We start from the raw sequence: 207156 nt of genomic DNA, 5'->3' as shown, positions 1-207156 counted from the left end.
CGGGATTGTTGGGAATTTAAGACCTCTTTTAAATTAAGTGTGTGAGCAGTTGTGCATATCTTTTCAGTAGCTACTGGTTTAGAACTTAAAGCCCTATTATTCATTCATTGTCGGAATAAATAAATGCTGTCTGCAACCCTTAAATTAAAAATCCTAGGAAAACCATTCGGCAGAGAATTTGGGGAGGAGGGGAGTGACAACTAAGATGTTGCTCTAGAAGCAGTTGCTGACTCTGTTGTCATAACAATTTCTTCAAACCAGACTTCTGGGACTGCTAAGCAGGGGCCTGATTGTGATTACAAGTTTTCCCTGTGCTTTTCCTTAATTCAGTAATTTAACATAAGTATTAGTCAGCTTCCTACATTCAAAGTTTTCAGATAGCATGCAAAGTTAACCTGCCAGCAGTACTGAAAGCTATATGGGACTAATATTTCACCTTAATGTAACTGATGTCTGTGCCTTACCTGATTCAATGCAATTTGAGTGTTTACTAATGCCTTTTGTGAGCCTGTTGCTTATAGAACTATTAAATCAGAACAGCAGCAAGCACTTTTTTTACAGTATTCAAACAGAGTTTTATTTTTGTCATGTATAAATTTGTACACGGGATTATTGTTTTATTTGACACAATATAGAATTTTTAATACAAAATTTGTATTTGACGTTTTAATGTGTGGTGTGTAGCATGATTGGTAGAAGGCTGCTTAGCATGAGAGTGCTGAAGTAGCAAAACTCACGGTGTGTTTTTAAGTTTGGAAAATGCTCATCTTGCTAGCTGGTGGCTTGAAGGTAAAATAATAGTAATAATAAATTTTAAAAATGGAATTGGTAGTTTATGTTTAAGTGGTGCAAAGCTTAAAAATTCAGATGTGCCTGGTGCTAAAGCATTTAAACGACCTAGATATTTTGCAATTGTATTACTTTACATTTCTATGCTCTACATAACGTGTGTTAGCTTTCGCAGTTCTAGTTACGAGTAATGAAAGAATTACTGGACGAGTTAAGTGTCTAAATCTTCATCCAGATACTTCAGTACTGAGACGCTGGGCTAACCAGTCCTGCGTTTTTGATGAATCAGATTCTCTGAGCATTGGTTGTTTGTATGTTATTATTTTGTACTGATAGAAAGCAGCTGTTTGGAGGCTCCTTTTGGTCTATGTCATGGTCGTTTTTTCAACCCTTCAAGATGTTATTAGAAACATAAAAATTACTTCAGTATATTTTCTAAGTAGTAGTAAATAGCACAATTGTGGTGGCCTTGGTGGTGGTATTTTCTTCCTGTATTAGTGTGCAGTTTTCCTTGTCATTTAATACTGTGTCTCCTTTGTAAGCCAACTATAAAATTACAGGTCTATCTAGCTTAAATACCTTAGAAGCCATGTTACATTGCTGCTTGCCCAATTTTGCAGGCAACTTAAGAATATACTCACATTTTCTTAGGGCTTTCCAGTAACTCATTCTGCTGTCACCTTGCTCATGCTCCTTTTGGTTTTTATTGTTTTTCACGGCTGGGGACATTCCTTCTTATTTCCTGACAGCTTTGCTTCTTTACTTGTCTTGGGAGAGAGAGAAAATATCCTCATACATCTCCCTATTAACCCTGTACCTTCATAAACCTTCGATAAATCCTGAGTCAAGTTCAGAAATGCAGTGACCTTGTTCTCATGCTGGGCTGTCACTGGTCTTACTGTTGCTCCTGTTATTTGCAATGGAGTGGGACAATTTATTCAAAGTCAGCATGTTAAAGTGTAGTTAAGTGGTTGGTAGTGGTTCATTTTGCTACGTCACTGTCATACTTCCCTAAAAACAGCAAACAATTTAGCCCTAAGGAAAAGGCTCTCCTTGAATCTTTTTTTTTTTTTGGCTACATGTCTTTCAAATTTAGACTGGAACAAACTTCTTTGCCAGCATTCATACTAAAAAATTATATAATATAAGTGCTGTGGTAAGATCTTAGAACGAATTAGGGGAAAAACTCAAATTACCTTCTTGGAAGCATCTCTTCCTTAAACAGCATGAAAATATCTGTGGAATGAAAAAAAGTAACACCACTGCATATAACTCTTTCTCCAAGGTGATTGTCAGCTGCCATTTGTCTGTCATCTAAATAGTTACAGGAGGTTTTTTTTTTTTTTTTATAAAAAGCTTACTGTAGTGGCAACTTCGATCCATAAGGTAGTTTTTGTTTACAGAAGTCAGTACTATTGCATGCTTGTTGTCTGGGTCTCCAAGAGTTTGGATAGGTGTCAAATGTGTCTTGTATGGGAACAGGGAGAGCTTTTCAGTGTTTCATCCCCCTGAGGCCAAGCTCAGAGGTGTGTTTAAGGCAGTAATTACCAAGATACGTTCACAAACATTCCCAGGAACAAAGAAATCATAGCTAAGGGTCTAACACTGTCATAATGCATGTGTAGTTGAGCAAATGTTACTGTTGTCCACTCTGAGCACACTAAGAAAAGCTTTGTGTTCTGTGGTGCTGATACAGCTTTACTTTTGCTTTCTTTTATTGCAAGAATGCAAAACCATAACACCTTCTTACTGTTGATAAAGGTCAGTCTTTTGCTGACAAAACAAATTGTTTACAAAAGTGCAAAACTAGTAAAAATTTAAGATACGCAGATGTTAATTATATATAACTGAGAAATCCTGTGACTTTCTTACTGAATTAAAGTGGCAATACTTTATGTTGCAAGACTGGAAGAGTGAAAAAAAACGCTATATAGAAACCAGATGACTAAGTATCTGGGTCACAGGAGCTTGCTGACATGCCTGCTCTTTTACACAGGCATAAATCCAGTTGCAAGAAACCTTACAAGATTTAAGATGAATGCTCCTGATCTCCTTTTCCTCCAGCACAAGCCAGCTGCATTCTGGTTTGCACTTAGCCACAGCAAACGAGTGAAGCTGGAATGTTTCACGGCATAGACTGAGGTCATTTCTTCCAGTGAGTCTGCGCATTCAATTCGCAGAAGATGCACAAGAGGCATATGACTTGAATTTGCACTGGAACAGCTGAACCACTAGATGGCCTACAGCGGAAGATGTAACCAGTATTCTGGATGGAAAGGTCTGATCTAACACGCGCCTTCTTTGCTAATAACCAGCTTTAAATCCTGCATATAACTTGAATGCTCTATGAATAAAAAACCCTAGAAACACAGGAAGAAAAAAATAACTATGAAAACATTACCAAGACTTAGTAAAGTTTGAGATGTTACCTTAAGATGACTTGAAAGGATGAAAAGAAAAAAAAATAAAGCTTATTAAAACAAGTTTATTACATGGCCTAAGCATGGTCACACTAACACTCATCAGCCAGTAAAACCAATCCTGCCATGAGATCCCAAAGGACAGTTGCATGGTTGGGTTGTTGGTTCCTTTGGCTCCTTTTTGTGTGTTTTTTTTTTTTCTTTCTCTCTTTATTGTAAAGAAGAGACTACAGCACTTTGAAAATATAATTAGAAAAGCTGGAACTTCTGGGGCCATATTGTGACTAATGTTGGAGTTGCAAGGAAATAATATTCTCTGCAGAGAATATGATAACTTTAAAAAAAGGTATGGGTTGGTGATAGACAAGACACCTATTCAGTCTGTTAGCATCCATATGATTAGATGATATTCTGTAAAGGCTTACTATTAGATTTCTGTCCGCAAAGTGCAGCTTTTGCGCAAGGTCATCTTTTGTATTCACCTTTTATAGATTTTTTTTCCCCATGATCCTCAGACATTCTTTTCCCTTTTTTTTACTGATAATATAGGCAGAAAAAAATGCATAGTTACAAGAATATAGTAATATTATATAATTATATGTTACAAAAAAATCCATAATATAAATATCTAAAGCTGAACCTTAAATGTAATGGCCCCTAACCCTAATGGCCTCTGAAACTCCACCTCATGGACAATAACCTTAATGTTCCCTAAAGCCTAACAAACCTATCTGTAACACTAACCCTAAACTCTGACCAGAACGATACCCTAACCCAAACATCCAGTTAGGGAGGGTTTCCACCTGGAAGGTTCCTCCTTGCATATCTTAAGGAAATCTGTCAAACTTAAGAGCAAAGTGTAGCAAAGGAACAGATTCTAAATTTGCTGAAAATTAAACCAAACCCAAACCAAATGGCCTCAAAGAGCGCTTGCCTTTCTGCTGCCTTGTCTCCCTCCTCCTTTTCCTGTCATTACCCTTTCCATTATCTCCTGATTTTCTCCTACTTATTTCTTGGTATGTTTTTCCCTTCCTATTGTGTTTCCTGACTGGCCTGGTAGATAAAGGATCTTCTCAAGGATCACAGAAAGAAAAGTAGAACAGGCGCTCAGACAAAGCACTTGAAAGAAAACCAGGCAGGTTTGACGTTACAGACCTTCTGCGTACAGACATCACAATTTTCTAGTGTTGTAGGTTCTGAGAGAGCTTAACTTTAAATAGTTACTAGCAAAGATTTAAGTTTCAACAGTAACAGTACTAGCGTTGGGGGCCGTTTTATCTGTCTCAAAACGTCTTTTTAAACGGTCAAGATCCAAATGCTGCATTTTAACCAGGGTGGGATGAGAGGTCTAAAGCATGAGGCACTGCCCAGGGATGGGGCAGGTTGCCCTGAAAGGGAAGGGGGCTTCGAGGAGATGAGCTATTTCTGACTCTGCCTGTTAAAGGAAATGCCGAAAGAGCCCTGACCCAGAGTCTGTGATCAAGAAGCAAATCGCATTACCATGGTAACTAGTCCTGCTCCTCTGTTGAATTAGGTGAGGTAGGAGCTGTCAGAGAAGGGGCCAATTATGCTGCCAGTGAAAGCAATGGCAAAAATCCCGTTGATTTAAATGGCAGCAGCACTCAGACCCAAAGAAGGTGGGAAGAGAGTCAGAGCAGAGCTTCCATGCTTTTCTGAAAACCATTTCTCTTTTCATGGTTTGTCAAACCCATTCTATTTGCTTTTTTTCTTCTTTTTCTAATGCAAATTCTTTTGTTTCTGCTTCAGCTGAATAGTGCAAGAACCTGAAATGGGATGTTTGTTAAAGGCATGCAGTATTAGACACAGAAGCCAAGTAGAGAGGGGAACAGAGAGATTTTTGCTTTCACATCTTCCACAGTAGAAAACAGTCAGTGACTGTGTGCTTTGGCTGAGCAGTTTGAGTCAACCGCTTTGCTAACTGCAGTTGTTACAGTGATAAATAACTGACAGTGCTTAAACACTGGGATCAATCCCAGCGCAGACAACAACGTACAGGTGTTAAAGCACGGAGCCCTCTTTTCTGAGTTGTTGGACATTGGCTTCAGATGCACGCACAAGTAACGTGGCTCACCGTATCGCAGTTAGTGGCTTCTAATATTCTGGTTTCTGTGTAAAGCACCTCGTCAGACTGCCATTATAAAGCTGTATGGTGGAACTGAATTTAAGAAAGGCCTCACCAAAGCAGGAGTCAGGTCATGCTGATTAAACTTCTTGAGCGTTTCAGTAACTTCCTCCTCAGTAATTATTTATGACTAAAATAGCTGAGAATGACGTCAGTGAATTTGGTCATGGCACCTGTTGCACCTTGATCATTTTCATCTTGTAGTGGAGTCAAGCTGAAGAGGTGTTTGTTTTGTTTTGTTTGTTTGTTCTTTTAATGTTCAGTGTGAACGGTGTTTCCCAAGTTTCCAGTTTTTCTATTGACCTTAACCTTCTCCTTTAAGAACTGTTCAAAATTCCCGGAATCAAAGATCCCACCTTTGACAGGGTGGGTCAAGTCGAGGCAGAATTTCCACGTCGACTTCTTAATATATCCTGTCCTTTTGCACCCCTGTGCTGCCTCGGCCTCCTGCTGAAAAGGTTAACTATGTTCACTATGGCGCATTTGTATTAGAGAAGGCATACAAAATCTTCCAAAAGTGCACTTTACAGTTGGAATTCAAGGCACAAAAGTTTGTGATATTCTTATCTCTTGGATGTGGTGCTCCCTCCTTTGAAAGTGAGCTGTTCCTTTCTGGTGGAAAATCGTGTATGAAGAGTGCTGACCACATTCAATTTTCTGGAACATTAAACAATCTTTTCATAAAGTGTGGACTGAAACCATCACGTTCCTTAAAAATGAGACCTGAAGTTCACATGAAGTTTACTTTAGGTATTTAGACACCTAAAATACCTTAGGATCTTGCTCCTTTGTGATAGCTTCCCTTTCACAAGGGAAGTACACAAGAGGGAAGTGCAGCATTAAAGTGCTTGCTGTAGCCTATGTTGCTGTGGAAACACAGTTCAGTGTTCTGTGCTATTTGGCATTTTCTATAGGCATGGCTTTGTGCCTAGCAATGTTTTCTGATGGGGAGCTGCAGAAAAAGCCAGTTACAGAAGCCAGATCACTGTACTTAGGAGAGACTGGTGTATCTCACACAGTGATACGGACAAAAGTGTTCCTGAAGAATTCAGTTTTTCCTTGGAATCCAGGAATGTGTCTAGATTAGAAATATAAAAGTCAAATTGCATCTTTTTCTGCCCATCTAATGTCTATTTTTTTTTTTTTCTTAGGTTCAAGTTAGCCAGCTAATAAACATCCATTCAAATTATACCCATGTACTAAGTTGTGTGGATTACAGAGTTTTTGCATATGCTAACATTTAATTAAGTTTTATGCTTACATTGCCTGGATTTTGTTATCTCTTCACTTCTTTGAGAAAGATTTTATGTATGCTTTTCCTGTGAATTGACACAGCAGAAACGCATGCTTTTAGAAACCTTCTTCGTGTTCAGTACAGTTATGCATGTGTTGCCTACAGTCAAACAGGGCACAGTCAGCAGCTAAAGTGATTTAATTTTTATTTGTACGCTCAATGTGCGTTAACAAATTCAACATACAAGATAGCATTACATAATGTCAAGTAGCTTATAGCATTATGCAGTTTCACACGTTGAGTTAGGTTTTTTGCCTTTTTTTTCTTTTTTTTTCACACAAAGTTGTAACTGTCCAAGTTAATTTTACAATAGAAGACACAAGGTAAAGAATAACCACATCTGGGAGATTTTACAGTGAGTCCACTGTCACTTACTGTCTATTTTACGTTTTAAAAAATATATATCTGCACATCTTCAGTTTCCTATTATTCCAGAAGTGTTGGAGCTACTTCTACCTGCCCGATAGCCTAAGTCTATTTACCCTGAGCATGTTTCCTTGACAAAGAAGTTCATCTTTCGTTTTCAGCTAAAAGAATCTTATAGAGATCATCTAGGCTTAAGCATGCTTTTCACACTGAAGGAAAAAAGGGAACTTTTCTTTTTGTTAGTGTGTTCTATTCAGGTGTTTGGAGCGGCATTGGAAAGCACAGTTCCGAGGAAAAGTTCCTAAACTTCAGCAACACAATTGCTTAGTGCAAAAACGAGGAGTGAAATAGATCTACACCAGTTTCCAAAGGAGAATTGTGGTTTGTGGCTGTAAGCCACCAATAGAGCATGAGCTAGAAAGCATTTAAGACAAAGATAAAATCTACTATAACCTCAGGCAGAAATCCTCATGATCAAGATCAATTAATCACTAACAAAAGTTCACGCTTCCATCTGCCATGCAAGACTGACAAATAGAGAGCTTCAGCTTCAATGCAACCTCTGATGCTAAAAGACACTCTGTCTAGAAGGAAGTTTCAATGAGTAACTCGTTATGAGTGAGAAATTCAGCTTTCCAAAAAATTTCTAAGGAAGAGATGCAAAGTATTGGCAACTAACAAAGTGCTGACTGTTCGCATGAAGAGCCATCCAGCAGCAGTTGCTTTACATTGTGGTTGGAAAGAAAACTAAGACTTGCTCCATTATTCTACTTTCATAAGTAAGAAGGTGGAAAGGATCATTTTTCCAACAGGGCTCTAAAATTCAGTAGTCAAGTCCTGTAAATGAGTTAAATGATTTTTTTTTTTTTTTATAGTACAGTATTTACATTCCACAGGGCACGGAACAGACTGGCTGCCTGGAAGCAACTAAATGAATACTGAAAATTTGCAGTCTTCTACATGCCTCTTCGCAAGCTCAGTTCTGCTTTATATTTCCATTGGAGACTTCAGAAATAATTTGAATTTCTACAGCTTGTTATGAATATTTACACTCAGCTTACCAGCAATGTTTAAAATTCATTATTTGCTGCCAATTATCATCCCTTCCTGGCTTGAATGTAGTAAGAAGCCAAATCACGTCATTTGCCAAGATATTACTCTGATATTTAAAAAAATGTCAGGCTAGTGTGTTTACAGTGAGATCTAATGCAGCTCTTTCCAAACTTCACTCATATTTCTGGAATTTTATGAACTTCTGTTCAAAACTACTGACTATTCAGGGTTAATAGCCTAAAGTGCTGCAGGTTGTATTTATCAAGTAACATTTTTTTACATTTCAGAGGAGGTGATAGTAAGCGCATTCTAAGTCATATTCACAGTTTAAGAGCTAACTCAAGCTGCTTTGAAATCCTAAAAATTAACTTCTTGAAGAGTTTGTTCTGTAGTGACAGACTTTGCCCTATGTTACCCTTTTTTGAGAGCTGTCATATGTAATGCAAATTCACTCGGGTATGAATTTAAGAGAAGCTTGGTGAAGTTTTCACTTCAAAGCTCTTTTCCGCAAGCTATTTTCTGATCTCAGTGTTACGCCATTACGAAAGAACTTACCAATCACGTAGAATTCCAGATTTAATGTTTAAAATAATCAGCAAGAGTTTCCTTAAGAATCAATGACATCAGTTTTTGTTTTTCTCAGGCCCTTCATGCACAGACAGGGTAAAATAAAATGTAATATAGTGGAATTCCTCCAATTCCGATAGTCTGTAAGATCATGTCTGTGCTAATTTCCATGTGGCAAATGCAAAGTGATCAGTTTGTTGGTGTCTGAATTTTAGATGCAAACCTTTGATGTAGCCTTACAGCTCCATAGCAAGTATATCACAATGTAAATCTTTTAATACCTGATAAATTAATTATTTTTTTCTCTGAAGGAAAGTGCCATTTTCCCCTGTATTTTCCTTTTGCATTAGTGCAGAATTCAAAACCACCTTTATATGGAAATGCAGTTGGTACTCCCAAACCAGTAAAGAAGAGAACTGCAAGAATCAATGGGCAGGCAAACTAACAAGAAACTAGAGGTTAAACAGCAGAATTCAGAACCTTTGGGAGAAGCCTAAAAACAGGCCAATTTTGGTGAATACCAGCAAAGACAGTTCGGCACAAACACAACTTCCATAGTGACAGATAATTGTATTAAAATCTGCAACTTGATATTGGTAGTTATACTAATTTCAGTTTGTATTAGGCATGCAATAGCGTGATTACACTGTATATATTTGTGGTATTTTTTTTTAATTTAATGCTCTTTAGAATTTTAGTGCCCTGCAAAATCACATCACTAGAGAACCGATCAGCTGCTGCTGCTCACGAAAGTTTAGTTCTACAGCTAAAACAAAGTTTAAGTCTGTTCTATGAGTCAGCTGTTGCTGCCGCAACCTCTGCTAGTATTCGCTCAGGCTGTGCCATTTGGCCACTGGCTTTCTAGGATTCTCACACACCTCTCGCCAGTGTTCCACACCAGCTGCGGTGATGCTGTGCGCTCCCAAAATCAGCCGTCCCACCACTTCGTTTTTTGTGGTACGGTCAAAATCAATAACTAGAAATTCAATGCTGATGTCAGGAAGGAGATCGACAGGGATGTCATAAATGAAGGATTCATTGAAGACAGGATTCAAAGTGCACTTCTTCACGTGAGTCTTCTTTTTTGCTATACGCTTTCTTCCGTAATAAACGTTCACCTTAACATAGGGATCTGCCAGAGAAGAGAGAAACAAACTAATAACACAGTCCAGTAATGCTCTTCGAGGTAATCGATATGGTTTAGCTTGCTGAACTTGAGCCAGCTACAAGTTAATTTTGCAAGTCTAGGCTACTCACTTCACCTCTCGCAGTAAGGGGGAATTGTTAGCACATTTTTTCATTGCAGGGCAACCAGCTTGAAGTTACCACTTGACATTCTTTACAGGTTTCAGCACCGTATGGGAAACTGGGGGAAGCAAATTGCATGTAAATTGTGGTAATTAAGCCTAGAATTACCACAGGTAGCTTTTTGGTGAGGTCAGTGCCCAAGTGGTCAAAATGTTCACTTTGTAATGTGAGCTATAACAAAAAATATTTTTACCCAAGTTCAGGAAATAGTCCAAAAAAGTATCAAAATGGTTTTAAGATTTTGTGGATGGAAAACAGTTGTAGTGGAAGGTATTAAAACTGAGAAAAGTTGAAAATAATGCCTTCATTTTTCTACCATCCTCGTTATTTTATCAGTCAGCTTGCTCTTTATGCAGATGTTTGTTTAGGATTAAAATTAAGCTACCTGGCATCCAGTCCTTTTTCACATGTAGCGCAAGTTTTGAAGCTGGAAGGCACCTGCCCAGCTGACAAAATTGATTTTCACTTCTTAAAACTGAAACAATGAGCTCAGTCAGAATAAATACATATAAAAATATAAAAAGATCATATAAGGAAATGGTGATAGCCTTGCGAGATTCAGCAGGTATGAGAACAGTTACTAAAAAATGTATCCTGTAACTGGAGATCATACATGGGAAGCTTTTTTTTTTGAGAAAAAGTTGAGACCTACAATAGAGAATTAAGGCTAGTCTCCATTCTTTTTTCTGTGCACCTCAAAGAGCTGCAGAAACAGGACTACATTTGGTATCAGTCAGGTAATCACTATATCTCAAGTTGATTCCAATCATTTTCCCATAATTGTGAAAGAAACCTTTGCTAGGGGGATTCAAGAATCTGAGAAGCTGTGACTGCAGAATAGGAAAGCCACAACAGCTGCTCTTCTCTTCACACAGCAAAATTTCCCAACAAACAACCAAACAGAAATGTTTCTAATGTCACAGATCATTCCAAAGCTATCTCCTACTCTTTTCTTTTCACTCTCCTCTACCCTCCTCTGTCAGGGCAGGATTTGAGGGACGTGCAGGTCCCAGTGGACATAATGATTCTAAGGGAGATGATGACTGACGGCAGCATGGAGGCGCAGAGCTTTGATTGGATTCGGAAAAGGCTACCTGCATGAAACTAGATGGTGCCGGAAAGATGCAACTATTAGTAACACATTAGGAAAGATTTGGTCTCATTTGTATAACCCTCTGTTGATCTGTTCTGTCACTTAGTGATCCACCACCCTTAGAAAGAGTTGGAGAAAAAGCAGTCAATCAAAGATGTTCAGATAAGACAGGTAAAAAGATCTGAAAGTGAACTGAACATCTAGTGACTTTTCCAGTGACTAGAAAAAATTCACTTCTAGTGAGGTTCTTCTCTCAAGGGTTGTTACTTATCAGAAGGCACAGCATTCTTCTTCTGCAATACAATTCCCATCCAACAATCAGCAGCTACTCTCTTTCCCTTCTCCCCCTGACCCAGCTTGTATTTTGCTACACTTAAGAGTTCTTTCACGTTACAAACGACAATGTGACATTTTGCTACAGCACCCCCAAACTGTGTAAGAGTGTCTAATACATCGGTCAACCTATGAATTGCACTCTGCGTGTCCTTGTGTGACTCTGTGAAACAGAGTGCAAACACATTTAGAGCTGGAGAAAATAGCTTCTACCTGAGAGGCCAGTGATATCCATCTTTGGCAAATGTCTGGCTTTCAGCACCACAACAGTCATTCGCTGCGCCACAGGTTGATAAGACAGTGAGACTTGCAGCTCTCCTCTGCTAATGCATTTCTGTGAAAAAGAAACGGCAACAAGATGGTCTTATAAATATGGGCAAATGTTGGAGCTCAGCAGAATTCTCCTTTCCCTACGCTAAATGCCTAAGAATTTGGAAAATTAGGTGCAGTCTATTTACGTACATTTTTAGCCTTACCCACATGAACTCTAGAAGGAGATGAAGTTGCATAAGGTAAATCATCCTGTGCTCTGCACCCTGTGCCTGCTGAGCAAAGTAAACATCGCTACAGCTCTTCCCCTTGAATTCTGTTTCCCTTAGGGTAAACCTGGTGGGCATGCTTAGAGAAAAGAACAGCTCTGGCTACAATCTGAGGTCTCCTTCTGGAAACAGCTGTGGGTTTTCGCAGCTTAAAGTTCATTGAGTTTTGGTGTAGCTTAGATTGGAGAGTAGCTGAAGTTCTGTAGGCATACTTTGAAAGGTTCAGCATCAATCCAGTCTGCAAAGGTAAAGGGTGAAGATGAAAGAAAAAAAAAACAACCTATTCCATTAAACTTTCTGTACAACCTTTCAAAGAGTAACATTATTATTAGGTTTGTTTTCCAGATGGTATTCATTAACTTTCATTGAGACACTAATTTAGATTAAGTTTATTTAGATTACGTTTACTTGCAATTGAGGAAAGCAGTATGGGTATGTGATTGCGTGGTGTCAGTAACAGTACTGATGGCAGAGCCACTGCAACAACTCGTACAGTTTATGCTCAAAGCTCTGACTTAGCATCTTGCACTGCCCCCATCACTGCCTCGTACTTTTAGCCCTGCAGTACAGTACAAATGGAAGAATTCTCCTGACTTCCACCAGGAAAATCACTACAACAAATGTGAGCTGTGCTCTGGTGATCGCCTAGGAGGACAATGTTTTTCAAATGCTCTTGCTGCGATTAGTTGGAGAAAGCCGTGCATGTAAACTTAAAGAAAACGTTCGTTCTAACTGGGGTGGCACTGTTTTCTTTCAGTAGTTCCCGTGTGTTTAACTTGAAGACAAATTTTTCAAAAGTAAGGAACGGCAGCCATTGCTGCGTATGCAAAATTACGGGATGTGAGTACACATACCTACATACAGTATATTGCTAATATGTTATTTCCTGGCCCAGGAGGAAATATTAAGAACTTTGGCTACCAGAATACAATGGACAAAGGGAGTACCTTTTTCCCTCCCTTTTAGGAAGGGAGCAATATTTAATAACCTTCTCATACTGTTGCCAGCTACTTAATAATATAGAAAATGACCCTGGTCTAGCACACCAGTATTGGCCACAGGGACACTGGTTATCTAGTGCAGTTGTTTGGTCTGGTGCTTCTCAAAAGGCTTGTTATCTGCATGAAGAAGGAAAATGGGATAGTAAAAGTTTTACGATAACATTTTTTTCATCTTTTGAGGGAGGGAAAACAACGTGTGTAGCCTTGGTGGTGTATGTTGTCAGCATTTTGGGGTTCTTTCGTTCTAAACTAATTTAATGAAGTCACTTCCATGTAATTTGCATTAGATGGTCTGTCTGAAATTATTGGGAATGTTCATTTCGATGTGCATCTTTGCTGGCTTGGGTAAGTGCAATAATTTCCTGGGTTTATAAAAGCAATGCTATATTCCAGATTTTGAAACTTCCTGTAACACTGAAAATTATGTTCAGTAAAAGCTGTTTTGACACTCTGAAACTATGCAGATTTTCAAGAATGCGCACCTGACACCAAGGTAAATCTATCTTTAATTACTAAGAAACATTAAATAATTTGCATCCTTGAGTAAATCCATTTTTATTTAGCATGATCTTTTCCTCTATTTTAATCTATTACTTCTAGAAATTCTAGCAGATATAGTCAATGCATTGAAAAGAATACAATAAAAGAACCTAAACCAATTACTTGTTTTCAGAATGTAAAGCATCCCAAGAATTTTAGAAAAGCAAACACCAGAACTCCATTTTTATTGTGATTCTTTTGGTTTGTTTTGGGTTGCTGACAAAGTCTCCTTTAAATAACTTTACAAAAAAAAAAAAGTTTAATGCTGCATAAAGTAGAAGAAAACTTCAAGTAAAATACTGTCACTCTAAGGCATGATGTGTTTTATAGAGCTCAGCAACAATTTTCAGCATGCTTTGGCAATAAGTGACCCCAAATGACATTTGCTATTGAACCTGGAGGACAGGCAGCAAAAATAAACTAAGCAAAAAACCAAACCAAACAAAAAACACTTAAGTACCACCCCCCTGCAGCAGAGGAGGACCTGGGGTGCTGTTGGATGTAAAAGGGGCTGCAAACTGGCAGCACGCCCTCGCAACCCAGAAAGCCGACTGCACCCTGGGCAGCACAAAATGCGGTGAAGCAGCAGGGCGAGGGAGGGGGGCGTCCCCCTCTGCCCCGCTCTCATGAAGACCCCCGCTGAAGGGCTGCATCCGGCTGTGGGTCCCCAGCACAAGGCAGACGTGGGGCTGTTGGAGCAGGGCCAGAGGAGGCTGCGAGGTTGCTCAGGGGCTGCAGCACCTCTGCTGCGGAGATTCTATTTCCTGAGGACGGAAGACATCTTCATTAACGTAAGCCATAATTTTTATATGGATTGTTTTTCTTTCTAGTTTACAGCACCAGACGCTAAGAATAGGATTCATTTCACCTGGATTTTAGATGTCTACATTTGACAAAACCATCTTAGACACACTTCATCCTCAAGCGGCGAAAAAAAGAGGGTCGTTTAGGGTGGGATTTATCTGAGCTGTTTTAGATGTCTACTCCAGGCCAGGAAGAATCATACGTCAGAGTCTGATGACTATGCTGATGTTCTTCTACTGACTTACAGCCTACAGCAACAAATTTGGATGCAGACAATTACAAATGTAGGTGTCTAAAATGGTCAGATGAATCCCTCTTTAAGTGAGATTTGTCTTTGCAGAGCAGATATAGTTACTGAGAATCTGCAATAAAACTTAGCACCCGTATCTCTAGCTGTCCCCCCCAAACAGAGTCTGTGAAAGAAGGCGGGCCACCAATTAATGTCCCTTTCTCACATTAGCTCCTTTATTTGCAGATGGGGACTGTACTTTTTTCGTAGCATCACTGATTGTAACATTCCTCATTTGCATGACTCTGTAATGTCTCTGCGTTATCAAACCTCCACAACCACACAGCAAAGAACTGCCGAACTAAAAGAGCACAGCCATATATTAAAATGATATGCATCTGTGGAAAAATGGGTTTCATGCCTAAGAATTCCTCACTAGATCACAGAGACTCCCGAATCAAAAGAACTGGGATCAAATATAATGCAAGCAGTCTCAAGTCACACCACATGAAGTCACTTACTTGTATGTTCCTTTTGAGAATCTCCCTGGTCAGCTGAACCTTCCCAGTGCTGGGATCCACTCCCGCAAGGGGCACCATCACTTCTCCAACCACATCATCTCGAGAAAAGCGATCAAAGCTCAACACCAGGAAGTGAAGCACCAAATCCTGGAGCTGGCTGTAGGGGATCCCGTAGAAGGTGAAGGTTTCATCAAAGACTGGGTCCAGCGTCTTGCGAAGGACACGAGTCTTCACTCGATGCCTTTTGTCTGGAAGAATTGTCATCTTGATGTATGGGTCGGAGCTCTGAGTGTGTTCATCCATAACTGGTAGCCCATGAGCCTCCTGAATGGTAACTACCAGTGCTTTTTTGGGAAAGTTGTAGTCCACTGAGAAAGTCAGTTCTCCCAACATGACATCATCCCCTGGAGAAGACGGGAGGAGGTTTTACTTCCTCCCGAGTGAGGCTTTGATCTGGACTTAGTTCATCTCCATAAGCTACTTTATTGGAAGCTGATCAATGTGGGGAGCTGCATTTGGCCCATCTGAAGCTTTATCAGACCCTATTAAACCAGATTCAGCAGCATCCACCAAAAGGTTTCCCCTTCCAGTCTCCTTAGGAGTGCCGTTCTTGTCTCTCCGGATTCGGTTAATTTTCTTCTTGTTACTCAAGGTCTCCGGATAGATACTGATGCCTTTCAACATGTGAATGAACTTATATGGTGGGGTTTTGTGCTTTTTTCTGCTTGCTGGTGACAGCATGTCCACACAAAAACTGTTACTGAGACAGAAACCACAAGGACAGTAGCACCAATGAGGCCTGCCACAACTGGAGAGACATCTGTAGGGAAGACAAGGCAGTGAGGAGACAGCTCGTACCTTTGTGCTTGCCATAGCCCTACAGGAGCTGGCGCATCTGGATAGAAAATCTATAGGATACTACTCAATAACCTTTGTATCAAAGCTTCCCCAGAGTAAAAAGTGACTTCCCGTAACTTCTGTGGTCCTGTGTGGGAGACATTTTGCACTCCCACTGCATGCCTGACCTATGTTTTACTCTCAGCTGATCTCCTGATCTTGCTAAAACCAATCTCCCGTCTTGCCAGCAGTAACATAGCTCCACACGAATAGAATTCCTTGATTTGCAGGAGGGCCTCTTTTTTGTTTAGTGCCCTGTTTAAAAACATTGCACAGTTCTATTTTAACAACAGGAAGGGAACGATAACTACAGACAAAACACTGGATCTGTTGTTATCCATTATGAACAATTTAAACCTTGGATAGATTACAATTATTTTTTTTTTTCTGGTGGGGGTGAATATGACCCTGAGCCGAGCTGTATAAGAGAAAGGGACAGCCTGTGTATGTCCCTCTAACATGATGATGATTTCTATCACACTGGTGGATCGTTCTTCCCCCACTTGTCATTCTGACCATTCCCACAGCCTCCTCTAGGAAAGTGGGTGATGCACGAATGAAGTGGTCGCATTGGTCTCGCCCAAAAGTTGAGGTTGCTCTCTAGTTGTTCCGCTGTGTTGCATTCAACATTTCTCTGCTTTTTCACCCCAGTATTGCTATTTACGTTCTTTCAGATTTTGATGAGCTGGCAGCTGCTGACAGAAGTCTTTCCACCCCACTGTTACCAAGACTCCTTTTAATGTGAAAAATCTAATGTTCAAAACCAACGGACAGAATATCCTGTAGTTGTATTTCAGGATTATTTGATATTTTCTAGAGTTTGTCAGTTGGATTCTTCAGCAATGACAGGCCAGAATAAAAAGGCGCTGCATTAATTTCTAGCAACCATGCTAGTTACTTTCTATTTATAACACTTGACTTTGGGGATGTATTATCAAACACAGAATGAAACCAGGAGTTTTGATTTCTCTAGTACATTATATTGACGTATTCAACAAATTCAGTCAAGGGCCACCAAGATAATTAAAGAGTTGGAGCAGATGGAGGATGGAGAACGGTGAGCAGATGGAAGATGAGGATGGATTGAAAGAGCTGGGTATACTCAGTCATAAAAGAGAAGGAAAAGGAAGAGATCTTTTTGCTGTCTTCACTTTCTTAGCGGGAAGACAGAGCTAGGCTCTTCTCAGACCCCCCCACAGCAAAGGGATGAAGAGCACCATACACAGACTGCAACACTGGGAAATCCAGGGAGAAATTAGAGGGAGGGGATTCACAGTAAGGACGGCCAAACACTGCAGAGGGGCTGACAGCCTGTGGAGACTATGCACTGGAGATGCTCAAACGGGCCTCAGCAACCTGATTTCTCTCTTCCAATGGACAGACGTTAAATTAAGAGCCTAGCGCACACAGCGATGGCAAAACCCACCAAGCAACCACAGCACCTTATCTTCATCAGCGCTCCTACCGGTGACATCGTGCTATCAATACTGAACGATTTCTGGCCCGATTACTGCAGAGACAATCCCTCCTGTCAGGGCAGCAGTTAATTCCACGGCTAATCAAAAGAAGACCAACGCAGGCGGATGATTGCATTGAGGTGCTCGCACGCTAGCTGTGGGTAGTATAAGCTGGGAGAAGGAAGGGTGCCTCTGAACCCAGACACTCCTCCTCCAGCAGTGCACAGCCAGAAGGCATTTTGCAAACATCTTTACTGCAGTTGCTATAGAACTGCTCCCTCTCTGAAGCAACTCCCTTCCTTCCCTACACACAGTATTCAAATTTGTTTTTAATTCTTGCAACATTCATATTTTCTGCTGGACAGATGCCTTCTGCAAGACTTTCCTTGACCCCCTTAAAACTGAGAAGGAATAAGTAGGAGTTAGAAATTAAATTCATCTAAAAAGTAAACAAGCCGCTGATTCTGAGGTGTTTACCTTTCTGTATAGTCTAAACATCTGAAGTTCAAAAAGTTACTTGTCACTAAAACAATGTTTTTATATTACTGTATTACTTTGGTAATTAAGGTATTGGTATCATTATTATTGTGTTATTGCTTTACTAATTATTGAAGCAAATCTTTTTTGAGGAAAACAAACCCATCTTGTCTTTTTCTTTACAAGTTTTGCAAATTGTTTCCACAGTAGAATAGAAAACAAAAAAATCACTGCCATGACAATAGCTAAATGCAACAGCTGGTACAAAAGATAAACTTGTCTGATTTTCTTAATTTCATTCTGTACCATAAGCAACAGAAAATAATCTTCCAAACTCATACCTGAAACTGCAAGAGCACCTGAATTTTTTATCTTCTCTGTTCTTTCTACATTTATTTTTCATTCAGGTTACTAGTCCAGAGGACAAGACTGGCAGACTATAACCTGATTATCTGATAAACTGAGGGAAAACTGTGATTTTCAAGTAACAATACGCCTCCTTTTTGCAGAATTAGGAGAATCACTTTTGATTAGATAGAAGTCTTCCCTTACTGAAGCTGGATATCTTTCACATGGTGACCAACTCCACAGATAAATCTGTCTTAGGCCCTACTGCCAAGCACAGTCATGGGACTGGAATAACTAAAGCAAGAGGTATTGACAACATTAACAAAACAGTAATACGCATATCTTTATTTTGTTATTTAATGTTCCTTGAAATGAGGCAAGTGGTCTTTAACAGCCAATTTGAATACAGTACAATTCAGCCATATACAGATATGAAAAGCTTCAGTGCACATGCAAAAAAAGACAAGTGCTGAAACTCCTTTCTTGTCCTGATCTCATTTTTTGTGGGTTTTGTTTCTAGTGTGTCCTTAAACAATCAGCTCTTGTACCTTTTATTTCCTGATACACAATCTTAGAAGAAGCAACCAGCAGTCACACTAGGAAGTGTCAGTTGAGTCTTTGCGATTTGTCTTCCATCAAAACGTCTGAACTCCTGAATTTGGCTCCTATTTTGGCTCCTATTTGCCTTGTGGCAAAGAGTTCCTCAGCTTAATTATGTGGCCTGAAAAATCAACTGCTTTAATTTTGAGTCGACCTCACCTCACTTTGTTTGATGCCTGTTCTTGTATTGAAAGAAAGAGTGAAAAATGATAATTCCCTACTTGCTCTGTGCTTCTTGTGGCACCTCTCTTTTCCTGGCTGAAGACTCTTCCTTTACATAATCTTTCCATACATTCATGAATTCTGTTTCTGTAATTCCTTACAGTTTTAAGATGCACAGATACAAAGCTACCTAAAAATACTTTAGTGAAGCTTTTGCAAGTTTCTGCACAGAACAGTGTTTTGAATGTCCATTTTAAATAACACAGCAGCCTATTTTGTCTCCTCTCTCGAAAAGAACTTCTTTTATTCAAAATTTGTAGAAGAGATCTTTGTTCTGATGTGATGCTAAGATTTAACTGAAATACAAACTAACTTTTTGGGATATGGAATGATGTTTTCAATTAATGAAAAATCATTGAAACTTCTTTTTAATACTGGTGTTTGCGGATTATACCCTAATGGCCACTGGTGGCCAGCAGTTGAATTATGACAGTACGAGGCTCTCGGGTTCCAGGAAAGACGCAAAAGGTAAATGCGTATATTAGATAAATGGTATAGTATGGATTATTATTATAAAGTGTTTCAGAATTTAAAGGAAATGCAGTGACCGTGCTTTAACTCTTGGGCCTTACAGTTGGAAGGGAAGGTCAGTCAGTCGCTGGAGGACAGAAAGAGGCAGCAATTTGAATTTGCAAGGCTGGAGAAACCAACCTGACGTACACCCCAACTGCCCTATTACCAGGCCCTGTGGGGACAGCATAAGCCCCTCAGAGGTTTGTCGGCGGTCAGGAAGACGGTGCTGCTGGCAGCCCGGCCGACGAGAACACCTCACGTAGGCACGCTGGGGCCCGACCGCGGCCGTGCACGGGCACTTCGGGGCCGTCTCGCGTGCGATGATTTAGCAGGGCTGCCCGACCCCCTTCCTCGTCGCCGCCGCCGCCGCCGCTCCCACAGCCCCGGGGGGCCTCGCTCGGCCGGAGGCTGCGCCCCCGCCCCCGCCTCGGGGACCCCCCCGCGCCGTCCCCGCCACTCCCCTCCCACCTCCCCCCCCCCCGGCGGGCACCGCCTTGACGGGCCCGCAGCCGCTCCCGCGGCCCCCGGCGGCCCGCGGGGAGGCGCAGACAAAGGCTGGGGCGCGGCCGGGCCCCGGCATCGCGGTACCGGCGGCCGGCCGAGCCGCGGGGCTCCCGCTCCTCCCACCCAGGCTCTTCCAGCTCCGTTCGCATCCTCTCGGAGGCGGGGGTGAGCCCCGGCGCGGCCCCGGCTGCCGGTGGGTGTTGGCTGCTGCCGGGGCCGTCGCTGTGAGGCGGGGGGGGGGGGGGGGGGGCACCAGGCAGGGCCTGGCTCAGCACTGGCGGAGTGGGGGGGGGGGGCGGGGGTGGAATCGGTGGACCGGGGCCCTCCGCGCGGCCCGGCCCCACTCACCGAAGCTGGGGTGGACGGGGGTGATCTCCGCCATGGTCCGGGATAAGCCGGAGCAACCGAAATGCGGAACCCGGTGCGGAGGCGCCGCGGTACCGGCCCCCGCCCGGAGGATGCTCCTCGCCCGGGATGCAGGAGCTGCCGACTGGTCCCGATGCAGCGCACGCCCCGCCCGGCCCGGCACCGCCTCCCCCCCCCCTTCCCCGCACCGTCTCGCCCCCCCCGGAGCCGCCCGGCGGTGACTCGGCAAGTGGCGGCGCTCCGGGCGCCGAGCCGGGCGGGCGGTGGCGGCGGGGACGGGGCGCGGGCAGAGGCGAGGCCCCCGGGGCAGCGGTGCGGGGTCTGCGGAGGCGGCGTTTCCGCTCCCGGGACAGAAGGGGCCGCTTCCGAGCGTGCTGCAGCGCTCGGGAGCTGCGGCTCGGTTCTCCCCACACGGCGCAGCCCCGAGGCGGGGGCGAGGCTCAGGCGGGGAGCGAGGTTCTGTCACCACGCAGCCGCCCCGTAAAGATGGCGGCGCTCCTCATCACCCCCCCCCGCCCCGAAGCCTGCGGTCCCCCGCGGTCGTCACGACGGGGCTGGCGGCCCCCTCTCCGCCAACATGGCGGCCGCTCCCTCAGCGCCCCAACATGGCGGCGCGGCGCCTGCGCGCGGCCCCGCCGGGCGCTTCCGCTTCCTGAGCGGAGCGGGACGGGACGGGACGGGACGGGACGGCGGGGCCCGGTCGGCGGCCCCGCGGCCAGCCGCTTTCCTGTCTTCTAGGTGGGCGCCGAGATGTCGCTCTCGTTGAAAATGTTGCCTGCTGCAAGAAGGAGAGCGGTGGTCGCGGGGCTGCAGAGCCCGCGGGAGCGGGCGGTGCCGGGGAGGACGGGGAGCAGCCCGGAGGCGTCTCGGTGGCGGGCGCTGTCGACGGCAGCTCCCCCGTGAAACCGGCGGCGGGCCGGGCCGCCGGGCAGCCCCCGGGCCCGGGCTCGTGGAGGGGGCCCGGGGAGGCTTTCCTCAAGGGCGGAAAGAGGCTCCCCGCGAAGGCGGCCCCGGGTTCCGGTCAGGAAAGCGCCGACGGCCGCCCGGGCGCGAAGGATCCGTGCTCTGCCGCTGAGCACGCCGAAGACGTTAAAAACCTGGAAGGGGGCAGAGAAGGTAAATGTGTGCGTTGGGATCCCGCTGATTCGGTCAGGTGTAAACACTCGAGGCAAGGGGTTTGTGCTGCCGGGGGGCTGCGAAGAGCTCCCCCCGGAGAGGGGGCGCTCAGGGAACCTCATCGGCGGTGTTGCCCTGAGGGTGAGGTGAGCCACGGGAGGGGTTCGTGACCTCTGCTGTTTGGTTTTTTCTCCCTTTTTTTTTTTAATTGATTCTGAAGTGGTACAGGTTAGAAGGCAATCCAACTTAAAATGTTTCTTTTTTTTTTTTCTTCCCTCAAAATCTTAGGAAACAAATGGAGAACTTAAGCAGCATTGCCAAACACTACACGCTTTTGAAGTAGCTTCTTTCAGATTTCTCAAGTACCCAATTTTACAGTCTTTACATGCATTTTTCCTGGTCTAATCTTTGTGTTTAATCTTCTGTGGACCATGTGTAGTGATCACTGTAATGATAACTTTCATAAAAATATTCCATTGTGTAAGGTATTTGACATTCAGCTGGTCTTTACACAAGTCTTTGTAAATTCGAGCTTTGATCTGAAACAATTGTTTGGCATTTAGTTTTTCAAAAGAAGTGATTTGCTAGTGAGGTGTAAAGACTGGTAAAAGTACAAGCTGCTTCTTCAAAAAGTCCCATTTTTCATTTTTTATCCACCCTTGTTTTCATTCTCAGAAGATGTAGCCTGGAGTGGCACCTGTGTGGGACTCTACTATGACACTCTACTATGACCCCTTAGGAGACCCATTGAAGTAGGACCTGTGTTAACAAAGTTACAAGTTTGCTGTGGAAAGAGGTGTTTTGGAAGTAAAAAGGCCATGTTAAACCTTGCTTGCTCAGAGGTTTACTCAGTGAAACTGTGGTGTGGTGAACTTGTGTAAGAGTGTTCATGATCAAAATGACGCTCACTTTGTAGCTCAGATCTTCTTTGTCTGCTGACATAAGTGGTGGTCCTGTCTTCCCAAACTGCGTGTTGTATTCATGTTTTTCTTTTCGTGGCATACATCTTTGTCTCTGAGTTCAATGAGATTGGAAGATAGATTTAGCAAAAAAAAAAGGGGGGGGGAGGTGGTGTATTTTCCTCTCCGTCTGGTTCAACTACATGATCCGATTTAGTGCGTGACTACACAAATACCTCTGTGGGCACAAAACAGGAAATGCTGTGGGGTGGGAGAGCTGGTTTTATTAGAAGACAAATTGTTTTCATACTGGCTGAAGGTTTTCAAGAAACCTCAGGTTTCAGCTACTTTTTATATTCATTGTAAATGCATCAAACTACAGGCTGCAGCAAAAAAGGACAGTGCTTCCTTATTCGCTTGTGAGAAACGTTGTCCCTGCTTCTTGTGCTGCTGTGATTTAGCTCGCCGACTTGACTGAAAGCTGAGTTTGTGGTGGCATAGTGGTCAGTTTACAGTTGCTGTCCAGGCCTGTCTAACTTCCAGAACTGTGCAGAATGGGAGTGGGAAGGGACGTCTGTTGGACCTCTCAGCAGCAGTACAATCTGAAATTAGCCCAGGGTAACAACAAAAGTGCATGCTAAGGTTGTAGTCCACTAGGCTGTTCTGACTGGGTGAAAGAGTGCTTGCCCCTAGCTGTTTATTCAACAGGGAATGCAACCACACTTTAAAGAAATCACTATTTTTTGGTGGTTAGATCATTTGACAGGGATGGTTTTGAGCACAGCTGTGCAAAACTGATAATGCAGGTAGCGAGACTGAAATAGCTGGAGGTGAGGATTGCTTCACCCAGATTTCTTTCTGGAGGATAGTAACATGGGACTGCTGCTGTTGAAGTGTTTAGTGTACCTGGATCTCTTTCACAACCTGGGTGAGGGAGCGTGACTTGTGCAATTGGTTTAACAGATTTAGATGGTTCAGGATGAATTTTTGTAATGTAGCAGCCTTTTAACTTTGCTCATCTGTGTCCGTATGGCATATCAGAGTACAACCTGGTGTATGCTGTTTACAGGGAAAACTCCTAAACTGTATACAGAGGTGGAAGTAAATTTGCAGAGAGATCCATGTCTGACAGACAACCAGTCTGCAGCGCAGGAGTCTCCAGCGAGAAGTTCTGTGCAGCTGGCTGTTAGAAGTCCTACCATGATGAAGCCATTGAAGAACACCAGAACTGGTGAGTGTCCCCAGCAGACTGATGAGGAAAATGAGAGTTTGGGGCTTTTTGTTCCATTGGGTTAGCTTTGTGCAAGGAGCAGACCAGTGACCTGGTGTGGTAGACAAGGAACATGGGATGTGTGTGTGCCATGTTGGGGGCTGTTCACGTGCAATGTGTTTTGAAGCTTTTATCATGTGTTCTGAAATTTCACTTTCATTATGTGTTCTAAATTCACAAAACCACTGGTATTCAAGTGAAACTTGCTGGAGTTGATCTCTGTGTTTTTCAGTTACTAAAAAGTCTGTTTTCCTTCAGAGGAAGTTCTGATTCCTGTCCCTGAATCAGCAAAACAGCACTGCTTGGGAAACATTTTAAGTCTGGCTGCATTGGGCCTGTAGTTTTGCTGCTGTTTTAATCTCAACCGCATACGTAAAACAGCTCCTTCTGGAAAAGTGTAGAAGGGGTGCTGAGACTATTCTTTAAAATCAGTCCAGTAGAGGTGTCAGATACGTAACCTTTTGTTTGCTTGACTAGGATGACTTGCTCAGGTCCTACAGAACTTGAATCCTTTGTTCAAAACACTGCTTCTAGCTCTTATGGCCGTTTCTATTTCGGAGATTTCAGTATTGGCTGTTGGCAAGCTGTTGTCACTTTAGAATCTACATAATTCTATTTTTTAATTAAAAAACTCATACTGTTTGAATGTTCTGGATGTGAATTATCTGAGTTTTTAGATTTTAATTTTCATTGTTAATTTTCAGAGGAGCAAGATGGAGAAGATATTGAGAGAAGAAAGAGGAGGAAAAGCAAACAAACGGAAAAGGGAAGGGAAAGGTCAAGAAGAGGAGGGCTCCCTGTCTTGCGACATCAAACTGGATGATACCCTTGATCGCACCTTAGAAGATGGTGCTAAGCAGCATAACCTGACGGTTGTCAATGTGCGAAACATCCTACATGTGAGTGCGCTTAATACAGCAAATGTACAAGTTATGTACATACAAGTTATCTGGCTTTCTTGGTGGGTATCGGTCCCTGACTTCCACTTACTGACAGATGGGTCTGTTTTACTGTACCCTAATAGCAGTAGTAGGAGTGAACTAAATTCACTAAAGTGATTGAACTAAAATTCATGCTTTTGGTTCCAGGTTTATGTATATGTCAGTTGCGTATCTTTCAGTTTGTCCCATGAGCAGTGTCTGGAGAGAAATGCTATTTGTTTTCCCCAGGATCAAAAATTGTGCATTTCTTTTCTCCATCTAGTACTGTTCTAGTCCAGGTGATGTCAAATATTTTCATGTTATGCAATCCGTGTGGAAAACAAACTGGAGACTGATATGACCCTTCTTTCAGGCAGATTCACCGGCTGGTTTTGTGCAAGTGCCATAAGTTAATGTCTTTCTTTGTCATGTGGCACCGTTGAAGGGCTGTAAACATCTCACAGGTGCCTACCTTCCCTGGAACCTCATGGTGGCACTCCGAAAATGTAGTCACTGATACTAGGTCTCCTAGGCCTTCACAAATTTTTTTTTTCTTTTCAAATATCTTCAGTGTTCTCTGAAATGATACAGCACGATGTTTCAAAGAGCAGATCATTAGATACTTTCCCTAGAGAGTAGACCCTTACTGTTTTGCAAGCCCATGGGACCTTAAGGATTTAACTTTTCTGTTGCGGCTATGTGTCTTATGTGGATGGGACCAGCACATCGTAAAATTGTAAATTGGCTGTGTGACAGGAGAGAAGGGAAGTGGTGTGGACTTTTATTTACACCATTTTCTTTCCTTCTTCTGTCAGTTTCCTCCTTGGAGCGTTCGCAGAGAATGTGGTGCAAATGTTTTTATCACTGCTGTGCTCATTTTATATTTTCTTGTCAGATCACTGAATAGTCTTTTTCACAGCATAATTGCAACATTTATTGTACATTCACTATTTCTGCAGCATGGTTCCAACTGTTTTATTTCAACGTTAAGTCTGCTTCTTTTTAACAAACAGAATGTAAAGGAGACTTTTTTATTTGTGTGTTACCTGCAGGAAGTGATCACAAATGAGCATGTGGTTGCCATGATGAAAGCAGCCATCAGTGAGACAGAAGATATACCTTTGTTTGTAAGTAAAAAACTTTTTTTTCCACAGTTTTTGTCTATTCAAATGATGATTCCTTTACCAGTCTACCTTCTTGGTCTGTGTTATGATGTGGTAGGAGGAGAATAGGTAGTATAATTTACACTTCACAACCAGATTTGGCACCTGCATGAAGTGAGTCGTGTCTGAGTGTAAATCATGAAACAGAATTATCAGGGGTTATTTTTCATGTCACTGATGATGTCTTAAAGGTAACGAATTCAAAAATGAGAAAAAGCTTCTAGTAAACAGTTGCTGGGGAAAAGGCTGCAGTTAAGAAAAATAGCTGAGCAGGTTGTGGTTTTCTGTTTCAAACGCTCAGGAACCCAAAATGACTCGTTCCAAACTGAAGGAAGTTGTGGAGAAAGGAGTGGTAAGTAGCTCATCTGCTTTCGTTATTGCACCCTTCCCCTACCCTAATGGCTTTGATTTCTGGGACTTCTTTTAGAAGTGTCATGCATGCTTTTCATATTCTTAAAATGAAAAGGTGAGTTCTGTGCATATATTTTTTGATACAACAATGTAAAAAAAAAAACCATTTTAGATGAGCAGAATAGAACCAGGACAGAGTTAGAAGATGCAGTGAATTGACAGTGTCCGTTATACTAAAGTTACTGCCTGTAGAGATCACATGGGTGGTTTAGAAAACATTTGTTCAAAGTCTGTTAAGTAGCTACTTTGGAGAATAAGATCTCAAGCTCAAGTACTCAAGTACTCATCGCAGTCTACAACTTCCTCGCGACGGGGAGTGGAGAGGCAGGTGACCTGTTCTCTGTTATCACCAGTGACAGGACCCATGGGAACGGTGTTAAGCTGAGGCAGGGGAAGTTTAGGCTAGACATCAGGAAGAGATTCTTCACCGAAAGGGTGGTTGCACACTGGAACAGGCTCCCCAGTGAAGTAGTCACTGCACCAAGCCTGTCTGAATTTAAGGAGAGATTGGACTGTGCACTTAGTCACATGGTCTAAACTTTTGGGCAGACCTGTGCGGTGCCAGGAGTTGGACTTGATCCTTATGGGTCCCTTCCAACTCGGGATATTCTATGATTCTGTGATACTTATTTGATAAAATTGGTTATCTAAGCCGTGCAAAAGCATGCTTTTCAGAGAGTTAAAATGTTTTTGCTATCTTTAGGTGATTCCAACATGGAATATTTCTCCAATTAAGAAGGCAAATGAGGTAAAGGTAAGTGAAAGAAATTGGAGTCCATGCTAGAGACACCCTGCTTAGCAGTAAATCTTAATGGTGGGCTGGAACAGACTTGCCTCTAGCATGTTGGGAGTTATAGCGACCAGCATTGCGAGTGGGTTATGCAGGGAAGGACAAGGCAGCTAAAGTAGAAGTGTGCAGAGAACCCAAAAGAGCTGCCTGCAGGGGAACCGCAGAACACGAAGGAATGATGGCATGCCAGAGGAAGGGGTCCTTTCTTCTACTTGATCCAGCTCCCCATTTTGGTACTGCAGCAGCCTCTACCTGGATGAAATGCCTGATAGTGAATGTTGCTGGCCAGGTCTCATGCTGTGAGTTGCTCCTCCTTGAGATTGTTATACATATTTTAGGACTGCCAGGAAATGTGGCTTGGATCTCAATTTTTGGCCTGAGACCTGCCTGCTCCAAAAGACTTATAATTTAGGTGTAGAGGAGCAGGAATGAATGGCCATTCAAGTAAAAGAAACATGTCCTTGAGAAAGTGTCTGCTTATGTAATGTTTCCATCGTATAAATGATAAATAATTTGTTCTCATACCTTTTCATACCACTTAATTTGCTTTACCAATCTTATTTTAGTAATATATTTGGTTTCTTCAGCCTCTTTCTGTAGTCTCCTTCCTTTGTGAGCTTCATTGTATTTCCTCAGCTGTTGCATATATTTGATCAGGTAGTGTACCATTAGAGTGCAATGCTTTATCTTGCCGGTAAAAAGTTGTCACCTTTCTTCTGCTCTGTTGTAGCCTCCTCAGTTTGTGGACATTCCTCTTGAGGAAGACGATTCATCTGATGAGGAATACCAGCCTGATGATGAGGATGAAGATGAGACTGCAGAAGAGGTAAATCTAACTTGTACAAAGATCTGTTCAGCATGGAGCTTGCACGTTTAAGGCCACAGAATGCTCTGTTTTAACACACGAATGATTGTAAATCACCCCAGAGTTTCTAGTAATCTTACTTCAATGCTGTATTATTTGGGTAAAGAAGTGTCTTGTCTTGATTGAAGCATGATTGTTTGCATTCTGTATCTCTTACACTATAGAGTTTACTGGAAAGTGATGTAGAGAGCACTGCTTCTTCTCCTCGGGGAGCAAAACGATCTAGGACAAGGCGATCATCTGATGAAGAGGGAGGGACACTCTGTGAGGTAAGCTTGCAAGAGAGTTTTTGTTTCTAAAGAAAGCAATCTTCAGTCATTATTCCTAAATTATTAATAAGAAAGCAAAAATATATACTGTTGTTTTCAGTTGTAGTGGCATTACAGGTGCTATGTAGATTTGGGGTCCCACTGCAATGGTTCCTGCATAAGCAGTTAAGTTCATCCTTTGCAGAAAAAGCTTAGTCAAAAATAAATGCAAATCCATAAAAAAAAAAAAAGCACTACCAATGGAAACAATCTGCTTCTTTTTCAGATAACGGGTTTTTTTTTTCTGATTATTTTTGAGGGAGAAATGCTTTCTGTGCTTGGCTCAGGAGGACATGGTGATATTCATAAAAGCCTGAAAGTATTTGTAGTGATTGTATGCACTATCAGATCAGTGGAAAGAATATGCAGTGTGATAGGAGCTGACAGGGAGTGAGTATCACCAGACAAGAATCAGAAAGCAACTGCGAGAACTCACCATTGGCATTGGAATCAGAGAAAGAAGAATAATGTACTGATATTTCCAAGTTTACTCACTGTGGGACTGTTTGGGGGAGGGTTGGGTGTGTGCCACAAATACTGGCATAACTAGAGATGATAAATCTGAATGCTGAACTTTCCAGCATATGACCATTTCCAAATGTCTCCTTTCTGAAAGTTCGTTAAATAGTGAATTTGTACTTTCTGAAAATCAAAGTGAACGTAATACGAATCATCCGTTTCCTTCTGTGAAGCATTTCTCTCATTTCTATTTTGCTAGCCTGTGGTCAAACTGAAAAAAAAAAAAAACTTATTCTGTCCTTGGAAATCTGCTGTAAATACAACTTTATAACACAAAGGCCTTTCTAATTAGGTGGAGAAGGTTACTACACCTGTTGTTAGACATATTAGTGCTGAAGTAGTTCCCATGGGACCTCCACCACCTCCTAAACCAAAGCAAAGCAAAGACAGCACATTCATGGAAAAGCTGCATGCAGTGGATATGAAGAACTGGCTTCAAGCCCAGTATGCATGGATCCTACCAGGTACTGTGTTTTGGAATGCTACAGTGGTATTTTTTCAGTTTGAGTTAAATTTCATTCTGCTCTCCTTTTGTAAATTTAAATAAGAGTGAATCTGTTTAGTGGGTAGCATGCAAGCTCTGTGTGAGAATAGAGGTAGCTGTTGGTACAGGGCTGTCAGTGACACGTACTTTTAATTTCTTCTATCGTAACTACACTTTCTGTTTATGCTCGTAGGCTTCTCAGTTAGATTATTTTTACCGTTAACTGTAATTCTGTGGCATTTACACAAGTAAGGAAAATACCTTCCCTTTTGAAAGGAAACAGTCACTTCGGTTGTATTTTGCAGGCAGGTACACTATGAACATGCAAAGAAGCTCGGGTGCAAAGGCAGCCACTATTCATTTTGATAATGAGAAAAATATTACTGATCTGTTCTACTGCACAAGGGTGAGGAGTTGTAAAGAAAGAGTCCTGTACTGTAGCTTCAGGTTAATTACAGATAGTGGAAACTGGGCAACAGAGTAAAATGTAGGGGGCAAATATTGCAAGGGGGGGATAAAAGTTAGCACAAAATAAGTGAACAATAATTATTCATAAAGAATAATAATTTAATAGCAAGAATAATGAAAGGTTGGCTTTTTTTGGAATACCAAACTAAACAATTCTTTGTGGCAAGAATCTAATATTTTTGATAGTGGATTCTTCTTGCTCTGATGAAAATCCTACTGCCAAAGAAGCTGTGAGGAAAGCAGAGAAACTCTAATTCCGTTGTGCTTTTCCTTCATGTTTCAGTCTCTGGAAGACAGCCTCATTGCCTCAGAACCCGATCAAAGAGACCGCTGAAGGATGTTCCTCTGGTCAACTGGAGGCTGAGCTCCGAGCCCCAGATATCACGCCTGATATGTATGATCCCAATACTGCAGATGATGAAGAATGGAAAAGGTGGCTTGGAGGGCTCATGAATGATGATGTGGAGAATGAAGGTACGTACAACACATCGTTATTCATTGGAACAGAGGGATCCTGGAGGTTTTTCCTCCTGTTCTTGGCTACTTTCTCTTCCCGTTGCTCGTGATTTTCTTGGCTGCATCCATTATCTTGTTTAGCAATACACGTATTTTGCACAGTTTTCCTCATCTTCTGCATGGAGACTTGAGACACCTGAAGTTAAAAACCCTCACTTTAAATATTAACTAGCCAGCACGTGCAGTAACTGGCAACCATAAATGAAAGCTGTGTTGTTCAGCCCTTAATGCATCATGCTGTGTCATGAAGCTGGCAGCATAGGTATGCCTGAATCTGAGTGTGCCATGCTCCTTTGCAGGGACATGACCTGTTATGGTAGGAAAAAAATAATTTAATTTGTTCTTGAAGAGAGAAAACAGTTTTGGGCTTGACTTTCTTTTGTTCTGGATTTACAGGTTACATAGAGTTGTACAATTGACTGTAAAACAAAAAATTGGAATACTCTTCCAATGTATTGCAATATTTCATTCTTTCTAATTTTAGCTGAAACTCAGGCCATACAGAACAAATCTAACTTTTCTAAATGGGAATGACTAAGAATAAAGGTGGTTAGTAGCTTAGTTTGAAGAGGATGGACTTGATACTGCTTCCATAAAAATAAACAGTTAATTTCAAGCAGTAAACCTAGCCCTCTTTGTGTAAGATCAGGCAATAAACTAAGTGCTTCTCTTCCTGGCTACTGTTTGGTCTTGGGGCAGGGTAATGACGTTTCAAAACATGCTTCCTATTAGATGAATTAGATGATGATGATGACCCTGAGTACAACTTCCTGGAAGATCTGGATGAACCAGATACAGAAGACTTCAGAAACGATCGTGCGGTGAGAATTACCAGTAAGTCCTTTGGCAATCCCACTTCCTTTCTCGTTAGGATTAGTAATTTATTTTGAAAAGTGTTTTGTTGCAAAGGCTTTGCAGTGTAGGCTAATAAGTAAAAAAAAAAAAAATAGAATAAAAAACACACTTTGCATACTGAACACCTTTTCCATGCAGAACTGGCTTTCTGTGAATACATGAAAGTGTCTAGCCAGAGCTGCAGTGCTATCAGATGCATTTTACTGTATAGCAAAGAATGAAGAATAATTTTTAGATAGTGCAGTCTTTCATAAAGCTACAGCCAAATCGGAAAGTGAATGCCTGCCTTATGTTTTGAGTGTAATGAAATTTTCTTCAAGTCATTGCAATCTTTGAGTTACAGTTTAAAGAGCGTATCATTTATTGTGTTCTCAGTAAAGTGTATTTATTTTAGGTCTTACTGCAGATTAACTTCGTTTTAAAATTATTTTTTAATTCAGTTTTTCCAAAATATTTGTGATTAAAAACAGTCTCAACAGAAATTTTCTTGGGCCCAGCAATAAAAAGGGGTATAATATAATGTCATAAATATATATGGTATAATATATATGGTATAATAAAGCCAGCAGCGTGTCCTTGCTGCAAAGAAAGCTAATGGTATCTTGGGCTGCCTTAAGAGGAATGTTGCCAGTAGGTTGAGGGAGACGATCCTTTCCCTCTACTCAGCACTGGTGAGGCCACACCGAGAGTACAAGTTCCAGTTCTGGGCTCCCCATTACAAGAGAGACATGGATGTAGCAGGGAGAGTCCAACAAAGATGATTAAGGGTTCTAGAGCATCTCAGGTATGGGAAGGGCTGAGAGCTGGAGCTGTTCAGTCTAGAGGAGGATCGAGGGGGATCTCACCAATGTCTATAAATACCTGAAAGGAAGGGGGAGCGCAGGCTTGCTTGAGTGGTGCCCAACAACAGGACAAGAAGCAATGGGCACAAAGTGAAGAGCAGGAGGTTCTGTCTGAGCATCAGGAAACACTTTTACACTGTGCAGGTGACTGAGCCCTGGCACTGGATGCCCAGAGAGGCTGTGGCATCTCCGTCCTTGGAGATTTTTCAGAAGCAGCCTGGATGTTGCAAGTGGATATGGGTGACTCTGGTTGAGGAAGGCAGTTGGACCAGATGGAGCCAGAGGTCTCTTCCAACCTCAACCATTCTGTATATATCAGAGGCTGTTCCTTCTCGGACCTCTGTTTACAAGAGGAGGGTTACCCTTTGCAAGAGAGATTCCTTAACTGGCTTGAGATTATGACAGGATTGATGAATGTTTCTTGCAAAAGAAATCTTCATTTTTCTTTTTAATTTTACTTGCAGAAAAGGAAGTGAATGAACTGATGGAGGAGCTGTTTGAGACAGTAAGTGATGAATTGGGTATAGCACTAAAGAGTAATAGATCTTTCTCAGATCTGGCATGAAATCACTAAAGCCGTAAGGGGGGCCTTTGTAAATGTTCAATGCTGAATATGTGCAAAGGGCTCTACCATAAAAGTGTAATTTTTACCATTGGGATGGAACTTACATAGGAACTTCCATAAATTCCTGTAGAGATGAATGTACGTGCTAAGAGGATCATAATGAGCTTTGTTAACTGAAGACACTTTGTAGTAAATGTACTTGTTGAGCTTTCTTTTTTCTGACTGTTACTACACATGTTGTCAGTTTCAGGATGAGATGGGTTTCTCAAACATGGAAGATGAAGGTCCAGAAGATGAAGATAATGTTACAGAGTCACGGCCAAATTTTAATACACCACAGGCGCTTAGGTAGGATCATTTGATAGTTGTCATAAAACTAAATATTAATAATTCTCTTACGGTAAAAAGCCTTTGGTCACCTGCAGGTACTATGCCATCCCCTAAGGAGATAATGCCTTTTGAGAAAAGGCTACTGCTTTAAAGGCTATCATCCATTTTATCTGAAGGCCGTCCATATATAACCCCTTTATTACACTAATTCTTCTGGGAAAATGGCTTGGCAAGCTAAGACATTTGCCTCAGCTGTTAAACAGTAAAACAGTAGTTATTGGAGCAGTATATTACCTGATTGACAACAACACAACGATTCAAAGCGATGGATAGAGACACTGGATACTGGGGTGTTGCTGCATATGTTGTTTGTGTATGTGATCAAAGCTGTGCATGTTCTGTGCAGAGAACATCCCAAGCTCAAAGCAATAGGTACTCTAGCTCTCTAATTCTTGTGCTTTACAGTGTGGTGGTGGGTGTAGTGTTCTGAACTCCTTTCAAAGAGGTAATAGTTTTCTTGCCTTTTCTTGTTGTTGGGGGGGAGGGTTGATTGGTAAAGTTCAGTTACTGCCCTTACATTTTTTTGATTATAAGAGACTCCTGAGGAGCTAGCTTGACCAAGCGTATCATCTTGTCTTTTAAGCAAATAACTTGAATATCATAGTAGCATTTCCAAAGGAAGAGAACTACATACAATTGCTGAGGCCTAGGTCTGAAACAACTATAAAATTCAGAAATTAACTTCTGATGATTTGTGATGTGGGTTATACTTGATGTAGCACCTCAGAGAGAAAAGACTTTAAAGCATTACTTTCTAGGTAATAATACAAGCTTATTTAAGAAATTACAAAAGTTGTCTAAAGGTGAACTATGATAAGAATAGTGTCTCCTTATTTATGGGGCAGATCACCTCAAGATCAAGCTGTATCTGTTTGGGAAAGGAGCTAAAATGACGGCTGGAATTTCTTGATACTCTCTCTGGATGAGCAGTACCAGAGGAGAGCACAACAAATCTTAAACCAGCTACAGACTAAAGCAGGGAAACTTCATGCTCTCTCTTGCAATCTGTATGCACTTGTTTTTGGTGATGGCTAGTTTATTCTTACTTCTTTGGCATGCCGTTCCTCCTAATTTTTTCTTCCCCAGTTTTATCTGTGTACAGGACTCTTTAAGTATGTTTTGTGGCAAAATACCTGTTTCCTGAGTTTGTTTTTATGATATCTTACATTAGATGCATCTTGGAACAACTTCATTTATAATCGACTTTTGGCCTGTTACAAAAGTAAAGCTGTTAACTAACAAATCAGAATATTAACTGAATAACAAAACAAAATAAAATGTGTATTTTAATTACACCATAAGGCCAGGGAGGATGCATGAAGTTAGTTTTGAAAAGAACAGAAATACGTACATCCCCTTTTCTGCTACAGAAGTAGCTTTTACTATCGTGTCATCAGATGTCCAGTGGAATAGTCTGCATAAAGCTAGGCAAAACCTTAAAAAAAAAAAAAAGTGGAGAAAAATAAAGGAAGAAGAAAAAGTAATAGCATTTGAGTCAGCATGTGATGTTTCTGGAGATAATTATGGTAACGTGCCACCCATAACACCTGGGGTTCGGACCTTGCCTGATGCTATAATTTAAATAGGGTTGGGTTTATTGTATTATAGATTACGTTAGCTCCTGGCTGCTCTGGAGTGTGTCTGAGCACTTGAGTACAACAAACGTGGAGCACTACTGAGAACAGTGAACAAGAGTGTTAGCTGTGCTTGGAATAGAGGTTAAGTGGAATAATTTTGGCATTGCATCCCAAAACTGAAACAGTGTTACGGGGATGTACAGTTTAAGAACTACTCTCTCCATGCTACTCAACACTTTGACAGAATATTTCAACTTGAAAAAAAAAAAAGTAAAATATCCTAATAGAATAGGAATGGTCATTAGGTCCTATGCTTTTTATATTTTGGTCTGCCTGGTCTCAAACAGGTTTGAAGAGCCTCTGGCCAATTTACTGAATGAACAACACCGGACAGTGAAGGAACAACTTGAGCAGTTGAGAATGAAAAAGTCTTCTATCAAGCCACCACAAGAGATAGAGAAATCAAAGCCTCACAATGAGAAGCCTCTCCAAAGCCTTGTTCTCGACTGTACGCAAAGAAAAAGGCTCCAGCAGCAGATGCAGCAGGTAATAAAATATTATCAATATTATATTTGGGCTATGGAATATTCACTGTATGCTGCTGCAGCATGGGAAAGGGGGAAGCCAGTGGTACAGCAAGCACTTTGGCTTGCTGTTTCATTTTAGAAATTAATTGAAAAAGCTACAATTAAGTATAGTTACCCAATACAGTGTCTTGTCATGGTGTGTAGCAGCAAGGAAAGGACACAAATCTCTCAAACGCAAGCTAAAGAAAAAGATCTTGGGTTATACATGTAAAGCAAATTACCTTTTTAATCTTTCAGCTGGAAAGCAAGGCGTATGTTGTTTGAACATGTGCACATAGGGATTGCTGAAGTCATTCTTTCTGAAGAAACACTTGAGTATTTTATTAGAAAAAAAATCCTTTCTGTATTGCTCATTATGGTGTGAGATTTTGTATAAAAGCTAGGAATGTGCCCTAAGACTTAAACAGGTGATGTGTTCCAACTCTGTGGAATAGAAACTATAATATCAGAAGTAATTTTTTATGCTGCCTATTTGTATTCAAGTTTCCCCTCAGTTTTCTATTGTTGAAAGGATTTCTTTTGAAGTCAGATTGTTTTTTTTTTTTTTTTTTGTGGTGCTTGGGAGATGTTTCTTGAACCTTTATACTTAAGCTTTCCAGTTTCTTGTGTTACTGATACGCTGACAATCCCTATTTGTCTGATTTTATTCTTCAAGCATGTTCAGCTTCTGACTCAAATCCATCTTCTTGCAAGTTCCAACCCTGCTTTAAGTTCAGAGGCCAGTACCACTAGGATGTTTTTGGTAAGGATATGTCTTTAAAAAGAGCTACACAAGCTTTAATGATTTCTGGCCACTGGTGATATTTAGAGAGCTTAATTTGTTTAACTGATCCCATGCAATTGAGAGAGACTACCACTAAACAAGACAATGGTGTTAGCCTCCTGTTAGCATGCTCAGTACTTGAAGAAATAAATCACGTTTTGCTGATTAATAACAGTGCTTTGAAGTGGCGTATCTTTGTAGTTTTCTACTGTTTGCTTGGAAACACTGAAAACAAAGTTCAAAAACTTCTGTAATTAGTGAATGTTCTGTGATCTTGATAGATTCCAGAAAGTTGGTGAATTAATATGATCAGACAAAAGTAAGTATTAAAAAAATAAGGAGATTATTCCTAGATTTAGAGGTCAAAAATAAGACAGAAGATATCTGTAGTGATGTATTTTTATGCCTGTGACTTCACCAGCTTTTACAGGTCGCGTTATTGCGTTTACATATGTGTTCTTAACCTTTTATCTTTTTTCTGTGTCTGACTTTGTAGAGTGAGCTTGGTAACTTTGCTCGAAGCTCTACACTGCTTCGTCAGTCATTCTATCCTAAATTTCAAACAATGTTCCAGCCATGTAACTTGAAGGGAGCACTGCAGCTCATTGAAGATTTTCATGCCCAAGTTCAAGTTGACTGGAGCCCTCGCAAAGCTGTGAAGAAGAGTGGTATGTATACTTTTACTTTTTCCTGATCTAAATTTAAGCAGAAACTAAATAACATGCAAATTCTAAAAACCATGGAGGAAGTAGCATTTTCTGCAGCGAAGGGAATAAAAGAAAGTGTTTTCGAGAAGTCAGTAGTGAATAACAGTATTTGCCCATGCCTGTATCTATCCTCATCTGTTCATTCTTTACACAGCCAATGAATTTCCATGTTTGCCAAAGCAAGTGGCATGGATTTTGGCAACAAGGAGAGTCTTTATGTATCCAGAGTTATTGCCAATATGTTCGTTGAAAGCAAACCCTCCCCGGGACAAGATTATCTTCACAAAAGCAGAGGACAAGTAGGTGCTTAGAATTGCTGAATAACATGCACACCAATGAACTTCCTTTTATATGGGAAAGTTTCAGGATGCAGTCTTTAAGAACATCTGTCTGTTGTGGAACAGCACATACAAATAGCAATCTGAAGTACTGTCTAAAAGACTGCTTTTTTTTATTTTTCTTTTCTTTTTTTTTTCCCCCTCTCTTTATTTCTTCAGTTTATTAGCTTTAGGTCTGAAACATTTTGAAGGGACAGAGTTTCCAAAGCCTTTGATCAGCAAATATCTCTTGCCAACAAAAACTGCCCACCAGCTGACAGTGCGAATCAAGAATCTCAATATGAATCGAGCCCCTGATAATATCATCAGAGTAAGTGATGCATTCAGATTATGGATTGGTATTTTTCACATTTGTCTATCTGGTTCATATTTGTCATAAAAAAAGAGATGTGCTGTTTGTTCCGAGGACCTTTTTGTACATGTGCTGATGCTTTCTTAAAGGAAAATGTGATCCTTCCATTAAGGGTGACAATTTCCTTAAAATGACCATATGATTTTTACTTTGCAAGTATTTTAATTAATATTTTGACAGCCTAGAGCCTAATCTAATCTAATCCAGAGCCTAATTGCAAACAGTCCTGGTACAGCTGTAGCTTCAGTAATCCAGACAAATTTGTTTAAATAAATTTTAAATAGCAAAACATAAACGAAAGTAAACTAACCATATAGTCAAGCTATAGGTCCAACAGGCCAAATATCCTCTCCCATAACTAATGGCCAGTGCTGAAAAGAGAATAAGAAACAGAAACTTAAAGCTAGTACACGTGCACAACTGCTAGAACTAGGTGCTTTTTTCTGAGAGAAACCAAGATGGCAGCGAGCGTTCATATGAACACTTTTACAGAGCACAATTCTTAGCCTACATCCCAGCAGTTCTTGGACAGGCGTTCTGACCGTGGTTGTCTTGCCTTGCATTCTCTCCTCTCTCCACACAGTACTATAAAAAGACAAAGCAGTTGCCCGTTCTGTTCAAGTGCTGTGAGGAAATCCAGCCTAGTGAGTGGAAACCACCTGTGGAGAGAGAAGAACATCGCCTGCCATTTTGGCTAAAGGTACAGTTTCTGCTGTTTCTTCATCCAGCATAGCTTTGTTTATTTCTTTCTTTTTCTTCTTACAGTATAGGTTCAGAATGAGTTGTTTGGGTAGGTTACAGCTCTGAAGTCAAAAAGTAGTCTGATTGTATTGCAGGGGAGTCTGTGTTATCTTGGCTCTAGGTAGTAAATCTATCAAGAGCAGCACTTAGCAGCGTGAAGTCTACACTGCTCCTGGTGTGTCTGCCCAGCTGCAGTATGGAGCTGAAGTTGTTGTGGATTTTCTTTGCTTTTTGGCACATCCTTGTACACGCTACATGGGCATATTTCTAATGACTGTTTCGATGTGTTTATTTTTTAATTTGACTTGATCAATTTGTTAATTGGCATAGTCTGACCCTTGCCTTACGCATTATGGTTAGTGGTGTTGCTGTCTTTCCCACTGTGTTATAGCCAGGAGAAAGCGTTTGTTCTTCCTCCTTAAAACCTAACCTTTTAAGAGGAAAGAAGAAATCTGTGGTTTTTTTTTTCACAGAATCACAGAATTGTAGGGGTTGGAAGAGACCTCGAGAGATCATCAAGTCCAACCCCCCTGCCAAAGCAGGTTCCTTAGAGCAGGCTGCCCACGTAGGCGTCCAGACGGGCCTTGAATATCTCCAGAGGAGGAGACTCCACAACCTCCCTGGGCAGCCTGTCCCAGTGCTCCATCACCCTTTTTGTGTTTTTCTTTGTAAGATGATGTTCACCTGCAGTGTGGCTGTTATTACACCCAAATGTCTCACACTTCCTAAGGATTCTTTCTCTGAGATTCCTTGCACAGTGAAGACTAAGTTGTAGGCATAGTGACTGCACTGAGGGTCACTCAGTGAGGTCTGTCTGAGGAAAAAATGAGATGCCCTAAAATCTAGTTCTCTTAATGGCACTGTTACAGTGAAGCTTCCCTCCCCCAGCCTTGTATTTACTGAAGGAACGCTTACAAAGCGTTGGTTCTGTTGTTTCTTTTAGGCACTTGGATTCCTTTGCAGGCTCTGGAGTAAAACTTGGGAATGTTAAACAGTAAATAAAAAAATTGCTTTACTTTCAGAAGCAAGTTACTGCCTTTCTTCTGCAGTGCTGTTTGAAGGTAGGCAGAAGCTGTGGATTGGACTAAAAACTCTCTTATTTCCTTTAGGCAAGTTTGCCCTCCATTCAGGGGGAATTGAAGCAATTAGCAGAAGATGCGAGGGAGATGCCAGGTTCACCTGATGAAGAATCTGTCTTTTTGGGCACAGAAAAGGAAACTTCAGACACAGAATATGATGAAAAATACCCTCTACTCATGCCAAAGGGACTAGTACTGACCTTAAAGCCTCTTGCCAATCGATTCTCTAGGAGAGCATGGAGAAGACAGAGGTCTTCAGCTCTGAAGCCTGTCCTCATTCGACCAAGTCCTTGTCTGCAGCCCATTTCCAACGCCATTAACATTCAGAAAACCATGAAGTTATCCCAGTCAGAGGCTCCACCCAGCAAAGTTATGGTTCAGATTCCTCGGTTAATCCAACCAGCTACGGTTATGCAGACAGTGCCAGGAGTGCAGCCTTTGAATGTTCCAGCAGTGGTGGGAAGTGGGGATGGCTTGGAATTTCAGAATGTGCTCTCTGCTTCACATCCAGACTCCAGGCAAGCTTTCTCAGCTGCTGTACCACCAGCATTAGTGTCTTCAAATCCAATAACTTTTCAGCCAAAATTAATGTTACCAGCTTTGGCTGGAGCAAAAATACGCAAACCTTGTGTTCGCAAGGGATATCAGAAGAAAAAAGGGACAAAATCTGCCCCACTGATAAAGACTTCGCCTTTGATCCAGCCATCTCCAGTCATCCTTACTGTACCTGCTACCACAGTGAAAGTGGTTAATATAGGCAATGGTTGCAACATGATTCAGCCCATAAATACAACTGTTGGGAGAGGCACTCAGGCTATTCCAGTTACAACCTTGTTGGTAAATCCATCCACTTTCCCATGTCCATTAAATCAGCCTCTAGTGACTTCTTCAATTCCTTCATTGATAGTTTCTCCTAACCCTGTTGGTCTTTCTGCATCTTCCGTTGGTGAAAATGAAGAACAACTGAATCTGGTTCCTTCGTGCCCTGCTGGAAACAGCAAAAATTCCTACCCCACGGTGGAGCCCAAGGCTGAACCCCAGGAGTTGTATGCTACATGCTCAGCTGTCTCCCCCAAGAAGGAATGTAGTACAAATCCTGCCACTTCAAATAATGGCAGTCAGGAGATGGTAAATAAGAATGACTGCTGTAGCTGGACAGTGGTAGAAGGACAAGAGAATGCTTCAGAGCCGTTGTCTGTGGACCTTTTGCCTCATCTAGAAGATCCAGATGAAACGGTGAAAATTGAGCCTGAAGATTCAAACGATGCTATCAAGGAAGTAAATCCAGTACCGAAGAGGGATCTTCTGTGTGCTGAGGTGAAGGAGGAATTCATGCTGGGTCTTGGCCAGGAGCTGAACATGGAGGCCTGCTCATGTCCAAATGAGCTGAAAGAAATTAAAAAGGAGCACGCTGTGTGTGAAGAGAAAGGAGAAGAAGAAAGACGGGCTTTGCAGTCATCTCCCCATGATGAACAGCAGGTAGATGCAGGTGGTGTTACTGGACCACAAGTAAGCAGCGAGTCTCCAAAGAATCATTCATACACAGTGGATCTCGAAGCAGAATTTAGTAGCCCACTAGGAAGACCAGAAGATTCGTCCAGTATGGACGGCCAGTCTGTTGGGACACCAGCTGGCCCTGAAGCTGGAGGAGAGAGAGAAGGACAAGAGGAAGAAGACGACGATGACTTCGATGATTTCACACAAGATGAGGACGAAGAAATGTCATCAGCCTCAGAAGAATCTATTCTTTCAGTGCCAGAACTTCAGGTAAAAGCAAAGATTTTAAAAATTGCTAATAATTTGTGTGCTGAAACACCTTAGTGACGTAAGGGCAAATCACAATTTGATTCCAATTGGAAAGCTGGACTGTTAACCACGTAGTATCATGATATTTGTGCTGGTTTTGGAGAAACTGGACACCACATATTTCTGAGATGTTAAGTCTAAGCGAAAAGAATGTCTTGCAAAATTCCAGATTTAAATTCTGCTGATCTGTAAGGACCTTCTCAACTGAAGCTGTTCATTAATAAGAAATACTTTAACTGCGTTAATTTCCAAGACACAATTCCACCAAGCCTTTAAGAGATTAAGACCATTAAGGAATCCTTTCTAACTTAAGGCTTTTTTACATGTTCGATTCTGAGTTGAAGTTTGTGTGTGATACAAAAATGGGCAGTTCTGGTTCTTGTGGAATTCTGTCACTTTACTAGAACCCTCTGGTCAGATATTGATCTGTGGTGGTGTTCAGCACTGTTAGGATTATAATGGAGTGAGCTAGTTGCTGAATGATGTTCAAAGAAACACTAAAAGAAAATAATGTGGATTTTTGTTGTTCCTTTCAAAGGAGACAATGGAAAAACTTACTTGGCTTGCAACAGAGAGACGCCTAAGCCAAGAAGGAGATTCTGAAGAAGAGAATTCCCAGGAAGAGAACTCTGAGCCGGAGGAGGAGGAGGAGGAGGAAGGGGAAGGAATAGAGAGTTTACAGAAAGATGATGAAGTTTGTGGAGACGTGTCAGAAGAACCTAAATCAGCTTTCACATTGACAAAGATGGCCCCACAGGTGGAAGCCCACAGAATACCACCAGGTAAGTTTTGTTAGCTTCTTTTAATGCAGGGTACAGGGAACTGCTGCCTGCATTAAAAGCAAAACCATAGGGAAACTCCATCTGGGTTTAATTTCACTTAGCATTTCTGAGCTTAGTATTGCTTTCCATCTGAAAATTTTATAACAATCTTAATTCTGTAAGAATGGCTCTTAACATAGAAGCCCTTGCATATGGCAGCTAAGCATCTTCAGTTCTTTATAATGTATATATGCTTTAGGAATTTGCAGACAGGAGACTTGTGCCTTGTGTCAACTAATACCCCAAATCAATACAAGAACAAGATTAAATAGTCATACTTTTAAGTTGAATTTTGTGTTATAATGTCATGTTGGGAACAGTCAAGGAAACAAAATAATGCCTTTACAGAATATAGCAACCAGTAGGTGAATTTAAACAGGGATCTTTGAGGTTGACCCAGTAGACCAGTAGATTCCCAAGATTAAAGACACAAAAATCTCAAGGTAGCAAATCTTTGTGTGGTATTTCATTCCATATTACCTAACGCCAGTTAGTTATCTGTGATGTTAACTGTATTTGTGCAAGTAATAAGCCAGAAGAGTAATTTGCAAGTGTTAAGTCCAGCTCTGCTGCTCATATCACATCTGCAGTTTTGCCCCTGGTATTCACTAGATTTACCTACTGGTTTTTTAGCAGACTGCTAGCTGAGTAGCAGCTAGGGTCAAAGATGGGTTTCTTGATGTATCCAGAGGCTTTCCTCATCAGTTGCTGTAAGCAGCCAATTTTAAATGTTAGCCAGCCTGACTAATAAGAGGTATTTTGCTCATACACATACAAGAGGATGTAAACAGTTAACTCATCGCGAAGTCTGAAAACCTACTTCTCTGTCGTAATGTTGGTCTAGAGGAGTAGTTGTCTACCAGCCCAGAGAATGCGTAAGTGCATGTACTTTGTGCTTTGTGCTTCTTCACAGGAGAGAACGTGAAAGCCCCTGGAAAAAGCAGGAGTTCCCACAGAGCCAGAAATAAGAGGGGACGGACTCGTGCCAGCAAAGACACGTCAAAGCTGCTCCTCTTGTATGATGAAGACATCCTGGAGAGAGATCCCCTGCGGGAACAGAAAGATCTGGCATTTGCACAAGCCTATCTAACCAGAGTAAGCCAGACCAATAAGTAACCCAGAAACAGGAATGTCACACACTGTGAATCCTCACAGTTCCCACCTGAGCCACATAACTGCCATTTCTAACTGCGGTTAGAAACTAACTAACGGTTCTGTCTAGGATGGAGTTACCTTTCTTCTTAGCACCCCATTTGGTGGTACTTCACTTACTGAATTGTCTTTATCTTGACCCGTGAGATTTGTTGCTTTTGCTCTTCCTATTCTCTTCCCTGTCCTCTTTTGGGGAGGCAGGGAGAGAGTGAGAGGCTGTGGGGGTGTTTAGCTGCTGCCTGGGGTCAGTCCACAACACTGGGTCAGTTTTAATTTCAGAATTTCTTGGGTCTTGAATTTGGTTCTTTTCTCTCTTGTGAGCAATCTGCATTTATCTTTAAGGAAGAGATTTTCTTGGCCCACTAAAACTGGAAGCATTATATGAATGCTGGGTAACAAGTGATCAGAGATTCCCAGATTAATTTATTTTCTTCCTGAATGTTAGGCAGTCCTATAAAGGTCTTGTTCTTTGCAGGTGCGTGAAGCATTGCAGCATGTTCCTGGAAAGTATGAAGACTTCCTTCGTGTTATCTATGAATTTGAGATTAGCATGGATAAGCGAACAGCTGTGGATCTCTATTTCACTTTACAGAAACTGTTGCATGACTGGCCACAGTTGCTCACAGATTTCGCTGCCTTCCTTTTACCAGAACAAGCTTTGGAGTGTGGACTGGTAGGTAGAATGAAAGAAGCAGACCAGAATTTAAGCAGACAATGACAATGCTTGTGGGAATGAAAGAATGAGGAAATCTTCCTAGGGCAAGGAAAAACAGGGTAAATCAGTTGCTTACCTTCTGTTTTATTAGTTGGAATTGGAAAGTCTAGTGTCTGTTATAAAACTCAGATACGACTGTGGGGAATCAGCCTTTCCAAGTTGCATCCTAGAACCTGACTGCAGAGAGGCAACGTGCAGCAAGTGGAATGGTTCCCTTGTCTCAGAAATCAGCCTTCCACTTTTTAAGATGCAGGCTTTCGCCCGTTACATTCCTTCTGAATTTTCCTGTCTTTAGTGCATGTGGTTGAAGTAAAATTTTACGGCTCATGGAAGTATTGATATACAAAGTGCTATTTATTTCTCATCTTCCACCTCTTCTCAGTTTTGCAGTGTGTATCCATACAAATGGAAAACAAATAACAAAAGAGGAGAGGTATTTTAATAGTTTGTTTAAGCCAACTAGAGATACTTGGAAGTACATTTTTGGATGTGAGGGGTGAATCTTTTTCTTTTGATCAGTTTGAAGAGCAGCAAGCATTTGAAAAAAGCCGGAAGTTCCTCAGGCAACTGGAGATTTGTTTTGCTGAAAATCCTGCCCACCATCAAAAGATCATCAAAGTTCTGCAGAGTTGTGTGGACTGCCTTCCGCAGGAGATTGCAGAGGTAATGAGGGTTCCAGGTACCTCCTTTCTCTCATAAGTCCTGAGAACACAATAAGCTAGCTTGCTTCACTGTTCCCATGTGCTGCTCTTTGGGATCATGAGCATTTACCAAGTCTGATCTCCCTCCATGGGGTGTGGTAGAGAATCGAAACTGCCCTCCTCAACAGGCTTTACAATTAACTTGCCTGCCTGAGTCTCCTCTCTCCTACCTCCACCTTGCTTTTATCACCTTGCCAGTGACATTTTAGCTTAGTGCCTTCTGCAGAGTCTGCCTAGAGTTTTGGAGGGATTTTTTTTCGCTAATTTGATAGCTGAATATGGAATGATCTCAAAATATTCATGAGGTAGTAACAATGCAAGTATACAATTCCATGCTGGAGTTATAATAAGCCTTGATGTTCTGCTTGCCCTAAGAAATCCTTCTAAGAACGTGATGACATGGAATGAAATGCTTGTTTTCTCTGGATTTCTTTCTTTCAGCTGAAGACACAGGTGTGGCAACTGTTGAAAGGACACGACCACTTGCAGGATGAGTTCTCAGTTTTCTTTGATCACTTACGTCCCTCGGCCAACCGCATGGGAGATTTTGAGGAAATCAACTGGACAGAAGAGAAGGAATATGAGGTGGAGGAATCTTTTTGCAAGACCAGAAAAGATAAAAGCAGAGATAATAGAAATGTTTCAACTTGAAGGACTCAAATCGTGGCTGCATCTCCAGAGTGACTGACATAGCAGGGTGGGATAGCTGTTGGTGGACTGGAGCAAACTTCTCAAATGTCTTTACAGCATTTATGTCTCTTCTAACATAGTTGAACTGGTGGTGCACTGGAACTGAGCTCAATACTCAGAAATTCATGGGGAAAATGAAGTTTGGTCTTGTGAAGAGCTATCACGATAAGCAATTTTTGTTTTGTTTTTTTTAGTTTGATGGGTTTGAAGAGGTGTCTTTGCCAGATGTAGAAGAAGAGGATGAACCACCCAAGATGCACACAGCCTCAAAAAATAAGAAACGTAAAGAGATCGGAGGCCAGAACAATGACAAGGTGGGCCTGGGATATCTCACTAGTCCACGTATTTGGACTCTAAGCAAACACGTCTGTGAGGATAAATGTCTGTATAGAGACATGACAATAGCCTATAAAGATTTTAAGAAAGGGAATGAAATGTTTCCATTGTGCTTTGCTTGCTAGCAGCATAATTGTTTTAGTTCTCTCAGGGTACACGCAGAGTGCTACTCCAGCCCTTCCTGACTCCCTTTGGGGTCAGCCTTGCCCTGACTGTCATCTTTGTGTACCGTGCACATTTATCAGCTGGAGTCTGTCTGTTTCCAGGAGGTCGAGTGGGTAGATGGGATGAAGGAATGTTCATGTTCCTGCCATGAAGGGAGTATCGACCTCAAGCTAAAGAAAAGCAAAAGGAGGACCTGCAGCCATTGCAGTAGTAAGGTTAGTTGATAGGCCAAGTCATTGGAGTGGTGAGTGAGCGGAATAGTTCTGTCAAGAGTCCCACTGTTTTTTTTGTGATGATCTGTTAAGCCTGGGACCTCCTGTCTCTGTAATGTGTTGGGGAAGAAAATAAAAGATAACCAATAGTGTTGTCTTCTTTGGAGCCTTGACTGCCCTACCTGGGCTTCTCTCGTCTATCTCCTTCTCGCTTTCTGTAGCCCTTCCTTGCTGTGCTAAATAGTGTCAATTCTGACGTTCCTTTGAGTTAAAAATAAGATTATATATTTTTTTGGTGGAAGATGCTTGTGTGGCCACTATACGGAGAGAACTCTACCTATTCCTAATAATAAAGATTCAGCTTCCTAAATGCAAACATATTGCCAAATTGAAGGCTTAGTTAGAGTCAAGTAATGCTTTGGAAGAAAGGCTGAGGTGTTAGGTCTGTGTCTATAATTACATGCCTGTATATTGGTTTGCAGGTGTGTGAAAACAAGTTTTATAAAAATAAAGATTCTCAAGAACTGACTGCTTCCCTTGTTCAACAAGAATCAAGTCCTCAGCCTGAAGGGAAGGATTCTGGAATGTCTAAGGAACCTGCAGAAGAAAGCTTAGAAAACAGAGATGAGGGAGAGGATGTCCAGCGCAGAACAAAAACCGTATCTAGGAAAGTGGACTCTCTCACGTCAGGTATGTGAAAGTCTCGTACGCAGGCAGCTACTATCATTTTTGTCCAAACTGGTTCCCACAAGTGAAAATAAGTATAGAACTTCCTAACAGAGATTCATTGAGATAATAACTTCTAATATGTCTTTCATTTTTTCCTTGTCTTCATCCATTCTAGATGCTTTAAACATGCATATATCCAGAACATTGAAAAAAGCTTTCCTGACCAGAGAAATACTCTACAGTTTTTAGAATTACTGGTACATTTAAGCTTCTGTTGCCAGCGTATTAATCTTATCCCCAGTACTACCTGTCCATGATAGTTTTTATTTATTTTTTTGCTAGTTTTCATGTTAGCACAACTCAAAATAAGAGAATTTTGTTCTGGGCTGCGTACTTAAGCTCTTTCATGTGCTCATCATTTCCCCTTACCTGGTTGTAGTAAGCCACAAAGGTGAATAAAATTGATTGCAGAGTGCATTCTTTGAAGTACAGGATGTGTAAACTGCAGCTAGAATTACAAAGCTGCTCCCAGACTGTGTTCTCATTTACAGCATTATCCCCTAGAATCCAAAAATCTCTTTAAAATAAGTAAATTAAACTTCTGGAAGTTTTTTTCTTACTTACAGCTAGTCTGAACTTGTATGGGTTTCTTACCAGGATCTTCCCTGGAAGGAGGAATTGTCTGTGGCAGACATATATCTTCAGAAAAAGCAGCATTGCCTGATAATCAGGTTCAAGAAGCAGGCGTCAGTGCCGTTGTGAATACCACAAAAGACAGTCATTCTTTTATCACTGGCCCTGGATGCACACACCTACAAAAAGCTACTCAAAACCTACCTCAAGAAACCAAAGGCAGCCCTTGCACTGCAAGAAGCGTTAGTGAGGGACTAAACCAACAACATCAAGGAAATGCAAATGCTTCCCTTGGGTTGAGCAGAGATCTGCTGTTGTCTTCTCATTCTGCTACAATGAAAGGTTTAACTGGACCTAGTTCCTTTTCTGGAAACAGTTTGTATCAGACTGAAGGGCTTCACTCTGAATCAGCAGACAAGTATGCCATCTTTGGTCATTCTTCAAAGTTAAGTGCAAGAGAATTTGAAGGACCACCTTTGCCTCTGGAAGGAAAATCTGAAGCAAAGCAAGGCTGGATAACGCCAGATAGAAAGCCAGTACTGGGTAAGAGCTGCTGCTCACAGTCCCCCAATAATTGTGTTTCGGAAGCAGATGATACGAGCTGCATTGGAAGTTTTCCTGAGAACAGGTTAAAGTCAAATGCAAACAACTGCTTCCAGGTGCATCAGCATTCTGAGGAGCTAGAGTATAGAGTGGTTACTGCCTCCCTGGGGCAGAAGGAAGAGGAGCAGCAACAGCAGCGAGTCACAGAAGCAACCGTGTGTGCCAAGAACAGCAAAGTCAGCTCCACAGGGGAGAAGGTTGTCCTCTGGACCAGGTATATCTGCCTTAACTGCACCTTACAACTTCAGTGCGTTCAGCGTTTGGCTTTGTTTGGTGTTCAAAGTTTGGCTTTGATATTCATAGAGAGTTCTTTATTTTCATCTTTCTCCCATTTTCTAATGTCTTCTGCAGCTTCCCTTTGAATATTCTTGCCTTGTTTCCTCTAACCACAGTCCATCATAAGTGCCATCTTGGTCCAATCAGAAGTATAGCCTGCCTGTGGCAGTGTAATTATTGTAATACTCCAGGCTAGGAAAGAAACCTGTTTTCCCACAAAAAGCTTATGAGAAAAATATAAACAGGCTAAATGTGGCTCTGCTTAGAGATGTGTCTTGTGAGTGGTGGTAGTAGTAGTAAATGAACAGGTCTGCTGGACTTGTTCCATGATGAAGTTTTTAAGTTTGATCTTTAGATCTTTACTTCAGAACAAACCTCTCAGGTTTGTAGTGGTTGTAGTGTGTTAACGCTCATTTTTGGCTGCTTTCATAACCGTTGTACTGCCTTGTAGGGAAGCTGACAGAGTCATCCTTACCACCTGCCAGGAGAAAGGAGCCCATCTGGAAACCTTCCATGCCATCTCACAGAAATTGGGCAACAAGACCGCTAGTGAGGTAAGGGGTTGGTGTGGAAACACCTGCATTTGCTAGAGTGAGTAGGGAAAAGGGGGTGGAAAGGAAGGAGATGTGGGGGTTGGCTGTTGTAATAGCCTCTCAGACCTAATTTTCAATTTGAAATTTGAGGTATCAGAGGAAAATAATCCCGACTGCCCAGTCACGGATTTTTTTCAGACAAATTATATGATTATTTGCTGAAGAGACTGCTAATGAAGATCAAAGTTTTGGAGGAAATGACTATGCAGCGACACATTATAACCCCATTAAATGATTGGCACCATCTCAGACTTCCTTTTTTTTGAATTTTCAGTGTACCTGACTACTGAAGAGGAAGAAGCTATTGCCTGTAAAGATAGTCAAGTCTCTCTACAGATTTTTTTCGTTGTGTTCTTATTAATTGATCAGCTTCATTATGAAGAACAGCTCAGTCAGTTTAAACAACAGGTTGGATGTCCTATCTGGTAGTAGGCCCTACTATGTGCTCAGTGAGAACAGGAGAAGTATAGGAATGCAGTAATTTTTCCCCATCATGCTGCTGTTATTTTCAGTAGTGTGAGATTTTTAGGGATTTAAGTTGGAGGTTTCACATTAAGCCACCTTACTCACAGGAGATAGGTCAATCACTCGTCATATCTAATGCTTCCATTCCTGAATTTTGCCTTTCTTCTTTTTTTAAAATCTAGCCAAGGATTAGTGTCTGTTTGCTGTATGCTATCCATTCTTTTTGGTCTTTTTTCTGACTGTTATAAACTTTTCTGTCGGGTAACCAACACCATGTACATTTAAGATTCTACTATAGATCAAATATGCATCGTATCTTCTGTTTTTTCCCCAAAAGTATGCAATTATACCTGCATTTCTAGTGCATTTTGATCAAATGTTATGTGGCTTTCTACAGCATGTGGAAAGTGGTGGTGTTATATTATTCCAAAATCATTTGTACTGTTGACAATTTCATTTCATTTGTCTGAAAGGTCTGTAACACTGCTGTCTTCCTTCACAACCATTTTAGTTAACCCAGTTTGAAGGGTGATTATTACTTCATCTGCTTGAAACTTGTTCCTTATTGTTGTGTCTTAGTTAACTGCAATTGTTTCCTTATTTATTAACTGATATTTAGCTACATCTTCTTCCCCGAGTATTTAGGCTTTGCTGTCTTGAATTAAGTGCTTGCCTGTGCCTGACAGCTTTCCCTATTCATGAAGATTTTGTTTGGAAAATTCTGACTTTCTCTAAAAGGCTAACAAGCTGGTATCGTGCAGTGGAGCCAAAAAATGTAACACGTGACTTGGTCCTTTTTACATTACCATTGTATTCTAGCCTTATATTTGGTACCAGAATTATTTCAATGATGGTACTTGGGTTGTCAGCCCTCTACTTAAATACAGGGAAGCTGTCTTTCTTCCAAAGAAAACAACCCTGTGCACTTCCATTTCTCTTTCCCTTTATGATTGAGTCTTGCATAGAATGTGATTGTGCTTTTACATAACGCTGAACTTCCTAATATGAAACTTCTATTTCATACCACCTTTCCGGCCACTAATCATCTTGAATTTCCCTTGTTTTTCAGGTATCCCACAGGTTCAGAGAGCTGATGAAGCTGTTTCATACATCCTGTGATGGGAGCTCTGAAGATGAGGAGGATGCAACTAGTACTAGTAATGCAGACCAATTGTCAGATAAAGATCTGCTGCTTTCTGAGGAAGAACCTGATGACTAAGGGTTTCCTGGTTTGATAAGCTGCTGACTGCATCAGGAGAGCTGTTTGCCAGTTTGCTGCTAGACAGGTGCTGTGGATAAAGGAAAAAAATGCTTTTGCAGGTACTTAATATGGCACCTTTTTTGGTTCACTTTCTTAGTCACTTCTGACAAGCAGCACTTCTCCATCTGTATCAAACTAAAGGAACAAAGAAAGCGTTAACATCCTTCAGAATCTATACAGGGTACTTCAGAAACAAAATGACAGGAGTGATGTTTGTGGACACTGACCTCTGTCTGTTACAACAACTTCACCATCATACCTTTGCAGAGAACATGTAAATACTGTATCATAAGATGTCTGTTTTCATGTGGAACACGATTTTTTGTAATTTTTTCCCTTGTGTTGATCGTACATGGGAAAGTTACAGAATTCAAATTGTATTTATTGTGTGGTCTTAAACTAACATGCAAAGCATACGAGTTTGCAGAGTTTAGAAAAACAGAACACCACCAGAAGCAGCAGCTTTCCTCCTTTACAACTTCAAGTAGGGGGACAACTTAAGCCAGCCTTTGTAATAGGGTAAAATTAAAAGGAAGGAGCAGAGGGGCCATCTTCAAGCACCATTTTTTTTATTCTGAAAGCAATCTTGAAGAATATTCTTCCTTCCCCTATCTCCAGTAATAAAGATGAGTCAGTCTGAATCTGTTTCATCTTCAGATTTATCGTCTCCAAAACCTGTCTCATAGCATTGTGATAGAGTTCTTAGTGCCTCTACGGCCTCGTGGAAGTCAGCCTGTTCAACTCCTGCAGAGAAAAAGCTGGCCCATCGTCGAGTATTCAGCTTCTGTAGATCCTTGTATAAGCTGTAGAGGAGCGTGTGCAGAACAGATGAAGACTGCAGGGATGTTAATACAGGAATACTTTCGACAGCTGCAGGGAAAGATATCGTTGTTTAAATACAGCGATCAAAATGTGTTTCCCTAGTCTATTCTACTTAATGATCCTCTTGATAAGCAGTTGCTTTACTTGAAGTCAGCATAGCAAAAAAAAAAAGGCGCTTGCGACTCATTTTTTGCCCTGCTACCTCAGAAGTGCTTTTTAAGGAAAAAAAATAAATAAATCAACACTTTAGCTCTGTTAAACCCTACTGCCCCTTTTTGTGTTACAAAGTAAGTTTAACCACACATTACCTGCTGCAGAATAACTGGAAGGTTTGTCCAGGAGGAAGCCTTGTCTGGTCAGAAGAGGAGAAAAAAAACGGGGATATGGAGGCCGGGTCATACACGGCTGCTCAAGAACGTGGAATGTGCTGTAAAGAAGAAACTGAATAAAGTTACACAAAACTCTGTCTTCCCTTTCTAGTTGGTATTCCGTAAAGAGACTTACCCACCTGAATGCCCCAGGAAACACAGCATGTAAATACTGCTGCAGAATTTGTTCAGCTGTCTCAAAAGCATGGAGTGGAGAAGTAGGCTGCTTTCCTGGACAGCTGCTACAAAGAAAAATTCATGGGGTTTTTTTTGGGGGTGGGGGAAGGGCTTGAATGAAGATGGTGATGATTTAGCTGCTCTTCAGTTGTTTTGCTATTAAACTAGCAGCATAAGATCGCTAGCTTGTCTTAATTCAACTCACACTCCTAATGGAAAGACAGTAATTTTGTAAAAACTTGTGTCAGAAGTTGCCAGAGTTCTGAAGGAAAAGTGTAGTGCAAATGTTGATTACCTGATGTGACCTTCTTTGCAAATTCCTCTTAGCACAACAGACTGAGCAAAACAGCAGCTGACGTTTTGCTCCCTACATGAAGACAGCAGCTTCCAGGGCAGATCCTGCTGGTATGTGTGTAAAACATCTGGAAGCGAGTGGCCATACACAGCAGGAAAGGGAACTGAAGCCCACACAGCTGCAACCTGTGAGTTGGAGAGGGGGGTGACAACTCATGGTCTGTAATACGCTCCCCATGCTTCTGACACAGGCCTCTGTCCTATAAAGAAGGTGCTTACATTGCTGCATGTATGTGAAGTAGAATAACACCAGCTCTTGTTTACAGCAGTAGTTCAGGTAGAGCTGAAAGAGTTAAAGGGTGCTGTTCTCTAAGCCCTTACCTTTCTCCCAGAGAAATTAAGTGTTTCAGCAAGGTGCATCATAGAGCCCCGAGAGGAACAGAGTCGGTAAGGAACAGTAAGGGTATCAAGTGCTGCTGCCAAAATTGCACTGCTGTGGTAGTTAAGTGATGCCTATGGAGGACACAAATGGAACTGCTACAGGACAAGTTAAACTCTTTTGTTCCTTAAAAACGCATACAAAAAGCAATTAACTTAAACATGGCCTATATAAAAAAAACAACAACAATATGCTAAACAATTATTTAAGATTTTGGGTGTCAGCTGTTCGCTAACAACTGATCTGTTACTTGTTTTCTTGTCAGCAGCTTTTTAGTGCCTGGACAGGGCTTGAGGTGCATACCCTCATACCCTGCACCTCTAGAATACCTACGCTGTTAAGATCATGTTCTGTTCAGTTGATTAAACTGTAATGGAATGAAGTATTGTTCATACCTCAAGCAGGCTATTGACTTAGAACTAGCTTTGCATATATTTAATATACTTCAGAAATCTAGTTTCAGCTATAACAGACTGACAGTTAATTAAAAGTTAACAGTAATAATGCAAATAATAACATGGAACAGGAGCTAAGAGTGAGCGATACAATAAAAAGGGAAAAACAGCTTATTAGCCAATAAAGTATTTTTTTTCAGTGCAGAAACTAAAAATAGTATACTAACTGAAAGCATCCAAAAAGAGAAACTCATTAATCTTCTTAAAAGTTGAAAAAAAAAAAAGGGGGAATAGTAAGTCAGCAGTTGGGTCTATTGACAGGGGAAAAATCATTTCTGCTTACTAGAGCACCATTATAAAATACACAACTAAAATATGTAGCTGCAGAAAATATTTTGAGTGTCAAGTCTTAAAAAATGCTGTAAGCTACGAAAGAAAGCATTTTTTAGGTAAACTGCTACACAATACATACATCATAGTTTATGTAGGGAAATGTAATGGGAGGTTGTGGCTTGAGTCCTAGACTCCCATTGAGCGACATAGGGCAAAACAGCGAGCTGTGACTGGAGAGGTGTACAATTCCTAGGGCTGTGTTCATCAGCCTGTAAAAGTTCTTCTGAGAATCCTGGGGGGAAAAATCCAACAAATGTGTTCTTAAAGATGCAAACGAGATCACTTAATTCAGATTGGGCATGATAGCTTTACATATTCTTGGTGTGTTTTTTTTTCAGTTACTCACCCCCATGTTATGCATGACTGGAGTCAAGCCCCAGGTCAGGATTCCTTTTCCTGAATACTCATCGTAGAGCAGTTCTGTCACCTTGGCACCAACTCCAGAGAACCCACTGTGTAGGTCACAGAGGACTTGAAATCCCTGTGTAAAACAAGAGACATGACATGAGTTTTTGTTTAATCTTAAAAGAAGTTTATTTAAAAAGAAGGGGGGGGGAGGTTGGACTGAGCTATCAAACCTGCAGATAATCACACTCTTCGACATAGAAGTGCAACCGATCTTCCAGCTCCTCTACGCAGCCATGCTCTTGCAGGAGCCTTTCACCTTGTCCAAAGGCTTCTAGACGACCAGACTCCCTAAAAAGTAGAAAAAGCTCTTATTCTACTCTCTCTTAATATTCCCCTGAAGACAAAATTAAGATCCTGTTCTGGATAACAAATTCTGAACTAAATGGCTGTTGCCTGTTAGCCTTCTGCTAAGACATACCCGTTGTGATTGTACTGCTGGATGACATAGATGCTCCGGGGATGCAGCTGCACATTGAGGTAATCAGACCAGACCTGCATGCTGCTGCCTGAGTAAACATCCTGGGAAACATCGAGCTGCGCAGGGGCAGAAGATGCATCTGGAAAGAGAGCAGTATGAAGAGCCAACATCTTTTCCACTCTGAATATCCCCTTGATAGGAAAGGCAAATGGGGAAAAAAGCTTCCCCTGAAGTTGTGTGGTACAGTTGCTCAACCTGTTTGCTTCTTTAAGCAAAGAAATGCTTCTTTAAGCAAAGAAATGCTATTCTGTAACTTTTCCTCTCGTGCCCTTGTATTAGTTCACAGACAAACCATCTACCAACAATCTGCAGTCACGAGGGCTGCCCTACCTTTCCAGAATTCTTTGACCTTCAGCAAGGAAACCAAAACCATCAGGACTATACAAACCAGGTAAGACAAAAACATAACACGCAGAAAGCACATGCACACCTTGAAGAGAAGTGCCGGAGCTGCCCTTTCCATCAGAAGAAGCATCTCCCTAAGGAAAAAGCCCAGGGAAGCCGGTTACGGGACGCTTCGCCTCTTCTTTTCGTGGACGTACTGGAGAGAGCCCAACGTGTGGACACCGGACCGCGGACAGGCCTGTAGCCCCTCTGTGGGGAGGAGAAGCTGAGAGCTGGGGCTGCTCAGCCACGAGGAGGCAGCTCCGGGGGATCCCATCCACGTCCATCAATCGCTGCCGGGAGGCGCGGAGAGCAGCAGGCTCCTGCCAGCGGTGTCCAGCAGAGCCTCCACGTCGTGCCAGGCTCTACCGGTGCACCGGGAAGCACGGCCCGGCCGGGCAGGTGACGGAGCCCCGGCACAGGTACCCAGCGAGTGCGGAGCCCCGAAAGACCCCGGAGATCTCCGAGCGCCACCCAGACGCGGTGCTGGGCGCCCTGCTCTGCGCCAGGGACGGGACCCGGAGGCGCCGCGCTGCGCCCGGGGAAACCGAGGCGAGGCCCCCGGCGCAGCCCCCGCCTCCGGCCCCGCTCCTCCCTCCCTCACCGTCCGCCGCCCGCGGTCCCGCGGCGAGGCGCCTCCGGCCGCCGGCTGCTCCACGTAGCTCGCCACGTCCCCGCGCCTGCAACGCAAAGCGGCGGCGGCTGCCGGCTGCCCCTCGGCGGCCCCGCACCGCCCCCGCAGCCGCTACTCACCAGGCCGCCGGAGCCTCCGGGCAGGCGGCGCCGCGCCCCAGCGAGCCCACGCCGCCTGCAAGAGGGGAGCAGCGGGGAGCGGGGTGGCCCCGCCGCGCCCCGGCCTCCCTCCGTCCCTCCCTTACCCCCCGCCGTCCCTCCCGGCGCTACCTTTCAGCTCCAGCGCGATGAGGCGCGGCGTGCGGCTCTCCTCCCGGCCGCCCGCGGCCCGCAGCAGGGGCCCGCTGCCGAGCTCGGCGGAGCCGCGCGGCGCCGCGGCCTGCGGGGGGCGAGCGGGTGAGCGCCGGGCCCCCTCCCGGTCCCTCCCGGTCCCCCCCCGTCCTCCTCCCGCCGCCCACCTGCAGCCCCCACCAGTGGGAGCCCACGCAGCCCGCGTAGGGGCCCAGCTGCAGCGTCACCGCCTCCCCCGCCGCCATCGCCCCGCCGGGCTGCGGAACCGGAGGCGCGTCACGGCAGGGCCCCGACACCGAGACCGAGACCGAGACCGAGAGCGGCTCCGCCCTTTATTGATGGCGCTACAGCGGCCCCGCCAGGCGCTCCAGCTGCTGCGGGTTGGAGCCGCTCAGGAAGCGCAGCTCCTCCTTGCCGGCCTCCGTGCGCGCTGCAAGACAAGAGGGACGAGAAAGGGCGCTGAGGCTGCGGCTCCGCGGCCGGCCCCGACCCTCGGCACCTCCCTCCTCCCCCGGCCCGCCTCTGCCCGGCCCTCGGCCGGTTCAGGCCGCACCTTGCTCGTGCTGAAGCCATTTCCGATGGAGGTAGTAGTGGTAGCAGCTCTCAAATTCCCGCTGGCTGTAGTTGGAAACTAGGACAGGGACAAAAGGATCCAAAGCGTCGAATCCTTCCTGGAAGGGAAAGGGAAGCCTGAGAGTGCTGAAAGGAAGGCTGCCGACAGTCAGGAGCACACGGGCACAGCTTCGTGGCGTTGGTGGAGCTGTCTGCAAGAAGGGGCGAGCTCACACGGAATTAAGCAAAGGAAACTAACGATGCGTGTGATCTGAAGATGATTAAAGAAAACCTGCAATCTTTGGACCTGAATACAGTTCCAAAACAAGGATTTTTATTTGTTTCCTACTGTGAAAGGAAGGGAAGGGAAGGCAAAAAAAGAAAAGACACGACTCACCTTTCCTAGTAACTCATGGGGCAAATATGCAGAACTTGGTTTGAATAGAGAGCCAGTCTGGCTGAGTGTTGTCACAATAGCACCTCCATTCTAAAAGAGATGTAGATTACAGCACATTTCATCTGCAAACTTTGCATTTGTGAAATAGTTACAGATTCTAAACAAGTGAGGTCCTTTCTTCCCTGTTCTCACAGTTACTTCAATTCCAAAATTCTGTGTAATGGACCCAATATAATGCTCCCAAGTATGTTAATCGTGGCTATTCCAAGTATACATGCAGCACAGGAAAGAGAGCTGGTGTTTGAGTGTTGGCACTGAAACATGAATGCCATTTATGAGTAAGAATGACACCTGAAACATCTAAGAGACTTTTAAAAGAAATCTTCTGTATACATTTAAATCTGAAGACTACCTGAGAGATTAACATGGAAGGGATTGAAAAAGCAGCAGAAGGAATTAACCTCCTACAGCAAGAAGTTTAACAGTTTCCAGAAACTAAAAGCTCTCATTAGTTCAACAAAATCATAAAACAAAATGTCATTAAGAGTTTTTAAAAACTGCTGCCTCAGGAAGTGTGAGTCAAACTGGAGTTTGGCATTCAAGAAAATCATCATTACATATTTAAGCTGTTCTTATACTCTGGCACACACATCTGCTGCTGGCTGATGTCAGAAACATTGATGAGATACTAACCCTAAACAGTCGCATTGTGCTTATGCTCCTCTTCACTGAAGAAATAGCACCATGTTAGTTTGCAGCTTTACACTTACCAGCATGTAGCTTTAATTGCTGCAAATAAGACACCCAAAGGTAAAGAACAAGACTCACCCAGTTATTCATCATCATCTTCCTTAGGTTGTACACTAGTGTCAGCTCCTCTGGAGAAACCTGATGAAAATTGTCTGGTATGACTTTTTTTTTTTGCCAGTAGTTTTCATCCAAGAAATAAATTCTTCTCCCCCCACTTTAAACTAGAGTGGAAATCTCTCTCGTGTGCATCATTTAGGTGCATTTTTTTCCTTTGCTTTTACTTAGCACTATTCAGCCCTAGTAATGTTACATGGAGAAGTGCCCAAACCTTTCCTACCAAAACACTACGTATACATCCCTTCTTCTTATTGAAAGACCTTTCTTCAGCAAAAAATGTGTAAAGAACAGCATGTATTCTGCAGGTCCCTCTGAGCTAGCAAAGCCAAACATGCATTTTACTACAGGCGAAAAAACAAATGTGTACCTTACTACGTATAAGAAGTTCTACAGTAGGGATTACTATTGAACTTCAAACAATACACTCTCCCCGGCTCTCCCTTGCGGTACAGATATATACACAGAAATTTCATCAGAGCAAATCACTTCTTACAGGGCTTTTGTCTTCTTTTTTTAATGTAGTCCTTCCCCAGAGCGCGTTGACTCCGTCCACTGCCACGAGAACTCTAAACGAACCAAGATGACATTGCTGCTTTATCTCTTTCAGCACCACCCCTACAGCATCGCTGGCACTCCTCACTCGAGCTAAACCCTTAGAGTAGGAAAAGAAACATAACTCAGGTTATTCTCATCAACAGATGATGTTGGCAGCTCTGGACACTATCTGTCCTTCCTAAGGGGTAAGGAAGATGTAACAACAGTCAAGTCTGTTCTTTCCTTTCAAAGGAGCAACCTGGTGTCATAGTAAACAATGTAGGAACTTGAAAGTTCTGATTTTTGCTCCTACTGAAGTTGGGTCTACATATCCCTTTAGAGATCCATCGCAACTTCCATTATGGTTTTTATAGTGACCTTGTTGATAGGAAAATGCCTTCCGCTTCCTAGAATACTGTTTGTAAGGTTTTTTTAGCAGTATTGTTTTACAAATGCAATGATGGAATTTTCTAATAAAAGGCAAGACAAAGCCAGAAACAGTTGTTACTCCTTACCTGTTCTACCACTTCACCCAGTGGTCTGCCCTGCTCCGTACTTTCTCGTTTGCCCCACACATATTTTTGTTGTGTTTTTATCTGTGTAAGAGAAGAATTAAATCAGGAATGAGGGAGCACAGAGGTAGCTTCGCAGCTCTGGATGGCAAGATTCCTGCTTCTTTTCTGGTGTTAAAGTCTAGTGCAGAATCTGTGCAAAGAATTCAGCTCAAATAGCCATCCCCCGAGGGGGATTTATAGTACTTCTTTTTCTACAAAAAATTGCACTCTAGTGATGGGTAGGGTTTGTATGCAATATGAGTGCATGCATTAATACATGAAGCATTTCTCAAAAATATTCAAGTCTAGATTTCATGTCCAGGTCTTCAAAGACTGGAAGCACATGCACATGTAGTTCCTGAGAAACAATCCTGTGGATAGTTCTTAGCTACTAAGCGAGACAACTCTACAAACCTCTTTTAGAAAGTGCTCATTTGAGGTTTTGAAGTTCTTGAGCCAGGAAGATGCTTGCAAAGGCTGATCAAGCCGCTCCCTTTTATAGGAAGACTGCATAAGCTCCTTGCAGTTTTTCACCCAGAGATGAGCTGTAAGCAAAAGAAAACAGTTGCCATTTTTAGTTACAATAATTCTATAAATTGGGTGGATGGGTCTCTCTCTCTTATCCTTATTCTGCTACATAGAAAGAATATGCTGAAGTCTAGGTAGACTACTTCAACAGCCTTTCCCTCATGCACCAGGTGGGTCACCTGGTCGTAGAAGGAGATGAGGTTGCTCAGGCAGGACTTGCCTTTCATGAACGCATGCTGACTGGGCCTGATATCCTACTTGTCTTGCACATGCTGTGTGATTGCATTCAAAGTGACCTGTTCCATCACCTCTCCTGGCACCGAGGTCAGGCTGACAGGTCTGTAGTTCCCCAGGTCCTCCTTAGAACCCTTCTTATAGATGAATGCCACATTACGTTCCACTTTATTTTGTTGGTGGTTTTTTTGTGTGCTTAGTAAACCTTCTCCACTACAGAAAAACAAAGATAATTTGCACTGGCCTACCCTGCAGCTTTCTCTTGAAGCAGCATATTCCAGATAGGCAAGTGTATTTGATGTAGTTACAGACAGCATCAGTGGTCTTACCATCTGGGATGTGCAGCACCAGCCAGCCTTGCCTCGCGCAGTAGTGAACCACATGGCACAGGGTCATGGTTTTCCCTGTTCCTCTCTCACCATCTCCAACACAATCTATCAAGGAAAGTCTCCAACAAAATGCTAACGAGCATTAGTTGACTGTTAATTGATAGCCATTCCCTCAGCTGTGCTGATACCACTGTTTGTGGACCTTAAGTCAGACTCGTACACATTTATCTGTGCCACAGACAAGCTTCAGGAACTCCTCAGAGGAGTTTTTGCTGACAACAGGTGTGGTAGAACCACCCCCTGAAAACTAAACCACGGTACTCAGCAGTAATCAAATATGTGTGATCTCATCATGTGTGTAATCTCACCTGCTTGTGTTTAACTTGCATTCTACTATCAAGTAAGCGATAAAAGATACAGATCACATATCTGACAGCTGGGTGGGCAAAGTTGGAGTTTTTCAGGTAAGTGAAAAGTTCTAAAGCTGGTTTTCGCACCATCAGGCAGGCTTCATTGAAGGTCTTCACCTGAAAAAAGGAACAGAACATGAATAAGAAGCCACGTGCCAGCACACAACAGCTGTTCCTAGCATGACTCCATCTCTGATACTGTCAAGGGTCCTTCCCGGATGGTTCCAGCAGAAGGAAAACTCCATTATGCCTTGGTTCATCGTGACATTTCTGCTGTTGCTCTATACAATTATCTCTAATATATTCATAAGGGCCATTCTAAGTTCCACATCAAACTTCTATAGTAGTTCTAACCAGTCTGCACTCTGGTCTCTCAATCTCGCAGACTAGAACAGAACAAATTTGTAAAGAGGTGATTTTACCAGAAATACAGCAATTTACACTGAGGTTCTTCTGTAATCTCAGGCTGAAAAAACAGCCAACTACTTTCAAATATAAAACCTAAACAATGCTTCTGTATTTCTCAGTGTTCCCAAGCCTTGGATAAATAGTTGTAATACTTCATCAAGCCTGTTATCAAACAGCCAAGCACCTAAGGTGTTACAGAATGTTATCTTTTCACTTCCTGTCTTTTCTGTAATATTAAAAATGTTTCTTACAGACCCAAGCCTTGAATATTGCAAGCTACCAAGCTGTAGTAGTAGACATGCTCTCCCTACTGTGTTATCTTAAGCCTAACAACAGGCACATTGAGAAATTAAGAGGTTCCAACTGCAGTCTGAATTGGGAAAATGCTGAGTGTAGGAAAGCTAGTGAGTGCAAAACTAAAAGTGGTTAGTGCTTCAATAGTGTCAATGAATCAAAATCTGACCACCTAGAATTGCTAACTCGGATAAGAAATCTGTTCCTAAAGTCAGTCAGTCTATGTAACGTGTTTACAAAGCCTGATCCAGTCATGGCACGATCAGTCTCACAACAGAAACCAAGAAGCAAGACGTCTATCGCTGATAAGATTATTTCTTGAGCTACCCCATTTCATACAGAAACGTAATTGTGGAAAAATATTTCTGTAATTCATTATGCGTTCAAAAGTTACAGGTGAAAAACATTGGAAGGAATGTTGCCTAAGGTAGAATCCATGTGTCCTTCTGCCACTGTTTTGGTTAGACTGACTTGTATCTTTGAGATGTAGAAAATGCTGCTGAGGACCAGGAAAAATTGCATTCTTGCATTTTTTTTTCAGCTGAATAATCAGCACACCTACCACTCTGTCTTATTCCAACAGAAAAGCATGGCAGTTGATGGATCGGTTCTTGCCTAGTACCAGTCCACTCCCTACAAATCTACTTTAAGATAAAAGTACCTGCTGCTGGAAACGGTAGGGCAGTCCATGTGGAAAAACAGCTTTCACCTCCTCAAGAGGAATGCTATAGTGGCGACCCTCATGGTGTTCTGTGTGGTTGGCCTGGGAAGGTAAAATGCAAACCGTAAGGCTCCAGATAGTCTGATACCTCTTTTTTTTTGCACCCAGAAGGCTTGGGAGGGAACACTCAATCAAAACGAGTAGATGCTTACAGAGAGTCAGAAGAACTTAGATATTAAAGCAAGGCAGAAATAGTATCAGAAAATTACTGGCAGATGCTTAGGAGGAGTCTAAAGTATATCCTACCAGGCAAGAAACAGATTGCTTCAACTTGTGTATGAGCCATTGTTTTGTGGGCACCCGCAGCCCTGTGCTTTATGAATTTATGTAATCTTTTATTAGTCCGCTTGTACTTCTGATCACTGCAATACCCAAACAGTAATGTGATTGCCCTCTGAGTTGTCTGCTAGATTCAAGTGTACTTTAGGTCTGCAACTAGATAATTTCACTAAGTATCTGTTACTTGATTAAGGAGTGTGTATCTCCATTTGACACAGACTAGCAGCAGCTGTGTTTTTGCATGGCAGCATTATCTATGGACTGGAACAGAGGGGCAGTACTCCAGAGATCATTTTTATTCTCATTTTCACCACTGACCCACTGCATAACTTTAGGCAAATTCCTTCACTCTTCAGCTCCTACACCTGCAAAGTGGGTCAGTATCTTTATCATCATGTTTAGTCACTTTGAGTTTTGCTAATGGAAAGGTATATAAATGCTAAGTCTTATTAAAAATTTAGTTTTTGTCTGGCCTTCTTAATCCATTTTTAATGGGTCTTTACTGTGCACAAGTATGACTGCACTTAGAACTATCGGGTTTGCTGATGAAGCAAGCCAGCGGAGCTGATCCGCTGCAACATGCAATCTGCAATACAGCAGGTCTGAGGAATGCTGATCTGATAAATTAGTAAGCAATGGTGGATGTCACCAAACATCAGCACGTGAAGCCGGAATGCCAAAGCCAGTTGCCTGGCAACATAAATTGTAGGTACAGGACAGTGGAGACAATTCTTGCCATCTGGACTCTCCTGTACAATCTATAGAGACTCTCCGACCACATGAGCAAGATCATCTGCATGCTGCTGTTTCCATAGAGACCCCAGAGGAATCAGTATTGAAAGACTCCAATTACAGAGGCAGCAGAAAAGCATCTCAAAGGCTTATTCCATTCCTTTATCCCACTTCATTTTGTGCTCGAGATGAAGAGTGTAAGGCTGGAGAGCTATCCTGTGCTGAAGTCATCTGGGGTGTATTTTTTATCCCCCTCCATAGGCAATTTGGGGAGGTTAGTCAGGGAAGGATAACCTTGGAGTTGAAATTAATGGTGCCTGATGACAAGCTAAGCCACATCTGAGGCTCTGCAATATACAGTCTATTTCATCTGCGCAACTATAGAGAAGGAATCAATACTTGTTCCCAGGAGCTTTGAGGCAGAGGACCGGCCCTGTCTTGTTTTAAACTGCACAGCCATTGCCTGTTTTCCTTTGGGCTGGGCATCATGGTCTAGGTACCTGTTACTAGGTCTCTGTGCTGCCTTCCCTGATGTTTACCAGGACAACAGAGCCCCAGTAAGCACTCCTGGCTCCGTCACATCCACAGACTGTTGGGATGTCCACACCTGCTGTTTGACAATAACAATCCTGGCAGTTACTCACCGGGTCGGTCTCGTTGGTATAGAAAACTGCTCTTGGTCTTTCTGCTGGGATTTGGACATCCTGGCTGAGGACAGAACTTAAGCAATCTTTGGCTGCTGTATGGAGAGCATATCCATGGTCCAACTATGGAAAGAAAAATGCAATCAGACAACCAACTTCTCAGCAGTCAAAGACTGGTAGCAGTGAAAACCAGACGGGAGTTTGTTTTGTGCACCCACTGCATGCACATTGTGAGAGGCTCTAGGTAACACGCAACACAGAGCAGAAGTCTCTGCAATCAGAAGACGAATTCATGATTAGAGTGTAAACTCATCGTGAAAAAAACAAGCGCTTTAAAACCACATTTCATACTTAGATGCCTGCTTCTAAACTGTTTCCGTTCACTTAGGTCATCTAAAGAACCAAATCCTGCACCAAAACGAGTTATCCCCTTTGAGGTTGCTTAAGAGCACACGTACAGCCATTGGGGCCTTATTGCTGGGAAGTTCCCATAATGTTTCTGCCTACACTGATGAACAGTAGCTACTACCTTGAAAATTCAAGCTGTCTGGTAATCCATAATCACCTCAATTATTGAGGGATTAGCACAGCGCTGCCCACTATTTGATATTTATAATTACATTCCCTGCACTGATTTTCCTAACTGTGTCCCTGCATACAGACTCTTTCATTATAATACAGATGTGGCTGAGAAACTGAAACAGCCAGCTAAGCTGATTAATTCTTTTCTCCATAGACAGACTCCTGAAGCATGCCCATAAAGCCTAGCCAGAACAGGTAAGAAAGCGAGCAGTAGAAGGACAAGCATTTTATTATGTTACAGTGCAAGAAAATACGAAAAAATTAGATTCGTCAATGAATAAAAAAGGCTTATATTCCAGCGGCTGTGACCAAAGCAACCAAAACTGAAAGCTACCCTCCATATTACTGACTGGAACAGTTGCGGGCCCCAAGTATAAACAGAGCAAGTATTTTCCTATTTTGTCTGTGTGCGTAGTTGAGAGTAGTCGTAAACTCAAGTTTAGAGACAGGAACAGCTGTTGCAGTTCTACGCAGCATGATGCAATTCTGCTGTCATCCGAGTTTTCCTCAGGGGGTCATCTGAGAGCCACAAGGGCTCAGAAGAAAGTGTGATGTCGGATTACCCCACATCCCCGGTTAAGTACACAATGGACTCTTCAATCAGCATTTCAGCACATTATTTAAAAAAAAAAAAAAGGGGGGGGGGAAGGAAGGAGTTAACAGTCTTGCACTCAGTACTGTGTACCTATATTACGAGCAACAGCGGTGTAAATATGGAAGAACAATAAATATTGATTTTTATCATCACATTTTAATACCATCTTCTCTTGTTCCCACAGTGTTCTTTTCCTCCTTAAATTCAAATGATCAATTAGGATATCTTATTTGGCTATTTTTAAGTGACTTAATTTACAGCCTGGAGCAAGACACTAAGGTGCTAATTTAATACATGAATAAGTACAACGCGCAACTATTGTCACCTGTTCACCCAGAACATTTCACCCCTAGGTCATTCTTAGCCTAGAATTTCAGGCTCTCTCATTTTCTTTGAGCATTTTATGCTCTCGCCTCCTCAAATCACAAGTGGATGTCTCAGGGCCGTGTGTTCTGCTCGTTTAAGAGAAAAGACAAGGTTACTGCACTGTGGGCATCTTCTACCTGGAGTATCACACAAAGCCTTTACGGTACAAAAGCCCGTTACTAGGAAGTCCTGCGAAAGGAGTAGGAGACAGCACGGTAAGACAGGATGCAAGCGTGAAAGGGACTTTGTCATCAAGTCCAGTTCTCTGTTCTCACAGCCAGATACGCAGAATTTCTATTTTTTTTTTTTTTTTTTTTTTTTTTATCAGCAGAACAGACCCCATCTTTACATTACAGAGTCCTGGAAAGATACAGTTTTAGAGTATCACTTGTTTGCCCCTTAGCATGACATCTTCCTCATAATCACTACGTAGCCTTCCAGTGGTTTGGAACTTTTCCACGGTGGACTTGAGATCATGCTGGGCTGTAGAAGCAGCTTCTAAGTACATGCAGACATTAAATCCTTCCTAAGTCTTCGAAGTGCTACCAAACCAAGGTAAGGTCCTAGAGTAAGAGAATTCCACGCTACTAACAGTTATCTGGATTTGAGAGATACAGACTTGCATTTTGTGAATTACTGTTTCCCTTTACAAAATTCATGCAAAGAATCACAGAATCGTCTAGGTTGGAAGAGACCTCCAAGATCACCTAGTCCAACCTCTGACCTAACACTAACAAGTCCTCCACTAAACCATATCACTAAGCTCTACATCTAAACGTCTTTTGAAGACCTCCAGGGATGGTAACTCAACCACTTCCCTGGGCAGCCCATTCCAGCACCTAACAACCCTTTCGGTAAAGAAGTTTTTCCTAATATCCAACCCAAACCTCCCCTGGCGCAACTTTAGCCCATTCCCCCTCGTCCTGTCACCAGGCACATGGGAGAACAGACCAACCCCCACCTCGCTACAGCCTCCTTTAAGGTACCTATAGAGAGCGATGAGGTCTCCCCTGAGCCTCCTCTTCTCCAGGCTGAACAATCCCAGCTCCCTCAGCCGCTCCTCGTACGACTTGTTCTCCAGACCCCTCACCAGCTTCATTGCCCTTCTCTGGATTCTAAAGCACGTCCACGTCCTTCCTGTAGCGAGGGGCCCAAAACTGAACACAGTACTCGAGGTGCGGCCTCACCAGAGCCGAGTACAGGGGGACAATCACCTCCCTAGACCTGCTGGCCACACTGTTACTTACGCAAGCCAGGATGCTGTTGGCCTTCTTGGCCACCTGAGCACACTGCTGGCTTATATTCAGCCGACTATCAACCAGTGCTCCCAGGTCCTTCTCTGCCAGGCAGCTTTCCAAGCACTCATCTCCCAGCCTGTAGCTCTGCTTGGGGTTGTTGTGCCCCAGGTGCAGGATCCGGCACTTGACCTTGTTGAACTTCATACAGTTGACCTCAGCCCATCGGCCCAGCCTATCCAGACCCTCCTGCAGAGCCTTCCTACCCTCGAGCAGATCGACACACGCACCTAACTTGGTGTCGTCTGCAAACTTACCAAGGGTGCACTCAATCCCCTCATCCAGATCATCGCTAAAGATATTAAAGAGGACCGGCCCCAGTACTGAGCCCTGGGGGACGCCACTAGTGACCGGCCTCCAACTGGATTTGGCTCCATTCACCACTCTTTGGGCCCGGCTACCCAGCCAGTTTCTAACCCAACGAAGCGTACGCCAGTCCAAGTCAAGAGCAGCCAGTCTCTTGAGGAGAATACTGTGGGAAACGCTGTCAAAAGCCTTACGGAAATTGAGGTAGACCACATCCACAGCCTTTCCCTCATCCACCAAGCGCGTCACTTGGTCACAGAAGGAGATCAGGTTCGTCAAGCAGGACCTGCCTTTCATAAACCCATGCTGACTGGGCCTGATCGCCTGGTTGCCCTGTAAGTGCCGCGTGATGACACTCGATCTGCTCCATGAGCTTCCCTGGCACTGAGGTCAAACTAACAGGCCTATGGTTCCCCAGGTCTACCCTCCGGCCCTTCTTGTAGATGGGCGTCACGTTTGCTGGCCGCCAGTCGACTGGGACCTCCCCTGATAGCCAGAACCGCCGATAAACAATGGAAAGCAGCTTGGCCAGCTCTTCCGCCAGTTCTCTCAGCACCCTCGGGTGGATCCCATCCGGCCCCATCGACTTGCGTCCATCCAAGTGCTGTAGCAGGTCGCCAACCATTTCCTCGTGGATTGTGAGGGCCACATCCTGCTCCCCATCCCCTTCCACCAGCTCAGGGTACTGGTTATCTATAGAACAACTGGTCTTGCCGCTAAAGACTGAGGCAAAGAAGGCATTAAGCACCTCAGCCTTTTCCTCATCTCTTGTCACTAAGTTTCCCCCCGCATCCAGTAAAGGATGGAGATTCTCCTTAGTCCTCCTTTTCATGTTAATGTATTTATAAAAACATTTTCTGTTGTCTTTAACAGCAGTAGCCAGATTGAGCTCCAGATGAGCTTTGGCCTTTCTAATTTTGTCCCTACACATCCTTACAACATCCTTATAATCCTTCTGAGTGGCCTGCCCATTTTTCCAAAGATCATAAACCCTCTTTTTTCTCCTAAGCTCTAGCCACAGCTCTCTGTTCAGCCAGGCCGGTCTTCTTCCGCGCCGGCTCCTCTTTGGGCACGTGGGGACAGACCGCTCCTGAGCCTTTAAGATCTCCATCTTGAGGAGTGCCCAGCCTTCCTGGACTCCTCTGCCCTTCAGAACCTCCTCCCAAGGGACTCTGCCAACCAGTGTCCTGAACAGCTCAAAGTCTGCCCTCTGGAAGTCTAAGACAGCGGTTTTACTGGTCCCCCTCCTGACTTTGCCAGAAATAGAGAATTCTACCATTTTGTGGTCACTCTGCCCAAGACAGCTCCCGACCACCACATCTCCCACCAGTCCTTCTCTGTTTGTGAACAGAGGGTCCAGCGGGGCACCTCCCCTGGTAGGCTCACTAACCAGCTGCGTCAGGAAGCTATCTTCCACGCTCTCCAGAAACCTCCTAGACTGCTTCCTCTGGGCTGTGTTGTGCTTCCAGGATATGCCTGGGAAGTTGAAGTCCCCCACGAGGACAAGAGCTGACGATTTCGCAACTTCTGCCAGCTGCCTGTAGAATTCCTCATCCGTCTCCTCATCCTGGTTTGGCGGTCTGTAAGAGACCCCCACCAGGATGCTTGCCTTGTTGGCCTTAGGCATAGGCACATCTGGATAAAACACGGCTACAGAAGAGTACCTCTGAATGACCTAAAATATCACTTTTAATGCATTATGTATTCTGACTTTCTGGAGTAGCAAGCAACACATCACTTGGTCCCTTCTCCTGAACAGAGGACAGTGCTTAACACTGATCCCCTCGCTTTACACAGAATGACAGAAACACATGCATACACCTTTCTGGCTTGCTGTAGGTCTGCATAGTAAATCTTAACATGCATGCAAAGCTCTCACATTGTCGTGTCATCTTTTAACACAGCTTATCCTAACAACATAGAGTGGACTTTATTGTAAGTTTCCATCTGCAAAAGGACAGTAGTTTAACTCAGATCCCTGAAATGGCAGCAAACTATCACGTGGTACATGGAGATTAATCATAAAGTCATGTGCCATAAGGTGGAGCTGTTCCTGCATGATGCTACATATAAGTCTCTAGAAAAGACTGCTGATTTCATACAGGCTGCCATGATAAACCCCGTACTGTAACAACCAGGATCTCATCTCCGGAAGCAAGGACTTTAACAGTCTTCCTCTTCAACGGGTGCATAATCACTATGTACTAATGAAAAAACATTTCAAAGAGAACAGAAAACTAAACAATTGAAATTCTTTACCTTTAGGAAGTCACTTCAGATATGCAACATTAATTCATTATGCTGCGTATAACATAAGGAAGCTTTACGAATAACATAGTGCTGCTGCAGTGTTGTGACAGAGCTAATATTCCTACACCCACCTGAAGCACTAAGCCATCTTTGGCTTTGTGAAAGAGCCACACACAGCCTTCGTGAAAGATTGGTTCTTCTGTACCAAGAGAAAGGGCTTCTTCCTTTACATTTTCCAGCAGTGCAGAGCAAGTAAGTTCTCTGGTTTTTGGGATACGCTTGTATCAAAGATATAGACTCTTCAGCGTTCTGGACATTTCAGGATGCTAGACTCAGTCGTTTAACAAGCGTCTCACTTGAGCCAACTGCCCAGACTCACTCACACACTTGCTGTCCCACGCGTTTACAGGAATGGAGAGAAAAGTAGGAATAACACTCAGTGGTCTCTCTCTGTAATGGGAGCTTGCACGACCAGTTTATAAGGGACACCACTTTTTATAGTTGTAGACTGTTGTTCCAGGTCACAGGACAGCTGAAGTATTGGAAGCAGCATCATGCTGCCACAAGACTTACCTTCAGAGGATGGCAGACAAGCCCTTTCAGACTTCTCAGCATTTTTCCTGCAGAGAGAGAAGTGAATTTTCCATTGTTTTGATTAATGTATCTTAGCCTGGGGCAGAATCCTGCCCAAAGAGGTTAAAGTCCAAGCACACAAATAATTCACACAAGCTCTCAGAATGCTCTACAGAAATACAGTTGACTATTAGTCAGCATAATTTGCCTATCTGAAAAAATATTCCATTAGTTATGTTGCCATTTTGGAAAAGCATTTGGGGAAAAAAACAAGCAACTTATTTGATAAGCAAAGATCTTTCATTCTTCTCGTGAGGAAGACAAATTCTTTTCCTGGGGATGGGCATTTATTTTGACTGCAGCTGTTAGAAATTTAACAGCAAGGGCTACGCAGCAAATATTTTGAAGAAACTGGAATAAGGCAGAGATTGAAAATGCTTCTATGCTTTCAGCTTCAGCATAACCACATATCAGTATCTACTGCTCAGACATCTTTGGTTATGACAGGAGGAAAAAAAATACACTCGAGCAATTGTGATGCAACGGAGGCAAAAAAGTAAGTAAATCAGTTAAATCGCCTCCGTTGGCATTCAAGGCCTTCTCCATCCGCTTTCTTAGAAGAAAATGACAATACCCTAACGAGATGCTGTAAGAATCCTTGGTGGTGGTGAGACACACGGTACAGTCAAAGCAAGATAATTACTCTGTAATTCCTTAGGAGGAATTTGTGTCTTTGTGGAACTCACGGTTAACTGCAGCGCTAACGCTAAGCACGTTGAAGCTGGTCGGACTGTACAGAACAACGCTTACAGCTGTGAGCACACGGGATGAAAAAATAACCTCCCACTGAAGGATGGGAGTTTTGTAAGGACGCTTTGCATTCTTTCACCTACTGCACAATACACATTTGAAGACCAAGCTCCAGTTTTTCTGCTTCGGGAATAAGGGAAGCGATCAGCCCACAGGGCCTTTCAGGTCATTTTACCTTGCTGTGCACGTCCGGCGGGCAGCGGGGGGAGAAACTCAGTCCGTCAGGGGAACGGCTCCCGTTTGTTTCCAGCCCCAGCTGTGACAGTAACAAAGAGCAGGGTGAAGCACCGTTTCCTCAGAAGCAGCTCGCAAAGCTCAAGCACCGCCAGGTGTGCTCGTTCCTGTTTGTCCGGGGCATCCCTGCCGCCCTGACAGAACTCCGCAACCACAGAGCGCGCTGTAAGGGCCCCTCTGGGAAGTCTGTCGCTCCTTCAGAGGGGAGCTGTACGGAAAGAGGAGATTAAAACCGCTCCTGCCCCCCCCCGCACTCACCTCAGGCGCCGGGCTCCACGGCGAGGCAAGGCCGCGGCCCACGCGAGCCCGCTACGGGTCCCCGCGAGGCCCAAAGGCGGCGCGGGGCGGGCTCGGCCCGGCCCGGCCCCACCCGGGGGGCACGGCCGCGGATCCCGGCACCGCCCCCCCCGGGGCGAGGGGCTGGGGGCGGGGCCACCCGCGGGGTGTGGCCGCGGGAGGGGGCGTGGCCTGGCGCGCGGGGGGGGGCGTGGCCGGGCGCTCTCTCGCGGAGGAGCAGGAGCCGCCGCCATTTTGGTGTCGCTGCCTCGGCTCGGAGCAGGGCCGGAGCGGCGGCCGCTCGGTCCGGGTCCCGCCCTGGCCCCGTCCGCGCTGGGCGGCCGGGAGGATGCGGCGCGGAGGAGCCCGGCCTCGGCCTCGGCCGCGTTGTCGCTGACACGGTGAGGAGCGGGCGGGCGGGCGGGCGGGCGAGCGGGCGGCGGGCGGGGACCGGGACCGCCTCAGGCCCGGAGCCCGGGGGGAGGGGAGCCCGGCCGGGAGCCGCCGCGGGGCCGCCCCGCCGCGCACCGGCGCCCAGGCCGCGCCGCCCCGCACCCCCGCCGCGGCCCTGCTGACGGGCTCGGGGCAGCCCCGGCGACGCGGCCTGCCGAGGCGGCGGCGGCGGCGGCGGCGGCGGTGGTGGGGGATCCCCGGCGGCCGGGCCGGGAGGCGGCGGGGGAGGCTCCCCGGTGACAGGAGCGGGGCCCGGGGTGCCCGCGGTGCGCCCGGAGCCCCGCGGGGGGGGGGGTGGGGGAGGCCGCCGGCCGTGCCCCCGCGTGGGGCCGGGCCGGGCGGGGGGCGCGGTGCCGCCTGACAGCTGGGCCCGGGGGGCGGCAGCCGGTTCCCGGGGGGCCCCCTCGCCAGCCGGGCCCCGCTGGGCTCTCCCCGAGTTGGCTTTCGCGGAGTAGGCGGCTTTCCGCTCGTCGGGATGCTGGCTGATTCTGGTGGGCTCCTCTGCTTGCAGGCCAACCCCCCCCCCCCCCCCCCCCCCCCCCCGCCCCAAATCATACTCACAAAATTTCCCTTCCGTTGCGGTTTTAATCCCGCTTAGTTTCCCGGCCAGTAATCTGGGATTTGGTGGGTCCTTAGCTTGACTCGGTTGTCAGACCAGAAGCCAAAGCGCGTTGCTGTCCTTTTCTTTGTATTAGATAATCCCCGGAGTTTGTAGCTTCTGCTTTTCACCCTTGGTTTTGTGGTTCCTTCACCCCATTAATTACTTAGCAGAGAACTAGAAACAACTTGGAGTGTGGGTTCCATGCGATGGCCTCAGGACACGGATTCACACTCTTGGTAGCTGTGTGTTATCAGGAGCAGGTCAGAGAAACGAGGCAGTGGGATCTTGCACTGGCTTTCCAGTCTTGTCAGTAGAGTTTGGGGGAGCTGGCCCTGCTGTGTGTGCGGTTAAATGAATTTTCTTTGACTTTATGGCCATCCGTTTACATACGCTTAGTTTTCATTCTCAAGAACAGCGTGCCTTTTTGCATCTCGTGTTATTTGTCTGGGCTGTCTTCCTTGTGTTACCGTAGATTGCACCTGCAAAAGCAGTGCTTTCTGTGAATGTGGGAGCGTGTAAGATTTTGGGGGTTAATCCTGAACGCTTTGTGTTTCGCATGGTCATCCATGAGGACCTGGAGACCATCCCTGGTGTTTCCGCCTCTGTGTGAATGGAGTTGTTCTAGCAGCTGGTTGAACATATGGGTAGAGATGGGCTCTAAAATCATCATCTGTTTGCCTACTTGAGTTCTTAAGAAGCATTCTTACTCGAAAATGAAAGCTTCAGTAGCTTTTCCTAAACTCTATACTAAACTCTATAAAAGTAAAGGCAGACTGGCAGGGAGGGCTCTCGTGCATCTTGCTTTCAAAAACAAAATTATCCCAACTTTTTGGACTCCAGTTACATTTGATTGCTACAAGCAATCAACAGTCATCTGAAAAACAGTTAATGTTTAAGTGCTAATGAGCAGCAAAACAATTTAAGTCATAGTTTACAAAAAGAAGAAACTTTTTTTCAGTTGTTTTCAGAAGTTTAAACTGTCCTTGAGGATACCAAGAGCAGTTTCAACACCTGGTGCAAGATACAGGCTTATTGGTACAAGCTATAATGCTGATGTCAGAAGAGAAAAATGGAGATAGCATGTACAATTAAATGGTGGTTATTTTGAAATAGGTGTTGTTGTCATATGGATTGTTGACTTGTTAAATTGCTGCGCTGCCAGTGGCAAGAAGTGGGCTTCTTCCATTGTGGACACATCCCTTCCACCCCGGTGAGATCCTGTGTTCATTTCACAGCTTAGAAGAAAAAAATCCAATACGCAGATCTACTGTGGTTGTTCTGTGAAAACAAAATCTTTATTTGTTCCTAATTTTCTGTATCACAGCCTTACCTGTTGGGCAGCATGGCTCACGTGGTTTGTGTGAGCATCCTAGCAGTGGCTTTTTGGCATAACCAAAGGCAGTATGTCTTGGGTTTAAGGCAAAATACTGGCTTACTATGTCCTTTACGTTATTTTTTACTACGTGGGTATAAATGACAAGTTGGAGTTCAGAAAAAAACATTGAAAGGCTTTAGACCCAGAGAGGTACCTCTCGGGAAGCTCCTGAATCACAAATTTAGGGGCTGGGAGAATATTGTAGGAGGATTATCACAGCATACTTTGTTCGTTTGTTTGGTTTTCATACTTCTTCGAGGCAATCAGTGTTGGCCAATGTTGGGACAAACAGTACAAGGCAAAATGTATGCAGTGTTCAGCAATTACAAATTAATTTGCATATCAGCAGTAAAACAACAAAATTATCAGGCAGGTCAAAATTCAATTTTGTGTTTCCAAACTCTTCAGTTAAGAAATCAAAAGAAATCCTGTATCTCCTTACAGAGTTGTTCTCCCACTAGAACATCCTTGTGAAGTGCCCTCGTGTCTGCACTCGTTTCTTCCTACAAAATGCACGTCCCGCCACCGCTGGCCGTTCCAGCACGAGGTCCCAACTGTCTTTGCCACTGACACTTTTGCAGAATATTCATTCCTGACAAGACAGGGGCTCTGTTGTTTTATGTCTGTCAAAAACACATCCAACAGATTATAATTGTAAAATATTTGTCACATCATATTTAAAACAAACAAACAAACAAAAAAAGTCATTTTATTTCTGGCAAGTGTCTCCATCTCTGAACTTTTATAAAATACTCACAGAGGTAATCCCAGGTCCTTGAAGTTCTGTTTCAGTGACCTCCAGTGATCCGTGTTGCTTCTCGGGGTACGTGATGTGGAGGAATATAGTTTTTTGTGTTTTTTTTTATGACATTTTATTCTTTTTGAGAAGGAACTTCTGAGTGTAGCAGCTTTCTTCAGTAGCAGAAAAAAGAATTCATGGAAGGCATATGAGAAGGACTTGTGGGAGGCCATACAGATATTAGAAATATTGTGGGATTTCAAATTTTTGATTCCGGCAGCTGAATTTTTTACGTGTCCTCTGGAACTGAGGCAACGGAAAGAGCCAAAAGAAAACATCTTTCAAATATAAAATCACAATACATTCACATCAACATAAGAGTAACAGAAATGAAGATGGCAGAGGAAAAAAAAAATCTCATTTATTATAACTTGCGGGGCGGGGATCATATCTAGGAGCTGACGGTAGAAGCCGACTCTTGGCATTTTTTCTGGAAGAGTAGGGAGTCTGGAGAACCGAAATCCTAATGGCTAACAGGCACAAAGTGCTTCGGATGTGTCAACACGGGAATAAGAAGGAATAATAGGAATTAAAATTGTATACGAAATTAGAAACGTCATTAATGCACACCGTTTAGTTCTAGGGACACGTGTCAAAAGGGATGTTCAAATGCTTCCTACTGAATCTTTTTTGGTGAGCAGCGATTACAGGAGTGATTTGAGATCTACAGAACCTACTGGGTGAGGGCCTGGAAGTTCGTTTAGGGAGATGGGTAGGCATTTAGGGGAGTTCGTTTAGGGAGATGGGTAGGCATTTAGGGGAGGTCGTTTAGGGAGATGGGTAGGCATTTAGGGGAGGTCGTTTAGGGAGATGGGTAGGCATTTAGGGGAGGTCGTTTAGGGAGATGGGTAGGCATTTAGGGGAGGTCGTTTAGGGAGATGGGTAGGCATTTAGGGGAGGTCGTTTAGGGAGATGGGTAGGCATTTAGGGGAGGTCGTTTAGGGAGATGGGTTGGCTGGGTCTTGATCATTGTTTGGGCCATGGAGAGATTTGATCCTGGAGAGTTCGTAATCTAGCAAACTTGGCATTAGCCTCTGATCCCATGGAAGGAGGTTGTTGGCAGATGCGGATTAGGTCTTGGAGTAGAGTGGGACATGGCAGTTTGTTTCATCACGCTGAGGCTTTACATCAGAGACGGGGGTGTGGCTGTGGAGAGACCTGCGGAACACGAGCAGTGGGAAGGGAATTGTTGAGCGGAGCTCTTGGCCTGGTGCAGAATGCCGTGCTGCTTGGCGGTGGCGGTACTTCCTAGCCCTAGAAGTTAAGAAGCGGGGTGGTTAAATGACAGCTTGCAAGTTTAACAAACACTTAATTGTGGGCATGGGCAGTCAGGCTCCACTGCTTTAATTCCACGTGAATCTTCTTGGGCACACCGGATGGGATATGCTGCTTTTCTTGGAAAGCTCCTGGTAGTGCAGGACGTGCAGAGATGTCTTCCAGGGGTCGGCATCATCGAAGCAGGTACTTTGTAAGTCGATAGTCCGTTTTTCTGACCTGAAGAAGCCCTTAGCATAATAAAAACCAGTCTTTGCACATTAGTGGAACAAATGTGGAAAGGGAAGACACAGATATGTACGTTATATCACACTTTTGTCTCAAAAGTACCAATTCATCAGAGTTTTCGGGGTAAATTCATTGCAAGCTTTTATAGCCGCCATGGAACTGTCACAGAACCACAGAGTGGTTGAGGTTGGAAGGGGCCTCCGGAGCTGGTCCTTGTTGAACCTCCCGAGGTTCCTCTCTGCCATGGCTCCAACTGTGGCTGTCGGCATTTTGCTGCTTGGTTCCGTGACATCCACAGAGAGATTTTAAGGCGCGACCTCCAAGAAGATCCTATAGGCTCGTACAAGTCAACCAGCCCAGGCATGAAGAGTACTGCAGAAACTGTTGTTTCTTAGGAAAAGGGGAAAAAACGACCAAGAAAGAACACATGCCATGGTTATCACTAGCGAAACAGAAAGCGCTAAGGCAGGGGGACAACTCAAGACCCAAGGTCCAGCTGTGCACACCTTGAAGACAATGACAGGAAGCTTGTACTTGAGGTAGGGAAGAAAAAACATTATTGGGATTCAAAGAGATGAGATCTGCTCATCTCTGTTATGAAAATGATCAAATTGTCAGACACGTTTGCTATGAATTAGCGTAGAGTAATTGGAGAGTCTGAGAGAAGAAGATTACAGTGATCAAGGCAACACGATGATTAGGTCCGGGATTAGCATTTTTGTTGTCCGTTTAGAGAGGAATTAATGGATAAATAAAAATGGCCTGCCACATGTTTATGAGAGTCATCAATTTTGTGACTTTGTTTCTTGGGTGGTGACTGATCCGGCATTGCCACGTGCTGAGGTTTTAGCCCCGTTCTCCCTTCAGCCTTTGAGTCTGAACGTTGTCTCGGTCTCGTGGTTTGCAGCACGCGTGTGATCCTCCTTCTCCTCAAAGCCTCACTATTAAGTAAATACGGAGCCAAATGCAGCAGTGCTGTATGGTGGTGTTTCAGTTTGATTTGGTTTCAGATTCTAAGCTAATTAATTAATTATAATTGTAAGAAAATGACCAAAGGTTTGTGGCTGTTGTGGGCAATAGTTACCGGACTAGAGAAGGAAACATTTGTGTGAACGTAGACATGCGACTTGCATTGGCTGGTGGATTCCCTCCTTTTCCTTAATATGAATAATAAAAATTCATGTCCTGGCTTAGAATTACCGTACTGTTGGCCAGTTTTCCTTTGTTCATCAGCATGTAGGAGAAAATCCCGTTTCCCTTGATCTGAGGTAGCCTAATGGCCTGAACATTGGGCCTTGGCCTGGGGGCTGTCCCCAGCTTGCTTTCTAGTGCTGCTCTGTTGATTTTTTATTTTTATTTCTGGCTGTAAAATGGAGATTTTATCTAATTACCTCTGGTCTTCTGAGCAACGATACCATTTTTGCTTTTTTTGGGGGGGGATTTCCTTAGTTAAAAAGTCATAGCTGTAAACAGAAATCCCTTTTAATAACACGGAAATAAGTCATTTTTCTCTGAGAGTGCAGCTGGTGAAGCCCAGCTTCGTGGCGATTTCCATGTTGTGTTCTGCCCCCTGTAATTCTGGTGTCTGACTTCCAGCCTATGCCTGCTGCAGCCGCCGTTGTCCTCCTCGGGGCCACGTTTCACACCCCTTCTCCTGTCCCTTCTGTACTTCAGTGCTCGGTGAGCCACCTCCCAGTGCCACCTCCTCACTCCGACAGGAGGCCCGTGGGCCATATGGCCGGTGGCTCTGGACCCCGTTGGTTGCGTGCCGGTGGGCTGAGCCCCCAGGAGGCCGTGTGTCCGAGGGGTCTGCTGAGCTCGCTGCGACCGTTGAAACTCATTTCGGAGCTCACCGAAACCCCGAAAAATCTTCTCGTGGCATTGTTACAGTTCAGCCTTAATCATGTAGAAAACAGGAACAGATCGTTCTGCTCGTTTCATTGTTTCCCTGCCCATGGCGGGGGGCTTGGAACCAGATGATCTTGAAGGTCCCTTCCAACCCAAACCATCCCACGATTCCACGATCGTGCTGGTTTACCTTAATCCTATAGAAAATAAGAACAGAAGGTCATGTTGCTTTAATTCCTGTGATGCTCTTTTCAGTACGTTGATGGTTTTTTCAGGCCTGCTCCTTACATATTTGCATCTTCAAAAACGATTAAGGTATTTAAAGACGACCTGCTTACAATGCCCCAAAGGTAACGAAGGCCGCCTGCTGGCTTGGTTCGCTTTCGGCCCCTGGAGTCTCCGAAGGGAGAGCCTTTCCCTGAGGGGCTTCTAAGGCTGAGGGGGTTGATCTGGGGTACCGCGTGTTATATCCACGGGATGGGCGAGCAGGTGGACGGCGTATTGCCAGAGCAGCAGCAGAACGACCGCGTGCTCGCTCGGCGTGCCGTGAGGCCGCGTCCGCCCTTGTGCCGTCGTCGCGTTGCACCAGGGGCTGCGTTCCTCTTGCCCTCGTGCTCATCCAAGCCCCCACTCTGCGACCGGCGCTCGGGTCCCTTTTCTTACATCGCTCTCCAAATGTCAGGCCGTGGTGCAACGCGTGCTTTTAGCTTGGCCCATGCACACAGACCTGCGATTTGTCCCAGCCGGCAGTCGTTGGTGCGCCGTGTTTGTGCCCTCCGCGGATGCTTTCTACGATGCTTTTTTGTTTTTGTGGATAAAAATGTAACGGGGTGCACGGAGTTGGTTTGTTCTTTGGCGGTGGGGGAAATAGCAGCTTCTGGCTCTGCGGTGGTCTGCGTGCAAGCACAGGAGGTGGTGCTGGCACGCTGCTCGAGCAGTCTGCCAGCCGGGGACCAGGAAGCCTTGCAGTAGCAAGGTGATTAAAGTAAACTTTTGCTTTAGTTCTTAGAGAATTTGAGATGAAAAAGTTCCCTCAAATGTATCATTTGTCATAATTTATCTTATGACAAACAGGTTAATTATACATACATAACAGTGCACCAGTGATGGGTAGAAGGATGGACTTCCCTGTTTTGGTACACCTGGAAGTACAAATTAGTGTGACATTATTTTTTTTTTGCTGTTCTCCCCTTTCCCCATCCTTCTGGGATTGTGAAAAGTCCTTAACTAACACGCAGCTGTTGCAGCGTCTTTGAGAACCAGCGAGTACTTGGGTTAAGCCTAACTTTCCTGGTGGCTCAGATGATTAAACCCACGTTGTTTCTTATTTTTGCGTGCTTTATCATAGGTTTCATTGGCTGCATCTGCATCATTCCTTAGCTGCGACTAGTTCATTTCATTCGGGCAGGGTGACAGTGCTAGAAGCAGCAGGGTACAGATTTAAAAAAAAAAAAAAAGTTATTTTCATGATCAATATTAAAAGTCTTAAAGCCTTAATCATAATTAAAAATGCCTTGTGGGTGAATTGGAAAGTGTATGGTAATAGTCATATATTTTTGTTTTTCAACTATAATTTAAAATTGGTTTTACAGATAAATTTTATTTTGTTGTAGGTTACGGGAAGGGTTGGTGTTTTTGAAACTTCAGCTGTGTGACCGCTTTTCTAGAACTTTCTGAAATCTGATTGCTTTCTAATCATTTTGAATACTTATTTCACTTCTGCTGTAAAATTGAAGTTTAATTCTGTCTTTATTTTCTTTTTCCAGAGTAAAAGATGCTGACTGCCAGTAGTAGAACAGATCTGCTGCGGAACGTATCTCTGTAAATCTTCCCTAAAATTACCCGAAGGCATATATTCCGCCTGTGATGGACCCTCGGAATACTGCTATGTTAGGCTTGGGCTCTGATTCTGAAGGGTTTTCTGGGAAAAGCCCCTCTGTGGTAAACATTGGCACGCTGGTGGGAAAAGGAGAAGTAGAGCTAGAAAGTTGTACCAAGGAAGAAGAAGACGGTGAGAAGAAGAATCGGGAGGGGAGCAGTGCTGAGAATGGGAAGAACGAGGGTCTAACTGATGCACAGCAACAGTTTTCAGTGAAAGAAACAAACTTTTCAGAGGGAAACTTGAAATTGAAGATTGGTCTTCAAGCAAAGAGAACAAAAAAGCCTCCTAAGAACCTTGAGAATTATGTGTGCCGGCCTGCTATAAAAACCAGCATCAAGCAACCAAGAAGGGCACCAAAGAGTGGGAAGATGACAGATGAGAAGAATGAGCATTGTCCTTCAAAACAAGTGAGTAGTGTTTTTATTTATCAAGTGTTTTGCAAGTTAGAGTAAATTTAAACTCCATTAAAAAGCTTTTAGCATCCCTGCATGATCACGTTCTACTGACTGCTTTGGATGTGACCTCTGATATTGAAGTTAGAAATGGTTTGATTTAGTTTTCATTGAGAGATTTTGCTCTTTCACAGCTTTTCACCTTTTTTTAAGTAGTAATGAAAAATAATGTTGACTTGAGGTGAACCTGAAAAGCAACAGTGTAATTTTAAGTCTCTTGTGTTGAAGATTTTTATTTTTTCCTCTATTTAAGTCGGACTGTGTATTTGCTGTATTTGTCTCTATGGTATTTGAATACAGTATTTGAAACTTTTCCGAATCTGAAGAGAGAGCCCTGCCTCGGGGATGTCTTGTTTTCATCATCGTCATGATACAACAAGTAACAGCAGCCATAAGAGAAAGGGAGAGCAGGAGAAATGACAAGAACTACAAATGTAGTTGCAGAGATACTAAATTTTAGAGGTGTTTTGTTACGGCATGTAACGGATCCTAGGTCAAAGGTCCCCTAAACCAAAGCTCATTTCATTGCTCCAGCCTGCATCCTGTTGGTCAGGCTGCCTGTGTGAATTCTGTCCTGGCACATCTTGTAAGGCACAGCCTACCCAAAGAAGGAAAATTTCTTTATTTTGTGCTGCGATGATGTCTCTGACATACCCAAGCCTTTTTCTTTTGCCTGTCATGCCCATGGTTAAGTTTTCCTTCAGGAAGAGCATCTTCAAGGACAAATAATAAACGATGCCCTTAAGGACCAAGTGTGCTGTATGTAACAGGTGATGACTCAAATGACTTTTTCCAGATTCTACCATACAACTTCCTTTCCTTTTCTACATTATCAACAGAAAGGATTTTTTAGCCAGCCTATGATACGGGAAATTCTCAAGCAGAAGCGGTACACTATGTAACGTAATACTTTGGCTATGGCAGTCTGGAATATCCAGTCACTGATCTCTCCTTACATCCGAATTGAGGTACTTCTTGCACTTAAAACTCTCTTTTTAGCAAAGCCCTGAACCATTAAGGATGGAAACTTTTCCACTCCGTTAATTGATCGTGCCCTGGGATTTTTTTACCGGAGAGAATAATTAATGTTGGAACTCAGATGGTGACAACGTGGATTCTTCTTCCTTGACATCTTTGTATACTGGATTTTTCTCGAAAAGATCCATCATATTTCAAATGGAAATTAGAAATTTGGGGGGTAAAATCAGTTAGGTGGAGTTCCTGGTCCTTTTCAGATGGATGTCACAGTGGATGATCAGTGGTCCTTTCTGCCCTTAAATACATTTCAAAGCTACATTTCATGCTTTCAGTAGTACCCTTTTTTATATGATTTTATGTTATCAGTATGTTATATCATAGGTCCGGTATCGATTTTTCATTGCAGCAGTTCTAAGTGGAGTTACTCCTGCTACTTGTCTGGTTAATAACCTAAATGCATAGCATAGAGAAATGCAGATCTGTCTCTACGATTCAAATGCTCCTTGCTTAAAATAGTTCCAAATCCCTGACTAATGATAATTCACTTCAGATACCCTACTCTCTCTGTAGAATCATACCAAAATGTTTTATAAATTCTTTAACTCCGTGTGTCCCCTGATAGAAACGATGGTTTACAGCATCCTACTCATTTCTAGCAAGTGATGAAAATTGTCTTTCTAGAAACAAGTGGCAGACGTGGTTTAAAACTATTGCATGTTTTGAATATGATACCCGAGGGATTTCTTTTATCTTACTGCAGTGAAATAAAGCAAGCTTCAGCACTGAAAATTACGCTTCAGAAAATTAAATTGATCCCTTAATCTTTCCATTCTGTGGAGAGGAGGCGGGGGAAGCAGTTACGTGGCCAGCTCAGGGTAAGGTGTGACGAGCTGTTGAGCTGTGAAGCCAGGCTGTCCGTACTTACAGGAGGAATTCAGAACTTGAATGACAATTTAGCACTTGTAGTGTACTCAGTTAACCACTACGACACAAGCAGTGGTACTCCTTGCCTGGGAATATCAGTGTAAAACATCAAAGTAGTAGGAAAATCCTTTGCGCTTCCATCTCTTTACCTTTACACTTCTTTCTCAAGCTCACTGCCGAAAGGACTCCTACAGCTTGAGCAGCGTCTTCAGCTGTTAACAGAGGGTTTCCCTCACTTGCAAAGACCAGTGGGTTAGCAGAAGTGGGTAAGTTTGTTTAGTTTGTCTTCCAGAAGCGTGTAGGGACAGAGCTAACAGCCTGCTGAAAAGAATCGGGCAGAAAAGAAACGGCAAAGATTCCCAGGTGCGAAGAGGAACAGGATTAGAAGTTACTGTCATAGCGAAGCAGTGCTGAATTTGGTTTTTGGCACTGAGTACGAAACTTGGACTTCTTTGATGCAAAAAAAACCTGTCCTGTGACCAACAGACATTGCTGTATGGCTAGTGCACCTTTCCTAAGCCTGAAAATGGGAGCCCTAGACATAAATATAATCTTCCACTGGTTTTAACACGAGAGGTGTCTGAACAGCTCACCTGCGGATACGGGGTGGGTACAGAGAGTGGCACAGCCAGGTTGCATTACTGAAGTTTTTGAAAACAGGAAGGCAAGAAGTGATAGTAACAGTCAGCTGAAATCCTAAAATACTCGTGGTAAAGCAGTGGAGCAAGATGGAACATGCCCTTTTGCTCCATCTTCTTACTCCTCTGTAAAACTGCTGAGTGCAGCGTTCTGTAGTGCTTTCTGTTGCCCTTGGTCATGTAGGGAAGCTCTGTGGGAACGTCTGCTGATGAAATCACGGCCACTAACTGAAAAATTTTGAGCAAAAAAAATAACAAAGCTAAAGAAATGTTTTGCTTTCTTCTGGGTATCCCAAGAACCTTTTCTGCGGGATCTGGGACATGAGTTTTTTGTCTTAGACTAATTACACAAAATCACGTTTTTCCTGGTAGTTAGTTAAACCTTTCTTTTAGAAAAGACTAGAAGAGTCTCAGTGGTGAAAAACACAAAACACGGTTTCACCCTTTGTTTTGGGAACTTGTGTAGAACACATTGATGCCACAACTACATATGCACCGTAATTTTTGTGATTCTTCAGAATGCTTGTTTGAATTAGAGCCTGGCATTTACCAGAAGTATAGCAGCTAAAATAATAACAGGTAAATATATATTATATATGATATAGTATATATTACACATTCTATATAGTAGTTATATACATGTCCATTTATTATTTTATTTATATGTTTAAAATTCTCTCTCTATATAGAATCCTTACTGCTTGCTGATAGTTCTCAAGAGAGTTAACCAACACACTTTTTGTTACCAGGCTGTTTGCTTTTAACCATTTCAGCTTTTGGAGCTGGAAGCTATCCTGCAGTTCCTAATTTTGTTCCAGTGTGAGAAGTTTAAATTTCCCTGGCTAGCAGCTGATCTCTTTCAAGAGATTATCTGCTCTTAAGGTTTTTGCAAATAAGTATCAGTAATAAACAATAATCTAGTAATAATAAAGGCTGAAATCACACTGTAGTATAACACTGAATGCCTTTTCCAGAAGTAGAGCCAATTTTTTGCTGTTGGCGGCTATGATGATTCTGCAGTGATTGATTATAACCTGTTAATTAACAATGCAAGTCTAGTAACTGTATGTCCACATAGGATACTTAAAACTTTAAATGCAGATCAGTGCAAAATTAACAATAATAGCAATTTTATGGAAAATTACGCATTTTATAGTTGTTTGGGGTGAGACTTTTGTTGAACAGAGTTTTAATCCAGGCAGTCATAGGTAAAGATTGCACAGGAATAAATGTTTTAGGTTTTAAAGCTCAGAGTGAGTTTTATCATGATGTAATCTAGAGCTTCTTAATAGCTTGGGGCCTCACTGAAACCTCCTATCTGAAAGGCAGAGTAATGCAGAGCAGGTCCAGGACCTTGGCGCAGGTTAACCAGGAGGCAGCTCAGCACCAGCCGCTGGCGGGAGAGAGGATCGGAAAGGCGAAGGTGCACGACCTCGTGGGTTGAGTGAGGTGAAGGCAGTTCACCAGGTAAAGCAAAAGCCGTGGGCCCGAGGAAGGCAAACCAAGGGATTCATTCGCTGCTTCCCACCGGCAGGCAGGTCTCTGGCCATTTCCAGCAGGGCCCAGCACAGGTAACGGTTCTTGGGAAGGCAAACACCATCGCTCCGAACGTCCCTTCTTCCTGCTTTCCCCAGCTTGTGCTGTGCAGCACGCCACGTGGCACAGGTATCCTGTTGGCCAGCTGGGCACCCTCCCGTATCCCTGCGCCCCCCCCAGCAGAGAAGTCCTTGCTCCGTAAGCGCTGTCCAGCAGCACCAAAACCATTGGTATGTTGTCAAGAGTTTTCATGATAAATACAAAACATAGCACCATACCAACCACTAGGAAGAAAATTAACTCTACCTCAGCCAAAACCAGGACAATTTTTTAATTGAAAATGCATGTAATCCAAGAATTGTTTGGGACTTTCATATGGCCCGGTCTCTGCGTATTGCAGCATAGAGCTATCAGAGCAGAAGCTTGGCATGTGTTCTTGTTTGCAGCAATGTTAGGCGAGTTACAGGGACGAAACTCCTAGGAGACGTGAGATATTTCTTTTTCTGAGTGATTTGTTAGTAGTGCTCACCAAACTATCTCCATTAAAATTTAACTTTAATTTTTTTCGAATATAAAACTGTACTCCATCATTTCAGAAGGTGAGATAGGGCTCTTTACTCTGCGGAACCACAAGAAGAGAAAAGTGAAATGCTGTATGAGCTGCACGTAAGGCAAGCTTCCCACACCAGGGACAAAACGAAGGTGTGAGACTCGCTGCACGTTTGTGGAGCTGCATGTGAACATGGCCAAGCAAACCACTGAAGCTTTGAAGTGCTGTCCTCATCAAAAGCACTCTGTAATATGTTGTGGACTTCAGATTACTCCTTTCCATGCAGTGCAGCGATTGTTTGCACAATAGAAGTCATTTCATGAAGGACTGGCACCTTTTTGTCACCCATGCGTTAGGATACCACGGCTGCTCCCTGCCCCCCCAGCTCTATGTTTTGTGAGTACAAGGGTGGGTGAACTGGGGGGGGAGGTTTCTGAAATGTGACGCTGCTGTGTAATTTACATAAGATTGCAGCTGCCACAGAAAAGCTGGGCTATGCGCCAAACTGTTCTCTGGAGACCACAATCTTTTTGCACCGCAGCTAAAAACCAGGAGCCAATACGACTGGTGGGTTTTGTTCTGGTGCTGCAGCAGGTTTGGAGGCATCCGACTCCTACCAGTGCTTGTCAGCAGCTTCCCCCAAAAGGAGCACTTTGATCAGTTACATATTGCTCCGGGGATATCTTGTTTATTTTCTGAAAACACACTTAGGCTGATAGGGCGGCGGTGGTAACAGCCGGTAAAATTTAGCTTCTGGTCCATCACAGATTTTAGTGTGAGCCTAGTAAAGATCTAGGCCGTGATCAAGGCTTGACTCAGATAGATGGGGTGTCCTGTTTTGACTAGTTTTTAAATAACTTCCTTAAAAATACTTATAGTTGGTATTTATAAGCACTTAGGCTATGGCTGGTGCTGGTAGAGTTGTACAGATGCTGGCTTAAGCTGAGACTTGCTTGATTTCCTCAGTATGGGAGCAGTGTATTCAGATGCTTTTCTTCCATTGTTACCTTCCGTACAAAAAAAATCCTTATTATTCCTGAAGTTCATGTCTGTGCACTGCTTAAATTTAATTTTTTATCATCCTTTTACGGCAGTTACTCTTTCTATATGATACTCCTTAGTGACAGCAATGCCTCCCCTTCACTTTAATAGAAACTTTTAATAATACAGAATTGCAAGAAAGAGCTCTGAATCTGTGTGCTTTTTTGTGTTTTGTTTGACCACCCTTGGAAAGGGTGGTCAAGCATTGGAACAGGGGGTCCAGGGAAGTGGGAGTCCCCATCCCTGAGGGATTTCAGAGCCGTGGGGACATGGGACTGAGGGTCACAGTTCAGTGATGGGACTCAGCAGGCCAGGTTGATGGTTGGACCTGACGATCTTGAAGGTCTTTTCCACCCCGATCAGAAAGACCGCTTTAATCCTGCTTAGTGAAGATCTGCAGTACTCTGTCTGCCTGCACCTGCGGTACGTCTGAGAGCCTCGGCTGCAGTGGTTGGATTCCAGGTTTGGAACCACTCTGTGGATCGTGCTGACTCAGTAGCTTCCATGTAAGTGCCAGGCAGAAAGAAGCATACCTCTGGCTCCGGCCCTGCAGAAAAGCAGTAGCTCAGCATGAGGAGTGCCTGTTTATGCACTGCAGAGGCTCTGACAGCTCAGGCAACACGTGTTACCCAAGCAACTTCTTCCCATCTCTAGGAAATAATGTGAGCCTGAATGCAGCTTGCAGTCCTCTGTTAAAATCATGCTGGTGTTAGCTTGCTGAGTAAATAGTTCATTCATTTCACCAAAGTTTGCTATTTATCAAATAATTTCAGAGGAATCCAGGCTATATCTTTCTTCAGCATAATTAGGTATTTGCCAACCATAGTTACAATTTTCTAAAATGTAATTAATCTAGTGCTGACTGTAATTAAGTACAGTAAATACTATGCAATTGTCTTATTTTTATTGGAGAGGGATGGATAGGTATGGCATTGATGTCTTCTGCTTTACATTTAATCTTTGAGATAGTAGATCCCATAAAGTTTTCAAATAGTGTGTGCATGTAATTATCTTGTAAGGGATGGCTGTCTTCCATTTTTAGGTCCAGGTTGGAGAGACTGTATCCCATACATTTCAAAGATGTGCTGGGAGCTATATGTAAAAAGAATGTCCTTCAAAAACAACAACTAAAATATATTATTGACAGGTTCCTAATAGGATTTGTTGAGGTAATGGATATTGCACTTTTTTTTTTACAGAGTAAGTTTGAAATTTGATTAGATCAGAACTGAAAAAACTTTGCAAGCTCCATTTACTTCATGTTCTTCTCCCTCTCCCTCACCCCATACAAACAAGAGAATAGTTTGAATTACTTTAGTACAATTAGCAGTCCTCTCTGGGGAGAACTTGGTACTACATTGATTGAGAGTATCATGAGACAAGATTGAGACATTTTAATATCAGTAGGGTTTGGTAGGTTGGTTGTGGGTTGTTGTGTTTTTTTTGGGGGTGGTGGGAGAATTCTTATAACTAGGGAACAGATTAAATGGTTTATATTGAGAACTGGTGGTGAGTTTGTTTTTCCTTAACATTAGAAAAGCCTTAACATGTCCACTGAAATATAATTGCTTTAAAATTCATAGATTCAGGTTATACAGTTACCTTACCAAAAGCAAGTATTAATAAGCTCCGCAAGACACTGTGTTACTCAGAGTCTTTGTGCTCTATTCCTAAAGAATTTCTCTTTCTATTGACTTGTAGGACCCTTCAAAGTCGTACAAGAAAGCTGGAGATGTCGCAACAGTTGAATTACATGTGGAAGAAGGTATACAAGTAGAAACAAATCCTTTATCTAAGAAAGTTTCCCCATTGCACTCTGAAATGACAGATTATATAAAGTCATCTCCTCCAACTCTTATCAGTAGCCATAATTCTGACTTAAAGGATAGAACACAAATTAATGGAGCAACAACTGTAACAGAGAAATTGGCTCAGCTTATTGCAACTTGTCCTCCTTCGAAGTCTTCCAAAACAAAGCAGAAGAAGCCCGGAAGTGGAACTGCATCTGGTTTGGTTAAAGACTCTGGGAAGAAGCTACCAGGAACCATAACTGCTAGTGGGATAGTAAACAAAGATTTGATAAAGAAATTGCCAGGATCTGGCATTGCTGTTGGATTGGTTAGCAAGGACTCAGGGAAGAAGCCATTAGGGATTGGTAGTGCAGCCATATTGGTTAACAAAGACTCTGGGAAGAAGCCACAAGGGATTGGCCCGTTAATTGGATTGGTCAACAAGGACTCTGGAAAGAGGCCGTCAGGGATCAGCACTCCGACTGGGTTAGTTAACAAGGACTCTGGGAAGAAACAGCCAGTGACCAGCTCTGCGATTGGATTAATCAACAAGGATGTTGGGAGGAAATTTCCGGGTATCAGCACTCCAACAGGATTGACTAATAAGGAGTCTGTAAAGAAGGCAGTAGGGATTAGCACTCCAGCTGGCTTGATTAACAAGGATTCTGGGAAGAAGTTGCTGGGAATAAATAGTCCTACAGGATTGCTTAGCAAGGATTCTGGGAGAAAGATGCCAGGGAATGGCAGTACGACAGTTCTCACTAGCAAAGACTCTGGAAGAAAGACACCAGGGATTGGCAGCCCAGTGGGACCAGTTAACAAGGACTCTGGGAGGAAGATGTCAGGAATTAGCAGTCCGGTGGGATTGGTTAACAAGGACTCTGGAAAGAAGCCAACAGGAATCAGCACTCCAGTGGGTTTGGTTAACAAGGACTCTGGAACTCTGAAAGCAGACACTCTTACACCTGCCTCAGAGCCCTTTAAGCTTCCTTGCAATTCAAACCTTGGTAGCCTCGAAAGCCATGATTCTGCAGACCTACTGAAAGAAAGTACTACCAGCAAAACATTTGAGAAGCATATTATGAGGCAAAGTAAAGAAAGTATCTTGGAAAAATTTTCAGTTCGGAAAGAAATTGCTGATGTGGGCAAAGAGATGTTTAATGAAGGAATCTGTGTTCCACAGGACAGTTACTCAACTAGTGAAAAAGGGATTTATGAAGCATCTAAGCATGAAAAACAGCCTCCAGTATATTGCACTTCACCAGACTTCAGGACAGGAGGTGCTTCAGATGTATCCACAGCAAAGTCCCCGTTTAGTGCAGTAGGAGAAGGAAATCTCCCATCACCTTCACCCACGGTGTCTGTTACAACCTTAAACAGGAACCTCTCAACAGCATCTTCCCAGTTAGCATCTAACACGTTGCATTTAAGTTCCACAGCTGATCTATTAGAAGGCATTTCAGATCAGATTGGCAAAACTCAGTTTTCGCCTGACAGTACACTTCTGAATATAAACAGAACATTGAACCATACTCTGAGCACCGATTTTAAAGGTGCTGATAAAGATCTAAATGATTCGAAAGCTACTTATGTAGAAACTTCAAGAACTAGTCCCTCTCTAGGGAAAAAACCTATTTTGGCAGCTGAAACAAGCATTCATGCTACTGTCACCCCTTCAGTAGTTAGTTTTACAAGCTTGTTTAGTAGCAAGCAGTTCCTAAAGATTGGTGCAATAGCTGCATCAGATAAATCCTGCCAAGGAGCAAAAAATCCGAGCGCTAGTCAGCAATCAAAACCTTTGAAGAAGAGAAAAGGAAGGAAACCACGATGGACTAAAGTGGTGTCAAGAAACACGTGTCGACCTCCAAAGGGTCTGGAACTAGAAAGGTCAGAGCTTTTTAAAAACATTTCATACAGTGCACTATCAAGCAGTAATTTGGAGCAGGCCAAGTTTTTGAAAAACATAGGATCATCTACATTCGTGGAGCACGAATTTGTCAAACATCAGTTGCCAAAACTGAATGAGGCTAATGGACAGTCTCTTGCACTGTTAACTGAGACTGACAAGCAGACTCAAAAGTTCTACAGCGCTCACAAACAACCTTCAAGTTTGTGTATGTCGGATGATTTCTTACCTGACATGTATAAACCCAAAAGAGGAAGACCCAAATCAAAGGAGATGCCAGAGCTAGAAGGTCCTCCCAAAAGAACTCTAAAGATTCCAGCATCAAAAGTCTTTTCAGTGCAGTCAAAAGAAGAGCAAGAACCTCCCATTTTGCAGCCTGAAGTAGAAATTCCTTCCCTAAAACAGAGTTTATCAGGACAAGCTTTTCCTAAGAAGAGAGGGAGGCCTAAAAGACAGATCAGGTCATCGATTAAAATGAAGCCACCTATTCTTTCTGTGGCACCTTTTGTTGGAACAGAGAACTCAAACAAGATAGAGTCTGAAAGTGATCAGCATCGAAGTGGGGATTTTTTTGAGAGAACGGACCAGCTCCGAGGGCCAGAAGAAGTCCAAAAACCTAATATTTGTAGCATGACTGATTTGGAAGTAGACTCAGACAGAAAAGTTGCCAAGAGAAATAATGGACAGTTAATGAAAACAATTATTCGAAAAATAAATAAAATGAAAACTTTGAAGCGAAAGAAACTTTTGAATCAGATTCTCTCTAGTACAGTGGAACCAAATAACAAAGGGAAAGTGCAATCTAAACTCCACAATACGGTGTCAACTCTTGCTGCCACTTTTGGTTCAAAATTAGGCCAGCAAATAAATGTCAGCAAGAAAGGAACAATTTATATAGGAAAAAGGAGAGGAAGGAAACCTAAAGCTGTCCTGAATGGTATTTTAACTAGCAATTCTGCCAGCTTGACGGTTCTTGAGAAGTCTGCCCAGCAAACTCCCGGGACATCATTTGGACAAGTACTTCCCCATTTGCTGCCTTCAGCAGCTAATAGTTCCGAGATTCTTCCGTCTCCCGTTTGTTCTCAGTCTTCTGCCGTGAGTGGGGGACAGAGCCCCGTCAGCAGCGACGCCGGATTTATTGAGCCCAGCTCTGTGCCGTATTTACATATCCACTCCAGACAAGGAAGTGTTGTTCAGACACTTGCAATGAAGAAAGCTGCTAAGGGAAGGAGGAGATTGTCTCCACCTACGCTGTTGCCAAACTCTCCTTCTCACTTGAGTGAGCTGACGTCCCTGAAAGAAGCTACTCCTTCCCCAGTGAGCGAGTCTCACAGCGATGAGACGATACCCAGTGACAGCGGGATAGGAACAGATAATAACAGTACTTCAGATCGAGCGGAGAAGTTTTGTGGGCAAAAAAAGAAAAGGCATTCATTTGATCATGTTTCCCTTATTACGCCTGAAACTTCCACGGTTTTAAGCAATCTCAAAGAGAAGCATAAACACAAGTGCAAGCGCCGAAGTCACGATTACCTTAGCTATGACAAAATGAAGAGGCAGAAGCGAAAAAGGAAAAAGAAGTATCCTCAACTCCGAGGCAGGCAGGACCCAGATTTTCTAGCTGAGTTAGAAGAATTAATAAGTCGGTTAAGTGAAATTAGAATAACCCACCGAAGTCACCATTTTATACCCCGAGACTTACTGCCTACCATTTTTAGGATAAATTTCAATAGTTTCTATACTCACCCTACTTTTCCTTTAGATCCATTGCACTACATTAGAAAACCTGACTTAAAGAAAAAGAGGGGCAGGCCTCCAAAAATGCGGGAGGCTATGGCAGAAATGCCTTTTATGCATAGTCTCAGCTTTCCTCTCTCCAGTACCGGGTTCTATCCCTCTTACGGCATGCCTTATTCTCCATCTCCCCTTGCAGCTGCTCCCATAGGTTTAGGTTATTATGGAAGGTACCCTCCAACCATTTATCCTCCTCCACCTTCCCCGTCTTTCACTACCCCACTGCCACCACCTTCCTACATGCATACAGGCCATTTGCTTCTCAATCCCACCAAATATCACAAGAAGAAGCATAAACTTTTACGCCAGGAGGCTTTCCTCACAACAAGTAGGACTCCGCTCTTGTCAATGAGCACCTACCCCAGTGTGCCACCTGAAATGGCTTATGGCTGGATGCTTGAACATAAGCATAGACATCGCCACAAACACAGAGAACATCGTACTTCTGAACAGCCACAGGTTTCCATGGACACTATAACAGCTAATAGCTCTTCAAGAACTGTTCTGGAGTCCTTGAAGCGCTACCGATTTGGGAAGGAGGCTGTTGGTGAGAGGTACAAACACAAGGAGAAACACAGATGTCATATGTCTTGTCCACACCTGTCACCTTCAAAGGGTTTGCTAGGCAGAGATGAACAATGGGTCAGGAGAGAGCCTTCGGAGACGAATTCGTTAGCACTGGGATTGCAGACACCGTTACAGATAGACTGTTCGGAAAATTCCCCAGGTCTGTCCCTGGGGGGATTTACTCCCAGCTCGGAGCCAGCCAGCAATGATGAGCACACAAATCTTTTCACAAGTGCAATAGGCAGCTGCAGAGTCACGAACTCTACCAGCACCAATGGACGTAAAAAATTAACTGACAGCCCCGGACTCTTCAGTGCACAAGACACCTCGCTAAATCGACCTCTTAGAAAGGAACCGTTGCCTTCTATTGAAAAGGCACTGCAGCCTCTGTCAGGTAAGGGAGCTCTAATTGTATCATTTCGTACGAGCCTTGCTATTTTATGTTCTAGCAAACGTGCACTAGACAAGGCAAGCAAGTATAGCTTTGGCTTTGTGGCAGTTTTTCTGCGTTGAATTTCGGTATTCCTAGTGCTTTTGCTCTTGAGAATTTCTACTATTAAAGTTCTGCATATCTTTTGGTACAGACTTCTGGGACTGTGTAAGTACCTCTTCCCACCAGATCTGTCTTGCTTTGTTATAACAGTATATAAAGCTTTGCTAGGGATGCTTTCTCATGAAAAGTTTTTTGTTTGTTTGTTTGTTTTCCCTTACAATTTTAACTATCTAAAATTTCTCAAGGCTGTCGATACTGTAAAAGTCTTTTTTCTGCTTATTTTGAAGTTTGGTTGATTTGGTTTTAGTTCTGCACTTTAGTTTTTGGTTGATTTGGTTTTAGACTAGCTATTAGTACTACTATTGCGAAGGACTTCTCCAGTAAAGAAAACGTTTCATATTTCTTTTATGACTCCATTTTAGGTATTTCGATAATTTTTACTGCAGTGTAGCTTTGAATCCCTGACTTGAGGCCTCTAGCAGTACCTCCAAAGAGTTGCTAAATGATTCTGGGAATGCCTAAGACCAAACTTTGTAATGACTGCTTTATTAATAGCTGGGAAACTCATCTTATATAGCCTCAAACAAAAGTGAAACGGAACTAGCTGAGACTGTATATGCAGAAAACTGCAATGACAGTATCAAAAGATTGCTGTTCAAGGGAAGGACCTGGTCTCTGAAGCTATGAACTTCGTCATTTACATGATAGTAAGAACAGAATATGTAATACAAAGTTTAGGACTGGAACAAACTATATTGTACCTCGGTTTCCCTACTGGCTTCATGTTGTCATTTCATGCTGTACTTTATTATTACAGATGTTGGTGGGAGTAATTTTCACATTTTACCCACTTTTGTCTTAATTGCCATGGAGGTTTTAGTGAGAGTACATAACAAACATAATAAGCAGAAGACAAAAGTGTGGCTTGTGCTTTTACTTGCTTGCTTCTGTTGCATAAAAGAAGCCTGATAGTTTCTCCTCCCTTGCTCTGATCCTGGTAAATTTAAGTCATTTACCCAAAACCACTTGTGACTAATACTTCACAGACCAAGAGCTGAGGAAACAGCTAACTGTCAATAAGGAATACTAACTCCGCGCATTCCTTACTTTCATCTTCCTCCTTTTCTTGTAACGCTCCCATTCTGATGCCTCCTGCCACCTCCGTGCTCTCACTATAGTACCTTGCATGGATGGAGGTTTTATTTTGCCTTTGGCTTTGGCTTTTTTGGTTGGTTGGTTTGCTTCATTATTTTAGGGGCAGTTGGAAGTGGCTGGGTTCTTTTACAAGTTGTCCATTCACCCGAGAAGCATAACTTTTGATGATATATTTAAATAGTGTGTATCTAAACAGTTTTTGGGTGTGTTTTTTTTTTGAAAACATGCGTTTGTTTTATGGTCTAGTATGAGGAAAGTAAAGTACATTGCATACGATGTAGTTAGAAAAACATAAAATTTTAGGTTTTCGTACTTCGTATTATTAAAACTACTTGTGGGGAGGGTGTCAGGAGAAAGAGATAAAACTGTAAGATTGCTTCTCCTGCTGCAATAGAAGGACAAATTCAGAGTGCTGGGTCACTGAAGGGTTAAATTTGTCTCCGAGGATTGAAGCATTAGTTGTGGTAGCTTGTGCAGTTCAGGGAATTTCCTGAGGAATTCCATTACAGTGAATGATCTGACTTGGGTTTTTATGAGGAACAGCCTAATTAAAGGAAAAAGCAGAGATGCTTTAAGCTGAAACCTGCTAGTGAAGGCTCTGAATCACTCTCCCTCTTGGAGTGTTTAATTGGTTCATCAGATGCAATGTATCACTTCCAGTGCGTGTATTTCCCGCAATTGCAACCAGCTGTTTTATTGTGAGGCCAGCCTTCAGCTCAGTATTCATCTCATTCACAAGGAGCTCCTAGTGCCCCGCATCACGTATGTGCAGTACATCAGAGAACTTAAGACTGCATCTAGAAAAAAGCTGCGTGTTAAGGGCCTCTATTTTTGCTTAGATCGATGTCAAGTAGCATAGTTGTTTGTTTTTTTTTCTCTCTGCTGCTGAATTGTGATTCTGAAGCTATTACCGTGAAAGACTTAGATATTTTTGCATACTTCACAAAATAGCATAGATGGAGAAAAAAAATGAAGTGCAGCAAAGATTTTTTTATTTATTAAGCCAGATGCAGTTAAGGTGCATGGTGGGGGGAACACTGAATCAGAGCTGTTAAAAAGAAAAGTCCAAGACCAGCATTGGGCAATGCTTCCTAAAATTGACCTGTATGATCCATAGGGGACATTCATGATAGTTTATTTCAGAAATACCCACCTGAAAAATACCCTTCCTTTCCACAGATTTTTGAACCGACAGATGCTGTGATTTCAGCTGATGCTAGACGGTCTATGATCGCTTGTATCAGAGTTGTAATCAAAATGCGAATGTTTTGGGGAAGGGATGCTAGCGAGTGTTGGTATCTCACAGGGGATGGAGTTTAGAGAGATGTTTACATGCTAGAGATGTGTTGTTTAAAACTGGCAGTTCACGCTCCGACACGAAGGCCCCTAGGCTGTAACTTTTTGTCTTTAAATGGTGAAATAGGCGGTAGCTCTGGTGTTGCTGCCCGTGGCAGCGTCCTCGCCTGCTGCCTTGGCTCTGGTGAGAGCAGCTGGGAGCGCGTCCCAAAAAGGGTATGGAAGCACAGCGGGTGACGGGCTCAGTCTCGTGTCCACGAGGCAAAACTGCTTTGCGTTATACACGAGCAGCGTTAACAGCGCCTGCTCCGATCAGGGGTCCCGCAAAAAAAGCACGGATTTATTCTTAAACCGTGAAGCGAGGATGTTGAGAAGCAAGTATCGCGGGCTCCTTCGTTGCGTCGTGTTCCCTTCCTGGCACGCTTTTGTTAGCCGGCTGCCAAAGTCAAACGGGGGAGCGCGGCCTGGGGGCCGTGTGGAGGAGCAGGGCTGCGGTGGGCACCATGACCCGCTCAGCCGGGGCTCGCAGCGGTGCTTAAGCGTGTGCAGCTCTGCGCCACGAGTTGTTCGCGATGATCGCCTGTCGCAGGCCGGCCTCGGTGGGCTGCTCACAATTCCTGGAAGGAAAGGGAAAATCAAAACAAGCCGTTCCGCGGGGAGCCATTCCAACGCGAGGGCAGGCCTGGGGCCCGCAGGCCGAGGGGCAGCCCGCGCGGCCGAGGGAAGCCCGCTTCTCCAAGCGAGGCCTCTTGGCGTTTTAGCCACCACCGGGCCGGTGCCGGTACCGGATTCCCATCCAAGTACCGGGGCCGAGGCGCGGCTCGGGGCCGGGCCGCGGGCAGCGGCGCCCCCTGCTGCCGCTTGGCCGGGCTGGGCCGCGCCGCCTCGGGCCTGCACCGAGCTGCCCGGGGAGAGGCCTCAGGGGGCGAGAGCGAGCGGCCCCCCGGGGCCCTCTCACTTTCTTCCGTCCTAGGACAGCCGTATAACCTCCTCCTGCTTAGAGCAAGCAGTCTTCTCCTTCCTTTTTTTTTCCCTCTTTTTCTGATTTTTTTTCTGCTTTTTCTTTTTTCTCTCTGCTTCGCCTCCTTCCCTCTCTGCTTTGCCTCTTCTCCCTCTTTTCTCCTTAACCCCCTTATTTTCCTGAGGTCCCAGGACATCTGTTTTAATCTGTGCAGCATGAAATCACTTCTCTTACAGTTCTTTACTAGAAAAACTGATTCTGGAATAAGGAAACAATCGTTCTTTCTAAGATTAAGCAACTGCATGTAGTCTCCCTGCAGAGTCCCAGTACACCTTTCTTTCTGCCTGCATGTTGTAGAAACAGACTGTAAAGAAGCCACCTCAGGAGCCCTCAGCACCATCTCTACGTCAGGATGCCATGCAGGAAAACCTGAAAATCTTCACAGGAAGATTTTTGGTTTGCAGCTCAGGACAGTGTCCAGCAGCCTTACAGTCGTGCCCTTGCTGAGAAGGATTCCTGAGAAATTAAATCTGATTCTTCTGCCTTGTCAAGAAGTTAGAATAATTGGAACAGTGGTATTGTTTACTTCCTCTCTCAATGGAACATTTCTTAGTTGTTACACCACAAGCTAATAATACCCATCATAAAAGTTCCGGACTCCTCAGTACCAGAAATACATGGACATACTGCAGTGAGCCCAGTGAAAAGCCAAAGGCGGCTGAGGGATTGGAAATTCCGTCATAGAGAGGCTGAGAGAGCTGGGATTGTTCAGCCTGTAGCAGAAAATACTCAAGGGAGATCTATCCATGCTGCCCATAGCTGATGGCAGGGGTTAAAGAAAATGGAGCCAAACTCGGTGCTGCCTAGTGACAGGACAAGGGGCAGTGGGCACAAACTCAAATATAGGAAATGATGTTCATACAGAAGAAAAAAATGTGCCTTTATAAGGGTGATTGAAGTCTGGCTCAGGTTGCCTAGGAAGGTTGCGGAGTCTCCATCCCTGGACATGTTGGTTGTTTTTTCCTTTTTTTTTTGCTTTTTACGTAAAAGCCGATACTCAGATACCAAGTGGTTCTTCCATATGGCTTGTTTATTGTCCTTTCTATGCCTTTGGTCTATAAGAAATTCTGTCGTGATGGTTCAGTTCCATCCTTCTGCAGGTATGTGCATCATAGCAAGCGTTCTTAAAGCTAAAAAAGAGTAATATATTAGTTTGAATATTTAGCATCTACAGTGTGTTTTATTGTCACTGCCAGACTGAAGTGAGGTGTCTTTTTTTTGTGCTTTTGTCTTCCCCGATCTGCTTTTCAGGCACTCTGCCAACACAGGACAAACCTTCCCAGAGGCAGTCAGAGAGCACAAATTGCAGCCCTTCCAGAAAGAGATCAACATCTGAGAGCACATCTTCTACAGGCAAGTAATATTTGCTGATCTTATTTTGAGGACCACTGCAATACTAAGACCTATACTGCTACAGGCAGCTAAGACAACATTGTTATGAGAATTTCACAGCAGCAGTATTTTCATGGAGATGCTGAGTTTTTCCACTTAGAGTTTAGGATACAAGTGCTTCAGGTTGGACTGTAGAATAGGGGAAACTGAGCTGGTACATATGGAAGCAGCAGCATAGCTATGGCGGAATGGAGTTTGGTTCCTCACCACGTTAAATTAGTTTTCATGAAGCTTGAGTCTTTAATTGCTATTAAGACCTGTGACACTACAGTTAATCAATAAATTAGATGAATAAATTCCTCTGTGGGGAAGAGCTTGACTTCTGGGCTGTTCGGAAGGCAGATAACTGGGGTAGATAACTATTAGGATCAAGAAGGGATGTGCTGATGTGTTGGCTTTGTCGTATGCGAGAAGCCTGCTAAGGTGATGGAGGATGACAAGCAGCTCGTCCATCCTAGTCAACCCCAATTGTATAGTTGTGAATGAGCCTAGGCAGGTCAAAAATCACAACAGGAGAGAGTCTGAAGTACCGAAAGGGCTGGGAACTCCTCATCAGTTCTATCAAACAAGAACTTCTGCACAAATGTATTGTGAAGTTGAGCAAATGTATGCCGGCAAGATGTCAATGGAGTTGGCGTTGTCAGCCATGGGGTGACATGCTACACAGGTTGCTGCTTGAAGTCCAAATTCGTTCACTTGACAAAGAAGGGAAAGCCTATATTTGTGTACAAATTTGCTAATTTGGGGAAGTATGGCTTAAAAATAAGCTCAGCAAAGACAGGTGATAAAAACACGTAGATAATATAAACACTGAGAACCTCAGCAGAGGCTTAAGATTTGAAGGGAGATAAAGATAGCGTAGCGTAGAAAGAGGAACAAGGAGAGGGATGAGTCAGAAATCTAATAAACAGAAGCCAATATACTAATGCAAAAAAGGTTGGAAAATAAATAGGATTAGATAGAAATGTTTGAAGGCTAGTTAAAAGATTGAGTAACCGGCACAATGAACACCTAGTGGGGTAGTTCACTGCAAAGGTATTCACACTGAATAATGTAACTTTTGTAGAAAGGCTAGGCAAGGAAGAAAGTGAAGGGCTTTTCACCTCCTCGTGTCCCAAATAGAAGGGAGGTTTTAGAGCCGCAGAAGATAACTTGAGTGATACTTAGTGGTAGGAAAGCTTGTGGGCACTATCATAACAATCTGCCACAGCCCGTTGGGCCAAGAAGATGAAGCAAGAAAGGCATATTTGGCACAATCTGCAGCATCTTTCAAACAGCAGTAAGAAACTGGTGTGACCTTCATTAGGAAGGGAATCCAGCAAGATAAAAACTTATGAGCAAAGCATGGAGGACAGGTTTTTTTTTTTCAACCATAAAACAGGAAAAGCAATGGGAAGAGAGACTCCTAGATTTGATTGCGATCATTAGGGGGGAACAGACTGAAAATGTCAATGTGAAATACAATATGAATGAAAGACGCACAAAAAAAATATCCTTAGGAAGCAGTTGGATAGCAAACAGTAAAATAAAAACTGGATTTCATGAAGGAAGATATCAGTGAGTTCAGATCTTGTAGGTATGATTTCTTAGAAGGCAAGTTTAACGGAAAAGAGTGCTAAAGGTAGGCTCGCACCACTAAAAAGTGTCATTCGGGACATGAACTGGAGATGATGGATGAGAAGAAGCATGTGAAAAGAGTGGCTTGGCAGAATCATGACCTTTTAGTCATCTCAAACACAAGCACAGAAGCATGTAGAAAGTTAAAAGTTCCTGGTTTGAAATGTAGGACAGTTTACTAAAGTTAATTATAAAAGAACAGCACAAACGTGTGAGGACAAAAATCGGAAAAACCGAGAACTATAATGAGATAAAACTAACAAGGGACATGAAGGTGGAAGAACCCATCCTGTGAGTACGTGTTAACTAGAAGAAATGCAGGGAATAGCATTGTTCTTGATGTTTAGCAAAGGGGGAAGGCTTTCCTCAAGTGATGCTAAGAATCACAGTGTCTGAAGTACATGTAATACAGTGCATTTTTTGCTCCAGTTCTCATTAGAAAGGGCATTAACAAGTAGGCATCGAGTTCCCTTCTAGTCTGGTTTCTTGTTATTCTTGTGCTAGATAAACTGCTACTTAAGCTGGCAGGTTTTAAGATGAAGAATGCATTTCTGTGTTAGCTGCTGTTTTATAACAGCACACCTTTCTCTTGCTCGTGCACCGCACTGTTCTTAAAATTGCAAGTTGACAGTTAATGTTGTGGAAGAGCAATACTTGTCCTCTCCTTGATTTTTCAGTCTAATTGTGTCTTTGACATACAGTCAGCTTTTTGCTGTCTGTTGCTGCTTTCTATTCACAGGTAACTTTCTTTTAAAGAAAAGGTCTTCCGTTTCAGTGGGCTGGGTGACAGACAAACGCGCACGTTTGTGTGAGTGGAAAAGTTGTGGGTCATTGCACAGTAGCGCATGTAGTGTATGTTTACAGAGTATCCAGCAATTTGCAGTTTTGGAGCCATATTTCATGTAGTCCTTAAATGATAGATTGGGGAGCACTGCAGAAAAGGTAGATTGTATCAACGTATAAATTACTTCAGTAATATCACAGGAATTTGCTGGATTAATAGGACAGCCGCTAAGTCAGAGTGTGCCCAGTTGTCTGTTAACAGCATGAAGTGACTTGTAGTGTAGTCAGCAGTCGTTCTGCAAGGCACTTACGGGATTTGAGCCCTTTTTTTGTAGGGAGGCAAGACTCGTGCAGTCACACTGGGAGTGAATGCGTACGTGTTGCTCTGTTGGATTTTCACAGCTACAGAACTGTTGAATCCTTTGACCAAATTGTCAGAGGGAAGGAGATCTGAAAATGTTCATTTCCTGTGTATTCCCAGGAAGCTGTCAGCCATGTAGTAAAAAGAGAGCCTGTTTGCAGTCCCACTGCCACTGAGTGTAAGCTTACCTGCTGCTGGACACAAAAAAATCCTTAACTCTGACCGATTTTATATGGAATCCCAGTTGCAGAAAAAGCTTCTGTTAGAATTCAGACATTCTTAGACAGTGAAGTTGATTGCAAATTTGTAGTAAACATCCTTAGGATATGTACTTACAGAACTATGTATTACAATTTCTATATGTAAAGAATGTGGCAAAACTGCTATTTCCTCCTCCCTTTAAACAAACATTGTCACAGATGCTTTCTTCAGCATATGCTAAAGAAAATATTCTACAGTGAAGAAGTGTTCTCTTTCTCTGACTTGTTAAATTTCTTTTACTTGCTCAATTAACAGGAGCAACAGCAAACTAAGGCTGTGTATAGTCAGGTGTTAAAAGTTCAGGCATTTCTTGTGCAGGAGAGCACAGGAATAAAACTGAGTCACGGGTTTTTCAGCTTCAAAGACATTGAAGTGATGCTGGTAAAGACCAGACTTCGTTACCTTTTTATGCAGATCTGGCTGCATGTGGGATTTCAGTGCATTTGTCATAGAGAGCTGCTTTGCAGCCAAGCAAGCGTGCATGACCAGTGCTTGCAGCTGTTTTGGGGTTTGTGGTTCAGTTGTCTGATCCTTTTGGATCAGTTTCCAAACAGAACCGCTAGTTCAAGGACAGCCACTAGACCTGCTGTCCAAACACGTTGTGTCATGCCGTTCGGTTATCACGGGCGGTGCAGCTGCTTACGGAGCTCACTGTGCTAAACAGATGGTGTTTCTGCAAGAAACTTTCAGCTCCCTCCCAAAGTGTATTTAAAGACCATAAGAAAGCAGGGTAATTTGTCTTCATTATTTCATCTAAAATTGAAAGCTGAAAGTGTAAATCCTTCCCTTGCTTTCAGAATTATTCAGGCTGCTAGGTTTTTCAAGTGGTTGTAGTTGTGCTTACAGCAGTGCCCATGCAAGCATGTTGCTGTTTCTTTTTTGAATCCTGCAGGAAGAAGGTTATTCATAGGAGGATTTTTAGAAGTTGACCTGCTGATTCTTCTTCCTTTAAATCATCTTGACTCTGGGAACAGTGTTTTCATTTGCACTTGCAAATTTGTTACTTTGGAAAATTGATGAGGATCACATTTTCCCAAAGTAACAGACTTGGACTAGAAAATACTTACTGTAAATTGTGTTGTATCTTTGACAGCTAATGCTTGATGTCTCTATTGCCAGAAGGTACAAACCCTTTTACAGAAATATTTTGTCGTCTTCCCTTTAGCAGTTACATTAGTACATGCTTTTCAATCTCCAGCTGAAGTTCCAGTATATTTATATTTGTTTGTGTTTCAGTGATCGGAGTACCTACGCGGGGGACAAGGCTGGCAACTGCTGTTGATGATTCAGTGGACAGCTTACTGCAGCGCATGGCACAACATGAAGGCCAAGCTACTTTGGACAAAACCATAGAAGCAGTCATTGCAAATGTATCTGTTCCACCATCAGCCAGTCCTGCTCGAAACCACAACAGGGAGAGGAGCCTAGGAAAACAGGACAGCCTTGTAGCTCCAGCAATTCCAAGCAGCTCCTGCAGTGATAGTATCTCTCTTCTGTCAGACAGATTACCAAACAGCTATTCCCCACATCATCTGAAGAGAAGTGTGGTTGAAGCCATGCAGCGACAAGCTAGGAAAATGTGCAATTATAACAAGATCTTGGCAACAAAAAAAAATCTTGACCACGTCAATAAAATTCTGAAAGCCAAAAAGCTGCAAAGGCAGTCACGGACGGGGAATAATTTTGTGAAGCGCAGGCCAGGTAGGCCCCGGAAATACCCAATGCAGGCTGTCGTCTCAATGCAAGCTTTCCAGGCAGCTCGACTGGTCAGTCAGGAGTTAGACAAAAGGGAAGAAAGCAGCAGTCCTTTACACCTTGGACCTGATACCATCACAGACGTAATTGAAGCTGTAGTGCAAAGTGTGAACTTGAATACAGATCACCGAAAAGGCTGGAAGAGAAAGAGGTGGCTTGCAGAGGAACAGGCCAGGAAACGACAAAAGCCTCTACCAGAAGAAGAACAGGAGAGCACTAAGAGGTAATTCTCTTACAATTATGTACCTCCATTATATGTTGGCACTTACAACATTTCAGACCATCAAAGGATCCTACTCGTACTCGTTACATTTGGTTTCACAAAGGAGTTTGTCAGTTTTAAGAAAGCTTAGGGTCTTTCTAAGCTACCAAACATCACACCCCAAAATGGACTGGAATTGCAGGTAATCTAAAACTTGTTTTTGTGCGTGTGTCTCAAGTGAAACATGTTTTCTGATTATCTCAATGAAGAATACATTTAATGTGTTGGTAACAAGTTTACTAATGAGGCACTTTAGCAAAGATCATCATGTGCTGAATAGCGAACTGTAGGAGCTACATGCTCCATGGGAACCTAAGTGTGTGACTTTCATGCATGATAAGCAAATATTTACAAGCGACACAATGTCAGGTGAGATCAACTGATATACAGCAAATAAAGAGTAAAACCAAAGCTGCAAATGGGAGTTACGGTATGCACCTGTCTTAGGAGTGCAATCACTGGCTGGTAAAGGAACCCACTAGAAGTCTGATTTAATCTTCACGTGCTTATCCCCAAAGTCATCAGTATAAACAGATCAAGCTCTTTCAGAAGCCTTCCTTCCTGTGTTTTCAGAACAATTCGGAAAAATAATCATCCATTTGTGTTTCAGAAATTAATACTAGAATATAGACATTTAGAACTGCACAATTTTGCTGGAACTGTGTGTTCAAAGGATATATTGTATGGCTCTCCCGAAAGCTAAGAAAAGGTTTACCACGTACTATTTTTAGAGTACAAAAGCAGATAGCATAAGCCACCTTCTAAATTACTCCATTAAGGCTCCAACCGGTAAATATTAGGAGTAATAACGTTACTCTAAAAAGATCCTCCATTTTTTATGATTAACTACCACTTGATCATGATCATTGTGTTACATTTTTAAATAGCTGAGGCACCTAGTAATTCAGAAACCTGGGCTTTTTATTTTGCTGCTGACCATAAAAAGGAATAATGACATGTGGTAAGATAATGTTTATGGTAAGAAATACTTAAGATAATCTTTACTTTTCCTTCCAGTTTTTCTGAGACAGCAGCTGAACCACCCAGTCCACATGATGCCCTTGGGAAACCGCAGGAACCTGAAAACACTGAACAGCCTTTGCCTTCTCTTGCCCAGCGTGAGAAAAAAGCCCCTCGGCCCCCAAAGAAGAAGTACCAGAAGGCAGGGCTCTACTCTGATGTGTACAAAACAACAGAGTAAGTAATACCAGGGGAAAGTTGCTGTCTGATATTCCATTGGAAACTGTCTCCTTTCAGCTAGAGCCATAAAGAGCTGCTACTAGTAAGTAGCTGAAATAAAACCATCAACTTAATTCAAGCCCGTGAAAAATAACACACATGATAATTATCAGAATCTGACCAAGTGAAGATTTAAAATATAGCCCCGGTCAGAAAGCAGCCTCCAGCAATCTGAAGGTGTTTCTGAGTATCGACCTTGAAGAAGGTAAGACAGCTTCTTTCTACAATCTTAATGATCATGGCAGTAAAATTGCTGGCAGAGCTTGAGGTGTTCAGGTACCGAGTACAGCGTCTACATAAAAGGGGCCATTACTTTTCTATTTTTATTGACTGAATGGTGTTGAGTGGCCATCTTTGGTATGAAAGAATTTCAGGAACGCACCCTGTTCATTTCACAGCTAAATGAAGTTCATCTCCTTCGCTTTGTATGAGCTGCTTAGTGTAAAAATCGAGCACTTCATTGGTGTACGTTAGAAGGTGGGCATCTCCCATTTCTGATAACCAGCTCGCTTCTGCTTCTCTTTGTAGTTACATAAGATTTCTGCAGCCATTTGAACAATTGTGTTGAAAGTCAGGAATTTGCACTTCTCTTATAATATGATGTGTCAGATTAAAAAGAGGGAAATCGTTCACCTTCTGACTCATCCTACTTTGTAGACCACTTAAGGTTACACAGCCTGCTGGGAGGCTGCTAGCGTAGTTTTATCTGCTGTTCTGGTCACTGTCCTTTGTACTGTAGAGTGAGGGCATCAATAAGGGATCAAGACTCTAAGGAAGAAACAAAGATCTAGGTCTGATCGAAGTGCATCTGTTCCTAACAGTTAGAAAGCATGCTCTTTTGCAGCTGTGCTAAAATTTATAGTATTTGGATGTTCTGTCACTGGTATACACAGTCATGCAACACTCCAGTATTGCTTCTTAAAAACGAGGTGTGTTGCTTTAGGATGGGACCTGAGAGAATCTTTTACAATAAAACATCAGTGACATTGTCAGTCCTAGTCAGCCCCCAGGGAGGACCCCTACTTCATAGCCAGTAAGCAGATGTCATTTGAAAAACTGCATGAATGCAAGAAATGAAAGTTGAGGTTTGTGAGTGATGATGGAATCGAGGTCACTGCCATGGAGAAGGCCAGCACAAAGCTGACCTCTGCTTGCAATCCTCCCTCTCCCATCACATCTCATGTTGCATTTCCATGGAAGCTTGAAGAGCTCTGATTTGGTCTTCACGTTGCCTCTTGCTCCACATAGCGAGTCCTTCCCTTGCACTAGTAACGATGTTTGTGATGAGCTGCTTAAGACTACTGAGGAAGCTTTTCCCGGTCAAGTAAGTAAATGCAGCCTACACAATCTGAGCTGCCTTTCTTGATAGTTTTTTGAACACTAATACTGAAACAAGGTACGGAGATGCATAGTTGGGCAAGGACAGAACTGTGGCCATCTTGTTCTAGGTGTCCTTTCTTACACCAAGGTGCTGTGCAAAAGGCTGATCCCAGCATTTCATTTGTCCTGGCACTGGCTCTCTTCTTTCTTGTACTAAGTTGGTTCAGCAAACTAAGTTGGCAGTGTAGTAGTCATTTTTTTATAATTAATTTTCTGTTAATTAAACTCGCTGTTCCAGTTCTGTTGCAGTCAGAGGTGTGCCAGTGCAAGAGGACATCAGAAGTTTGTGTTATTATCCTGATAATTTGTATAACTTGCAGCTGTGTGAGTATGAAAATGTGATCTTAGTTGAAAACAGAAATGCAGCTCTGTAATTGTACGGCACCCTCTAGTGATGATACAGTTAAGTGTCATCATTGTTTCAAAAACAGCTTCTGCATTCTCTACTTGATATTGTACTCATCATTTGTCTCTGTTTCTCTTTGTAATGTGCAATTGGAGACATTTCACTGTAAAGGCCATTTTCCTACCCTACTGCATCTTTCTCAAATTATCCTAAGCGTCCTTAGAAGAGATAAAGTAGTGGAAGTTTTACTGACATTTATTGTTACAGTTTACAGCCTCTCTCTAGATCAGTTACATCCAACTGCTAAAACAACAGCACAGAAAATATTTGCCATTTCATCGCTAGTTTTACTGTGCTGTTTTAAGAGAGAACTGTGCATTAGTTTCTCTGCTGCCACTTGAATTGTACAATATGCCTATCCAGAATTTCACTCCAACTGACCTTGATGTAGAGATTTTATTAAAACGCAGTGAAGAAAGCTCAAACTTTGTAATTCCTTGCAGATGAGCTAAGAAGGAAAGGAGCGATATCTGAAGTTAGCCTCAGTTCTACCTCGATTTCCAAAAGTAATTTTGTAGACAGTATTAGCTGTTAGGTCCACGTGAATTTTCCAGAATCCTCAACTCCCACTGGAAGAATTACACAGATCTTTCGCTGAAGAGAAGTTCAGTGTGTGGTTGCACAAGACTGCAGGTTTGAGAACAAAGGAAGATTGTGTACTGGAGTCACTATCTGTTTACCCAGTAGTAGCTTTCCTAGAGGAGTACAAAGTCTACTTCACCAGAGAAATTAAATAATTAAAAGTAAATTAGTATTTAACAAAAATATGGTTATCTTTAGGGAAATATCTGGCAAGGTTTTTCATATTGTCTATGATTCTTATCAGCAATAAGAAATTCTGAGTTCTCGTTCCAGGAGTGTTGTCTGCACAGTTGTGCTGGGATCAGAACTGAATTGCATCTCGCCTGGCGTACGCAGACGCTGCAGTTTAGCACGGGCTGGAATGTGAGGTTTCCACCCATTTGCTCCTGTCAGGGCCTCCCTTTTGCTGATATTTGTGGAGCTGCAGGGTGAATCACAGTAGCTAACAGAATGCTTTAGAAGCAAAGCTGTAGAAAAAGCCTGCAGAGACCGAGAGTCCGCGTTGCCAGAGCCGTCTGTGGTGAGGAGGCAGGCCAAGGTGGAGCGGGGGAGTTGATGTGCAGGTCAGGATCAGGCCCTGTGACAATGACCAGCGTCGGATGCAGTCCAGGGATCGCCAGAGAGGTGCAGGCTGCAGCCATGGAGGCAGCACAGGGCTCAGCCCACATCAGCAGCCCTTGTGGCTGGGCTGGAGGTGGGTGGCACGCAGCACAGGCCTGGCAGGGACCGGGTGCCCAGGGCTTGAGCATAAACAAATCTCCTGGGGCCGTGGGCACAGGACCTGGGGGAAGCTCCTGGCGAGGCTGCTCAGGGTGACAAGGGGCTGGTGGTGGCACTCGGCCACCCGCTGGAAGCTTCTGCGAGGGCGTCGGCGTGCCTCAGCAAAGGGGAATGGAGGGGTCTGTCCACCAAACAGAACCTGTATTGCCATCCCAGAAACCCCAACCCGAAAGAAGAGCTTGTTACCTTCCTAGCGGGGCTGCATGGGCCTGCTAATACGGACCTTTTCTTGATGTTGTGGAGAGGCCTCTTTTAATCCAAGTGACTTTTTTTTTTTGGCATGGTATTGATGTTTATAAAGCTGTGTGTCTATCCTTGATTACTTTAGCATACTCTCCTTTTTTATCGAATACTTGTTTCATTTTAACTTCTCACCCCTTCCTTCTGAAATCGCAGAAGTATTGGTGACGTTGGTTCAGCTCATTGATTTGTCGTGACAATTCTTAAGTGCCTCTAACAATACTTCATCACTGTGTTCGGGAGAAAAATAAAATAGGTGCTTTCCCATTGTTCTTTGTGACAATGCCTAAAGAGCTTTGTGTTACAGTGAGTGTTTTTAGCTAGTTGCTTTCGCTGCATCCTTCTCCTGTTGGTTTCCTCCTTACAGTTTAGTTACCACTGAGTAGGTGGGTGTTAAAGGGTGCGTGTTTGGCTGGAATTAAGTCGTACCTTTCTATGGAATGGTTTTCCTTTCTTTATTTTTTTGCCTTTAGTTTAAGGATTTGCTTGCCTCTTGAGAATGTAGGTTCACACTTTGCCTTTTCAAAATGCTTCTCCTTTTCCTCTCGATAAGAACTTGCCTTCCAGGTCTTGTAAGTAGTTACTGCAGAGTAACTTTCTTTGCAAGTCTTAGCGATTCAGTGCAGCACAACTTGACAGAAGACCTGGCTTCTTTTTTTATCCTCTCTAGGTTAACTCTTTTTCCTGGTGGGTGAAGGAGCTGTCTGTTTGCCAAAGCAAATTAAACAAATGCCTGCCATTAGTAAACAGAGGGTCATAATTAATATTAAAAGCAGTAACCTTTATTATTTGAGAGAATGCTGCTGCTTTTTATTAGGATAGCTCGACAAAGTATACTTCAGTTTGCAATTGCTGTATTTATGTAAAGAGCAAGCAGTAGCTTTGTGCTGGTGATACGTTCTGGAACATGAAACGCCGGACTGGAAATAGGTGATCTGTGTTTTAACCTTCCTCCTGCCCTACGCTGTGACCTGGAGCAGGCTAACCTGTCCTTCTGGTGGTGGAATACCTATGTGCCTTAAAAAATGAAGATAATAGCTTTCAGATGTGTTGTGCTCAGATAGTCCCGTTTCATTTTAATAATACACTGTAGTGAGCTGCCAAAACAGTCTTTCAGAGAAGACAGCAAGTTGTCTTTCATTTCAGATCTTCGAATCAAGGTGCAGTGGCTTTCTGAAATGCATCCTTTGAATACAAAATGTAGGGATTGTTTGGCTAGAGAGAGAAACTCGACTGAGTTCAAGTGTATGACGTTATATCAGAAGTCAAATTAATTTACTGTAAAAATCTTCTGATCTTAAAATCTATCTCATTACCGTGTGTATGTATCTGCCTGTATATGTGTGTTAGGTTAAACGCAAGCGTATTGTAGTAACCAGAGCCCTAACACACAATGCTATTAAAAGGAGAGTACTTTAATGAAGAGTATAGGCAGCATCTAATTCAGAGCCCTCATTTCAGCAGTATGCCTTAATTTCTCTTCGACTATCTAAAATTTAGTTAACTTGTTATACTTTGAGAATAAATATTAGAAATCCAGAAGGGATTACAGGAGTGTGCAGACCACATATTACTGCCATCCATCAGTTCTGTTTTTACCTTGAATAATGGTTTTCCACTGTTGATCTCTGTATCTCAAAATTTGTTTTTAACTTGAGTTTTCTATTCACTGGTTAAACAATACCATATTTTTTTCATGTCAGCTTTCAGTTGTATGTCCAATTATTAAACATGAATCCCTTAAAAAGCTTAGTAAACTTTAATAGGCTTTAATAACATTTTTATCTTCGGTATATTTAACATTTAGATGTCTCTTCTGAACGTTGCAGAGCTACGGTACTAAATATAACCACATCAGTTTTTTCTTTCCATGCTTTCTTTGTCAGTAGCCAAAAGGAGGTGTTTGGAAAAGACAGGGTACTGAGCTAGGTGGTTTGACATCTGCCTGATCCATACAACCATTTTTAATTCATGTTCCTGGTTTTTTTTTCCTTCTGTATAGGGGCTGTCTTGTTGCTTTTTTAACTCTGGTTTCTGTTCTTTTCCTGCTTTTAATGATAAACAGCCTACTAAAGGAATAGAACCTGAACATTTCCTCTCAGCAAAGTAAGAAAGCAGGCACTATATATGTATAACATGTCAAATACCTAAGCAAACAACATTGGATAAGATTTGTTAAGTTTGTTTTATTCTTGTAATCTTAGTTATTACTCATTTGTTGCATACTACAAATTTAAAGTTGATGGTGTCCCATTAGGTGTTGCCTAAATAGAAATTGTGGGGAAAAAAATCAAATCATCAGTTCTGAAGCAAATACAATAAGTCAATTTGGCAAGCAACCTGGAAATTAATTTTTTTGGCCATTCCTATTATTATCCTCTTGCTCGATGTTCTAGACATTCATGCCTTAATAAAACAGAAAATACGTTTTTTTAGCAAATGTCAGAAATGTGCCTCATTCTGATTTTTTGTTGCTGTTGCTTTCATCTGTTGTCCACAGTCCGAAGAGCCGCCTCATACAGTTAAAGAAAGAAAAGCTGGAGTACACTCCTGGAGAGCACGAGCATGGACTGTTTCCAGCCCCTATTCATGTTGGTGGGTAATTCACATGTTTTAATTGTTGGGAAACAAATATCACTCTTAGGTGACATTGAAGTACTCTGCTTGAACTTCATAGTCTTTCTGTCTCTCTCCCTTTTTTCTTTTTTATTTTACGGCATTGTCAGGTTACTCATATCTTTCAGCATATGAACTTTGTCAGAGGTCATACTCATCCTTCTGTGTTTTTCAGTGCACAAGTTTGACTCCAGGCTTCTTTGTTGCTGTTTGACCTTTGCTCTCATTTTTTATTTATCGTAAGAAAGTAGCAGTCTAGTTCTAAGCACGCTTTAACTGCCGTAATGCTTTAGCTTAAATGCAGTACAATAGCCTCCTTTTCAAACTAACATTACAGTAGAATAGCCAGAGATGATGATTACTGTTTCTTAAATCTCAAATGCTAAGCAAGCAATAAATTCCCCCATAGGATAGAAATGAGAAGTAGGATATAAATGGGGCCTGGGACTTGTCTTTGCCCTCTGCATAAGGAAACCATGACCTATGGGTAGCATGAGGACTTAGAACTTGTTGTGTCCCGTGATGGCATTGACAAGTCCAGTCCATTTGGCTGAACTACCTGGGGACGATGGTTGTGAACTCTCAGACTGAAGTTTTTGCAGCTCGTGTCATTTCCCAGTACAAAACAAAATCGATTTATTATTTTTAAGGTAATTTTTTCATCCCCTAAAATGCTGCGATTTTTCACTTCAAGTACTGTCATGCAAAGGGATTTGGGAAATTTCACATTGTTCAGGAGGAGTATTTGTCCCATCAAATACAAATGTTTAACTGGTTTGTCATCTTAAACTGAGCCTTTGTGCTCCATGCACAACTTTCCCAGAGAGGCAATACCAGCTGAAGAGTTTGAAAGATCTGTTTGAATCAATAAGCGTAAACATTTAAGAAGCAGTTTTCAGAACTGAAGGTGTTAACTTAAATTGACAAGAACATGACCTTTCTCAATTCATTTTTGAATTAGGTCATATAACTCTGCTGCGCGACTGAACCATCTGTTGGGATGCTCAGGTTCAGTTTGCAGTGATCCTGTTCTCTTCATAAGGCCGTGACCTCAAGTTTGTTTGTAGTAGCAGACACAAACAAGCTTCTGCAATAAAGATAAGGCTGTTTTAATTGCTCTGTATTGGGTAGCTGGAGAGTAGTTTAACTGCAGAGCAGAGTTACAAGGTTTAGGACTGTGCCAGATAACTGTACTAGTGCCTACTTGATGAGGGCTGGAAGGACATTCCACATACTGCAGGCACGGTGCCAGGGCACTTGAAAGAGCCTTTTGTTTCGCCTGGTGAGGTCATAGAAGTGAAAGCAAATTCCCGGCAGATTTAGCTCTTTCCTGGAACCTGCTATGGATGAATAAAGCATTGAAAATAAAAAGTAATTTAGGAGTACATTGTAAGGAAAACAGCACAATTTTAATTTCCAGTTGTGAGGGTATGCATGTGAATTTACACAAAATCACAGACTATTGCTGGAGGAACGTAAAGGCATTTATTACCATTTAGAAAACCTGGGAAAATCTGACATGAGACTGACACCTCATCTTTAGTCACTCTTCTCGCTACAGTTTTGTGACAATTTTCCAACAACATGCCAAGAGAACGTTTTGATCTTAGCTAGAAGTAGCCTAGCACTTGTGTCAAGCCTCAGGTCTTAATATTAACAAAGCATTTATTAAGTCAGTTTCCTTCCTTTAGGAAAGGATTGGGGTGACGGTAAGTTTTGGAATAAAGACAAAATCTACAGTGAAAGCGGTGTCTCCTGTCTAGAAAGTTTCAAATATTGCTGAAAATATCCTGAAGTCATTCTGAAACAATTAGGAATGTCTTTGTCAAGTCTGAATTAGTTTGGTAAAGGTTGTAGGAAAAGGTTTGGAAACTTTTCAAAACTCAAAATCTGTTTCCTTTAAGTACACTACTGTGATTTACCGCCTTGTATGAATCACATATGCAGAATTTTTGTATATGTGCTTGATCTCTGTGCTAAATCATTTTAGTATGTACACAGTTGAGGAGAAAGCATCTCCTTTGTTTGGGATTGCTGCAAGGAGTTACCAGTGTCCGCTGTATGACACAGAGCCGTCTTCAGTTTTGTCAATTATTTGCTGTTCTGTAACTCGCATCCAGTTAACCCCTTCTGGACAAACACCTGCAGGGTTCCTGGCAGGGCTCTTCAGACTTTAACTGTAACTGTTAAAGTTTAATGACACCCTTAAAGTTCAGTCATCGAAGCAGAATGCAGCTCCCCTCTGTCACCTAACTCAGCAAGCCCATCTCGTTTCTGAGACAGTAGCTTACGTGGTGTCTATACAGCTTTAAACCTCAGTGCAAAACCAGAGTAGAATGCAAAGGCTAGCAAGATGGAATGCTCTTTCCTGTGCTCGTCACTAATAAATAAAATGTTCTCGGAAGATTCTGCTATTCTGCCTTTTTGACTTTCAGACATGGAGAGGCCCTATCAGAATTCTGGCAGTGTGCCTAGAGCAGTCCTTTTGCCCCCTGGGGATATGTGAATATGAGTGTGTACAACTTATAAACCTTTTTGTTTCAGGGAAATATCTCAGACAAAAGAGAATTGACTTCCAGCTGCCTTACGACATCCTCTGGCAGTGGAAACACAATCAGGTACAAGATAAAAAGTTACTCGTTGCCAAGATTATGATTGGAAGTCTTGGAAAAAAAATAGCAGAATTCTTGCATGAAAGCTATGTTTATATATTCTATGTATTAATGAATATTCTTATTGCTGCCACTGGGTGAGGAAAAAAGGATTTGCATATGTATTAAATGTGAAGAGTTTCCATTATTCTATCTCTTACAAAATAGCAATCCTATAGGTTTCTGCCAAAAAAAGTCATTAGTTTTGCTGCAGACTTTTATTTTGGTAGTGTGCCTGCTTTCTGCAATGATCTTGTTTTAGACACGCCTCAGGAGAATTCAGATGTACTGCCAACAGCACAGAGAAATTTCAGGCCTTATTTTTCTTGGATCACTCCCAGCAGAGTGGAATTTATTTTTCACTTGCAAGCTGAAATTTTCGTACTGAGGAAAGAAGAGAAAGTGTTTAACAGTCACATTCTTTTTAAAGAGCTTTAAATATGTGCAAAACTAAAAATAGGATTTATTTTTTTTTTCCCTGAGAAGTTTCCACCAAGTGATTTAACACAGGATTTAATGCTGGAAGGTAAATCTGTCCCCAGCTGTACAGCAAGAAGGCGCTCTGAGACATGTAGCTTAAGCATGTGAATGAGCAAGACAAATTCCCAGGTGGTTGTGGCTCCAGCTACCTTTTGAAATACCACCAAAATGTAATCTTAAAGTAATGATAGCTCTTGACATTTTAGCTGAGGACAGTTTCTTGCCATGTACTGAAGATTGCCTACATCTGCCTGACTTATCTGTTCAATATTGCATAAATAATGGATACATATGATCTATTTCCTTGACATTTTCCATAGCTACCTAGAATATTGAAAACCATTACAGAATAGTCTTGTTTGTACAACATTTGTATAGTTCGTACAATGCCTGTCTGCCGTGTATGTTACTGATGGAAGGCTATTAGTGCAGTACGTGGGTTATATATGTAGTAATTTGAAATTATTCCTTAAAGTTTGTCTGAAAGAATTTCCCTTTTCCCTCCAGTCATCTGCATCTGCAGAGGACGCTTTTCTAATTAGAAGATGAATCTTCATTTCTCTTGGTTGTTACCTGTAGTCACAGTTTTGATTACCACCTTAATTTTACTTTTTCACTTTTTTTTAAATGTTGGCATGTGATAATTCCACCAAAGATGCTTTCTCCAAAGTAGTTTTAAATAATTATTCTTCTTTTAAATATTGAAAAAAAACAGCATTGCTCAGAATAATCCCAAAATAGTTGGTCCTCATGATAACATCTTGTTCTGTTCAGATGTTACGGAGGGAATAAGCAGTATGTTAGAAAAACTGCTTAGCTACTTCATTAAGCATAACTTCTACTTGATTGGGTACTTCTATGACCTCTTTCTAAATGTAATCTGGGCCTAAAGAAGAGAATGCAGATATATTTCATAGAATCAAATTATCTAGTAATGATTACAAAACCTTTACATGTTAACAGGACATAATTTCCCTGATTCTTTTGATTAACAGATGCGGTTATGCAATGTATTAAAATTTTCTTTCTCTTTCTTTTAGTTGTATAAAAAGCCAGATGTCCCGCTTTATAAAAAAATCCGTTCTAGTAAGTAAAATCTTATTGTTACTAAAATGTGCAACTGGAATTTTCATAACACTCCTCCTTTCTTTTGTGCTCTTCATCCTAACAAAGACACTTCCAACTTCTATTTTTGCTTTACGTAAGTGGATTGAAAAATTTCTAGATAGTTACATTTTTCACCTGGCAAGAATTTCCCCCCTCTCCTTTTCTTTTCCCCTCCCCTCTATAGATGTCTATGTGGATGTCAAACCTCTTTCTGGCTATGAGGCCACTACCTGCAATTGTAAGAAACCAGATGATGGCAACGGAAAGGGCTGTGTGGAAGACTGTCTTAACAGGTTAGAAACAGGTTGACTGACTATAAGAGAATTTCAACATACGTATTATTTCACATAAACTAATAATATTTTAAGAAAAGAGTTGTGCTGAATGCAAACCTGTTTAAAAAAAATGGTTTTGTTAAAGAGCAAACGTAACATTCTACTGCAGGTATTCCTCTACCTTTTCTTCAGAGGAATATCCCAATAAAAGCTACATTTTGCTCTTTAAATATCAGTGAGAGCCGGGGTGTGAATTTTTGTGTGAATTATGCCTCGAAAACAAGAAGCATTTTAATTATTCATTAACTTTTACTTAACAGAGGAAGGTTTTTTTGCTTGTGTGATAGTTTAAAGAGTATTCTATTTGTCTTCCTTCAGCTTCTTTGTTCTTTATTTTAGGATGATCTTTGCGGAGTGTTCACCAAACACGTGCCCTTGTGGTGAACAGTGTTGTAACCAGCGGATACAGAGGCACGAATGGGTGCAGTGCCTGGAAAGGTTCCGGGCTGAGGAGAAAGGATGGGGTATTCGTACCAAAGAACCCCTGAAAGCAGGACAGTTTATCATTGAATATCTGGGAGAAGTTGTTAGTGAGCAAGAATTCAGGTAGAAATATTTATTTGCTATTTTAGCATGTAAGGCTCAATAAAAGACTTTAGCATCCATTATAATTGTTGGGAAATCCTAAGACAGAAATGAATGGGAGAATAAGGGAAAGAAAAAAGAATGCTTTTCTGGTCACTGCCACCAGAAGGAAGGCTTAGAATTCAGCTTTCTTGATCAACCAGCTTTTTCTCAGTCAAATAGAGGAGTGATTAGTGTATGGAATGCAACATCTGCTCTGTAAATGCCAAATGCCACAAGTGAATGTGAATTTGATATCATGAGTACTGTGCAGAATTTGAATTGTGAAAAATAGAATCGAGGGGGCAGAATGGGGCAGAAAAAGAAATGAACTTTCGCAGATAGGTATGAAGACAAAAGAACAAGTGGGAGCACTAATACCTAATGGAAGAAACAAATTACAAGTCTTGTTAACTACATAACATCAGAGGATAATTTAGTTTGGCGAGACATATGTGCTTGTCTTAGAGCTCCGTCAGAAGGCAAATCCGATCTCCTCATACAGAGATAACTGTTGACACAACTGACTCTCTTGTCACTGTTGCTCTCTTGCTAAAAAGAAGTAGCTGTAATCCATGGATGTAACTGCAGAAATTGTGTCCAACCCCAGATAATGAAAGGGAGGAGCTGATTGTTGTACACATGCATACATATACACGTCGAAGAATGTATACTTGCATTTTCTCTTCCATACACAGGTTATCAACATGAAATGTATACAAATAATCTGCAGAACCCAAAAGGGAGCATTCCAGAAGAGCAAATTTCTAAATTCTAATCCAAGCTCTGTCAGTGGCCTTGACTTATAAAAATAGGTATTATAATGGTTTTCCTCCATCTCTAGGTGTACGATTCTATAAAGTATAAAAATTACAATTGTTTTTTCTTCAAAACCCTCTCTCAGAATTCTTGAATGTGCTATTCCTATGTTACTCCGTGTATGCTTTGCAGCAAGAAGGAGAATCACAAATAACTTTCCTGTGTTGCTTCATAGGAACCGGATGATTGAACAGTACCATAATCACAGTGATCATTACTGCCTGAATTTAGACAGTGGAATGGTGATAGATAGTTATCGTATGGGCAATGAGGCTCGTTTTATCAACCACAGCTGTAATCCTAACTGTGAGATGCAGAAATGGTAAGAAAAATATATTCTGTTTACTGGGAGACTGGTATGGCAGTGGCTAAAATATAGATAACCAGATCATCTAAGAGAATCTGATCTAAAAATAGGGGGATCGAGCTGAACGGTGTAAAAAATATTTACTATCATGCTCGCATTGCAGAAGAGAAGTATTGTTTTCAAGTGGACATTTTGGAGACAGGATCTAAGTTTTCTGGCAAGGCAAATCCAACATTTTTGTTTGTCGTGCTGTTAACCTGCTACAAATTTTGAAGAGTAGGTAATGCCATAAAACAATCGCTGTGTGTATTCTTTCCTTCTGCTGTTGTGGGTTAATCCCGGTAGGCAGCTAAGCACCACACAGCTGCTCAGTTCCCCTGCACACCCCTGGTGCAAAGAGTAAAAAGAAGGGAAGAGTAAAAGCAAGAAAGCTTGTGGGTAGATATAAAATTGTTCAGTAACTAAAAAAGAAGTGGAAGAAGACAGAGAGAAAGAAAACAAGACAAAGCAAGTGATGTAAAGGTAATCGCTCACCACCTCCCATGGGCAGGCTGATGCCCAACCTTCTGAACACCCTCCAATCCCTTTTTATTGCTGAGCATGACATTATATGGCGTGAAATATCTCTTTGGTTATTTCAGGTCATCTTCCTGGTTGTGTCCCCTCCCAGCCTCTTGTGAAACACACACATACATGCACGCACACACACACCATCTATTCACTGTAGGGTCAGAGAGAGAAACAGATAAGGTCTTGGCATTGTGCAAACACTGTTCAGCAACAGCTAAAGCATTAGTGTGCTACCAGCATTATTTTGGCACCAGATCTACAGCATGGCACCTTACAGGGTGCTGTGAAGAAGCTAACTCCGTCCCAGCCAGACCCTTTCTGTCTGGCAATTCAGATATGTTTTTAAAGCATATGAACGGGGGAATGGTCTGATTTCAGCACACCCTGTGTCGTATCAGTACTATGTTAGCAGAATAAATTGAGTGCCAGGCTAGTAGGAAGGGCTTCTGAGAAATTCAGAGTGAAAAAGCAGATGGTTGTAATAGGGATCAGCTATAGTGGTAGTATAGCAGGGAAGCTTGTGATTCTCAGATGATTCTAGTAGTTTTAAGCAATAGTAATTAAGTTTTAAATATTAGAATCCAACACAAAAAATCAGTGAAAGAATCAGAGAGACAGTAAATTTTGGCGCGTTTTGTGAAATGAGGTGAAACGTTCAGTGTAAGCTTTTGATTTGTGGTGAGGGCCTGAGTTGATAAGTGGATTAGCCATATTAGCTAATACAGTTTGTAGCTTCTCTATTTGTAGCACAACTTCCCGCTCTTTATAAACATAACATTGAGTTTTGGTGGCTTTCAAAGTTTGTTGTAAGAGACAGAAACAAGAGAACAGGTCAAATGAAGAACAAGAGTACTCCTGAGCATGGCAGAAGTATTGTTTCCTGTCTCCAACACTTCCACTATGTGGACAAAGACAATTTTCATTTTAATTATTTGGAATATTTCATTATATTTTCTCTGCAGGTCTGTTAATGGTGTTTACCGGATTGGATTGTATGCACTTAAAGACATGCCTGCTGGTACTGAATTGACTTATGACTACAATTTTCACTCATTTAATGTTGAAAAACAGGTAAGGATCACAATGCAAGACCTTGAAAAAATTTACCAAAGACAAACAGTTCAGCAGAGTTGAAGGTCAATTAGCAAAACCTATTGTGTTGTATTTAATAGAACGGGTTTTAATGCTGAGAGATAATCCAAGTGTTTCGGGTTTTATTTAAAGTAACTTTTCTTTTTTCCAAAGCAACTCTGCAAGTGTGGTTTTGACAAATGCAGAGGAATAATTGGAGGTAAAAGTCAACGAATGAATGGACTTGCAAGCAAAAGCAACCAGCCTGTGAGCACTCACAGAAGGACTGGACGGTCAAAAGAGAAAAGGAAGTCAAAGCACAAACTAAAAAAGAGAGTAAGTAGTAAAGACAGCTTCTTTCATGGATAAAAGTTAGTAAGAAATCAGTTTGTGATATCATACTAAAAAAAAGTGTATTTTAAATGTAAAAGAAATACTACGATTTCTGTCTCAGAAACTACTTTTACTGGTTTGCTAGGTTCTTGGCACAGTTTTTCCTGTCTATTAGAATGATCTGTTTTCCAGAGGGGCCACATGCCAGAGGAACCCAGTGAAAGCGTGAACACACCAACAAGGCTGACGCCACAGCTTCAGATGAAGCCCATGTCTAACAGAGAAAGGTAGGGAATGATTTCAGTGGTGGTGGTGGTGGTGTTTTTTTCCTCAGAAATTGAGGGGCAGTGCAAATGTTGAACTGATATTTTCTAAAAGGTAGGGCATCGCTGAATGTCTGAGTAAGAAGTTCTTGGTTCTTCTTTAACGAGTTAGGATGGCATTTCTCACCACTGACATGAGAAGCTTATGTCTGAATATCTCTTTTTTGCCACGTTAAGGTATTAATTACAGAGAATGTGATTCCTGAATGCTGTTTTTTTTAAAATTCATATAGAAATTTTGTGTTAAAACACCATGTGTTTTTGGTACGAAACTGGGAAAAGATTCGACAAAAACAAGAGGAAGTGAAGCATGTCAGTGATAATATCCATACTGCATCATTATACAACCGCTGGAATGGAATCTGTCGGGATGATGGCAACATTAAATCTGGTAAGGCCAGCACAGGTTCCTCATGTTGCTACTCTTCTCCTTTGAGATCCTATGTGATATGTCCAAGAAGAGCTTAAGTTCTGTATGTAAATCAAAGTTAGCCTTCCTACAGGATCAATGTGTCTATTGTAATGCACACAGGGAATGCCCTACAGATAAAAAATACATATGTGTGTAGTTGTGTATGTATGCTCTTATATTTACATAGCAGGATAAGACAGACTTTTTTTTTTATATTTTCAATGTATTTTTGCATTAGGGGATTCTGCAATTTCCTCTGAAATAATTAATGCTTTTTTCTTACGAATTAGGCCTTTAGAGAAGAAAGCTTTTTGGCATTCAGTTTTGGGAATGGGACAAAACATAGGTATTGGAATGAATGTATTAATACTGTTTCAAAATAGCCCTTTGTTCGTAGCGCCATAATCTTCACTGCTGTGCAGGATTTGGTCCCCACTGTAAGGTACACGAGAAGTTGGGAAATGAGTATTTTGAGTGAATTTAGTGACATGCTACGTTTGCTCCAGCAACATAAAATACTTTAGTAACCTTCTTAACCATTTGGATGAGCTATAAGCAGTGAGAGAACTTACTTGTGAAAATAATCTTTTACTATTATAGTAGCTTTAAAAAAAGTTAATTTTAATAATTGGTGATGGACTTGCTGGATCAGAAAAGACACTGTAATTTGATCTTCAAGTAAATTCTTGTTTAGACATAATTCTTTTTTGCTCTCTTTCAGACGTCTTCATGACCCAGTTTTCAGCCCTTCAGACCGCCCGCTCTGTGAGAACACGACGCTTGGCTGCAGCTGAAGAGAATATTGAAGTGGCTCGTGCTGCCCGCCTAGCACAGATCTTCAAGGAAATATGTGATAGCATCATATCCTACAAAGGTGAAGGTGATGTGGTGTTCCTGAAAAATCTCCGCAGAGATGTTTTTCAGCCTCTGGAACAATGAACTCTCTGAATATGAAATAATAGAAAAAAGAGTTTATGTCAGGACTTTAAATAACCTCTTGCTTTTTTTTTTTCCTTTCTCCTGCTACCAATGTTATCCTCAACCCCTTCCTCTGACACCAGAATCTGCAGGTGTTGCTATGCTTTTAAACTGATTTTTCAGTAGTTTAGCAAAATGGTACAATTTACTGAACTGCAAGGAAACTGCCCTCCATTTTGATATATCCAGAGTACAGCAACCAGCTTCTTGAAACAAACTCCATATCAGTTCCCTGAACAGCCTTTCTTTTAAACATGGATAGAATATAGTTAGTTAGTTCTTTTTTTTTTTTAAGTTTTATTCAAGTAAGTGTTGCTAAACTGTGTGTTCCCGTTACAGATTCCTCCAGGCAGGCTCTTGCAGCTCCCCTCCTCAACCTACCCCCAAAGAAAAAGTAAGTATTTGCTTCTCAGAGCAACCCATGGTTTTCTATAAGGGATTTGCATACATTTGAAATGCTGGTGAAATTGACATTCTGCATACGTTCCCATTTTAGAAACGCAGACTATTATGAAAAGATCTCTGACCCGTTGGACCTTGCCACCATTGAGAAACAGATCTTGACTGGCTATTATAAAACTGTGGAGGCTTTTGATGGAGACATGCTGAAGGTCTTCCGGAATGCAGAGGTGAGGCTCCCTCTAGCCTTAAGGCTGTTGCATAGATACTGGGAATATATCCTAGTTTAATGCTCTTGCTGACTTAGAGTAATGAAAGAAGAAAAAATATTTTAGAGAAGGGGAACTTCTGATAATCCTTTTCTGATGAACAGACATTGATAATTAATGTACTTCAGCTTATTCTTAGTGCTTTTGTTTGCCTTAGGTCAGACGAATAGAAAGTAAAGGACATGCATCAATAGCTAGCCTAATGAAATTTCAGTACTTTTGGGGAGAAGTAAATTGTCCTTTAGTGTCATACGTTAAGATACATGGACCTGCGGTTCAAAGTAAAGGAAGTAGGTGTACAGTCGTGTTACCACATGGGTGGATGCACCTTCAAGAGTGTGTACAAACAGGAGAAATGCGCAAAAACATGGAACCTGCAGGGGGAAACCAAACACATACAAAGGTTTTTGTTTCTTTGTTTTGTTTTTATTCAGAAATACTATGGCAGAAAGTCTCCAACTGGGCGTGATGTATGCCGGCTACGGAAAGCGTATTATAATGCTCGTCATGAGGCATCTGCCCAAATTGATGAAATAGTGGGAGAAACAGCAAGTGAAGCTGACAGCAGTGAGACATCTGTCTGCGAAAAAGAAAATGGTCATGAGAAGGATGAGGATGTGATCCGTTGCATTTGTGGCCTTTACAAAGATGAAGGACTCATGATCCAGTGTGAAAAGTGCATGGTGAGGCATGGGAACACAAAATGGAGCTCTTTTTCTATTCACTATAACCAGTGGAACTTCTACCAGCAGCCTCTGCATCACTAATAATAGCCCAAATTACCTCTTCAGAACTTCATTTCCTCTCCAGAAGAATTGAGAGATACTGTTTTCAAAGAGGAAATGCAATTTGCATTTCTGTATAGAGTAGCTAGCACTTCTTGAAACTGCCAGAACTCCTGTCTTTGGTCAAGCAGAATTTCAACAATTACGGGCTTTTACATAAAGAGTTGCATGGAGATCTTAGCTGTCTTCTTACGCAGTATGAAATAGTTCAGAGAAGGTCTTGAATTTCCTTTGTGAAGCTTATTTTCATGCTTTCCTTAATACTTTTTGAGAAAGTACAATTTATAAATAAAATATATCACAAGAATTTCTAATTGGGATGCATCTATTTTTCTAGGTGTGGCAGCATTGCGACTGTATGGGTGTGAATTCTGACGTTGAACACTACTTGTGTGAGCAGTGTGAACCTCGATCTGTGAACAGAGTAAAAAAATATTTCTTCATTACTACAGTTACCAATTGAAGCAGTTTTTTCGTTTATATTTAGTGACATTGGCAAGGCCATTGTGAGATTTTTACTTTATAATGTAGCTTCCTTGGATTACATTTAGTCATGTTAAGTGTCAGTTCTTCTGTAGCCACGTCTGCGTATTTCAAAAAGGATATCAGACCCGGTTCTGCGCTGATTATGGTGGCTGTCTTAACATTTCCTTTCTTTTTCTTTTCTCCTCCAGGAGGTTCCCATGATTCCTCGTCCCCATTATGCCCAGCCTGGCTGCGTTTACTACATATGCTTGTTACGGGATGATCTGTTGCTGCGCCAAGGTATGTGCTTACTTTGGTGTCTACCATGATTTCCATCAGATAAGAGTACACAGATTTCTGGCATCGCCTCGTTTTAAGTGTTTTTATCTTTTTAGAAGTAGAAAGCTGCCCCCTGTGCTAGCATGGGGGTGACAAATAGTAAGGAACCTGAGTTCTCACAGACTGGTTGACGAAGAAACATTAATTACCTTTAACACAGATAGGTTTCTGCTTCTGGCCAAAGAAGAAAGATGTAGAGTCATCTTCCAGTAGTTAACATTTAGAAGTAAAGGCAAAGAAGATCACTGATTTTTTTTTAAACATCATTCTTCAGATACATACAAGGTTAGAAAGAATCCTGTATTGTTCTTAAGAGAAATGCTCTTGAATGAATGAAACCAGTTGGCGTGATTGCTAGGGGGGAATAGGAGTCCTCAGGAAAGTGGAGAATTAAAAAAAACAAAAACAGAAAACAAGGTACAGTGCATTCTTTATCCTCTGCAGCATTCTAGAATTTACATTCCCTCATTCTTCCTCAACATTGCTCTGCATTCTCTGTCTTGTCTATAGCTCAGCCATTTGGTGTTCCCATCTCATGGTTTTTTGCTGGGTTGCCAGCTGGAGAATAACTGTCTTTCTAGGGTTGCATCAGCATTTCTGTAATCTGTTTCATTTAGTTATGTTTTAGCTCTTTTTGTGTCAACTTCCAGTCATTTATAGTGTTAAGGTCGTTTTTGTCATGACAAAACCACATACCTCTAATTTTATAGGGCTTGATTGGTGATTAATTAGAAAAAAGTTAGCTTACATGGCTAAACTCCGTGTATCATCAGCAGAGGACAAAGGAGACTGAACTGCCACCAACAGTTAGGCCCCAACAGTGCCTGTGAAGTTACAGGGAATAGATTGAGCAAGGCTATGCCCGGAAGGTGCTAGGAAGTAATACACATTACAGTAGAAAAAGGGGAAAAAACATGGATTCTTTGCTGATCTCGAGTTCTCCGCCAAAGGTTCTGAAGCATGACATTTGCCTATAGTAATTGCTGTGATTCAGTTGCAGAGTTGAAACAGTTTTTTTCTGTCTCTGGTTTCCATAAGGTCATGCAATTTGCAATTTGCAGATTGCAAGGCAAAAGAGACCGTAGTGACCATCAGGCCTGCAGTTGCAGTATGCATAGACTGTGACATTTTTCCTGCATGTTGTGTATTAGGAAGAGGCTGATCTTGTGATAAGACTGAAAAGGCTTATGGGAGGATAGCATTTCTTTATGTCAGTCTGCCTTCACTGCCAGGGAGTTGTCTGAACAATTGAATTAGTCTGTCTTCAAGTTCCAAGCTTGAGAACTCCTCATGTTTTCAATGAACAAGGCTGAAAAGCGTCCAACTGCCTGACGTGTGAGTGCACACTTTACTGTGATTGAATCCCTGTAAATAAGTGAGGGTTCTTCAGTCTCTGGTCAGTGGACCTCTTAAAGTCTTATTCTTTAAACATTGCAGCTATCACTAATTTGTACATACTGTCATTATAAAAACTTATTTTGTTACATGTCCTGCCATAATTTATCTGGATTCGTTACACGTTACTATTTTCAGTGTGGGCATGCAGTTCAAGTTATGTTTAGTTCTTTGCTAGTAAAGTTTTTCTGGAAATGATGAGGGTCACCTTTCCTCCTTTTACTGGCTCTGGATTGGTTTTGTATCACTCTGCAATTCAATGTTAGGTAGCTCTGTCATGTTAGTTTTAATGAAACCATTTACTCCTCTATTTTTGGTGTGCTGGACTGATGGGAAGTTACAGGTGTGTATTTTGTGCCTATTGCCAGGTGATTGTGTTTACCTGATGAGAGACAGCCGTAGAACTCCAGATGGACACCCTGTCCGGCAGTCATATCGGCTGCTGTCCCACATCAACAGGGAGAAACTCGATATTTTCCGCATTGAAAAACTCTGGAAAAATGAGAAGTATGTTCAAGGCATCTTTTGAATTTGAGACATTCCATATACCTACCTGTCAAAATACAGTAATTTTGTGGAAGTCTTGTTATAGCTTAAAAATGCGGGACTGAACATGGTTAAGTTACAAAGACGTGATGATTTCCCACTTGTCTCTGCATGTGTTCCACAACCGTGAAGTAAAACATATAAAGTTGGAGGTGTAAGCAAGGGATAAGAGATATAAGTTGATACATTTCCTTCACTGTTGGAATAGGCTGAGAATACACACTGACAGCTGAATTGGCTCAGCTAATGATCACTGACTTGCTAAGCCACTGTAACATGATTAAATGCTTATGCCCCATTGATAGCAGCATGGTAAGTCTGCTGTGTTCATAAAAATCACAATAGGAATATTTCCACTTGCTGAAGGGGATAAAGTTGAAAGTGTTATATTCATGTAAGTTTGCCTTTCATCACAGCGATTGCAAAGTACAAGGTAGATAGTTCAAAATTAAATGGAGGGCATTAGGTAAAGTTGTATCACAGGTTTATAGAAATAGTCTTTTTTTCTTCTGTTTGTTCTCTTCTCTTACCTACACATCTTCGAGCAGAGAGGAGCGGTTTGCATTTGGTCATCATTATTTCCGTCCACATGAAACACATCATTCCCCTTCTCGAAAGTTTTATCACAATGAGCTGTTCCGGGTGCCATTGTATGAAATTATCCCCTTAGAGGCTGTTGTGGGAACGTGCTGTGTTCTTGACCTATACACCTACTGCAAAGGTAAGGAAACTTAATAGGATGAGAAATTAAATTTGGGAAGTATGCTAAAATAGTTAGTGCTGCAAAAAGGCAGTAGCCAATGTTTACAGGGTATCAGAGCTGAGGAGGCGCTATTGCCTCACCACTGAACAGTGGTTTCTGCTGCACAAGGGGCAGTACTGAGGAGACAGCAGCAGGGTTGTATTGCAGTGCATAAGGAAGAGACTGTGATGGTGGTAAAAATAGGTTTGGAATTATTTGGTTGGAATCTACAGGTTTTTCTCTTACATTTGAACTAGGAATGTGTCCAGCGTTTGTTCCCCTTGATTCAGAATCGTAACGATACCTGCCATCCCACTTAACACCCTAAAGCCCATATTTCTGACACTGTGTATGGCTTTGTTCTGGTATCCTGTCTGTCTTCTCTTGAATCTGATTAATATTTTTTTCATATGTACTTCGTTTTGAAACTGCAGGGAGGCCAAAAGGTGTGAAGGAGCAGGATGTATATATTTGTGATTACCGCCTTGATAAATCTGCTCATCTCTTCTACAAGATCCACCGGAATCGTTATCCTGTCTGCACCAAGCCCTATGCCTTTGACCACTTCCCCAAGAAACTCACACCCAAGAGAGACTTCTCAGTAAGTGTTTCTTCTTGTAGCTTCCTTATTTTTTTTACCAGAAGGCTGGACATATTTTTCGGAAGCCCCTGCCTCTCTGTTTATGAATGAAGGATTGTAAACCTGAGGAAAATGACACACAAGCATACACAGACTGGATGAATAGTTGGCTAGAAAAAAAGTTTGGAAATAAAAATTGACTGTAGACACAGAATATGCAACTGAAAGGCAAACAGATGTTGAGGCAAACAAATAGTGATGTGGAAGTTTGGAGATGTTGGTTTCTGACAGAAATCTAGATGGTAATTTCATGCAAGTCATTCCTGAACAGAGGAAATCTTAAAATTCACTTTTGGGCAGCAATTCTGCAGCTCTAAAATAATTTTATATGTTTCAGAGAACCACACGGCATATAGTCCAGTGTGAGTTTGTTAGCCAGTCTGTGTCAGGCTTTCTTTCCTTTGATATAATTGCTCGATATTTTAATAAACTTTGCCTATAAAATGCTTTTCAGCAGTACATTTGAATTCCAAATACAGAAAAGCAGAATTTTCTTATTTCCATTTCTCTGCTTTATCAAATGACATACCACTTGCTTTCTTATATAATAATCACTGAAAATGGATGTCTTATCGAAAAACAGCTGCCGAATAGGTAGGTGGCCTGATCATGAAGTACACCTTGCCTTACCATGCTGCATCTGATTGTCCGTTCATTTCAGTCTTATTTTCCTCTATTCTGTGGGAGTAGCAACTCTTCGTTGTGTACATCCTCCTACACAACACTACTTTGTCTCTTGAGTTTTGAGGTATCAGATGTGGCAGATTTTCTGCAAGTAAGCACTTTTCTTCGGGAGCAGAGAGATTCTTATAGTGAATTTCGAGAAGGCTCCGAACTTGTGCTGTGCAAAAAGTAAAGAGTATTTTTTTCATAATGGTCTATGGCTTAAAATTTATTTAGAAGATAAAAAGAATCAGATAGCAAGTCTGGCTCTAATTTATCCCTATTACATGAGGTTTTTATCCCTTCTCCTTTGGATTTGTCTAATGTGTGAGATAACACCAGCCATGCACTGGCATATGCAAAGTGCCAGATAGGCAAGTCCTGTATTGGTACTTCCATAACACTAGACCAGCACTTCCTTCCACTGTGAAGTTTATTCAGTATTAACCATAATCTTTATTGTTGTTATAGCCTCATTATGTACCAGACAACTACAAGAGAAATGGAGGCCGGTAAGTCTTACCTACCAGATCGTTGGCTGAGAAGAGATGGGATAGATCCTGTTTGCTTGTCAAGTGTCCAGTGTTCTTCCTACCCGTTTTCCTGGGTGCTGTGGAAATAATAAACTTAAATTCTTTAAAGCAATTCTCTGAACTTTCAGAGAAAGAAAAGGGAATGAGGGGAAAGAGAGGGAATATAGAACCAGCCTTGGTGTTCCTTAATAATATGCTTATTAGTCAGGAAAGTACAGAAGCCATTTTGAAAGTTAGCAGAAGCAGCTGAATGTGGGAGAAGGCATAGCCCAGCACAGGAGGGAGATCAGTCACTGAATAGACTGACCACATATTCCTTGTAATAACAGCCAGGGCCAGTGCATTCTCTCAGTTCTGTTAGAGACTTTACAGGTACTTACCAGGAACCATGGTAGTTGAAGAAAAAACATCAGTATGTGTTGTGCTCACCTGTTTTGGCAAATGAAAATATTTACAAATTGAAATTAAAAAGGAATTGTTTTTTGAAAGACTGCATTTGACCTTATGCAAATGAGGTTATAGGCCTATATCCTCCCATAGATCTGCTAGGTTTGAATGCATGTATTATTAAGTAAAATGACGGAGATTCCAGAAAGTCTCCTACCTATTGAGGAGTCCTTGACTCTCTAGTAATTCACCTTTCAGGTAAGTGTCTGAAAAAATTTGGTATTTAAACTCTTCTTTTCCTGCCAGATCATCCTGGAAAACAGATCGCTCAAAAACACAGATCAAAGACTTAAACCAAGAAGAAGATTCTCTTCCACTTATTGAGGATGTATTAGGAAACCAAGAGCAAACTTCAAGTGAGGTGCCTAGCACAGAGGAGCCAGAAAAAGAGGCAGTCTCTAGTGAGACCTGTGAAACTGATAAAAAGGTGGAAGAAGGCAATTCTGACACAAGGCAGCTGTGCACTCCAGAGGAGAGGCGGCATATTCAGAGAGAGACTTAATCAAATCCTGCTAACCCTCTTAGAGAAAATCCCAGGGAAAAACGGTGAGATTTTATGCTGTGGTTACACAAGAGCATTTCTTCTGTAGTTTGATTTTTTGTTTTGTTTTGTTTTTTCTTTAGCTCACTGCAGACTGTGTTGATAAAATTAATACTTTTGTCTGAATATTTTGCTAGTGGACATTATTAATAATTAGTTTTCTTTGCAGTAATGTTTTCTTTTGCAACAGTAGCAGTTTTCTGAATTCATATGAAATTTCTTACTACTGACACTGTTTTGTATAGTATTTTTAGTAACCACAAAGACTGTCTGAGGACATTCCCCCATTACTCCTTGTTTACAACTGAGAAACATAACAGACATGCAAAGAAAGACGAAAGAATTTAGGAAGTAATTTTTGACTTTTAGTGATAGTTCTTACTGTTGGGTTCTGGGTAACTTCTAAATTGTAGAATGATGGTGCAGTGGTTGCCCTGGTTAAGTAGTTCCTTGTTTTTAATTGCAATATCATTAGCTGCTGTGACAGTGGAGATCCAGCAACCTGAATGTTGCTACAGGTCATCCTTTTAACAGGCCAGTGGTATTCAAAGAGTTCGTGCTTTGGTTGCTGGCGTATGCTTCCCACAAACTGGTTTGTGTATACGTAATCATACTGTAACACGCTTCTCAGGGTGATCTAGAGATAGCTTAGATAACTATTAGAATTAAAACCTAGGATGAGCTGCGTTCAGACCAGTAAATCACTTTTTTCTTTCATGTTCTGGGAGCTAACACAAAATAATAATGCATAGCCTCATAGAGTAATTTGGGTTGAGGTCTAATCATCCTCCCCTGTAAGCAAGGCGAACTTCAAACAAATTGGGTTACTCAGCAGCTTGTCCAGTGGAGTTTTGAATATCTCTATGGATGCAATCATCCTTGAAAAAAACTGTAAGGAAATAGTAAAGCTGTACCTGGCGTCACCATCTTTACCAATAGCCTGTGGTCTGTTGCAGCTATTGATGTCACTTACTTGCTGGAGGAAGGATCAGGAAGAAAACTGAGGAGGCGCACTCTCACCATCCCAGAGAGCAGCTTCAGAAAGTGATGCCACGAGAGGAAGTTGTGGTCTGGAGTCTGCTACAAGGTCTGCTGAGAACTGAGGGCAGGAGCCCAACTTCTTGTGCACCAGCCAAGGAAAAGAGGGCAGCAGAAAACTGACAAATATACAAACAGTTAGCACTTAGATGTCTGGGTTGGCAGGTTGCCCTGCCCTGCTCTGCAGTGCTCTTATGGTGTGTGTGTTGTTGGGCGTGCCTTGTATTGATGTTAGGTACTGAGAAAAACCTCGTGGTTATTGTCCAGGATGGTCAAATTTAATTTATTTTGCTTGATATTCCCACTCAGCGGAAAAAAAAAAAAAAAAAAAAGATGGGGAGGTAAGAAGGATGAGGACAGACTTACTCTGATGAGAATATTCCCCACGTTCACCAATTAACCTGTGATTGTACAAGATACTGTTGGCACCACCATTGCCCATGCCGGTGAATGAAATCCAGATGGGAGGGTGAAGGCCCAGTGGCTTAAAATTAAAGGCTGCCCTAAAGTTGTGGCCTCTGATTTGCACAAGTTCCAAGAAGAGAGAAACGTACCCGAATGTGCAAAATGTTCACCGTGGAACGGCCAGTGCACACATGTACCTTTGATCTGTGACAAGGAGCAATTTCCAAAGTCACGCTGGAGTAAAGCAAGAGTTGGTTGGTTGAGGCACTTGTACTGCATTGTAGAGGGGGGAGGGGGCGGGGTGTGATTTTTTTCACTTTTTTTCTGCAGAGGTTTTATAAAGCAAGTCAAATCCTGACAACACCATTGCTGTTGGTTTTTTTGATAAGCTGTGGTTCTTGTGTGTCTAGTGTGTTGTGCAAATTAAAACCTGTTAAAAGAAAAAGAAAAAGGAAAAAAAAAAGGAAACCTTCACTACATGAACCGTCAAGCAGTATTCAGAGCGAGTATTTGTTGTGAACTGTAGAATATATCAACTGCTAACACTATTCTTGTGTTCTGGTTGTACAGCTTAAAATGTCCGTCTCTTAAATTAAGAGACAGTGTATCTCGCACCACCCTCTCTCTCTGCCCTGACGAAGATGATTATTCCCAAAAGTAAGAGCCAAGGCACTGAATCTCACTGCATGAAATTTTGATTTACGTGGTGTACCACGAGCTAGTGCTGTAGCAGGACCCCTCGCGTTATACCGATAACCTTCCCTGGTGTGAGGAGCCACAAAGCTGTCACCTGCCTCTGGGTCCGGCCCAGGTTGTGGCAGAGGGAGGGGGTGATAGGCATACACTGACCCTTTAAAATGGCTTTGCTTTTTTGTCTTTCAGACGTACATATGCATATACAGTCCTGTTTTAGATGTTCTTATAAGAAAACCAGTTTTTAATGTGCCAAGTTGTATATATCTGCTGCGTGGATGTAAAGCAATACAGTAGTTACATGTTCCTTTTTAATGGACCAAGCTTGTCCTAATGTACATTCTTGTTATTATTATAATTATTTTACTCTTAGTGGAACATGACTCATTCCATTAACTTTATGTGTTGATTTAAAAAGAAAAAAAAAAAAAAGAAAGGAAAAAACCCTTTGAGAAAAAATATTTTATTAAAAAAAAAAAGAAATAAGAAAATAGTTTGGAATATTTTCTTACTGTAGAGAAGCACTGTACAGTACCAGGAACCCTGAGTATAAAATACTCGTGCGTGTAGTAGGAATATCGCATGTCCAAAATCTTGAGTTGTCTCATTTAGTTTAAAACAGAAATCATTGTCTCAAATGGTGTTAAACACTAAAAAGTTTTTAAAAAATAAAGTGCGTACAGAAGCGAGACACTAGCTCTGTCATTTTATCTTTCTTTTGTTGAAAGACTAAACAAAATGTTTTTTAGACAATCAAATGTTAGGTAAGTGCAAAGAATTGTTTTTCTTACTGGTGTAGAAATTAATGACTTTTTTTATTTTTCGGTTATTTTATAATAATGAGAAGACCAGTGTGTCACCAGGATCGCTGTTTTAAGACCAGGAAGCACTACATTATTGCAAATAGATATGAACTCTTAGTCTGCATGGGTGTAGGCTGTGTGATTGCTGAAAATAAATGCTGCTAATATATTTCCTTTTTACAAAGCATATCTAAATAGATCATTGTTTTGATGTTAATCTTTGTAAATTATGTATTACCAATTTTAACATTGGATGTAATTGCATAAAAGCCTGCATCTCAATCCTGAGAGAGTCTAGTATTAAATGGAAAATCTTTTCCTATCGATGACTTGTGGGGTGTTTTTTGACATGTCTTTGGTTTATTTTTTTTTATTGCCTCTTTGACTCGGCCCCTCCTGTCATGTCCTGCCTCTCTTGCAGCCTCTTTTATGTGAGTTGTTGCCCCGTTTCTTTCAGATACCCAGTTTCCTGATTGCTGATGACGTTTTGCGAGGTTGTAGCTTGATGCTGATGGTTCTGTTCAGCCCTTGGCAGGAAGGATGGTGGCAGCATGTTTGCAGAGACAGGAGCATCAGCACAGGCATGCAGTTTGGTAGTCAGAGGATGTGTAACCGTGTACAACGGCAGGTTAGTACATGAATAATTCAGTCTATGAATTTAGTGCCTATTTCCAGAATACAGACCCCCTGGTGCCTAGAGGCAGTGCCCCCCATGCCCGTAGAGACAGCAGAGTCAATTCCATCAGCTCCAAGGTTGTTAATGCATCTCAGTTGCCACTAGCATCAGATCCGAGTCACGTCAGACAGATGATTTGCACTGTAAGCAATATCCCCCCTGCCATTACCGAAAAGTCAAGCAAGCTAGAAAGACTGAGAGGTAATTAATTTTGAGTTATTGGGAGCCATCGGCGTGATCATGAGGAACACACAGAATGCAGCAACGGGGAGAGACAGAAATTGAGAACATTGTGTCCTGCACGCTGTCCTTTCTGAGGCATCTTCAACCTTGCACTTTCTCCGATTGCCTCTACCAAGGTTGGCACTAATGAGATCAATGATCCTCACAAATCTTCATTTAGGGTTTAAATTTCCTCTGGTTCAAAAGTTCTTTCTGGGAATAAATTTGGCAACTATCTGCATTAGTTACCCAGGAATGAAATAGTGTATTGATGAGCCCTTTTAATGTAACTTGATATTTTTTTTCCATTTCCTAGCCTGACTCTGTGGTGTCATTAAAACACCATGCTTGACCTGTACACTTTGCAGTGTCTTTTTCTTTTAAACAGAGACACCATGCCAAGGATTGTAGTGCTTTAAAAATAATAGTAATTGACAAAGTACCCGGATTACCATCCTGCTGGCTTGACCCCATTTCAAAATCCAGAGGCAGTTGTGGAATTCAATCAAACCTACTTAAGGCAATCCAAATAACATTCCAATTAAGCTGTAACATCCCTTTTCTGAGAATAAAACTTACGGAGAGCGAAATGAAAATGAGAACAGAATTAAGAAGGAAAAAAATCCACTTTATCCTCAAAGCAGGACACAGCCTAGCTCCTGAAATATGGTCTCATGTGCCACTGAAACTGCAACCGTGGCCTCTCCTATGCTTCACTTTGTGCTATTGCCTGGTGTCCTGGCACCGTTAGGCACCTCACAGGAGCCTGGTCCTGTTCTCTACGCACCTCCCTGTAAATGCCAGCCTGTCCCCAGCACGGGAGGAACCTGGATGGGCAGGGAGCAGCGAGCTGGGCACCAGCACCGTCCCTGCACACGTGGCTTTCCCCTGCAGGCACCTACCACCCAGCTCCAGCCCCAGCCCTGTGTGCAGGGAGGGGCAATGCAGCCATTTCCAGCCCCACAGCTGCAATGATCCAGTCACAGCCGAAGACACGTAAGTCACAACCTTTATTTCCAGCTCTTTCCCCGGAATACGCTTCTTCCCATGGTTACAACTATTTACAGTGTTGGAACAGCACACGGGTGGCTGGGGCTGGCCCGGGCTGCATGCCCCAGCCATGGGGCAAAGCAAGGCAGGTGGTGGACGTGGCAGTGACAGGACATGACAGCACAGAGACAGCATACAGGACTGTGAGTAATGCACGGGGACAGGGCCTTTCCTCCCTTCACACAGGCACGGGCAGCAGCTGAGACGACATGAGCGAGAGCAGGTCCCACGGGGGGCCTGCGGTGAATTGGCAGCAACTCCGTGGCAACACGCGCAGCGACGGCTCGCAGGACGCAGCCCTGGCAGAAGGTAGCATCGTGCTAGCAAGCAGCAGGGGCTGGCACCAGAGCAGGGGCCCCCTGCAGAACTGCCAGCCCCGACGGTGGTGAAGATGTGGCAGGGAGACAGTCCTTCCCGGAGGCTGGCACCTGCTTCTGCAAACTCAGCTGCTTCCTCAGGGCTCCTCCTCTTCCTCCTCACAAGATCAGGGATGTGTAGCCCACAGGAACGAGGCCAGTGCTGTTTCCATGGCAGCAGCAGATCCAGTCTTCATCCACAGTGGCGAGCAGCTGCAGGATGTCTCCTTTCTGGAAGCTCAGGTGCCCATCGGCAGCACCTGTGTGGTCACACAGCGCCCGAACTTCCCTACACAACAAATGCCATCAGGGGTTCGCCTCCCCAGCAACCCCCAGATGGCTCAGAAAGGCTCGCGTAAGACTGGGAGAGGCTTTGATGCTCAGCTGTGGTGCCAGTGACCACCAGTAGCTGATCAACAATCCCCATCACAAAAGCATCCTGCCAAGCAGCCCCTTGGAGCAGCGTCAGAATGTGAGCAGCATTTGCACTGCGGAGGAGGAAAGCTCTAGGTCAGTGCTGGGGAGCAGGGAGATGGCCAAATGCAGTGCGGGAGGGCCAGGCGCCCTTCTGCGCTCGCTTGGACAGGCTCTGGAAGCACAGAAGTGCCACCGCAGCTGGGTGAGGACCTGCCACATACTTGCTCCAACCAGGGTACTACGAACCCAGAAAGCACACGAAGAAAACGCTCAAAACTCCCCCACCAAAATGTCTGAGAAAAGCAACTGGTCGCATGTAGGCGGGTACACACGGTCGCCTGCAGCTCAGCAGAAGAGGAGGGCAATCCCCAGGGCGGGCAGTTAAGGTGCAAGTTAGCAACAGTGAGAGGTCAAATAAGCCTTTCACCAGAAAAGAGTGTGGGAGCTCTAAGCCATGCCTGGCAGCAACCGCTGCTTCTCCCCCCCCCCATAAAGTCCACCACCAGCTTTCCAACCCCAACCATCACAGCAAGTGCCCGCATCACCTGTGGGGCTGGGGCAAGTTGGGTGTGTTCCTCTCCGGCTGCTCTTGGGCATGGATCTTCTCGGCCGCCAGCCCCTTCACCATCACGGCAAGGACGTGCGCGCTGGGGGACAGCCAGCTAGAGGGTCTCCTGCCACAAAGGAGAGGGGAAAACACCGTGAGCTAGCAAGCTGCTGGGGCTGTGAACGTGTCTGGGTGGGATGAGGCTTTGCGCCATGCCCGGGACACCAAGAAAAAACTTGGCGCCATCTGAAACCTCGAGTAGGTACCATCCTGCGTTACCAGGCACAACCTGCAGCGCCATGTGCCAGGCACCAGCAGTTCTGCTCAGCAGAGCAGTTCTGGTGCTCTGGAAGCTGATTTAGCCATGGCAATACCACTGCGGCCTGACCACGAGCTCCTGCTGTAAAGGACTGCCATCATACGATGGCAGTAGCACCTGGGACGTGCACTAATCCCATGACATGGCAGAGCAGCCCTGGATTATGGGCGCTACAAAAAAAATAAATAAATAAATCAGATATCCGTGCTGCCGGGTGAGACAATCCCTTCCTGAGCACAAGCTGCTTCCCCACCCCTGCCTGCCCAAGCTGGGCCTTACCTGGACCTAGCTGAGACGGTGTTGGGACTGCACGGGGAACTCCGGTCAGAGGGGCTGCTGGCTCCAAAGAGCCGGCCCAGCCAGGTGCCCTTGTCGGGGCGAGGAGCACTGCTGGCCGGTGGGCTGGAAGGGGCTGCCTGGTTCCTATCTGCACGAGGCTCTGGAGGAGCAGCCCGGGTTTTCTCTCCAGCAGTGGGAACAGCTGGATCGGTGAGTGCGCCTGCTCCAGAGGGCGGGATGAGGTCTTCAGGGGAAGAGGTCCCAGAGGTGTCAGCACTGCTGCTGGGGTTGGGACTGGAGAGTTCAGGGATAGCTTTGGTCTGAAGGAACTGCAACTCCGTGCCTCGAGGCTCGCTTGCAGGTGTTTGGGGTCGCGCCACCTGGCCAGGGCTGGAATCCCCCGCAGCCGTCTTTGTCCACCAGACGAAGGGGAACCTTTCCTTGCTAGGAGCAGCATAAATCCTGGAGGCCTGGCTCAGCTGGGCCCACCAGCCACCAGGGCCAGCCTCTGCATCCCAAGGGCCTGCCTCGGGCCCACCGGTCTCTGGGGAGCTGTCAGTTCCCAGGAAAGCACGACTGAGCTGGTCGCCCCACCGCAGCATGTGCTGGAAGGTCTGCTGCAGGGCAGCCCCCACCTGGGGGCTGGGGACCAGGCTGCACACAGCTGCTTGGGACTGGGACCTTGGGGTTTCCTCCGCACCAGCTGCCCTCCCCAGAGCATCAGGGGGCATCTCATCTTCCAGGCTGGCCCCTGCGGTGCTGCTTTGGCCCTCCAGAGGAGGCTGCGCAATCCCCCGAGCCTGAGCAGAGTGATGGGCAGGAGCTGGGGGCGACTCCAGCTGACGGGACAAAGGTCTTACATCCACGGAGAGGTGATGGTGTTCAAAGAGCAGGTCGAGGGTGGAACGTCAGCACGAGAGGGGCTGGATGAGCAGCAGCAGTTCATCAGCGAGGTGGGGAAGAGGGCCTTGGCTCAGGGCAAAGAAGGCGTGGGAAAATATAGCACGGATATTACACCTACGAGATATGAGCAACGCTGGAGAGCTGGCAAATGCCCCTACCCCCTTACCCACAGATCCCCCCCAGGGCCAGCTGGTCCATCCTAGCAGGTCTGACAAAGAGCTTTCTGCTGAGGGCTGTATTGAAGGTGTTCCAAGTTGCCTCCCTGACTGCCCTCACCCAATGGGATGGCCATGGAAAGCAATGCCCCCGTTCACTGTGGGAATCCTGAGCAAGCGTTGTGGGAGGAAAGGGTGTGGGAATTACTACGCTGGCTTTGCACAAGTAGAAGAGGACTGGGGGAGGACGGACACTTCTGGGCACTGTATCCTACCTGGGCTATTCTGCAGGTGAGAGATCCACAGCTCCAGCTGCTTAGTACTAAGCAAAGTAAAGGAAACCAGAGTCAGAGCCCTCAGAACTCTGTTCCAGCCAGCCATTATGGCAAGGACAGCCTGGGTCAACAAGGACCAATACTCACTTCAAAAGGCCAAGGATAAAGGCATGAAACTTCTGTCTGGTGCTGTTGAGAGGGGCCAGTCCAGCCACATGCCAGCAGAGGTTTTGGAGAGAGCGGGTATTGGGCCCTGTGGAACACACAATATGCAGATAATTACTATGGACACAAGTCCTCCCAGTCAGAGCCCAGGCTGGAAAAGGACTCCAGGCACCTTGAGGTGCTGGTCCTAATGTCTCCAGGAGCACACTCCCCACAACCTACCTGTCTTCACGGAGGCTTCCACCAAGCTCCAGGGGGAATTCCTCCTCTGGCCTGTGATAACATCCTTCTGGAATGGTTTCAGCCCATCCTCCACCAAGCCATAGAGCGCGGGGCAGAGCGTGTGCAGCAGCAGGTAGCCCACATCTGGGCTGAGCCAACTGTCTCCCAGCTGCGCCTGAAGCAGGGAGGCATCAGCATTTAGGGACAAGGAGAGGAGAGGCGAGGGGAGGGGAGGGGAGGGGAGGGGAGGGGGACCCCCTCACCCTGAGCCTGCAGGGGCAGATGGTGGGATTCTTCACTCCCAGCTGGTTCTGCCTGACTGTGCCACCTCCAGAGATGGGCAATCAGGACGTGACATGCACCAGGGAGCAGGACTGAGCTCCCCAAACCCCTCCTGCCAAAGCCCGTGTGGCCTTTCCTTACTTCCAACCACCCCAGCCCCGTCAGCGCCTCAGCCCAGGCCCTCACCTTCTGCACCAGGTTCCGCGCGGTGCTGAAGTGGGCGATAATCTTATCCACGGCGGTGCTGACAGCGATCAACAGGGCTGCCGGACAACAGAAAGGAAGGAGTCAACACGGCAACGACCACCGCGGCCGCAGCAGCACCTGCTTCATCCCTTTGCAGCAGCATGGGGCTGACCAGCCCCGGCTGCGGCACGCAGCAGCTCAGCACCCCAAGGCCTGGAGGAGCCAGAGAGGGGCAGGTGGCAGGACCGGGGGCTTCAGGAGCCTCCGCAGGGCAGGGGGCTTCCGGGGGGCTGCCGTGGGGACCCTCAGCTCCTCGGGGCTGCGAAGAGCGGCGGTTTCCGAGGGAAGAGCCCCGGTGGGTGCGAGCAGGCACCCGAGGAGCCCGCGACGTGCTGGGGCCTCCCCACCCCGGTCCTGGCTCAGCAGCACCGCCTGCCGAGAGCGGGGCCCGAGCCCTGCGCCCGGGGCTGCCCGAGGAAAGCCGGAGGCCGAGCCCCGCCGCCCCTCCCGCCCCCCCGTGGCCCGTTACCTTTCTTCTGCCTCCGCCAGGGCCCCGCGGCTTCTCTCCGAGCTCCCCCCGCGGGGCTGCGCCGCGCCCGTGGCTCCGCGGCGGGCGGCGAGGGCCTGGCTGGAGGAGAGGGGAGGGCCGCCGTGAGGCGCGGCCCGATGCCGCTCCCCGCCGCCTCGCTCGGGGCAGAGCCGGCGGAGCGGGGCCCCGGGGGGGCTCCGGGCCGCGGGAGGGAGGCCCGGCCCCCGCCGGGAGGAGCCGGCCCCGGACCCGGCCCGCCCCTCCCGGTCCCACTCACCGCGCCGGGGGGCCGGGGCCGGGGCCGGCCCAGGCGGGCCGCGGTCGCTCATGGAGCCGGAGGCCGCGGCCGGGCGAAGGGCGGCGGTTGGAGCGGGGCGGGCCGGGCCCTGCCGCCCTTGGGGCCCGCCCAGGGCCTTACCCCGCGGGCTCGGGCGGGGCGAGAAACGAAGGAGAAGGGGAGAAGGGCGGCGGGGCGAGGGAAGGGCCGAGGCCGGGGGCGCCGCAAGACGCAGGGGGAGCAGCCCAGGGGGCTCCCGGCCCCCCGCGGCCCCCGTCCTCGGGGCAGCCAACGCTGCAGAAGCGATGGAGGGGGAAACCCACGCGTGCGAGGAGCCGCTGGAACCACCCGGCACCTCCCAGCAGGCCAGGCCTGCCTCGCACGCAGTGACCGGGAGGCAAAGAAATGATCTGTAGCGGCCAGCAATGAAGAGGCCAGCTCGACGCGAAGCTGCGGCGTGCACCCGCCAGCTCCAGGACCGGCAGCCCCTGGCCGCAGCTGCAGCCCTGGATCCTGCAGCTCCTCCCTGCCCCGCGCACAGGTTCTCTAAAGGGCGATCCTACGGACCCAGTCCCCCTTACCCAGCACCTGAAAGAGGGGGTGCCCTGCAGCAAGGGTGGTCGCCTCTGATGACCCAAAACTTACCCTCCTTGCAGGTCTCATCTCCTCGCTCAACCTCCCCTGGCACCAAGGGGTCTCCACAGGCCCCCCAAGCCTCCAAATCAGCGCATCTCCGTTGCAGCCAGAGCCTGGCCCCTTCTCTTCTGGCATGCAGATCTGTGGCAGCAGCTTGCCTTCCTCAGCATCCCCCAGCTGTCCCTCTGCGATGGGCTGCAGTCCGTCGAGATCTCCTCCTCTTTGTCTGGTGGCTTTCTGTAGACGCCAGCAACTGTCCGCCTGACGGCACAGGTGGCATCCAGCTCAAGCCACAACTGCCTGCAGGCATTTTGAGGAGTGCAGACGGGTGCTGAGATGCCACCGGCTCCACCGCTCGCTGTCTGGCTGGCCCTTGGGCTTGTTGGAGGCACTGCGGTACCGGAGCTCCTTGAAAGTGGTCACCTCTCTCTGCCTCGAACCGGGAGGTCTCGCCCGCCACTCCTGCTGGAGCTGGGGCTGGGGCGGCTCCTGGCCTGCGGTGCTGGAGAGGAGCTCGCTGTGGGGGGGCAGCTCGGTGTCCGGTGAGAAAATAATCAGCCAGTCACTTCGGTCACCCTGGCCTGGGCGAGCGTGGTCCCAATGGTGTTCCTCTTCCTCTTCTGGGCAAGCTCGTGGAAGGAGGTGATGTTCTTCTTGCCCCCATCTCTGCCAAGGTCACCCAAGGCAGGCTCTGGCTCAGCTGGCCTCACTGGCAGCACCGGCTGCTCTGCTCTGTGCCCGTTGAGAATCTGCAGCTGTCTCCGGGGACGGGGAGGTATGGGAGGGGGGATGCTCTTAACCCAGGTCCGGGGCTCAGGAGCACTGCTCGGACTGTGATCCTGCTGGCCTGGCGCAGCCAACGCTGGAGGTGCGGCGACTGGGTCAGGAAGGGGGTTGCAGTTGGGGTCTAGGTCAGCGCAGGTGCTTGTGGTCTCCTGTGTCACCGTGCTGAGAGAGGGTTTCATCGTACTGGAGTTGAGCGAGCTGCTGCTGCAGAGGCTGTCTGGGCTCTCTCCAGCCGGGATGTCTGCTCTCTGGAGCACTGCTGGGGTTGAGGTTGCCATCTGTTCCATCCACGTCCTGGCCTGGTCCGCCAGCAGCAGGTCCGTCCCCCACATCTTCTATGGAATGACATTGGGCTGATTTTCAGGGGATTGGGACCCCTTCTCCTGAGAACCCCCTGCGAGGTACACGGAGACCGGGGAGTCATCCAGCTGAAATCCGAACAACTACGACAGAGGAGGAGGTGGAAGCCAGATTGCAAGGGGAAGCCACATCCTCCCCAGCACGCAGGCAGGAGAAATCTTCTTGAGCTGCCTGGTTCTGGAGAGCCAGCGTCACAGGCAGCTCAGCGTGAGACTCGCAGCACTGGCATTTCAAGGAGGGATTGTGGGAATTGGCAATCCACTGGCTCACAGTTCTCCTGACAGCGCCTGCAGCATTTCTGCTCCCCCTGACTCATGGAGTCAGAGGTTCTCTTGGAGCTCCGTGGTGCCGGGAGAGATGTAGCCCAAGGAGATGTGCTGCAGGTGGATGTGATTGGGTTGCACAGCAGGCCTTTCTTCGGAGGCCAGCATGATGCTGTCTTACCGGTAGCTCTGGGGCTCTCAGAGAGCCCCACAGCTCTTCTGCTCACACCATCCAGCCCCCTGCAAACATCCAGCGTCTATTCACACAGCGGCGGCGAAAGCAGCAGCGCAAACCCGGAGAACAACGAACTGGGAAAAAGAACAAAGATGCTGACCTTGTGGAAGTCGCCGGGCAGGGCAGGCTGCAGGGACCAGCCTGAGGGCTCACAGGGACAGAAACGCATCCAGCAAGGGGGGGGCTCCCCACAGCCCCCCTCCGGGCTCAGGCCTTGTGGCTGGGCAGGGGGCTGCAGCCGCTCGCGGCTCCCCGGGGCAGGCGCTCGAAGCGCAGGCTGAGGAAGCGTGGGCAGGTCCAGGCGCCTGCAGTAGCAGGGCTGGATTCCCTCTGCCAGCTCTTGGCAGCCAGGGAGCGTCCTCAGAGATGCTGTCAAGGAGGGAAAACGCCTTGAAATGTCAGACAGCGAGCTCCTGGCCTCTGGCCCAAAGGAACGCGGCCCCCGGCGGTGCCCCGAGGCCAGCGCATCAATGGCCAAAGAAGCCCAAAACGGCTTGGGGGGTGGGGGGGTGGGGCACTCGGCCCTGGCCTGGCCTCAGGAGGAGGCTGCAGCTGGACACCGCTGCAGCCACTGCGGAGCCCGGAGCTCCCGGGCGCTGCCGAGCTCCGGCCCCGCGCGTTTGGCCCCAGCCCAAAGCCCCGCACCGGGGGCAGCCCCGGCTCACCCCGGCCGGCCCCGGGCTCACCGCAGAGCCCCGCGGCCGGAGGGTCGGGGCCCAGCCCAGAGGGTGCGGGGGGTGGGAATCCCGAGAGCCCGACCCGGAGCTCGGAGCCTCCCCCCGCCCCTCCGCCGACCCCCGGCCCCGCTCCCCCTTTCCCCCGCTCACCCCTCGGCGCTGCGGCGGCTCCGGGCGCTGACTGCGGCGGCGGCGGGGGGCGGCGGGGGGAGGAGCCGCGGCCCCGGCCCCGCCCCGGTGAGCGCAGCCCCAGGAGTGGGGGGGGGGGGGGGGCCGGCCTGCCCCCAGCGCCAGCGAACACAAGAGGCAGCAGAACGGCAATAAATTACGTTTATTGGGAGCAGGCCTGGCGGCCCGAGCACCGGGAGGGGGCTGCTACACACCGCGCCACCCCCCACCCCAAGGCAGCAGGGCGGTGGCGGGGGGCACTGGCACGCACCCAGCACCGGGGCTTCCAGCCCACCCCTGGCAGCAGAGACCGAGCAGTTCGCCGACAGGCCCGCCAGCCCCCCATCACTTCTGTCGTTTGTAAATCTTCTGAGCTAGGCCAAGGAAAATCTCCTTAGGGAGCCGGTTTGCGTGCTTGTTGATCAGTTCTTGCAGGCGCTGATAGCTCTTCTCCTCGTACTCCTGGAAAGCAGCCTTCAGGCCTAGAGTCTCGTAGAGCTCCTTCACCTTAGCCACCTTCTCTGGCTCCTTACGGCCGTAGTTCTCCTGAGAAGGCACCAGAATGAGTAAGTCTGGGGTTTAGCTTATGCCTACGACAATAGCTGCTCCTTCAAAACGTGGCAAGAGTCACCTCTTCTGCTCCCTTTGTGTCTTACAGTGCTCAGAACAACTGAGCCTCCTCCCACCCAGGTACCATCACTGCTGCAATGCGTAGCGCAGCTTTCCAGGTAAACCTTACAGCTCTACACCTCCTCTACACTGTGCCCTTAGGCAGGGAGTCCGTGTTACCTCTCCCACCATGTCCAGAGCAGTTCTGCAAGCCTGCGGGCATTACCTCCAGGATCTTCCTCTGATCTGGTGTGACCCGACGCAGGCACTCCACCACCAGCCAGCTGCACTTATTGTCCTGGATATCGGTGCCAACCTTCCCTGTTAGTGCCGGGTCACCAAAGCAGTCCAGGTAATCATCCTGTACAAAGACAGAAACATGAGCACCACAACCACCGTCTTACAAGTCCTGAGGGACTGGGAGGCACCTTGTACCTGGATCTGAAAGAATTCACCCATCTCCAGCAAGATTGCTTTGGCGTTGTCGTGTTCCTCCTTACTGTCAATACCAGTCTAATAGGAAGAAGGAATTAAAAAAAGAAAGAAAGCCTTCCAGTATTTGTTTTTACACCTTCATCTCCCAGACCACCTGCTCTCTTAGACAGCCTTATGCTGTTTAGGCACCACCTTTCACCCCTTAACTCCTTTCCACAGAACTCACCATGTACATGGCAGCAGCCACTGGCAGGTAGAAGGAATAAAACGCAGTCTTATACTTAACGATTGCCTTATACCTGTGGGAGGGGAACCACATTTAGTGAGAAATCCCAGGCCTTCTCCTCCCACTGGTGCCCAGCAAATCAAAGACAGCAGGAAAAGAGCAGCATCCCTCTAAACCACCTCCAAGTTCTGACAGCAAACACAGATTTGGTCTGGACTTTGGTCTGACAGGCGACAGCAGAATTTTAGCAAGCTGGTTGTCTCCTTCACAGTCCAGAAGGGCCAGCAGCAGAGCCACCCAGCCAGCATTGGGCTGGCATCTGTCCCCTCCAATTTCTTCACCTTTGCTCACTGAAACGATTCAAATCCACCTGGGTGACAGGAGCAGTGATGAGGTCCAGCATCTGCCCCAGCTCGGTTTGGTAGCCAGTCTGAAGAGGAAACATTTAAGGATTTATTCACGCGGTCCCCAGGAAAGTCCCAACAGTACAGTAAAAACCCTGAAGTTCAGCCCCATTTTAGCTCCTTGCCGAGGCTGAGGAAGGGTGCATTTTTGGTGGGATGCCCAAGGACTTAGGGAGCAGACTAAGATCCACACGCTGTCAAATAGGACTGGGACTAGTCCTGATAGGTCCATGGAAGGAGACATGGGGGGCAGCCTCACCTGCAGGAAGAGCTCCAGCAGGTGCAGGTAGTACGGGCGCTCCCCGCAGTACTTCTTCAGCATCCTGTAGACGGATGACTCGAGGAGGAAGGCATCATTGATCGCGTCCAACCCAATTCCCTCCTGCATCAGGAGGACAAGAAGAGGCTGGGTTGCAGCACACCCAACCTCGCGGCACCCCCGGCCCCCCCAAGCAGGCAGCAGCGTCCCAGCACCGTGGCCGCTCTCACCTTCTTGTACCAGCAAAGCTGCCCCCGGCGCGTCAGGGACTGGTCCATGATGTCATCGGCCACCAGGAAAAAGGCTTGGAACTGCAAAAGGCTGGGTTAGGGGGCAGCTGGGGGACGGGGGCCCTCAGAGGCGGGGGACGCGGCCCCGTGCCCCGCTCTCACCAGCTCGATGCACCAGCCGACGGCCAGGGCGCACCGGAGGCTCTCGGGGTCCTGCTGCTGGGGGCCCGCCAGCTCCCGGAAGGCTGCGAGCACCGTCAGCCCCCGGTTGTACTTCCCGCCCGGCGCGTTGTACTCCAGCACCTGCGGGAGAGGCGAGCGGGCAGCCCCCAGCCTCACCGGGACCCCCCCGAGACCCTACCGGGACCCCCCCAGGACCCCCCCCAGGCCTTACCAGGACCCCCCCAGAATCCCCCCCGGGCCCCACCGGGACCCCCTCCAGGCCTCACCGGGACCCCCCCAGGACCCCCCCCGGGCCTCATCGGGACCCCCTCCGGGCCTTACCGGGACCCCCCCAGGACCCCCCCGCCCTCACCTCCTTCAGCCGGGCCACGGCGTCGCCCACCTCGGGGTGCCCAGCCCGTCCCCGGTGAGGTCGCGGACCACCTGCGGGAAGAAGCCCACGAACTCCTCCCGCTCGGCGCCCGCCGCCCGCCGCGCCCCGTCCCCGCTCATCGCGCCCTGCCCGCACCGGACCTCTCGGCTCCGCTCCTCCGCGCGGCCCCGCAACCTCCGAGGGCGACTCCGCCCCGGCGCCGGGCGCGGGGCTCTCCGGGGCGCGTAGTTCGGAGCCGGGGGAGCCCCGAGCCGCACGGCGGAGCGGACTACAACTCCCGGCGTGCCCCGCGAGGAGGGGAGGAGCCAGCGGGCGGCCGCGCCTGGCGCCTGCATTCATTGGCCCGCTCCATCGCATGAAGATGGGACCAAGGAGGCTCAGCCAATAGGAGAGCGGGGGAGGCGGGACCGAGCCGTGCGATTGGTGAAGGGAGGGAATGGAGCGAGGGCGCGGCTGCAGCGCGGGGGCGGGGGCGGGGGCGGGGCGGGGGCGGGGGCGGGGGCGGGGGCCCGGGACGCACGAGCCGGGACCGTATTTGCCAGGGCGCCGTCGGCACAGCCTGGCCCCTTCAGGGGGCCGGGGCCGGGGGAACCGGCGGCTTCCACGCGCCCCTGCCCCGCCTCGCCCCGGTGTAACCGGGAATAACGGGGTGAGGGAGGGGCCGCCGATGGGCCCGGGGCTCCTCGGGCGTCAGCGCCTCATCCGTGCTGGGGGGCTGCCCCGGTGCTGCAGCCCGCGGCTGGGCACGGCGCGGGGGGGTGCCCGTGGCGCCCGTGCTCGGCGCCCGGTGCTGGCGGTGCCGGCGCAGGGGCGGAGGCACCGGGCACAGGCCCGAGCCGAGCCCCGCGCAGGGTGTGCTGGCACCGCGGAACGGGGGCTGAGCACCGGAACCCTCCCCCCCCCCCGGGCCGCTACGGCGCAGGCCCCCCCAGCCCACCCCGTGCTGCGTGACCTTCATTTAATCTGTTTAATGCCCGCAGTCTGCTCCGCGATCAGGGTCAAGCCTCCCCCCCCCCCCCCCCCCGGGTTAATAAACGGAAGGGAAATGCAAGGGGAAAATAACCAAAGATTAAACATTAATCCCCCGGGGCCCAAATGCCTGGTGGGGTGAGGGGAAGGGGGGGATCCGCGGCCGTTCTGCTCCTCCTGTGGTGCCCGAGGTTGTGGGGCCGGGAGGAGGCACCCCAAGATGCTCCTCGGGGTTCCCCATCTGCTCCTGGCTGTCAGGGGAAGGCAATTAAATCCTGCTGTTAACGAGGAGCGGGGCTGCCCCTCTGTGGTACCCCACCGCTGCCCCATCCCATCCTCGCGGGCAAGGCACTGGCTGCACTGAAGGAGGCTCCCCCAGACCAGCTCAGAATCTCTCTTTATTATTTAAATCCATTATGTACAACGACCAAAAAATAAATAATAATTAAAAAAAAAAAAAAAAAAAAAACGCCTTTAAATTCTCTGCAATATGAAAACTACAAGCTCTGTACATCGACTGCCGTGAGTGCAAGAGTGAAGGAGCATGGTCTTTGGTGACGAGACTCGCGCCCACCCACGCCACAGAGACGCGCGCGTGGCCAGCGGCCCCGGCCCTGGCCCCCCCCAGCCGCCCCCCTCTCGCCTCCCCTCGGGCCGGGATGCCGGGGTCCTGCCAGCCGGGGCACGAGCTGCCACAGCTCGCAGCAGGCGCTGGTCGCCACGGTGGAGCCGGCCGCAGCGGTGACCGGAGCGCGGGGTGGCTCCGGCTCCTGGCGCGGGTCTGCGGCCGTGGGGAGGGGTCACCGGCAGCACGGCTGGCGGAAATGGTGCCGCACCCGGTGCCACCCAGCCTGGCCCACGCGCTCTGTGAGGAACACCTATGATGACCACTAAAACACCTACATCACGGGGCGGAAACACGGCCTGGGGGATGTCTGACTGCGCGGCCCCGCCGCAGACCCCTTCCCGAGGGGCCGCCGGGGAGACACCGACCATGGGGATGGAGCGGGACGCGGGGGCTGGATGGGGAAGGGGAGTTCAAGTCCACAAAAAAAAAGGCAGTGCTGGACATCCCCTCCGACAGACACGCTAATGGATTCCCACCGGGCTGCTGCGCCCTGAGGGCTTGGCTCCCGGAGCAGCCAAGTGGTTCAGACTGGTCCCAATATCCCAAAACACGAGGGGGGAGAACTGAAGAACTCACTTCAAGAAGTACGGCATGAAACAAAACCCTCGCCCGCTGCGCCAGGCGGCTGGGGCCGGGCGTGCCCGGGCCACCGGGTCCCCGGGCCCGCTCAGCAGGCAGCCAAGCCCCAGAGCGCGACTCAAGCCATGGTTCCTGACTCTAGTAGTGGAAAGCAGCTCGCGCAGCGCAGCGGGGTCGGGAGGGAACATACTCTAACCCAGGACTGGTAACGCGGGTTGAGCCCAAAAGCAACACTGTAAGCAGAGCTCAGCTGCTCGGAGAGCACACGACTCGAACACACACGGATGACTACTGGCTCCGGAGGGGCAGTCGGGCTTGGCTGCAGAGCCCCCAAGCCTATGCCCTTCTGTGCGGGAAGGGCGAGGGGAGGCAGCCCACAGCCCCACACGCCACCCAGGCGCTGCCGGGGTTGGTGTCTCCTCAAGACCCGCATTCTTGCTCGCTGCGGCAATGATGATCAGCCTCTCCAGGCGGTCCATAAAGGGGACCGCAGCACAGGGCACGGGGGGAGCAAAGCCCGGAGCACGCATCCCCCATGGAGCTGCGGGCAGCTGGATTCCCCCGCGTGCTTCCGCATGGGAGCAATGGCCAAGGGCCTGGGCTTGGTGCCCAGGTAGGGGGGCAGAGCCCCGCCAGGCACATCCCAGCCCCGGTGAGCTGCCAGCGGAGCTTCGGCAGGCCACGCGCTCCGCAGAGGCCTTGCAGCAGCTCAGAGGTGAGGCCTGCCAAAGCCAGGCAGAGGCCCACCCCGGGGGAGATGCTGTGAGGCAGAGCTGTCTGGCCCTGGCTTGGCACTTGGGCACACCAGGGCGGTCAGCCCTCGGCTGGCACAGGCTCCAGCACCACCAAGCGCCCGTGACACCGAGCCTCCTGAGCGTGGCTGCTGGCAACCTCTGGGGGAGCAGGGACCTGGCCCCCGCCCGGCACCAGGTACCTGCGCTCTCGCCTTGCCCGGTGAGACCCATTTGGCCGGGCTCCAGCCCCCTCTGCCATCCAGCACCAGCAGGGCTGCTGGCTCTCTCCACTCTCCCAAAAAAGCCAAAGCGCTGGCATCTGCAGGGCTGGAGGTGGCGATGCTGCAGGTGCTGTTGTGGGGAGGACGAGCCCAGCAGAGCCTGCCAGCATCGCCCCAGCCCCGAGGAGAGGCTGCAGGGTGCGAGGGCAGAGCAGAGAGGGGGCCCAGCCCGAAGGAGTAGCTGTGGGGAGCTGGCTCCCCGGGAGGCCTGGATTTGGGGCGATGGGCTCCAGCTTGCCTGCTGCCCTCCAGGAGGAGGGTAGGTGGCAGGATGGAAACGGTGATGGAGAGGGTGGGGAGAGCAAGGGCATGGTCCTGCTCTCCGGACACTCGGGAGAGCCCCCTCCTCATCCTGCCAGGCCAGCTCCCGGGGCTGCTCCAAGCCCCACCCCTGCTGCGTCCCCAGCAACCAGCACGGCGGTGCGCGTCCCGTGCCCTGCCCTCTCACCTCGCTTCCCTCGGACACAGCCAGGCCTCCACAAGGTGCTCTGCTCTCCTGCTGCCTCCGCTCTCTCCGCGGGTGCCACCTGGGTGCCCGTCTCTCTCTTACCCGTGCACGGGTGCCGACGCGGGGCTCACATGTTGGATGGGAGCTGGGCTTCCCCGTTTCCACCTCAGGGCTGAAGGCCACGGAAGCCCTTGCGGGAGGGAGCTGCTGCCTGCCTGGGTGCAGAGACTGGGGACTGCGGGGTGGACGCTCCTGCCACGGAGCGGCTCGCTTGAGCCAGCGATCCTGAAGGCATCTGCTGCGGGTGTGCTGGCTGGCCTGCGGTCCCCGGACATGGCTTGGCGAGGAGTCCGGCTACCGAGGGAGAGGATCTGCGGGCCAGGTTCCCACGGATTTCCTCCCCCGCTGCAAGGAGCTCCCGTCTGCTTGCTGAGCAACCTTGTTGGGCAAGGAGGGCTGGGAGGCCGAGAGGAGACGGACATCCTGGGTGAGCCGCCCCACGGGCAGGCCCTGGATGCTCCTGTGCTTCACCAGCTGCTGTGGCTGCATCAGAAGTGAGATGTGGGAGCCGGTGGCCCGGGACAGGCTGTAGTGGAGAGTTCTCCCCGCCGGCAGCGCCTGCTCCGAGCTGGGGGACGGAGCCCCCGCCGCCTGCTGCAGCAGAGAAGTGGAAACTGAGTGTGCCCCGGGACTTGGAGAGCTGGGGCTGGGATCCTGCCGGGGGCTGCTTGGCCGCTGTCGGCAGCTCTCCCTTCTGCGCCGCGCGCGGCAAGGGCTGCCCCCCGTGGCTTGGTCGCTGGCCCCGCTTTCCAGGGGTGCCTGGGACTGGACCATCGGGGAGGAAGGCGAACCGGCGGCCGGTTGTCTGCAGGTGGGACTGCGCCCCGACGGGGAGCTGACAGAGGAGGGCCGGGAGCCCCCCAGGCTGGGCTGGGACCTGCGCACCTGCTTCGTCAGCAGGGTGGCCTCAGGTGACAGCGGGCTGGAGATGGAGGAGGGCGGCAGGAAGATGTGGGCCTGCAGGCTGTGTTGGTGAGTCAAGGCAATGGCCACGTGGTGGTGGCAGCGGCTGTCTGCAGGGGCGCGTGCACCAGCGGCTCCCAGATCACCGGCTTGCCGCTCAGCTCCCGGCCCATCGTCATCTGCTGCAGCTCCTGGATGTTGTGGGCCACATCCTGGTCGTGCTTCACAATCTGCTGGATCATCTCGTTGTTCATGGGCCCCGAGCTGTGCTCAGCTCGCTTGCGGAGCAAGATGGAGTTCTTCTTCCCTGCGTGAGAGGTAGCGGTGTCACCCACCCTAGGAGCTCTCAGGGACACCGTGCAGGGCAGGGTGACGGTGGGGAAGGGACAATAAAACCTCACTGCTTTACCAAATGGAGGCAAGGCTTTGGGGAGGGTCCTGGCTTCGGCACAGAGGGAGAAGTAGGGGCAAAACAGAGCCCAAAGGATGATTCCAAAGGCTCCGGGCTGGGGGCTGGAGTCTGTGGTCCCACTTGTACTCAGCAGGCAAGGGGGGATGAGGACGAGCAGCTGGCCAATGCCAGACAGTGCAAATACGTGTAGGGAGGGTGACAGCCCCACCCTGGGAAGCTCATCAGCATTGCCCAGATCCTGTCTGGGAGGAAAGAGGGGCCCTGGTGGCAGGCTGCATCCCTGTGCTCCCCCTCCTCACCGCTGGGGACCCGTGAGGCTGGGGTGCCGGGACCCTGGGAGCAGACACAGAGGTGGCTGCGCGGGGCACAGGGGCCGCTCCTCACCGATGCGGTCCAGCCGGTCCATGGCCACCGTCTCGAAGGCCCTGCGCATCAATGGGGTACTCCCTCCAAGCACCTCATTGAAATTATCCACCGAGAGGGAGTAGAGGCGCGGCAGTAAGTGTCAGCTCGCACAGCTGGCCGTCCGCCTGCCCGTGTCAGCAGGCAGATTTCTGCAGGGAGAGAGATTCGGGTGGCGGGTGATGCAGCCATCCGTCCCCTCCCCAGCAACCTCCCAGAGCGGGGACAGGACTGCCTAGCGCTCCCACAGGAAACAGCACGGCTCAGGAGAAGGAGCGAAGCCAGGAGCCTGGACAGCCACAGCCGTGCCCTGGGCCATGCACAACCTGTTCCTCCCTCCCGGGCCACGGAGACATCCCTCGATGCAGCTCCTGCAGTCAACCGACCCAGTTCTCTCCCAGAACTGTGCTTGCCAGCCCATAAACTTGGCCCAGGTGCTCTGCTCTGAACACCTCTGCTTCTATGGCCAGAGGCTGGCTGGGTGGATGCCCTCTGTGGCCAAGACAGCCAGAATTCAGGGCTCTCTGACTGCTGGTTCCCCTGATTCCCCCTGTGGGACAAGACACCCTGCAAGAACCAGGGAGGTGGACTTCTGAGCCCCAGAAACCCCGGAGTGAGGTGGATGCCCAGCCTTTGGCGCTGGTGCTGAGGGGATGGACAGAGGGTGCAAGCATCACGGATCCCCCAGCAGCTCTCACTTCCCTCTGCTCTCCAAGTCCCTCAGCACAGCCTCACCCCCAAAGTAGGAGCCATCAGACAGCTTTGTCTCCTTGTTGCCCTTGGTGAGGATGCTGACCACCCCGTGCTGGATGAAGTACATCTTTTTGCCCACAGTGCCCTCGCGGATGATGAAGTCTCCAGGCTGGAAGACCTCGAAGCGCAGCTTGGTTAGCATGGCTGTCACGAAGTTGGGGTCCGCGTTGGCAAACAGGGGCATGTTGGCCACCAGGTTGCGGCAGTTGAAGTTGATGATCTCCTGTGGGGTGAGGAGCAGGTCGGCGCTGACCCCAGCGAGCACTGCCCTCCTTCCCCCACGCCGCCAGCACTGGGGTGCCTGCCCATACCTCCTTAAGTGGCTCGCTGAGCTCCCCCAGGATGTTCTCCTCATCAAACATCTTGCCCTGGTAGCGGTGCTCGTAATACTCGTGGATGCGCTGGCGCGTGTCCCCAGGCAGCTTGTGGAACGACATGTACTGCTCCACTTGCTTGTACTGCGGGGACAGGAGAGAGCCACACTGGGCTGCGCTGAAACGAGCTGCGCCGTGCCAGGGCTGGCAGCACTGCCGGCTCACGCCTTCCCTCCCCTCGGCGGTGAGGAGCAGGCGCTGCGGAGCTGGGATCCGGCCACACGGGACCCCCGTGCGCTCAGGGCGGAGAGGGTCCCACGGCAGAGGCCGGGATGCGGGCCTCACTGTGCTAGGGTGAACCCCGGCACGATGAGTGGGGTGTCCCTATCCAAACGGGGAGCCTGCCCCCCTGACACCCCCACCTCCTGAGCGGGCAGCAAGGGCAGAGAGCAGGGCAGGAGGCCGCAGGGCAGGGAGCCCACACCGAGCAGGTTTTGGAGCTCGACCCACTTGTGCCGGGATGACTTCCCCCAGGATCCAGGCACTCTCTCCAGCACCCTGCTGACCTTCTCCTGGTACTGGCGCCGGGATGAGTCCAGCGACTGGATGAGCGCGGTGGCGTGGCCGATGAACATGGCGTAGCAGGTGGCTCCCACGATCATGCTCAGCATCGTGAGCCAGACGTCGGTCATACCCTCGGGCGCCTGCTGGCCATAGCAATGCACAGCATGTGGCTCATGGCCTTGAACAGGGCGTGCGAGTACTGCTTCCCCCAGGAGTCGTTCTGCAGAAGAGGGAACAGCAGCGCTGGGGGGCTCTGTCGGAAGGAGCCGCTGGGCCGAACCGTCCAGTTCCCCCTCCCCGCAGCCAGGGAAAAGGTATTTGATGTGGCCACGACCGAAGGGCAGAGCTCTGCCCGGGGAAGAGGATCAGGGACCGTGACTGCCTCTGGAGGAGCAGACAGGAGCCCCGGTGCCCCGTTCCCTCCTGGCAGGGCACAGGGGATTCCCCCGGCTGGTCCAACTCCAGCAGCAGCCAAGGTGGGCTGAGACAGGAAGAGGATGCAGAGATTCCCCCCCCCACCATCTCACTGCGCTCCACAGCACACAGATCCGCCGGGCAGCTCTGGGGGCTGAGTGTGCCCAGGCGTTTGAGCGTTTGAGACAGTGCAACCACCTCCTCTCCTCCCCCTGGTGGATGCAGCACCAGTATCGCCCCTGCCCGGGGCACTCACCACCATGCGGTTGATGGAGACCCAGCAGTCCTCAGGGAAGTCTTGCAACATTGGCACCAGGAACTGGAGGCACCCATCCAGTGACACAGCAGCAGCATCATGCCGATGAGGTTGAAGATCCTCACCACAGCACTCGCCAGGTCGTAAGTCATATGGAAGATCTGGGGAAGGGGCAGGAGCGCAGCTACAGAGAAACTGTCTCCTTCCCCAGTACGGTCGCTTGAACTCCCTCCTCCAGCCAGCCGGACCCCACAGCCAGAGATCCCTGACCTGCCCCGAGACCCTGCCCCGGGCCTGGGACCTCCGAGGGACCCTCACCTCCTCCCACTGGTGGATGTAGCGGATGAGGCGTGAGAGGCGCAGCAGGCGCAGCAGGCTGAGGATCTTGGTGAAGCGGACAATGCGCAAGGCCCGCGCTGTCTTGTAGACGTCCGAATCCACCTGGGTCTCGAGGTCGACAATGAGGAAGATGTAGTCAACCGGGATGGAGGAGATGAAGTCAACCAGGAACCAGCTCTTCAGGTACTTCATTTTGATGGTGTGAGGGTCGAGGATGATCTCTGTGTTGTCCTCCACCACGATGCCTGTCCGGAAGTTCAGGACCAGGTCAGCCAGGAAGAAGGTGTCTGAAAGTACGTTGAAAACGATCCAGGGAGGGGTGTTCTCGTCCTTAAAGAAGGTGATGCCCACAGGCAGGATGATCAAATTCCCCACCATCAGGAGCAGCATGATGAGGTCCCAGTAAACCTGCGGGAAGGGAGCGGGCAGGGAGCAGGAGGAGAGGTAGGACAGCCAGTTAGAAGAGAAACCCAGGACCAAAGCCAGAGTCCAACATGCCGCAGAGAGGAGAGCGCAGGGAGGACACGGGCTTTGCTCCCCAGAGCTCCCCGTCGTCCGCCAGCTCCCAACCACGGCCCAGGCTGGCTTAGAAGGATTTGGGATAAGCCTTGCTGCTTACACAAACCCAGTGCTGAGCTCCCAGGGCATCCGAGGGACTCGGGGCCAGGGAGGCACTTGGGACGGTAGCGTGGGGCAGCCGGGCAGGAGCGAAGCAAGGCCAGACAAGTGCCATCCCCATGGAGAAGGTGGAAGGACTGTGTCTGACCCCAAAAGGGTGCTTGAGAGCGGAGGGCAGGAGCTACACAGTGCCAGGCCTGCAGGAGCACCTCATCTGCCTCCTTTCTCTGAGAGAGGACAAGCTCAGAGGCGTCAGAAGAAAAACCATGAGGTCCCCAGCATCGGTTGATTAGAGTTTGACCGTGCCCTGAAATTCAGCATCCCCAGCCACACGTAAATGCTGCGTTTGCCTCCTTCATGCAAACGCACGTAATGCTCGGGGGGCTTCCCAGCTCCACGCCCAAAGTTTTTATGGGATCTGGGAAAGAACGCCCCGCTCCCGCTTTCGGGTGCCCCGCTCAGTCCCAGGTGAGGCTGGTGCTCTCTGCCCCCGGGGGCGAGGACCCCTCGCCCGTGTTAACGCTGTCTCAGCCACGGCCAGGGCTTGCTTGTGTCGGTGAGGAGGCACCGGCCAGGCAGAACGGAGCTGACGCAGCCGCACAAACGCCTCCCCCGCCCCAGCTCTGCGCCCTGAACGGGAAACAGCCTGCCCCCCCCCCCAGCTGCCGGGCGCGCTCGATTCAGATTTAGGCTTAAGCTCTTTAGGGCAGGCCCCGTCCTTTACTCCATGTCACGCCGAACACACGGGGCCCTGATCTCCGTGGCCTTTGAGTGTCCCCCTAATGTGATAAACACCAGCGTAATCCAGCCGGCTCGCTGCGCGTCACCTTCACAGCGGGGTGAAGCTCCTGCGGAGCTCGGGGGCAGCTTCCCCCAAAAAAAAGGTCCGTAAGGGCTTTGCGCCCCTCGGGGTCACGCTGGGGAGGCGCAGGGCGGTCTGCGTGGGGCTGAGCAGGCCCTGGAGGCTGCGGAGCTGCCCACAGGTGCCGGGGAGCCGCGCCGGGTGCCAGCCCCGCTCCGGAGCTCCTCGCCAGGCTGGGGACGTCGGCCGTGTCACGGCTCGCCGTGGGAGATGACTGCCTCGCAGCTTCATCCCCCGTAGCGAAAGCCCACCCTATATGACTCAACATCCCCGTGACACCCAGTTCCTCCCACATCAGCCGGCCCTGCGCTCTTCCCGGCGATCCCGGTGACACGGTGAGCCAGGCCCGGAGCCTCGCAGCGCCCTGCCCTCTCCTCCTCCTCCGGCAGCTCGGGGCTGCGGGGGCCGGGGCCGGTGCTCGGGCAGGCTCCGCGGGCACCGTGTGGGGTCGGCGCGAGTCCTGCGCCCGTTTGGAAATTCAAAGCGGTGTCGAGGGGGGAAAGCTTTGCTTGGGGGCAAAACCGGGCGGCCCCTTCCTCCTCCTTGGCATGCCCGGAGCTGGGGGCTGCCGGGGAACTCCTTGCCCGGCGGGGAGCCCCGGGGGACCGGGGGGATACCGGAGACCGGGAAGGGGCTGAACCGGAGGAAACTTGGCTGAGTTACTGCGGGGCCGGCTTCGGACGCGCCCAGGGTGGGGAAGGGGCCGGGGGGGGCTCGCGGTGCGGGCAGCGGGGTCGGAGCCTCGGCGGTCCCGGTTGCTCGAGGCCGCCGCCGCCCTCCGGGGCCCCCGCGAGGGGCCGGGGGAGCGCCGCGGGCGCCCCTCACTTGTTGCCCCGCCGGGCGCTGCCGGTGCGGCGGGGCCGGGGGGGAGCCGCGCTCAGCACCAGGGACAGCGGCGGAGGGGCCGGGCACCGGGCACCGAGCACCGGGCACCGGGCACCGGGGCCAGGCCCGTCCGGGGGTTGGGGGGGGGGGGGAGCGGGGCCCGGGTCCCACCTGAAGTCGCTGTAGGGGTGGATGATCCAGGCGCCGGCCGACTTCACCCGCTGCCGCTCGATCTCCACGGCCCGGTGGCTGCCGAACATGCGCAGCGAGAACTTGTTCACGGCGGGCTGCAGCATGGCCCCGAGCTGCCGCCGCACGAACGTGCCCCCCGCCGCCGCCGCCCGCCGCCGCCGCCTCGCCCTCCGCCACGATCTGCTCCGCCGCCGCCGCCGGCGAGGCCGGGGCCGCGCCCGCCGCCCCCCGAGCGGCCGCCCCCGCCGCCGCCGCCTCCCCGTCCGGCACCGGCGGCTTCTCCCGGGGCTCGGGGCTCCGGCCCGGCGCCGCGTCCATGCCGCCGCCGCCTCCGCCGCGCCTCACGTTTCCTTCAAACGCCCTTGCCCGGGCGCCCTGCCCGCCGCCCCGCCGCACATGCCCGGCCCCGGGCGGCCGCTCGCTCGCCGCCCCCGGCCTCTCGCTCACCGGCGCCCGCGGCCCCGCCGGCGCCCGCCTGTTGCGCACGCCCTGGCGCGGGCCCCGCGGCCGGGCCCCGCCGCCAGCGGGGAGGCGCCGGCGGCGGCGGAGCGGCGCCGAGCACCGAGGCCCGGGCGGCGGCACCGGAGCGGCGGCGGCGGCGCGGGACCCCGCGGCGGGCGGGGCGGGGCGGGCGGGGCTCCGGGAGGGGCGTGGCCTGACGCGACGCCCCGCCCCCCTCCCTACCGGCCCCGCCCCGCCCCCGGCCCCCCGGCCCCGCCCCGCCCCGCCCCGCCGCCTTCGCGCGCGGGCCCGTGCGCGCGCCGCGTCGCGTGACGCAAGCGCGTCCGTGTGCGCGTCGTGCGTGCGCGCGGCCTGGCTGAGACCCGGATCGGCGGCGCGGCGCGGCGGGGCGCGGCGGAGGAGGCGGCGGCGGCGGCGGCGAGCGAGCGGCGGAGCCCGAGAGGAGCCGGAGCGGGGCCCGGGATCCCCGGGGGCCCACGGCCGCCATCACGGACTTCCTGTGGGACAAGCGCACGGGGCTGGCTGCGAGGACGGTGCGGCTCGGGGCGCGGCGGGCGGGGTTAGGCCGCGGCGGCCGCTTCCGTGCTCGGCGGCGGCGCTCCCGGGGCCCGCGCTGGGCAGGGCCGGGCAGGGCCGCCGGAGGCTCCTCGCCAAGGTCGGGGCCGCGCTCCCGAGGCCCGAGCGCTTCCGGGGGGGGCGCTCGCGGGGCGGGCCCGGAGCGCCCGAGGAGGCCGCGGCCAGGCCCGGGGGCACCGGGCGGGGGTTCCGAGCCCGCCGCCCCTTCCCCCCTCCCCCCCGCGCGGTCCGTCCCGGTGTCCCGGTGGCCTCGCTCGGCGGCCGGGTCCCGGCGCTTCCTCTTTCGGCGCTCGGCAGCGCCGTGGGCCGGCGTCCGGCGCGGGCCCCGCCCGGCGGCCGCGCTCGCTGCTCGCGGCCCGGCTCCGCCGCCGCTGATCCCCAAACCGGTTCCAGCGCAGCGAAACGCCCCGGTGCGGCCTCCGCCTGCCTGTGAGGGCTGCCCGGCCGCTGGAGGGCTGCCAGCATCGCCTCCCAGCGCTGCCTTTAATTAAGGGCTGGGAGCGTCTCCCTTGCGCGGCGCTCGCGGGGGGTGTGACGGGCTCGGCACTCGGCCCGGCCCCGGCGCCGGCTGTCGGTGAAGCCACCGCCGGGGAGGGACCGCCCGGGGCCCAGCGGAGCCCGGCCTGGCTGCCGAGGGTGAAATCCGTTGGCGGGCGATGAGTACGTGCCTGTAGCTCGCCACGTCTGTGGGAGCAGCTTCGCCTTCTGGTAGCCGTGCCCCTAACGTCAGCAGAGTTTTTGCGTGCGGAAAGTCAGCCGGGTAGGCGAGCGTGCCTGCTGGGGGGGGGGTGGGGAGAAGATCCACCAGGAGGCTTGTGGGCAGAAATCCAGCTTCTTACCTGCGGAGACGGGGCAGATTGAGCAGCTCGGTGCTTGCGAACCAAAATACGCGTTGGGGAAGTCTGGTAGTTGTGGAGCGAGGTCTGGGGATAGGAGCAGGACCCTAAGGACTCGCGTTTCAGAGGTGGAACTTGGTGTGCGGTCTTACCGAGGCGTTTTCTTCTTCGTTCTTGACTCTAACGTCCCACCTGCAGGGCAGAGTTGGGAGTATTCCTTGCCTCTGAGGTAAGGCCTGCGAGGCTGCCCTCACACATCTGTGCATGCAGACGGCGTTCCTGCTCCTTGGAGCCTGTAGGGGCCTCTGCGCTTGGAGTGAGAGCTGTAGGTGGTGCTTGCTCGGCAGTAGGACAGAGGCATTTCTTCAGCAGTTGCCCACTTAGGTGTCTGCAGTGCTGCTGCAAGGATTTGGGCCTGGCGTCAGTAATATCCTGAGCTTTGTTTTATCTTCAGTTCATCCCGGTGGAGCTTCTCTGCTCCCTGGGGAGGGCGTAGGGTCAGGGAGAGAAAGTGGGGCACTGAAAGTGCAAATGCTGCTCCCGGAGCTGTGGCCAGTAAAGACCACGGATGAGAAGTGAAGGGGGAAACGTAACCTGGAGAACAAAAACACAGCGGGCATGGCCCGTGTGGGTGGTTGCATCTTCGCTCTTACGAGGCTCTGGGGTTCCTCAGAGGTTTGCCCCCTCCCTCTCAAATCCCTCGTGCGTACTCGGACACGCTGCTGGTTGCCTCCCCCTCTTTGCCCTAACGGTTCTTTGGCTACTGGCTGTACGTGCTGGTTTCTCTCCCTTGCCATCGCCTCGTAGTCACAGCCTCCTGTTGTTCCTGCAGATGCCTCACTCTAGAAGGTACCGCTCGTCGGAGCGCAGCAGCCGGGGCAGCTACCATGAGCGTTACAGAAGTCGCAAGCACAAGCGACGGCGGACGCGGTCACGGTCGAGCAGCAGCGAGCGTGACCGTCGGCACCGTCGGGAGGACAGCTACCACGTTCGGTCCAGGAGGTGAGTCAGCCCCGCAGAGCTGCTCAGATCTTGGCCGATTCCTTTTCGCTATCGCTTTGCCAGAGCCGCCCTGCGCTTCACCTGTCCCCGGGTGACCCGAGGCGTTTCAGCCCGTCCTGTACTCAGCAGGCTCGCATGCCCTGAGCTGTCCCTTCCCGAGCAGCGTTCGTAATCGTATCCCCACAGCTTGCTTGCTTCCCCCCTCAGCTACGACGACCACTCAGCGGACAGGAGGGCCTACGACCGGCGTTACTGTGATAGCTACCGGCGGAACGATTACAGCCGCGAGCGAGGAGAAGCCTACTATGAACCCGAGTACCGTCATTCCTACGAGTACCGGCGCTCCCGGGACCGCGAGGGCAGCTACCGGAGCTGCAAAAGCAGCCGGCGTAAGCACAGGCGGAGGCGGCGCCGCAGCCGGTCCTTTAGTCGCTCCTCATCGGTGAGTATCCTGCTGTGCTGGGCCTCCCCTGTAACCTTTCTCTCGCAGGTGGCAAGCTGGGTAAGTAGAAAACTCACTTTCTAACGCTCTCTCGGACTCAGCTTGAGAAATGCCTAGAAAGCCTTTGATGCAGGCAGCAGTTCCTGTCCACCGTCCTGGTGCGCCTCAGCGGTGGCTGCCCGGTGCCAGCTGGGCACAGGCAGCTCAGACCCTGCCTTAGCGTTGCCCGCTCAGAAGCGGGAGGACGGGCGTGCCCCGCAGGGCCGGCACTGTCCCCCTGGCGTGGCGCCGTGCTCCACAGCTCCTTTATCCCTACCGAGCGCTGCTTTGGTTTGGTGATGCTCGTGAAAGGGCTGGCTAGGGACCCCAGCTGAGCGGTCTTTGTGTGAGCTTTGTGCAGAAAGCGTTCAGCTGCTCCTGATCCCAGAGAGCTCGGTCCGTCTGCGACAGGTCCCCGTGGCCCCTGCTGATCCCCGATCCGGGCCTGCGTTGTGTGGCAGGAAGCCCCGTCTCTGTGAGCTGGGTCCTGTGGCAGAGCGGGATCCTTTGGGCGGGCGCAGCTGCCTTGGGCTGTCGCGCCAGGGGCTTTGGCAGGTGAACGTAGCTCGTGGCCTGGTCAGTCCGGGTGGAGGCAGTGACCATCCCAGGCTCTTCCCAGCAGTGTCCCCGGCTTTCTCTTCTCGTCTGTTCTGCTGTTCGCCTTCCGCTTCTGTTAGACCCCAGACGTGTTCTCTGCTCTGTGTGTGGAGCTCTCAGTGTTGTCCGGTCCGTTCTGACTGTGTGTCCGGGGACGGGGTTATGGGCTGGATTCAGGTCCCGAGTCTGCTGTCTGGTTGCTCCCAGGTGTGGGGATGCTTAGCGGAACCAAAGGCAGGAGTTTTCTCTTCTCTGGCATAAAATCTCTCATCTGCCTCGTCCCAGGCTGTCCCTATTCCCTGTTGGGCCTCTGCTTCTCTCCTGGAAGTTGGCCTTTCCAGGATCAGCTTCTTTGGGGGAGGGTCTAGAAAGAAGTGTCACATCTGCCCCCAGGCAGTTACTTGTAAATCCTCTCTGGTTTCTGACGGATCGTTGTACCAAGAGTTGCTTCTGAAACCTCTGAATTCATCTTAATCCGAGTGGTGGGGCTGGGGGAAGCCACCGTGGGAGGTTGTTGGAATGGGATGGGCAGTGTCTGTGGGGCAGTCTGGCCCTTCGCTTGTGCAGGACTTCCCAGCACCTGCCTCCTGCTGCCTTTCCTCAGTGGCTGATGCGGGGCTGAAGCGAGCCTCTCCCTGCGGTCACTGAGTGCCCGGCTGCGGAGTCGTGCTTCGGCGTGCTCTCTTGGCACTGATCCGGGACCCATAGGCCAGCGCCGTTCCTCTCCAAGCCCCCACAGGAGCAAGAGCAGCTGGCTCCTTCCACTGCCCCTCTGCTAGCCCTCGTTCTGCCCGTCTCTGCTCTCACACTGGTTCGGGTGGGGCTGTTTGTAGGTTCTTTTTTCTTTTTTTTTTTTTTTTTTTTGCTACAACGAAAAGCAAACTGTTTTTTTCTTTTCTGAGCTAGTGTGTTGTATCTTGACATGTTCCCTTGCAATATCCCTATCGTTATATATTCCTCTGTGCCGTATGAATTGGCTGGGAATCTCCTCCTGCAACCCCTCCTCAAACAACCATGTGAATTTCCAAACCAACCAATGCGTGACGCTGGCTGCTGCGCTGGTTTGAAAATCTGATTGGTGAATGATGAATTCCCTGTCTGCCTGGGCCAGCAGCGGAGTCGACAGAGCAGCAGAAGGGCCAAGAGTGTGGAGGACGACGACGAGGGGCATCTGATCTATCGCGTCGGCGACTGGCTACAAGAAAGATGTACAGCCAAATCGTAACATAATTTAGCTCTCTAGTTAAGCTCCCATCGCAGTCGCAGATCTGTCTTATCTTTCTGTTTCATTTTATTTTCATTGTTTATTAAAGAGAAACCCTCTCCTTTTCCTTCCCCTTTTGTTAAAACTACGTTTATATTTTGTATTGTTACTGAAGTGCCAGGGAACTAGGGCAGTTGCCTTGTGCAGCCGGTGTCAGCCTTCCGCTGCTCCGGTCTCTCAAGCTGTGTGCAGGTTAGGTGTTGCAATGCATTCTCCTCTGCCTTGTGTATGCGCTGCATCCAGGTCGTGCTCACTCTCTCATGGGCTTTTCTCTTCTTCTCTCCCTCCCAGATGAGATTATTAGCACCTTAGGGGAAGGCACGTTCGGCAGAGTGGTGCAGTGCATGGATCACCGGAGGTACGCCTGCTCCCGGGGCAGGGAGGGCTGCGGCGATGCGGAAAAAAGACAGCGCAGCTGGTGAAATAGTCCCCTGCTTAAAGCAGGAGCCTGGGGTGGAAACAGGTCTCTCGATTTCTAGTATTCCTCCGCTGGTGTGGGTGCTCCTCCTGTTGGGTCATCCGTGTAGTGGAGAGGGACTGGGGGGGGTCTCAGGGCTGTTCGTAGGGAGGGGGAGGATGTATAAATCTTCGCAGGAAGAGACCAGTTCAGAAAGCCCTTTTTTTTGCAGGGCGCAGTCTCTCTGACCCAACTCCAGAGTGACCTTGAGTTTTCTCCCTGTTTCTCCCCAGGGGTGGTGCACGCGTTGCTCTCAAAATCATTAAAAACGTGGAGAAATACAAAGAGGCTGCCCGACTAGAAATAAACGTGCTGGAGAAAATCAACGAGAAGGATCCCGAGAACAAGAAGTGAGTGCACTCAGCGTGTGACAAAATGGAAGGGAAAGCATCATCTTAGCGCGGTCGTAGGGATGGGATGAGAGAGGTACTTGGTTGGTGCGTGACTGGATTCACCTGTAGCTAGCTCTTGGTGGCACGCTGCCTTGGTACGGGATACAGACCGAGCAAGGAAGGGGCGAGCCTGGTGCAGGGACAGCCCGTCTGAGTGGTGTGTGCAGTTCCGTCCCGAATCTGAATCTTTCTCTTCAGCCTCTGCGTCAGGATGTTTGACTGGTTTGACTACCACGGCCACATGTGCATCTCCTTCGAACTGCTGGGGCTCAGCACTTTTGATTTCCTGAAGGACAACAACTATCTGCCTTACCCCATCCACCAAGTGCGGCACATGGCCTACCAGGTGTGCCAGGCTGTGAAATGTAAGTGTTCGCTGCTCTTTTTCTCTGCTGGTCCTAGACTGACCTGGAGAGCTGTGCGGCTCCCAGCTTGAGCGCCAGTTCTGCAGCTGGTGGCCCGATGCAACGGGTTTTTGCCGTGGTGCTGCTGTGCCAGTCCTGAGACTGAGCCTCCCTGCCCCTGGGTGGTGGATGTGTGCTTGGAGCGAATCCTTTTTCTTTGCCTGGTTATCGTGTTTCTGATGCCTGTGGGCTGGCAGCAGCCCAGAGCACGTCAGCGTGTACGTTCTGGGGATCGATACGATCAATCCTTGTGCTTCTGTCGAAGCACCTTGGCCTAGAGTAGCCTGTCTGTTCACACCCAGTTTCAAACACGGGCTAAAACTGTGCCAGCAGCAACCCGAGCTAATGCTGTTTGCTCCTCAGGTGGATGCAGCATCGTTTTGCTTCTGTTTCTTGACCCTGCTTCTGTTTGCTTCCTCAGTTCTGCATGACAATAAACTCACTCACACTGACCTCAAGCCCGAGAACATCCTCTTTGTGAACTCTGACTATGAGCTCACCTATAACCTGGAAAAGGTAACACAGCAGCCTTGCTTTAGAAGTCTCCTCTCGGGTTCTTGGTGTCCCTGACCTTAGCAGGGGGAGGAGCTGGGACATAGCAGATAGCGTTGGCCGGCTGCGTTCACGCATTTGTTCAGGACAAATTTGGGTGAACGGCCTGTGTACAAGTAAGCTATGGAGACCACAGGCTCCAGCTGAGTGAGAGGTTTTTTGGGGGAGGGCTGTGCTGCACATCGGAGGGTATGCGCCAGCCCTAACAGACCCTGCAGAGCGTTCCCTTCCCCCGTGGCAAAGCCTCGGTTGTGTAAGGAAGGGCGTTAGTCCTTGTTTGGAAGCTCCTGAGTAACTGCTGTCTTTCTCCCTCACAAAGAAGCGAGATGAGCGGAGTGTGAAAAGCACGGCCATCAGAGTGGTGGACTTTGGCAGTGCCACGTTCGATCACGAGCATCACAGCACCATTGTCTCCACCAGGCATTACCGGGCCCCGGAGGTCATACTGGGTAGGTTCTCCTTGGCCTTTCTGCAGCGGCAGGCTTTCGTCCCAAGGGCACCGGGTGGTGCCTGCTGGATTAATTCAGAGAGGTTCTGGGGGGCAACAACTTGAAACTGGTGGCTTTGGCATTGCTGTCAGCTGGGCGGTGTATTGCCACTGATGTAGCAGGGGAAGGCCAGAATGGGAATTGTTTTTCCGGTTACTTGTTGGTTTTTGAAAGGGTGAGGGAGAGGGACTTGGAATCCTGGGCCGTAACTATATCTTCTTTTAAAAACATTGTTTTTTAGAGCTTGGCTGGAGCCAGCCCTGTGATGTTTGGAGCATTGGCTGCATCATCTTTGAGTATTATGTGGGTTTCACCCTGTTTCAGGTGAGAACCGTGTGCTCTATGGCTTCCTCACAGCTGATGAAAGAGGACGCTGGCTGTGTCCCAGCACAGCCAGGAGCCTCGGGGGCTGATGGAGTTCCCTCCATCACTGCAGGCTTGTAGAGATGACCGAGGTGTTGGCCAGCAGGGGGTCCTGAACTGGGAATCACCCGGGTCTGGAGGCAGAATGACTGTAATCCGTTCCACGCCTCCCCTTTATGTTTGTCTCCCTCAGACGCATGACAACCGGGAGCACCTGGCCATGATGGAGAGGATCTTGGGGCCAATTCCTTCTCGGATGATCCGGAAGACCAGGTGAGAAAGGCCAGCTGGGCACCGCAGGCTTCCCGGCTCTTTCCCGCTTTATGGGCAGCGGTTCTCTTCAAGGGATCAAACTCTGCGGCTGCCTCCTGAGTCAGTCCGTGCTGCCGCAGTGTCCTGAGTGGTCTGTGCGCCCCCGGCAGAGTAGTGGCAGGGCTGGCGTGTTGCTTCTGCTGCAAGGCGTTTGGTGCTTGGGTGTAACCTGTTCCCACCTCTTACTCTGACAGGAAGCAAAAATATTTCTACCATGGCCGCCTGGACTGGGATGAGAACACCTCTGCTGGCCGTTATGTTAGGGAAAACTGCAAGCCACTGCGGGTAAGGTGGGGTGGGCAGGAGCGCCTGGTTGCTTTATCCTCTTCTCATTGCAGAGTCTTACAGTGCCAGCCCCAGTTCTGAAGATTCTTCCCGTGGGCAAGGTTGGGCCACTGAAAGGGTCAGACCAGTATCTTCCTGAAGGAGCCTTGGCTGTCCCAGACATAAACTAGGAAGACTGCAGCAGCCTGAGCTTAACCTCAAGTGGATGAGGAGGAGGGCGAGGAGACTTCAGGAAGTGTCTGGGGAAGATGGGGAGGGGTTGGGGGAAACCCTCAACAGTTCCGTGCTTGTTAAAGTGGCCTAGAGTTCAGGTTTAGGGTGAACGAAGGTCTGAACAGACCGGTCCTCCCCCATCTTAGCCGTTCAGCCCAGGGAGCGTACTGTGACCAGCGCGGCGTGCAGCGTCCTCCGCCCTGACCTCTCCCCTCTCTCTCCGCAGCGGTACCTGACTTCTGAGGCCGAGGACCATCACCGCCTTTTTGACCTCATTGAGAGCATGCTGGAGTACGAGCCGTCCAAGCGCATCAGCCTGGCTGAAGCCCTCAAGCACCCGTTCTTTGACATGCTGGAGATGGAGCCAAGCACAAAAATGTGGGACTCTAGCCGGGACATCAGCCGGTGACGCCACAGGTGCCAGCCTGCCCTCAGATTCTAGCCCCCGTGGAGGCCTGTGTGATTTCTATTCAGACATTTGGTGCTTTTTTTTATACATAAACTCCCTGGACATGTTTGTAAAGCTGTTAATATGTGAGATACTGTAAATAGCCCATATTCTCTATCAGCCTCTGAGCACCACAACCTCCTGCTGTTGCTGCTGCCGCTGTCATGAGGCGAGGGGCTTGTATGTCCATGTTGTAAATACCTCTGTTCACGTGTTGCTTTGTCTCCTGTTCTCTCCTGCCCGCCTCAGTGTAAATACTCCAGGACTCGCAGCTCTGTAGCTTATCTGTTTCCTTGTAAGTTATGAAACTGGTGGGATTGCATGGGAATTATTTTTTGGATCGATGTCATAGCCCATCCCCACACCAGAGTTTTATAAGAATTTTGTACAGTCTTTGTGAAAAATAAATATGAAGTGAATAAACCTTCCGGCCGGTGTTCGGACCAGCAGCAGCCTGTCGTGAGGCTGTTCTGCTGCTTGTTTTTACCCCTGAGAGGCAGTGACTGGATGCTGCACCCTGCAGAGGGAAGGAGGATGCATCCTCGGGTTGCAGGAAGAAAGCTGCTTCAGTCTGGTAAACCCCTGGGTAACAAAGCCAGCTTTATCCACCCACCTGCTCAGTTCTTCCCGAGCTTGGATGATGGCCTTGTTGCGTGAGCTTGCACCTGCTCTGAGCTGCTCTGAGCTGCTGCAGATGGGCCTGAAGTAGGTCCAGGGCAAGCAGATTCTGGCACGGTGGGTGGCAAAACACGGGTCCTGTGTTGTGCCCTGAGACCGGTAGTTGAAGGTGGGAAGATATAGTGTACGGAACAAGTCTTTCTCCTAGCAAAAGGATAACAGGGGCTACTTCGATACGTGTGGTAAATCCAGGCCCAAAGGGTCTGAAGGGAGCAGCCTAGGTGCTTTTTCTTTACTAGAGAAACCCCCTCCCTCCATGGACAGGGTGATCGATGGCTGTCCTGATGCCTACGGTGGGTGGCCCAGCGGTGTACGCTGCAGCCCAGCACAGGGAAATGGGGCTGTCTGTGCCTTTCTGTGAGGCTGGGCCCTTGACTTGGACTTTTCCATGGGATTTGCTGGGGAAGTCACAGACCTGATGGGACCTCTGTGTTGCTGCTTTGCCCACGCATGTCTGGAAGAGTCTTGTGTCAGGAACAGCAGGCGCGTGGTTTGTTCTACACGAGTGCATCCCTTTCCTGTTGCGCCATCAGCCTGTGGCAGGCTCTGTCCATGTCATCATGCGAAGAGATAAAGGAAAACACCAGCTTCACCTGGAGTTAGCTGGGGGGGGCGCAAAAGGAGCGACACTGGCTCATCTTCACGCGCTTGTGGTCTTAAAGAGCTTGGGCTGGGAGCTTTTACCTGCTTCCTGCGGTACTGCTCAGTCAGAGGGCAGACAGCCATGCAGCTCGTAGGTGGTGCGTGCCAGGGAATGAGAGTGTGGGGAAGACCTGGCCCTGCTGCATCCGTAGCCAGCCCCTGGGTGAGCCTGGATGAGAATTAAATTGAGCAAATAATATCTGCGGTCTCTCAGACGTCAGAAAACACAGCACCCTGGTGTCCAAAATCTGAATCCACAGCTTTTAACTTCCCAGCCAAGAGTACCACGCTGAGGTGCCAGCTGTCTGGGCTGAGGGGGGAACTCACTGCTTTGTGTGTAACTCTGAGTCTCCTCTGTTCAGAGGGAGGGAATATTTTTAGACGAGAGGTGTAGTTGCCGCTAAGCACTGAAGTCTGGGATGGGAACTGGGGGCAGGTGGGGATTTCTCTCTGGTGCTGCCGTCCCGGGCCTCGGGATGCTGAGGAATTCCTTTTCGGGAGGGGGCTGTCGGCACGCTGCCTGTAGCTGCTGGAATCAGCGACCCCTATGAATAACTGATCCGGGAGGCCCCACTTTAATTATCCAAGCCGCTTGCCGTGCCACAAATCCCCCCCCGACCGTTTCACGTCCACGAATTCAGCCGTGCGTCGCCGGGGGGGGGCAGCGAAGGAGCTGCCTTGCTGCACCTGGGGCTAATGCTCGCCTGTCCCCAGGGGCTGCAGCAGTGAGATCTGGGCAAATCTTTGCCTTTGGGGCTGAGGCCTTTTGGGTACCCGCAGGAGGGCGGCTTTGTGCCGGGCCTGGCTCAACGGGGCCCTGCGTGCAGCGCAACCGGCCCGGGGGGCGGGGGGGGGGAGCACGGGCCCGGTGGGGCCTGGTGGGGCCTGGTGGGGCCTGGTAGGCCTCGGAGAGGCCGGGCCTCATCCCGGCGTTGCCATGGGGACGGCGTTGCCATGGGGACGCGCTCCCAGCGGCCCCTGCGCTGGGGCCGGGGGAGAGCGACCGAAAAGGGAAGGGGGGGGGGGGGGGATGAAAACGGCTCACCGGCACGTGACCCTGGGGCCACGTGGCCGCGTCACGTGCTCGCTTGCGCCCCGGCCCGCCCCGCGCAGGCGCAGAGCCCCCTGCGGCGAGGCCTCTCCGGAGCCGCCGGTGCCGTCGCGGGGCGGTCCCGGTGCTCCCGGTGCCGGTCCCGGTGCGGCCATGGCGCAGCGCGGCGGCCCCGCGGTGCTCCCGGACAACCCCTTCCAGGTGCGGGGCGGCCCCGTCCTGCCCCAGGGCCTCGCTTCAGGCCCCGGTACCGGCCCCGCTCCCGGTGCCAGCCCCCGCCGCGTCTCTTGCAGGACCCCGCCGTGGTGCAGCACCGGCCCGGCCCCGAGAGCGCGGCGCTGGACGCCTACAACCCCTTCGAGAACGGCGCGGTGAGGCGGGGGTGGTGGGCCCGGGCCCCGCGGTGCCCCGGGGCCGCCTCCCGGTGGCCCTGCCCGGGGCTCTGCCCGCCGCGGCCGGGCGGTACCGGCGGCTCACCGCCCCCTTCTCGGTCCCGCAGCCGCCACCGCCGCCGTACCATGCCCCGGCCGGGGCCCCGCCCGCCGCAGGCGTGCCGCCGCCGCCGCAGGGAACCGCGCAGCCCCCGAGGAGACCGAGCCCTACGGAGCCCCGGAACTACGGCTCCTACGGGACGCAGGTACCGGGGCTGGCGGCGGGCGGCCCGGGTGGGCCGGGGGAGAAGCCGGGAGCTGAGGGCTGCGTGTCCTCCGCAGGCCTCGGCGGCGGCGGCCACGGCCGAGCTGCTGAAGCGGCAGGAGGAGCTGAACCGCAAGGCGGAGGAGCTGGACCGGCGGGAGCGGGAGCTGCAGAACGCCGCCCTCGGCAGCGGTGCCGGTGAGCGCCCCCGGGGCGGCGGCCGAGGTCCCCTCGGGCCCCTTCTGCCCGGGTGCTGCTCTTCTCTGCTTCTCACCTCCTTTCGCTTTGCAGCGAGACCGAACAACTGGCCCCCGCTGCCGTCCTTCTGCCCCGTGAAGCCTTGCTTCTACCAGGACATCCCCGTGGAGATCCCCGCTGACTTCCAGAAGACCGTTCATACCATGTATTACCTCTGGATGGGTGAGTCCCCGCGTGGAACCCGAGCTCTGGGGAGCAGGTAGAGGATCGAGCCTCCTACCCGCGAGGGAACGCTGCCGCCCTGGAGAAGCTGCGATTGCAGCTTGGTGCCCGGGCCCAGGGGGGTGATTTCTCGGCGCGGGGAGCCTTGCTCGGGTCGCCTGAGCGACGTCCTCTCCCTCAGCCAGCACCATTGCTCTCTTCCTGAACTTCTTGTCCTCGCTCGCCTGGTTCTGCGTGGATCCCTCGTCAGGTTCTGGGTTCGGCCTCTCCATTCTCTGGGCTCTTCTCTACACGCCCTGCTCCTTCGTCTGCTGGTATAGGCCAATGTACAAAGCCTTCAGGTGCGTACCTGCTGGAGCTCACGGGCCAGCAAAGCAGTGGGGTGGGATGTCTGCGGGGCTGGTGCTTGTAGCGGGGGAAGCGGGGCTCTGTGCTAAACCAGGACTGCGCACGGAGGGTAGCCCGGCTCCGTGTCGGTGTTCCCTACGGGTCTCAGAGGCGTGCTCCTGGGCTGAACCTCTCTGCGAGGAACACATTTTGCTCTGGATGGGGCTGTCCTAAGGAGGTCACAGGAGAGTTTTCCCGTGGCCGTTGTTGGAGATCCCTGTACTGCCTTGTGCCTCTTCCTCTTGCTTCCCCCTTCTCCCCGTTACAAGTCCCTTAACCACCGGTTAAGGGAGGTGGCTGCACGTCTGGCGCCTGCCTGTCCTCCTTGCTTTTGAGGAAGGTTTGAGACTCGCTTTCTCTGGCCTAACCTCGCCTGTCTCTTTCTCCCAGGAGTGACAGTTCGTTCAACTTCTTTGTCTTCTTCTTCGTCTTCTTTGCCCAGAACGTGATGTACGTGCTGCAGGCCATCGGCATACCCAACTGGGGCTTCAGGTACGCGCTGCGCTCGCCCCGGAGCGGGAGGAGGCGGGCGGGGAAGAGGGAACCCGGGGACAGCCGCTGTTTGTTTTACAGCGGCTGGATATTGAGTCTGATAGCGCTGAGGAAGAACACGGCTGTGGCTGTGATGATGATCCTGGTGTCCTTGTTCTTCACAGCGGTGGCTGTGTTGGGCATCATTATGCTGAAGAAGGTGAGTGAGGAGTGAACGCTGGGGCAAAACACTGGGACGGGTGGGTTTGGGCTGGCGTGGAGCACGGCTCTGTGCATTTGGTGTTGGAATGGGGCTGGGGCACTGACTCCTGAGCCTGCTGCTCTCTTCCAGATTCACTCTCTGTACCGCCGGACGGGTGCCAGCTTCCAGAAGGCGCAGGAGGAGTTTGCCGCAGGGGTCTTCTCCAACCAGGCGGTGCGCACAGCGGCGGCCAACGCTGCCGCGGGTGCAGCCACCAACGCCTTCCGGGCACCCTAGCGGGGTGGGGGCCCTGGCTTCTCCCTCACACGTGGGCTGTTTGGTAAAGAAGAGGAAATCCAAGCTGCACTTTGGTTGGATCCCCGTGTGTCTGCATCAGCTGTCAGAGGCTGCCTCATCCCAGCTTGGAAGTGCTGGTGCCTGAATCGTTTGCTGCTCTAACCCCTTTCCTCGTGGATGGAGGCTGGTCTGGTTCGTGCTGGTCCCCTTCCCTCAGCGGACTGGGGGAAGGAGCAGGGTGGGGAGGTGCAGTGGCCCAGTCATTGTCCTCCCTTCCAGCACCAGTTGCTGGGGGGCAGGAGTCTCCTCCGGGTGTGTGACAGGGACTGAAATGGCTGCTGCCCTTCCCCTCCGTTGGCCGGGATCTCCTCTTTCCCCACCTGGTGATGCCACTTGTGTGCTCTGGGGCACGGAGGGTTCCCACCTGTGTCCAGTCCCAGGGTGTGCGTGGGCTGGCTCAGCCCTGGAGGCTTTTGCCCGCCTTTCCTTTGAAGCGGGACCTCAGTCCCTGCCCAGAACTCATTCCTGTCTTCCCCAGGGGAGTGCTCATGGGGGACTGGGCTGGCTCTGTCCCCAGCGTGCTGAGCTGGGGGGCAGACTCCATCCCCTTCCCTTCTTTTGTCCTTCATGGTGCTGGGCTGAGCCTACTCCAAGCACGGGGACGGGAGGAGAGCGCTGCTTGGACGGGCAGCGGTGGCGCATCAGCTTCTGATGGCGGCTCTCTGCCTTTAGCCTGCGTGCAGTCCCTCTCTGGGACTGGTGCTTGGTGGGCCCTAACTGCGGGCTGGGTGCTGAGGAAGGCTCCTCGTACCTCTTCAGTTTGAGCTCCCTCTGCACCTCCTCGCTCCCAGCCCTCGGGGATGTGGTGAGCAGCTTCTCCCTTCTTCCTCTCTGCCCGCTGTGGGGCCGGTGCCCCCCTCCCTCTCCCTGGCACTCCTCAGTCAGCCGTGTCCATTCTCCGTGTCGCTTCACCCTCCTCCCTTCGGAGGGGGGGGCCGAGCCCGTCCCTGCGTGCAGCACTGCCCGCACTGTGCCCTGTGGCCCCAGCCCCATCCACCAGTGCCCCCAGGGCGCTGGGGACCGCCAGTTCTGCTTTCATCCCCCTGTGGATGCGGCTGGGTTCCCCTCCCGCTGCCCTTCCCCCGGGGGGGGCCGGCTCCCTGCTGCGGGGGGGGGGCTCTGCCCTGTGCCCCCCACGGCTGGGACCCGTCCCTGCTTCCCCTCCTGCTCCCCTTCGGGCCTCTCTCGTGCTGCCGTGCCCAACGCCACGCCGCCTTCAGGTTTTATTTAAGAAATAAACCGACTCCGACTCCTCCTCGCCTCCGCTGCGTCGCCGAAGGGGCGCGGGAGGGCTGGGGGGGGGGGGGGGGGGGACGGCCGGGCCCCACCGGAGCCTCCCGGACTACAGCTCCCGGCGTGCCGCGCAGGGGCGGGCCGGGGGGGGGGGCCGCCGCATCCCGGGGCTCCCGGCGGGGCTGCGGGAACGTGCCCGGATCCGCCCGGCTCTGCCTGGGGCGCGCCCGCTCCGCCGCCGCCTCCTGCCACCGGCGCCCCCCCCCCCGCCCACCGGGAAGCGGCCCCGGAGGCCGCGGCGGGGGCGATGCTCGGGCGCGCTCCCCGCGGGATCCCGGCGGCCGGGCGCTCCCTCCGCCCGCAGCCGGGGCTGGGGGGCCCGGGGAGGCGCGGCCGCCGGTAACGGCTGCGGCGAAAGCGGAGGAACCGGGGCTCTTTTTTCTTTTTTTTTTTTTTTTTTTTTTTTTTTTGGGGGGGGGGGTGGTCGGGGCGGGGGGGGGGGGCGTCGGGTCGGGCCGGGCCGGTTCCGCGTGGGGCTCCGTGCTCCCGGACCCTGCGCCCGCTGCCTCCGGAGGATGCTCGGGGGCTCGGGGGGGGGGAGCGCAGCCCCGAGCTCGCCCCTGCCTGCCGCCGCTGCTGCCTCGGGGACCCGCTGCACGGCCCCGGGGCCGCGCTCCCGGCCCCGGCTCCCGGCCTTTGCGGAGCAGCCCCGGCGCCTGGCGGCCTGAACCTGGGGCTGGGGGGCCGGCGAGCGAGGAGAAGCCCCGGGCCCGAGCGCTGCCTCCAGCCCGCAGCTCCGGGCGGGCTCCGTGACCCGAGCCGGGGCAGCGGCGGGATGCGCGGGGACCGCTGAGGCCGGTTTTTCTTCCCGGGCCGTCCCACGGACCTCCTCTGGGAGCGGCGGGACCGGCCCCGGGTCCTGCGTGGCCGTGGGCGCTGCCCCGAGCACCCAGCGCTGGGAAGAACCACCCTCGGCATCCTCCGGGAGACAAAAGGTGGAGCCCGGCCTGTTCGTGGCGAGCGCCCGCTCCTGCTTCCCCTGGGCCGCTCGTCCCCGTCCTGGCGTGGTCCCACCGGCGGCCCCGGGGCTCCAGGGGGCTCTGGGGCTGGCGGCTCCCGCTCGCTGCCTGGGGCCGCCATGCCCTCCCCCAGCGACTCCAGCCACTCGCTGACCGGCCGTACGTCTCGCAGCCTCACCCACCTCCGCGTCCAGAGGACCTGGCTGCAGATCCTGCTGGTGCTGGGCTTCATCCAGGTCATCCTGGGCGTCCTCGTCGTCACCTTCAGCCTGGTGGCAGCCACCATCACGCCCTCCGCCAAGATCCGTCACTCCTGCCCCTCCTGGGCTGGCTTCTCGGTGAGTGCGGGGCAGGGGCTCGCGTGCCGAGGGGCCCGGGGCAGGTCTGCTCCTCCGGGTCCCCGCTGCTCCCGAGGCGCCGTGCTGAATTCGCTGCCGGTCCCTGGGGGGAGTGCGGCCCTGCTGCTCCTCCACCTTGTGCCGGGGGCTGCCGCAAGGCACCGCGGGAGAATCCCGGGGGTTCCCCTGGGGTGACTGTCAGGGATGGGGACCCCAGGGCAGTGTCTTGGCGGTGGGGGGTACGTATCGAGGTGAAGTGCCCACGGCCCTGTCCTGAAGGGCCAGGGGAAGGGTGTGCGGGGTGCGGCAGTGGCAGCGTGGAGGGGTACGGGGCAGCCTGGTCCTGCTCCCGAGCTGTGCCGTGGGACGCTCTGCCTGCCGTGGACACTGGGCAAGGGCAGGACCCCAGTGCGACCCTGCGGCACGGGGCCGGGCCTGGCCTCGCTGCCCGGCACAGAGCTGCCTGCAGTCCCCGGGCTCTCCGCTGCCCTGAATCAGCAATTTCTCCAGGCTTGCGGCGCAGGAGCAGTCCGTATGGCCCTGCTGCTCCCGGGCCAGCTCTGGCCCAGCAAGGCTTGGGGGGCTCTTCCCAGGCAGGGGGGGGCTGCTCTGGGCCACGCTGCCCAGCAGGGCCCCCTCCCTATCCTCACTGCTGGTCATGTGTCTGCAGCTGGCGCTGTCCGGGCTCATTGGCATCGTCTCCTGGAAGCGGCCCTTCACCCTGGTGGTAGGTGTCGTGGGGACCCCTCCCTCTGCAGATGTCCTGGCTAGAGGGGGCCGCACGTGCCCCCCGCCACCACCCTCGCACTCGTGGCCGTGCCCGCGTTTCGGCTCCCTCCTCTGCCAGCCCTGCCCAGCTCTCAGCCCCTCTCCTCCCTGCTGCAGATCACCTTCTTCACGCTGCTGTCGGTGCTGGGCGTCATGCTGAGCCTGGCCGGGTCCATCTTGTCCTGCCAGAACGCGCAGCTGGTGAAGTCCCTGGAGACCTGCGAGAGGGTGAGGCTGGACAAGGCGGAGAGGCCGTGGCACAGCGAATCGTCCCCAGCTGCAGGGCTCCGAGGACATGGGGAGCTGGTGGCAGGGCTCTCTGGTGGCTCTTGGGAAAGAGCACGGGGTCTGGAGGTCCCTCACAGCGTTCCTCGTCCCCAGGAGAAGGACTCGTGCATCTGCTGCCAGACCCACCTAGAGAACGCGCCTGCTTCCTGCAGCCAGCAGGGCGAGATGCTGACCATGTTCCCCAACCCTGACTGCCGCAGCATCCGCGTGGCACTCAAGGTGGGTGAGGGCTCCTCGGAGAGCAGCTGCGCACCCCTCCAGGCCCTGCGGGCGTCCGTAGCTCGTCCTGCTCCTCCCCAGGATCTCCTCTTCAGCGTTTGTGGCTTGACCATCTTCTCCACCATAATCTGCACGCTCTCTGCCGTCGTGTGCTGCATCCAGATCTTCTCCTTGGACATCGTCCACGTGGTGAGGCCCAGCCCTGACCCGGGAGGACACGGGACTAGGCAGCGTCCCCAGCCTGGCTGGGCCACCAGGGGGCCGGGGCAGGACGTGGCCCAGGGGCCCTGCGGGGACCAAGAGGAGCTGGACGTGCGCTCCTGCCGGATCTCTGGACAGGGGGCGGTGGGTCTGCTCCTTGCGCCAGCTCTTCCTTGTTCCCTCTCCCTGCAGCTGGTCCCCCAGCGTTCCAACTCCGTGACGCTGGAATGCACGTCGCCCCCTGACACCTTTCTGCAGAGCATGCTGGACTTCGAGGAGTTCGTGCCTCCGGTGCCACCCCCCCCCGTACTACCCACCCGAGTACACGTGCAGCTCCGAGACCGATGCGCAGAGGTACCCGGCGGGGAGCAAGGCCGGTGTAGTCGGGCCTGCGCGCCTTGGTGCAGGAGCAGGGGGGGCATTTGTCACCGAACGGGGCTTGTCCTACCTGAGGTGGCTTTTCTGCTCTTGCCTCTTCAGCATCACCTACAATGGCTCCATGGACAGCCCTGTGCCTCTCTACCCGACTGACTTTCCCCCCTCCTACGAGACCGTCATGGGGCTGCGCGGGGACAGCCAGGTGGGAGCCGCAGGGCCGTGGGCAGAGCGCGGCTCAGCTCCTGCCCTGCCCGTGCCCTGATGGCGCTGTCCTGCAGGCCACGCTGTTCGACTCGCAGCTGACTGACGGCTCGCACGCCTGCACCTGCGACCGCGTCCCCTCCATCGTGCTCAGCGGAGAAGGTGAGCGCGGCCTTGTCTGCACACCCCCGCTGCGAAGCGCAGGGCACGGGGCAGGAGGGAGCGGGCCGGGCCCAGCGCTGCAGGAGCTGCCCTCTGCAGCAAGCTCGTTGCTGACACCCGCTCTTCTCCTTGCAGTGTCCATGGACAGCGGGTCCCTGATCATGTCTGAGATCGTGGACATCCCCGGGGACAGCAGCCCCTCGGAGGACTCGTGCCTGCTGGAGCTCCAGGGCTCCATGCGCTCCGTGGACTACGTCCTCTTCCGCTCCATCCAGCGCAGCCGCGCTGACTACTGCCTGAGCGTGGACTGCGTGCAGTGCAGCCACCACGCGCGCAGCCCCACGCTGGGCTTGCAGGGGCCCTTTGAGGAGACGCCGCAGCCCCGGGCACGTGGCGAGCGCTCCTACTCCTGCTCCACGGCAGAGCCCGGCCACAACGGGATCTTGGTGGGGGGAGCCGTGACCCACAGCTGCAACCGCCTGGAGGGGCTGGCCCGCTGCATCGGGCCCTGCTTCCCCGAGGTGCGGCTCAAGGACAAGAGCTCGCTGCAGGGGCAGAGGGGCAGCCGCTCCGCAGGACCCGGCAGCAGGCGCCTCTTCCACCCGCGGCGCAACAGCGAGACCTCGTGCCCCTCGTCTCCAGCCCCGGGTCTGAGCCAGCGGCCACTCGTGAGATCGCACAGTGACCCCGGTGTCCTGATGGTTGGTGACACCGGTAGGTGGGAACGGCTGCCGCGACGGGGACGTGTGCGCAGCGGTTTCTGACTGGTGCAGCTGGGATGCTCCGTGGGGTTTGCTGCATTTCTTTGAGGCCGGGCAGGGTTAAAGCTGGGCTGGGGTTGGCGGCTGCTCCGGGGGATGGGGGAGAGGCAGGCACGGACTGCTTGGCCGGGAGGATGGGGATGCTGGTGCTGGGCCTGGCGGGGGCACCGGCTGGTGCTGTGGGGCTGCACAGCAGCACAGGACAGAGCCAAACCTTAAACGTGCTCTTTGTGCTTCCAGCAGATTTCAGGGAAGTACTTTATACCAAAGCACTGGAGGATACCGTGTCCAATTCCTCTGCAGATACAGGTCAGGGCACTGGGGAACACTGGGGAGGGTTAGGGGGAGGGTTTTGGCAGCCCCTTGAGGCGTCAGCACCACCCTTTTTGGTGATGGGATGCTGGAGATCTGCATGTGCTTCTGTGCCCACTGATAGGCGACAGGAGGCGAGAGGGTCCCCAGAGCTGTGGGGACAGGGACAGTGGGGACAGAGACTGTAGGGACAGGGCCACGTTGCCTGGCACCTCACAGCTGCGTCTCTGCAGGGCTGTGCTCGGAGGCCTGCCTGCTCCACCGTTCGCACTGTGACTCGCCCCCGCTGCTCCGCGCTGGCTCCGTGGGGAAGAACAAGCTGCCGGTGTCCAAGAAGGTGACGCAGCAGCTGTCGAAGACAACGACCCGCTCCCTGGGGGACCTGAAGGTCTGCCGGGGCACCCGCGGGTTGGTGGCCAGGTTCCTGCAGAGACCCAAGCGCAACCCCGCAGCTGGAGTGGAGGTGCCTGGGCACAGCCCCCAGGGGCACAAGCAGGTAGGCTCTGACAGCCGGGGCATCCCTGCCCACCCTTCCCCAGTTCCCCTTCCCCAGGGAGCCCCACGCGTGCCCTCTCCCACCCGCCAGCACCTCGGCGCTGGCCTCTCTGGGGTCCTGGCTCCCCTGGCCCCCTGCAGCTGGGTGCTGCCTGTCCTGGTGTCAGGGCCCTGGCTGCAGGCAGGGGCTCCGTCCCGCAGCACCGTCCCTTGCCCAGCCCTTCTCACCACGCCAGCTCCTTTTTCCGGGAGCCAGGATGCGTCCTTTCCCCTTGGCCCTGACCAGCTGCAGCCATGAGTGTGAGAACCCCGTGTGTTGCAATGGCTTTGCCTTTGCTCCTGAGTCACTGCAGCCTCGAGGAAGCCACTGTGACATCCCAGCCTTGACTTCCCAGCCGGGGAGCATAATGATCCTTTTCCTGCTTTCTGGGATTAGCCCTCCCTTGCGGGACACTGGAGGCCTTGCGCAGCCTGGGGAGCCGCGATGGGAACGAGTCTGTCCTTAATGACAGCGTATGCGTGTCATGCACGCCTCTGCCATCCCCTGCCACTCCTGCCGTCCTGCCCAGCGCGCCCGCCAGCCTCCAGCCTCCTTGCTGGAGCACACGGGCTCCCCAAAAAGCACGAGCCTCCCCTCCCACTGCGGGAGGTCGTCCCACGGGGTGGGCAAGCACTGCCACAGCCTGTCTCCATGGGGTTGCAGGTCCCCTGGAGCGCCTGGCCGGGAGCGGAGCAGCCCCACGAAGGCATCCACCTGCGGAGCTGCGGGGACCTGAGTTCCACCTCATCCCTACGCCGGCTCCTGTCCGCCCGCCGGCTGGAGCGTGGCCGCCCGCGGAGCCTCAGCGGGACCTGCAAGGAGAGCATCCTCTGAGGGTGTCGCTGGCCCCGTGGCACGGCCTCGGCCTCTGGAGAGACCCCGGAGCTGGGGGGTAACGGGAGGGCCCCGCTCCTGGACGCTGCTGCCCGCCTGCGGGGCTGGGCCCTGGTGTCGCTGTCCTGGGGCTTCCTCATGGCCCCTTCCCGGAGTCGGGGGCGAGGGGCTGGTCCCCTGGGGTGGCTGTTGTGGGGCCAAGCGGGCTGTGCCCCCGTCCCCTGCCCCGACCCTGTGCCTGTGCCCGCAGTGCCCGTGCCTTGTCCCCACTGTCCCCACTGCTGTCCCTGGTCCCCTGCGCTGGCCGTGCCCCGGCCCCATACCGGCAGTGCCCCGGCCCCATACCGGTAGCACCCAGGCCCCATACCGGTAGCGCCCAGGCCCCATACCGGTAGCGCCCTGGCCCTGCACCCACGTCCCAGCCCCGCCGGTTGTGCCTGGGCCCCCCAGCCCCGTACCGCACCGGCCGTGCCTGCGTGTCCCCGCGCCCCCCGCCACCCCAGTACAGCCCCGGGGGTCCCTGCACAGATGGGGGGGGGTCGGTAAGGGGGGGGGGGCCTGTCCCGTTGCCACCGGGCCGCGGCGCTTGCAGCTGCTCTGCCACTCGCTAGAGAACCAAATAAAGGTGTTCGCCTGCCCGACAGGGCCGGGGGGGGGCTGGATGGGCGCCTGGGGGCTCCGTGGGGACCGGGGCGGGGGGGGGGGGGGGAACCGGTGCCGGTGTGTCAGCTGACACCGGCGGTCACGTGAGCGGCGGGGCGGAGCGGCGCCCGGTGGCGGCTCCGTTCGCTGCCGGGCCGGCGGGGATCGAGGGGACGGGGCTGGTGCCGGGGGACGGGAGCCTGGGTCCGGGCTGAGCCCCGGGCCGGCGGTGGGTGAGCGCGGGGCGGCCCGGCCGCCTCCTCCCGGGGCTCCGCCGGTGGCGGGGGGGGGGTGCGGGGCGGCTCCCCTCGGACGGCCCGGGAACGGGAACCGGGCTGCGGGGCCCTGCTGCTGCCGGGGCGGCCCCGCTCCTGCCCCGCGGAGCGGCTTCTGCACGGGGCTGCGGCGAGAGGAGCGGGGGGGAGCTTTGGGGCGGGTACCGGGGGGAAATCCTTCCCCGGGCGGGGAGCGGCGGGGACCGGCGCAGGCTGCCCGGGGGAGATGGGGGGGACCAAGGCCAGGCTGGGGGGGGGCTGGGGGCGGGATGGGGCTGGGGGCACGATGGGGCTGAATGGGGCTGGGGGCACGATGGGGCTGGGGGCTGGATGGGGGTGGGGGCAGGATGGGGCTGGATGGGGATGGGGGTTGGATGGGGATGGGGGCAGGGGCGGTGCCCATGGTGGGGGCAGGAACGACGGGGACTTTGAGCTCCCCGCCACCCCAGCCCGCGGTGCCGTGATTCCGTGACCCCGGTTGAGCAAGACGCTGCCGTGCCAGGCACGCGTGCGGGATGGGCCGCGGCCTGTCCCCATCACGCCCTGTCCCCGTCTTGCTCCTGGAAGAAGAGCTGCGGCGTGGGAGGGACGGGAAGCTCGGGTCCCCTTAAAGGCGAGGCTGGCGCTGGCGCTGCGGAGGCGGCCTGGCAGCGAGCGCGGACGCGGTGCCAGCACAGCTGCGAACGGCTCTTTTGGGGCTGCTCGAGGGTTTCCTAACGGCGTGCCCCCCAAACGCAGAGTCTGCTCCCCTGGGTCCGCCCGAGCCGAGGGGACGTGGCGGTGCCATGTGGGCCCAGCGTGCCGGGGTCCTGGGCTGGCTGCTGCTGCTCCAGGTGGTGCCCAGGGCTGCAGGTGAGCGCAGGGACGTGGCGGGGTGGCAAGGGCTCTGGGGGGCTCTGGGGTGCGGGTAGGGTGGGGAGCGCGGGGCTGGAGGGTTTTAGGGAGCAGCCCAAGGCACAGGGAGAGCTCTCGAGGGGCCGCAGCCCCTTAGGGAGCGTCCCCCTCCAGCATCTGCCCGTGCCCGCAGGCGCCCGGCCCTGCAGCCCCAAGTACTTTGGCCGTGACTCCATGGTGTGCGTGTGCAATGCCACGTACTGCGACACGCTGGACCCTGTGGTCCTGCCAGCCCCGGGCACCTACGTCAAGTACGAGAGCAGCAAGGCCGGCAAGCGGCTGGAGCGCAGCGAGGGGAGCTTCCAGCGCAGCCTCCGTGCCCCAGGTACCTGCTGTGGCTGGTGGAAATGGGCCCAGCCCTTCCCACGACCCTCTGTCACGCTGGGTTTCTTCCCCTGCAGATCTTGTCCTGACTGTGGACACGACGCAGCGGTACCAGAAGGTAAAGGGATTTGGTGGCTCTGTCACTGACTCGGCTGCCATAAACATCCTTTCCCTGCCCGAGAAAGCCCAGGACCACCTCCTGCGCTCCTATTTCTCTGAGGAAGGTGAGGAGTCGTGGGGAAGGCAGGGGGGCTGGTGATGGGGACCCTCAGGAGCTGCTGCATGGGAGCCGATGGGGTTGGGGCCCTCCTGTCCCACTGCCCATCCCAACCCCTCTGTGCCTGGCAGGGCTTGAGTACAACCTTGTCCGCATCCCCATGGCCAGCTGTGACTTCTCCCTCCACGCCTACACCTACGACGACGTCCCCTATGACTACGAGCTCACCCACTTCAGCCTGCGGGATGAGGACACGAAGCTGAAGGTGAGCAGCGGGCGGGAGTGAGGGGGTCACACAGGAAGGGGCACAGGGGCTTATAGCTGAGCCACTCTCTCTGCCCCGTGCTGCAGATCCCCATCCTGCACCGAGCCTCGGCCATGGCCAAACGGCCGCTGTCCCTGTACGCGAGCCCCTGGACCTCCCCGGCCTGGATGAAGACCAGCGAGTCCTTCGTCGGGAAGGGCACGCTGAAGGGGCAGGCGGGGGACAAGTACCACAAGACCTGGGCCAACTACTTCGTGCGGTACAGAGGCGCAGACGGGGGGAGATGCCGAGGGGATCCTCGGCGGCGGAGCTGGGGAGATCCCTGGATCACACCTCTTCCCTTGCGCTCAGCTTTCTGGACGAATACGCCAAGCACAACCTGACCTTCTGGGCGGTGACGGCCGAGAACGAGCCTTCGGCCGGGCTGATCAACAACTACCCCTTCCAGTGCCTGGGCTTCACGGCCGAGCAGCAGCGGGACTTCATCGCGCGGGACCTGGGCCCCGCGCTGGCCAACAGCTCCCACCGCAACGTCCAGCTCATCATCCTGGATGACAACCGCCTCCACCTCCCGCACTGGGCCAAAGTGGTGAGCGCAGCAAAGGACAGGGGGTCCTGAGTCCGGTCCCGCTGGGGCGTGCGTCCCTACGGAGGGCTCGGCTGCTCCGTCCTGCGGCACCGGGGCTCGGGTGCTGGCGCGCTGCCCCCCGGCACCTGGCGCTGGCCGACTCTTGTCCCTTCCAGGTGCTGGAGGACGAACAGGCAGCTCGCTACGTCCACGGCATTGGCATCCACTGGTACCTGGACTTCATCGGTCCCATACAGGACACCGTGGTGCCCACTCATGAGCTCTTCCCAGATTACTTCATCCTGGCCACGGAGGCGTGCATCGGGGCCCACTTCTGGGAGCGGGATGTTATCCTGGGCTGCTGGGAGCGGGGGAACCAGTACAGCCACAGCATCCTGACGGTGAGAGCCTGCCCTGCCCTGCACGGTGGGCCCCCGGGAGGGGTGCTGGCACCCCCCCTCTCCCCTCATCACCCTGCTGCTTGGGCAGACATCTGTGCTGTCCCGTTGCAGAACCTGAACCACTTTGTGGCCGGCTGGACCGACTGGAACCTGGCGCTGGACCTGGAGGGGGGCCCCAACTGGGTCAAGAACTACGTGGACAGCCCCGTCATCGTGGACAGCAGTGAAGGCATCTTCTACAAGCAGCCCATGTTCTACCACATGGGGCACTTCAGGTGGGTCGGGGCTCCCCAGCTGCCTGGCCTCCAGCTCTGTGGTCACAGCAGCGGCTTGCTGGGAGGAGAGCCGTGCAGGACGTCTTGAGAGAGCTCCGCTGCGGTCTGACCTCATTCCTGGGCTTGCTTCTTGGCCTTGCTCGTGCAGTAAGTTCATCCCAGAGGGCTCCCAGCGCGTGGGGCTCGTCGCCTCCAAAGAGTCCAAGAAGACCGACCTGGAGTACTCAGCCTTCGTGCGCCCCGACGGTGCCGTGGTGGTGGTGGTCCTCAACAGGTGAGCGACGCAGCCCGGCCTGCAAGCACGGGACCCCAGCCAGCCAGGCCGTTACGTGCGCACCCATCCTGCTGGGCCTCGTGCACTGTTGGCGCACAGGACCTGCTGCAGGGTCCTCCTGACCCTGCTGCCCCTCCTCACCCTCCAGGTCCCTGCAAAATGTGACCTTCGGGCTGGCCGACGTGGTCGGCCTCATTGAGGCCGTGGCTCCAGCCAGCTCCATCCAGACCTACCTGTGGCGGCGGCAGTGACGGGGCTGAGATGCCCGTGGCTGGCCAGGGGCTGGACTGAGACAGTGGATGTGCGGCCCCACGCTGCCCGCGTGCTCGGGCCGGGAAGATGTGGCCGAGGCGGCGCGGTGCTGTGCCCCGTGTCGGAGCCGAGCGCTCGGGCAAGACAGGACAGGGAGCGCCGTGCACGGGTCGGAGGCACTGGCACCCCCAGGGTGGGGATCCTACAGGCTGTGAGCGCTGGTTCTGCTGCTCCAACATTAAATGCTGATGCTGGCTCTGTGTCTGTGGCTGGAAGAGAAACCTCCAGGTCCCTACCCTGCTCCCTGAGTGCAGTGGTTGGGTGCAGCCCTGGGAGGGGATCCAGGCACCGGGGGATGCTTGGCAGGGGGATGAGCAAGCCTGGATGCTCCCCAGCTGCCTTGCTGTGGGCAGATTTAGGATATGGTTCCAGGTTTACCCTGCACACGCATGCTCCTGGAGCAGGAGGAGGCTTCAGCTTTCCACACTGCCAGGTGGGAGCCATCTGGGCCAGCACTGGGGGCTTCACATGTGGCCTGGCCTCGTTCTCCTGGAGCTGGGGCTTGCTCCCTGTTGTCTCTGCTCTGCCCTGGGGCTCCCCAGCCCTGCAGGGCTACAGGTTCCCCAGCCACGTCTTAGCCCAGGCTGCAGGGAGCTCCCCAGCACCGGGGCTGGAGGCAGAACCAGCTCCAGGAGCGCTGCAGAGTGGGGGGGTTTGGCACACGAGTCTGCTCTGGATGGGGTCACGGGTCTGCAAGCTTCGTGGGGCTCTGCAGGGAGGTGGATCCCTGGATGTAGCTGGAGCATGGGTGGCTTTCATCCCCACGAGTCACTTGAGGTTTTGAATCACCTGGGTGAGCTTCAGCCCTGGCAAGGCAGGTCAGCCCACAGACCTCAGGGAAGGAGCCGAGATGGCACCCGCCAGGCAGCAGCAGCCCTGCGCTGGGGCACGCTGTCCCCAGTGGGACTCGGCACCGTCCGGAGCTGCGGGGCCAGGCAGGGTGAGTAAGCAGGCATGGGACCAGGAGTGGGTGCAGAGCGCCGGCACACCCAGGAAGGAAGGAGGTAGTGACGAGGGTGTGCTGGGCAGGGGATTAGGGCAGGGGAGGTCACGATTGCAGGCAGGGCTGGGAAGGGAGGCTGGGGCTGGGTCGGGGCAGGCAAGATGCAGCTTCCCGGTGCCGTCAGGGCTGACAGCAGTGAAGGGACTTCCCCTTAAGCCCCCTGTCCGATGTCCGGGGGGGCACAGCTGCAATTTGGGGAGTGGGGTGGCTGCTGGACCCCACTGCTGCCCAGAGGCCCTTTGTGTTTGTCCACAAGAGGGAAATATTTCTCCAGGATCGCGGCGGCTCCCAGCCTGCTCCAGGCATCCCCACAGCCCAGCACCAGGCTCCAGCAAGCAGCTGCTGCTCTCCCACCCGCTTCTTTTTTCGCAGGTCCCTCACTTACACGCTTTTGGAGGTTTTCCCAGCCTCAGTAATAAAAGCCAGTGTCCAGATGCTTCACCTCCTCCAGGCACATCCCCTTGTCCTGCTGCTCTGCTTGGCCCCAAAGGACCAAACAAGCCTGGGTTAAATGCGGAGGGGAAAATCCCATCGCTGCGCTTGGGGCTTGGCTCGTTAACCCACGTACAAAGCACTGACCCATTTGGGGCACACACAGACCCCCCAGTCCTGCACGGGCAGCTCAGCCCCAGCTCTGTGTTTGCACGGGTTCCCGTCCCCACAGGACGGCACTGGCCTGGCTGAGGGACACACTCCTCGTGCCCCAGGCTCCTTCACCCGAGAAGGAGCGAGAAATCCCACGTGCTGGGGACATCAGCAAGAAACGGCTTGGCTGGGGATTCGACGGGGTTGCCCAGCGGCTCCTGTGCCACCAGCTTGGCACCGAGGCGTTGCCCTTCCCCTGGGTCTCACTTTTCCTGCTGAGCAAGAAGCTCTTATCAGCCCTTGTTGATAGGGATGAGCTCCCGGCTGTCCCGGCAGCCTCCGCAGTGTTTTTGTTTGGGGCCGTTTCGGGGCTGCCAGGCTCTGCTGGGGCTGCGGTGGGAACCCAGCCTGGCCACGGGGCCCCAGCTGTGCCAGACCCCAAAACGGGGAGGAAAAGAATGGGGCAACGCACGAGGCATCCCAGGTCAGGGGCAGCAGCCTCAGGCTGCAACTGATCAATTAATCCCTCCCCAAAACTGGGGCTAATTAGCCTGGGCGTAGCACCTGGCTGACAGGTTAGTCACAGCTGGAGGTGGGAGTCGTGCGGGGCAGAGGGGACGGGCCAGCAGCTTCCTTCTGGGGCTGGCTGTTCGCTCCCTAGGTTTTATCCGGGGGCTGCCTGGCCCCAGCCACCCTCTTCCTCCAGTGGGTGGCCCTGGGGCTTGGCCCTGGGCACATGTGGGGGGCTGTGGTGTGCACCCCACCGCAGCGGGACAGTGCTGGAGGGCAGGGGAAGATGGATCGGATTGCCCTACAGCTGTATCTGATATGGCTGAAAAGGAGAAAATTAGTCATAAATTGCTGCTCCACCCTGGAGAGGGAGAGCTAACGGCGCAGAGGGTGGCTGAGCAGTTTAACCCTCACCAAGTGCTGGTGGAGAAGCAGCGGGGAGCTTTGGGCTCTGCTGCCAGCCCCAGCTTTTGGTGCTCTCAGGCAGGGGGTGAGCTGTTCCCTGCTGCTCCGGGCTGCTGAGGGTGCCTGTACAGAAATGGGTGCGTGTGCATGTCCCGTACGATGTGACCAGGAGCAGGCGGTACCCATGTGCCCAGCCAGTTTCAGCCCCGGCAATTTTGACTGCGAAGCTTTGCTCGAGGAGCAGCCTCGTGGCAGGGAGTGTTCCCGGAGTTGGCCCCGCGGGCGTGGAAGAGCTGAGCTCTGCTCCCTGGCAGCGCTGCTGTCGGGGTGGAGGCACCGTTGGCACCGCAGCGGGTTCCCCTCCACGGGTCTGGCTCCTCGGTGCGGAGACGGAGGAACGGCGGCGCTAGGCAGCCTGCTGCTGCCCTCCTCCAGCGGTGCTGGGGTGGGGGCGAGCGACGCAAAAAGGCTCGGGCACGGCAGCAGCCCCAGCTCCCGCAAAGTGCCTGGTGGCTCCTCTCCCTTTCCCATCCTTGCCGGGGCATCCAGGACCCTCCTCAGCCCGGCATGTGGCTGTGGCATCTCTTAGGGAAATAAGGTGATGGGCAGGGGTAAATTGCCCAACGTGCTGTTGGAAATCATTAGCAGGGCAGCCCAAAATGTCCCCGAGTGTGTTTGTGGGCTCTGCTGTGGTTTTTGGGATTCATCCAGAGCCTGTCTGACAAAAGAAAGAAACGAGTTTTCTTCAGAACCTTGCAACGGCTTCTCAGAGCTGCACCACGCTGTGTCTCCCCGTGCTGGCCGGGCTGGTGGCACAGCCGGATCCATCAGCACGATGTCTCTGGCTCTGCCTCTCCTGGGGGTAAAGCAGTGGGAGGCAAACGGGACCTGATTTCCTTCAGCCCTGGCCCCGCCAGCCTGTGGCAAGACATATACCTGATGGTCCGGGTCCAAGACCAGAGGGAGAGCAAGGAGGAGCTGTGGGGGTGGGAGAGGAGGGTGTGCTGCGAGGGAAGGTCTCGACTCGGCTCCCCTTAAAGGCAAGGTGGGGAGCTCAGAGCTGCCTCAGGAGGAGGAGGTCTGGTGCAGCGCAGGGCCGGAGGCAGCAACGCACGGCAAGCGACACAGAGGCAGGTGGGCTCCGGGTTCCCCGGGGGCAGGATAGACCCACCTCCCCTGCCCCAAACGAGGGTCTTGGCAGGAGGGCAAGGACGGCTGGCGAGGCAGCAGTTCCAGCAGCTGAAGGCGAAGCAGCCGATCCAGCCCTGCTCCCCGATGCAGGGCACAGCCTGCCCTGTCCATCCCCTCCTGCGCCAGCTCAGGGATTCCTAACGGCGTGCCCCCCAAACGCAGAGTCTGCTCCCTGGGGTCTGCCCGAGCCGAGGGGACGTGGCAGTGCCATGTGGGCCCAGCGTGCCGGGGTCCTGGGCTGGCTGCTGCTGCTCCAGGTGGTGCCCAGGGCTGCAGGTGAGTGCAGGGACATGGCGGGGTAGGGTGAGCAGGGTGGGGAGCGCGGGGCTGGAGGGTTTTAGGGAGTAGCCCAAGGCACAGGGAGAGCTCTCAAGGGGCCGCAGCCCCTTAGGGAGCGTCCCCCTCCAGCATCTGCCCGTGCCTGCAGGCGCCCAGCCCTGCAGCCCCAAGTACTTTGGCCGTGACTCCATGGTGTGCGTGTGCAATGCCACGTACTGCGACACGCTGGACCCCGTGGTCCTGCCGGCCCCGGGCACCTACGTCAAGTACGAGAGCAGCAAGGCCGGCAAGCGGCTGGAGCGCAGCGAGGGGAGCTTCCAGCGCAGCCTCCGTGCCCCAGGTACCTGCTGTGTGCAGGCAGCGGGTGGTCCTGCGGGTCCCCCGTGAGCTGAGCCTGGGATGTCCCTCGCAGGGCTGCTGCTGACGCTCAACATCTCTGTGCTGTACCAGCACGTGAAGGGCTTCGGTGGGTCTCTCTCAGATGCTGCTGCCCTCAACATCCTGGGGCTGTCGCAGCCGGCCCAGGACAACCTTCTGCGGTCCTACTTCTCCGAGAATGGTGAGCAGCGAGGGTGTCGGCAGCGTGGGGCAGCTCGCTGGGTCCCTGCTGGGAGCTGCGGTGTCCCAGCTGCAGGGACGTGCATCGCCTGAGCTGCTGTTCCGGTGCTGCTCGGTGCCTTTCCTTCTCCACAGGGATTGAGTACAACCTCGTCCGGCTCCCCATGGCCTGCAGCGACTTCTCCGTGCGCCCCTACAGCTACAACGATGACGTCCCCTATGACTATGAGCTGAAGCACTTCAAGCTGGCAGAGGAGGACGTGAAGATGAAGGTAGGAGGCTGAGCCTGCCGCCAGTGCCTGGGTCCCTCTCTTTCCATTGGCTCTGCTGTAGGAGCTCCTGCTTGGGGACCCCGGTGCCCGAGCACTGCCATCCTGGTGCGGGGTGTGTGGGGACAGCCCGCAGGAGCTGGCACCTCCTCTGGGGTGCGTCCCGCCGTGCCCGCCTGGTGCTGGCAGGGAGCGGAGCCGGGGCACCGTGCCATGGGTGGTGCTCTCTGGCTGCCGTTCCTCGCAAGGGCCCTTCGGTGCTCCCCTTCCTCCTGTTGGGGTTTTGAAGGGCTGCAGCTGGAGCTGAGCCTCTCTCTGCCCCGTGCTGCAGATCCCCATCCTGCACCGAGCCTTGGCCATGGCCAAACGGCCGCTGTCCTTCTACGCGAGCCCCTGGACCTCCCCGGCCTGGATGAAGAGCAATGAGGATGTCCGCGGGAAGGGCACGCTGAAGGGGCAGGCGGGGGACAAGTACCACAAAACCTGGGCCAACTACTTCATCAAGTACCATTCCCTGGGGCTGGGATGCCCTGGGGCTGGGGCAAAGGGGGGAGCGTGTTTGGGGCAGGGGACGCTCGCGGCGTGGCCAGCATCCCTCCACTTTCCCCTCTCCCAGGTTCCTGGACGAATACGCCAAGCACAACCTGACCTTCTGGGCGGTGACGGCGCAGAACGAGCCCCTCGCAGCGCTCTTAGCGCACCCCCAGTTCCCGACCATCGCCTTCACCGCCGTGCAGCAGCGGGACTTTGTGGCCCAGGACCTGGGCCCTGCGCTGGCCCAGAGCTCGCACGGCACCCGGCTCATCATCATGGACGACCAGCGCATCCACCTCCCCGCCTGGGCCAAAGTGGTGAGGCGCGGGGCTTCCCATCTAGCTGGTCTGCTCTGCTTCACGCCTAACCATTGAATGTTAACCTAAAATTAAGCCTGCAGCCGCTCCCAGTCCTAGACAGACGGGAAGGCAAATCAGGTGTGCTGCAGAGAGAGCAGGAGCTGGGTAATTGGTAGCAGCCACCCCTGCGCTCTTGTCTGGGGCAGGGACAGGAGGTGGCTTCTTCGTCCCATGTTCCTGCAGCAGGGCAGCCACAGGCACTGCCTGTACGCCGGCTGCTTCTCCAGGCAGTTTCAGCTGCTTTGTTTTACTCCTTGCCCTCCTTCCTTTGCAATACTGAAGAGCCGCCATGGGAATTCATCTAGACTAGGAACAAGGAAAGGAAAATTTGCTCCTGTCTCTGCCTTGAGCAAGGATGGAGCTGCAGGGGGCGGACAAAGCGTGAGCGTGTTCCTTCCTTCAGAGCAGCAGACCCTGGGGGTCAGCGGTGCCGAGGATGAGGAAGGAGGGGTGGGAGGTGTCCCTCCGTGTGCCCAGCAGGGTGCTGCAGCCACCTCTGGGTGCTCCTTGCTGGTTAGGGTGCAAGCGAAGGAGACCCTGGTGCTTGCAAAAGGGGAGGCAGGCAGTCTTGGCAGACCATGATGGGGTCCATGTGCTGAGCCCCGTGGGGACAGGGGTGGCCCCTGAGGCATCTCCTTTGTCCCGCCAGGTCCTAGGCAATGCCACCGCCGCCCGCTATGTGGCTGGTGTCGGTGTTCACTGGTACCTGGACAGCATCGTCCCAGCCAGATGCAGCCTGGAGGCCACCCACAAGCTCTTCCCCGACCATTTCCTCCTCTACACTGAGGCCTGCAGCGGTTTCCTCACCTATCGGTTCTCCGTGTCGCTGGGCTGCTGGGAGCGAGGGGACCGCTACAGCCACAGCATCCTGACGGTACGGCCTCTCCCGGCACGGCCGCGAGCACGGCATGGCCGCCCTGAGCCCCTTTTCTTGCTGCCCAGGTCCTGAACCACTTCGTGGCTGGCTGGACTGACTGGAACCTGGCGCTGGACCTTCAGGGGGGCCCCAACTGGGTCGAGAACTACGTGGACAGCCCCGTCATCGTGGACAGCAGCAAGGATGTCTTCTACAAGCAGCCCATGTTCTACCACATGGGGCACTTCAGGTGGGTCAGGGCTGGCTCCAGTGGTCCTCGGAGCTGTGCCCCATGCCTGGGATGAGGCTGCCTGCCCCCCACGGTCACTGGGAGTGGGACGGGGTTGCTGGCATCCCCTGGAGCCCCCGTTCCTCTCCTGCAGCAAGTTCATCCCCGAGGGCTCACGGCGCGTGGGGCTGCGCAGCAGCCGCCGGTGCCTCTTCTGCCAGCTGGAGCACGTGGCACTGCTGCGCCCCGATGGCGCCGTCGTCCTGGTGGTCCTCAATAGGTCAGCGGGGGCTGGGGAGGGGGGGCTTACGGTGCCAACCTACTCAGCCCCTCTCGTCTTCCCCCTAAGGTCTGCCTGGGATGTGCCCTTCGGGATCTTGGACCCCGCGGTCGGTTTCATTGAGGCCGTGGCTCCGGCCAGCTCCATCCAGACCTACCTGTGGCGGCAGCAGTGACGGGGCTGTCCCCAGGGCTGGGCGTGGGTGCTGGGGGCTGCGGGGGCTGCTCCCCACACCATTTCCAGCATTCTCCAGTGGTGGTGGCACCCTGGGGACATGGGGTGGCCCAGGGGTCCTCCCACCTCTGTGCCAGGGGTGCCACAGTCCCATTGCATCCCCCTCCCGGTGCGGCAGCGTCCCCCGGGACACCATGCCCTGCACCAGGCCACGCTTCCACACGTGGCTCCCTCCAAACCTTCGCATGTGTCTCGCACGCCAAATAAAGCCTTGACGTGCTCCCTCCGGTATGCACCGTTCCTCGTCATTGTTTCCCCTACGTGCTCGGAAATTGTTCCGTTTTCCTCCCTTTTCCTCCACAACGTGGGTGAGGCGCTGAGTGCCGAGGGGGTCCTAGGGCAGCCTCCGTCCCCGCGTCCTCCGTGTGGCTGCCTCGTTTGTAGCTGCAGCCAGAGGCTGTGCCGGGGGCCAGCTTTTGATTCGTTTCATATGTGCCGTTGGTTTTCCTAGCTTGCTTTTTTTTTTTTTTTTTTTTTTAAATCAAAATGTCATGCTGCATCAGGGGGGACACTGCACAAAAGGCCGAGTATGCTGGAGCCATGTCCCCATCGACCAAACCCCACAGCCGCGGCAGCCAGATTAATCTGATACCATCTCTTCCATAAATTCACACCGCCTGGCATCTCCAGTAATCCTCTGCTAATGGAGCCTCATGACAGACTCCCCTCTATTCTGGCTCTGTCTGAAATCAAGCTGACAGGCTACAATTACCTGACCATCCTGTTTACTCTTTTTAAATACCAGTTACAGTTTTTGCTTGCTCCAGTCTCTGGGAAGGTTACCAGTATCTTTGAAGTCCAGGAATTAGAAAGCCAGAGAGCTCCTTAGCAAATTCCACTTGTGTGTAAGCTGCGGAGTTGCTGATGTTGGAGGAAAAAGAAAAAAAAAAAAAGAGGTTTAACAACTGTCTTGGAGCTCGACATGAAGACAGCACCTGGCTCGTTCTCAGCCCTATTCATAGGGCACTTCTGCCCGTCCTGCGCTTCTGTCGATGCTTCTGGGTAGTGCTGAACCAAACCGCAGCTGGAATTCCTTCCCTTCCTAATTTAAATTAAAGCTCTGCCATGCAGAGGAGGCACACATGGGCATGTCTGGAGCCCCGCAGCTGCTGTTTGCCATGCTTGAAGCACACGCGTGTGCTGCAGCACTTCGGCACAGCCCCAGCAGCCAGCCTTGGTGCTCCCTTGCCAGCTGCAAGCACGGCTGCCGCGGGCTGGTGCCTTGCCTTCCTCCCCGTGCGCCGATGGAGCTGGCGAGGACCGTGCCATCCCCAGTGCCGTGCCATGGCTGCGAGGGGCGCAGGCTGTGGGATTTGCCCTGGGGACCTTGCAGGGGGGAGCCTGGGGGGGAGCGGGGCTGGCACGGGGCAGGTGCTGCCCCCATCCTGTTTCTCTTGATGGGCAGGTGCTGGCAATTAGAAAGGATCCTAAATTAGAAGGTGCGCTGTCTGGGCTTGTTCCGCAGCCCGCGATGCGGTCGATGAAGTGCTGCAGCCCGCTCCACCCAGCGCTGCCGCGTGGCCGGGGCTGGCGTCGGGGGATGCAGCCCCACGGCAGGGGCGAGTCAGGGGAGCACGGGGCAGAGCCTCCGGCCCCCGGCATCACCCCCAAGGAGGGGCGGTGAGGGGTGGTGTGATGGCTCCCGCTGCTTTCGGATGGTCCTGGGGTGCCCTGCAGCCCTGGCCACACAGCTGCCACATGGGGAAAGCCAGCTGGTGCTCCCCATGAGTGGGCCGTGGGTCTCAGCCACAGCACTTGCTAGAGATGCTTTCTGCCTGCATCTGCGGCACAGAAGACACAGAGAGAACCACGTCAGGGCTGAGGGATGGTATCTGCATGGGGAGATGTGGCCAGAATGACCAAGGCATAAGGGGGAGCTGCTGCAGAGAGGTGCAGGTGGGCAGTCCTGTCCCCCTCCCTGGCTGCCCTGCAGATGCTGGGACAGGTTTCGGGAGAACTTCACAAGCGCTGCAGGGAAGTGTTGAAAGCTCTCATTGGCGCGGTGTTGCAAAACCCTCCTCGGGCTCCTCTTCAAACGCGCCCAAATCCCATGAGCCGTCCTCTCGCCTGGGACTCACCTTTCCTGCTCAGCCAGAAGCTGTTGCCTCCTACCCAGCTGCAGCCCAGAGAGCAGGTCCTGCTGCCTCGCCGCCCTGCTCCCAAGCAGAGACACGGCAAGAGAAGGTTTTCTGGGAGCAGGTGAGTAGCCTGGATCTGGAATGGCTTTTTTTCAGACAGCAGGGATGGGGTTGGCCGAGGACCTGGGACCAGGCTGAGGCTGTGAGCACCGTGTTGGCCGGTCACTGCCGGCAGGAGATGACGGGTGCATGAGAGCCCTCCTGGCCCCGGTCCCCATTCCGCAGGGTCTCGTGGTGGCACTGTCCCGAACTTTGCTTCCCCCTGTCCTGGTGCAAGCAGCACAGGGAGGCACAGAGGTGGCTGATCCCATGTTTTCTTTGAGATGCTCCTTGCCCAGCAGAGCAGGGTGGACAAGACAGGGTGGGAGCAGCTGCAGAGGACAGGGAAATGTGGGACCTCCCCATGCTCTGGGCTCCAGCCCCAAACATCTCTGGCTGGGCAAGCCCTGGCTGCCACGCTCTGGGGTGCAAGCACAGAGCTCTTTGCTCCTGGCTGTGGCTCAGGAGGCACCAGGGACACATCCAGAGCCCGTCCTGTGGCACCACAGCATGTGCTAGCCCCCCAGTCCTGCCGGGGGCATGGCACGGCTAAGGGTCGCACAACGGGGGAAGGAGGCACGCATGCACCATGAGCAGGGAAGGAGGAAGGCGAGGACGGGAGTGATCTGACCCGCCGGGTGCCGCCAGCGTGGGCGGCTGGCAGTGCCAGAACACCGGGCATAGGGCGGCACATGCTGGGGGCTGCACCTCTGGCTGGGGTGCGCATGCTCTGGGTCTCGGTGTGGCTGGAGACACCCATGGGTGACAGCCCTGTGGGAGCAGCATGCTGCCGGTGAGGCAAGAGGGAGGGCGAGTGCCAGGCCAGGGTGCTGGTGGGTCCTGGGGCTCCCAGACCCCATTGTCTCAGATCAGGAGCTGTCACTGCCTGGGGTTTCTGACCCCGTGTGGGGCTGGGACGGGGCAGAGGAGCTGTTTGCTGACATCCACTGCCCTGCTCCCAGCCCCAGAGCTCGCTGACTGCATCTGTCCAAGTCCCACGGCAGTGGAGGCACCATGTGGCCTGGGTGTGCCAGCGTCCTGGGCTGGCTCCTGCTGCTGCAGGCAGCATCGCGCGTGGCAGGTGAGTGGCTGGGCTGTGTCCCCAAGGGAGGGTCCGGCATCTGTGTGGGGCAGAAGGGGTGAGCTGGGGGCTGGAGGAGCTCCCTCCTGGCAGGGGAAGGTCTGCGGCAGACCTCCGCCTGCCCCTCTCCTCCCGCTGCAGGCGGCCGGCCCTGCAATGCCAAGGACTTCGGGCACGGCTCGCTGGTGTGTGCCTGCAGTGCTGCGTACTGCGACACGCTGGACCCCGTGGTCCTGCCGGCCCCGGGCACCTACATCAAGTACGAGAGCAGCAAGGCCGGCAAGCGGCTGGAGCGCAGCGAGGGGAGCTTCCAGCGCAACGCAGAGATCCCAGGTACCTGCCCCGGGTGCGGACGCGGTGCCGCATCCCCAGGGACGGAGGCACCGTCCCCACGCCGTGGCCGTGATGCTGCTCACCCCCCGCAGATTTCCACCTCACTCTGGACACGGCGCAGCGCTACCAGAAGGTGAAGGGCTTTGGAGGCTCCGTCACAGACTCGGCTGCCATAAACATCCAGTCCCTGTCCAAGGAGACTCAGAGCCACCTGCTCCGCTCCTATTTCTCTGAGGAAGGTGAGCCCGGGGCAGGGCAAGAGCGCTGGGTGCCTGGCCTTGGCTTTGGAAAGCAGCTGAGGGACTGGGGGGTTGCACCCCCGAATGCCTCCCAGGGCCCCCCCATCACCCCCCGCTCCGTCCCCAGGCATTGAGTACAACCTCGTGCGCGTCCCCATGGCCAGCACCGATTTCTCTGTGCGTCTCTACACCTATGCTGATGCAGAGGGTGACTTTGAGCTGAAGCACTTCAACCTGACGGAGGAGGATACGCGGATGAAGGCGAGTCCTGTGGATGGGGGGCAGCCATGGGGTGGGCAAGCCTGAGGTGCTGGGGCTGGGTCCTGGGTGGGATGGGTGGCCTGGGGAAGGTGGCTCCCCATGGCAGGGGGAAGGAGAGGGCTCACCCCTCCACTTGTGGTGCTGGAGCTGGCACGGACCTGGGAGAACTCACTGCCATCTCTGTGTTGTCCCCAGATCCCAATCCTCCAGGCAGCCCAGGCAGTAGCCAAGCGCCCCCTGTCACTGTATGCCAGCCCCTGGACGTCCCCGGTCTGGATGAAGACGAATGGTGCCATGACAGGGAGAGGGACGCTGAAGGGAAACCCGGGGGACAAGTACCACAAGGCCTGGGCCAAATACTTCATCCGGTGAGCAGCCGAGGGACCCCAAAGGGCACTGGGGGCTGCACCCCAGAGCCAGGCTGGCACTGATGTGATGAGGCCGCTCACCTTGCTGCTCCTGTGCCCAGGTTCCTGGATGAATATGCCAAGCACAACCTGACCTTCTGGGCCGTGACAGCAGGGAACGAGCCCACGGCCGGCGAGATCGTCTTCTACCCCTTCCAGTGCCTGGGCTTCTCCCCAGAGCACCAGCGGGACTTCATCGCGCAGGACCTGGGCCCTGCGCTGGTCAACAGCTCCCACCGCAATGTCCAGCTCATCATCCTGGATGACCAGCGCGTGATGCTGCCCTACTGGGCTCAAGTGGTGAGGCCCCACGGCGGCTCTGCCCTGCCCCACGGCGGCTCTGCCCTGCCCCATGGCGGCTCTGAGGGCCTCGCTCTTTTCTCCTCCCAGGTTCTCAAAGACCCCGTGGCCGCCAGCTACATCAGCGGCATCGGCATCCACTGGTACCTGGACTTCCTGGCGCCCATCGACCTCACCCTCTCCATCACCCACCACCTCTTCCCCAATTACTTCCTCCTCTCTACGGAGGCCTCCACTGGCTCCTACTTCTGGGAGCCCCGGGTGGTGCTTGGTGGCTGGGACCGCGGGAGCAAGTACAGCCACAGCATCCTCACGGTAGGGCTGCGTGGGCCCGCGGGATGCGCTGTCCCCCTCGGCAGCATGCCGCTCAGCACTGCGACCACTCCTGCAGGACCTCAACAACTATGTTACGGGCTGGACCGACTGGAACCTGGCGCTGGACCTTCAGGGGGGCCCCAACTGGAGCAAGAACTACGTGGACAGCCCCGTCATCGTGGACAGCAGCAAGGACGTCTTCTACAAGCAGCCTATGTTCTACCACATGGGGCACTTCAGGTGGGTTGGGGCTGGGGGTGGCCAGCAAGGGGACCCAACAGCACCCCTGGGTGCTGCGTTCAGCCCCTGCTTGTCCTTGCAGCAAGTTCATCCCTGAGGGCTCGCAGCGCGTGGGGCTGGCTGTCTCCAAGAAGTGTCGCAGGTGCAACCTGGAGCACACGGCTTTCCTGCGCCCCGACGGCGCTGTGGTCCTGGTGGTCCTGAACCGGTGAGTGGCTTGGCCCTGCGCCCTGACCCCAAAGCCCAGCCACCTCCTCTGACCCGCTTCGCTCCTCGCATCCCCCCCAGGTCCCCCGTGGATGTCTCCTTTGGGATCTCAGACCCCAGAGTCGGCTTCATTGAGGCCGCAGCTCCCAGCGACTCCATCCAGACGTTCCTGTGGAAGCAGCCGGCCTAGCATGGCTGCAGCGGTTCCGGTGCCAGCAGCGCTGCTGGGGGGCTGCCTCACCCCCCTGGGGGCTCGGGGGCGGTCCCCTGTGGCCCTGCACCACCCCAGGGGACCTGATTGATCCACAGGCCACGACGCCTGCTGTTTTCTAGATGTTTTCATAAAATAAAGAGGTTTTCTACAACCTTGCCTGCGTGTCCTCTGCCCTCCCTTGCTGCCTCCTCATGGTGCTGGAGCTGGGTGAGGAGGCAGGTGTGGAAGCGGGCGTACCCGCGGCACCCCCTGGGCACCCACCACTCCCCCCCAAGCCGTGACCTCGGTGGGAGGCAGCCCCATGAAGGCTGTGCCCGGGGGGGGGACTCGGGGACATCGCTCCCCACCCACTGGCAGGGTCCTTGTGGCAGAGCCAGGACCCAAAGCCAGCATGGGCCTGGGGACAGTGGCAGCTGGGCTCGGCCGCTGGGATTCGGCGCGGGGCCTGACGTCAGCAGCCCCAGTTTCTCCTGCTGGCAGGAGCAGGAGGCTGCTCGCTGCGGTTTCTGCTGCTGGAGCAGCCATAAACCCCTCCGCTAATGGGAAACTGGAGCGTCGGGCGCATACTTCCCGAGTGACGTTATGGGGGGAGCGGGGCCGGGGGGAGCTGCATTGAGTCATTCCCCTCCCGGCAGGGCCCCTCGAACCGGAGGCTCCACGGCCGCCACGCGGGTGAGGGAAACCATTCACACCCTGCCTCCTCTCCCAGCCACGGTGCAAACCTGGGGGCCCCCGGCCTGCAAACCCATGCCCGGTGCAGGACCTTTGCACCGGGACCCCGTGTGCCGTGGGGCTGTATTCCCAGGGTGCAGAACCCACCCCCGTCCCCCCACCACCCCAGAGGGCACCGGAGCCAGGGTGGCAGCCCCAGCACGCAGCCGAACAAGCGAGGGCTGTGTGCCGCCTGGCAGCCGGCACACGCGTGTGCGAGCCTGGCCAGACACCACTTTTCCATTTACACCCTCGTAAACTGACGGCAGCTGGGGCAAACCGCAGCATCGCTGACGGCCCCGCTCGCCCCGGGGGCCAGGTGCTGAGCCCCGAGGCCGGGCAGCCCCCGGTGGTGAGAGCGGCAGCTCCGCCCGGTGTTGGGACAGAGCTGCCCCCCCCCCCCCCCCCCCCCAGCAGCCCTGGGTCTTGCAGGGCTTGCGGAGCGACGTTCACCGCACTACGTGCTTTTTGGCAGTGCCAGCTGCAAGGAACTCCCCATTCCTGGCAGGCGTGGAGGAATGCAAACAGAGTTGTCATCCTTGGAGGAATTCCTGCTGCAGCCACAGGCCCGGTGGCTGCTCGCCGCCCCACGCGCGCTGCTGCGGTGAGCCGGGCTGGCGGGCGGCCCTCCAGCAGCGAGGGGAGAGCTCGTGGCCTGCCGGGCTGGGGACACGTCCTGCTGCCAGCCTGGGCTCCTGCGCCGCTGCTTTCTGCTGCACCACCTGGGTGGCACCACCTTCTGTGGCACAGCAGGAGGGGGACACCAGTGCCATGGGACGTGCTGCTGGCTCTGCCTGGCCAGCCTGAGGGCAGGGGAGCTGCGAGGGCAAGAGGCAGAGGGCTCAGCCCCACGACTGCCGAGGGATGGAGATGCTCCCAGCACTGCCACAGATGCAAACGAAGGTGCTGAGCAGCTACAGGACCTTGAAAACCCACAGTTTTCCGTCTTCGCCACGTTTCCCGGTGCTGTAGACCCTGCAGACCTCCTGGGGATAAGGGAAGGATTTGGGGGGGGGGGGGGGGGGGGGGACAGGATTGGAGCACCCGTGGAGCAGCACGTTAGTGCCCCCAGCCTGGGCACCTGGGAGAAGGGGGAAAGGGAAAGGCGGCCGGCCCTGCAAGCACAAGAGGCCGCAGGGAGGATGGGAGAGCGTGGGTGGAGAAAGTGAGGTTTATTGGTGCGGCGGGCAAGGGCTGTAATTTCTGCTGGGACGCAGCGTGGCACACCTGCAGGGAGCAACGCTGCGAGGCCACCGGCGTAAAAACAGTCAGTTCAAGTGGCCGGACGAGTAAATAATCACAGCTCTGAGAGCGGCCGCTCTTCCTCACTCCTCCTCCTCCTCCTCTTCCTCCTCCAGGGCGATGGGCTGGCGGCCAGCCGGCCCCACGGCGCCGCGCTGGATGGAGACGATGCCGCTCAGGAAGGCGTAGCCCAGCATGGCCGCCAGCCCCACCAGCACCGACAGCAGCTGGTTGCGCCGCTTGTGGGGGTCCTCCTCCGTGTCGCCACCCTCGGCACCCCCAACCCGCGGGGCGCTGGCGGGGGGGTCACCTGGGGGTGAACAGAGCGGGGGGTGGGGGGAAACAGGGTGCAGCGGGGCACCAGTGTTGGGTTTCGTGAGTTTTTTTTTGAGGAGGGCACCCCAAAGGTGCAGCGTGAGGCTGGGGGTGCATCTCACCTCCGTCCCAGGGGAAGTAGAGGCTGAGGATGGAGGTGCAGTAGTTGCACAGGTTCTGCAGGGACTTCAGGTGCTGCTGCAGTTTCCCGTTGGGCAGCTTCGCTTTCAGGAGCGGCGCCAGGCGGCTGAAGACAAAGGCGTCGAGGGAAGCGGGCCTGGGGCACAGAGATCCACCAATGGGTCATGGGCAGCTCCATGCCCCGTCCCCACCCGAAGCCACCAAGAAGCGGCCACCCCCAGCCTTCCGTGCCACCCCGCCGTGCTCCCAGGGACAGCGAGCAGCTCCTCTTTGCCGGGAGGGCTCCCTGCTCCCAGTCCCAGTGGTGGGGACAGGGCAGGGGCGTGGGATGCAGGACAGTCCTGTCTCTGAGCAGCCTTGCTGGCTCCAACAAATGCCCAGCAGCCGGGGAAAAGCGATGCTGAGGCTGGTGGCAAATCCCACAAGCTCTCGCATCGTTCCTGCCCGTGTCGCTCCATCCCCTCCAGCCTGTCCAACTCCCCAGAGCAACGTTTGTGGGCTACGGCTTCCCCGTGAGCCACGGGGGCTCAGTCCTGCTTGGGTGCAGGGGGTTTGCAGTCCCCACAGTACGTTCCCCCTGTAGCCACGTACGAGTCTCCGAAGAAAAACTTCTGGGAGCCAAGGCGCTGGGACAGGAGTGTCAGGCATTCCCGAGCATCCCGGTACAGCTAGAGAATGAAGACAGAGCCAGGGCTGCAGAGCGTCGCGGTGTCACTGCGACGGGGAGGGGGTGCTCAGGCTGGGAACCCCAGATCCCAGGCTGAGATTTTGGCCTTGCATGGTGCCTCTGGGCAATCCCCAAGGAGCCGCGGCGCCCGGAGCTGGGCACCTCCTTCCCACACATCCCCTCACCTCCTTCTCCAGCTTCTCCTCATCCTCCATGTAGCCATCTCCCCACATGAGCTGCAGCCGCTCCACGTGCTGCTTGTGCATGCAGTTGGGCAGGAAGAAGTTCAGCGGGAAGGGGATGGTCTCGGCGTACCATTTCCGCGTGTGCTCCACGTAGTTCTTCGCATCCACCCAGAACGTGTGGATCTGCAGCAGAGGACAACCCGTGCCGATGCCAGAGCCAGCACAGCCGATGGCGGTGGCACAAGGACAGCCCGTGCCCAGCACACGCAGGCACCTCTGAGATGTTCCCTGCGGCCACACTGAGACTCACCAGCACTGGCAGTAGTTTCTCTTCTAGCAGGGACACGAAAGCCAGCGTGTCTGCTCCTTGTGTGGCTGAGAGGTCGTAGTCTGCATTGTATTTCTGTGGAGGAAAGCAAACAGGGCTGAGTTGGCAGGGAAGCAGCCATCCTGCAACCTCAGGGGACCGTGACAAAGCGAGTGCCTGCGAGCAGAGGGACCGGCCAGCAGGGCCAGCCCTGCTCCGTACCCCGCTTTGCTCTCGCTCCTCTGTGTGCTGGGAGGTTGGGAGGTTATCCGGATGGACACCCGGCCAACCCCAGGAGCAGAGCAGGCAGGATCTGGTGCTGTGCCCCCTCTGAGCGCTACCCACCCGTGTCCAGACCCAGCGCTAGGAGAGTTAAGGTTTGTCTTGACTTCCAGGCCCAAAGGGAAGAGCTGGGAGCGGGCAGCTGAGAGTGTCCCAGGGGCCCTGCAGGTCTGTTCCGTGCTCAGAGCCACGCTGGAGCACAGAGCACGGAGGGGACAGCGCCCACCTTGCCCGAGATACACGAGGCTCGAGATGGGGTTGTGCTTGCCCCCAGAACAAACACCACCACGGGGACAGCCAGATGGGTCCACAGGGCAAAGCTCGCACCAGTTTGCACCATTCTGCCTCCAGAGCAGGGAGCTGCGCCCTGGCCCCATCCCCGGGGATGCCCTCGCTGCTGCTGCTCCAGCTCCAGCTCCCTCCATCCCAGTGAGCGCTCCTGCCCCCTGCAGCACCCAGGGGGTGCCCGTGGCCGTCCCCTACCTGCTTCCTGAGGTGAGTTATGATTTGCTGCGTTTTGGAGATGGTGCCCTCGTCCCGCGTCTTCAGCGCAGGCAGGCGCCCTGAGGGCAGGGAGAGGGGTGGCTGTAGGGCGTCCCCCTGCAACCGGTGATGAGGGGCTGGGGGGGTCCGCGGGGGGAGCAGGGCCCCCACGCTGGGGTGAGGGCACGCAGGGCAGAGCGAGGGGTATGCAGGATGGGAGGGAGGGCACACGCACGGGGGTATAGGGCTAGGATGATGCGAGGGGGGCCGATAAGGGGATGAAAGCTGCGTGATGGGACAGGTGGAGCACGCTGGGGGGGGCAAGTAATAGGGCAAAGGGAGGTGCAATGGGGCGTGGGGCGTGCACTGGGGTACAGTTCTGCGATGGGGGGCATGCAACCGGAGAGGGGGTGCAATGGGGTGGGGGGCGCAATGGGGTGGGGGACGCAATGGGGTGGGGGGTGCAGTGCAGTGGGGGGCGCAGTGCGGTGGGGGTACAGTGGAGCAGGGCTGTGTGATGACTCAATGGGGGTGCAACAGGGCAAGGGGGTGCAATGGAGTGGGGGGTGCAATGGGACAGGGGGTACAATGGGGCAGTGCGTCAATGGAGCAGGGGGTGCAGCGGGGCTTGGTGCCTCGGTGCGGACCCTTACCGGAGGGGCTCCTCCAGGGGCTGCTGACCCGGTGCACCTTCAGCGGCGCTCCCGTGAACCGCGCGTACGTCTGCAAGAGAGGAGAGGGGACGGGACGGGAGGGGGCGGCCCGGCCCGGCCCGGCCCGGAGGCACGCACCGGCCCCGCCGCCGGTCCCGCCGCCGCTCACCAGCACGGCCAGGCAGTCGGGATCCACCGAGGGCAGCCCCCAGCCCCCGGCCCAGCAGAACAGCTCCATGGGCGCCGCCATCTTCCCGCCCGACCCGGAACCACACGGCGGGGCGGCTCCGCCCGCCACCACCGCGGGGCGGGACCGGCGGCACCGGCGGAGGCTCCGCTACCGGCGGCGGCAGCCGGGGTCGCGCCGTCGGGGCAGTTCCCGCAGCGCCCGGGGCCCCTCCGCGGCCGGGGATGCGCGGAGCCCGGTACCGAGCACCACGGAGCGGAGCCCACCCCCCACACACACACACACCGGTCCGTTACCGGACGCTCCGCGCGTTGCTATGGGAAAAAAAAATAATAATAATAATTAAAACAAAAACAAAAACAAAAACAAAAAAAAAAATACGGGGGGGAGCGGGCACGCACCGGACGGGGGGGACCAGGGGGAGGCAGCCGTGTGGCCCCGGCCGCCCTGGCGTGCACCGGAGCGGCTGGGGGGGGGGGGGGAGCGGGACTGAGGCGGCCCCCGGGGCTCGGGTCGGCTCGGCCCGGCCCGGCCCGTTGTTATGGAGGCGGGGGAAACAGCCGTAAACACGGCCGGGGAGCCGCGCTGCTCCTGCGCCTTGGCCGGCGCTCAGCGGGAGCTGCGGGGCCAGCTGCCGGGGCTGCTCCGCCGCCGGGCCCGCCCCGGCCTCCCGGCTGCGCGGCTCCGCTCCCCGCGGCCTCCAGCTGCAGCCTGGCCGAGTGCCCCGAGCTCTGCCGGAGCCCTCCGGGAGGCTGAGGCCTGAGAGCGCAGGGCAGGCGGCCCCCGGGGCTGAGCATCCCCGGTCCGGGGGCTTGGGCGCACCCCGAGCTCCGCGCCCCGCTGCCGTCGGGATCCGCCATCGGGGCTCCTGCGGCGTCCCCAGGGCTCCCGCTCCCAGCCCGGGGCAGAGGTGAAGGAGCTTCTCGGATGAGCTCATTATTTTGCTCCGGAGGCTTGGGCCGGTTCCTGAGGCTGATTTATGCCGCTGAGCCGGCTCCAGGTGGCCTGGCTCCGCTCGCTCCTCTCCGGCCAGGGGAGCGGGACCGGCTCCGGAGGCTCCGCTGCCCGGGGGGCGCCGCCTGGCCCCGGGGGCTGGGACCCTGCCGCGAGGCACCCTTGGCAAAGCGGCTCCGCCTCGGCCACCCCCCGTCCCCCGCGCTGTCCCCGCGGCTCCCGGTCCCCGTCTGTCCCGGGCCGGACGCTCCGGCGCTGCCGGGGCCGCTCCGGCTCCCAGCGAGGCGGCCCCAGACTGCCTGACCTCCCGGTGAACCGGCGCCTGCCACACTCAATTTCTGTGAGCGGGAGCCGTGCAGGGGCGGGCAGCGCCGAGGTGCCCGGGGGTCGCCCGCAGCTCCGGGCCCTGCCGCCGGCCGGTCCCGGTGCACCGCGCCCCGCCCCGCCCCGCCCCGCTCCTCTCCGCTTGGCGGGGCTGCGGCCGGCCCGCCGCGGCGGAGCGCCCGCCGGGGTCCCCGGGATGCGCGTCCGTGATTGACGGCTCTTTGTTTCCTCCTCGCCGCCAGCGCCGGCCCCTCCCCGCTCGCGCCACTCCGCCCCGCCGCGCTCCGCTCCGCACCGGCGGCACCGGCGGCATGGGGGCACCGGCGGCCGCGGGGGGCCCGGCGCTCGGCGCGCTCCTGGCGCTGCTCCTGCTGGGCGCCGCCGGCGCGGCTCGCCAGGGGCTGCAAGGTAAGGCGGCTCCCGGTGCCGCTCCGTCCCGCCGGGCAGCGGCAGGCGCGGGGACGGCCGGACAGCCCCGACGGGGCGACGCGGACGGGGCGCCCCCGCCGTTCCCGGCCCGCTGCGAGCCGGGGAGGCGCCGGTTCCCTGCCCCGCTGCCCTGAGACGGGGGCTGCCGGCCCCCGCCGGCCGGCCCGGGGCCGCTGACAGCGGCTGTGCTCTCCCTGGGAGGTCTGGCAGCCGGGCTGCGGGCAGCTGCGGCGAGCCGGCGCTCCGCGCTGGGGACAGAGGGACATTCATCCCCGGAGCTCGGGCCGGCCGCCAGCACCCCCGAGGGTCGCCGCTGCCCGCAGTCCCGGGGCCAGCTGCGGGCAGGGCCGCCGCCAGTCCCGCCCGGACGCCGGTCCCCGTCCCGGCTCCGTGTAGCGGTGCCCGCGGCGGGAGGGCTCCGGTTCGAGGGGCGTTGGGGCCAGCGGGGAGGCTGCCGGGGTCGGGCTGCGCGGCCGCCGCTCGCCCCAGGGTCGCGGCTCCTCCCGGTCTGCCCGGTGCGGCGGCACGGAGCGAGCGGGCTGCCGTGCCCCGGCGGGACCGGGCTCTCCGTGCTCCCCCGGAGCGCCCCGGGCCTGTGCCGAGAGCCGGCCCGTTCCTCGCCGGGGCTCCGGTCCCCGCAGCGCCTCGGCGGGGCGGCCGCGGTGGCTGCTCCGCGCCGGTTCCCGGGGCCCGGCCCCGGTGGGGCTCCGCGCTTTCCCCTCCCGGAGCCTCCCCGGGAGCCGCGTCCCCGCTCCGCTCCGTTCCCCGCCTCCGCCGGGCCGGGGGCTCCGCCAGCCTTCCCCGCCCGGCAGCTGGGATGCTCGGGGCGGTGCGGCCGCCCCCGCGGGGAAACCCCGGGGCGAGGGGGGAGCGGGGAAGGCCCCGAGCCGGGGGCCCCGCCCGTTTCCCGGGCTCCGGGCCGCCGGTGGCGGGGACTCCGCGGATCCTTCTCGGCGGGGCGGCCGCTCCCGCTCCCGGTCCTGGAGCGCCACCGCGCGGGGCCGGGGCTGGGCGGAGCCGGCGGGGCCGTGCGGAGCCTCCCCGGGAGTCCTCGGGGCTTCCCCGGGCCCGGCGAGGCCGGTTTCCAGTGGGTCGGGCCGGCGGCGTGCATCCCGCGCGGCCGGGCAGGATGCGACCCCCGTCCTTGGCTCCCCGCAGTCATCGACCTGCTCCTGGTGAGCGAGGCCCGGCAGATGGCCAGCATCACGCACAAAATCCGGATGGAGCTCCTGACGGTGAACGACGTTTTCCTCCTCTCCACCTTCCGCCTGCCCCCCAAGCAGGGGGGGACCCTCTTTGGCCTCTACTCCAAAAAGGACAACACGAGGTGGCTGGAGGTGTCCGTGGTGGGGAAGATCAACAAGGGTAGGTGCCTGCTGCGTGGGGACGCGGGGGGCACACGCCGGGGATGTGGGAAGAGAAACAGGGACCGAGCTCGGCGGGGACTGCTCGGGTCTGCTGCAACTGGTCCCAAGGGGCCGGAGAGGAGAGCTCACGGCCCCTTCCCGCTCCTCCGCAGTGCTGGTGCGCTACCTGCGGGAAGACAACAAGCTCCACTCGGTCAACCTGCAGCACGCGCACGTGGCGGATGGGCAGAGCCACACGGTGATTGTGCGCCTGAGCGGGCTGCGCGGGGACATGCTGAGCGTGGAGCTCTACGTGGACTGCAAGCAAGTGGACTCCAGCGTGGGGCTGCCCGAGCTGTCCGAGATCCCCCTGGCAGAGGTGGAGTCGATCGAGGTGCGCACAGGACAGAAGGCCTACCAGAGGATGCAGGTGAGTGCCGGGACGCCCGCGTGGGGCCGAGTGTCCTTCGCACCCCTCGGACAGGCACAGCCTCCCGTGGCTGACTGCGTCTCCTCTGGTATGTCAGGGGTTCGTGGAGTCCATGAAGCTGATTCTGGGAGGCTCCATGAGCCGAGTCGGGGCCCTGAGCGAGTGTCCGTTCCAGGGAGATGAATCCATTCACAGCGCAGGTAACGGCACGTCCGCGTTCTGCGCTGAGCACGGGGGGCTGGCCAGTTCCCCCATGTGTGCTACGTGTCATACGGCACGTTGGGTGGGCACCACAAAGAGCACGGGCTGGTGCGTAGGGGGCACAGCATCACATCGTGCAGGGGGAGCTTCTGCTTCTGCGCCATGCCAGACAGCCCTATGCACACGGGAGCTCCTGTGCACGTGGTGGCCAAGAGCAACCATGCAAGGGAAGGTGAGGACTGCGGTCTGGAGGGCCACGGAGCCTCAAGAGCCTGCCCAGCAGTTTGTTGTGCAGGGATGGCAGGTGGCACTGCAGTCCTCCGCGTGGGGAACTTGTTCCTTGGTGGCTCCTCTGTCCCTCGAGCACACCCTGGCAGGGGGCGTGCTGGGTCTCCAGGCCGTGTGCTGGCCAAAGCAGTGTTCAACAAGATCTTGTCTTCCTCCCTGCAGTGACAAGCGCGCTGGCCTCCATCCTGGGTAAGTCCCTGCTCTGCTTCCCCTTTTTCCAGCTAGGGGGACGGTGATGGTGGTTGAGGCTCCATGGAGGTGTAAAACCCTTTGGAGCCTGTCCCAGAGTCCCTAGCACCTGCTGGGCACCCCGGCATGGGGCAGATCAGAGGGGCATAGGATGTGTTGTACAGGAGGGGTCCTGCGAGGTCTTGGGACCCCAGTGGGGATGAACTAGCTGGGCAGGTCCTTGCTGCTGGCACCTGTCCTTGCAGTGCAAAGACCATGACCTGGGCGGCTTTGCGCCCGACGAGGGAGGAGAAGGAAGGGTCGGGGGTTGCCTCGTGCCCCCCGGTGCGGCGTGGGATGGGCACGGCAGCCCCTAGCCCCTGGCCCCAGGAGGCTGCCTCTGTCCTGGGGCTGGGGCTGACCTTGTCCTCCCTGCTTGTGGCAGGCGAGCAGACCAAGGCGCTGGTCACGCAGCTGACCCTCTTCAACCGCATCCTGACAGACCTGCGAGAAGACATTAGGGACCAGGTGAGGTGGGGCAGTGGTACTGGCACTGCCAAGGCTGGGCTTGGCCAAGGGCAGTGCACTGGGCACCGTGAGGGCAGCGTGGAGCTCGAAGATACGTGGCAGGGCTTGGATGTGGGTTCTGCACCCCAGGGGCGTGATGTTCCCCAAGTCACCCCCGTCCCTAACGCCCTGTGCTCTGCTGCCTTGCAGGTGAAGGAGATGTCCCTGATCCGCAACACCATCATGGAGTGCCAGGTCTGCGGTGAGTGTTGCCGTGGCTCGGCTCCCACCCCAGGGAGCGTGCGCTCGTCCCGGCTCACCACCCTGCCCGGCCCTCATCTCCGCAGGCTTCCACGAGCACCGTTCTCGCTGCAACCCCAACCCCTGCTTCAGCGGCGTGGACTGCATGGAGACGTACGAGTACCCCGGGTACCGCTGCGGGCCCTGTCCGCCGGGCCTGGAGGGCAACGGCACACACTGCGCCGACATCGATGAGGTGAGCGGGCCTCGTGCCTGTCAACGGGGGAGGTCTGAGCCCCAGAGCTGGCAGACAACATGGGCAGGTGTCACACACGAGATGCTTCCCCTCTTCGTATGTGTCCCTAAGCCACCCGGCGGGGACAGACCCACCGGGGTGCTCTCGCCGGTGCCGTACCCAGGGCAAAGCTTTTCTCTCTCCCCGTGCCCGCAGTGCGCTCATGCCAACCCCTGCTTCCCCGGCTCGAAGTGCATCAACACGGCACCTGGCTTCCGCTGTGAGCCCTGTCCCCGTGGCTATCGGGGCAACACCGTCTCTGGCGTGGGGGCCGACTACGCGAAGGCCAGCAAGCAGGTGAGTGCAGTGCTGTGGGGCTTGGCCATGGCCATGAGTGCTCTGGTTTGTTGGGCTGCAGGGACGGGCAGGGGATGCTGAGCCTGCCAGACCCTGCTCTGAAGGAGAGCAGTGCCGAAGGCAGGCCGCAGGCATGGGGTGGGTCTCCTGGAGGAGCTGCGGGGGCAGAAGGTCGATGGTTTCTCCCATCCTGCTTGCAGGTTTGCACAGATATTGATGAATGTAACGATGGGAACAATGGTGGCTGCGACCCCAACTCCATCTGCACCAACACGCTGGTGAGCGGAGCTGCCCTGCTCCCCCGCCCGACATCGGGGGCCTCTTCACTCTCCTGATCCTGCCCCGTGCCCCGTTTCTCCCAGGGCTCCTACAAATGTGGCCCCTGCAAGTCAGGGTTTGTGGGGAATCAGACGTCCGGCTGCATCCCGCAGCGGTCCTGCAGCACTCCCACCTCCAACCCTTGCGACATCAACGGCTTCTGCATGTTCGAGAGGAACGGTGAAATTTCCTGTGCGGTGAGCGGGAAGGCGGGGATGGGACGACTGAGAAGCAGAGGGTGCCGGAGGAATTGGCATGAGCAGCGGTTGCTCCTGCCAGGACTCTTCCCTGTTTCCCAGCCCCTGATTCCTCCTTTCTCCAGTGCAACGTGGGCTGGGCTGGCAACGGCAATGTGTGTGGGCAAGACACGGACCTCGACGGCTACCCTGATGAGCCCCTGCCCTGCATCGACAACAACAAGCACTGCAAGCAGGTGGGCCTCCCCGTGGCGAGGGGCGCAAGGGGCTTGGGAGACCACTAGCCTGTCATGGGGCTGGGCTCCAGAGCTGTCCTCCTCCCTGCCTTTACTGGTGTCTGTGCTTCCAGGACAACTGCCGCCTGACGCCGAATTCAGGGCAGGAGGACGCCGACAACGATGGCATCGGGGACCAGTGTGACGATGATGCAGACGGTGATGGCATCAAGAACGTGGAGGTGTTTGTGCTACGCGGGCAGGACGTGCCTGTGGCACTAGGGCTCGTGCTGCGCAAGGGGCACAGCTTCTTGCTTTGGCTTGATTCTGGTGCCCCCAGGATGCTGCTCCTGGGAGGCAGCAGGCCGGGGCTTGTGGCTCTGGGACGGTCTCACCGGGCATGCTGGAGATGTCCCCCTGCCCTGACCCATGCTGGAGCGTGGCTCTGCTCTGACAGCCACCACAATGGGGACATCTCTGTCCTTCCCTTCCCTGCAGGACAACTGCCGGCTCTTCCCCAACAAAGACCAGCAGAATTCGGACACCGACTCCTTTGGGGATGCCTGCGACAACTGCCCCAACGTGCCCAATAATGACCAGCGGGACACGGACAGCAATGGCGAGGGGGACGCTTGTGACAATGACATCGATGGGGACGGTGAGCGGCTCATGAGGCTTGACTGTGTGTGGCCGGGGGCTCCTTGCAGAGCGGGGACTGTCACAGCCACGCTGGGGTGCTGAGGGCACCCACACGCCTCTGTCCTTGCAGGAATTCCCAACATGCTGGATAACTGCCCCAAGGTGCCCAACCCGCTGCAGACAGACCGGGACGAGGACAGCGTTGGGGATGCCTGTGACAGTTGCCCTGAAATGAGCAACCCAACTCAGGTATGGCCTTGGGCAGCCAGCACGCGTCGAGACAGGGGTGGCCTGGGGTCTGCAGGACCCTGCCCCCCGGCTGGCGGGGTTTGGGGTCCTGTCGCCTCAGGGTGCCTGCTGAACTAGGGCTTTGGTCTCTTCCAGACAGATATGGACAGTGACCTGGTAGGGGACATCTGTGACACCAACGAGGACAGGTGAGGGTCCTTGAGATGAGGGGTCTTTGGGGTGGGTGAAGGTGCTGGAGCTCAGCGCCAGGTCCCCGCGTTTGTGGTGCTGCCCTGACTGCGTTCTTCCTGCCAGTGATGGGGACGGGCATCAGGACACCAAGGACAACTGCGCTGAGATCCCCAACAGCTCCCAGCTGGACTCAGACAACGATGGGCTGGGGGATGACTGTGACAATGATGATGATAACGATGGCATCCCTGACTACACACCACCCGGCCCGGATAACTGCCGCCTGATCCCCAACCCCAACCAGAAGGATTCGGATGGTGAGTGCTGGGCGGGCAGGGGGAGGCAGAGCCCTCTGGAGGGACCCGTCCCTCCGTGACCCGTGTGCGTGTGCCCAGGGAACGGCGTGGGTGATGCGTGCGAGGAGGACTTCGACAACGACACAGTGATCGACCAGCTGGACGTGTGCCCGGAGAGCGCCGAGGTGACGCTGACCGACTTCCGCGCCTACCAGACCGTCATCCTGGACCCCGAGGGGGATGCGCAGATTGATCCCAACTGGGTTGTCCTCAACCAGGTGTGGGTGCTGCCCCCCATGTTTCTGCTGGGGCGGGAGCGGAGAGGGGCCAGGAGGTCCCCGGAAACGCCCCTAACCCAGGTCTCATCCACAGGGCATGGAGATTGTGCAGACCATGAACAGCGACCCAGGCTTGGCTGTTGGTAAGAGGTGCAGACCCCGTGGGACAGCCCCTTTATCCTTGTCCCCTGCTCGCTGGGGGGCAAGGGCCACTTCTGTGCCCCGTGGAGAGGGGTAAAAACCGCCCTGGATGGTGGCAGTGCGCGGGGTCTCGTCCCCATGCTGGGGAGGGGGGCTCCTTCCTCTGTTTGCCCACCCGCAGGCTACACAGCTTTCAACGGGGTGGACTTTGAGGGCACCTTCCACGTCAACACCGTCACCGACGATGACTACGCTGGCTTCATCTTCAGCTACCAGGACAGCGCCAGCTTCTACGTGGTGATGTGGAAGCAGACGGAGCAGACGTACTGGCAGGCCACCCCCTTCCGTGCCGTGGCCGAGCCGGGGCTGCAGCTCAAGGTGGGTGCTGCCACCCTCCTGTGTCTGTCCCCCCCCCCGCCCCAGACCGGGTCAGGTCCTTCCAGCGGGTTCCCCCTGATGCCCCGCGCACCCCCAGGCGGTGAAGTCCTCGACGGGCCCCGGCGAACACCTGCGCAACGCGCTGTGGCACACGGGCCACACGCCCGAGCACGTCCGCCTGCTGTGGAAGGACCCGCGCAACGTGGGCTGGAGGGACAAGACGTCGTACCGCTGGCAGCTGGTGCACAGGCCCCAGGTGGGCTACATCAGGTGAGCGGGGGGTCGCGGGGGGGGCCGCTGGGGCTGGCAGCACCCGGGGTGGGGGGGAAGGCAGGAGCCCGGCCAGTCTCAGCGCGGAGGTTGCGGGTCCTCGGGGAGGGGTCCCGGCCTGGTGAGGGGGTGACAGCATGGGGAGGGGTCCTGGGCTGGTGGGACCGACTGAAGTGGGGGGGTGACAGCAATGGGGAGGGGGTCCTGCCCCCGTGGGACTGCCACGGTGGCGGGGATGGCGTCCCTCGGGAGGGGGGTCCTGTCCCCTCGGGACTGACCCGGAGAGGAGGACGCCATCCCGTCCGAGGGGGTCCTGCCCCGGTGGGACCGACGGGGCGAAGGGGGGGGGGGGCGCGGCATCCACTGGGAGAGGGGATCAGACCTGTGGGGCAGATTCCGTTCGCTGGGGGTGGGTCCGGCCCCGTTGGGGCCCCCCCCGGCGCTTTTTTCCCCTTTAAGGAACCCGTCGGGGCGGCCGCCGCGGGGGGGGGGGGGGGGGGAGGCTCCGGGGGCCGGGCCCGTCCGCCCCGTCCGGGCCCCCGCGGCCATTGTCCCGTCGCCATGGCGACCCCGCCGGCCGCCGGGGCCTTTCACATGCAAAGCGCCCGACAAAAGGCAGCGGGGCCGGGCCGGGGGCGGCGCGGGGGCCCCGGGCTCCGTCCCGGCGGTGGTTCTTTTTTATGGGGTGGGGAAGGGGGGGGGGGGCTCACAGTTCCCCCGGTTTCCCCCCCCCCCCTCCCAGCTCCGCAGCGTGCCGCACCCCCCCCTCCCCCCCCGGGTTGGGGGTCCCCGGTCCTGGCTGACCCCCCCCCCCCCCTTTTGCCCCCCCCCCGCAGGGTCCGGCTGTACGAAGGCCCGCGGCTGGTGGCGGACTCGGGGGTGATCATCGACACCACCATGCGCGGGGGGCGGCTGGGGGTCTTCTGCTTCTCCCAGGAGAACATCATCTGGTCCAACCTGCAGTACCGCTGCAACGGTGAGCACGGGGCTCCCCCCGGGCACCGGGACCCCGCCGGGCACCGGCACACCCCCGAGCACGGGGACCCCCCCCGAGCACCGGGACCCCCTCCCCCGGGCACCGGGACCCCCCCCCGAGCACCGGGGCGGGGAGCGAGCAGCCTCGCCCCTATTGCCCCGTGGCGAACGGAGGGGGGGGGGGGGGGAGCGGGATGCCCCCCACACACACACCGGGGAGTCCCCCGGGACCCCCCCCGCGTGGGCCAGGGCCTGTCCCGGTGCCCGGGGGGTTTTGTCCCGCTCTCTGGGGCTCGCCTGGGCAGCTCGGGGGGGGTCCGGCTATCCCGGGAGGGGGCTCTATCTCCCCCCTCCCGGCTCCTCACGGCCCCCCCCCCGCTGTCGCCCCCCCGCAGACACGATCCCCGCAGACTTCGAGCCCTTCCGCCGGTTCCTGCTGGAGGGCCGCGAGTGAGCCGCCCCCCCCCCGGCCCGGGGCCCCCCCTCCGCCCGCGGCACCCGGGCTCGGTCCGGGCTCCGCTGCCCCCCGACGCCCCCGATCCCCACCCACCCCCCCGCGGACTTTGCACTGCCGGGAGCAGCGGGGCGGCTCCGGTGGGCGGCGGGGCCGTGTCCCCCCCCCCGGCCCTGCCCCGCCCGCCGCCGGGCCATAAAGTTTCCACCGGATTTTCGCCTGCGCGCCCCGTTCCTAGGGGGCGGCCCCGGCCCCCCCCCCAACCTCCCCCCCCGCCCCGTGCTCCCGGTTCCTTCCCTCGCCGTCCTCCCGTGGGTCGTCGGGGGGGGAGCCCGGTGCCCGGCCGGTCCTACCGGCGGAACCCGGGACGGCGGGAGGCCGGGACGAGTGCAATATTGGTAGGCGAGGGCACAACACTGCACCGCATCCCGGCCCTGCCGCCGCCCCGGAGGGACCGGAGCGGAGCCGCCGCCGCCGCCGCCGCCGCGCGGGGCCGCTCCGTGGGAACTGCGCCGTGAGCGCCGAGCCCCGGCGGCAGTGCCCGGTCGCCATGGCGACGGCTGGCCCGGCAACGCGGCGGAATGTGCCCCCCCCCACCCCCGCCCGAACCCCCCCCCCCCCCCCCCCGAGCCCGCCCCGCCCCGCCCCGGAGCGCGCGGGGCCCGCACCGGCACCGGCCCCGCCGCGGCGGCGGAGGTGGGCCCCGCTCTTAAAAGGGCAACGCGACCGGTACCGGGCAGCCGCCGCCCCGTCGGTACCGGAGCCTGGAGGGGATGGGCCGGTGCTTGCTACCGGCACGGTGCTGCCGGTACCGGGCAGAGCGGCGGGGCTGCGGGCACGTGCGCCGAGCGGGACGGGACGGGACGGGACGGGACGGGACGGGACGGGGGGAGGCACCGCTCGGTACCGAGCATCTCCCGTCCCGTCCCGTCCCGTCCACTCCCAGCCCTCGGCCCGGCGCCGTGCCCGTATCCCCGGGCAGCCCTCGGCACCGGGCCCGAGGGAGCGGGCTGCGGCGGGGGACGGAGGCGCGGGGGGTTCAGCTGCCGGCTCCGGTCCCGGCCCCGGTCCCGGCCGTGGTACCGGTCCCGGTCCCGGTCCCGGTCCCGGTCCCGTTCCGCGCCACCGGGGCTCGGTGCT

At 51.1% G+C, this 207156-nt stretch overlaps 15 protein-coding genes across 27 annotated transcripts; 8 read left to right on the top strand and 7 right to left on the bottom strand.

Annotated features, from left to right (window-relative positions):
* Positions 1-6778: 6778 nt before the first annotated feature.
* SYT11 (synaptotagmin 11) lies at positions 6779-20541 on the bottom strand. The gene is given in 5 exon segments (XM_040538698.1): positions 6779-9764; positions 11580-11700; positions 15001-15722; positions 15725-15820; positions 20367-20541. Coding segments are annotated over 5 exon segments (1284 nt in total). The 5' UTR covers positions 20401-20541; the 3' UTR covers positions 6779-9453.
* Positions 20542-20643: 102 nt separating this feature from the next.
* Positions 20644-50643, top strand: LOC121060687 (GON-4-like protein). Its single transcript, XM_040538694.1, is given in 34 exon segments — positions 20644-21210; positions 21213-21500; positions 23469-23630; positions 24374-24413; positions 24415-24568; positions 25642-25716; positions 26054-26104; positions 26867-26917; positions 27684-27779; positions 27983-28087; positions 28938-29066; positions 29069-29109; positions 29881-30071; positions 30846-30947; positions 32275-32315; positions 32620-32723; positions 34690-34888; positions 35585-35671; positions 36189-36360; positions 36554-36698; positions 36897-37047; positions 37673-37789; positions 38940-40676; positions 41254-41497; positions 42450-42631; positions 43164-43361; positions 43923-44066; positions 44546-44689; positions 44989-45108; positions 45397-45510; positions 45990-46197; positions 46834-47626; positions 48140-48242; positions 49816-50643. Coding segments are annotated over 34 exon segments (6714 nt in total). The 5' UTR covers positions 20644-21134; the 3' UTR covers positions 49966-50643.
* Positions 50560-55382, bottom strand: MSTO1 (misato mitochondrial distribution and morphology regulator 1). 3 transcript variants are annotated; one of them, XM_040538695.1, is made up of 14 exons: positions 55257-55382; positions 55069-55177; positions 54919-54973; positions 54770-54845; positions 54212-54260; positions 53722-53860; positions 53474-53591; positions 53242-53376; positions 52975-53127; positions 52050-52181; positions 51670-51854; positions 51338-51439; positions 51138-51256; positions 50560-50877 (listed from the first exon to the last, which is right to left on the bottom strand). In XM_040538695.1, exons 1-14 carry the CDS (start codon positions 55332-55334, stop codon positions 50639-50641), a joined length of 1689 nt encoding a protein of 562 aa, XP_040394629.1. In that variant the 5' UTR covers positions 55335-55382; the 3' UTR covers positions 50560-50638. The 3 variants fall into 3 exon arrangements, with proteins under 3 accessions (XP_040394629.1, XP_040394630.1, XP_040394631.1); XM_040538696.1 differs by having other exon boundaries at positions 51338-51436; XM_040538697.1 differs by lacking the exons at positions 54770-54845; positions 54919-54973; positions 55069-55177 and having other exon boundaries at positions 55257-55366.
* A 27-nt stretch (positions 55383-55409) lies between these two features.
* Positions 55410-69994, bottom strand: DAP3 (death associated protein 3). Of its 2 annotated transcripts, none has more exons than XM_040538699.1 (14): positions 69842-69994; positions 69525-69605; positions 68540-68586; positions 62573-62695; positions 60858-60959; positions 59503-59611; positions 59085-59177; positions 58408-58538; positions 57955-58035; positions 57399-57557; positions 56867-56926; positions 56039-56128; positions 55643-55760; positions 55410-55519 (listed from the first exon to the last, which is right to left on the bottom strand). In XM_040538699.1, exons 3-14 carry the CDS (start codon positions 68579-68581, stop codon positions 55434-55436), a joined length of 1194 nt encoding a protein of 397 aa, XP_040394633.1. In that variant the 5' UTR covers positions 68582-68586; positions 69525-69605; positions 69842-69994; the 3' UTR covers positions 55410-55433. The 2 variants fall into 2 exon arrangements, with proteins under 2 accessions (XP_040394633.1, XP_040394634.1); XM_040538700.1 differs by having other exon boundaries at positions 69525-69778; positions 69842-69976.
* A 59-nt stretch (positions 69995-70053) lies between these two features.
* Positions 70054-129112, top strand: ASH1L (ASH1 like histone lysine methyltransferase). Its single transcript, XM_040538693.1, is given in 29 exon segments — positions 70054-70260; positions 78205-78727; positions 86141-90890; positions 95713-95814; positions 100112-100853; positions 101910-102089; positions 108020-108114; positions 110680-110753; positions 112307-112352; positions 112558-112666; positions 113048-113254; positions 114267-114413; positions 115931-116039; positions 116214-116375; positions 116565-116659; positions 116929-117086; positions 117829-117981; positions 118425-118479; positions 118582-118714; positions 119188-119436; positions 119876-119962; positions 120213-120303; positions 122106-122244; positions 122832-123004; positions 123460-123626; positions 124800-124840; positions 125555-125791; positions 125793-125854; positions 126806-129112. Coding segments are annotated over 28 exon segments (9078 nt in total). The 5' UTR covers positions 70054-70260; positions 78205-78304; the 3' UTR covers positions 126898-129112.
* A 1567-nt stretch (positions 129113-130679) lies between these two features.
* On the bottom strand, positions 130680-138097 carry RUSC1 (RUN and SH3 domain containing 1). The gene is given in 21 exon segments (XM_040538601.1): positions 130680-131381; positions 132055-132183; positions 132655-133642; positions 133645-133671; positions 133988-134034; positions 134135-134240; positions 134375-134549; positions 134843-134919; positions 135372-135381; positions 135383-135450; positions 135453-135470; positions 136294-136350; positions 136353-136497; positions 136499-136648; positions 136651-136859; positions 136862-137514; positions 137516-137685; positions 137687-137761; positions 137763-137827; positions 137830-137950; positions 138029-138097. Coding segments are annotated over 21 exon segments (3528 nt in total). The 3' UTR covers positions 130680-131212.
* Positions 138098-138921: 824 nt separating this feature from the next.
* FDPS (farnesyl diphosphate synthase) lies at positions 138922-141681 on the bottom strand. The gene is given in 10 exon segments (XM_040538742.1): positions 138922-139319; positions 139609-139743; positions 139818-139895; positions 140044-140116; positions 140385-140473; positions 140707-140829; positions 140937-141017; positions 141099-141239; positions 141472-141515; positions 141518-141681. Coding segments are annotated over 10 exon segments (1059 nt in total). The 5' UTR covers positions 141612-141681; the 3' UTR covers positions 138922-139118.
* A 1165-nt stretch (positions 141682-142846) lies between these two features.
* Positions 142847-152363, bottom strand: HCN3 (hyperpolarization activated cyclic nucleotide gated potassium channel 3). Its single transcript, XM_040538713.1, is given in 18 exon segments — positions 142847-145278; positions 145281-145317; positions 145319-145521; positions 145524-145809; positions 145811-145932; positions 145935-146186; positions 146189-146401; positions 146891-146999; positions 147002-147060; positions 147644-147884; positions 147973-148119; positions 148542-148693; positions 148696-148759; positions 149210-149286; positions 149289-149370; positions 149528-149955; positions 152023-152192; positions 152194-152363. Coding segments are annotated over 18 exon segments (2832 nt in total). The 3' UTR covers positions 142847-145258.
* A 470-nt stretch (positions 152364-152833) lies between these two features.
* LOC121060684 (dual specificity protein kinase CLK2) lies at positions 152834-167275 on the top strand. 5 transcript variants are annotated; one of them, XM_040538684.1, is made up of 20 exons: positions 152844-153040; positions 154752-154921; positions 155129-155363; positions 157111-157207; positions 157555-157621; positions 157954-158070; positions 158311-158477; positions 158938-159032; positions 159388-159517; positions 159798-159880; positions 160113-160192; positions 160426-160516; positions 163842-163919; positions 164048-164185; positions 164262-164382; positions 164476-164604; positions 164786-164945; positions 165382-165483; positions 165565-165682; positions 165815-167275. In XM_040538684.1, the coding sequence occupies exons 2-20, from the start codon at positions 154752-154754 to the stop codon at positions 165959-165961; spliced, it is 2325 nt and encodes a 774-aa protein (XP_040394618.1). In that variant the 5' UTR covers positions 152844-153040; the 3' UTR covers positions 165962-167275. The 5 variants fall into 5 exon arrangements, with proteins under 5 accessions (XP_040394613.1, XP_040394614.1, XP_040394618.1 ...); XM_040538679.1 differs by lacking the exons at positions 163842-163919; positions 164048-164185; positions 164262-164382; ... (3 more) ...; positions 165565-165682; positions 165815-167275 and adding an exon at positions 160956-161596 and having other exon boundaries at positions 152834-153040; XM_040538680.1 differs by lacking the exons at positions 163842-163919; positions 164048-164185; positions 164262-164382; ... (3 more) ...; positions 165565-165682; positions 165815-167275 and adding an exon at positions 160956-161596 and having other exon boundaries at positions 152841-153040; positions 157114-157207.
* A 451-nt stretch (positions 167276-167726) lies between these two features.
* FAM189B (family with sequence similarity 189 member B) lies at positions 167727-173908 on the top strand. Its single transcript, XM_040538703.1, is given in 13 exon segments — positions 167727-168611; positions 169282-169338; positions 169497-169607; positions 169761-169886; positions 169968-170075; positions 170280-170384; positions 170386-170441; positions 170568-170667; positions 170744-170828; positions 170964-171542; positions 171833-171898; positions 172135-172397; positions 173100-173908. Coding segments are annotated over 13 exon segments (2046 nt in total). The 5' UTR covers positions 167727-168392; the 3' UTR covers positions 173271-173908.
* Positions 173909-174013: 105 nt separating this feature from the next.
* On the top strand, positions 174014-177913 carry LOC121060698 (lysosomal acid glucosylceramidase-like). 2 transcript variants are annotated; one of them, XM_040538711.1, is made up of 11 exons: positions 174014-174145; positions 174926-175039; positions 175215-175406; positions 175483-175629; positions 175754-175887; positions 175974-176146; positions 176239-176476; positions 176632-176856; positions 176968-177131; positions 177280-177405; positions 177554-177913. In XM_040538711.1, the coding sequence occupies exons 2-11, from the start codon at positions 174973-174975 to the stop codon at positions 177654-177656; spliced, it is 1569 nt and encodes a 522-aa protein (XP_040394645.1). In that variant the 5' UTR covers positions 174014-174145; positions 174926-174972; the 3' UTR covers positions 177657-177913. The 2 variants fall into 2 exon arrangements, with proteins under 2 accessions (XP_040394645.1, XP_040394646.1); XM_040538712.1 differs by having other exon boundaries at positions 174026-174141.
* LOC121060697 (lysosomal acid glucosylceramidase-like) lies at positions 174031-185240 on the top strand. Of its 5 annotated transcripts, none has more exons than XM_040538710.1 (11): positions 174031-174145; positions 181574-181687; positions 181839-182030; positions 182172-182249; positions 182384-182520; positions 182849-183021; positions 183134-183368; positions 184060-184284; positions 184353-184516; positions 184650-184775; positions 184845-185240. In XM_040538710.1, exons 2-11 carry the CDS (start codon positions 181621-181623, stop codon positions 184948-184950), a joined length of 1503 nt encoding a protein of 500 aa, XP_040394644.1. In that variant the 5' UTR covers positions 174031-174145; positions 181574-181620; the 3' UTR covers positions 184951-185240. The 5 variants fall into 5 exon arrangements, with proteins under 5 accessions (XP_040394644.1, XP_040394640.1, XP_040394641.1 ...); XM_040538706.1 differs by having other exon boundaries at positions 182103-182249; XM_040538707.1 differs by having other exon boundaries at positions 174037-174141; positions 182103-182249.
* Positions 185241-187050: 1810 nt separating this feature from the next.
* Positions 187051-190939, top strand: LOC121060696 (lysosomal acid glucosylceramidase-like). Its single transcript, XM_040538705.1, has 11 exons — positions 187051-187208; positions 188149-188267; positions 188409-188600; positions 188693-188839; positions 188967-189100; positions 189296-189468; positions 189570-189807; positions 189898-190122; positions 190199-190362; positions 190445-190570; positions 190651-190939. Exons 2-11 carry the CDS (start codon positions 188201-188203, stop codon positions 190757-190759), a joined length of 1575 nt encoding a protein of 524 aa, XP_040394639.1. The 5' UTR covers positions 187051-187208; positions 188149-188200; the 3' UTR covers positions 190760-190939.
* A 1712-nt stretch (positions 190940-192651) lies between these two features.
* On the bottom strand, positions 192652-196098 carry MTX1 (metaxin 1). The gene is made up of 8 exons (XM_040539310.1): positions 195939-196098; positions 195770-195839; positions 195117-195196; positions 194355-194447; positions 194045-194227; positions 193784-193860; positions 193174-193328; positions 192652-193046 (listed from the first exon to the last, which is right to left on the bottom strand). Exons 1-8 carry the CDS (start codon positions 196017-196019, stop codon positions 192820-192822), a joined length of 966 nt encoding a protein of 321 aa, XP_040395244.1. The 5' UTR covers positions 196020-196098; the 3' UTR covers positions 192652-192819.
* A 1393-nt stretch (positions 196099-197491) lies between these two features.
* Positions 197492-206106, top strand: THBS3 (thrombospondin 3). The gene is made up of 23 exons (XM_040539283.1): positions 197492-197642; positions 198822-199028; positions 199183-199439; positions 199537-199639; positions 200091-200117; positions 200542-200624; positions 200814-200865; positions 200951-201099; positions 201295-201435; positions 201636-201713; positions 201798-201950; positions 202076-202186; positions 202300-202407; positions 202664-202823; positions 202935-203053; positions 203189-203241; positions 203348-203541; positions 203620-203798; positions 203893-203941; positions 204121-204317; positions 204415-204587; positions 205424-205563; positions 205958-206106. The coding sequence occupies exons 1-23, from the start codon at positions 197546-197548 to the stop codon at positions 206014-206016; spliced, it is 2889 nt and encodes a 962-aa protein (XP_040395217.1). The 5' UTR covers positions 197492-197545; the 3' UTR covers positions 206017-206106.
* The last annotated feature ends 1050 nt before the right edge of the window (positions 206107-207156 follow it).

This window comes from Cygnus olor, chromosome 28, assembly GCF_009769625.2.
Source record: "Cygnus olor isolate bCygOlo1 chromosome 28, bCygOlo1.pri.v2, whole genome shotgun sequence".
Lineage (NCBI taxonomy): Eukaryota > Metazoa > Chordata > Aves > Anseriformes > Anatidae > Cygnus > Cygnus olor.
Note: the sequence above shows the minus strand (reverse complement) of the source record. Positions and strands in the feature narration are given on the sequence as shown.

What these genes read in the sequence shown, in the direction of transcription:
- MSTO1 (XM_040538695.1), bottom strand. Translation starts at nt 55,334, where the DNA reads ATGGCGGCGGGGGAGGCGGTGACGCTGCAGCTGGGCCCCTACGCGGGC. An exon ending in CAGCAGTACAATCACAACGG is followed by an intron (nt 53,592 to 53,721) that starts GTATGTCTTAGC and finishes TCTACTTTTTAG; the next exon opens with GGAGTCTGGTCGTCTAGAAG. An exon ending in TTCCCTACATAAACTATGAT is followed by an intron (nt 52,182 to 52,974) that starts GTATGTATTGTG and finishes TGTCCTCCATAG; the next exon opens with GCATCACTTAACTACCACAG.
- DAP3 (XM_040538699.1), bottom strand. Translation starts at nt 68,581, where the DNA reads ATGCTGAGAAGTCTGAAAGGGCTTGTCTGCCATCCTCTGAAG. An exon ending in TGGGTGAAGTGGTAGAACAG is followed by an intron (nt 57,558 to 57,954) that starts GTAAGGAGTAAC and finishes TCCTACTCTAAG; the next exon opens with GGTTTAGCTCGAGTGAGGAG. An exon ending in AGATGATGATGAATAACTGG is followed by an intron (nt 56,129 to 56,866) that starts GTGAGTCTTGTT and finishes CATCTCTTTTAG; the next exon opens with AATGGAGGTGCTATTGTGAC.
- LOC121060684 (XM_040538684.1), top strand. Translation starts at nt 154,752, where the DNA reads ATGCCTCACTCTAGAAGGTACCGCTCGTCGGAGCGCAGCAGCCGGGGC. An exon ending in TACCACGTTCGGTCCAGGAG is followed by an intron (nt 154,922 to 155,128) that starts GTGAGTCAGCCC and finishes TTCCCCCCTCAG; the next exon opens with CTACGACGACCACTCAGCGG. An exon ending in CGCCCTCGGCAGCGGTGCCG is followed by an intron (nt 164,383 to 164,475) that starts GTGAGCGCCCCC and finishes TTCGCTTTGCAG; the next exon opens with CGAGACCGAACAACTGGCCC.
- LOC121060698 (XM_040538711.1), top strand. Translation starts at nt 174,973, where the DNA reads ATGTGGGCCCAGCGTGCCGGGGTCCTGGGCTGGCTGCTGCTGCTCCAG. An exon ending in GGTGGTGCCCAGGGCTGCAG is followed by an intron (nt 175,040 to 175,214) that starts GTGAGCGCAGGG and finishes CCGTGCCCGCAG; the next exon opens with GCGCCCGGCCCTGCAGCCCC. An exon ending in ACAGCCACAGCATCCTGACG is followed by an intron (nt 176,857 to 176,967) that starts GTGAGAGCCTGC and finishes GTCCCGTTGCAG; the next exon opens with AACCTGAACCACTTTGTGGC.
- LOC121060697 (XM_040538706.1), top strand. Translation starts at nt 181,621, where the DNA reads ATGTGGGCCCAGCGTGCCGGGGTCCTGGGCTGGCTGCTGCTGCTCCAG. An exon ending in GCGCAGCCTCCGTGCCCCAG is followed by an intron (nt 182,031 to 182,102) that starts GTACCTGCTGTG and finishes TGTCCCTCGCAG; the next exon opens with GGCTGCTGCTGACGCTCAAC. An exon ending in ACAGCCACAGCATCCTGACG is followed by an intron (nt 184,285 to 184,352) that starts GTACGGCCTCTC and finishes CTTGCTGCCCAG; the next exon opens with GTCCTGAACCACTTCGTGGC.
- LOC121060696 (XM_040538705.1), top strand. Translation starts at nt 188,201, where the DNA reads ATGTGGCCTGGGTGTGCCAGCGTCCTGGGCTGGCTCCTGCTGCTGCAG. An exon ending in TGGGCCAAATACTTCATCCG is followed by an intron (nt 189,469 to 189,569) that starts GTGAGCAGCCGA and finishes TCCTGTGCCCAG; the next exon opens with GTTCCTGGATGAATATGCCA. An exon ending in TGCCCTACTGGGCTCAAGTG is followed by an intron (nt 189,808 to 189,897) that starts GTGAGGCCCCAC and finishes TTCTCCTCCCAG; the next exon opens with GTTCTCAAAGACCCCGTGGC.
- MTX1 (XM_040539310.1), bottom strand. Translation starts at nt 196,019, where the DNA reads ATGGCGGCGCCCATGGAGCTGTTCTGCTGGGCCGGGGGCTGGGGGCTG. An exon ending in CCGACTGCCTGGCCGTGCTG is followed by an intron (nt 195,840 to 195,938) that starts GTGAGCGGCGGC and finishes CCTCTCTTGCAG; the next exon opens with ACGTACGCGCGGTTCACGGG. An exon ending in AGGAGAAGCTGGAGAAGGAG is followed by an intron (nt 193,861 to 194,044) that starts GTGAGGGGATGT and finishes TTCATTCTCTAG; the next exon opens with CTGTACCGGGATGCTCGGGA.
- THBS3 (XM_040539283.1), top strand. Translation starts at nt 197,546, where the DNA reads ATGGGGGCACCGGCGGCCGCGGGGGGCCCGGCGCTCGGCGCGCTCCTG. An exon ending in TGTGACACCAACGAGGACAG is followed by an intron (nt 203,242 to 203,347) that starts GTGAGGGTCCTT and finishes TCTTCCTGCCAG; the next exon opens with TGATGGGGACGGGCATCAGG. An exon ending in CGACCCAGGCTTGGCTGTTG is followed by an intron (nt 203,942 to 204,120) that starts GTAAGAGGTGCA and finishes GCCCACCCGCAG; the next exon opens with GCTACACAGCTTTCAACGGG.